General features: G+C 45.8%; 2 protein-coding genes and 1 pseudogene across 2 annotated transcripts; 1 reads left to right on the forward strand and 2 right to left on the reverse strand.

Moving 5' to 3' along the window:
* Positions 1-44,775: 44,775 nt before the first annotated feature.
* On the reverse strand, positions 44,776-54,095 carry ACKR3 (atypical chemokine receptor 3). Its single transcript, XM_049773695.1, has 2 exons — positions 53,856-54,095; positions 44,776-46,544 (listed from the first exon to the last, which is right to left on the reverse strand). The coding sequence occupies exon 2, from the start codon at positions 46,519-46,521 to the stop codon at positions 45,433-45,435; it is 1,089 nt and encodes a 362-aa protein (XP_049629652.1). The 5' UTR covers positions 46,522-46,544; positions 53,856-54,095; the 3' UTR covers positions 44,776-45,432.
* Positions 54,096-100,214: 46,119 nt separating this feature from the next.
* IQCA1 (IQ motif containing with AAA domain 1) lies at positions 100,215-205,608 on the forward strand (the record flags this gene model as incomplete). Its single annotated transcript, XM_049773654.1, has 18 exons — positions 100,215-100,541; positions 104,292-104,411; positions 108,152-108,343; positions 114,634-114,705; positions 141,183-141,388; positions 154,619-154,703; positions 161,335-161,457; positions 163,987-164,062; positions 166,131-166,237; positions 167,166-167,267; positions 169,128-169,189; positions 172,630-172,712; positions 178,857-178,964; positions 180,982-181,181; positions 189,732-189,818; positions 195,793-195,970; positions 202,959-203,197; positions 205,439-205,608. Coding segments are annotated over 18 exons (2,499 nt in total), but the record flags the coding sequence as incomplete, so codon positions are not given.
* Positions 111,182-111,823, reverse strand: LOC126009356 (prefoldin subunit 3-like; annotated as a pseudogene).
* Positions 205,609-262,144: the final 56,536 nt, after the last annotated feature.

Genomic DNA, 262,144 nt, shown 5'->3' on the forward strand with positions numbered 1-262,144 from the left:
ACCACTGAGTCAACAAAACTGAACTCATGAGACCCAAACTTTCATAACCAGACCCAAAGAGGTGCCTGTTATGATGGCAGGCTGGGGGGAGGTACTGGCGAGGGGTTTTGGGAAAGACTCTGGGAGCATTGGTAGAGAGAAATTACACTGATGATGGGATTAATGCTGAAACATTGTCTATGCCTAAACCTCAGCTATGAATAACTTTCTAAATCATGGTGCTTTAAATCGAAATGTAAAAATTGAAAAGTGAAGAAAAACATCAAAGCTTTCAAAGACAGCCCCCACCACATGTGCACAATTGTACACCAGTACACAATTCCCCATGTGGGTGAGGTTCCTTTCTCCCTAATTAAAGACCTGAATGGAGAAACAAACACATCTCTGTCCAACAGTATTTGGATAAGAGCTTGGGAATGCCTCAACACAGTAGGTTCAAAAATAAGGGAGCTGGGAGTATATTTTGTAACTATCTTTTTGGGCTCTGTCCAGCAGGTTCTGTGTCCCGGCTGATTTCTCCATCTGTGAAATCTTGCAAGGGAAGGAATATCAGTAAAGGAATGACTACAGAGGACTTCGAACCCTCTCATGTTAGACATTAAAGAAATATCCAGTGTTTCCAAAAGCCACTGGGGCAGTAGACAGCTCAAACTGGGACTTGATTACAAATATCTTCTGCAGTCTGCCAAGAAGAAATTGAATGGGTAGAAGCCACGTACTTGGCTGTAACTTCATCCAAACTTGGCTTATTTGCCAAAACTTGGCATCGTGATGCATCCATCAGCAGAGAGCTCTGGAAGAAACATAAAAGGGTCTATTATCTCCACCCAAGTGTGGAGCTAAATTTTCCTATCTGCCATTTACTCCTCCTCTCTCAATTGCTCCATTAGAGAAAAAGGCTGCAGTAGGAAATGAAGGTCCATTAATAGGCTCACTTGCCTTTCCCCATAATTAATATGAGTGAATAGAAATTGATTTAAAGATTCCCCCAACTCAAGCCCCTCATGAACTGACTAAAATGGCTGGAAACCAAGATTCCCTTTCGGCTCAAGTTCCCGCAATACCAACTTCTGCCCTAGCTTGCCTATCTCCAAGGCATGGCTGTCCTCAATTCTCCCCAAACTAATCCCAGATAAACATCTCCAATGAAAGCAGATGTACTTTAAAGTCATATCAAGAAATGGGGATTTTTTTTCTTCCTTGATAAGAAGTTTAAAATAGCAAATCTAGATCTCAATCAACACCCTGAACTATTCATTAAGTTGAAGGGTTCCATCAAGACCTCAGGACATGGGCTGGAGTGATAGTACAGCAGGTAGGGTGCTTGCCTTGCACACTGCTGATCGGGGATCAATCCCTGGCATCCCTAAGCATGTGTTTACCTAAGCACCACCAGGATTAATTCTTGAGTGAAGAGCCAGGAGTAACCCCTGAGCATTACTGGGTGTGGCTCAACAACAAAACCAAAACATACCCAAAAAAAGACCCACAGGACACATGGCATTGCTATTCCCAGCAATAGCACACTCTGAGAGGGAATGGAGGGAGTCACTAATTTGAGCAAGCAGGGTTCTCAAGAGCCCCTGAGCAGGCATTACTAGGGCCTATTCCCCCCTCCCCAGGTTCTAAAATAATTGAAGGTGCGCTCATTCCAATCTTGAGCCTCCTCATCAGCACAGGGAAAACTCAGAGGCAATGAACTCACTGCTACAAATAGTTGCAGACACGCCAAGAGCAAACTCCTGGGAAGGAGCAAATTCCTGGGAGGAAATAGCCCTGTCAGAGTTCAAGCCCTCACTCTAGCTGACAATCAATGTTTCACTACAGCCTGTCTGTATCAGAGTCCCCGTCTACATTCTTCCCCCATCATCTGCTTCCAGGAAAAGAAGAAAATGACTTGATGGTCACAAAATGCTAGTGGGTATTCTTAGCCCCAAACCTCTGTCTGGGCTTAAATGAGGCGCACATTTATGTTCGGATCCAAAAAAGAAAAAGACTCAGAGGTCTGTTTTTACATCAGCTGCCCAGAAGATCCCAGAATGTCCTGGCACTGGGCAAGGGTGGCCAAGAGGGAACGCTGAGGGGTGGGATATATGTCAACCATGTCATCTTCAGGGAGCTCTGTAGCCAGGTTGGACTGCCTTACCCCCACACTTCTGTACTTCCACAAGTCCCTAGCAGACTTTGCCATGATCCAGAGTTTTTTGCCGTATCTGCACAAGTGGCCAATGTCATAGACTTCTGTAACTCTCAAAAGAGAGGCCCAATTAGCAGGAAAAACACATGGGCATGCCAACCTCACAGTTGATGGCACTGGGGCCCTTTATTATTGTCACCATATGAGCTCATCAGTCCAGAGCCACAGATCCTCACATTTGTGGGCTATATGGCCATGAAAGCAGCTATATGACACTCCATAATTTTAATTGTAATTTCCTAGTAGGAATACATTAAACATTAAGTAAATTATTTGTACCTATCAATGGTCAGACTTTGGGGAGACTGGGAAACTGGTGACATAGGTGGAGGATATGTTACATTGGTGGCAAAATATTGAATGCCAGAAATAACTATATTATAAATAACTATAAACAATATCTAAAATAAAAAAATTTAATTAAGTAAAAACTGAAATATGTCAGCCATGTTTTAATGGGAAAATGTGGGGACACTCAGGGTGAGATCCTGCATGTGAGCCTCCAGCAGAATCCTAGTGTTGTGAGGACAAGTGCACCTGTGTGTCCTCTGAAAGAATGTGGTCCAGACCCCTGGACCATGTAGTATGGCTGTCACCCAGGTCTGAGCCTAAATTGGGGACAGTAGTCCTGGGGGTCTGAGGGATAATGCAGGTTCAGGCCCTTCAAAGTTGGACTTTCCTTGAGTATACAGGAGCTTCTGGATCCCACAGTCCTGAGTCCAGTATCCTACACACCCTGGAGGCAGCTCAAGATGCTGAACCCCTGGCACAGACAAAAAGAAAGGGGGGGCCTCCTGGCCTGAGCATTTCCTTATCCTCACACCAGGGTTAGGTCATAAACATGTCCCTGAGTACTGTGGGTGTTCCCAGTGGTAGGTCTGAAGACTACAGAGCCCACTCTAGGATGTTCCTTTTCCTGCTTTTGCATCAGGGGGCACATGTGGCAGCAGTGGGATGTTGCTACATCCTGGTCTTCAGTGTCTTGAACTTGACCTGCACACAGCATACATGGCTCTTTCCCCCAGTTCTGCCAAAGCTCACAGTGATGCCACATTGGGAACTGCTAAATGTCAGGAAAGCATGGGCTCACTTCCATCCCAAACAAGCACTAGCCCAGCTTCTTTTCCCCCCAACCTCACCAGGAAAGGCTTAATGTCCCTCTACTCCAGCCACCTGGAGCCCAGCTTCACACAAAGACCAGAGTGTTGTCCGATCCAGAGCTACAGCTGAGTCTTCTGATTTCACTGGAGCCTGCAGAATGAAGGGGCTCAGTCAGAAGTGGCTCCCTGCGATTCCAGGGCAGGGATGACAGCCAGAAACTCACTCTCCAGGCAGACTACATCCAAGCAAACAGTTTTGCCCAATCAGAGGCACCCAGAAGTGTATGTACATGCTTATATCCAGGAACACATTTACACATGCAATCCTACATGTGTACACATTAATAACGTGTACAATATATACCAGTTAAGTTACCCACAATCAATACACACATAATCAATCACATGTGCACCGCTGTATGTACATGCGTGATCATATCCAAGTATACATATACACTCACACAATGAGTATACATGTGAATTCAGTCAGAGGCACCTAATCGCACATGCGCATACATTGACACCTGGCAACACACACATAGCCTTGCATATGTATCCCCACATGTGTGCACAGTAAATTAGAGGCTCATGATTGTGTGTACACATGGTCCTCCAGGCACATTCTTACTCGATATACATGTGTGCTTGTTCACAGTGTATGCGCACAGTCATGAATATCACACAATATGCAGCCCACCCTCACCTAATTACAGGCCCACAGTTACATTACACTCACACTTCACATGAACTCACATTCCCATGGCATATTCACATACTCCATCCCATGGTTCATTACAAGGAATCACACACACACACTTCTCACATGGAGCACATGCACACACCCGCTTGTCTACACTTGGGCCTATGCTCCAGTGTCCTCCCTCCTTGCCAGGATCCACAGAACTTTCCTGGGTGCAAAGAGGCTGCTGGCTCCTATGGCCATGCCACAAACTAGGAAGTGATTCTAGGTCCATCCCTGAGCCCCAACCCCTGTCTAGTCTCGGAAGATCAGTCCAGGCACCTTCAGGAGGAAGAGGGTGACAGCAGGGATGATTCTTTCTGTACCCACCCACTCTCCGCAAGGGCAATGCAGCCAGGTCCTACCTAGTAAGTGACAAAGAGCCAATTGGAGCCAACTGTAGTGCTCAGAGCCCTTAACCTGGGCCTACCACAAGGGGGTGCTGTGATCAGTTCCCCCACATAAGGATGAAGTGGCTCTAAAGAAGCAAAAGGCCAGAAGGAAGTGGGGGGCACATATGCATCCTCAGGGTCCCCACATGTACAGTGAGTGGACAGTACAGGGAGTGGGAAAATCATCAGCTTCCATGGAAATTCTTCCCCCCATAGGGGCCATTGGGGGACCCAGCACGAGGGGATGAGCAGAAAGTAGACCGGGAGACTTTCTTTGCCTCTCACCCGTGCTGTCTACTTCCCCCTTTGTGCTGACTCCTTACAGCTTAGCACCCCCATTCTCTCTGAACTTAGAGCAAGTGAAGCCCTAGCTAAACTCATTGCTAGAGAGGTTAGGATCCGGGGAGCACCTTCCACACCCTGCAACCTCACCAGCCAACCCTTGTGATGTGGCCTGAATCTGATCCACTATGCAAACTACCTTTTCCCACAGCCTCCCAGGACCCTTTACTTTACACTGAGGTCACACATGGCTTAGTCCACACTTGCTTTAAACGTCACTCCCATTTCCCAAGATTCTTGTCATGATAAACCCTGGAAAGTGTTTTTATTTTGGCAAATTCCACATGCTGTCTCTTCAAACTCATAATTTCCTCTAGTGATTTGGTCTACACAGTTTTTTAATTTCTTTTTTCCTTGTTTTTTTGGGGGGGGTCACACCTGGCAGCGCTCAGGGGTTACTCCTGGCTCTGTGCTCAGAAATCGCCCCTGGCAGGCAAAGGGGACCATGTGGGATACCAGGATTCGAACCACCATCCTTCTGGATGTAAGGGAAACGCCCTACCTCCAGGCTATCTCTCCGGCCCCTCTGTTTCTTTATATCATATGCACCAATGGCTGCATTTATATTCTTCTGACTGTTTGCCCTGCTGTCAACAACAAGCCTATCAATCAGACAAGATACATAAATCAATCACACCCATCCCCCACTTCCTACTGTCCACTTGGTCTCACACACACACACACACACACACACACACACACACACACACACACATACTCTCTCTCTCTCTCTCTCTCTCTCTCTCTCTCTCTCTCTCTCTCTCTCTCTCTCTCTCTCTCTCCTCATGGGCACAGAGGTTAATTGAGACCAAGACTCTTCCCTGCCAGCTCGCTGTCACCTTTTCTCCCCATCCCATGTGTGTGGTCAAAAAGCTTCGTGATTCATCCAGAAACAACACCCTTCCCTTTGTGAGACAAATAAACTCGTTCTAACTCATTCTAATGACTTAATAAAGTATGTGTGTTTAGCATGTGAGTTTAGAAAGAATCACACCAACTATGACTATCCTGCCAGGTTTCCCAGGTGCCCCAGGACCCCCAGATTAGAGGCCCAAGACACCCCATCCTTGGCAGGCAGACTGTCCTGTTGCTGAGCAAGCTGGGAGGAACCACAGGAAATGCCTTTCCCAAAGTGAAATCATCCCCAGAGTCCCTACACACAGGGCCAGGCAGCCCAGCTATAGCGCAGCCACGTGCCTGGGCGATTTGAGCTGAGGTTTGGGAAGCCTCCCTAAAAACCCCAGGAGACACCCCGAGCCCTTCCCCAGCCCAGCCTGGCTGCTGCTTTGACTGCTGGCTTCTGGGAGGGCCAGGGCTGTCTTGAACACCAGCTGTGTGCACTCCTCCCCCTTGGGTCTCAGTTCACTAGCTTGAACTTACTAGTGGGTTCACTCTTCCCATCCTTCAGGTCTGCTCCAACAGCTTTTCTTCCAGCCCTGGGCACATGGACAACAGGAGACAGGCAGGGAGATGAAGCCATGTTCCTGGACTGGAAGTGACTTCTAGGCTTGCTTCTGGAATTTCCTTCCTGATTCCCTTCTTCCCTCAGCACAGCAGAAAATTTAGTTCTTAGGCCAAGACTCCAGGAAGGGACCAGAAGGGGATGGAGCAGGAGGAGGAAGCGGTTCAGCCAAAGTCACAAAGGGAATCTTAGGACTGCCTGAAGCATTGGGCTGGGCAGACCTGGTGATTCTCAGAACTGACTCCTAGCTCTGCACTCGGATCACTACTGGTATGATTAGGAACCCATATAGGCTGCTGAGGCTCAACTCCAGTTAGCCACCTTCAAGACAAATTATTTTCCCGCTGTATCGTGACTCCAGTTCTGTTGTGATGTGGCTAGAATCATGGGCGTTGGCTAGTGGAGGAGGAAGGTAATATCTAAAACTCCAGGCACAGGTTTTTAATTTGCATTGAACCTAGGAAGACTCGAGTATGTGTCCTAGGAAATTCCATTCTCAGAGCCCAGAGCGGTGATCATGAAGCTCAAGAAACCAGAGTTGGCCTCTGCCTGCCTAGAGTCTCAACTGCATTGAGTGAGCTTGACTTCTCCACCCTGTACAGCAAAGCAGTGACCAAGACAGGAACGAGAGCCGCTCTTGACACACTTGACTTCTGAGATTCATCTTCCCACACTTCCTTGAACACTCACCCAAGAGCTGGTGTCAGGAACCCCAACTGGCCTGGAATTCATGGCACCTTGTTTTCAACACTGGTCACCCAGATAGAAAAGAAGCTGAGAATCCAGATCTCCAGGTCTCAGAACTCAAAGAAAACAGAGAGTATTTTCAATATTCTCAGATTCAGAATAAACTATTCTAGTCCCCACTGTTCTCCATCAAACTCCAGACAAACTTGGTGCTTGCCCAGGCTCTGCCTTGGAAATGTGATGTTAGGGTCCTTGGAGGTGGGAAAGAGCTCTGCACCCAGGATGCTGCTTCTCCTAGAGAGGGGTGTTGAGGTACTTATGCTTGATTAACAATCTCCTGGGCGGCTAGGTGAGAAAAACCTGGATTTGTAGCACTTGCCAATGTCCTTTGTGTCAATATTCCCAAGAGCCAATTCCAAGCTACCAAGGGGAAGTTGACCAGTTGTCCTAAGGTTGAAACAGTCACAGCCAGTCCAGTTGCTTCTGGCCTTCTCTGGCTCTGGTACTTTCTCCTGTGCCACCACCATCTTGCTTCAAGAGCAGCTACATCTTATTGACTCTTGTCTCGTAAATGCCAGCGGATTGAAACATTTTTGGCAAAAGGACCAGACAATCTGGCACTGGAGAAGGCAAAAGGAGTGAGAAAATTTTACTTTACTTTTTGTTTAATAAGTAGTTGTAAAATACTCTGAGTTCAAGGAACAGACATGCTCTCTATAGGAATAAAAGCAGATTTTCACAAACACCCCTCAGCTGAGGGTAGATTTATTTGTATTTCAGCTCTACTTCGCCTGAGTTGAATGAGAATTCCATGCCAAGTTGTTTTCATCTTCTTTCTTTATTCTGGATGGATCCTGGTCCTTTACCAAAAACAGTTACTTTAACCCATTCTTGATGCAATTTTCTAATTTGGGGCACATCTTTAGTGACAAGATAAATAAGAATACGGTTGATACATCTGAGCCCTGACAACTTCATCTCCCTGCAAGTCTGGAAAAAGGCCATTAATACAGCAAATCACTCTGTATCAACAGTCTTAGTAGTTGAAAAACTCTTCCCAAACTCTCCTTTTACAGATAAAAAAAAAAAACTAGAAAGGGGATGATAAAAAAAAGACATCCCAAAGTCCCCATTCATTCTTCAGGACCTCTGAAAAATCAAGTTTCTGGATCATAGCAGTGTTGACCCCAAAAAAATGTATAATAATTCCTTCCCTCACTGCAGGGCTGAGAAAGTGGGGGGCCTGGGTGAGGTCATAGGAGAGCAAGATGACTTCAGAGCAGTTTTCTAATAGCTGGACTCCCCCTCTCCTTACCAAACTTACCAAATGCTCAGCACTCAGACCCCTGCTCCATTGTTCTCCCATTGGCTAGACACCAGAACCTCACTACTCTATTCATACAAGAATGAATAAAGCATCCACAGAAGCCTAGTATTGATTTATGCCTCATCAAAGAGCATCTCAGGTGTATGTTGTGTCAGTGACATGTGAGTCATGTCTCAGTGACCTCATGCACTCCTGGAGAAGATCCCAAAGTCAGTTCTATGGGGCCTGATCATTAAGGGTCAAGCCAAAAATACTGATTACAGCACCAACTTGACACATGCAATTAGGCTGGAAGAGCTGGTTAAGGGAGGCTGAAGGCAGAGTCTTGGAGAAACAGAGGTTTCTGCCATGGCTGCCACTGCACAAGATTCAGATCTGGGTTGGGGCTTTTCTCCCTCCCAACAGCTTTCCCAAAAGGAGATAAGGGTATTTTGGAAGTGTTGACTCTGGCAGTAACAGGAGATGCCACTCAGGCCAGGGGTCTCAGTGCCCCCAACTCTCCTGGATGGGGTTGATACAGACTGCCCTGGCTGGAAGAGTCATAGAGGATAGAGATGCAATTGTCCAGCCCATGGAATCATGGCCAAGGCCACAACCCAAGCCCAACCCAAGGCCACAGCTATGGCCCTCTCAGAGGAGATCATCCTGGGATGATTTTAATTGCAGGCTGGATATAGAGGTCGTGCCCCTCTAACCATGGCAGGGAGAGCAGCTAGAAGAAATTTCCCTTGGATTTTGCCTTGCTTCCCCAGCAACCTCTCCCTCTGGCTTAGCTGTAAATTGGGTTAGGTTCTGTTCTGCTCCACAGCAGGAAGATAGATTGCACCTTGTGTGGGTCTAGCTCCAAGCAGTGTCAAGTAGTGCTGGACAAAATGACTAGAGTGGAGCCACTTCTAGTAATGTGAGTTTACAACACCCCCAAATAAGACTCAGTCTTCAGATGCGGCACAGCCACTTAACTGGCAGCTGTAAAACCAGAACTAGTATCCACCAAAGGAAGAGGAAACCAGAGCTTCAGGTCTCACTCTGATTTCAGTCAATTTGGTATAAGCAGCCACGAGACTCCAGTTTCCTATTTATTTTAAATGGGATCAAGTGATTTATATTAGTCACATTTAAATAATCTACAGCTATAAAGCATTATCTAAGAATAATAAAATCTTATCATGTTTACTTGGGGGCCAATAAAGACTCGCAGCAATAAAATAAAAAAGGCAAAAATAATCAAAATTATTTTAGTGGAGAGAAGACTCTCACTGGAGGTGGGGGTATGGTGGAAATGACTTACTTCTCCAGCCTGCTGTGTAGACAGTGTGTAGCGTAGATGTATTGATGATCTGCAGCCCCTAGAGGATGTCGGGGATGGGGGCCCTGAATGGGAAGGACCCCAGAATCTCTTTTCTCCCACTCTGGGGTCTAGAGAGGGATAAAAGTTCTCTCCCAGGAACTGGGTACCCTGAAATCCTGGCAATACAGAAGGAGAAGCTAAGACTGAGAAGAGGAGGACTGTCTTCTTGAGTTCAGCTATGGGCTGCTTGCTCCCAACATTGGACCTGATACCTTCACATTGGGACTTAATGCTCCTGCCACCTCAGCCATCATGCCATCCTCTGTCAGCATCCCTGCCCCAAAGCAGGATGAGAACTTTGGGACCTACACCTCTCCCTTGGTACTACCAGTCCCAGATAAGCATGTGTTATTGCTCAGTCCTTCCCAGAAAGACTTAACACGAAACTGCACATGTTGAAGGCACTTAGCAGGTGGCAACATGAGTCCACAGAAGTGTCAGCTAATGTCTGTTCCTCAACCCCAGGGGAAGAGAAAAGGGAAGTGGAAGAAAGAGGAAGGTAATAATGAAGATGAAGAGGAGATCAGAGGAAAGGAAGGAAGAGCATACAAAGGAGAGAGAAGGGAGGTGAGAAGGAGAGGGAGGAGAAAGAAGCAGAGAGGCAGGGGAAAAACTAAAGAAAAGGATAGAAAAATGGAGTTTGGGGGCTGGAGAGATAGCATGGAGATAGGGCATTTGCCTTGCATGCAGAAGGACAGTGGTTCAAATCCTGGCATCCCATATGGTCCCCTGAGTCTGCCAGGAGCAATTTCTGAGCTTTGAACTATGAGTAACCCCTGAGCGCTGCCTGGTGTGACCCCCCCCCCCCAATATAGAGTTTCCCTATGATTGGGACTCAATTACCAGCCCTCAAAAAGCTTACCAGATCACTGCCCTGATTGTCCCCTCCATGGAGAAGTTACCAGAAAGTGAGTTGTTCTCATGGATTTTACATGTTTCCTAGGAGTTCTGGAAGATCCTCAGGGCCTGACCACTGTGAATTTTGGGACATTTTATGAAGGAAGCAGAACCACTGTCTCCATCACACATGGGGGGACCAGGCTTCCTTCTCCTTGATGCCAGTTAGGAAGGAAGACCTTGGGAGGACCTGACCTCCCCCTTCTGACATGAAGCATTCACCATGAAGAATTAGGGATGGACACCTGTGCACTGGAGTCTCCAGCCTCCCACACAGATGATGAACATGTAAACATGGTCCATCACCACACCTCCTTCCCCACATCAAATGGTCTCATTCACTCTATTGCCACAAACAGCAGCATCAGAGCCTCTTTCCTCTGGATCTTCTGGTGGGAAAACCCAGCAGGATTCAGAGTAGATGATCAGAGGGAGAAAGTGGCCCACAGTATTGAAATGCACAAAATCAGTGAAAGTGATTCAATGTTCAAATTTCACTCACACACTCTTGATCACTTGCTATGAAGAATGAGGAATTCCATTCACTTTTCGTTGCATTTTTGATGTTTTAGATAATAGTCTTCTAAAGAAATGTTTTACTACTTTTCAGTAAATGTTTTACTATTTTTTAATCTCTGCTAAGCAACGGTAGGAGAAACATTGATGCTTTGCCAAAATATTTTGAAGGTTTATGGAGCAATCATAAATTTTACCACGTCATCTGGTACCCATCCCTGTGGCTGTTTTTCTAGCTTCAAACTACTACAAATGGCAGGAACTGTCATGTGGAAACAACCACCTTACATATGAATGGTCTAAACACAAGGGTTAAAAGACAGAGATTGGGAATTAGAAGGAAATCATTTTTACTCAGTTATTTACTTTTCACAGGAAACCCATTTTAAACATAAAGATTCTGGTGGAGTTCAGAAATAAAGAAATACAAGCCATGAAAAGACCTACCTGAACTTTTGAGGTGCCATATTAACTTTAAAGAAAGCAGAATTCTCGGCACCCTTTGGTAGGTCCAAAAGCCAAGATCGTGATTTATAGTTGACTGGCTGCTAGAACTACGACCAGACGGTATACATCTTGGGACCAAAAAAAAAAAAAAAAAAAGCCCTAGTTTAGGGTTTGAACTATGACCTGCACAATAACCAGGATCCCCAGTCCCAAAGGTCCGGCAGAGAAAATTGTAACGGAACAGGGCTTTTGGAAGCACAAAGAAAGATGCTATCCTAGGTGCCACCCTAGGATCAGGGCAAAGACCAAGATCACCAACCACAGAAGATGGTTTAAAATGATACGGAGGTAACAGAACCTCTAGAACCACAAAGACTGACTTCATCATAAGTCCCACCTCAGGAGCTGTGCAGATACTGAGACCTCTAAACACAGAACAGAAGTCTTCCACACACCAAAAAAAAAAAAAAAAAAAAAAAAACCCACCACCGGGAGAGTAAAGGCTCCTGAGCAAAGTCTAGTGTTGATCCCATGACAGTATGCTCCAAGGACGGAGAAACCCCATATCTCTTAGGCCAAGTGAATTCCTTTTCGAATGACCCCAATATTTACTGTGCCAGGGCAGGAGGGAAAAAATAAAAATACAAAAAGCACAAAACCTTGGTTATTATCTATATATTTTTTACCTCCATTTATTATTGTTGTTATTATTTTTATTCACCTATCTATTTTGGTCGATTTCTCTGTTTGGGAGTGATTATTGAAACTGTCCCCAACCATACTTATATTTTCTCTTCCTTTCTTTTCTTTCGTTATGTGCTATGCCATGTTTCTCATTTCAAGACCATGGTGTGTTTTTTTTGTTTGTTTGTTTTTGCTTGTTCTGCTTTTTGTTGTTTGTTTGTTTGCCTGTTTTTTTTTGTTTTTTTTTTTTTTGTGGTGCTTATCGATACAGCTCAAGCCCTCACTAGATATTTGACACTTCTTTTGGTACTGGTGGAGTATTTCACCTTCTTTTTCTCCATCTCTCAAAACGATGATGAGAGCCTCTAGAAGGATTCCGCCCAGTTTCGGGGTATTAGATCCTTACCCCAGTTTATTACTTTTCTCTTTTTCAAACAAAACCACGCAACTTGAACTAGCTAGTCCTGCCTCCAGTTAGAGGGGGAACTAAGGGAGGCATCAAGACCAAACAGGTGCAAGACTACTAAGTTGTGGGTTAGATAAAGAGGGGACCACATATTCAAGCCGACCTGGGATGAGGGAAGAGGAAATGGGAGGTAGGACAGAAATGGAGGTGTAGGGAGGACAATTTGGTGATGGGAATCCCCCCTGATTTTATGTAAATATGTACCTAAAATATTATTGTCAACACTATGTAAACCATTATGATCAAAATAAAAATTTAAAAAAAAAAAAAAAAAAAGAAAGCAGAATTCAGAGAAAAAAATAGGGATACAATGATGTGAGGCTAAGTGGTCGATTCTTCTAGAACAGAAATCCTAAACATGCACCTAACTATAGGATGGATACAAGGTGCATGATGCCAAACTTACAGAACCAAAGGGAAAAATAGATTTTAAAAAAATCTCCCAATAAGGAATCCTTCAACACTGCATTATTAGCAGTAACTTAGATGTGAAGCAGAGAAAGGCTGTGAAAGGCTAGCAAGACTTAAACTGCATTTGGAGTTATTGTAGTCAACAGCAGAACAGGCCTTGTTATCAAGAGCTCAAACAATCCATCCCAGCCATAAAACACACCCTGACAAAAACAGAGCAGAGAAACCATGCAGGTGCTTTCTCAGGCCATAAAAGATTCAAACTGAAAATTAACAGCCAAAAAAAAAAAATATATATATATATATATATATATATATATATATATATATACTGGGAATAAAACCAAATAGATGGAAATGATATATGTCTAAATAACCTAGAAGCTGAAGAAATCTTAAGAAAATTTTTTTAGATTTTTAAACCAAGAGAAAATGAAAATAAAGCAAAATTATATGGGATACTGTGAAATTAATGCTTCAGGGAAAATGTGTAGCAGTCAATGCATATTAAAAGAAATATTTTGAGAATCAATCAATGAGGGTTGATTCCCTCACTTTGGAAAATAGTTTGAATCTTTCTCAGGAAGACAGAGTTGTGTGTGCCCATAACCCTACTATTGTGTCACATTCATAACACCTAAAACAGAAAAGGGGTTAATGATAGAAGATGGTCTAAAGACATTACACAATAGAATATCATTCAGCTACTTTAAAAAATGAAATAGTGGGGCCGGAGAGGTGGCGCTAGAGGTAAGGTGTCTGCCTTGCAAGCACTAGCCAAGGAAGGACCTCGGTTTGATCCCCCAACGTCCCATATGGTCCCCCCAAGCCAGGGGCAATTTCTGAGCGCTTAGCCAAGAGTAACCCCTGAGCATCAAACGGGTGTAGCCCAAAAAAACCAAAGAAAGAAAGAAAAGAAAGAAAGAAGAAGAAAGAAAAGAAAAGAAAGAAGAAAGAAGAGGAAGAAAGAAAGAAAGAAAAAGAAAGAAAGAAAGAGAGACAGAAAGAAAGAAAGAAAAAGAAAGAAAGAAAGAAAGAAAGAGAAAGAAAGGAAGAAAGAAAGGAAAGAAGGAAGGAAGGAAGAAAAACAAAAAAAGAAAGAAAGAAAGAAAGGAAAGAAAGAAAGAAAGAAAAAGAAAGAAAGAAAGAAAAAAGAAAGAAAGAAAGAAAGAAGAAAAAGAAAGAAAGAAAGAAAGAAAGAAAGAAAGAAGAAAGAAAGAAAAGAAAAAAGAAGAAAAGAAAGAAAGAAAGAAAGAAAGAAAGAAAGAAAGAAAGAAAGAAAGAAAGAAAGAAAGAAAGAAAGAAGAAAGAAAGAGAATGAAAGAAGAAAGAAAAGAAAGAAAGAAAGGAAGGAAGGAAGGAAGAAAGGAAGGAAGGAAGGAAGGAGGAAGGAAGAAAGAAAGAAAGAGAAAGAAAAGAAAGAAAGAAAAGAAAGAAAGAAAAGAAAGAAAGAAAGAGGAAGAAGGAAGGAAGGAAGGAAGGAAGGAAGGAAGGAAGGAAGGAAAGGAAGGAAGGAAGGAAGAGAAAGAAAGAAAGAAAGAAAGAAAGAAAGAAAGAAAGAAAGAAAGAAAGAAAGAAAGAAAGAAAGAAAGAAAGAAAGAAAGAAAGAAAGAAAGAAAGAAAGTGCCATTTGTAGCAAAATGAAAGATTCTCAGGGAGGTTATAAAGCAAAATAAGTCAGAAGGAAAAAACTGATATTTAATGATTTCACCTATATATGCAATGCAAGGGGACAAAACAGATGAATGGACATCACAAAATAAAACTGAGCCCGTGGAACTGACAAAGTGGGATGGGATACTACATGAGGATAATGTAAAAAATGGTGTGTGGAAGACAGATAAATGGGTAAAGCACTTGTTTTTGCACATGGCTGACCCACGTTCAGTCCCTGGCACTGCATATAATTCCACAAGCACCACCAGGAGTGATCCCTGACTACAGAAACAGTATTAAACCCTGAGCACTGCAGAGTGACCCAAAAAAAACAAACAAATAAATAAGCAAAAATCAACAAACAGGTCTCTGGTTATATTTGCAAATAATAGTAATAACAATAAAAATCAACACTCTAAACTTCACCTTAGGAAAACTGAGAAAAGAAAGTCAAGATGACCAAAACAATACAAGAAGAGTAAATAAACAAGAAAAATAAGAACAGAAATCAAATAAACAAAAACATCCTCTTGGGTTTATTTTTAAGACCAATGCAGTTAAAATCCTATAGCCCAAATTATTATGAAAAAGAAGAGAGAAAATATACAAATGATCAGGAATAAAGCTGGGTAAAACTAGACACAAATACCAGTACAGCAGAGTTCAAAAACAAACACCTACAAAGATGGGCAATTAATCTTCAACAAATACACAAAGATAATTTGATGAAGAAAGGCTTATGCTCCCAACAAACAATATTGGAAAAAGTGTCAGCATGTACAAAATGAAGCAAACAAAAAAGAAACCTTGTACTTCACATTTTTACATAAAAGTTATCTCAGTGAATCGGGGTCCTAAATGCATCTTATAAACTATAATGTTTTGGGGTTGGAGTGATAGCACAAGGGGTAGGGCATTTGCCTTGCACATGGCTAACCCAGGTTTGACTCCTGGCATCCCATATAGTCCCCTCAGCTTATCAGGAGTGATTTTTGAGCACAGAGCCAGGAGAATCCCTGGACACTGCTGGTGTGGCCCAAAAGCCAAAAGCCAAAAGCCAAAAGCCAAAAAAAAAAAAAAAAAAAAAAGAAGAAGAAGAAGAAGAAGAAGAAGAAGAAGAAGAAGAAGAAAGAAAGAAAAGGAAAACCATAGTTTTTAGAAAATCCAAATCTATGAGGTTGGGTTAGATAGAGTTCACAGGTAAAGCAGTAAAAACACAATAAAAAGTAAACTGGACGCCATCAAGATTGTGAAACTTTTTCTCTCTCTGCATCAGTGAGTGAAGACAAGTCTCTCAGCAAAATAAAATATCTCTAAACTATCTGAAAATAAGGCAGTAGTACGTCAATAAATAACTCAAAAGTCCAGCACAAATAAAAAAAAAAAGCTCTTTTTTTTAAATGGCAAAATGCAAATGGGCATTTTTCCAAGGACGATACACAGATAATACATAAGCAGAAGAAAGCATTCTGAAGGTCGCAACTCACGAAAATAAGATGCAGAAATTAAATTTAGAGGAAGATATACCCCTACAAGGATGACCAAACAATTTTATGCTGACAACAAGCAAGATTGCATGGGCACAGAGTAAGTGAAATTGTGTAGGAAAGTAAAACAGCTTTCAAAAACAGTTTGAAAATGGCATTGCCTCAACCAAATCCAACATGCATGCACACACACACACACACACACACACACACACACACACACACACACACACCTTTGCAATGCTCTCCTAAGCACTTAGGCAAGAAAAATGAAAGAGAAGTACATCCAAACCGTGTTTGTGAGCATCACTAGAAATGGATGGAGACTTGGAAACAAAGCATATTCCCATGAGTGGAGAGGGGAAACATATTGATGCAACTCCAGGAGGTCATTTTGTTCTGCCTTGGAGAAAACAACCTTGCTCTGGGCAACAGCACCAGAGAATGCTTTATGCCACCTACAAGAACTGAACTCAATAAGTTCCCTACTGTGGGATGGAGCTTTCTCTCAGCAAAGATGAGGACTAACAACCCCATGAATATGCGCATGAGAAGAGCTGGACTAGAGGGCAGGAAAGAATGGCCACAGGTTCTGACTGAACTGCAGGTTATGTGACTACAACCTTCCAAACAAAGCTCAATACTACATATCCACAAGAGACATGCTAATTTATACATGGTCTTCATAATAGGCTTCTAAATAGGCTTCAAGAGCAAGCACCTGTTTACTAATGATCTTGGTCCTGCTGGCCAAGGCAGCTCTAACAGAACAGAGTCCACTGGATCTTCATCAGGCCACCGAGGTCAGTAACTTGTCCATCCTCAACCCTCCTGTCCCCTTCAAGGGTCTCTGAACCACAGCCTGAAAGGCAGAGCCCACCCACCACGTCTTCTTGTCCAAAAAGTTTTCTGTGTAACCAGTCAAGAGTCCATCTATCTCTGGGAGGAATTGCTGTCTAATTTTCACTCATGAAACCTGAAACATTTACTATGACCCCCTTCCAGAAGTCATTGGCCAACTCCTAAGATCAACGTCTCCATCTTTTCATTTGCCAAGAAACTGTTTGGCTCGGAGTCCACCCAGAGACTTGTTCATAAGCTTGTCTGGAACCAGCTTCACTGGTCTGGTCTGCAGGTTTCCAGAGGCTTTGAAAGCAAGTCATTCTGGCCTGCCCTTGGGAAAATCATTAAGAAACACAAACATTAAAGCAAAGGGTTGTGATGCAGCGAGTCTTCTTGCAGGGTGAATGAAATCACAGCCCCTGTGTCCAGCTTCCTTGGGACCATGAGGGGCCTCTTTAGAAGTGTCTCCAATCACTCGGGGGTGGCATCCTCTGGGTAAAACAATATTTTGAAACCAGATGTTTCCAAAGAATTATGAGAGAGAGGTTATTCCACTCACCTTATCTCCCCATATAAAACTTTTGAGGGCTTGGTAGTAAACCCCCCTGCTGTATTTCACGTTCCAACCCTAGGCCAGCCCAGCCAGGGTTCATGAGCCAGGCAAGCAAGGCTCTGCATGGAGGAGCCAAGCTGGCTCCACATGGAATCCTGGAGGAGGGGGGCTAAAAGCTGGGGAGTGGGGAGGGCTGCAGGAGGGAGAAGGAGTGTGGGAATGACATAAAGTCCTCAGAGGGGGAAATTCTGAACAAATCTGCTCTCCTGCCTTTCTCTCTCATACCATAAAGGTTTATTCTCAGCCGGACCCAGGGGCCCCTACACACTTGCAGAACAAACATACCCTAGAATGAAAGATCATAGCAGGGGAGAGGCCAGTTTCAGGGGTGGTTTGTGGAGGGCGGGTAGTTTCTGAGTAGGAATTACTACCTATGAACACAAAAATTCACTCCCAGCTTCCCCAAAGCTAGAGGGGAAAGTTGAATAAACAAATTGCCAGATGAGAATATCAGCAAAAAATAAGAACAAAACAAAGACGGGACAGTTAGTTTAGCAAGTGGGACACTTGCCTTGCAGGCAGACCACCCATGTTATATTCTCTTCATCACATTGGGTCCTGTAAGCACCTCCACAAGTGATTGCTAAGAGAGTAAGCTGAGAGCTTACAGAGCTGAGAGTATTGCCTAAATTTAGGTGTGGCCTAAATAGCAAAAAAAAAAAAAAAAAAAAAAAATCAAAACACTATTCTGGGGCTTAGGGTGAAGAGGAGTGAAGCAGAAAGTGTCTGCAGGAAGGGATGGTCTCTTTGGTCGCTAGTATCTGTGTCTCTCTAGTGCCAATGCTGGTTGGGGATTTCAGGGCTCTGTGGACAGCTTAAGGTAAACTGGTAAATTCTGTCAGTTCTGGCCTCCTGATAATAACTGTCTTAAACCATTACAGGGTGGGAGTATAATTGCTCTAATTAGTAACTCCATGACATCATGGCTGGAAAAAAAATATTTATTTTGAGGATGAAACAACCCGTGGTGCAAAGGAAAAGTATTTTCAGTCTCTCCATAGCGTCTCTTTGACAGCTTACATTTCTCAGGGAAAACTGATCAGAGTCGCTACGGTCAGCAACTGAAAACAGACTCTGAAAATACTGCTTTGTTCCCATGCAAACACAGTTTGAGGGCCATGTCTGAAGCTAAGATGGTATAGCTCTTGGGGCTGGAGCGATAGTCCAGTGCAGAGGGTGCTGCCTTGCATGCAGCCAACTTGAGTTTGATCTGGCATCCCACATGGTCTCCTGAGCTCATCAAGAGGAATTCCTGAATTTCAGAGCCAGGAGTAATCCCTGAGCACCACCAATTATGGCCAAAACAAAACAAAAAAAATATTATGCAGCTCTTTTAATAATGATTTGTGACCTGTTATTTTCTTTGATTCTTGGACAAGACTGATACTATGATCCAGCCAGGTCACCCTTTCTCCCCAGCTCTCCAGCAGGCCTTCCTGTGATGGGTGGGAAGATGGTGGCTATTATGCCTGGAATGTTCGCAGGGAATCTGCAGACGAGTCTCTGTCTGGAATGAAAAGAATCCCCAATATGCCTCACATAGTAAATGCAGGGGCAAAAGCCCAGCTGGTCCCACCGAAAAACAGCACTGTGACAAAAGGACAGGACTGGGGAGAGATCTGACACCCATAAAGGCTGATATGAAGGCAGAAGGGAGATGTCCATGGTTCTCTGGCCCTTGGGGGAGGCATGAGACACCCACCACCTGGGGATTCTTACAGATATTTATTGTATCTGGGACTCATCTGGCAGAAGTTTGTCTCTGTCTCGTTAAAAAAAGAAAGAATTTCAGCAAACACCAAACCTTCAGTGAAGAGAGAAGAATCAGAAAACACATACTCAGTGTTAAGGCCCCAGCCTGTAGGATGCCCTGTGATCATGTGGGCCTGTAGGATGTCCAATGGACAAAGTGGGGCCTTAGGATGTCCTATGGTCAGTGTAGGGGTCCGGACTTGTAGGGTATCCTGTGTAAGGTTTATGGATCATGTTGGTGTTTCACACCAGGATGCAGTCAGCAGCTCTCCCATGAGCAGGGGCAGCACTGCTATCATCCACCATCCATCCGCCTATCCTAAGGCCACCAAGGGTTCAGGGAGACCCCACCTTCTCACACACATTCACACAGACTGTACACTCACTCACATGAACACAAATTTATGCACAAATACAAGTTCACACTTTCTCACACTCAAGCACTTACACGCTCTCATACATCCATGCACACTCAAACACACACTGAAATGCACATTCTCACTGGCACACGCCGATGGTTACACATGCAAATACATAAACACTCACATATGTGGACACGTAGTAATAAGACATTCCCATTTATGTGCATATATGCATTCACACAATAATACATGCTCTTATGTGTGCCCTCATACAATTTGTGCAATGTGCCCGATACCGTGTGTGTACACGCACATGAATGCACCATACTGTGTATATCCGCATGTACACTAAGATGTGCATGCACAGGCCCACAGGGTAGTCTGGGAGCTGAGGCGTAGTGACATGCTCATGCTCTGAGCAACAGGAAGAGCTCCAGGGAAAGAATGGGCAGGACAGAGGCCACTGTCTTGTTTGGGGCCATGACAGGGCAGCAGAGCTGGGTGAGGGACTCTGTGGCCTCCGAGAGACTCAGAGTGGAGTAGCCGAGCCATACCTAGGAAATAGCCTTGTGGGCAGCTGTGGGCAGATCCTGGGGTGGACAGGTGGTATTGAAGGGCAGGCCAGCAGGTCCCTTTCCAGGTTCTGTGTCTGTGTGTGAGAGGGTCACACTTCTGTGTGTGTGTTATGTGTTGTTAATGTTGTATGATATCTTTATGTGTGCATGAGTCTGTATGACTTGTGTTCACAGGCTTGTTTGTGTGTCCATATGTGCTTGCATGTGTGTGCTTCTGAGTGTGACTGCGTGTTAGAAGATTATGCGTACGTGTATTTGTGGTTATGTGTTCCTATTATGTTGTAGGAGCACCTGGTATGTGTTTGAAGATTGTGTGCCTATGTGTTTGTGGATATTTGTTTGCATGCATGTCAGGTTATTTGCGAGCATGCTCATGTGTGAGTGTGTGCTGTTGTGTGAGTGTGATTCCAAGCTTTGTGCCTTTCTGGTGGTGCTGTAGCAGGTCCCACAAGCTGGTTTCTGCCAGCCTGGGGACAGGAGCATGGGGTCTGATTTCTTCCCATCTCCTGCAACTCTTTGGTCTCTACAAATGTCACTTGGCTTGTGGCCACATTCCTCTCTGCTTCCTTCACTGGGACCCTTTAGATGAGGCTTGCTATCCACTCAAACTCTGAAGGCATGCTATAGGAGCACAGGGTGGAGGGGATGTGAGTGTTGGCAACTCTTTGAAAGGAAGCACCAGCTTCAAAGAGCAAGGCTGTAGGGTGCCTGGGGGCTATCAGAAATACATGCACTCACATTCTGTAATACAGAAAATAATAAGAACTTGGACAAACACAGAACTTAAGGGTATAAGGGGATCCCTACCCTATTTACTTCCTAGCCCCACACACTCCCTGAGCACCACTGAGGGCAGCCCCAATGGTTCCAGAGTCGGATATTGGACCCAGTTCAGTCAGCTAAGCAGGGTGAGTATCCCTAGGATCCCCGAGTCCTGCTTCAGATCCCCTCCCCCATCTCTAGTAAACAGAATAAATCACAAGTCACTAAATGTACATCTGCCCTGGCCATGACTTGGTGTGAAGTGCTGCTCCGGGAGGCTATAAAGGGGCTCCAGGGTCCTTTGATTTGATGGGCTCTGTGCCTGCATCAAGCAACACAACGCTGAGTGGGGGGGCACCTATTCAGGGACCCACAGCTGTCCAGTGGCCAGGTGAGGTCATGACCAGCTCCAGGCACTGTTTCCTGCAGAACCAGGCAGCCTGGATGACAAGAATGACCAGGCTGAGGACTCCATTCCAGGGCTAAACTGGAGGAGGTTTCCAGAACATCTGAGCTTCAGACAAACAAGGTTTTGAGGTGACTCATACTTGGGCCTTGGGCTCCTCTGGGTGCAGCTGAGTCATCCACACTCTTATTTTGCCTGCTCATATCTGGGGACGACCCCCAGATGCAGCTCCATCCAGTACTGGCTTATTCGCTGTCCTGGCCTGGAGCCAGAATGGAGGTTTCACCCTGAGAGCTGATTCAGAAAAATTCGGGAGGGGGCTCCTGAGGGGTTCCCTAATATACAGGCAGGGCGAGCAGCCTGCACTGACCCCCTCACATAGCACCACCCAGCCCTGATCTTCTCCCAATCAGCCCCTTTCCCAGAATGACCTGAAACGCTGTGCGGAGGGAGCCAGACATTGAGTTCAATCTGCTCCAAATGAGCAGAAAAAGCACAGACTTAGTACTGCTTTCACAACATGGCTGGACTCAGGGTCCCTGAAAACCACCACAATTCTCCAAGCTCTTTCTCATCATCGCTTGACACTACGGTGGTCCATCCATGCCAAACCGTATTCTTCACCCTACAGAATACCCCTTCTGCCGTCAGCTGAGAGAGGGAGGTGGGTCAGATCCCCCACATGGTGCCTCTGATAATGCTGTATGCTGGTAAGATCACTTTCTCGGTTGATCATGGCACCTTCCACATCTCTCTGAATGGCAGAGAAACTAAATCACACACTCAGGCTTGTCCTCAAGGGTATTGATGGTGGTGAGAGTCTATGTGGAGCCGAAAAGTCCCTTCCCAAGGAAGCAAACTTTGGGAAGTGATGCCAGGCTTACTTGGGGTTGGCAGAAGTTTGTGACCTCTGAAGCTCAGGGTGAAGATAGTGAGATTGGGGTCACCAGCACAGGGCATGGACCCCACTGCTCTTTATGAGCATTTCCTCCTCATCACGTGTTTTTTAGTGCCTGGTAGCTTCCACAAAGCCTGGCAGTACCATAGTGAGGTTGCCAGTGAGTCTATCCTAGGCTGGCACATCACACTGCACCACAATGGCCTCCTCCACTCCTAAGGGTCTGCCAGAGAAGGGGCCCCACAGGTGAGAATCCAAAGTCTCTGCCATATCTTCCCCATCTCAACTCTGCAATGCAGGTTCAGGATGCAAGAAAGTTGGACCAGAGCACCTGTCAGGTGAACTCAGTCCCAGCTCACCTGAGTTCAGTACCTCTGAGTCTCCTGCTAGGGTCTCTGCACTGCCCCAGGGTGCCCACCTGCTCTTTGTCCCACCTGGTCACTCCCATCCCGGAAGCCTCCTGGCCTGGCTCTGAGCCCAGCTCCTGGTCATGCTCCCACCTCAGCTCCCCTCCCAGTCCCCCTGCCCACTAGACATGGTCCATTTCCTCCCAGATGGAATCACGGCCCCTCAAGTGAGTGCAAATTCCAAGGGCAAATTCAGGTGTGTGCCCCAATTCGTGTCCTCAAGGGGGTTGGGTGCAGGATTCCAGAAATGGAGCATGTCCACCATCCAGCAGAGATACCTAGAGTCACATTCCAGTGTCTTTCTCTAAAGCCCCTTCATAAATTTTGTTCCCATCTGCCTTGTAATGAGAAGCTTTCTCCTGCAGGGTTGAGGGGCACCTGCCTGCCTTAGGGGTTCAGAGTCCCTGTGAGAGCTGAAGAGATGCTCGAATGACTGGAGCATAGGTTTAGCCTGCAGGATGCCTGGGTTCAACCCTTGATACCACATGGTCTCCTGAGCAACACAAGTAGGATGTTTTGCCAGGTAAACCCCAAAATAAAACAAAGTAATAAAAATAAAAATAAAGTAGTAGCATTTCCAGGTAAACCTCAAAATAAAACAAAGCATAAATGTCATGGGTGAATATAAATACAATAGACACAGAGACCCCACACATCTCTCATTTGCTGGAACATTGCTTATAGCAAGCGGAAAGAATTCCCCATGTCAATTACTACAGCAAAATGCCATAATTCCACTTTCATTAGTCTGCATTTTTCTTGAAATTGGTCTTTTTTCCATGTCTCCTCTCTGGAGGGAAGTTGGGAATATTTTCCGATATTGGCAAGATCACCCCTCTTCCTGAGAACATCTTGTGTTTCTAATCTTGGCTTCCTCCCAGCAGAACCTGGGGGCGGTGGAGGGGGGGGGGGGGTGGCTTCCAATTAGGCCCTTTTAGAATAAATGAGGTCTAGGATGAACCCTAGTGTGTCCCTTGCCAGTTCCATCTCTTTCTAAATGGTCTTCAGCACCAGTTCATGGCAGGCAGAGACAAAATATAAACACTACAGATACTAGGTCAGGATGTGCGTGCTCTCTGGAATTTCCTGCCCACACACAGTCAGACCCAGGAGAGTGTTCTGGCTGTGATGCCACCTTCTACCTGTTTTTCCAAATTTACCAGAAATAAATTTGCTTTTAGTTGATACTATCTGGAGCCAATGGCTTTAAAAGTATACGAGAGTCCACGGTTAGGAAGCTTGCCACAAGAGCAGTGAATGCAATTAGGGTAAAGAATGGTCCACTATGACAATGATAGAACTGATCACTCTGGACAAGAAATGGGTGCTGGGCCAGAGTGATAGCACAGAGGTAGGGCATTTTCCTTGCATGCAGTAGACCTGGGATGGACCCAGGTTCAATTACCACCATCCCATATGATCTCCCAAGTCTGTCAGGGGTGATTTCTGAGCACAGAGCTAGAAGTAACCCCTGAGGGGCCGGCTCCGTGGCACAAATAATAGGGCATCTGCCTGACCCATGCTAGCCTAGGACGGACCGCAGTTCGATCCCCTGGCATCCCATATGGTCCCCCAAGCTAAAGGCAATTTCTGAGCGCATAGTCAGGAATAACCCGAGTGTCACTGGATGTGACCCAAAAAGCAAACAAACAAAAAAGAAGTAACTCCTGAGAGATGCTGGGTGGCAAAAAAACAAAAAGAAAAACTGAGTGCTGAAAGAGGATAAAGAAGTAATATGCATGGTATCCCTTCATTAACAATAGTGCAAATCACAGAGTACAAACATGTGTGAGTATGTGAGTATGTATATGTATATGCATCGGCATGCATGAGAATGTGTGTGAATGTGATTAAGCATGTACATGTGTGGAAAGTGTGCATGAATTCATTCATGTGTGCAGGTGTGTACGAGAATATGTATGTGAAAACTGTGAGTATTGTATCTGAGTTGATGCATGTGTTAATGTGTCATGTAATGCATTATTAAATGTCTCTGAGAATGTACTTGAAAACGTGAAAATGAATGTGTGAATTGAATGCAAATGTGTGAATGTGTGTCTGTAAGTCAAGATGTGTAAGTAGAGTGTGTGAATGTTTATACATAGATGAATGTGTGTATTTGCATGTGAGTGTATGTGAGGATTGCATGTAAAGGGTAAATAATGTGTGTGAGCTCATGTGTGTGTTAATGTGAATATGGGGCCTGTGTGAAGATGTGCAAGTACTGTGTGTGAAAGTGTACTGTGGAGTTTGTATGTAAGGATGTGCATTTTGTGTATGCATGTGTGATTGTTTGTCGGAGCATTCGAATATGTGTGTGTGAGTGCCTGTGCCCCAGGGAGGCCCAAGAGTGAGGCCCTCAGACTCCTGCAGTCCTCGAGCAGTGCTGTGCTCACATGGCTGGTTCCTGGCCCCAGAAAGGTTTTGGGTCCTTCCACCCAGGCCCTGATCTTTCTCTGGCTCAACCATGGCCCACACACCACCACTGGGGCCTCTTGCTGGGGTCCCTATAGAGAGAAGCAGCTTCAGGAGCAGTTTCTCTGGCTGCTCCCTGCGGATGCCTCAGCACTAATTAACAAAGACATGCCGAGAGGGGCTCACTGGGGCTGGGGACGCCCCGTCACTGGGGAGGACGGATCATAAATCCTCATTTAGTGCAAATCATCCCCAGCTTGTGGGGAATATGTCAGCTGTCACTGTGCCCAGGGCTGCTGTGTGCTCAGCCTGATGCCAAGAGCAGAGACGGCTGAAGCGGCCACTGGAAAATCCAGGCCATTCAGGAAGACTTGGCCGTCTCCAGGCCGCTGGTCCACGACGAAAGGAATTACAGGGGAGATGGGGGACAGACCCACCCTCAAGCATCCTGCAGGAGGAGCGGGAGGTAGAGGCTGCAGACAGAAACCTTAATTAACCTGCCAAGTCCCAGATGGTTCACCCAGACTGTGGAGCTGGAGAAATGATGATGGAGGAACAAAGGAGCTGGGTGGGAGCGCAGGGCATGCTGGGAGCACCCAGTGCTGAAGGCATGGCTGGGGCTGGCCTGTTCCCACACAGTGGGCCACCCTGTGCCATCTGGGGCTCAACTGTCCATACACCCTGAAAAGCAGCTCTTCCTGCTGGTCAGCCTGTTTGTCCACAGGACTTCACATCCTCTTATATGTGAGGGGGCCTGAGTCAAGCCCAGGACATGATGGTTTGGGGACAACCTCTCCTGGGTTTGGCCTCGGGGGTTAGGATGACACAAAGTCTGGGGTTATGAAAGACACAGCAAAGAGGCAGAAACAGCCAAGAACCCAGAGGCCATGCTTATCTGAAGTGCTGGAGGGAGCTACCTGTATCCTCTATCCAAAGAGGAAGGTCCAGACTCCTAAAGTCATGCAATTGTTTTCCCTAGATGCTCTGATGTGGCCAAGGTTATCTCGATTCAGACCTGGGACCTTCTCTGGAGCAGGCACCCATGGGATTTTGTTTAGTTTGGTTTGGGAGGTCACTTGAAGCAATGCATTGGGCTTCCTCCTAGTTCTACACTCAGGCAACACTCCTGAAAGGACTCAGGGGATTGTATAGGGTGCCAAGAATTGAATCTGTAATAACTAGGTGCAAGGCCAAGCATCATACTGACTCTACTCTCTCCCCAGCCCCCATAGGATTCTGTCCCTCACCATCCTTCATGCTCATGTCCTCCCTCAATCCTCACCTTGATACCTTAAAACCTCATTCTCTGACCTCACCCTAACCCCCATACCTGTTGAATAACAGCCCTTGGATGGGGCTGGATGGTGATTGGGTAGATGGGGGGGTAAGAATTTGAGTGGGGGTTGAAAGAGATTCAGGAAGAGGAAAAGAAGAAGGAACAGAAGGAGAGATGGCTGAAAGAGGTTGATTGCAGGGCTGATTATGAATCCAGCGTTATGATAGGAGCCACACCTGTTGGCTAGGGCCTTGAATAAAGCTGATGTCTCCTGAAACCTGACTGCAGTGGATGATTTCCTCACCAGTACCCTGAACTCTCAGACCTGGGGGCTAAAGGGGGTTGCAGACACGTGGCCTGGGCTGGCAGAGAATGGCCTCACCTCCCATCACCATCCATCACCATCCAGCTCGGTCCAGGGATGTTATTCAACATTACCCTCTTGGGCACCTTCCTCAGGCAGAGTAAGTTCCTGGAGAGACTTGGGGCACTCCTCCAGATCTCACCCCAGCCCTGCTCTCCACCAAGCACACCAGCGACCACCCATGTCCAGAAGTTCTAAGATCAGCAAGTGAACAGAGCTACTGACTCCTCTCCCATCCCCACTCCACTAAGTCACTCACTCTGCTCTGTCTGTCCCTCTCCAGCAACCACCCCACCCCTGCTCAGCCCCAGCCCCCTACCTGCTGCTTTCCCGACCCTGGGAGAACATGGGCAGATGAACTCACCACGCAGCCCCCCAGCACCATCTGTAGGACTTTTCAACTCCCCAATCCTCTAAATGGGGCAAAGAGGTAAACTGTCTCCATAAGCCAGCAGGCCACAACCATGATACCTGAAGCCCCTTTTCTGGGGGCACCTGAGGCATCATCACCAAAGGGACCTCTCCCACTACCTTCAGACACAGAGACTCCCCAAATGACCCTTCGTCGAGGCCTGAGATGAGTAGCCCAGAAGCATCCCCAGACTCAGCTCTCCTGGATGTGAACCTCTCTACCTGTTGTGTCCCCCAAGCTCTTGTCCCACCACCCTGAGCTGGGTGCCTTCACCTGGAAGCAGGTAGCCTTGCTACTGCCCATTGTTCTGCACCCCTTTCAATGAGCCCCAAGTGTCAGCACACTCCTGAAGTCCAGGCCACAGCTCTGCCTTCATAACAGTGATGTGAGTCCTGTCTCATCCATCAGAGCTGCATGCAAGGCAAACGTCCAACCTCCATGCTATCTCTCCGGCCCATCAACTCAGTTCTTAAGGCTGCCAATGACAGTGGAGGAATCTCACCACAGGGCCTATACTTTTCAATTAAAGAGGCTGGAGCATGGGGGTCCACCAGAAGGGCAAAGAAGACAACAGGAGGCTGGGTAGCAGCACCCAGCTGGGCATCTCCGATGGCTGCAGAGCCCGCAGAGATTTGCCACCCCTGGCAAGCCACGGCACCATGTCTCATGCATAGTCTCATCACAGCCTCACCTTACACCACAGTGTTCCCTCAAGGGCCACCTACATCTTCATTCGTTCATTCATCTTATTAGTGCCCACTGAGCACTGTGGAGGAAAGCACTGGGTTGGGCAACCTACTCCTTCCCCACATCCAGGGACACTGAGTACCTCTGTCCCCATCACCAACCCATGTTTCCCATCTCCCTGAACTGAGACCCTATAATATGGCTCCTGTCTCACTTCTGTCCTGACTTCTTCACCTCCCCTTAGAAATATTGAGTCCTCATCTCGGACCACTGGGCAATTCCAGCAAGGCAGCAAGGCCTCCACCTCCCTGCGGAGGTGCCCCCCATGTCCCCCCAGGTGTGGAGAAATTAAATCTTGCATGCATGTCCCTATGACGGGAAGGTAGTAGGGAAAAGACAGAGCTTCCCCCAGACCCAACTACCCACTTCTGGGATCAAGCTGTAACATTAAATCATTAATCATTGAATGCCCTGAACAGGACTAGAGAGAGAGAGATGACTTGCACCTTGCTTACTCTATCACTAAGCCTGGGAAATGGGACAGTAGAAAGACATTTACTCTATAATGGCCACCATATCAATGCCCAATACCCCAGAGGGTTCCCTGAGCCCACCAGGGGTGATTTCTGAGCACAGAGTCAGAAGTAAACCCCAAGCATCGGCAACTGTGGCCCCAATAATGAAAGAAAGAAAGAAGTGTATACTTCAGGGTTTCATATGAGGGCTAAAAATAAGGAAGAAACCACATGGTTAGGCAGTAGGTGGTCAGGGGCTGGGAGGCAACTCACTCTAACAAACATCAAACTTTCTGGAAGGAACTTGAAGGAATGAGATCCAATAAAGGATCAAAAGGAGAAAGGAGAATATTGCAAGCTTCACCCATACGAGGTCATAAAAGAGAAACAAAGCAAAACAAGCCAGGGGATCATTGGCCCAGAGCTAAGGTTAGCAGAGGGGAAGGAAGTGGAAAGGGGGTAACAGGGGATGGGGACATGGATGCTCAAGACTAAGAAGGGGCTGGGGTGACAACAGATGTCAGGGCACAAGCAGGGGATAGTAGCGGTTAGGGTTCAGAAGATGAGGGGACAGTACGGACAGGTATCAGGCAAGAGGGCACAGGGCTAGAAGACAGCAGGGCCTAGGGCTAGGGTTTCTGTAGTCATGTATATTCAGAACTGGGGGGACAATAGGTGCTGGAGTTCAGGGCTAGGATAACAGTAGGCATCAGGGTGCTAATCTGGGGGCCTGTCAAGATTGGGTGCAGGCCTCAGAGCTAGAGGGGCAGTGAGCATCAAAAGGAGAAAGAATATTGCAAGCTTCACCCATCTGAGTAATAAAAGAGAAACAAAGCAAAACAAGCCAGGGGATAATTGGCCCAGAGCTAAGGTTAGCAGAGGGGAAGGCAGTTCCTTAGGACAGCAGGTAGTAAAGGTGCAGGGTTGGGGGACAGTAGAGATCAGGTGCAGGCCTCGGAGCTGGGGGAAAAGTTGAAGTCAGGCCTCAGAGTTGAGGGTATAGTCAAGAACCAGGGCTCCTCGGGCTCTGTATGGATCCTAACCCAGATCCATCTCCGGAGCCCAGAAGTCTCTCTGGGTGCAGTCCTGGATTCCCCCAAACCCCAGCAGGGAGGCCCTAGCAGTTCTGTCACTGTCATGCTTGGATCCTGGGTTGAACTGCTGTCTTGTTGGGCTAGCACCTCTGTAGTGACCCTAAGCCAGCTTGAACACTGGGAGATGCAAGATAAAGGCACTAATTAAAGAAAAAATCAGTTAATTCAGAGAAGTTCTGGAGAAAATGTCCCAGGCCCTGTGCCCTCCTTAGGGACCATATGTTACCCACAGGGCACATGTAGCTGCAGGGGACCAGTAGGTGGGGAAGTAGCATCAGAGCCCAGAGGAAGAGGTTAACCACCTGAGATTCTCCACAGAAGCTTCTAGAAAGAGCCTCTGTGCCCCTATCTCTGAGTCCACCCAGGCTCCTAACTCGGGCTTATGTCCACCAAGGCTTTGAGGGAGAAATGGGTATGATTTGGACCCAACGAGTTTGCCCAAGATGCACAAGCCCCCCCCCCACTTTATGCAGAAATGCCCACTGGGTAGACTGCTGATGGACACTGGGCAGCAGTAGGGAGCACACAGGTTCTAGGGAACCCCTACCACAGGGTGTTGGGAACCATGAATACAGTTACAACAACTCCCCTAAGAACCTGAACCCCATAAAACACAGTCACAACGACTCCCCTGACAACCTGAACTCCCATCAAATACCTGGCTTCATTGCAGCCCTCCTGGGACCTGTGAAATTCCCTTTAGCCAAGGTTTATTCCAGCTCAGATTCAAATCCCTCTCCAGGCCACCCTGGAGAGACTTCATTAAAGCTTTGATCAGACAAAATGCCTTGAAGCCATGTCACAAGAATGGCAGATGCCTCCTCTCCTGACCCCAGTCCTGCCCTTCTCAGGGTACCGGAAACGCCTTCCCAAGTGCTCCCACAAGCGGCCCCAACCCCATCCTCCTCTGCTTCCACTCCAGGCACTGACTGGCCCCCATCTATCTACAACCCGACAGCGGCAGGCCAGGAGCACATTCCAGGAGCATTAAGGTACCAGGCAAAGCCCTTCCAGAGAGATTCCAGGAGCTGCAGGAAGCCAAGAACTTGCTAATCAGAACCTGGCTTCCACCAAACAGGCAACACAGGCTATCAGAAAGCTGCAGAGCCCAGCACATACAGAGCATGGAGCATGCGAGATGAGAACAAGGGGCAGACCTGGCAGGCAAGTGTGAGAGCCAAGGGAACAGCCAGGCACAGTCAGAAGGTTCTCATGGGCCTCCATCAATGCCAGCACTGCACAGTCCCCAAAAAGCCTCATGTCACCCCTGAGTACTGCCTAGGGAAGCCAGACATGAATAAAAATAATTTCCTATATGTACGCCTGTACATACATAAATATGGTGGTAGTCTATAGAAGGCTTGAAGCCACAAATCCTGCATAGATCCTTCCCACTCACCTCCAACAAAGCATTTTTTCCAATTTGGGGAGTGACGGGTGCTAAACTTAGCTTGCAGCACAGGCCCAAAGAGGTAGATACAAAACTGTGATAAATGCAGGGACCTTCCCAGTCCCCTATTGCACGGTTGGCTAGACCTTCCCGAGTTTCCCCTGAACATACAAACTGTCGAACATGATGCCACCGTGGATCTAGTCAGGATCAGGAGGCCCATGGCTTGATCTATGCCAGCTGGCCTATGGGTGCTTTTCTGTGCCTTCTCCAAATATATTTGTCACTCCCTGAACAGCAAAGCCCAGAATCTTCCCCACACCCCTGGGCTGGCTGCCCAACCTTGTGGGGTGTATTTTCCTGGTTCCAGTCACTACCTTTCACTGCCAGGGATGTCCTTGAAGGAAATTGCCCACCCTCTTCCAGGTAGGTCTAGAATCCAAGGATGGGAGTGCCAGGTGCTAATCAAGACTCCTACGATAGCACCCACTGTGCACCCTCCCTCTCCCTGGCTGGGCTTCAGACATCCCAACTCCCTTCACTGATCACAGTGGTCCAGCAGGAAGTGAATACTGACCATCTGTTGTCCTGTGAGCTCTATGCACTTCCCCCTAATCACGGTGCCTCTAACAGGGAAGGATTGAGTGGACCTGGATGCCCACAATCCTTGGTGCTCAGGGGATCGCCATGAGGGTCTGCCTAGCAAGGGCCACCAGCATAGATAGCCACAGCCCAAGCCCTACCTCTCTCTACCCCTCATGGGTGTCTGCAGTGCCTGCCAGGGAGCAGGATATTGGCTTTCCTCCCAGGATCCTTACAGGACTGTGGGTACATTCATCACTGCAAAAACTCAGAGACCCACTTTTTTTTTTCAGTCAAAACCCAAAAGCCAGCCAGGGGAAAGGGTTGCCAAATGCCTCTGGGTTCCATAGACAGGCTTGGGTTTAGTAACTCTGAGTTTCCTGCACTAGCTACTCAGCAAATAAGGGATAACCACACCCAGGGGAATACCACCATTGGGTCTCACTGTTGGACCCAAAAACCAAGATGAATCATTTCCCCTTTAGGGACTATCCAGCTGATGGGTGGGCACCCTCTGTGAACACATGTTCAGGTCATACCTACTAAACACAGGCATGGAAGGATGAGGCAGATCCACTGCCCTGTGCTCACCCCAAAAGTGATTATGATTCCTTCCAGCTCCTTTCAGACCTCTGAAACCCCTGCCCAGCCAACCTCCTCCCTACTAGTGCCAAGTAAAGATCCCAACTTTAGAACTGTAGAAAAGGCACTTGCCTTGCATGCAATGGACTCGTTTGATCCCTGGTATCCCATATGGTCCCCTGAACCCCACCAGGAGTGATCTCTGAGTGCAGAGCCAGGAATAAGCTTTGAGCACAACCTGGTGTGACCCAAAAATTTTTTAACAATCCCCAACTTCAATTTCCCAATGGGTATCCCCCATCCTCCTTCAGAGTCTCTGAAGCTTCCCAGAATTGCTGTCCCTCGCCAACAACCCTCAACACTAGCTTCCAAGTTTGGCAGACTGAGATGCTTCACAAAGTAAAACTGAGGGCTAGCAGATTATACAAAGCTTTAGGTACTTGTCTTCACTCAGCTGGTCTGGGTTTGATCCCTAGCACTCCATATGGTCCCCTGAGCCCTGTCAGGAGTAATCCCTGAGCGCAGAGTTGAGAGTAAGCCCTGAGCTTTGCCATATTAGCACAATATCCTGCACCCCAAAATAAATACAGGTGAATCTAATTAATTGATGAGACCAGTTACCACCTAGACCAGACTAAACTGCCTCAGCTGATGAATAATAATAGTGAATTATTGGGGGCCAGAGAGATGGCATGAAGGTAGGGAGTTTGCCTTGCATGCAGAAGGATGGAGGTTTGAATCCCAGGCGTCCCATGTGGTCCCCTGACCCTGCCAGGAGCAATTTCTGAGTGTAGATCCAGGAGTAACCCCTGAACGATGCTGGGTGTGACCCCAAAACCAAAAATAAATAATAAATAAATAAAATTAAAGTAAATTAAAAATAATAGTGAATTATTATTCAAGTAATAGTGAATTAGTGATTGCCTGTGAGCAGCTGACCCATCCTTGCACTGAGCTGGCATCCCAGAACTAAAGGATGAGCAGGATTGCTTCTGAATTGTTGCTTTAGTGTAACAAAAGGCCCATGTGTTCAGTACTTGCTTCTGAGCCAAATCTAGAGCCAAAACTTTGCAACCAACTTGACATTGATTTAATAAACATCTGTGTGTCAAAGCACACATGGGTTTCAGAAGCAAACAACTCTGATGCCCATTCCAGGAGGCACCGGCTGCTCTTGAGTGGCATGTTTTTGTGAGAGCTCACTGCCTGCCCCCCAATGAGTCCCTGCTGACCTGCTGCTCTTCCTTTGTTGTCCAACCCACATGCGACAAACTTGACATGCCATGAGCTGCAACAGCTTTCCATAGTTTTTACCAAAACGTAGAAGCCTCTTGACATCTCTTCCAAATCAGTCCACTTGTTACGTTTGCAGAAATGTGAATGAAATCTAGCCCCAGGCACTGGTTTCTGAAAGAAGCACTTGCCAAACACAGGAAACCCTTAAATTCCTGGACAGCCCTGGACAGTGGAATGCCCTGACCCCTGCCAGTCATTGCTACATGAAAGCATGTCGTGCTCTCAAGGTACAGCATTGGTATTCATTCTTTTGTGATATCACAGATATGTAAAACATCAGCCACAGATGACTGCTCGCCTCCATCAGTCGCCTTCGGGTCTGTTTTCCAATGCTAGCTGCCCTCCAGCACCTCAGGCATGTGGGCACGAACAGTCCGAAACTCAGTCCTGCAGGTGACCAAGAGCATAGGAAAGATGATGAAGTCTAACTGGGGGACACCAAGAGCCTGAGTGAGATGGTCTGCAAGTTGTGAGCACCTGGGGGCAGAAAGGAAATTATTTCTCATAATTCAGAATTATATTTCTAGACATGGCCCAGAGCACAGGAGCTCCCAACCCACAGCCCTCACCCCTCTCTTGTGGCATGTAGCTCATCTGCTTGCTCATTTCCCCCTTTTCTTTCTGCGCAGATCCAAAGTAGCTGTGCCAGCTACATCAAGAAAGTGGCTCAGAGATGGAGGAAGGAGCCCTGAGTCTTGCCTTTTTATTTTTAATTATTAAATTGCAGTGAGATACAGAGTTAAAATTATTGATAAGTGAGTTTTCCATCTTGCCCTTGACAGGGCAAGTTCATGAGTTTGAACTTCCTCCCCTTCTCCCCTTAAAACTTCCCATTGAGTTCTCCTTCCAAGTAGGCTATAAATTGTATCTCTGACCTGGAAAAGAGAGTTCTTGTCTGCACAGGTGATAAGAAGCAAGGGCTCGAAGCTATGCCTCTGGAGCGGGTGGTGGTGGGTGAGAAGGAAATGAAAAGTCCTAAAAAAAAAAATGAAATGAAAAGTCCTAAAAAAAGTTGCTGGAGAAACTACAGGGACACTCACAGAAAGAGCCAGACGCAGAGGACAGTCTTGCAAAAATCTGAGGGCAAGGCAATTTGCTGGCAGCTACAAATTGCTGAACCACTACCTCATTCAAGTAAGAACTAGTTCCAAAAAGTGACCCGAATATCACTTTCTCTCCTTTCAACACTCAGTTCTCGTACAGAGTGGTCATTTCCAACTATCATAGTTGTCCCTTCTCTGCCCTAACTGCACTCCTCCAACTCTGTGGCAAGCTTTCTACCATGATGCCCCTTCAGTAATAATATTACAAAGCACAGTTTCTAAAAGAGAAAGGGTGGGGGGGGGCAGGCAGGGAAGAGAGCATACATGGGGGGAAGGAAACAGGGACATTGGTGGCCTTCTGGTTGAACATTGGATGACTGAAACTCAATTATCAACAACTTGGTCATTGAAAAACAAAGACAACTGTATTATGAATAACCTTGTAAACCACAATGTTTAAATAAAAGAATCTTTTTAATATTTAAAAAAATGTGACCTGGAGTATATAATTACTCTTGATCTGTGTGTTGAAATCAAGCCAGCGGAGGCCACAGAGTGATTTTTTTTTATGCTATGGGACTTAACTAGAAGGAAGCTCCCTGGACAGTGTCTAAAGTCCGAGACTGGCCCCCCACTTCCGGCCCAGGCCCAAAACCCCTAACCAGGAGCTTTGCACAATCGCCTGGTTGCCACCTGAATTTTCACTCCTTATCAATGGAATCCTTATCGGCTCCATCCTGAGGTTTGACCTTTTTAATCCCTCTGTGTGTTTTGATCATAAGGCACACAAAATTGGTCTACCACCCTGGAGAAGAGGCGGATTTGACAGGCTGCCTGGTGGCTAGATGAGAAATGGAGGCCAAGTCGGCCTCTTCAGAAATTATTTCTGAGAACAAAATGCAAAATCGATAAGCCTCAGGCGAGCGCCGAGCCCTGGGCCAGGCGGGCTTCAGAGGCAAGAAGACTTGCTAAATACCGGCCACGCTGAAAATGTCAGAGACATCTATTACCCCAGGCGATGGCTTTTTCTTTTCTGAACACTTGGAATCTGGGTTTTGCTCTCTTATTCTGCTGGCAGAAATGTCAGAACACGTAGCTGGGGAGCTCTGCATGCCTGAGGGGCATCCCGGCCGGCTCAGAGCCCCGCATCTCAGATGGCTCATCTGGTATTTATTAAAAGTAATATTATTAAGCTCCCAGTCGGGGAGGAAGAGAGAACAAAATTCACTGGAACTGCAAGGTGTCTGAATGTCAGCTGCCAGCCAGGGGCCTGGGGATGAGACTCCCCCAAACCTCCGAAACATGATTGAAGCCACAAGGCTGCTTTTCTGAAGTCCCCCCATTCTCAGTAGGTGTCCCCAATAATGAAAGGTTGGATGAGCCCCTTCTCTGTGGGCTGGACTCTCAGTCTCTCTGTGTACCCGACTGGCCTTAGGTGACCCCATCTCCAGGAAGGGGCAGACCCCTGAGCGCCCCCAACTGGTGAGAGGCAGAGATTGCCTTGAGTCCTGAGTGCCCCTTACACAATTCCTGGACCCCCACCCCAAATGTTCTGCTAGGAACTGAATCATGTCCTCCCCCCCTCAAAAACAACAACAACAACAACAAAAACTCCTGGAGGTGACTCCCCAAAGTGGCTGCTTAGGAGGTTGGACCTCTGAGTTGCGGGGAGGCCCAGATCTGGAAGAAGGGGGTTATTTTATTCTCATTTAAGTTGCCATGGGTAGCTACTATGTACAGGAAAGCAAGGCCAGCTAGACCCCACATTTATTCTGAGTGATGGAGGGTTCAAGGTGAGTGTTTGCATCATGGATCCTAAGGACATAGAAGGGCCCCCAGGGAATTACCCAATCTCCCTCTTCCTAGACTCGTCATGCCTCTGGAGGGAAACTGCAGGCTGGCCAATGGGGGGATTAGGGAGTTCCTGGGACACTGTCAGAGATACACACTGGGCTGCCCCCAGAGCAGGATTTCCCCCTTGCAATGATTAAATCCACAGTGCTGCCCATGATTCTGGGTGCTTCTGGAGCTGAAGATCTATCTGTACACCTCCCACCTCTATCCCCAGATGCTTCAAGGTGCCAGTGCTCACGATGTCTCAGTCTGCTCGCTCTCTGCCTGATGGTGCTTTGTTGGATCATCGGATCCCTCTTACAACAGTTTAACCCAATCCCTTGGGGAGGGTAAGACGGTTAAGACTGCTGCTGATTAATTAGCTCAGTGACATGCCATCTGGCCTCTCTGGGAGCCGCCAAACTACAGACAGTCCCTGAAGGAATGACAGGGGCTGCGGAACCAGCTGCGCCAAGTCTGAGACTGACACCCCCAGATATCGCATCCAGGCTCTTGAGACTCTTTGCCCCACGATCAGTGGCCCCCTGAGTGAAAAACCCCAACCAGACTTTCTTGCATACATAGAACCTCACTAATGGGAGCTCACTAGCGCTCCCCCTAGACTACAATTCATCTTGGTCAGAAGGATCCCTAAACAGCTTTGTTTATTTTGGGTTTTGGGCCACACTCAGAGGTGTCCAGGGTTTCCTCCTGGCTCTGCACTATGGTTTCACTCCTGGTGGGCTCTTAGTGAGAACATGGAAACATGTGTGTCCCTTGTCTCAGATCCCACTGTGGAGAATAAGAGTATTAAAAGAGGGCCCAGAGAGATAGCACAGCGGCGTTTGCCTTGCAAGCAGCCAATCCAGGACCAAAGGTGGTTGGTTCGAATCCCGGTGTCCCATATGGTCCCCCGTGCCTGCCAGGAGCTATTTCTGAGCAGACAGCCAGGAGTAACCCCTGAGCACTGCCGGGTGTGGCCCAAAAACCAAAAAAAAAAAAAAAAAAAAAAAAAGAGTATTAAAAGAGACAGACTTTGCATGATGGAAAGGATTACATAGGACCCCTGAGAAGACTGCACGGGCCCTATAAAATGACGGAGATCTTGGGCCTGAGTTCCTTGGTGCTGCCCCAGCTAGCTGTCCCTTACAGGGAAGATTCCTGTGAAAAGCACATGAGGAAAGTGGGTACCCATCATGTTGGCCCCTTCTGCACTGGTGCTTTCCTGAGGATGGCATAAGCCCTGAGGACCTGTTGAACCTCCAATTCACCCTCTATGAGGGAACCAGATACTGTGCTGACAAATGGTACCTCTCTGGAGTGGAGGGCATAATTTCTAGTGGTGGGGCTCATGGGAAAGTTTCTATTTATTCCAACCTAATTAGGGGAAAGTCACTTATAGATCCTTCTTATTAACAGGTGGGGGCCACACCTAGCAGAGCTCAGGGGTCTCTCCTGGTGGTTCTGGAGGAACCCTCCGCAGTGTCAGAGATGGAACTGAGGTCAGGCAAGTGCCCTGACTTCTGTGCTCTCTCTCTCTCCAGCCCCAGAGACACCTCACCACCACCACTCAATAGCCTTCTTTCAGACATGAGAGTTTTCCTCACTCTGGTGTTTTGATGTCCGAAAGAGATGAAATTGGGGTTGAACTGTTAAAGTTGTGTATTGTCTCAGTACAAGGGAAAACTGCAGAGATTTTATTTTTTCAGAGGGAAACAGGCTGGTGGCTCCGATGCAAGTCAAACACAGAGCCCAGGGTAATCCCTGAGCCTGCCAGGAGTGAAACTGTAGTGCAGAGCCAGGAATAAGTCCTGGACACTTCTGGGAATGGCCCCAAACCCAAAATTAAACAAACAAAGCCACATCCAGATCCTTCCGGTCAAGATTGTGTCCCAGGTGAAGCTTTCATCCTTGTATTAATGGAGTTCTGTGTACACAAGAGTGGGGGAAGCCAGGCTGAGGGGTCCTCCTCATGTCTGAACTAAGGAGAAGTAACTGGCTTGCTGGCCTGGATCTCTGTTCAAATTAAAAAGATAATCAGTCCAAATGGAAACTTGGTCCCTTCCCTTCTGAGAAGTGGCAACCCCAGGGCTAGGATGGGAATGGAGGATAGAGGGGGTACTTCATAATCTCGCCTCCCATCCCCAGATCTACAGACCTTCTCCCAGGCCTTGGGGGAACACTGACAGCTCTAGTCTTGTCCTGACTGCCTGATGCTGTTTATGCATCTGTCAGACCTCAGCCCTACCGCCCACCCACCCCCAGCCCCCCGCCAGCCTCTGCTTCCCTAGAAACGCTGCAGGTAACTAGAGAGGAGTCTGTTTTCTGGGGCCCAGCACTGAGTCCCAGCACGATTTATGTTGTTTGGTTTTCATTAAGGAGCCCGCAGATCGTCGCTTTCCAAAACTCAGCCTGCCCGGAGGATGGATGTGGTAAGTCCAAGGCAGATTTACGAGCGTTACATCAAAACTCGTAAATCCATCAGTTGGGACTGAACGAGCAAAATCTCTGTCCCCACAGAGGCTGGAGGTTCTGCTCATTCATTCCTGCACTCAGCCCAGGCAGGGAAACCCAAGCAGAGTCCAAAGGACCCCTAGACTCTGCCCATTTGATGGTTCTGTTGCCCACCCTAGTTCCATTGAGGTCAAAGCTATAGAACTTGGGAAGCATGCTAGTAAGTTAAAATATCTCCCTTCTTTGGTCTGTCAGTAACGTCTTACCTCCTGTGTCTTCTTTTTACACCTGAACTACCTTGATGACTATGGAGTTCCCAGAAAGCTATGGGGCACAGGGTCTGGCAGGGCCGAGGAAATAGAATGATCAATGAAGGAATGCCAACTCTTCCAGGAAACCCTCGAGGATTGCAAGGTCCCCCAGAGTCCTCCTCTTCACCAGACAGTGCTCCTGCAAAAACACTGAGTTAACTGGCTCTAGTGAGCACTATTCATCACCTCAGGCCCTGACTCAGACGAAGGTGACCTAGTGGTAGTGGATGGAGAAATTGTAGTCATTTAGGTGGGGCCCACAATTTGCTTTGTGTTTTTCCCCCCCGCTGTCACCAATTTTCAGAAATATGTGCATTCCTCTGATATTAGGCAAGGAACCACAGGGTGAGGTTCTGAAAGTGGGTGGCAGGGAAGGGAGGGAGCAAAATTTGAAACCAAACAGGGACTTTGAAAGGGAAGAACCAGCACCCACATTAAGGTGCCTGGAAGTACAACAAGGAATAAATTCTCCTAAGGAGAGCTAGTCTCTCTTACCAGTGGACTTGTTTGCAAGCAGGACCCACTCTAATAGAAGCCTGGAGACACACCCAGCTCAGCAGTGAAGGAAATACACTCACCTTCTACCCTTGGTTCTACCTTCTACCTGATTGGGAGCAGAACACACTCCCTCTCCTCCATGGCTCCTTGGTGTCGACATCAAAAGCAGGAAGACTAAACCCTGGCAGAGGGAGGGGGCAGAGCTGGGTCAGAACAGTACTATCCTGAGGAGCCCCAGACTCAGGCCACATAGAGATGGGATCTGACAGGTCTCCTGCTCTGCTGGTCAGCAATCAGGTTCAGAGAAGCAGGCATGCGTGTCCAGGGAGAGAATCAACTTCAAAGGATATGTGTGCACTTGTCAAATATGCACCAAATGGACCAGCATGGGGTGGGGATGATTGGGGCTAACCTAGAGCCAGGCCCCAGATGTGGGCCCTGCAGGCAAATCCAGATCCTATCTCCTCTTTTTGTTGTTGTTGTTGTTTTGTTTTGTTTTGTCTTGGGGCCATACCCAGTGGTGCTCAGGGGTTACTCCTGGCTCTGCACTCAGAAATCCCTTCTGGCATGCTCGGGGATCATATGGAATGCCAGGAATCAAACCCAGGTCCATCCTGGGTCTGCCACTTGCAAGGCAAATGCCCTACCACTGTGCTATCTCTCCAGCCCCATTCTATTTATTCTTAAAGTCTGCAAAGAAATATATATATGGGCTATGAAACACGAAGCATCTGAAGATCAGGCACATAGATCCAGCTGGGAAGAGGAGAAAGAGCAGCCTTTTGGAGCAGGGTTTTGCAATGTAAGGTTTACCTTGCACCAGGGGGTTAGACATTCCCAAATGTCCCCTGGGTCACTCAGGGGTCTGCCTACTGATGCCTCTCAGGGAGCAGCCTGGAATGTGCTTCAGGATCAGCTATCCTGGGATTCCCATCATGTACCAGCCCCTTTATGGATGAAGCAGGGGTGGGGCTCATGCAGGGGCAGGGCAGTGAGGGCAGACCCCAGCGCCTAGTGCCCAGCACCCAGACCACTGCCTCCATCTCTCAACCACCAGGATGTGGGTTGAAGGCTCAGCTCCAGGATCTCACTGAGTGCTGCCCCCTCCCAACATCCACAGCAGAAGCTGCTGAAACACCCATGGCAAAAGCTAATATTGTTGATCACATAGCAGCATCTTTGTTGCCGGGGTCTTTCTTCTGCTCAGCAGTACAGCCGAGGCACTCCTCTCTAGATCCCCGCACATACAGTTTGTTTTCCTTTCCCGCAGAGAAAATCCATAAACTATTGAGTGTCTGCAGGCGGGTGTCTGAACAGGAGCCAACAGCTGCCGGGAAGATAACCCAGGACATGTCCAGCCACGCTGCTTCCAGCACCTTCTCTGTGACCCTTTCTGGTCTGCCAATGGCCCACGGCACTGGGACTAGCTTCAGTCAACTCGACTCAGTCTCCTCCTGTCTTATGGCATGTTTGTGTCGTCTGTCCTCACGATCAACTGTATGACACTCAGAACTATGCTCTAGCCGTTCCTGGGTGCCTTAGTTTGTTTTGTGCATGGTCAGTGAGCATGGAAGAAAAGGCCAGGGCTGGGAACCAGCATGCAAAGAACATGAAGCTCCTGGTGTGGGCACCCAGCTGGGGCTATGAGAGGAAGCAATAGTTCGAACTTGGGAAGCCCTGAGAGTCAGAGTTCTGATGATGCAACCCTAAGCATGGCCATCTATGCGTGGTCCTAAGGAAGTGCCCAGAATAGCCACGGTCATAGAGAAGTGGCACCATAGAGTCCAGTATCTTTCCCCAAATCACATTCAAATAAGGGTGAGAGAAGTAGGAACGCTTCTAGAAATGCTCAGTGCTGCAGCCTGGCTGGGCAAATGTCACAGCCTCCTCTGATGTCTATAGGCAAAGCTAAAATGACAGATGAATAGATTATGAAATATGTTACATATACACAATGGAATATTATGTTGCTTTAAAGAACAATAAAATCTTGCAATTTGCTGCAACCTGTTTGGAACTGGAAGATAATGAATGAATGAGTGAATGAATGAATGAATGAATGAAGCCAGAAGAAAGACAAACATGCTATGACCTCATTTATTTGCGGTATACAGAATAACTGGATGAGGACACGTAATGTAATAAAGAGGGAGGCCTAGATCACACTTGATCCCAGAGCCTCAGGAGTTAAAGGATAGAGAAGAAAGAAATGAAGGCAAGAGGGAAAAAAGATTAGAAAGGGAAGTAATGAGGGAACAGGAGTCAGGGTATCAGTTATATTGGGGAGCATGGAGAGTGGAATAGTTCTACATCTAAAAGATCCAACAACACTGAAAAGATGAAATCTAAGCTGAAACCAGGGAACTTTAACGTGCCTGCCAAGGTCCCAGGTGGAGGTTGGGGGTGGGGAGAACAACTGGGGGTGGGTGGAAGATAATGGAGTAGGAAAGCATTGGTGATGAGATTTGGCACTGGTGGTGGGATTGGTGTTGAAATAATGTATATTTAGAACTCAACTATTAATAAACCACAGTTGTTTAAATTAAAATATTTAAAAAGAATAAACCAAGCAACCACACACAGGGGATGGTTCTAGGGTCCCCTGTAACAGCTCACCCCCATGTCCAAGAGCATCATCTTTGCATATCCGGTGACGCTGTCCACACCCAAGAGATCCCAAAACCTAATAGTGCATTCGTGTTTCATGGGCTGTCACTGTGTCAATCATGAATGAGAAAATTCAGCACAAACACACAGACATAACACCACAGTGTGGGGCCGGCTCTGTGCCATGAATCATCCATCCTTGAAGGGGTTGGACAAGGGTTGGTGGCACAGCTGCAGGACAATGCCACCAAGAGCCCCTGGATTTGAACTTAGAAGAGAAAGATCAGTGTGGCTGAGTCATAGAAGCCCAGATTCCTGGGGAGCACACTGCTCTGTGGGGATCCCCATAATATGTACATGCTTGTCCACCCTGATGCAGACCACAAGACACACCTTGAACCGAACCCTACCAGGAGGCAAGCCCAGAGCCACCTCCCCACGGATGCGATGAAAAGACACTTCAAATGCTTTGCAGGGAAAGGGCGAGGGAACAGATCCAGGCAGGCAGGCACTGCCGAGGCCCTTTGAGGCTCCCAGGCCCCCATACAACGTGCCTGCACCATGCACCCCAGGACGGGTTGCCGGGCCAACCTGCATTGGGAGGCGACGAAGCAGAGGTAATTCCCGAACCACATAGCTGCCACGGGCTTTCTCTTCCTCCTGCAGAAAAGGGTGCGAGTGTAGAGGCCGGGTCCACCTAGGAAATGATGGTAATTGGTTTCGTTCCGGAAACAACTATAGAGATTCAGAGGTTCTCCATCCTGCCACTTCGAAGAGCATGCTAGGGTGACAAATGGTCGGGGTCACCCCCCTCTTTCCAATCACTTGGAGAAATGACATGTTGGCTGCCCTTCAGAGGGAAATCTGAGGGCATAAGCATATGAAAAGCTGGCAAGAATGAAGCTCTGAGAGTAGATGGGCATGTGCTCTGCCCCCTGCCTCCTGCAGCCTTCCCCAGGGCCCAGTGTCTCCTCCGCCTGGGAAGTTGGGATGTGGAGGTTCTATGAAGGGGCTTTGGCAATTTCCAGGTGAACAATGAATCAAACATATAAGTGAGTCTGGATGGGACAAAGGTTCCACATGAACTCAGATGGACATGGAGATGAAGATGACCATGCAGCAGGTCAGAAAGTTGTGGGCACCTGGGTGTGACCTTCTCCTCTATGTGAGGATATTTGTCCCTCTTTGCATCCCCTCACCCAGTAATGGTCCCCGGCAGCCTCTGTGAGCACAAGCTTTCCTGGAGAGTTAAACTGTTTGGGGGGCAAGAAATGGGCATCCTGGGACAGATGGGTGGGAAGCATTGTGAGGGTCACCTGTGGGATGGGAGTTGAACTCAGTGCCTGCCCTGCAGCCTGAGGGGAAGACCTCAGGGGTACACAATGCCCAACAATAATGAAGGGACCCCCCAGGGCATGCACTTCCAAACAAGTGAAGGTGACCCCAGGAACACTGATCCCCAACAATAGAGAAGAGATAAATGTCTGTGCTCATGAGGTTGACACTCAGCGTCTACACTGCAGTCAGAATCCACACTGCACCGTCCACTGCGCTCAAGCGGGTTCTTCTCTGTGATATGCTGCAAATGGTGCTGAGTGGAAGGCCTCATCAGGGACGTGGTCTGGGGAGGGGATAGTACAAGACCTGGACTATGAAAAAAGAGCTGGGGTAGCCTGAGTGGGGAAAATGGAGGTACCAGGAATCCACATCAACACAGTCGGAATCTGTCCCTCTCATTAGCTTCACTCCTCCACAGCAGGGTGGGCAAGAAGGGGAAAGAGCAGACTCTCGGGCCTTGGCATGTCCCTCACTCTGGGCATGATGCACCTCTCAGGAGAGCTGGTGGGAACAGGGAGAAACGGGTGGATTCGGGAGTCTGAGGACAACAAGGCTGGACCATACAACTGAAGATTCAGGACCCAATCATTCTTGGTCATGGGGCTGCTGCAGGCTCTGTAGAATGCTGACAGAACAGGGCTCTACATCTGTCCAGGGACATGAGTCCTGAGCCCCAAATCCTCAGGGTGGACACAACTGGGGGTGGGAGGAAGGCAGCATTCATAAAGTCTCATGCTCATATCTGCACCAGCTTGGTTTTGTTTTTTAACTCTGAACATGTAATCAAATGTGATCATGTGATCAAATGCTTCCCTGGTAGCGGGTTCCCTGCAGGCTCACCTTGGGGCTTGTGTCTGCAGTTCCCCTCTTCATTCAATTGATGTTATTTAGACATTCATGGCAATTATCACAAAGGCACCCGTGTGTCAGTGAGGCCCAGAAATCTCCCAAATTCTTATCACCAGAAAAAAGAGAATAAAACCACTATATGTGTCTATCCACTAGACAAATTAGGGGACGGCTCTGCAACATACATAAATCAAGACTGTTGTTATGAATGCCTGGATTTCCCAGGATGTTATCTGTTCATCCACCCATGTGCAAGAAACCCTTCTTTCTGGCTCTTTCAGAACATAAACACGATCTAAAACAACAACAAAGAACCAAGACCCAAATGACTCTTTAGGAAAAAAAAAAAACAAGAATCTTTATTTAAAAAAATAACTTACAAAGGCGAGAACACTGGGGAATACAGCCGCTCAGAGTCGTCTCTTCCTCCATCGTCACTTTACAATGTCTCTTCCTCCATCGTCACTTTACAATGTCAAAAGCCTTAGCACACAGCACACTCAGGCCCTCTCCCATGCTGGTCCAGAGCACCACATGGATAGAAAACTATCGTAGATAAAACATTTTGGCCAGGTCTGGCCTATCTTCTTATATATATTCATATTCATAGATATGTATAGAAGCATCATTTCAGCACATCTACTGATTAATGTTATCTGATATCCACAACCAAGTCCAACTAACCTGAAAACTACAACATTCTGGATATAAGTGGGCACAATAATACCTCCCGACACTATTCAAAATAGATTTAAACTTTCAAATACAAGAAGGTAGGCCAAGAGTGAGAAAATAGAAGTTGCCATTTAAATACAAATTCCCCTTAAAATTTTGGGGGGAGAAGAATACATGCAGGCAGGTATGCACCCCAATCTGCACCAGACCACTCAACTTGCCCCACCCAATTCAGCCCCAAGGGTCCCAGAAGGGCAAGAGCCCAAGATCACGTTGGCATCAGGGAAAAAGTGGTAGGAGACAGTCATCTTTCTGTCCTTATGCCTCTCAGCACCCCTTTGCCCCTGGACTCAAAGCTATCTCAAAGTTTCATTTGTCTCAAGCACAGATGGGGCAGCCCATGGAAAGCAAGCCTGAGCGTCCATCCAGGCACCCTCACTTGGTGCCCTGTTCTAATGCCGAGTATTCAGTGTCTGAACCTCGGGAGGCATCGATGAGCTTGGTGAGGCCTGTCTTGGCAGAGTACTTGAAGATGAAGGCCTTCATGAGCTCGTAGCGGTAGTTGCGGTTGATGAAGCTGTAGAGCACGGGGTTGACACAGCAGTGCAGCAAGGACAGGCACTGTGTGACGTGCAGCGCTGTGAAGAGGAAGTTCTCCAGCTGGCAGGTGAAGGGGATGTAGTGGAGGATAGAGAAGACATCAAGCAACACCACCACATGGTAAGGGAGCCAACAGATGAGGAAGACCACCACGTAGGAGAAGATGATCTTGCGACTGCTCTGCTTCTCAGGGTCGCTGGAAGCTGCCATGGCCCGGGCCAGCAGGCAGTAGAAGACAGCGATGATGCAGAAGGGGATGGCAAAGCCCAGGACCACAGACACCAGTTCCATGCCCACCAGCCACTCTTTGATGCTGTGCTCAGGGTAGAAGGACCGGCAGTAGGTCTCATTGTTGGCAGCTGATGTGACCGTCTTCAGGTAATAGGTGTCAGGCAGGGACACGAAGAAGGCCAGCAGCCACACCAGGATGCAGACCACGCGGCGCACCACCTTTCTGCGATGGCTGGAGGTGTTGGTGAAGTAGGTGATGGACAGATATCGGTCCACGCTCATGCAGGTGAGGAAGAAAATGCTGCCGAAGAGGTTGATGGAGAAGATGAGGTGGGTGATTTTGCAGGTGAGCTCACCCATGGGCCACTGATTATGCTGCACCAGGCTGACCACCCAGACCGGGATGGTCACCACCACCCACAGGTCGGCGATGGCCAGGTTCAGGATGTAGCAATGTGTGTCATAGCCCGTGGTCTTGGCTTGCACATTCACCCACACCACCACTGAGTTGGCGATCATGCCGATGACGAAGATGAAGATGTAGATGAAGGAGAGTGTATAGAGGAGGGCACTTTTGCTGGCCATGCCTGGGCACATCACTGTGTCCACACCGATACAGTCACTGCTATTGCAGGGCCAGGTGAGGTCGGAGAAGTTGCCGGGCTCCGCATAGTCAAAGAGATGCAGATCCATGGTGCAGAGCAGGCACTAAGGGTCTGCAGGGAAAGCAGACAGAGAGGGTGTCATCATTCCCAGAGTCAAAGGCAAAGTGTGCACGCTCCAAACCCAGCTCAGCTAGCCACCCCCCCTCGCTCACCCCCACTTAGAACTCTCCTGAGTCTTTGCAAAGCAAAGGGAGATGCAGAAGCAGAGCAGGGCTAAATAAAAAGGCAAAATAAAGCAGCTCCAGGAGTCTGTTCAGGGTAATGGCAGTGAGACCAATACGGCTCAGGGATCGGGCAGAGGCAGGAGTGGCTGTTGTCAGGATAGGCCAGCGGGACAGGAGTGCCCTGTTCCAAGCATGGTCCTAGGACTCATGTCTCTGGTGCTTTTAGCAAATGGCTTCTCCAAATCTGCACAGAACTGAGACCAGGCCCTTTCCAATTTCATGCAAACATTATGAGTCCACCCAAGTCTGTACCCACTTTTAGTAAAAGTCATGGAGATCACCCTTAATTGGTCCTCTAGAGACAATGCCTGCACCTCAAACATGGAAGGGCCGCCACCGGATTGTGGCCAGTGCACTATGGTGCACCCGACTAGGGACTATAGGGGGAGTTAAAAGAAAAATGTGTCTTAGAGGTGATAGGTCTTCTTGCCCCCGCCCCTTCACACTGCCCTGCAGGCCCAGGGAGCTGAGTGACCAGGGCTGATAGGCTGAAAGGTGAACCGTCCAAGCAGCCTCTAGCTCAATCCCAAGCCATTGACAATGTTCAAAAAAGCCTCACCGGTTGCCAGTCCTCATGCTCCAAGTTCTACGTTCCTATTTCTCAGTTCAACCCCCCAGTTTCTGGTGCGTATCAGAGCCCCATTTCAGTGATATTGTCCCCAGTCTCAAAAGCTTCAAGACACATAATGGACTTCCAGAGTAGATTTCCTGAATGGGCACACCACCAACAGAACTTTTCCCTCTGGATTCCTTGGCACAATCATGACCCGCTTCCTCCCCCAATCAGAGCCCTCCTTCTAGATGGCTCTAAGTGTATGCATCCTATCCGGGTCACCTGACCCTGAGATGAAGGGCACAGGTACCTCCTGCAAGGTCTAAGGGTCCCTGAAATTCCCAGCAGGAATGGCCCTGATCCTCATGCTCTGGGGACCCTCCATCTAAAAATCAAGCTAAGGGAGTCCCCAAGACATAGCAGGATTGAAATTAAATCAGAGGCTTGAGAGTTCACGCCCAGAGAAGGGCCCCCACCTATTGAACCCAGGTCACAATCCCATTCTTTTTTTTTTTTTTTTTTTTTTTTGGTTTTTCGGGCCACACCCATTTGGTGCTCAGGGGTTACTCCTGGCTAAACACTTAGAAATTGCCCCTGGCTTGGGGGGACCATATGGGACGCTGGGGGATCGAACCGCAGTCGCGATCTTTCCTTGGCTAGCACTTGCAAGGCAGACAGACACCTTACCTCTAGCGCCACCTCGCCGGCCCCACACAATCCCATTCTTAACCCCGTCCCACAGCTACAGCTGCCCCTGGACCGTCCACTTAGCATCATATTCCAGAAAACAAACGGTTTCTACTGTGCCCACATGTGCATCCTCAAGTGGGGAGCAACTGCCCTGTTTTTTTAGCAAACCCACTTCTGCCCTATAGCCATTTTTTCATGATGCCCTGACCTCCCTGCCTCAATTGTGCCTCAAGAAAAAGGCTAGGGAGTCGCCAGAACTCACAGTGGGAAGGAGGGTGATTCCCAGGCTGGCCCTGCTGGACACACTATAAATGTGGGGGGCAGGCCCATCTCTGCTAGCCTGCCCTGGATGCCAAGCCTTCCACCCAGGCCATTGTCCTGCCCCAACCCATGGAGACGCCTCTGCAGTCCCTGCTCTGGGGACAGTGCCAAGCCCTGTCCTTCTCAGGCCTGGCATTGAGCACCAGGGTTTCAGTCAGCTTTTTTTTTTTGGGGGGGGGGGGTTAATCCTAGAGCTCAGATGGCAAGGAAACAGTCTTGGGAGCACTTTCTGTCCTTAGGACATAATACCTCCCTCTGAGGTCTTATGCAGTGACCACTTGGCTCCTCACATCTGGAGAGGCTCTCAAGGGCCCCATCACCTTCCCTCAGCACTCAGGGAACTTTCCAGAATATTCTAGAAGGGAAGGAGAACAGCAGCCAAGGGCCTCTTCTAGGATCCAGTCCATGACTGGACCTCAGTGCATCCCAGTGGGGTGAGGAGGAAGGCCAGAGGCAAGAGGGCAAGAGTAGACATGCTCAAAGCCTGGCTTGCTGTCTGGCCTCAGGTGTGTCAGCTTTGGTGAGAAGGGCTGCCTCCAGAGGCACAGCTTGGACAGGCTCTCTGGGCAGTGGGCATGGGGCACCTGGCATGGATGGAAAACTGAGACCTTCCTTCCCACAGGTCTCTAGTGTGAGCATGGGCCATGCTCCAGCAAATCTGGTGCATTGAGTGGAGCTGGAGTGGAAGCCCTAGCATGAATGCCGGGCAGCCCTGAGCACAGTAGGATTCTGAGGAGCTAGCTCATGCTTCTATCTTTGCATCAGGCACCAGAGACCGGATCTCTGGATTCTCCCTGCTGGAGACCCTCGGCCACTTTCCGGGCTGTTGAGCCGGCCACCACCTTTCTCCCTTGGCTTCTGCGGGAGGAAACAAAAAGGGTCCAGAGCAAGCATAGCCGGTTCTAGGACAACGTTCCTGCATCACCCTTGGAACCGACCAGCATAGCACCCTTGATGGTCACACACATGCTCACCTCTAGCCTAGCTCATTGTCAGAGAAGTCAGCACATCCACGAATAGGGGCCTCTCCAGAGGGCACCCTGGACACGACTGTGAAAATGAGGGTGGAACTTGCTAGTGGGGACAGAGCTTGGGCAGGGAGGAGTGGAGCCTGAGTCTGGGGGGGCGAGGCCGAACATAGGCGGGGCTTAGGTTCAGAGGTGGAGTTGGGAGTTGGGGAGGAGCCTAGGCTGTGAGCACAAGTGGGGGGGGGAATCCCTAAAAAAAAAAACAAAAACAACAAAAACAGCTCGAACCTTGACCCCAGGACAGTCCCAAACACCCATCAGCATGTGCATACAGACAGATGGGGAGGAAGGGAGACCAAGGTCAGACCTGGGCCAGGGTGGGTGGGGTGCAGGGGGATTCCTTTGTGGAGAAGGATGTGGATTACAGCTGAGGGGGCGTGGTCCACAGACAATAGAGGCCCCGGTTCCAGTTGCCAGAACAAAAGCACCAGAAAAGGGTTCTCCCTTTCCCCTCCCTTGTCTTGGGGGAGGAATCACTTTTCACAAGTCCCAGCCCCACACCTGCCTCAGACAACAAGTGCTGACCCCCTAAGACTGTCTCCAGGCCCAATGCTCTCACTCTGTCATCCATAATGGGGGTCCCTTTCTCCAGCCCCACTCCTACCCCCAGTGCCTTATCCATGCTGTGCAGACACAGGCCGTGGGTCCCTGTAGAAATGGGGACCACTGAGTCTGCAGTTAGGATGCCTAGGGGATCCTCAGGACCCTTTCCTGAGACCACCATGTGCTGACACCAACATCCCATTTTCCAGCCTGAGACCCACTGATCTGGGTCCCTTACAAGTCACCCAGGAGCTGGGAGGCAAGGAGAGGGTTGGATGGAGTGGAAGTCCATATCCACGCTAGTGACGTGAGGGATGAGGTTGGGGTCTCAAGAAAAAGGGGTGACAGTAGCCGCTCCCCCTGAGAGAGGCCACAGGAGAGATGGGGGTGAGAATTCAGCTGGAAAGACAAAAGAGGGCACCTGAGAAAGCCCAAGTCTAGACAGGCTGGAGCAATGATATGGCCTAAGAAGAAGGAGGGGACAGGACAGCTGCCGGGGTAGGACTGGACAGTCTCAGGAAGAGAAGGGGGCTCTGGAGGATGGAGGAATGGGGCCACAACAGTGATGAGGGGTTGCTACCAGGCTCCTTCAGAGGGGACAGATAAGATAAGCAGCAGCCAGCCCAGGCTCCCACTTGCTCAACAGGCACTGGAGTCCCAGCCCTTGGCTCTGCACAGGTGGGCCCCTTTACAAGATGAGGCCCCTTGGCGACGTCCCTGGAGCTGCCCACACGGCCAGTGGAACATTAGCATTGTCTTAGAGGAGTTTTTCCAGATACTTCTTCAGGGTGGGGACGGGGCCTCTTTAGGCAAGGCCTGTCCAGTGTTTGGAGGCTTGTACCTGATGTTGGAAGGACTTTGACAGGTTTTCAAAGCCCCCTGTATGTGTGTGTGTGTGCCACCACGTCCTTCTTAGACCCCTTCGTAGAACCTCCAAGAATCCTCCGGGCAGGCTCCCAGCTGCCATCTGCTCAGGGCTGATAGCAGAAGTGGAGGGCCGGTCCCCCTCGCAACAGCCCACAAAACAATACTGCCTCAAGCTACATACATAGGCCTCCCTGGCAGCTTTCATTTCATTTTCCATGAGGAAGGAACTGCCCCCAAATCCTTTCAGAGTTAGAAAATAGAGTCAAGACAAAGAGCTAAGAGAGAAAGAGCAAGTCAGAGATCTCTAGCTTCCTGTGAACACTGAATACTGAGGATGGACAGGCATCCACGCTGGGCAGGCCTAGGTCCCCAAAAGGCTGGGTGTCAGTCATGTGGCTCATAGGTGCCACCAACAGCTGGCCTCTCCCCCCTCACACACACACACACACACACACACACACACACACACACACACACGTATGAATGCAAGCACGCACACATGTATGCAAGCACATAGGTCAGACACAGGCGGTGTTGTGCAATGCCACCTGGACACAGAGGGGTCCTAGGAGAAGGCTCTACCATGAATTCTTTTCACAACACTCGGGGGCTACAACACATCACAATCCACACAGAAAGAAGCTAGTCAAAGGCCTCACCCCACTATCTACTGCTTCTCCCCCCCCCCCCCAACTGCCCTTCCCTCCTTTCCAGGAGATCCCAGCCTGCTCACTTTTCATTTCAAAATACACCATTCAATACACAATCCCCTGGTTGCTTAGTGGAGTTCTAATCGGATGCTAAATGAGCAGATTTTACTTAACAAAAGGCCTCCACAATCCCCCACCATCCAGTATATTCTAAATCAGGCACAGCTCCCTTCTCCCTTTCCTTTGTTTTGGAAGTTTTGTTTTGACATCTCATCCCCGAGCTACTTTTTGCAGACTTTCAGCCCCTCACCTGAGACTGCTCCACCTTCGCTAAATTCCTTTGCACTCACTTTTCACGTTCTCTGCAGGGTAGGCTCCCGCTCCCAGGAGGAAGATGAGGCTTCTGCATCCCCCTGGCTTAAAAGTAGCAAGTTCCTGGCCCCAAATTCCATTAGTGTTCTTGCTAAATCCCTGGGGGGATGGGACTCTGAAGTCCTGTAGCCTTTCATGTCCTCTTTGTAAAGACCCCCTCAGCAACTCTTGGGGTATGTATGGAGGCCCACCCCCTTCAGCCTCAGGTTTAAGTCATTTCCACCACCGCCTCCAGAACAGGAGTGACTCTCTGCCCTGCCACAAGCGCACAAAAACGCCACTGTTCCTCGTTAAGTAGGGTTTAGAGTTGTGTGTGTATGTGTGTGTCTTTGTTGTTTTTTTTTTTCTTGTGTTTGGATTTTTTTTTTTCATCCAGAAAGCCTACACTCTGGCCTGCTCTGCCTCTCATTAGTAGCCATAATACCGTCTCAGTTCCCTTGGCCCCGTAGATCCAGGGGACAGCTCACCTTCCAGAGCTGGGCACACAGTGTCTGCAGCTTAGAGCAAAAACAAAAAAACACAAACAGGGCTAATGAACGTTGCTTGGGGTGCTGGTAGGGGTGCAAAGAGGCAGCCACGCCAAGCCAAGCCAGGACTTCTCCTTAGTTTCTCTCTACCCAAGCCCACTTCCCTCCCCCACCCCCAAATTCTCCCCTAGAGAGAGGTCCCTGCAATTTTCCCCAGTTGTTTGCAGGTTCCAGGGTTTCTAAGCTTGGGGGAAAAAAGGGTAAATTGTTTCCAAGCACCAGCTCTGCTTAAGAGAAAAAGCTTTTGCATGTGGGGGAGCTCGGATTCTGCTACAGAGAATGGGTGAAGGGGGGTGCGGGGCTTTATCCACTCCAAATCTACAAAAAGTTCAGCAGCCAGGGCAGTCTGCGCTGTCTTTTCTGGGCCAGCCTATCTGGTCTCTGCCTTTTCCTGGAATAAGAACTGGGGCACAAAGGCAGTGCCTGCCTTTAGAAAGAAAAGGCAAACTTGGCCACAATGAGCATCTGCAGATTGAAGCTTCAGAGTCTGACAAGGCACCAAAGCCTGTCCAAAGCTATAAACCATTCCCTCCTCCACTCCTGAGAAATGTTATTCTCCTATTTCTAGGAGAGACTGGAGGGGGGGTGGGGTGTCGGGAATTGAGAGACAAAAGCGAGAAAAGAAGGAAAAAAAATAAAAGAAAAGAGAAGAAAACACAAAGAGAGAGGAGACAGGAGACAGTCAGTCTGACTTTTACAACTTCTCATTCTTTCTGGAAGTTACAAATCCTTGTTCCAGACTTTCTCAGACTTCCTTGGAACCTTTAGGTGCATGCTATAAAAATAAAAAAACGGGAGAATGGGGACCAAAAAAAAATTCGTTTTTTACCTTAACACTATTTAAAATTGCAAAATTACTTCTGCTTCCTCTCCCCACTCCCCAACTGAAGTTAAGACTTCACACCTTCTAAGAGAACAATAAATGCTCAAATTAGATTAGCAAGGATGCAATCAAAACCCAGGGCAAGCGGGGTTCTTTGCCATTCTGCCCTATAGTTTCCGGACTTACAGGAGCCAAATAATCCCCCTGGGCCCTCAAACTCGGATACATACAGGCTTGCTTTTTTGAGTCAACCCCTTAGAGCCAGGGCTGCCTCTCCACAAATGCACGCAACTTTCTGCAATTCCATGATTGCCTGCCAGTCCCTTGCCTCCCCCTTATTTATATGCCAGAAGAAATAAACAGGTAGGCAAGCGGTGCCAAGCCGCGCGCCCGCTGTGCCAACTTTGAGCCAACGGAGCAGACGAGCTTTGCCTTCTTGCAAAAAAAAGCTCCAGGGCCCTCGCCACCCAGCGGAGCGCAGATGCCCAGCCCCAACAAACACACACCAAGGAAGGGTTCCTTCCACAAGGGAGTGGAGAAAACTTGCCTAGCTGCTTGCCCCAGAAGGTGAAGTAGCCCCCCCAAGTAAACAGAGCCCCCCACCCTTGGCAATTCAACCAAGCGAGGACAGACAGCGAGAAGAACTTCAGAAGCCAGGGAAACAAGGGCTTGCAAATGCACACCCCCCTGGAAAAGACTTTGGCCTAAGAGCACCGAACCCCTTTCTTTCCAAACTCGAATGCTGGCCTGCAAAAACTTCTCACCTCGGACAGGGCTCCGGCTTTCTCAGGCTGGCAGGTTCTCTTCGCCTTCCCGGCTGGCTCCCGGCTGGCTTTCCCTGCTGCCTGGGCTGCCTTAAAGCTAAAAGCTAGTTTGCACAACTGAGCTCCTCCTGGTCGGCCGACTCGCGTTATATACACTGCAGGAAGGCGCCTCTAGATGGCAGATTTGTAACCCGCATCTGGCTCGGCAGACACCCCGCCTCCGCCTCCCACATGTGCGTGCGCGCGTGCACACGTCCCCCACACCCCCACCAACACACACACACACACACACACACACTCACACACACACATGCACACACACACACACATGCACACCGTCATGCAAACCCTTGCTCTTTCGTTTCCTTGCAAAGTTCTCCCACTCTCGGGGAATCCCAGCTGCTGCCTTCTTCATTTGCAAAGTCTAATGAAGGGACAAAGTCCAGTCCCCCTGGGGAGAATGTGCTGGCAAAAGAAAAAACTGCTAGGAAGCCCCAGCCCTTTGCGGAATCATCAAATATTTGTCTGGTCTCAGGTATATCTTTAATAATCCCATTAACTCCAGGAGTTCCCTTGAATGCCTCTGAGCTCCGGGGAAGACTTTGTTCTCAAGACAAATTGCTCTGAACTCCTGAACTTTGGGTCTGATTTATTAAAGCCTGGGTTTTTCTTTGTTAATGCCTCCAAAACAGCACTAAGGGTTTTTGGTTTTTGCCCAATGAATTGGCACTGTCTTATATGCCCACAAAGTAGGGGGATGGGGGGGTGTCTGGGTCATTATTTTAGAAGCTTTGTATTTTGTAATGCTTTTACTTGCACAAGACTTTATTTTAGAAGGTCCCATGTCCCTAAAATACAGCCCTCGAATGGTGTTCTGAAGTGCTAAATACACACGGTGTGACTAAAGGCTTTTTGTTCATGTTTTTTTCCTACCGTGAGTTTAGTAAACACTATTACAATTCTATTGAAAACTGCACTCAGATGTAGTGGTAGCTTGCTGAAACTCTCTACCGTGGGACATGCCGTCCTAAAATGTGTTCTCGCTTCACTTCGAGGCTCCATTCAGACAAAGCAATAGCCAACTGTCACGAACATTTTTCTTTAAAAGCCACAGACCAGGGACCTGAGGAAAAGCACAGAGGGTGGGGTCTTTTGCCTTGTACACAACTGACTTTGGTTCAATCTCTAGCATCCCATATGGTCCCCCAAGCTCTCCAAGACTGATTTCTGAGCACAGAGCCAGGAATAAGTCCTGAGCACTGCCTGCTGTGACATCAATACCAAAAAAAAAAAACTTTTCAAGCCACTGGCTCAGGCATCTCACAGACCACCCGAAAGGTTCTGCTTGGGTTTAGTTTGGTTGGAAGCTCCCACCTTCTCCCTAGGGAAAATACTTGGAGCTTCTTTTTAGATTTGTGCTCAAAGCCATCATGCCAGGATCCTGGGGACCAAATTCTCTTACAACAATGTGGTCTGATTGTGGAGCAAACACCTCACCAAATATTTCATAGCAATGAATTATTCTTGGTGGAAACGCCTCCTGGAGTGGGGGTGGGGGACAGGTATATGGGGTGCATCTGCTCCCAGCACAATGAGGGAGTGGGAAGGGATCTATGCGCAAGATCCACCAGGTGTGACTAAACTTGTCCACCTGTGCCTGCTTTACGCTGTCTTGTCCTTAAGAACCGCAACCCCATGTGGCATTAGCAAGCCCCCATATTCCCAGAGAAAGGGAACCCATGGACAGCTCCATCAAGAACACTATTCCAGGGTGCTCCCAGCCCCTCTTCTTCTTGTAGGTGACCTTACACAAAGCAAGCGGCCCTGTCCCCACTAGCTTGCAAGGCAGAGCACCCTATCCTGGACTTACAGACAGCCAGTGGAGTTGGGTAAACTTGACCTTCTGTCTTTGAAGACCACACCTCTCCGGGGGTCAGGTTGGAGCAAGATATTGCTCGACTTGAATTCAGGGCTGGCTCTTGAGCAATTTAAAAGAACACAGAACCCCCAGACAGGACAGGACACGGTTGCTAAAGGAGCAGAAGGAAAAGGCAAACTAGATGTAAAAAAAGAACAAATTCACACAGCAGATGAGCCAGCGAAGGAAGGGCCCCATGGCTGAGCTAGCACAGAACCCCAGGCCCCACCTCAACAGCAGCATCCAGGGGTGTGGGGGCCAATGACCCCACTCAGACCCACCCTGACACTTGGGGACCCCTTTGGCCTCTTCCACCCCAAGACTGAGCACTACTCTGTGCCCTCCTCTATCCCAACCTTAGGCACCTGTCCCAGAAATGTGGGAGACAGGAAGTCAGGCTTGCCAGGGAACAAGACCACTAGACAGGACTAAGTGGTCCCTTTCTTGGAGAGTCAGCTCCTTGTGTGTCTGGGGGCTCACACTGAGCTCTACTGGGGCTCTGAGAGGAAGGGGGAGGGCAGGGGACTGTCCCCAGAGTGGCTCAGAAACTGGTCCCGTGTCTCTGCTGTAACCCACCTGGTATGAGGGGTTTTCAAGCACACACACCCTCTTTCCAGGATGCCATTCTGCACCTGGGGGTGTAAGTTAGAGGCCGCAGAGCCAGCTGTGCCTTCTGAGTTCTAAGTCAAATATTAGGACCACATTGCAGATGGTCCCCAAGTAGTCAGAGGGGACCAGGAAAGATGCAGGGGACTTAGAGGGCCTGATTGGACCAGGTAGTCACCTGTCTCTTCAGACACTCTGCAGTGACTTCAGACACTCTGCAGCAAGCAAGATATTCCTGAGAGCACTGTTAGGAAGTGATTTCTTTGGCTATAGTGGCTTGGCTGGATGGAGTCATCTGTCCTCCCAGCAGCCCCAGAGGCAGACTTGAGCCCTTCCTTGGAGAAGATTCTGGAATGAAAGACAGAGCTAGCTCCCCTGACTACTCAGCATTGAGGTATGTTTGTCCCTGTCTTTTTTTTTTGGGGGGGGGGGAGGCCACACCTGGTGACACTCAGGGGTTACTCCCGGCTATGTGGTCAGAAATTGCTCCTTGCGGGGCCGGGAAGGTGGCGCTAGAGGTAAGGTGTCTGCCTTGCAAGCGCTAGCATAGGAAGGACCGCGGTTCGATCCCTCGGTGTCCCATATGGTCCCCCCAAGCCAGGGGCGATTTCTGAGCGCATAGCCAGGAGTAAGCCCTGAGCGTCAAACGGGTGTGGCCCAAACACCAAAAAAAAAAAAAAAAAAAAAAAAAAAAAAGAAATTGCTCCTTGCTTGGGGGACCTTATGGGGCACCAGGGATCGAACCGAGGTCCATTCTGGATCAGTCGTGTGCAAGGCAAATGCCCTATCACTGCACTATCGCTTCTCTATCTTTAAATGAGAGAGAGAGAGAGAGAGAGAGAGAAACAAGACAGAGAGAAGAAAAAAAGAAAAAAGGAGAGAGAGAGACACAGAAAATATCTGCCACAGAGGCAAGGGAGAAGGTATGTGGAAAAGGGTGGGAGGGAAACAGGTACATTGGTGGCAGGAAATGTGCACTGGTGAAGGGATGGATGTTGGACATTGTATGACAAACTCAATCCTGAGCATCTTTGTAACTGGGTCTCACAGTGATTCAATTAAAAATTTGTTGCATTAAAAATAGGGCAAATCAAAATAAATAAATAAATAAATAAATAAATAAGAGCAATTCCAGGGCAGAGAGGTGGCTCGCCAAGCTGCTGGCAATGCATGCAGCACATTGGATCCTGGGCACACCTTGGTCCTTCAAACAATGCTGATGGAGTGGCCCCTGAGTATCGCCAGGCCCAGCAAACAAGACAAATAATTCTAAAGAACGAAAACAGAACTTACAGATTTGCCTAGTGTTGCTGAACATTAAGTGAGGTGCTCAGTTACTTGGCTGTTGCTATTTGGGGGTCACGTCTGACGGTGCTCAGGGCTTACCCAGGGACTTCCCCCTTTAAGTCAAGACCTGTCTTTGCTCTCCTGCCTGTCAGAAGAACCTCCAAGGACCCAGACAGTGGGTCTGCCCCTTCATGACTAGGATCATTTTTCATGGAGTATGACTTGGAGCTGGGCTTCAGAGCATCCTAGGAGGCTCCTGAAAACAGATGGCCTGAAAACAGAGAGGCACAGGAACCACAGATCCAGAGCTTATGTCTGTTCCTCGTGTCTTATAGGACTTGCATATCCTCACAAGGGCTCTGCCTCCCTCCCGCTTCCTGGTAAACAAAGCCAGGGAGGAAAGAGGTGGGTGGGGAATCCAGCCAACTGTGCCTCACCTTTTGGTACTTATCAGGAGGTGTGGCCTAGGAAAACAAGGTCATAGGGATATGGGGGGACATCAGGGGCAGTCAGCATAGGCGGTAGTGTCCCCTTAACCCCCAGACCTCAGCAAGCCTCTGCCAGGCCCCATCAACTTCTGGGCAGCCTCTCTGGAAGCAGTATGGTACCTAGGTTCACCCCATCTCCCCACATGCACAGGAGGAAGGGGCTACCAGGCTGCAAAGGGGCCCAGGGATCAAGGAGCTACATTTCTGTCCACAGTCTTTGCTTGATTTCTACCAGAATACAAAACCAGCTCTAGGGAAATTCAGAGCTCTATGTACCCTTTGCATATCCTCTTCCTGGGGGCCCTGGTGGGAAACAAGCTGGGGTGGGGAGTGTCTTCCCATCACTCTGTCCATGTTCAAGTGTAATGTCCTCTAGAAACCTGCATTTTTAAGCCTTATGTGCTCTTAGCACCCTGGTCCCATTTTCTTCCTGGAACAGTCTCTAGGGAAATGACATCCCTTCTTGCATCTTTGCTAGGTAGAAAGGCCCAAGCAATAGGACAGCGGAAGGGCACTTACACTTCACGCAGTGACCTAGGATTAATCACGGATTGTGAGCCTTGCTAGGAATGATCCCTGAACATGGAGCCAGGAACCAGTCCTAAGCATCGCTGGGCGGAGCCCTCAAAAAGAGACAAGCGGTTGCAGGTGATACGATGATATTCATTGAAAACCCTAAAGAATCTACAAAAATCTCCTAGAAACAATAATGCAATACAGTAAAGTGACTGGCTATAATGTCAGTGGTAAAGGCTATCGAATCAAATTTGAATAAATAGAATTACATCAAATTATAAGGTTTCTATATGGCAAAAGAAACATGAGTTAAAACAAAAAGATAGCTGAGTGGGAGCAAATATTTTCACTGAATACATAAGATAAAGGATTGATATCTAGGACATACAAAGTACACAAAGATTAACCCCACAAAATCTAACAATACCATTAAAAATGGGGAGAATAAATGAATAGAAACCTCTCTGAGGACCAACAGATGGCCAACAGGCACATGAAAACATGCTCATCATCACTTATCATTAGGGAAATCCAAATCAAGATGACAATGAGATATAATTTTACACCAGTGATCATGGCCCATATTAAAAATATTGGAAACAATTTGTGTTGATGGGGATGTGATGAAAAAAGAACTTTCATCCCTGCTGATAGGTATGCTGCTTGGTCCAACTCCTATGGAAAACAGTATTAAAGACTCAAAATCAAACTGCCATAAGACTCAGCAACCCCACTTTTGGATATATATCCCCAGAACAACAACAAAAAACACCACTCATCCAAAAGTATGCATGCAAACCACTGTTCATCGCAGGAATCAGTACAATAGCTAAGGGTTGAAATCAACCTAGATGCTCAACAACAGATGAGTGGATCATGAAGATATAGTACGTATATAATGGAGTACTACAAAGTTGTAAGGAATGATACAATCATGCAATTCAGTGCAACTTGGATGGAACTGGAATATATTATGTTAAATGAAGTAAGGCAGAAGAAGAAGAAGGATGAATAAAAGATGTTATCATCTATATATTCTATTTAGAATAACTGTGTGAGGAAATGCAATGACTTAAATGGGAATTTTTGAGAACACTCTAGGCCCCAGATTACAATGAAGAAAGAAATTAAGTGGGTAGGATAAAGGTGCATATAAAAATGACAGGAAATAGGAGTTAAGGGGTCTCAGGCGCATTGGTAGTGTTAAGAAAGGACAGAACTCGGAACTAAAGTGATAGCATAGTGAATGGGGCATTTGCTTTGCCGACTCAAGTTCATTCCAGTCCCTCAAGCTTGCCAGAGTGATTTCTGAGTGCAGAGCCAGGAGTAACCCCCGAGAGACGCTGGATGTAGTCCCAAAACAAAGCAAGCAAACAAAAAAAGGACAGAATTACAGAACTATGTATGCAAGCCAGACTGAACAACAATGAAATAATAAAATTCGAAGTTTAACAATCAAACTTTAAAAGGTGCCTGTTTGGATGGCAGGCTAGTGTGTGTGTGTGTGTGTGTGTGTGTGTGTGTGTGTGTGTGTGAGTGAGTGTGTGTGTGTGTGTGTGTGAGTGAGTGTGTGTGTGTGTGTGTGAGTGAGTGTGTGTGTGTGTGTGTGTGTGTGTGTGTGTGTGTGTGTGTGCTCTCGAGTGCTCTGGGAACTTTGGTGGGAGAATGTTGACACTGGTGATGGGATTGATCCTGAAATATCGTATGTTTAAAACCAAACTATAAATAAATTTGTAACTCACAATGGTATACATAAAAAACATTTAAAAACAAAATAGGAGGCTGGGCCCATAATCATACCTCTTTTCTGACTGGTCCCTCAACATGTCCTATCTGATTTAACCAATCAGACAATGGAGAGACCAGGAATTCAGTGATGCTTATATGATCAGGTCACAATGTGAATTGGGGTATTTGCCTCTCCTCCAAAAATGTACTTTATATTTTCCTGCCACAACCTGTGAGATTTGCTTGGGGTGACAGCTCCCCATGATACCAGGATGCATGGGCCACATTTATTCATGGATGAATAAACTCAGAGACTCTTTTACCTTTAAATAGGGTTCTTTTCTTTTGTTTTGTTTTGGTCTGTTTTTGGGCCACACCCAGCGGTGCTCAGGGGTTACTCCTGGCTCTCTGCTCAGAAATAACTCCTGGCAGGCACGGGGGACCATATGGGATGCTGGGATTCGAACCAACCACCTTAGGTCCTGGGTCGGCTGCTTGCAAGGCAAACACCGCTGTGCTATCTCTCCGGCCCCTTTAAATAGGGTTTTTACATCCTCTCCTATTTTTTCTTTTCCTTTTGTGGGAGAGTGGCCTCCCATGGGGTCATTCTTGATCTAACTCTGCCACCTGGCCAGATGGGTGACATCTGAAACTGCTCTGGCTCATCCTGAGGGTTTAGGGGAGATCAGGGTGCCACAGAATTGCCTGTGCACACTAGCATGGCTGACATCTGGGCCACTGAACTGTCTCCTCCTTGCACACTCCCCTTATTCATATATAATTATATGCACAACCCTTGACCTCACAGGAATTCCATGAAAGTCAACCATCTTAAAAATGGCAAAGGATGTGAGCAGGCTCTTAAACCAGGGGCAGCAGAGGGTTCTCTGGGAGACGTTCCTTAGTTACTGGGAAAGATGACATCGCTCTGGAAAGGCATACAGGAAAAGGCCAGGACGGGATGTGAGTGAGGAAGGATCTCCCAGCATACCCCATATGCAGGCAGTGGGATGTTCCCATTCTTCAGAGTTCAACTCAGTGCCTAGTATACACAGCCTGAAGCATAAGCTCTGAGTCCCTGTAGGATTCCCCACCACCTGGACCTGAGAGCAGAGAATCTTTTTCTCCTGGTCAGACGAGGCATTGCTGACCTGGCCACATTTCCATGCTACTGGGTGCCTCATCTCAGTTTCTGGGCTTACAACAAAATGCTCCAGGGCTACACACACTGCACCCCATGTGGAGGGCTAACTTGGCTCTTACTGTGTGTTGATGTAAGACAATCATACCCCATGACCCAGTCATAAACATTCGAGGTACAAACACAACTGAAAAATGTAAGGTAACATCAAAAGAAACACTCAAGGAGGATGGTGGCACAGCTCATGGGAATGCCAGGTTAAAAACCCTTCATCCAGAGATAGCACAACGGCGTTTGCCTTGCAAGCAGCCGATCCAGGACCAAAGGTGGTTGGTTCAAATCCTGGTGTCCCATATGGTCCCTCGTGCCTGCCAGCAGCTATTTCTGAGCAGACAGCCAGGAGTAACCCCTGAGCACTGCTGGGTGTGGCCCAAAAACCGAAAGGAAAAAAAAAAAAAAACCTTCATTCCAGAGGTGACCAAGAAATCCCTAGATCATGGATAGAGACAGAAAATCGTTTTTAGGGTCAGAGCCATAGCACAGGTTAGGCATTTGCCTTGCACTAGGCTGACCTGGGTTCAATCTTTGGTATCCTTTATGGTCCCCAGAGCCTGTCAGGTGTGATTTCTAAGCACAGAGCCAGGAGTAAACCCAGAGCACCACTAGGTGTGGCCCCAAAACAAAACAAAAAAAATTTTTTAAGCTAAGCAAGGGGCCAGAGTGACAGCACAATAGGTAGGACATCTGCTTTGCATGTGGCCAACCTGGGTTTGATCCCCAGAATCCCACATTTAACCCTAAGCCCTACCAGGAGTGATCCCTGAGTATAAAGCCAGGAGTAATCCCTGAGCTCTGAAAGTGGGACCTAAACACATTCCCACTAAATATATGTATACAATATACAGGAATAAAAGTAACAAAAGACACATGAAATTTCCACATTGAAAACAAAAATCTCACTCAGAGAAGAAAAACAGAAGTAAATGGAGGAAAAGGTTGTTGGAGGGCCTAGGAAACTTGCTACTGTTGAGCTGTTCATTTTCCTCAGCTTAATCCAGAAGTTTAACAGGGTCCATACTTAAAATCTCAGAGGTTCTTTAGTAGAAATTGGTAAATTTCTACTAAATTGGTTCTACTAAATTGGTTTTTAAATGTTTATGAAAATTCACAAAGACTTATAGTAGCAAAAGTGGTTAAGAGAGACCTCAACCGGTTGAGCACACTCTTTGGAGTGAGAGTTCCAATTTCATGTGGCTCTCCCAAGCATTAGGCCAAGGAGCATCCCCCAAGCACCACTGTGTATAGCTCCTGACAAGAAAACCTTAAATAGGCAGGATTTTTAGCCGGCGTGGACAGGCAGCTGGCAGGCCCCCCCATGTGCCAGCGGCCGCGTGGTCCAGCCTAGGGTAGGGGTGGTCCAGTTCGGGACACTGGCCTAGGGAGGGGCTTAGGGGGTGGAGTTTGATTTGGTGGGTGGCAGATAGCTGCTTAGCTATACTCAGTCTGTCACTGGTAATTTCATACCAGTCTACATTTTGCAAACCTCACGGGGGCTAGTGCCCCCGCGCGAACACTTTCTCCTTCCAACCATCAGTACCCCAGATTTACCCTTCTTAACTTCAGTAACACATAGTTCTAATCTCTGACCTAAGACATACAGTATATGACAGTATATGTAACAAATCCCAGAACTATTTAGAAGGACATAAATTGAACACATATATCTTTTGAATATTTTAATGGTATTTTCTTTAGCTGATGTAACTCTCTATATATTCTTCTACCAAGATGTTTCTATTCACTTTTCATCTTGTCTTTTCTTTGTAAGCTGTTCAGTAAGGATCGTTGGTGGAACTGTCCCCCAGTTTGATGCCTATGATTGAACTATGTCATGGAAATTGCTGGTCTTGTTCCTATTGCCTCCAGATGCACCAATAACGCCCCATGGCATTGATTCTTGTTTGCATAGACACATTAAAATGGGAAAACATCATACATACAGATAAGTTCTTATCTAATAAATCTCAGTACAATGTACCTTACACCCTGAACATTGATATAATGACCTGGCACAGGCCTCAGAAGAATGGGCATCCTCCATTCACGCCGGAACCAGGCAAGCTAACTACGAAACATCCAAGGTCTTTTACAGCAACAGCTGGAAGCAGTCCTCTGCCAGGAAGGACACTGCCAAGGGTCTGACATCGACCTCTTAAAAAGAGACTTCTGTTTACACTGAGAAGACTTGACAGCAACAAGGACCTGCTCTACAGGACATGGTTCTCTCTAGTCCCCCTTAAGTGTGAGGTGAAACGAGAGGATGCTCTGCACCTTCCTGACTGCAATATGGGAGATGCAGACTCCAGGATCTTTAATACAGAAGCATGATACCAACAACAGAGACTATGTGAGGAATGGAGGTGTATTGCCACTACAGACGATGACTTGAATTGAACAAACTAATTTGCCTGGAGCCTGGAGTCAGTCCTGTGCCAGGAAACTTCAGGGGTAAGGTCTCCTTGTATTTAGACCATAATTTGTCTTTCCATGTCCCTTATGTTTTGGTGGGCCTATGCAAACAAATGCCACTTTAATACCATTTTTTACTATGTTCCCTTGATTCCAATTCTTAAGAAAAACAAGCCACTAAAACTTTTGATGTTAACCTAAACTAGTTAGCATGTGCATGGAACTAGAGAAATGTACGTTGCCCTCAATGTTTAGGGAGTTACATAGGTCTAATGTCTTTAGATTATATTGTGTGCTGCTAAGAAATAGTATGTACTACAACTGGGGATTTGAGGGACAAAGTAATTGTATTGTACAGGTGTTCAGTTCTGTTTCTATTAGTGTTCTTTGGCTGAAAATTCAAGGCTGGGATATCATCGATGGGACTACCGAGAACTCTGTTTATGGGTGATTGGGCTTCCACTGTAACTTTACCCGGTCCTCTTTCTTTGCATCTTTGTTGTCATAATTAAAATAATAAAAAAATAAAAATAAAAAAAAAGAAAACCTTAAATAATCTTGCAGCAGAAGGTAGTTGAAAGTGTCACACTCACTGATTTCCCGGCTTGCTCTGAACCTCATCTATCAGGGGAGCATGGATGGTGGATGCAAAGAAGGAAGGAAATGGTACAAAATAAACTCAGATGTGCTGTTATTCCAGGTCTGCCCCTGTGCTAGCAGATAGTGGTCAAGCCAGCACATACACTGCAAAATCCTTGGTGGGGCCAAAGAGATAGCATAGCAGTAGGGTGTTTGCCTTGCACGTGGCCAATCTAGAATAGACAGTGGTTTGAATCCTGGCATACCATATGATTCCCCATGCCTGTCAGGAGCGATTTCTGAGCATAGAGCCAGGAGTAACCCCTGAGCACTACCGGGTGTGACCCAAAAATACCAACAACAACAACAACAAAAAAAAAACAAACCCAAAAACAAATCTTTGTGGATGGGATTGGAAGAAGATACCAATATGGAAGTCAAGATAATTGGGGAAGGAAGAAGAGAGGGAAGAGGGGTGCAGTGAGGTGCTCAGAGAAACAGCATACTCCATGCTTCTGCATCTGCTCACATCATTCACATTAAACATCCTCATAGCGGGGCCAGGCACAGTGGCGCTAGAGGTAAGGTGTCTGCCTTGCCGGCGCTAGCCTAGGACGGAACGTGGTTCAATTCCCCGGCGTCCCATATGGTCCCCCAAGCCAGGAGCGACTTCTGAGCTCGTAGCCAGGAGTAACCCCTGAGTGTTACCAGGTGTGGCCCAAAAACCAAAACAAAACAAACCAAAACAAAACAAAACAAAAACAAAACAAAAACATCCTCATAGCTCTTGCATCTTCTGTTGGACTTGTGAGTTTACTTTATGTGACTTCTTATTCTCACCATTTAAAACTTTTCACTCTTAGTTTCCTGTGCTTAAGAAAGGGCAAAGTCTAGAAGCGAGAGCTCAGAGCCGAGCAAGGCCTTTCTAGCTTTTCTTCCTTGCCAAGTTGGACACAGAAAAGAATGTTTTCTGATCTCTGGGCGAATGCAGGAAGCTGCCACGGAAAGGGCCCATCAAAGCCCATAGGGCCTAATGAGGAACTGGCCCATAGGCACAAAGCAAAGGCTCATTTTTCTGGAACTTTGGCAATATTCTAAAGTATCGTTTCGAAGCCTCAAGCTTGAAATATAGATTTTTTAGCTTCAAAGCCTAAAGATGATTCGGCTCAAAACTGTCCAAATCTGAAGACAAACCAAAGAGGAAAATATCTCTGAGTTTTATCAAATACATTTATTTTAGCTGGCCTTGAATTTCAGGTGACATCTTTTCTATATGTGACAGGGTCGTTAGTTTTTGGTCCCACTGAGGCTGAAAAATACTTCCAACAAGCTACAGCAACCTATGATGTCAGTTGAAAGTGGGGGAACAAAAGACTGCCTCCCCAAAACATACTTTTGACAAAGGTTCATTTCTTGGGAGGAGCTCTGTGGGTGGATTGGAGGCTGTCTTGGAAAGAAATATTTATTTACATGGAAAGAAATAATCCCATGTAATTCTCCCTTAAAGGCGGCTCTGCTCCCTCCTGTGCCAAGAAGGCCTAAAATCCTCTTATCTATGATGTAAAAAGGCTGAATTTAAACCTGCAGAACTTAAAAGGCAGAATTTAAATCCTGTAGCTGTTTATTGTGTGTTCCTGAGTAAGCTCCCTACCTGGCCTGTCTGGGTCTCACCACCACCACCTACTATCAAAACTCTTAAAAATTGGGCTAGTGTCAAAGAGAAAGTACAGAGGTTAAGGCACTTGCCTTGCACACAACCAAGCCTCAATTTGATCCCGGGCACCAATTATGGTCCTCCAAGTAAAGTCAGAAGTTAGCACAGAGCAGGAAGTAATCCTTGAGCACTGTCAGTTATTATCCAAGCTGCAAACCATAAAATAGAGTATCTAAGACTAGGTGGTGAGTAACTCCATTTTGGGGTCATTTCTTTTTTTGTTTTGGGATCATGCCTAGTGATGTTCAATGGTTACTCCAGGCTCTGGGCTCAGAGATCACTCCTGGCAGTGCTTGGGAAACCATATAGGATTCCAGGGATTGAATCTGGGTCAGCTAAATGCAAGGCAGGTGCCCCCCCCACCCACTGTGCTATCACTCCAGCCCGTCAGGATTTCTCCTGTCTACAAAGGAGATAGACATATGTCAGCCATAATCTCTACTCATTTTTCCTCATGTATGTCTGATGCTTGTGTGACTATTTGTTTAGCCTCTGAAGAAATCAAAGTGGGAGGCAAGATGATTTCTTTCATATGCCAGAATCAATAAAGGAAGCTGGACATTTCCCTCCTCCCTTGTTCTCTTATTTTCTGTTCCCTTCCCTCCTCACTTCCTTCCCTCCTTCCTTCCTTCCCTCCTTCCTTCTTTTCTTTCCTTCCTTCTTTCCTTTTCTCTTTCTTTCCTTCCTTCCTTCCTTCTTTTCTTTCCTTCCTTCTTTCCTTTTCTCTTTCTTTCCTTCCTTCCCTCCTTTCTTCTTTTCTTTCTTCCTTCCTCCTTTTCCTCTTTGCTTCCCTCCTTCCTCCATTCCTCATTCCTTCCTTCCCTTCTCCTTTCTTTCCCTGCTTCCTTCCCTCCTTCCTTCCTTCCCTATTTTCTTCTCTCCTCCCTCCCTCCCTCCTTCCCTTCCTTTCTTTCTTTCACTTCTATTTAATTAATCATGAACTTACAGAAAGTTTTCAAACAAAGAACAAAGACACCTCTTCCCAACCTAGCTGAAAGTGACTCGCACATCCTCTCAGTTAGAAAATGTTGACATGTGCGCATCTCATAAGCATGGACATTTATGGCTCTGTCCCATGCAGGCACTAATTCAAGGAGTCACCTTGGACTCTTCATGTTCCCAGTCTCCACACCCCTGTGAAGTCCCAAATGCTCTCCAGGCTTAAGAGCACCCATGAGAAGCACCTGCTGATGGAGCCTGGTGTCCCCACATTTCTTTTGGCTTCTCATGCTGTCTATTTTCTATAATGAGCATATGAGCAGTTTGCGGGCTCAAATGAGTCCCCCACAGTACATGTGCCTGGCAACACAGTGCTTAGATTGAATTGGCACAGGTGAGTGAGTCCGTGAATTTGGGGCAAGACTTACACAAGGTGGGGTGTGCTGTTTGTGCTCCGTTAAGTGGTAGACAAAACTGTTATATTCTGAATGGACGATGCTCACTTTGCTCCCTAAGAACTGCCTGGCTTCTCCCTGGTTCTTCGTCCTATGCCATGCCCAGGGGAGACCCTTGGAATTCATTCAGATGACTTGATCTCTCTCAAATTTTCCTTGTCTTCTGTCTGCCTGAACTTGTGACTTTCTGCCTTTCCTGGGGAATTCAGACCACCCTCTCAGTTTGTACTTTGTGCCCAGGCAGTGCCTGACCTGGCCTCAAGGAGTGGGCTCCAATCTACGGAATAAAAACCTCCATTCTGGGAACTGTAGCAATAGCACAGTGGATAGGGCATGTGCCTTGCACACAGCCAACCTGTGCTCCATTCCCGGCATCCCATATGGTCCACCAAGCCTGCCAGGAGTTATTTCTGAGCCAGTGCCAGGATTAACCCCTGAGCGCTGCTGGGTGTGACTCAAAAACAAACAAACAACCCCACCACCACCACCACTCTGGGCAGACCCAGGCTTGCCTGAACAGTACACCGCCCCAGATTGGCATTGCAGCTGCTCTCACCCGGCCTGGCATGAGCTGTCAATGAACCTGCATGGAAATAAGAAGCCATGACCTGGTATCAAAAGTGCTCAGGGCTAACACAGTAGTGTGCTTTCCAGTCACCATGAACCAAGACATGGATATGTATGAAAGCATGCACACACACATTCATACACTCATATACATATCACGCATATAACCACATATACAATACATCTACATATATACATTCATACAATGCATATACTCACACACAACATACATCCACACACATAAACACTTTCATAAATCATGTACACGAGCACACATAGCATGGCACAAGAATTCACATACACATACTCATGCCCTATACATATAGGCACACACATACATATATGCAGTTCCAGGCTGGCTATGCACATGCATGTAACAAATTCCCATCTAGCATCAGAGTTTATGCAAAGCTCCCCCTTTCCCTTTCCCACACTTCTTCTTCCTAGTGACACCCCAGCTGTCCTTCTCGCAGTGATTTATTCTGGCAGCTCCTTTGTCTCAGCTTCCGGCTGCTGTGGTAGAAATGGCCACAAACTCCATGGTAAAGAGAAAACACTCTTGTTTGCTTCCTCCTGGACACTGGGCTCAAAGAGACCCAGGGAACCCGATGAGAGATGCTCCTCCTGGGGGTCTGAAGCAACTTGTAGCTTCTCCTCGGTTCTAGAGGCTTCTGTCCCTTCATTGCCACCCCTTTTGCCCGTGTCCTAAGGGCCTGTGATGTCTCTGACCACCCACCCACATCAAGTGTCACAGAGCCCTTACAGATTCCCTTCTGCTGAGAGGGGCTATTTGTAGGTTTTGGGGAGCAGGATGTGAACATATCTGGAAAACTTTGTCCTCTTCTCCCTGGGGCCAAACCTCACATCAGCCAGTGCTTCTGAGCCTTCACCATGTCTAAACCTCATTTTTGTCCTGACTTTCTGAGGCACAGTGAGAGAGTGTAGACACAGGTCTTGCTTTTGAAGCTTTTCTTTTAAACTACCAGCAGCAAAGATGCTCTGGTTCCTATTGGATTTCTCCTCTTGGGGTCTGTCCCTGAGGAGACATGTCACCAGAGCCCACTATTGGCACCTGTCTTTGAGGAGGCAATACCCGTGGTACCCACATTTGGAACCTGTTCCTGAAGAGACAATAATAGTGGAGTCCACTGTTGGGGTCATTTCCTGAGGAGACAATATCAGTTGGGTCCACTGTTGGGAACTGTTCCTGAAGAGACAATATTAGTGGGGCTTACTGTTGAGGTCTGTCCCTGAAGAGACAGTTGCAGTGGGCTTACCTGATTCACATTGAACTAAATGGTTCAGAGGAAGTGTTCACCCAAACAACTATATCAATATGAGATGATGAGGGGGTGTCTATGAGGAGCTTTCCCACAGACTGGGCCTTTCTTTGCAGTCCAGGAAGGTGGGCCAGGCACAGGCACCCCATGGTTTGAAGCTCAGGTACCACTGTTGGCTTGGCCTTGTCTTCCCAGTCACTGATGCTGCTCTCATCTCTCCTGCATAATACTGGGGACAGGACTTGTGAGAGAAAACAACAATTGTCAACTTTTTGAGGGACTGGAGTTAGGGCCACACCTGATGGTGCTCAGGACTTACTCTTTGCTTTGTGCTCAAAGTCATTCCTGGTGGTACTCAGGGCACCCTATCTGGGTGCTGGGAATTGAACCAGGTCAGCTATGTGTAAAACAATCACCTACACACTGTCCTATTGCTCCAGCTCTGCTGGGCTTCAAGACCTTCACATAGCCAGGTAAATACCACAACCTTCAAAACACATTACAAGTCACTTTTAGGAGGAAAAAAGGCCGAGTTTCCCCTCTTGCTTTACAGAAACAAAATTCATCAGCTTTTGTCTCTAGCTAGTGCGAGCTCCGTGTCCTTCCAGGCTCAACCAAGCAATTAAGAGTCCTTCTTTAATTAAACGACTCCCATTTGTTACTGAAAGATGCTCCAGTTCCACTTTTAAGGACAACATGTGTGTGTCCTTGTTGTCTGCCTCGAGAAATATATTCCGAAATGGAAATAGGGCCTCTTTCCATGCATGTCAATGAGCTTTGAAGAAGCGAGTTGGCAAGAAACTCACTCAGCAAGTCGAAGTGAAATAAATGCTGTGCTATGCGGATGTGGCTCTTCGTTGGCTTCGGTGTCGGGAGAAATGGACATCTGTGCCCTCCCCCAGGACTCTTTCTGCCTGTGATGAAGGACCCTGTTCTCAAGGGCCATATGACACCTGCCCCAAGTTCACTGTGTCCTTTTTGCTGCCGTCAAGCTGGATTGTTGTTTTAATATAAAATATAAAGTCTAAAGTCCTAGTGTTAGGTGAGGCCTTCCTCAGCAGAGCGCCTCTAGGCCCTTTGACTGGTGGGTCCAAAGACACAGGATAACAGCAGAGAAATAATCACAAGCAGTCAGTTAAAGTTTCGTCGGAGACAGCTCGGTTTATTCTATGGCTTTATTCGCCATGTGCAATTTGTTCACTTGGCTTCTATGCTAAGCCTTTTCCAAGCAGCTTCCTCTTGTTGCTTCTTCTCTGGCTCTCTGCTTTTTTCTCCCTTTCCTCCCCCTCCCAGCCAAATTCTCTTACTCTTTATTCAAGATCCCCCCAGGTGTGGAAGGGTCTGACCATCAACACAAAGCATAGGGATGAGTGTAACAGAGAAAGGCACAGAGACTCCCAAATAGAACATTTTGTCCTGGGCAGGGTTCCTGTGAATTCTTAGTCACAGGCCCATTTTCATACCAGCAATACATCTCAGATGAGTATTTCTTTCCTAGTATCCTTCTTGCATGACAGAGATTGGGGTGATTGCTGCAGTCAATGTGGACAAGCAGCTCAGTCCAGCCTTCTAAAGCTCTCCAGAACACTGCTATAGAAATACTCTGGAACCAAATCTACTTAGAGAAAACACTAAATGCCAGGAAGTAAAGCAGCCTGAAGTCAGATAGAACTGAAGGCATGAAGGGCAGATCCAGACCTGCAGAGAGAGGTAGGGCATGTCTAAACACAGGTGAGAAATGGGAAACCCTAGAGGTAAAAAATGCAGCTAAAAAAGAAATTATGGAAGGGCTAGAGGAGAGAAAAACACTTGAGCACTGGAGATTTCAGTCTTCCACTGAACCTACAGGGGGCAAACCCTATTATGGGGGACATGGTGTCAGAATGGATTAAATGAGTATATCCTCAGCTTCAGGGATCATAATCCTTTGTAGTGAACTTACAAGGTACCCACACAACAGGGACTACTCAGCAAGAGCATTCAAGCCTGGTTGTCCCTGAAAGCCCTCAAAGGCAGCTGACAAAAGAGACACACTTTCAGGAATGGTAGACATTGCCATGCTGCTCTAATGACTGTGGTACCCAAGCAGGCCAGACACACTGCAATAATCCCTTGTTCATAGAGACTCATGAACCACAGGACAATTGTCCACTGAGCAAAGCCACATCTCTATAATGCTACCAATAAGCACAGAAATTGGTGTATGGTCCAGTTCATCCATAGAGTCACAAGTGGGAACCATACTCCCAATTCACTTCTAAGTTTTGTCATCCTCCCAAAAGAAATATGAATACATTTTAGGGTCTAAATTTCCAGGGCAGGGACTATATTGCACACACATGCAAGACCGAGTTCCACCTCAGTGTCAAATCAATGGATCATGAAAAGTCAACTTCAAGCACTCACTTCAAAAGTAAAATGTTGTGACAAAACCTTCTATACTATCAAAAGTGTTGTTTTTTACAGAAGAACAAGGAGGAGGAGGAAGGAGAAGGAGAAAGAGAAGAAAAAGAAAGAGAAGAAGGAGCAGGATGAAGAAAAGGAAGGAGGAAGAAGAGGAGGAGGAAGGGAAGAAAAAGGAAGAGGAGGAAGAGGAGAAGGAAGAAGGAGAAGGAGGAAGAGGAACAAGAAGAAGGAGGAGGAGGTAGAGGAGAATAAAGAGGAGTAGGAATAGGAGGAGGAGAAAAAGAAGGAAGAAGAAGAAGAAGAAGAAGAAGAAAAAGAAGGAGGAGAAGAAGAAGGAGAAGAAGAAGAAGAAGAAGAAGAAGAAGAAGAAGAAGAAAAAGAAGAAGGAGAAGAAGAAGAAGAAGAAGAAGAAGAAGAAGAAGAAGGAGAAGAAGAAGGAGGAGGAGAAGAAGAAGGAGGAGGAGAAGGAGAAGAAGAAGAAGAAGAAGAAGAAGAAGAAGAAGAAGAAGAAGAAGAAGAAGAAGAAGGAGAAGAAGAAGAATAAGAAGGAGAAGAAGGAGAAGAATAAGAAGGAGAAGAAGAAGAAGAAGAAGAAGAAGAAGAAGAAGAAGAAGAAGAAGAAGAAGAAGAAGAAGAAGAAGAAGAAGAAGAAGAAACTTAATAGGATGTCATATTTGTGGAAGAAATAAAATGATTCAGTAGGAAGGAGTGTCAGGGCAGGGCTGAGAACCAAAGCTGCCTAAGGAAAGGAAAAGCAGAGACAGTAAACTTGAGGGTAATTTTCCATATATAGGAATTCTGTGTGTATGTGTGTGTGTGATGCATTCTTTTTGAATAACAAATCCCCATTTTTCTGTGAATATTCCCAGGAACAAGTTGCTCTTTGCAATATTTCTCATCTTGAACCAAAATCTGAGTGGCCTTGCTTACATTTTTGGATATAATTTGATTTGTTGAGTATATTTGAAATACATTATGAAGAAAAATGATCAGTGTTCTTTTTGCACCACTGCACTCTGTATGGGCAGTTTGGATCTCCTGCTGGCATGCCAATGTGTTTTCCATGTTTTATACAGTCATTGTTGGTGAGGCTTAGAAATAATGATTAGAAGCATGTTTTCCCCCACCTCATGTGCCCCCCTGTGTGAGCCCCATGTGTCCAAGAGAGAGAGAGGCAGAGGCCCCCATGGATCTGAGCTGCAGGCAGATACTTGAAATCACCAGAGGATTCCCCTTGGGTACAGGAATAGAGCAGAAAACCCAGAAGCTGCTATCATGAGATGGCCTAGTTAGCCCAGTCATCACTGTGTGAGTAACAGGAATCCCCACCCTCTGCAAGTCCCTGTACAGGGCAGGTCCATTAGCCCCCATAAAAGTAGCCTGTTTTTCCAGCTCTTCCAATTGGAGCAGCAAAGCATCCAATCCAGCTCACTTTCTCAGCCTCACTTCTGAGCAGGGCCCCCACACTCTCATGGTGGGACCCAACCACATGTTTCATTCAGTGTGTGACAGAAATAGATCGATCACCTGCTTATGGACCAGGACGTGTGTTCCTGTCCCAAACTTAGGGACATCCACAGGTCCACCAGGCAATTTCCAGAAAGATTACCCCAGAGATATCCATTGCCCTGGTGGGTGGTGTTTTCCAGATGTTTTCCTCCAGGAAAACATGTGGCATCAGCTGGCATCAGATGCTAGCTCCAATCTTGAATTCAGGCAGCTCAGGCCATGGGCATCAGAAGGAAAGTTCTAGAACAAGTGGGAAACCATGCAAGTTGATGCCTCACAACTCCCAGCTCAAGAAACAGTATTTCTTCCTCAAAATGAATCTCTTAAAAGGCATCAAAAACCTTGGGGTCCCAACTGGCTTCTGCTTTGTAGAGCAGCTGAAACACACCTGGAAAACAGGTATCCCTGGACCTGGCCTCGCTTACCTCCTGAGACTGGGGGAGTGGGCTGCAGTTCTATTGCAAGTCAGCCCCTGAAGAGGGGCTGACTTGCAACACAGTTTCAATCCCTCCACTCATCACAGGCTGCAGGAATTGAACCCCCAGGACTAAGCTGTGCAATGATTTCATAAATAAACTTGACATCCAGTAAAGAAAGTTGCGCATGCCTCCTCTCTGCGGCTGCATATTGAAAGAATATTCCTAGGGTTTCACTTACGTCCCTGGAGAGAAGCTGGTTCCAGACCACGGAATTGTCCTGGTGTCAAGCGAAAACACCAAATGGAATCTTCCGATCTCTAGCCACAAAGTGTTTCTTAGTCATTATCTCAACTCTGCCTTCTGGCCTGGCCCATATTACACGTAGACAGACCCCTGATCAGGGCACTTGTCTGACTTCCTCCTGTCGCCTGGGCCGCTTGTTTCTATCTTATCCATCTTGGCTGTCCCCTGACTGGGTCAGGAGATTTTGGCCCACTGGCAAATCTATGCCAGGACTGTCCGGTCTTGGTGTCTGACTTCTGTGCTGTCCCTTATTGATCCCAAATATAATTAGCATTCTCAAACCTTCCCTCAGCTATGCACAAGGACTCTCCTCACCCCCATAGCTAAACTCTGTGCCCCTCACTGGTTTCTTTGCTCCCAGATGTGGGGCCACCCTCCAACCCCATCACACCCCAGAAAGCCATAGAGACAGCAAGTAGCTCAGGGATGCTGAAGACATAGATGCCTCAAAGGGGACCTATCCCCAAAATTTCATTAGAAGGGTCCCTGGTGGCTACAACACCCCTAACCAGGCTTCCCTGGCAGCTGCTGCCCACGTGACATTTGGGGTCTTCTAGTCATCCCATGGGCATCTGGGTGTAAATGAAAATAAGTACCTCTTCCCTGGCATCCACTTCCACACTGTGTCTGAGCTCCCAGGAGACATAAATTTCACCAATCCACACATAAACCTGTCCCCAACAAGCCCAGAGACACCCCAGGGTGGCCAGTTCTTACTTTGTCCTCCCACCACTGTCTGAACACCTCTAGCTCCCTCGCCCATCCTTACTGCACTCTGCAAAAAGCGCTCCCCAGGTTCTTCTAAGGTCTGTGAAGTATTTGTTGATCTGGCGTATAAATGTTCCATCTCTTGTTCCCCACAATAGATCTGAAGCGAGGGCAGCAATTAGACCAGCAGTTCCTAGAGGGTGATCCCAGACCACCCGCCCCCTGGAAAAGGTCACCAAGAGCTCTGTGACATTTGGAGGGGGCTCCCAGATGCAGGCAAGGAATTCAGGAATTCCCGGGCCTAAGTACCATGGCCTTCCTTTCAAGTTTCCACTGTTTATAAGGAATGTCTTATACTTTCTCCCTTAGATGTAAACTTAATTCAAACTGAAATGCAACTTCTCTTGAAAATACCACAACGTTGCTCAGAACAAAATCTGGACACCTCCCCCTCCCACTTCCTAACCCAAAACACGTGCAAACAGGATTATATGGCTTCTGCTGCCAATTTGCTTTGATGGCGCAGAAGACCCAAGAGACAGTGAAAATGCCAGGGGGTGATTATTGAACTACAGCTGGTTGGGATATTTCCAGTCCTGTCTAAGGCTATGAACCCTTCAAACATAGGTGCAACAACTTTTAAAGCAGGGGCCCTCTCTTTGAGGATTGCTGTGGAACAAGTGACACGCAGGTTAACATGAAGGAGACCAAGAGACCCTGCCCTAGCCCTCCAGTTGGAGGCCATACAAACAGGGAGACCCCCTCCTTGGAGCCAACCCCTCAGGCAGACCCTGAATGAGGCCACGCTCATCAGACTTCCTCTCTGGAGCCACGCCCACAACATCCACGAAGCCACACCCACTTTCCAGGCTCCTCCTTCCTGGGGCCAAGTCCACTAACCAGACTACTTGTCCAGTGGACTCCACTCAGAGATTGACTCTTCTGATTCCTTCCTCATCCTCTGCAGGAATATGCAGAGCCACCTAGCATCCTGTTGCAGCTGTGCCTGCCAGTCAGATGTGATTCCACACTGCAAAACTGCGCGAAAACTCAGTGATTGCCCACCCCATCCATGTGCCATCAAGTAAGAAGGTGGCAACCTCTGTGTTACGCTGGGGAATGTAGAAACTCGCATAGCAGATTTCAGAGATGGGTGCCAGCCACGATGAATTAGCCCCTCACTCAGGAATATGAAGGGGCCTCAAATTCTCATCACACACACACACACACCCTTACCAACCTCAGCAAATTGGGGTCTCTGATGAGCAGACACGGCCTCGCTGTGGACAAGCCTATTTGCACAGCATCAGCTGTGAGGACCAGGAAAACCGCCCACCACACGGCTTTACTCCTCAGTGAGCCTCATCGGGCAGTGCTCAGGGCTGACTTGTAGCTCAGGGATCATTCTTGCCCATACTTGGGCCAGCATATGCAGGGCCAGAACTCAAATAGAGGTTGGTTGCATGTATGACTGAATGCTTTAACCCTGTACTATTTATTTCTCGGATCCTCTGACTTTTCACCTCCTGTATAAGAGAAGACAGGCCAGGGCACAGAGGATGCATGGGGCCACAAGCTGGTACTTTAACAAGACACTCTGCAGTGGCTGGAACAGGCATAGAGGACCAGTAGGGGTGGCCTGAGAGATGGCAACAGCTGCTAGTGCACAACTCCACAAGTGGATCTAGGAGTATGGAGACCCCAGAGTTAGCCACGATCTCAAGACTGGGAGAAAGGCCCCTTGTCTGGGGATGCCAAGCCTAGCCATTAAAATCATAGACCCCTGGGCCAGTTTCCGCCTCAGAGAACATGGACTCAAAAAACAGTGTAAGCAATTTCTGTTTGATATTTGGGCTGCACGGGGAACTCACACAGAAACGTTCAGGCACACCAAGAATTCCCACAGACTGCAGCTTCCTGCGTCTCACCTGGTGCTGTGTACATGATTTCCTGCCTGGGCTCTGAGGGTTTAGTGTCCACCAGTCACATCCTAGGAGGAGAGGATGTTGGCCCCCTGGGGGTACCCCTGGGAGGTCCTAGTATTGTTGACACCTTGAGGACCGGGGCATTGGGCTCTCACCCAACCAGAAGCACCTGTCTCCTAGGCAGCTGCCTGCCAGCCAGGCCTTAAATCTGGAGCCTTTTGAGTTTTATTTTGTTATTTCCACGTGAAGAGTGTGCAGTCAGCTGCCAAGATCCAGTCATGTGTGTCTGTGCAGCATCTCTGCTTGGCATACCCACAATGCCCACTGCTCTGTGGTGGTTCCTCCAGCCCAGATCCTACAACTCTGGGTTATGGACCCCCAATTTTTAGCAAATTTTCTGGACGGTCCCCAGTCTTTGCTCAGTAAAGACATCAATGACGTAAGAAAAAACTGCCCACTCATGACAAGAAAAGCCCTTGGAATTAAACCTCTTAAGAGTTGTTGGCGAGTTATTTATTTTTAATAAAGAACTATTCTTGGGAGGAAAAGAGATGGCCTCATTGGAACATAAATACTCTCTTATAGAGTGTTTTTATTTTCCTAGTCTGGCAATGGAAAGCCATGACATTTGTAAGCATGTTGGCTTGCTCACCTCTGTGCCAGTGGAAGGAAGAAATAAGATCTGATAAGAAAACTACACATTTCAGGGAAAGTGTGGGGGAATTATAAAGCTGGTGGGGAAAAGCTCTTTGATCATAAATTATTCTCCCCCATCCCACCCCTAGCCCCAAATATCTCTGGAGAAGACCAGGCAGGCCGATTCCCAAACAATAGCAACCTAAAGAGGAAAAAAACGTAAAAGCCAAAGCAAGGCAGGGTCTCCCAAACTGCCATGTTGGTGAATGTGAAGCCTCTCTGCAAGCCAGCATGGGTGTGTCCTGTCTGCAGAGGTGCTGCATGGGAAGTGGGGGACACTTTAACTCTTGTGTTTATGTTGCAGCAGGTATATAAAACTCTGGGCTCCTGGCTCCTTAGATTCTCAGAAAGATGGAAAACCCAGCTTCCCTAGAAAACTTGGTACACACTCTTCACAGGCCATATCATGATCCCTACTCTGCTACTGGCCTCCCAAGTGATTCTCAAAGCCCAGGTGGTGCTAGATTAGTCAGGCAGCCTACTACTGGCTGGCCATTAGGGCCCTTTATGCCCCAGAATTGTCAGCCTCGACCTGCCCACCAACAGTCCAGCATCCAGTTAGATGCTTTTTCTCCTACTCTTGGTGTTTCTCATCCCTTATCCCAGGGGTTCCAGAGACAGTGGCCCCTTATGGTGGGTTTCTCAGGGCAAACTGATAAAAACATCTAGTTTTGCACGTGGCTGACACAGGTTCAATCCTGGCATATCATGGGGTTTTCTAGGAGTAAGTCTTGAACACAGTTCATGTGAGCCAAAAACTAAAACATAAAACAAAAATAAGAAATGAACCCAAAGGAAAATACAGTGGCGTTAAGTATGGAATGAAATTCATGGTAGAGACAAGAATAAATATTAAGACAAGGTGAAGTTAGGTTTTGTGAAATTGGTAAGGTTGGTAGGTCAAGGTGAAAGTCAGGATTTGGCTTCTTGATGAAATTTGGATTAGGGTTAGGCTCAGGTTACAGCAGTGCTTCACAATTATTTTCTGTCATGCCCCCCTAAGAAGAAGAAAACATTTTTCACCCCCATGTTACTGTAAATAGTATCTTTATTAAAAAAAACTTAAACCTGCAAAACAAAAATATATAAAATAATTTGATCTGCTCTTTTAATCAGAGGTGATGTCTGGATTAATGGCTACAATGAGCACATTTTGCAATGCATAGCTTTTCAAAGAGGGGTTTGAAGCAGGACACAGCAACTCTCAGCTCCAGAGACATACAAAGATATAAACATGGGGCTTAGCTTGTTATGACAGTGTTTGCCGAGGTCAAATGCGGTCCCCTTTACGAAGCCTCGTGCCCCCCGTGGGGGGCAAGGCCCACTACTTAAGAACCACTGGGTTACAGTTAGAGTTAGAAAACAGAAAGGTGGGCCCGGAGAGATAGCACAGCGGTGTTTGCCTTGCAAGCAGCCGATCCAGGGCCAAAGGTGGTTGGTTCGAATCCCGGTGTCCCATATGGTCCCCCGTGCCTGCTAGGAGCTATTTCTGAGCAGACAGCCAGGAGTAACCCCTGAGCATCGCCGGGTGTGGCCCCCCCCAAAAAAAAAAAAAAAACAAAAAAAAACAAAAAAACCAGAAAGGTGGATCAGGAGCAATAGCATAGTGGTAGGGCATTTGCCTTGCATAGGGCCAACCCAGGATGGACCCAGATTGATTCCTGGCATCTCATATGGTCCCCTGAGCCTGCCAGGAGCTATTTCTGAACACAGAGCCAGTAGTAACCCCTGAGCACTGCTGGGTGTGACCCAAAAACCCAAACTCCCAAGAAAGAAAAAATACATTAATAGAAAATATATTAATTCCATTAAAATGATCAAAATCTACCAGTTTTCTTGTATTTCCTTTTCACATTAAGCATTAAAATTGGGGGGGGGCAGAGCAATAGCACAATGGGCAGGATGCTTGCCTTGCATACAGTCAACTGGGTTTGATCCTCAGCAACATATACTGACCCCCTTAGCATGCCAGGAGTGATTCTTGAATGCAAAGCCAGGAGTAAATCCTGAGCACCGCTGGATGTGACCCAAACAAAAAATAGTTAAGGGCAGAGAGCTCTTCCAGGGTGTAAGACACAGATTGGACCTGTGGCCCACCTGGCTTCATCCTCAGCACCATGGAACCCTGGGTGTGACCTAGAGTCCCTGGGGTGGGTCTCTGTCATCTCTGGCACCACAGATTCTTAGGCTTTCACACTGAACCCCCAGCCAGATGGCCAACCATGACCAGGAGGAACCCTCAAATAATGAAACAACAAATATTCTTAGTCTACACATGACAGCAGCATCCTAACAGGGCTCCATGTAGGATAATGCCTCGGTTGAGGGTGAGAACTCCACAGCATACTCAGGGTTCAACTCTGCTTGGAGGCAGCTTAACCACTGGACATGGGGGTTTACAAGCCAAGAAAGATCCTGGAGGGGGTTGGAGGAGCATGGCCCGGGCTGGAGGAGAAAGACCCATCCATCCATCTCACCATCATCCAGCCTCCATCCAGAACCCCATAATTAACATATTTACATATTCTCACACATATACCCATGCTTCCACATTCACAGCCTTATGTATAGACTTATATTTGTACACAAGTCTACAACTCTTTTTCACTCTTGTTTCTACATGCCCGGGGCACAGTCAGGCCATGTGTTAAGACACTGTGGAACCCAAACGGTGTGTAGCCAAAAAGCTGCAGATTGGGACTATGGAAGATGAGACAGTTATTTATGAGAACAAGCCTAGCAATTCTGTGCCCCCTCCCACCATGTGTCAAATAGTTCCTGTCAGCCTCCTGATGTAAACCAATATTCTACAGGGCAGGTGCAAGGAATTCTCTCCTAGTCAACAGAGAGGACAAAATCTGAAGGGAGCAAGAAGAGAGCGAGAGGGCAGTTCTCTCTTATGTGACACAACAGAGTTTTCATCCACTCAGTTCTTGGCTCCCTTCTGCACCCCTCTGTTCCCCTTGTACCCTTGCTCCCCTCTGCTCTTCAGCAGTGGGTCCAGCACCAGAATGTGGCTGCTAGAAGCTGAGTGAGGCCGGTTTGTCCCACAGCTGTAGCTAAGCAGTCCAGGAGACCACCGAGAAAATGATCAAATATCCAAATCCAAACAAAAACCCAACCCCCACAGCGAGATGAACCAAGTGAGTAAATGAGAAGAAACAAATGGCAGATACCAGGATTTCACCAAATCAGAGAGTTAATGACTCTTGAGAATGGACCGTTATCAAAATATTAGAAATCGTTTGATATCCACAGTTCTACACTTAACATGAAATGAGCTAATGAGCTGACATATACAACTTCCCAAAACACTGAAGAAATGGAAATTCCAAGTGCTGCTGTCTATTGGAGATAGTGTGTCTTTTTTTGGGAGGGTGGGGGCTGATGAAACAGCATATTTTATGCTTTTTCTTTAATATCCATTGCAGATCACTCTTCCTTATCTTTATAGTTGTCTCTGTTTTTACTGAACCATAAAATTCCTGAAGGATGAGGCGTTATCTGTTAAGTTCGTTCTTTCTAGGCAGAACATAAGCATAAAATGGACACATAATGAATTTCAGTGATGATAAAACACAAGAGAAACCTGTCAAATATAAGCCCTAAGGAGCCATACGGAGAGAGCAGATGGAAATATGTACAGGACTTCCTCTCCTAGAAGTCTGCTTAGATTTGATTGTAAAAACATACTTCAAACCTATACACCAGATTACATTGCCTTTTTAAAATGTGTAGCAAAGGGGGAAGAGCGCAATGAATATTTGAAACACAAATTCAAAGTCATCACGCCATATCACCTAGACTTCCCTGGGAATTTGCACATCTTAGTCTTGTTCTTTCTTGAAAATTAAGAAAAAGAATTGTGTGATATGCTAACAAATTGCAAACACATTTTATATATTTTTTTAACTTTCTCTTATTTTTTTGGTTTTGGACCACACCCAGAGGCACTCAGGGGTTATTCCTGGCTGGTTCAGGGACCATATGGGATGCCAGAAATCGAACCCCAGTCTGTTCCAGGTAGGCTGCATGCAAGGCAAATACCCTACCACTCTGCTATCACTCTGGCCCCACATTTATACTTTAATAAAGCACATTTCTAAAGTGGTAGCTCTATTTATCTGTATCTGCATTTTATGTGTTGTGACAGCTAAGATGTTTGAAGCCATTTTCTGAGTATAGAAAACCAAAACCAAGGTCTTCCTGGGGCCCAGCAGGCTGATAAACATCTGGGGAATCTTTGTAGCAAAATTCTCTGCTGTAGCAAGAGAGGCAGAGGGGTTTATGTGAACCATATGATCTCCCGGGGAGCCCCAAAATAATGCCCTTCCATGCTGTGAGGCCCTTGGTGTCCCAAACAGCACAGCGCATCCCCACTTTGGAAAGAAAAAGAGAAAAGAAGATAAAGAAGTAGAGTCTTGACACACATAAGGGACGAGAACTAGATGGGGAAAATCCTTCCCAGGCCCTTTTCTGGCTTTTTAGGGCCACAACAATATTTCTTTTCAGTCTAGTGGATCATCAGACCAGTGAACCCATGGAACAGGCCTTTGCTCTGTGGTTTCACAGCCTTTTACAGATGGGACCACGGTCACCTAAATCAGTCTCACAAATGTCTCACTTTTGTTCGATGCACAATACAGCAGCTATTTGTAACTGGTTTCCTATCCTGGGCACCAAGAACTATTGTATTGTTACCACCATTGTGTAGGTTCTATAGCAAATGAGGAAAATGGTGGGGGTGGAGGACTGGGGTCCAATGGAAACCAAGCAAAACAAAAACAAGTGGGTTACACAGGGGCGCATTATTCAGAAGCATTATCAAAACAGTGGCGAGTCATTGAGGAAGGTTCCAGGCTGACTTTATCAATGGCTGTGGGACTGAATCCGTTTGCAGACAGCAGGTGGCCAAACAATGAGGCCTGACCTCCCTTGCACCTGAGAAGCAAAACTGCCTCATGTTTGTGAGAATAAAAAAATAAAAAAAAACCCAAACAGGATAATCTGAACAAAAACAAGCATCCTGCCAATGGCTAGTTCCGCTTCCATTTTCTTTTCTCACACGGGCCAGGTTTATTTATAGATCATAAAGGCAGCTTAGAAGAAACACACACACACACAGACACACATGCTTCCTACTGGAAGTGATGTCCATTTGACGTCAAATCACTTGGTGTTTGTATAATATCTTATCCTTGGGACTCCATGGAGATATCCACACTGACATTGCTCACATCCCCTTGGTCATTGGGGGCCCTGGTCTAACCCCCACAGGCCAATAAATGAAAGGCTCATTTCCAGTCCAAGTACCCGTGGGAGTGCTATTGTCAACATTGGACCAAGAGGCCAAGATTCCCAGGCCACCAGTTCCCCAGAGCTTGGCACTTATTCAGCCCCTGAAAACATCTCCTGTTATCGGTGTTGCAAAGCCAAGAATAATCACCCACTGAGCCACCTGTCCTGGAGGAACCTTGACATCTGGGATGCCCCAGAATTTCTGCAGAACCCTGTGGGGACAGGTGCTTGGGAACACTCAGTTGGGCTCCCGGAGCAGAAGGGACTCGAACACAGAGGCCACTGGTCAGCCATGGCATTTATTTATCCATTCAGATCTCATCGTCATGGTCCTTCTAGCTGGATGGATTGTCCCTGTGGCACAGACCAGCAGTATGGATGTGGGAGTCAGTTAGGAAGGGATAGTTAGATAGAGATGGGGCCAAGGTCTGCCCCATCTTGCAGATTTGGATGATGAATGAGTCAGCAGTGCCTCCCTTGTTGGCATCTCCTCATTTACTTTTTATTCCTACAGAAAATCTGTTTCCTTCTCCCTGCCAGGAGGCATGTACTGACAGTGTCACCTCTGACCTACTCAGTAGCTCACAGGTGGACCGACTGAGCTATGGGCAAAGTACCTTTGTCTCCTATCTCAGCTGATGGGAAGGCCTCACAGGCTTCTCTTTCTGGGTGTTGCTTTTTCCCTCTGAGAACAGACTTTTCTGTGCATTTGGATGTCCCACAGAACCATGTGGAGTTCCCAGTTCTCATCTCCAGGCAGCCTCATGAGGGGGCATCATCCATGTTCCAGCTCATGAGAACTTAGAAAGTGCTCACAGCCCACGCTGACCATTGTGTGGGGCTTTTCAGAGTGTCTGCATGTCACCCCTGGGCCCAACTGGGGTGGGATAGATTCTGGTGCCCTGTCCTGTCATAGATAGAGTCCTGGGTTCAGATACCCAGTGGGCTTGCTTCCCCCATGCACCAAGCCTGCTTCCTTCTGAGTGTGATGGGGACTGGGGCAGGATTCAAGGAGAACCAGCTGCCCTAGCCTCCTGCCTGGCCCCTCCCAGGAAATCCTTGAACCCTTGGCTGACCTCAGGCCCTAAGGGATCAAGCTCTGCACTTCACTGCAGTTTACCCAAAGACTGGGGCTGTGTCTGCTCATGCGCCCCCAGGTGGTAGTGGTAACACCTGCAGGGTGTTACCATTGGTCTCTCTCTTGGAGTCTTTGGCATTTGGAGTCCAGGTTCCAGGAATTCCGGAGTTAGGAAGAACCACCACCCTCCACTCCCAGGTCAAGGTGACTAAAACAGCAAAAAGGGGTCCTACCAAATTAATTCGTAGGACAAAGCTTGCACAAAGAGCGGAAAGTGCCGTGAGAGCAGAGAAGACTATGACAATGATAGTTGAATAAGAACTATGGACAAGAACAGGGTGCTGAAAGGTAAGAAAGTGATATGCATGATACCCCTTCATAACAATATTGCAAACCACAGTGTCTAAAAGGAAAAATATGGAGGAAGAGAAGAAGAAAGGAAGGAAGGAAGGAAGGAAGGAAGAAGAAAGAAAGAAAGAAAGAAAGAAAGAAAGAAAGAAAGAAAGAAAGAAAGAAAGAAAGAAAGAAAGAAAGAAAGAAAGAAAGAAAGAAAGAAAGAAAGAAAGAGAGAGAGAAAGAGAGAGAGAAAGAAAGAAGGAAAGAAAGAAAAGAAAGAAAGAAAGAAAGAAAGAAAGAAAGAAAGAAAGAAAGAAAGAAAGAAAGAAAGAAAGAAAGAAAGAAAGAAAGAAAGAAAGAAAGAAAGAAAGAAAGAAAGAAGAAAGAAAGGAAGAAAGGAAGAAGGGAGGGAAGGAAGGAAAGAAGGAAGGAAGAAAGGAAGGAAGGATGGAGGGAGGAAAGAAGGAGGGAGGGAGGTAGAAGGAAAATGTTTGCTATAGAGGCTGGCAGGAGGGGAAGGAGGGAGGGAAACTGGTGACACTGGTGGTGGGAAATATGCACTGGTGAAAGGATGGGGGTTGGATAATATATGAACTCAATCATGGACAGCTTTTTAATTGTGTGCCTTACAATGATTCAATAAAAGATTTATTTATATTATTATATTTATATTAAATAAAAATGGTCATGGGGACTTTAGGGAAGGAAACAAGGTCGCAGGGAATGCCTTGGAAGCATCCAGATTCGCTGCCTGTTGGAAGTGTTGGCTGGCAGCTGCGCAGACATAGCACCTTCAAGCCTGGATCCTCAGGACACAAGAGGCTGGGACCCAGAGCAAAAGGTGGGAGCTTCAGGGTAACTAGGAAAGGAGCAACAAATGCATTGATGGGCAGGAAGGTCTTGGAGGACACGGCAGCTTGGGTCTGGATGCAGCATAAGTGGGGAGACCAAGAGTGATCCCAGGCTACCTGACAGGGTCTCTCCTACACCCACAAACAAGACCTCGATTCAGGGGTTCACATCTGAATGCCCTGACCCAGAACTGCAAAACTGGGGCCTGGGCTTCTAGGGACCAGCTTCCCTGTCACAAAGATAAATTCAGCACATGTAGTACATGACCAAAAAAAACTTTAAGGGACCTGGGGGGCTGAGACACTGAGAAGCAACTTTCCTGAAGGGGTGCTGGATGGTCCGGGAGGCAGATATAAAGGCAGAGAGGGCTCAATCCGCAGTATTGTCCCAGAGCAGATAAAACTTTCTAGAATGGCCTGAAGGTCCCTCCTTAGCCTGCTGGGACTGGGGCTGGGGCTATGAGAGAAGGTGGTGAGCTCTAGAGGACTCTTCCTGAGTTTTCCCCAGATAAACATCCTTTTTTTTTCTTTATTTAAGCACCATGATCACATACATGATTGAAGTTGGGGTTCAGTCATTAAAAGAACACCCCCCTTCACCAGAGCAACTTTCCCACCACCAAGTCCCTCATTTCTCTCCTTCACCCTCTGCCTGTATTTGAGACAGGCATTCTACATCTCTCACTAGCATTGTCATGATAGTGTAGTCATCTCTCTAACTAAACTCACCACTCTATGTGGTGAGCTTCACATTGAGAGCCAGTCCTTCCATCCCTCACCAGATAAAAATCTAAGGATGAAATTCCCCAAAGTCCCCGAACCCTTCTCCAAACCCTTGCAGCTCCCCAATGCAGGTGTTTTCTTTAAAGGGAAGGTGGTCACTTTGATTAAATCAATCTCACAGAAGTTCAGTTTGTGAGCTCAGTGGAGTCAAGGCTGGATCTGCGACCACAGAAAGGTCCAGGAGCTCACATTGCAGCCTGCCAGCTCCAGTTTGATTCCCGATTTAGGGTCCCCTGCATACTCCCCAGGAATGATCCTTGAGTTCAGAGTTATGAGAAAGCCCTGAGCACTGCTGAGTGTGGCACACTTCCCCCTCACACACAGTGTTATGGTGCAGCTGGATACCATTGAACCTATCAGGTGTGAACTTAGCTGAAAGTCCCAGAATCTCCATGTGTGTGCCATGAGGAGAACAATGCGAGCCACAGTGTAATGAGAAGATGCAGTGACCACATGGATCTTCAGGGGTCACTGACAGGAGAGAAGGGGTCAGGCAGACTGCAGGGGGACAGAATCAGAAGAACGGCAGCATCTGGAGTTTCCCATTTCCCCGTCCCTCTTCCTTTACCCTGGACATGAGTACACAGCTTGATTTTGTCAAGTGGGAAGAGCTAATCGGTAGGAAGAGCTGTGAGTGGGAACCACACAATGGCCTGGGTCCCCTTTCCCTAAGCTGACTGAGTCCCAACTCGTTTCCTCACCCACCTCTGTCTCTGCAGTATAATAAATCCTGTTGCTGACACACATTTGAGATGTTTGCCTTGCCACGCTTCTCTCAGCATGTTTCAGGCCAGGTAAGAGCAAAGGTCACTTGATAAAAAGGAAAGTGGTCCAGACCTCATGAAGTGACCATTCCCAAAGAAGAGCAGTTGCCCAACATTAGTGTTGCCATTGAGTGACCTCAGGCTGAGTTCAGCCCTCATTCTTTCTGGGTCCATTGCTGCAGACATCATAACCTCCTTTCGTCATCTAAGACACTGGACTTGGTGTCTCTGTGATTTGCATTTGTAACTAGGTCAGCAGATCCACAACTGCTGTATTTCCCATGGGGAGGATTTTCTGCAGGAACTGGAAATACCTCAAGCCAGGGTTTCCCAAGCCCTGGGTAAACACTGCCACCTTCTCATCTGACAGTGACAACTACCATAGTGCCCTGGAGACTGCAGGACCCCAGCTCATTGCTCTTAAAAGGTCAGCGACAAAGCCAGGGGCTCTGGGCTGAGCTGATTCTATGGCTGTTGTTCTTGGAACAGTGAGAGTTTCTGATTACAAATTTAGTTCTTTTCTTTCAGTCATGTTTCCTTGGATATCATTTTCAATCCCTTGGAGATTTCTTTTTCAGAAACACCAGCTTAACTGCCTGCCTTCCTAACTGCTTAAATGCCTGTCTGTTATTTTAGTTTTGATTTGGGGTTATTTCTAGTGGGACTTGAGGGACTATGTGATGCCAGAGATGGAACTCAGGTCTCCTGCATGCTGGCACAAACTGAACCTGCTGAGCTATTTATTTCTACAGCCCAAATTCCTTCCTTTTTTCTTTTTCCTTCCTTCTTTCCCTCTAACTTCCCTTTCTCCTAGATTCCCTCCTTTCCTTCTTCCTTCATTCATTCCCTCCTTTCTTTTTTCTTCCCTCCTTCTTTCCCTTCTTTCTTCCTTCCTTCCTTCCTTTCCTTCCTTCCTTCCTTTCTTCCTTCCCTCCTTTTTCCTTTCTTCTTTCCCTCCCTTCTCCCTCCCTTCCTTCTTTCCCTCCCTTCCTTATTCTCTCCCTTCCTCCTTTCTTCTTCTTCCCTTCTTCCCTCCCTCCCTCTCTCCCTTCCTCCCTCCTTCCCTTCCTTCCTCCCTCCTTCCCTTCCTTCCTCCCTTCCTTCCTTCCTTCCTTCCTTCTTTCCTTTATTCTTTCCTTTCTATTTAGTTTTTTTTCTAAGTGGTAGCTCAGTTTAGTAGTGTCCAATATATTCATTTATTGGTTTCCTTAGAGGACTGTGTCTGGTTTTCATTTGTTTTCCCTAACTGGCCCTACAATCATCTTGTTCTAGATTCTCATCCAGGGGCATGTCCTAGTAGACAAATTTTTGTCACACAGAAGCCCTTGATAGGTCTTTCTCTTTCTTATTAAACTTTCTTCTAAGCTTTGTCGCCTCCTATCTTCCACACTGCTTAGACTTTCCTTTTCTTCTTCTTGAGAAGAATTTTTGGGTCCAGCAGAATATCCGCTGCAGCCTTTGGCATGACTCACATTTCACATGGATCACTCTTTATGCACCTTCAAGCTATCCATATGAGCAGATCCCCCTTAGTAGATGGGTATTTCCTTTTTTGTTTTGTTTTGTTTTGGTTTTTGGGTCACACCCGGCAGCGCTCAAGGGTTACTCCTGACTCTATGCTCAGAAATCGCCCCTGGCAGGCTCGGGGGACCATATGGGATGCCATATGGGATTCGAACCACCAACCTTCTGCATGCAAGGCAAACGTCTTACCTCCATGCTATCTCTCCAGCCCCAAGTGGTGGGTATTTCTAAGGGGCAATTCCATGAGGAACATCCCATACCCTCCAGCCCGGAGCTGTTGCACTTAAACCTGTTCAGTGATACCATGAATTGACCGGAGAGGTGGGGATGTGTGTCTGCTCCTTGGAGGTCCCTGTGAACTCTGACCCCCAGATGGGGTGGGAGGACTACAGAATAGAACATATAACATCTTTCTTTTTTTAAAAAAATATTAATCAATTAAAATTGCTTATTGAGGGGCCGGAGCCTTCCTTGTGTGTGCTAGCCTAGGACAGACCTTGGTTTGATCCCCCAGCGTACCTTTTGGTCCCCTAAGCCAGGGGCAATTTCTGAGCATATACTCAGGAGTAACCCTGAGTTTTTGGTGTGGCCCAAAAACCAAAAGAAAAATATTGCTTATTGAGATTCTGTAGTTTACAGTGCTATTAATAATAGTTTTCTTGTGCACATAATTCCAATACCCATCATTGTGTATACCCTCCCTCTCCCGAGGACGTCAACACCCCTTTCTCCCTACAACTGTGTGGCTCAGTTTTCAGTTGTGTTGTTGTATATATTTTTTTGTCTTTGGCTCTTGTTGCTTCCTTGTTGAACATCTTTAAGCCCCATCTATGAGAGACCATTCTGGATCTGTCCCTTTACTTCTGACCGACTTCACTCAGCATTAGTTCTTCTATTCCAGTAATGCATCTTTCAAACCTGATTCTTTGCCTTAAGTCTATTAAAGTCTGTGAAAATGACACATCTTAATGGTCTTTGTGAGTTTTTTGTAGGTTCTTAGCAGACCCTATGAGTGTGGGCTGGTTTCAGTTCCTGACATTGATTTTGCCCCAGGTGGTGCTTACTCAATTCATCTTGAAATTTCTTTTCTTTTATAATGGGGAGAGGAAAGGTAGTTTAGGCCACACACAGAAGTTTTTAGTGGATACTCTGCAGTCTTAGGGTGGAGGTGTTACTCCCCAAGAGTGTATGGGTTTTCAGGGATTACACTTGGGACTCCAACAGCCTCCATCTCCCTGAATCACCTCTCTGATCTGACCCTCAATTCATCCTTGCATCTCTCTTCTCGAGTTCCTGTCCTAATTCTGAAAGTATCATATATAGGTAGGTACTCTTTAGGTGCTCTATTGGTTTCCACCTGCAGAAATTTGGGATGAGGGGTAAGATTAGATGCCTTTGCAGTTCATGGCACTGTCCTTACCAAGTGTTTGCTAGTTAGTTTGCTTTTGCGATTCTCTTATTTCATGACTGTGGAGGAGAGGACCTGTCATCCATAGTTTTAATGATTTTATATAAATGTCCAAAGTCATGTCATCACGGGATATTGCAATGACAGCAGACACTCATTAACTTGCCAAAACTTAACATGGGATTAACAGTGTCTGTTTCATTGCCAAGGACATTGCTTGCTTCTGTCTTTCTCCACAGGCCTGCTCTTGACTTAAATTCTGAACCAATGGCCGACACCCCATTTCACAGATGGGAGATTGAGGCTAGGCTTGACCAAGGCTAAGCATCTGGGGGTGCAAGAAAGTGGGGCGAGCACGGAGCTTGCGCAGATGGGCCTTGAGGCAGGACCCTGGAGCCAGCCGGGAGCAGTAGCGCACTGGCCTAGCCCAGAAACCAGTTTCTTCTTTCATTGCCAAATCGACTCAGTCTTCCATCGCGCCGCCATGTCCCAACCCAACATCCCCAGCGCCACCGCGGCGTCCACGCTGTTGCCATGGAAACGGCTGCGGGCTGCACAGGTGAGTGGTACCCTGGGAGCGGGCTGTGCGCATGCGTAGCGTCCCCGTTGCTAGGCTACGTCCTACTCTGATTCCCGAGCTGGGGACCTGGGAATCCCGGTGTTGAAGTGCCGGCCAGACTGTCACTCGGAGAAGTGAGAGTTTATACATCAGATCCCAGTTTATCTTGCCCAAAGAGCGGCCCTACCTGTGACGCCTACCTGTGACTTGGACCGAACTACCTATCGGGCAGGGGCAAAGCAGTGATCAGCCATGTCCAACGCGTAAGTGATGGGCCTCTGGGACTCCAGATCTGCAATGGGCTTTGCAGGCCAAGACAGAGTTTGCTCTGCATCTGCACAATTTTCTTCTCTTTCCTTCCTCTCCCTCACCCCTCACTTTTTTTTTTTCACCTTTTAGCAAATGAAGATAAGATTTCATTCAGGTTGGCAGTTGTAACCTTTTTAGAGAGTCCCAGGTACTGCTCCTCTATACCTAGGGGAGGAACAACAGTTCCAGAGCAAAGTTGGGGTGCTGAGGGACCTCATTCAGCAAGGCTGCAGGCTTTATTGGCCCTTCCCCGAGGAGGATGGTAGTGTTAATGCTGGGGCAGAGACTTTCTCTGCTTTTCCTTTCACATCCAGACCATGCCCATAGAATCTGCAGCCTGTGGTTACCAGCACTGGTCCAGGGCACTCAAGATTATGGGGTCCCAAGACTGACCCCTCTGCAGACCCCTGAGTATAGGAACAAAGCGGAGGTTGGGTACAGGAGAGGAACTTTTTGAAAACTTTTTGTTAAGTTAGAAAAGCGGGTCCATGAAGCTTGTGTGTGTGTGTGTGTGTGTGTGTGTGTGTGTGTGTGTGTGTGTGTGTGTGTGGCAAATTTCCCCTCTGGAACCATCTCCCTGAGGCATGGAAGTTCATGGGTTTGGTGCACAGAGGCAGAATCCTCAAGCTGCAGGGAGGTTTGGTTCCTGAAGTTTGGAGGTGCAGCCACAGCTGTACTGGATCAGAGTGTGGTGGCCAGGCCACCTGCACAACCCAGGGCATGAGTTTGTGGACCCTTGTAGTCTAGTATGGACAGTGGGCACAGGAATTATTAAGTTTTGTGTCCAGGGAAAGGCTCTGGTAGGGACTGGCCTCTTGTGTCTGGTAATTCCCCTTCACTAGTTACCTCTATTGAATAAAGTCCACAGAAGCATAAGCCCTATGCACCCCAAAAGCTGGACCTGCAAACTCAAGCTAGCACTTGGCCAAGCCAGTCAACTTGCTACTCTCTGGGTTTTTGCAGAGCTCGCCCAGTATGTTATTTCACACAGATTTTCCTTTTGTTTTGGGTTTTGACTTTTTTGGTCCTAATGGCAATACTCAAGGATTACTCCTGTTGAATCATAGGGACCCTATGAGTTGTCAGGGATCAAACATAAACTGACTGAGTTCAAGACAAGCACTTTCTCTCCATCTTCTTCAATTAGTCTTTAAATCTATTAACGGGACTCATTTCCCACTGCCTCCTGTTCTTCTGCTCCTGCTCTACAGATTTTGTTTTCCAATATTGGATCCTGGAAATATGTCTGGTCTCTGGACATCAGCATTTCCAAGAGCCACATTCTTGGCTTGTGTCTGAAGCTTGGGCTGGTAGTTTGAACAAGAGTGTATTTTGATCATTTGCATTCTGGGACCCTACCTGCCCTTTTTTTTCTGGTCTACCCCCTCAGTTTGGCCTTCCTCACTGTAGGGCTCTGTGAATTCCTGGCAGCGCCTCACCTTCCTCACAGCACTGATTCTTTTAATCTGGCTATTTTGAATTGCAGAGCTAAATTCAAAACAATCCTGACCTAAGCTTTCCTCCTGATAGGCAGTGGTCAGTGGAGGAATACAAGGGAGGGGAGTAATGACTACTTCCCTATTAGTGTGTATGTTAGCAATGAGCATGTGAAGATGTGTGGTTGGACTCTACTGCACAGTCACTGGAGTCTGGAGGGCTGCTGCCTCCTCTTCACCTCAGCCAACCTCTCCCATGTTCTAGAATTCTAGGATTTGGTAAGCCACAGACTTACACAACTTCCTTGTACTCTTGTCAATGTGACACTCTCCTCACAGACAGGTGTGATATGTTGATGGTCAGCCAAACTTCCTCCACTCCTACACCAGCTCTGTTTCCTCCTAACTTCCCCCATCTGCTTGTCTTTTGAAGCAAGGTCCCCAGAATTGCCACAATATCCCAGATGCTCCACCAGATGGGAGATTCTGCTTTTGTTGTTGTTGTTGTTCTTTTATGGACTTGTCCTGGTAAATGGCTTTGTTTGTTACTCATTTATACTGCAAAAGGGGACTGTTTTATGCTCATGGGATTCTGTCTGATAATAGCATGTTGTTTTCATTAAGTTTTGCAGAGAAACTTCTTGCACTAGCAATTGATTTTAGGTCTTGCAAAATCTGGACTTGAATCCAATAGATAGAGGGCCAGAAGTAATATTCAGGACCTGACCTCAGAGAGTTTCTGGGGAAGAAGAGGAAAGGCTGTTTCAATTCGAGTTATTTCCTTCCTGGTGGTATTCATCACATCTGTGATATAGTTGCTCATTCAGAGCTGCATTCTGGAAACAGGATGCCCCATTGAAAAACCTACAATCAGGGGCTGGAGCAGTGGTGCAAGCCGTAGGGCATTTGCCTTGCACTCACTAACCTAGGATGGACCGAGATTTGATCCCCTGGCATTCCATATGGTCCTCCAAGCCAGGAGTGATTTCTGTGCGCATAGCCAAGAGTAACCCCTAAGCATCACTGGGTGTGTCCCAAAAAGCAAAGGAAAAAACCTACAATCACATACTACCATTTTGGATAATAACTGCTCCATAGCTCAGTTTTCTCATTTATAGACTGGAATAATAATAATAATGCCCACCTTGACAAGAGTTGTTAAGGATTATGACTTAATAGATATAAATCACGTAAAGCAGTAATTTACATTACATAAAAGTTATTTCCATCATTATCATGATCATCATCTGTGTCACCATCATTATCAACATCACCAATTCATCACCACCAGCATCCCCAAAACATCATCAGCATCATTACTATTTTCACCTCCTCCAACACCTCCATCTCCATCATTATAAGTATCACCACCAACATCAGTACCACGAACATCAGCAGCACAACCATCACCATCATGACTGCCATCATCCTCAGTATTGTCTCCATCACCACTTCGCCATTGCCACTGTCATCATCACCTTCACCATCAAATATGGCGACATGAGGCTACATGCCTGGAATAGAAGCAAAATGAAAGAGCGCCAATAGAAAACTCGAGTTAATTTCCACAAGTACAGAAATTGAATAAGGAACACAAAATCTCAACAACAATAATAAACACCAAAACAAACAAAAACAAACAAACGAACAAAACCCAGGATTCCTAGACCACATGCTAGACCAGTCGGTGAATTTTACATTTATCAAAAACTGAAGCCTATTCTCATCTCAGCTTCTGGAAAATAAAGAATTCTCCCAAATACTTCTCATGAGCAGAATTACATTGCTATCAAATGAAACAGGGTCACCATACAAAAAATAAAACTACAAAGCCATCTATGATGAATGTTAATGCAGACATTCAACAAAATACTAGAGAGTCAAGTTCACAATGCCTCAAAGCATAATTTACTTTAGGTTTACTCCAGGCCTATCAAAATGCTGGAATATACGCAAATCAACACATTATACAACTGCCCTTACGCTACTCCAGTAAAAGAATTGATATCCATAGATGCCTAAAAAGCATTTGACAAGACCCAGACCCATATATAATTTAAAATTCCTAATTAAGGGACATGTTTTAGCATAATACAGACTATTTTCTCTAAACAGATAGCTATATTATACTCAATGGTGAAAAACAAAGATTCTTCTTTAAAATCAGGGGTAAAACAAGGGTGTCTACTCTTCCTAATTCTGTTTAACCTGATGTTAGAGTTATAAATCTGAGCAATTATATAGCAAAGGGAACTAAAAGAAATCCAGACTGAAAAGTAAAAAGTGAATCTACCATTATTTGCAGATAATATATATGTATATCGCAACAAAGTGATTAGAAATGAGCACAACAACATGGATGATGATAAAACAAGTAATCAAAAATCTGTTCCATTGCCATTTGCAACAAAATGAACCTTGGAAAAGTAAGAAACAGTCGCATTTAAAATGATGTCCAAAGAACCAAATCTTCTGAAATAAATTTAGCAGAGAAAGTTTGTTCGATTTTTGCACTTTATTTGTAAATAAGGTTAACAACGACTGATACAATAAGTTTAGCAAGACATTGTGGAGATATCTAGGACAAGCACAAGGAAACATAAATGATACTAGGTTCATGGTGGGAGAATTAATGGCATCATCCTGTTCATTCTAAATTTAATGGCATCTCGATCATCAGTTCAATGAATTGTCTTAAGTAAATGGAACAAAATTTTTCATGTTCCTATGGAATTACAAAAGACCTTGAATAGTAAAGCAAGAAGACCAGAGAGAAAGAAAAATGGAAATAAAATGTCAGTTTGCTTCACACACTATTACAAAGCGACAGTAATTAAAACAGGGCTTCAAATGACTGTTGAAATAAACAGAGACTCTTGGAGCAAATGAACAGAAATGCAAAGCCAGAATTAAACTCTGTGATTAAGAAACCAAGGCTGTGCACTGGAGAGAGGAAATCTCTTGGCCAAAGATGGTGGCGAGACAGGCCATGTTGTAGCACATCCAAGAATAAAACTGGAGCTTTTTATTTAACCCTATTCACAGATACACATGGAAAATGTATTCAGGGTCTGCAGGTAGGTCCTAAAACTATAAAAATGCATAAGAAACAAACAAAAAAAGAAAAACCTTATGTAAGACATTTAAGGATATCAGTTCTTCAGGGGTTTGGGGGGATTCTACCTCAACTACAAAGGAAATGAAAATAAAGATGGGAGCAAGCAAGTGAGAGAGAGAGAGAAACAGACAGACAGACAGACAAAGACAGAGAGAGAACAATGAATAGGGTGTTTGCCTTACATGCTGCTGACTGGGTTCAATCTATGGCACTATAGAGGGTATCCTGAACACTGCCAGGAGTAATCCCAGGAATAAATCCTGAGAACTGCCAGGTGTGGCCTAAAAACCAAACTACAAAATAAAGTAGAGATATACAACGGAGGCGCTGGAGCCATAGCACAGTGATGGGACATTTGCCTTGCACATGTCTAACCCGGAAAGGACCCAGGTTTGATTCCTGGCATCCTACCTGGTTCCCCGAGCCTGCCAGGACCGATTTCTGAGCACAAAGCCAGGAGTAATCCCTGAGCATTGCCGGGTGTAGCCCAAAAACCAGAATAAATAAGCGGGAAAAGAAAAGATACACAACAGCAACTACAGCAAATTGAACATTTTTGGTATGGTACAAGAAAATATAAACAAAAATAGACAACAAAATGTGAGGAGATATTTGTACCCCTAACTTCCAGAAAGGAACGAATTTCCAAAGTAGATCAATATAGCACAACAAGGGACAACCTCATGAAATTCACATAGAATATTTGAATAGACACTTCTCCAAAGAGTGCATGTAGAGTAGACAGTGGAGAGGCACATGAGAAAGTGCTCATCATCATAGGCTCTGTCAGGGAAATGCAAATGAGAGCCACCTGGGATGCCATCTTATGACTTTTTTTGGTCTGACAAAAACCCTGGCTGCCGATTGAAGGAAGGAGTCATGCAGTGTCAGTGGGGATGACAGGAGGCTGGAAGGTGAAGAAACTAGGGTGTGAATCAAGATGGCCCATTTGGACTTCAGTAATTTTTTATCCAGAAGCTATAGAGCTATAGCTCTTCTTCACAGTGTCCAGCAGCACTGTTTCTGGATTTTGTGTGTGTGTGTGTGTGTGTGTGTGTGTGTGTGTGTGTATGTGTATGTGTATGTGTGTGAAGTTCTGGAAACATGAGTACAGAAAGTCATACACACCCGAAAGTTTACAGTAGCATTCTTGATTAGCTAGCTGAAATAGGGGATCCCCCAAAATGTTACTAATGGGTGGCTAGATTAAGAAACTGTGCATTTACATATGGAATATTATTCAAGCATAAAAAGACGAAGATTTCCCATTCACAGCCAAGTAGGTGGAATTGATGGTGCAAAGCAAAATGAGTCATGGTGTGGGGGAAGGAGGGGAGACAGGTATTTGACAACTTCACCCAAGTGGAGAAGAAATTGAGGAAGTAAAATGGATAAGTGGCAGAAACAAGATAAATATAAACCAGTGAGCAGCACAGCAGAACTGAGATTATCTGAGGGAAGAGGAAAAGAGAGAAGATGGAAGGGATGTTAAGAAAGGTGGTTTTGTTTCATCTTGTTTGGGGGCCACATTAGGTGGTATTCAGGGATTACTCCTAACTCTTTACTCAGGAATTACTCTTGGCTGCGCTTGTGGGTGCTGGAGATGGAACCTGGGTGGGCATGCAAGGCAAGTGCCTTACGTGCTGTTCTATCTCTCTGGCCCAAAATGAGAGTTTTAATCCTCAAAGATTAACTAAAATATGAAGCCCTGCCCCATCCCCAAAGTGGCCACACCTGGGCCATGAGAGGAGCTCCTGCCTGGACGGTCAACTGCAGGGTACAGAAATATCAGAAAGGAGGGTGCCCCATCACCCCAAATTAGCAGAGAAATATTACATAAAAACAGGACAATGAACTGTGCAACTGAAAGAATGAGGGTGGCACAGGAGACAGGAATGTTCTCTTGGAATAACCTGGATCTGGGCTCCCTGCTGCCATCCCAGCAGAGACTCCATGGGCACAGTGTGTGCGAGGACCAGAGCTATGTGTGCCAAGACTATGGTGGCATGTGACTAGACTACAGAGGAGTTTGCAAGAACATGATGGCATATGCAGAGATCAGGTTGGCATAAGCCAAGACCACAGTAGCAGAGAGAACAGGGTGACATGCGAGACCATGGAGTTGCTGAGGCCTCAGGTGGCATCTCCCTTCTAGGTCCATGCACAAGCTGAACTCACAGTGGTCACCCCAGTCACCACAGAATCATGCTCTGTCCCTTGTCCCCCCTCCATTAGATCCTTTCTCAGAGGCAATGTGGGGGTGATCATGTCCTTGGGGAAATGGCTGTGCCATTTCACACCAGCCTGTTTTACCCCCTCACCCAAATTTAGCACTCAATGGACCCAACGTTCTCAGAAAACATGGGACCACTCTCCACTTCCTCCATGTTCTTCATTGCAGCTCTGGGGGCCATGCTTGTGAGCAGTCAGGCATGTTTCCCTGAGTGGGATTGCCCAGATTAGGGTCCACACTGGATCAGCATCCCAAGAAAATGTTGAATTGTTTCCAGTGTGGTGGTTCCAATTTAAACTCCAGCTGCTATATATACATGAGTGTTTATCCCCCCACCAATTACTGTAATTTAGGTAACATGCTTCACATTATGTTGTGATATACAGTTACTGCACCCCACTACCCCTGTAGAGACCAGGATCTGCAACTCTGCTCCACCTCTTCAGCTCACAGGAACCCCACTCCATGAGTGGTGGTCTCAGTTTTGCAATCCAAGGTCAAGAGTTTGTTGTTGTTTGATACTAGGCCTATTCCCTTGTTTTGTCACTGTTTGGCAGATGAGTGAGAACATCTGGTATTTGTCACCCTCCCTTCAACTTATTTCACTTCACTGGATGCTCCAATTCTTTGGTTTGAGGCTACACCAGTGGTGTTCAGGGCATACTTCTGGCTATGTGCCTCAGGAATCTTTCCTTGCAGTGCACCAGGGGCCCTATGCATGCCAGGGATTAAACCCAAGTCAGTCATATGTAAGGCAAGTGCTTTCCCTGATATACTATCACTCTAGTTCAAGCTTCCAGTTCTATCTACTGTAATTTTTGTACCATAAGACAAACTCCCCACCCCCAAAGATGGGGGAAAATGTCTATATGTCTTATAGAGTGAATGCTGCCTGGGGCTGAAGCCTGAGTGCAGGGGAGGAGACCACTTGACATCCGCAGTGTTATGCTCCCTTTATTGAGCAGACATACTAAATACTATAAGCAATCATGCACTTTCACCATCACACATAGAGCTTATGTTTAGGACTATTTTATCTCTGCTGCAACTTTTTTTATATTAACAAAAAAGTATTTAAAAATGTTTCTTTATTTTCTGATAAAAAAAAGTTAGGTAAATATGTTTAACCAGCTGTGGACTGGCATATCGTAATTATACTTCAGTCTTGCAGGCTGGTTGTTCCCACCTGTCATCTCCTGATGGTGTCTTACATTGCACCATTGCTTTAGAATATTTTTTCTTGTTTTTCTCTTCTAAAAACTATGTGTGTCTTATGGTCAGGTGAGTCTTATAGGGCGAAAAATAGGAACGTTTCGACATGCTGAGTGTTGCAGTGTTGCTGCATCTTTCATTGTGAATATTGGCTATGACTTCTTTATCCATTTGCCTGTCACTGGACATTTGAGTGATTTTAATGTCATGGCACTAAGGACTAATAAATATAAAGTGTTTCATATATATCTTTGAACTAATGTTTTTGTGTTTGGAGATAGATGCTGGGTCCTAAGGAAGCTTTCGTCTTACTTTGTTATAATACTGTCATCTATAGAGGCTACCCCAGATGACATTCTAACCTTAGTGAAATGGAGGTCCCTTTCTGCTGCATCCCACCAATACTGCTGACTTCCAGTCTTTGTGATATCATTATTTTCACTGGTATGAGATAGCTCATCATTTTCATTTACTGTTCACATACCTGTTCCCTGGGGTTTTTTTTTTTTGGGGGGGGGTCATACCGGCAATGTTCAGGGGTTACTCCTGGCTCTACGCTCAGAAATCACTTCTGGTAGGTACGGGGGATCATATGGGATGCCGGGATATTAACCACCGTCCTTCTGCATGAAAGGCAAATGCCTTACCTCCATGCTCTCTCTCCGGAACTCCTGTTCCCTGTTAACAGGTGCTGATAAACCCTTTCCCATATGCTAACTGGCCTTCTGTATGTCCTCTTCATCTCTTCCCATTTTTTTGTGGGGTGGGGGGGAACATACCTGGTGTTGTTCATGGATCACTCTTGGATCTGCACCCAGGGATCATTCCTGGTGGCGTTCAAGGACCCATATGGGGTGCTGGGAATTGACTCTGGGCCAGTCACATCTAAGGCAAGAGTCCTTCCTATGGTACTCTTTGAACCCTCATTTTTGATGGGGTGACTGGTTTTTTTTGTTATTCTTGTATTTTGTCAGTGCTTTATGTATCTTGTTTTTTATCTGATGTTTTGAATGACTATTTCCCCCATTCACTTAGAAAGGTTATCTTTTTTTATTTTAGCACAGTTTTCTTTGGCATGTAAAATCTTTTAAATATGATATACTTACATTTGTTTATTTTCATTTTTATCTTTTCCAATGGAGTCAAATCCGTGAAATCACCTCTGAACTCAATATCTCAAAAAGTTCTGCTTGTTTTCATCTGCTGTAGTCACAAGGTCTTTAATTCACTTTGAATTTACTTTTGTATGTAGTGTGAGATATGATTTCTTTGCATATGGCTCTCCAATTCTTCTAGCATACTTCATTGAAGACTTTTCTTGCTCCCTTTCACCTCTTACTCCTCATCCTAGATGAACTGTGTATCTATTGGAGGTTTCATCTCCAAGCTCTCAATTCTGTCCCATTGGTCCCAGAGTCCTTTTTCCTGTTCCACACCTTTTTGATTACTGTGGCATTAAAAAACAACTTAAAGTCAGGAAATGCAATTGATTTTTAGAGGTAAGCCTCATGGCATTCAGCTCCACATCTCTGGCTGGGTATGGTAATGCAGTCTGCATGGCCATCATGAGGAGTCAATAAATTTCACTATAATGGAAGACTTGAAAAATCTGATTAGATCCCAAAATCACATGTGCATCTGAACAGGGTACAGATGGAATCAGAGCAAGTGGCTTTGGTGTTACTCCCCCAAAAAGAATAAAGACGCAGCACCCTGGTTTGTTCCAGTGTCTATAACTCTTCTTTCTGAAGTGAATTTTGCTGATGTGGTTGTCCAAACTCTGTCTCCACCCTTTCCCCCAGAATGTACAATAAAATATGGCACCAGACCCAAGAAGCCCTCAACTCTTTGCTGAACAACGAGTCTGAGATCATAGACCCGCAGAGCAACAAGGTTTATATCTTTCAAATGCTGGCCACATACTACATCAAATACGTGCAGATCTTCCGCAACCTGGAGGATGTGTATGACCAGATAGTGCACCCCCAGAAGCGACTACTGATCCGGAAAATCTTGGACGGAGTGATGGGTCGCATCCTGGAACTGAAGAATGAGATGGTGGAGCTGGAGCTAAGCGAGTTCCATTATTTCGACGACATTCTCCAGGATCTCAAGTTGGCGCCTGTGAGTGCTTGCTCTGTCCTAGCGTCTATTGCTTGTCAGTCAGCACAGAGGGCTGGTCAGCAACATGCTGGATTTTCTAGACATACCTGTGGGGATTTATCGTATGGGCAGTTAAGTTTTTGTTTTAGAGAAGTTAGGCAGATTTGTCGACTTAGGTTCACGTTGGTGGGGAGAGAGGCCACACCCAGCAGTGCTCAGGGATTACTTCTGATTCTGTGCTCAAGTAAGCTCTGTGCTTACTCCTTGTGGGTTCAGGAGACCATATATGGTGCCAAGGTTTGAACCTGGTTCATACTGATCTCTCACTATCTGTTCAAAACCTAAAGTAGTTTATTAAAAGAAACTTCTTTTTTTTTTTTTGTTTTTGTTTTTTGGGCCACACCCAGTAACGCTCAGGGGTTACTCCTGGCTATGTGCTCAGAAGTTGCTCCTGGCTTGGGGGACCATATGGGACACCGGGGGATCGAACCGCGGTCCGTCCAAGCTTAGCGCAGGCAAGGCAGGCACCTTACCTTTAGCGCCACCGCCCGGCCCCCTTTTTTTATTTTTATTGTATTTTTTTTCTTTTTTTTTTTATTGTATTTTTTTTCTTTTTTGGGGGGGGGGAGGGGAAGCAAATTCTTAAACAAATAGCTAATTGATATTTACGCAAATACAATTATTTGTTTAGCCTATTTTCCATTTAGATCTATCTTTTGTGCAAGCAATAAGGATCATAATTTAAACTTTACAAAAACATATCTATAACTACATGCTTGAGAGCAGTTACAAAAACAGGTTCCATGGAAAGGTTAAGGAATCTGGTTAAGCCAGATTCTTTGTGCTGAGCTACATTTATTTGCAGAGTTTTCTGTTGGTTTGGGGCTATGCAAACTTTTGTGGCTTGAATCAGGCAGGCGGTGGAAAATTCATTCAGAGTTCCTTTGATATGTGGGGTGCTCGGTCTCCCACATCTCCCCCTGTTTAGTATACAATATGGAAGGGACAGACTTGCCTCGGTGGACTGGCCACACTGGGTGAAGAGGTGTGGGGCTTCCAGTCACCGCATCTGCTACCCTTGAGTCAGTCGTTTCCAAAGCTTGGCAAGGCGCAAGCGCACAGATTGAGGTCTATGCGCCAGCTCCTCGATAACTTCAAACTTAAGTGGCGGAGAGTTGGCAGGAGGGGAGATGTCAGGTGTCAGCTGGTCTTCTGAGGCACATAGTTGTTGGTACAGAACCTTTGAGTCCTTTCTGGTTGCTTCATCCACTTGATTCTTTACGAAGGTGGTGAGTTTGCGAAAAGCCCAAGGACCAAAGGAAACTAGCAACATAAAGCCAATGAAGGGCCCCAAAAAGGCTGGGAGCACTGTTGTTATCCATGGAGTGGTAGAAAACCAATAAAAGAAACTTCATTAGAGAAGTAAAAGAGGAGAGGAGGAGATCAAGAGAGAGCCTGGGCTTCTCCAGAATGAAAAAAAGCCTATTGCATGAATACATCAATCATGGTCCTTCAACAAGTCTACCTGTTATGAGTAAAAGTGGGGTCCCTTCCTTTGGGTGCAAAAGAATACTCCCCCCCAATTTTTATTGTAACACCATGATTTACCAAGTTGTTTATAATAGTCATTTTAGACATTTTATGTCTAAGTTTAGACATGAAATGTCTAAATCTCAGTCCTACCGCCAGGGTAAATTTCCCTTCACCAGTATCCCAGTCTCCTATCCACCACCCTAGCTTGCCACCATGCAGGCACAAACAAACATACTTTTTATCACTTGCTATAACACAAAGGTAAATGGAATTACCAAAATTTAGCTCAACATGGGTCAATTTGAAATGATTGTTGTATCTCTCCATGGTGTTACTAAACATCAGTGTCTGAGGATTTACTGGACTATGGTGGGTACAGGAGAATCCTTGCACAGCTCAGAATTCCATAGGCCCGAGGGCTGAGCCCACATGTGTATCTATCTGGGCCTATTGGAATGGATCCTCTGATACTCTGTAGTTCAGACCCTCTTAGTTTTCTCACAGCTATTTCCAACAGAAACTGCCTAGGTGAACTATGAGGAAAAGAAGGGGTGCAGGTCCTATGCCCTGATAGGTCCTATACTCCCCAATGTGAGTAGTGGTGACCTGGGGCTCTATGGTCATGTGTCCCAGAGCTTCTGGCACCAAAGGAGGTCCACTTAAACTCCTGCCTTCTCTCTACCCTGCCATGGTTCTCTGACCCTTGGGACTCCTCTGGGTTTTGCTGAGTGCAGCTGTTTGGATGGTACAACCCAACTATCTTGAACATTGCTGAGTGGTTTAGGGGTACACAGCCTGGTGGCACCCCACAGTCCTTCCTGGGGATATACCAGTGCTAGCTGATGAGCCCCCTCCAGGATGCTGTGGCCAGTGATCCAAGAATGGGAGGAGCTGAAGCCTTGGCTAGGCTGTTCCATGCATGCGGGGAAGATGGATTTTGGAGAGAACAAGGTAGTAAGGGAGCAATGTGTCCCCCAGAGGAGCAGAAATTGGCATCGATACAGAGGCAGTCTCATCCCTGAACACAACTATTCCTGACCCATGTGCAGCTCCATTGTGTCTGGCTCCCATAGCCACATTCTTTTAGTAGTTTTTAGAAGACAGACTCTTTGTCCCTGTTACACACAGTCTTTCCCACCAGGACCTTGAAGGCCAAGCAACATGGAGGGGCACTTTCCTGAATTCTTCCCTCAAAGAAATGAGAAGCCCCTGGATATGTAGGGTTCCTGCACCAAGCTCTGATAGCAGGTATAGGGCACAGAGCCTCTGTTTCCTTCTCTATCCCATTCTCAGAATTACGCCTGCCAACTTATAGTTTTAAAGTGCCAGGTGGAGCCAGGGTTTATCACAAGTTAGAAACTTGAACATGCTTATTCACACATAAAGTCATACCATTAGTCAATGTGGCAATTTTCTTCTGAGAGTCCCTCTCCAGGCACACCCACAAGACCCTGGGAAACTCAGTACCACCACCCCCCCCCCCCGCACAAACATTCCACCAGCCCAGGAAAACTTTTATTTTTGAAAGTATTCCTTTCCCAAAGTTGTCTCCCAATAAGTCCTAAGAAGACACTTCTTTATGCTATAAAAATTTGTGAGGAAAAATCAGTACTGAGCCCTAGACTGGAATTGTGCCTTTCTGTAGCCAATTGGTCTACCAGTGGACAGCCCAAAAATTAGCAAAAGTGGATCCGGCATACAATTCCTCTGTGGGTGCCCGTGGATCACCCAGGTTCTTGAATAATGCATGTTCAATTAACTGGGATGGATAAATTTTGTAAATGGTTTTATGATGGGGAATTAAGGTAAAAATAAAAACTAAATTATTGGGGTAAAAGTCCTTACCCTCACCATAGAAATAGTTAATGATGCTGATGATTAAATTCTTAGTCCAATTCAAAGTTCTCTGCAACTCAATATTTTACTACGTTGATGACTTGATATTCTCACATGCATTATCCTTTTAGATAAGCTGAGTGATACCATTACCATCACTTAGTTGAACTGACATGAATGGCTGAGATCTGATTCTAATGATTAATGTATAGGGTGCGTTAGGACTTTTCCTCTTTGACCTCGGGTCTCCTTAGCAATAATGAACCCTCTGCCTTCCCTGGGCCTCGCTATGTCTTTCATGAAGTGAGGTAAGAAGCAGAACTGGGTATCTTACTGCATGTTCTGACTGAATGAAAGTCCTGGGATCATGGCCCAAATGATGTTCTGTTTTTTCTTCTTTAGCAACAGTTAGATATTCCCATCCCCAGGTATTTCATGAAGGAGAAGATCAAAGCCATTAAGGAAAGAGAGAGGATCCTGGCTCAGATCTTGGCTGACTGTGGCTTGTCTGTACCTGACATGGTGAGTCTATTTTTGGGCTATCTATGCATGGCCTTTATCACCTTTCCTAGTATGTGAGACACCATGATAGGCTTTCCACATGAGGGGAGCAGTGAGTTCCATTCCCTGATGCACGTAGATATTCACTATGGGAAAAGTTGGCATTGTGTTGTGACACTTGAAGACTTGGTATTATTTTCTGAGAACACAGCAGCGGAGTCCAAGCTTACTTCTTGACTTCTCTTGGCATCTCTGCCATGTGTGTAATATTCTGTTCAGTACCATGATCATCTCAAGTCTGCCTGTCTGGAGACTACCATCTGCCTCAGGGACAAACTGGCTTCCCAGGAATCCAAAATTGCCCCATTTCCAAGCTTTGGCTTCAGGGTGGGGAATACCAGTCTGCCCACTGTAACAGGCTGAGAAAGTCTTAGTCCTGAGCCATGAAGGCACAGACACAGAAGCTTCTTATTTGTTACTAGCCTGGGTTGTTTGCCCATGAATGATGTCATAACTGTCTACATGGTCCTGGGCAGAGCAAAGCCTCTTCCACCTCCCTGACCGCTGGGCCTCTGGGAAGGACTAGGAGTGGGGCTGGGGTATGGCAGGAATTATACATGGCATGTTGCCACATCTTAAGAGCTCCTTCCTTGGCCCCTTTCCCAGCTTGCTCTTGCCTTCCCTTGGCACTACCACAACCTTCGTGCCTTCAGGCCTCCTGCTCAGGCACCAGAATGTTCTGAGGGGCAGCTCCAGCATCCATCACTTCAGAGTCTGGGGGTATCACCTGGGGGTGCCAGTTTCCTCCCAGAGGTGCCACTAGGATCTGGGGTTTAGAAAGGATGAGTGGGGAAGCAGGTGTGCATGCTCTTGGGTGTGCCCTATTTTGCCTAAACATACCTCTGCATTTGGTGCAAACCTTGGTCCTGGTCTTCTAAGGAACCCACAACAGCCCTTCTTAGCAAAGCAGAATCCACCAAAGGAGCCACGGGGCAGATAGAGATGAGAGAAGCACTGTCAGGGGTTCTGAAACCTTCTGTAGCTTCTCACTAGGTGCCCTGTGGGATTCCTCTTTATCCACTCCTGCTGTGGCAGTGGGATCTGTACATCTCTTCATCTCTGCATCCCACTGTCCATATTGCCTGACCCAACCCTCACAGGGCTGCCAGTCAACTCTCCATGGTATCTTGGTGGCTTCTGTGGGCTCCCCCTAACACTGCTGCTTTCTCTACATACATAATAGACACCGCAAGAATTCTCAGGGAACACTGTATCCCACCAAACCTCAGCATTGACTATGGGGACACCAGACCTGATGTTATGGATGACCCACAGTTCTCTGCAAGCACCAACCCACAGAGCCCAGGTCCTAGCACTGGACCAGCCTAGAAGACTGGAAGTCTTGTCTCCATGCTAGGGGCCCCCCTGCCTGGGGGTCAGTCTGTGTCCACAAGAACTTGGATGAATGGTTGGAGGCCTGGTCAGCCTGTCATGTGATCAGCTCCCGACTTTGTCTCTGGGAATGTGCATTCTCCCACCTCCCTCTGCACCCTACTGCACCCCTTTATACCTCTCCTCAAGGCTACTATGAGACTGTAGAGGACTCCACTTGGTATGGAAGCTTTTTTCTGATTCTATAAAATCATCCCCTCCACTATATCTCCAACCCCATGTGAACAAGTCTGAAGCAGAGTCACATTAAATAATCCAGATCAGGCTGAGGGTGAAACACATGTAATCTGGATATCCTCTACCTCATAAGGAGAGAATTGCCCACCAGAACTGTTGTTTTTATTGCATACAAAGACCATCCCATGTAGGGGGGAGTAGGGACAGAGTAAGGACAGATAGCTCAGACTATACTGAGCCAGTCCTGCCTAGGTTTACATTAAGACAATCTCTGTTTTGGGGTTAAACCAAGTTGCAAACAAACAGATACAAAAGAATCGGGAATAGTCTTTGTTTTGGGTAAAACAAAGTATCATCCAGTGCTTCTCAATTATTTTATGCCATGCCCCCCTAGGAAGAAGAAAACATTTTTGATCCCCCCCACGCGACCATAAATAGTTTATTTAAAAAAAACTTTAACCTGCAAAACAAAAATATATAAAATAATTTGAGCTGATTTTTAAATCAGAGATGATGTCTGGATTAATGGCTACAATGAGCACATTTTGCAATGTATAGCTTTTCTAAGCAGGGTTTGAAGCTGGACACAGCAACTCTCAGATCCAGAGAGAGAGATACAGAGACATAAACACGGGGCTTAGCTTGTCATGACAGTGTTTGCCGAGGTCAAATGCTCCCCCCCCTTTATAGAGCCATGCGTCCCCCCTGGGGGGCACGCCCCACTATTTGAGAAGCATTGGTGTAATCTAACATGATTTCAGCATCCCTTCCTTTCTGCCTGCCTTCATGTCTGGGGCTCCCCCAGGGTCAGGCTGAGGTGGCTGCCTGCCTTCTCTGCAGGACCTGCCCCCAACCCTCATCCCACCCCACACCAGCCTCTTGCCCTTCCCCTTCAGTCCTCAGGAAGTAGCTCCGTCTGGCTTTGCCTTCCTTTGCAAATATACTACCTCTGAGGGCTCCCAAGACAATAGTTTGCCTCTTTGTCTCAATAGTACCCTTGAAAAGAAAATGTTTGGGAAGTTTTCTTTGGGGAAGTGATTTGGTGGGAGGATTGGGCAACACCCAACAATGCTTAAGGTTTACTCCTGGCTCTGCACCCAGGAATTATTCCCAATGGGGCTCAAAGTATACATCTTGTAGAAAGATCAATAACCCTCCCCGCCCCTAATAATTTTAGCTTTTGTTTAATCACTCCTTTGTTCAAGAATGAGCTTTAAAGTTATGTGCAGTTGCAAACATTTTAAGATCTTCTCTTCAAGATGTTTTATTCTGGTTCTACCACTAGGCTAAGGAGAACACACACTGATAGCAATTTCAAGTTTTATTGACTTTGCTTTATTTGCACTCCAGGTATAATTTGCTGCCAACTAAAACTACCATGGTGCATTAAGTGCTTTGTTTGGGGTGGGAGAGGAGGGAAATGGGGAACATTGATGGTGGAAAAGTTACATTGTTGAAGAGTGGTGTACATTCAATGACAGAAACCCAACTATGAACACTTTTGTGATTACAGCGCTTAAATAAAAAAAAATTTAAGTGCTTTGTTTTGTGGATTTGAACAAAGCATATTGAACCCTTAAATATGAGCACAGGGCCCGGAGAGATGGCACAGCGGCGTTTGCCTTGCAAGCAGCCGATCTAGGACCAAAGGTGGTCGGTTAGAATCCCGGTGTCCCATATGGTCTCCCGTGCCTGCCAGGAGCTATTTCTGAGCAGACAGCCAGGAGTAACCCCTGAGCGCCACTTTTGGGTGTGGCCCCCCCAAAAAAAATATGAGCACAGCAGATTATCAAAATGTGCAGGGGCCAGAGAGATAGCATGGAGTAAGGCGTTTGCCTTACATGCAGAAGGATGGTGATTTGAATATCGGCATCCCATATGGTCCCCTGAGGCTGCCAGGAGTGATTTTTGAGCATAGAGCCAGGAGTAACCCCTGAGCGCCACCGGGTGTAACCCAAAAACCAACTATTCTGCCAACTTGTGGCAGAATAGTTAGCATGGAGACTTCACATACTCTTCTCCCCAGCCTAGGTCTTCTTAATAGGTCTATTAGATATAAATGTAGTGTTTCAGGGATGAATTGCTGTGGTAGGAGAGTCTAGATGCAGATGTCCCCTAACTCTGTCCCACAGGCATTCTCCACCAAGGTCATCCCATTAGAGAAGGCCGTGAAGCTGATCCAGATCGCCGAGAGGATGCGGCAAGGTCGCCTGAGAGCCATGTTCATGAAGCAGATATTCCTCCAGGAGTACCGAGCAAAGCAATTAAAATTAATGGGCGAAAAAGCATTGGACCTGGGAGCTGCGGCTCTGCGCATCCAGAAGGTGCTCATGGGGGGGACACTCTGAGTCCGGGGACCAGGTGGTGTGACAGAGCTAGATTGAGGCCTGGGGAGAGCTGTCCAACTCAGAACTCTCAAATGCAGCCATTGATGCAAACAGAACTGGTTTCCAGATAGCACAGTCATCTTTCTCTTGGAAGACCAGTAAATCCACTGGATTATATTGTTTGATCTGAAGCACAAGGCCAGTGTAAATCAAAACCACAAGTGTGTGGGTCTTCCCTTCCAACTAGATTACTCTTGATTTCTTTCCCTTGTCTAATAGGCTGGGAGTTTTAGTACTAGAGTGTGAATAGGCATGCCAGAGGGGCCTCTAGTCTTCTCCTGATCTTAGAGAAAAAAATTCAACCACTGTCCCCTGGGCCTGCTTGAGCTATGTCATAGAGCTTGTCACCAGGCTGAGGGTTGTATCCACTCTACCCAATTTATCTAAAATTTTTATTAGGAAAAGTGTTGAATTTTATCAAGTGCTTTTTTTTTTTTTGGCCTCCTTGAGAAGATGATCTGATCTTTATCTTCTGATAAGGTGGGATATCTTATTCATTGAGTTTTGTCAGACCACTCTTGCCTGCCAAAGATAATTCAACTTTGCTGATGCTGTGCCATTGAACATGCAGATTTGTTGAGACCCTTTGCTTTTGTATTTATTAGGCCTATAGTCTTATTTTCAGACTGAGAGTTTATCTGGCTTTCTAGTAAGGATCATGCAGTTTTCATAAAATAAGTTGGGAAATATTCCATCCTTATTCCCACATTTTTGGAAAGGTTTCAGATACATTGGTGTTAATTCTCTTTTACATGTTTGGTAGAAATCCCCCAAAAGAGACATCTGGTCTGCAAATTCCTTTGTTGGGAGAGTTGGATGCTTATTTCTCACCAATTTTCTTTGTTTCTTCAGGATTTGTCTTGGGGAGAGTGCATGTTCCACAGAACCGATTCTTTAGGTTAGCTGATTTGTTGGTGTGTTGTTGTGCTTAGTAGCTCTGATGAGCTTCAGTGTTTCTCCAGTGTTAGTTTTAATCTCTCCCCTTTCACTTAGAATTTGATTGAATTCCCTACCTCACCCCCAGTCTGGTTTGTCATTGTTTATCTTTACAAAGCAACTCTTCAATTTTTCCCCTATTTCCCTACTCTATTTTATTTATTTCAGCTCTCATCTTTTTTATTTCCTGCATACTTCTAGATCTTCTTTTTTATTTCCTTGTGGGGGTAAGTTTGGTTGTTTGAGAGTTGTTTTAACAAACATAGTTAGTTAATGAGTTTATTTGTTACTGTAAACATCCCTCTAAGAACTATTCTTACTGCATTCCCTATGTTTTGATGTGTGTTTTCATTTTTGTTTACTTCAGCTACTTCTGATTGCCTTTTTGAGTTATTCTGTATCCCATTGCTGGCCAAGAGATGTTGTTAAATTTTCATGTATTTGTGAATTTCTAGTGTTTGTGTTGTTGTGATTAAGAAATATACTTGATATGATTTCACTCTCCTTGTGGTTCAGTCTATGACCTATGCTGGAGAATGTTGTAAGTGTACTTGAGAAGACGATAGTAATTCTAGTACTAGCAGATGAAAGGTTTGTGTTTATGTCAGACCCATTTGGTCTAAAGTTGCTTCAAGGTTTCTGTTTACTTTCTATGTGAATGATTTATCCCATGGTAAAGTGGAGTATTGGAGACTGTATTCCTCTCTCTTTCTCCTTCTGATTCTGTTAATACTTATTTTAAATATTTTGGTGATTCAATGTTAGCCACACAACAATTTACAACTGTTATATCTTCTTATGGGTTGACCCCTTTATTACTATATTTTGACCTTCCTTGTCTCATGAGGCCAATTTTTCCTGGAATGCTATTTTACCTGCTATGAAAAGCACCATTTCTATACTCTTATAGTTATCATTTGCAGGAATATCTTTTCCTATTCGTTTCCTTTCAAGCTATATGTATTCTTTTTTTTTCTATGCCAAAGTTTTAATTTCACGGTTTTAATATCATAAAATACATTGTACAAGTATACTTTTTACTACACAAACATGGAATAATACATTGATATTTCTACCAGAATGTGTGTCACCCAATATTAGCCATTATACCAAATATATTCCACAGGGATTTTTTTACTATTCCTATGAGGTTTTTATCATGAATAAGAAAAGCTCACAATTCATATATTTATCTTACTGTTCCTGTTTAGCTGCTTTGGAGAACTGTGAAGAAATATAAAACTACTTTAGCTATGAGTAATCTTGATATTTCATGTTGGCTGAGATCTTCCTTATGTTGGCATTGCAAAGACACCATGCATTTATATGGAGTAAGAAAAAAAGTCTCAAAGTCCCATTACTGCTTTCAGAAGGCAAATTACCATTTCCTGAAAACTTACAGAATAGTGTAATAAATAGTTATTGGCTAAACAGTTTTTCATGAAACTATTTACATAAAACATAATGACAAAAGAGGACTAGAAAGTTCCAAATCATGTAGTCAAGAAAAAAGTTTGCAAGGATCCAAACTGATTTCCCTACCTCTAAACTGATTTAAACACATCAGAAAACATCAGCCAATACAAAAGCACACTGTGCTAAGTGTCCAAATTCAACTTCCATAGCCTATGCCTCACAGTTTTTGGCCATTTCGGCTAAGATATTTTTATGACAAACAACAAAAAAAAGAAAAGCAGCAGCATTTACTTTGCTGAAAATGTGAAAAATAATAATACTGCTAATTCTTAAAAATATGTGAAATTAATTTTGTTTTTATAAATAAATAAATTTTTTTTAATTTTCATTATTTTTGCTGTTAAAAATCATTCAGACTTATGTCAACCTTCAAGGATATAGTTTGGGGTATTTAAAATAACATATTTGGAAAATTGAGCAACATTTTAATTACCACCATTATACTTTGTTCTTGGTATGATCATCTTTGTTTCTTCGTTTCACATCCCAATTATAAACCCTGGCCATATTGACTTCTGTGGTAGTAAACTGGTCTCGAAGAAAGTCAAAGTCTTCCTCAAGAGAATCGAGATTCTTTGTGGCAGTTGATAAATTCTTTTCCAACAGTGCCTGAGCTTCATCAATATCATATTCAAGCATCACATTAGCCCCCAACCAGAGACACACTTTATCAGTAGGAGAAACTGAAGCTTTGCAGTACAGGTTGTCTGCAAGTAAGAATCTGGTCTCCATTGAATTGGGGGACTCTTTTTTTCTTCTGCATGTATTTTAGAATTTCTGAAGTCTGCTTAATTTCAGGAATCTGACTTTTAAGCCTCCTTTTCTTTCGAGTTCCATAAACTTATACTTCTGGTATTGTTCGTCGAGTTTTTTTAGTACTACATCTGCAGTTTCATTTCTAGGTTGCTTCAGGAAGTTATCTACTTCCTCCACAAGCAGGGCCTCCGGAATCCCCAGGTGCAGCCGCCGCCCTTCCGGCAGCCACTCCGACACAGGCACCACCATCTATCTCGCCGCCATGTTCAACCTATATGTATTCTTCAAGTTTAAGAATATCACACGGGGAGCCAGAGAAATAGTGAAGCGGTAGGGCGTTTGCCTTAGACACTGAAGGACAGTGGTTTGAATCCCGGCATCCCATATGGTCCCCTGAGCCTGCCAGGAGCGATTTCTGAGCCTAGAGCCAGGAGTAACCCCTGAGCGCTGCTGGGTGTGACCCCTTCCCAAAACAAAGAATATCACATGGGCAGTTTAATACTGTATTATGCTTGTTTTATTCCTTCATTGACTGTATTTTGAATGAATAGTTTAAATTTAAAGTAATGATTCATAGGTAAAGAATTGCTACAACCAATTAATATACTGTTTTCTGACTTTCTAATTCGAAGATTACTTTCTCCATCTCATTGTCTTCCATTGTGTTTTATTTTTATAGTGGTATACTTATATTCTTCCCTCTTTTGCGTATCTGCCAGAGGTTCTTATCTTTGTGGTAACAAACTATCTTAAAGATGCAGCTTTCGATTAAGCTGATAACTACTTATTCTTTACTCATCTACAAAACTCTCCACTTTTTTCCTGTTCATATTTTATGCAACTGTTTTCAAACTCTATGTTCTTTTATATTGCATACCCATTAAAAATCCCTGTAGACGGGGCCGGAGAGATAGCATGGAGGTAAGGCGATTGATTGCCTTTCATGCAGGAGGTCATCGGTTCGAATCCCAGTGTCCCATATGGTCCCCCGTGCCTGCCAGGAGCAATTTCTGAGCCTGGAGCCAGGAATAACCCCTGAGCACTGCCGGGTGTGACCCAAAAACCACAAAAAAAAATCACTGTAGATTATATATACTTATATATATTTGACTTTTAGGTCACACCCAGTGGTGTTCAGGGGCTACTCTGGGTCCTGTTCTTCATTCTTGCCAGTACTCAGAGGACTATGCTGTTCTGGGGATCAAACCCTGAACTCCCACATTCAAAGCATGCACTTAGTCTATTGAGCTATTTCCCTGGCCTATATATTTCATTTTAAAAGTGAATTATATGTCACCATTATGATATTAGAGTATTAACATGCAAATATGTATTTGCATTTATGCATTTGCAAATAAATATTGACCTTTACAAATAAGTTTTACTCTTATATTTTCATCTTGCCTCTTTTTCTTTTTCTTTTTTCTGGTTTTGAGCTATATGTGACAGTGCTCAGGGGTTATTCCTGGCTTTGTACTCAAGAATCATTTTTGGAGGGCTCAGGGTACATATAGGATGCCTGGGTCTTCTGCCTGTAAGGCAAGCATACTACCTGCTGTACCATTGCTCCTGCCCCTATCTTTCACTTCAGCTTGAAGAATTCCTTTTAGCATTTCTTGGAAGATAGCTCTAAAAGGGAGGAAATGGCTTCCTCTCTCTTATGGAGGTGAGCTTTTGCTTAGAAATAACCTCTAACTCCCATGCTCATCTGAAGGACAGTTTTTTCAGCTATACTACTCCTTGTGGGCAGCTTGTTTTTAATTAATGGATTTGAAGACATAACCCTATTCCCACTGAGAATTTATCTATTCACTGACAGCTGAGAGCCAGTATAGCAGGTAGTATACTTGCCTTGCATGCAGCAGCTGGGTTCATTGCTTATGGTGAGCCATTGTTGTTGTGCAGCTTTCAAAATTTTCTTTCTTTATTGGTCTTTAACATACTAGTGATGGCATACCTCAGGAAATATACTTTGAGATGATTCTCCTAGGGGTCCAATTAGTTATATACACCTGGATATCTCTCTAGATGATTTGGGGTATTATTTTAGCTTTGTACCTGCCCCCATTCTCCTTTAGGGCCTCCCACGATGTGGTCCACAATTTACACAGGCTTTCTCAATGGTCTTTCTTCACATATTCTCCCTGTTTATTCCTTTATTTGACTGATTTCAAATGACCCATCTTTAGGTTCATAGAGTATTTTGCACAGTAGATGTTATTGTTGATGCTCTCTGTCAAATCTATGAGTTCTTTTCTCTTTCATTTTACCTTGCATTCTGTTCACTCCTTTAAAGTTCCCTTTTATCTTTCTATTAACATCTTACTCTGTTGTTGTGCTGTTTCCCCATTTCATTTGCTTGTCTCCCTCTTATTTTATATGGTATTAAGTTTTTTCAACCTATATCTTTGCATGCTCCATCAGACAACTTAAAGCTCTTCACTTCCCTGTTATGAGTTACTGAAATCTTATTTAAGAAGAGATTTGCTGGTGTCCCATTTCCCCTGATTCCTTACAGCCCATATCACAGGGCACTGATGTCTTCCCTTGAAGGAGCTAATGTCTCTCAGTCCTTGAGCTGTTCTGGCAGTTAGCGCCCCTTGAACCTGCAGTTGCCTTCAAGCACATCCATGTTACAGTTCATAGGCTCTTTGGGGTCTCATGTAGGACTTGTAGTTGGTGACATTGCCATAGGTTCTTGGGTTGCTATGAGTCCTGTCTACTTCTTGGGTGGTTTTTGGAATATTTTGTCCTAAAGATTGCCTCTGGGATAAGTCCTATATGAGAGTTCCAAATTTGGGTCCTTGGACAGTGAAATTGTGCCATCCCTGTGATTCATTTTTCCCTAAAAAGTTTTGCTTGTGTTCACAAAAGAAACAAAATACAACCCTCCCCCCCACACACAATGGAACACCTTGACCACAGAGTCAGCTTAATATTCCAAGTATGACATCCAGTGAGAGTCTATAGACAGTTTTAGGTTAAGGCATAGGAATAGAGGAACCAGAAAAAGAAATGAATAAAATAAGATAAGAGAAACCATGTTTTTTTTTCTTTAGATTTGGCGAGGCTTCAATCAAAGCAGGAAAACTGTGCAAGAGCGGGACAGTGAGATGGTTTTCCTGGGCATGGTGAGTCGGCATGGAGGGGATCCAATGTGCTCCTGTTTTCTCTGGAAGACTCTGGAATTCTGTAGGGGAGTTTTTGAGAGCAAAAATGGAAAAGAGAGGAAGGGTTGGTAGCCTGGTGTCTGGAATGGCTTGTTCCGAACAGTGGTTTCAGGGATGACCTCCAGAGCAGGGCTGGTCTCTCCTGTGGGATGATAGCTCCCCATGCAAGAATGACCTCTGCATGACTCATGCCAGGGGTCCTGGGTAACATCAGGAGCATTGTTTGGGACACATATAGAGAATGGCTTTTGGGGAACATAGCTGAGAGGGGATCCAGAAATGCTGGAACCACCCTATTAATTAACCATCGCCAGTGATCGTGTCCTCATATGCTGAGCTCTTTTTATTTGTTTGGTTTTGATTTGAATGTCACACCAGTGATGCTCAGGCCTTACTCCTGGCTCTTCACTCAGAAGTCAGTACTCAAGGGTTATTCTTGACTCTGAGCTCAGAAATCACTCCTCTTGGGTCTCAGGGGACCATGTGGGATACTGGGGATTGAACCAGAGTCAGCTGTGTGCAAAGCAAACATCCTTCCCACTGTACTATCACTTGGTCCCACACTCAAACCACATCATGTTCATGTGACTTCTCCAGTGGGTTAGAATGGATGCTGAGAGCCTTCAGCTCTGATCAGCCTTCCCAAGCTGTGGGTGGAGATGCAGGCCAGCCCCAGCTCTCTGCAGGTCTATTCTGGCTGTTGTGTGGGATGTGGCTTCTGCAGTGTGTGCTGATGCCCTGGGTAGCTGAAGACTGTGCAGCTTCTGGCCCAGTGGGATGGATATATCAAATGGTTGCTTGGCCCCCTCAGAGCAGGGCAGGGGGAGAAGATTGTCCCACACAGTGGACATAGCAGAACTTCCTGGCATTTTTGCCTTCTTGTGGTTGCTGCTAATAGACAGGTCCAAGCCCCCCAACTGCTGTCCCCAAGTCAAGCAGAGGTCACGGGAGGCCAAAGCGAGCATGAGTGAGGTGCTATTGAGGTGCTCTGGCCCTCAAACATATTTTTAAGTTCTCCTCAAAGAAGTGACACCCCCTCTGTAGTGTAGGCACCACAGCATCAGGACCTATGGGTCCCCGGTTATGGCTAGAGATCAGGGTGATCATCACAGCATGGAAACCCTAGGCATGTTTTGACCCGTTAGTCAATGTCCTGCATGTCTTTGTTAAGAAAGGCTACAGGAGAATGTGAGTGGGATTTCTGGAGGCAGAGGCATCCCTACCCATTGGCTTTGTAATCTGGATGGCCAGGCCCAGACCCTGAACCCTGAGCCTGGCACAATGTGGAAGCGATTTGTCAGTCTCACTGTGTATTACAAACTCCGATGATAGGCCTCAGCACAAAACTTTCTTCTGCTGCTCTTTGACTCTTTCTACAATGAATAAGAATTCTATGTCAGAAAACTCCAACCAAAATACAAATTCTAAATTTAAGTTAAATGGCAGGAGGAAAATAAACCATAATTTAGGCCATTTGTAGTTCTTTACATCAAAAGTTAAATTAATCTGAATATCATTGGATGATTAATAATAATGTTATTATTGGGCTATTGAATAAAATTATTCAGAGTACATTTCCTTTACTACTCAAAGATATGTTATCATGTGTATCTCAATAGGACAAAAAGAATCAGAACTTATTTGTAACAGTAAATCTGCTTAGAGAATAGCATGTGAAAAAAATGAATATGTACATTGAGAAGGTCATGTGCCCAATTCCCTAGATTGTCTTAGGGGTCAATCTAGGGTCCCTTAAGTTTGATGGCAGATATCCTGAACTCAGAGCTAGAAGTCCTGAGCAAGGTCAGTTGTGCCCCCAAAAGAATATGCTTATTTGCCAATTTAGGATTCGTGATTTTTATTATTTTCTTTGTATGTTTTATTTTCTGGTATATTTTGGTCCATTTCATGTAAAAAGAAGTCAGAGTTACTGTTGCTGTTAGCTGGTTTCACTTGGCCTTGTCCCCGCTCTTGGAGGTGGGCTTTGTTTTCCCAATAAAGTCTACCTGGGTATGCCAAAGGGAAAGCTAGCAGTTCTGTATGGTGGAGCTACTGGCTTATGGTGTGGGTTCTTGACTACATTCCCAATTGTGTGGATTATTTCCTGCATCAAAATTAGTACTGGATTTGCATCTCTCATCCTATCTGAGTTGGAGGCATGGGAATCTCACTCCCTCGCTGGGGTTTGTAGAATACACAACCTATTTTTCCACAGGTTACCTTTGTGTGATTGCTCCCAGGAGTAGGGTAGTGGGCCAGTAGAAGCCCAAACACAACCAGAACCAAAATAAAAAAAAATTTATCTTTTCATTCGAGCAGGGTGTGTACCTGGGCCATATTCAGCAGTGCTCAGAGCTTACTCATAGTCCCATGCTCAAGGATCCCTACTGGTAAAGCTCAGGAAATGGATCTTCTGTGGTACTCAGAGGATTTTCTATGGTTCCCAGGGATGGAACAAGGGTCGGCTACATGCAAGGCAAACCTTAATCTCTATACTTTGTCTCCAGCCCCAAAACTTAACATTGAAGCCCCATTTTCTTAGGTCTTCATGAACAAAAATTCAAATGCTGCTTTTCTGAGATTTTGGAATATGAAGTAAATTCTGTCAATAATATTATGACATATGGAAAAATCTATAATGTCATTCTCTGAAATTCAGGGAAGTAGCATATAATTTCCATCTATGTTCAAACAGCACGTTCTATATGATGGATGACATGAGGAATGCCTGTCATCCTAATAAGGCATGCAGTGTCCTTGGCCCTTGTAGTCTTCTGTTTCACATATGGCCCCTGTTCATTGTCTGTGTCAGCACGGAGCTGAAAGCCAGAATAATTTTGCTTGATAAAGGAATTTGGATCCACGTTGCAGAGCTTTGAAGAGCATTGTTTCCTAACAAAGGAGCATGATATCATGCACATGTGTTTGCAGTGTCTCCGCTGTGACATGCAAACTTCATTGCCTTAAAATTGGAAGTAATTCATAGCAGAGTCACTTTGGAACTTAGGAAATACCCTCGTTTTTCTATGAGGCTAACATCACTCTGGTGCGGAAAAAAATATTACCTAAACAGAAAATTATAGATTAATGTTCCTTATGAAAGTAGATGCAAAAGTCCTCAGCAAAACATTAGCAAACCATATCCCACAATTTGTTGACAGAATCAAACATCATGACTAGGTGGGATTTGTTCCAACTTCTATACATCAATCTGTGTGATCTATTTGCATTGGCAAAAAGAAAAATATGATTATCTATAGATGGCTAAAAATGTTTTGACAAGATTCAACATTCATGTATGATTTTCTAAATACTCAACAAAATTGGCATAAAAGGAACATCTTCAACGTAAGAAAGATCATTTACAACAAGCCCATGCTAGCAGTTCAGAGGTGGAAGACTAAAAAGGCTTTTTCTCTAATGTGAGGTCCAAGACAGAGATGTTCACTCTCACTCCTAAATTCAGCATATTCTTGAAGGTCCTCCCCAGAAAAGTCTGGCAAGATTATGAAATAAAAGGGATCCAAATTGGAAAGGAAGTCAAATTTTCATAATTTGCAGATGACATGATAAGATACATGGAAAACCCTAAAGAGTTCACAAAATTAATTGTAAAAGAATTAGGATAGTAGCATCCACTTACAAAATCAATATATTAAAATGTTTGAATTTTTATGTGCAGACAAGGAACTAGAAGAGAGAGTATCAAGGAAGTAGAAGATTTATACAACAAAAACTACCAGACACTTAAAAGAAAGAGAAAACACCAAGGAAAGACCATCCATGTACATGAGTTGAAAGAAGTAGCATTATTTGGAATGGTCATCTTGGCCAAGGTCATAATAATATATAGGTGCATATTTAGTGCAATATATATTAAACTTCCTGTGCATTCTCGAAAGAAATAGATTATTAAAGATTATACTTTTGGCTCTGTACTCAGGAATTACTCCTGTCTGAGCTTATGGAATGCTATGGGGTGCCAGGATTTAAATTCAGGTCAGCTATTTACAAGGCAAACACTATACTCTTTGTACTATCACTCTAGCTCCAAATATCTGTATTCAGACGCTCTGTAACTGAAGAAAATATCAAGAGGGGAAGTAAAGAGGTAAAGAAGGGTGGGAAAGTTGGACTGTTCTAGGATCACTTAAATGGACACATGGTATGGTAGCATACATTTGAAGAGGTGTGACCTTGAACCCTTAAACCACATAAAGTATTGTAAACTAATGCCACTTTAAAGTAAAGGAAACCATGTACCTTAATTTTACCACTTACATTCTTGATTTTCCCTTTGTTCCTGGAACTTCACGCATAAGTCAGCAACTATTTTTGGATCCAATTCCCACCCCAACCCTGAAGGAACTCAAACTCAGCTTTCATTTTTTGTTCACACATGCTATTAGAAACAAATGTGTGCACAGTGTATGCCAGTTGTTATGATTTTTAACATTTGAACAACTGACATAGGAATGTTATATGACCGTGAAAAAGCAAGTCTTTTTAGAGGCTATAGTAAGAACGGACCAAGAGGATAGTGTGCTAAGTGAAATGATCTGGTTACAGCAAGAAAGATGCTATATACTACCATTGAATATTCTAGACCCATGATATTGGTGGTAGGTACCAGGACTGGGGAGCGAGGGGGCACTGATGTTTTTCATTATAGAATGTTGGTAGAGACCTTTGGATTGGTCCTCGTATTGCCTTCTAATTAGATGTCTCTCAATTGGTTCTTTGGTTTTCTTGTTAAAAGGATGTTTCCCCATTGCCTCCTCATCTGGCCTTTTCCCCTCCCCTGGGGGATGGGCTTTGTTTATCCCAATGAAATCTACTTAGGCAACCTGGAGAAGCCAGCTGAGAGACATTTAATTAGAAGGCAACATGAGTACCAACCCAAAGGCCTCTACCAACATTAGAGTTTCAGATTTTCACAATGAAAAGGCTTAACTGCTGTGTTATACATCAACGTGAATCTTCTTTATACTCTTTAGCTGTGTGTATGTGCAAGGCAGATGTCCACATGCTGTCCTGTATCCCCAGTCCCATGCATCAGGATTTTTATGTGCCATTAAAGGAAAGTGGTCACAGAGATTGGCACATACCAGAAATAATAAGAACAACCAGTGCTGGTGCAGATACAGAGAGAAAGAGACTTGCATTCACTGTTGCTGGAATGTAGACTGGTTCAGCTTTTCTGGAATACAATATGAACATTTATTTAAAAAACTTCTATTAATTGAGCATCCATTTAATTCAGAAACTTGAAATATATCCCCAAGGACCCAAAAACAAAATGAAGAAAATATATTTGCACCCCTATATTCCTTAGCCTATATTCCAATAGCCAAAATCTGGGAATAATACAAGTGCCCAAGGATAAATGACTGGATAAAAAACTATTTTTATACACAATAGAATATTATTTAACCATAAGAAAAGATGAAGTGCAATTTGCTGCTCCATGGAGGGACCTGGAGAGTATCAAACTAAGAGATGTTAGTCAGAGGGAGAGACCAACACGATATGAACTCTATCATATAGGACACAAAGAAACATAGTGATGGCATAACAAATACTCAAAAACAATAGAAACCTAGAATCTGAGAATTTGGTAGGAAACATGTCACTTGAGAGATCTGGAGGGATAGGATAGGAAGGAGGCAATGATAGTGGTGAAAGAAAACATTCAACTGGGAGGAGGAGGTGCTGAAAAGTGTGAAAGTGTCATGTATGAAACCTTATTAGCAACAGTGCTATAAACCTTAGTGCAAAGACAAAACAAAATAAAAGTGATCTCTATAGAAGCAGACTGATGGATGGGAGGCAAACGAAGGTGGGAGGGCTTTGGTGGACGGAAGTAGTCAATGATGAAGGGAACATCATGGAAACATTGTATGCCTGAAACCCAATCATGAATAACATCTTAATTTTATGGTGACTAAATATAAATTGTTTTAGATTTTTATTTAAAAAAGCAAGGTGATCAAAGAAACACAAATATATCCTTGATATAGCATGCATTTGTTCCTAATTTTAGAGACACAAATCAGTGACAGTGAAATATCTTAGAACTAGTGGGGTAGGGTAATTAATGCCAGTCTTCTTAGCAAAAGAAGAAATAAGAAATACAGGGGGCCTGCTCGGGGTGCTAGAGGTAAGGTGTCTGCCTTGCCAGCGCTAGCCTAGGACGGACTGAGGTTCAATCCCCCGGCGTCCCATATGGTCCCCCAAGCCAGGAGCGACTTCTGAGCACATAGCCAGGAGTAACCCCTGAGTGTCAGCGGGTGACCCAAAAACAAACAAAAAAAAAAGAAAGAAAGAAAGAAATACAGGAGCCAGAGACAAAGCTCCATCAGAATTAGCCCCCAAACATCACCAAATATGGCTCAAAATCTAAAATAAAACCCCTCAGTTTTCCAAGTTATGATGAGTTGCTCGGATCTAAGAAGTCAAATTGATTTAGTCTTCCTGGAAGACTGATTGGGAAATACAACAAGGTCGAACAACTTCTATGTCTTTTGTGATCAAATTCTATCTTAAAGACACCACCGGAAATGGAAATATATGTAGACTTTCCTACAGGACTTTCCTTAAACAGATAAAATTGGAAAGAAGCAATTGTTGAGGTCTAGTGGAGGGCTCTGCTTCAATAATATATGATGGGAATTCTGTCCATGGCTTCCAAGGAAAACTGAGCCTGACTTAATTCTGATATCGTGAGAGTTCTCAAGGTGAAAATTCAGAATGTAGAATTACATATAATGTGATTTCAACTAAATATAAATACATTCATGTAATACATAGGAGGAAAAGCCTAATCAAGTTTAAATAGTATTCATTTTGGAGCCTGGAGAGATAATACAGCGGAAGGGCTCTTGTCTTGCACATGGCCAGTCTGGGTTTGATCCTTGGCACCACATAAGGTACCCCATAAGGTACCCCATAATGTACTCTTGGTTACCCACCAAGACTGATTCTTAACACAGAGCCAGGAGTAAGCTTTGAGCACTACCAGGTATGGCCACAAAACAAAACAAAACAAAAATCCTAAGCAATACTTGATTTTCAGTATGGTGACTTGGTAAGATTCCTTTTTTTTTTTTTTGGTCTATATTTGTTTTCCAAAATGATTCATTATTTCTTTGTTAATTAGAAGGACAGATAAAAAAAAGTAAAAGCAAGGGCTGGATGCAATGAATTTTCTTCTAAAATCTCCCAGTATTTGGTGTCTTTGGGTAGAGAAGTAAAGGGTCATTCTCCTCAGTCTCTTGAGAGATGTAGATAGGGACTATAATGATAAAATACTGTTGGTCTTCACTTCTCTGCATTAGAAACTAAAAGAGCCATCAGAAGATTCAATCTAAGAGAATCTAATTTTAATATGAAATTATGCATTTAAGATGGTTTTGGGCTCCACAATTTCCACTGAATTTAATTCTGCCCTAATTTCTCACTATCCATTATGTGTAACATGCTGGAAACAAAATGAGTGGCCAGATACTCTCTCCATCCTCAAATTTTCATGCCTCATGCTGGGACCACATAAAGATCCAATTACATGTTTTTTTTACCATTTTTTTTCAGTCTTACTTTGCCATTTATATCAGCTCAGCTCAAATAAACTAAGTTTGTAGTATCTTTCAGTGATAGAATTTGGGTAATATCGTGAGAGTAACTTCTCTGTTTTGCATTAAATGTGATTTTTCTTTACATTTGATTTTTCCCCCAAGTCTGTCTTCTCTTGTTATTACATGTTCTGTAGAAATTGTATACCATTGAGCAGTATATGGATTCAATTTTTACAAGAATGATATCTTCTGTTCTCTGGCTGATAACCATAAAAATCCATTAGCTCAAATCCGAGAAATGTTTTCAATTGAATATATTTTCCACTCTATCATTCATTAAGATATTCTCTACTCCTTTTAAAATTTCATTTGCCCATTATTTCATTTTGTGATGTCATACCATAGCATAAGCCCCTGACTTATCTGATCGAGCTGTATTTATATCTGTATGAAAGGCTGAGTGTGTTTCTGCAGGGAGACTAGTAACAGGAACCAGAATTGGAGCGAGGGACGCCGTGATGCCTTCAATTCCTGGCCAAATGTTTCCTTTACCATTGTTGCAGACATTTTTTTTATATTGCCATTTTAAATATTTATATTCTGAAATCTACAAAGGAAAATAAATAGCCCCCTAAAAACTCATGTGCAGTTATTTTAATTGGCAGAGCCAATGGAGTGGCTCTAGTAGACGGGAACTTAATGAATGCAATACATTTCATTCTGAGCGTCCTTTTGAAATAATTTGTCCTGCAGTCACGGCCATCATATATTTTATGTTACCCCGAAGCTATCAATGTGTGCATCATAATAAAGAACACAGGGGAACACTTTATGAACGAGGGAGAACCATCCCTTTGTAATGCATCAGTGAAATCCTCAGAAGCACCAGGAAGTCTCCATCACTTCCAGAATCTTAACAGGGACAAGCCGTAGTCTCCATTAAAAAAAAAAAGAAGAAGAAGAAAAAGAGGAATTCATTATAACCCCGTGACTTACCAGGTTGTTCATAATACAGGCATTAAATTAATTTCATTTTAGGCATTATATGTTCTAATACCAATCCCACCAGTGTCCCAGTGTCCCATCCACCACCGTAACCTTCCTCTATGCAGGCACAAACAAATTCACTTCATGTTGTTTGTTACAACACAAAGGCAAATGGAATGATCAAAACTTATATCAGCAAGGGTCAATTTGAAATGGTTGTTATCTCTCTTTGGTGTTACTAAAGTCTGTGTTGAAGGATTTATTGGGCTACAATTCCTGCTAGCTGAGTTTTCTGTATTACTGTTTAGGGTCACTGAGCTTGGCAGATCACTATGTAACTTTCCCATCAGATTTCCTGTGATACGACTAGGCTGACACTATTCTGAAATTTTGAAGTGTCTGTGGAGTGATATAAAAATAATTTAAAATTGACCTTTATTGATCTAAGTTTTGATAATTCCATTTGCCTTTGTGCTGTAACAAACAAGAGGAATTAAAATTGTGCCTTGCAGGGAGGCAGACTAGGTTGGTGTGTGGGAAATTAGAAACCCTACTGGAGGAAAGGCCACACTGGTGATGGCATTGGTGTTGGAATATTTACTGCATGACACACTGTATTATGAACAAGTTGGTAAATCATAGTGTTATAATATAGCAAATTATCTCAAAGTAGAAGTGTGGTCCATTAAGGCAAAAAGACTGTTAGGACCACATTCCTATTTTTTGTTTTGTTTTTGGGGTTTTTTTGGCCACACTAGGTGACACTCAGGGGTAACTCCTGGCTATGCACTCAGAAATCGCTCCTGGCTGGGGGGCCATATGGGGAGTCTCAGGGATCTAACCGAGGTTTGTCCTGGGTCAGCTGCATGCAAGGCAAGTGCCCTATCGCTGCGTTACCGCTCTGGCCCCTACACTCCTTTTTTTTTTTTTTAATTTATTTTTGGACCACCCCTGGCAGTGTTTAGGGCTTACTCCTGACTCTGTGCTTAGGGATCACTCCTAATAGAGGTTGGGGAAAAGGAACATATGGGCTGCTGGGAACCAAATCTGTGTGAGCCATGTGCAGTACCCTCCGCACTGTACTATTGCTGCAGTTCCAAGGGTCATACTTTCATTTCCACCAAAATCCGCAGAGCTCAGCTAAGTCAAGCATTTAGTTCCTTCCATTGCCTCCAAATGATGATTGATTCTTTCCAGAAGTACATGGACTCATGGAAGGACAAATTTGCTATGACTTGGCTTTTTGTTCTAGCTTTATTTACTTTCTTTTTTTTTAAGTAGAATTCCTGTTTATTATTGGGCAACATGTTTCACACATACATCAAACAACCCCTTCCCCGCAAAAAAATAAACAGCATTGGGGCTGGAGAGAGAGCATGAAGGTAAGGCTTTTGTCTTTCATGCAGAAGGTCATTGGTTTGAATCCCGGCATCCCATATGATCCCCTGAGCCTGCCAGAAGCGATTTCTGAGCATGGAGCCAGGAGTAACCCCTGAACACTGCCCTGTGTGACCCAAAAATTAAAAATAAAATAAAATAAAATAAACAGCAACTTCATGGACAAAAAAAAGGAAAAAAGGAAATCTCATCTTTGGCTATCTCATACAAACCAACTACTTATATAGTATAGCTAGCTAAGTACATACTTACTTTCTTTTTTTTTTAATGTAAAGAAGGAGGACTCCTGCATGTCCCTGTGGAAGCTGCATCTTAGAAATGGGCCAGGCTCACATGTCAACTTTTGAGGCCTCTTGCCATATCCACAGTTTTGTCCTATTTGTCTTCTGTCACACTGGGACAAACTCTTAGGAATCCAAGAAAGATTTTAGGTGAAGAGCTTGGTTTGATGCTTGGGATCCAATATACTATCAAAAATTATGGCTGATATAAATCATCTCAGGAAATCAGAGCATGTGATCACAAGAACAATGATTTCATGCTCTGGAACACTTTCCATAAGTATTGCTAACTTTTTTGTGTCCAAAAAAATATGTTTTCAAACAAGCTGTTGCAAAACAGACCCCGCTGCCAGTTTCAAAATCCAAGATAGCTCGGCCTCTCATACTTACTGCTCAAATTTATGGTCTTGTAGTTAATAGGTAAAGAGTAACCTTATCCAAAGACAAGGGCAGGGGGGCAAAGTGGCAAGTTCATGTGTGATGGGCTGGGAGATCAGTCATTCAGCTGCAGGGAAGAAAACAGGTGGCATTTTCAGGGTAGTCCTCATGCTCTCTCTACTCTGCACCAGAAACAGCTTTGCACAGGGGGGAAAATTGGAGAACTTGTGTGGCATGCAAGGATGAGCAGAAGGTCAGACTGGAGGGGAGGGTCTGGGTAGCCACTGTGATTTTGGGGTTCCCTTTGGAGCCCTGCAGAAGGAGGAGTCACTGTCTGAATGGTAACTTGCAATCTAGAGGGACCTGAACATTGGGTTTGCCTTTTTTTTTATTGTGGTGGTGGGGGGTCAGGCCCAGCAGTGCTGGGGGCCAAAGGCCACTGAACTTGTTTGACTGTTGTTCTCTTGAGTGCTTTGCTGATTTAGTTCTTGGAAAGGGTCTTCAGGCCTTTACAAACAAAAGATTTAAGGTAAAGCATTCTTCACCTAATCATGTAGCCCTCAATCCCAGAATTCATTTATCTTCATTCCAGGCCCTTTTCTGTATTGACCTCAGGGTAGAGCCCTTCACAGATGCTAGGGCCCACCTTGTCCTCTGGGGCCTGCCCTGTCCTCTGGGACCTGTGTGTCTTCTGGGGCCTGCCATGTTCTCTGTGGCCCACCATGTCCTCTGGGGGTTGCTGTTATAGCATGTCAATTTACCCCATAGTTCCACCAGAGAGCCTAAAGTCTCTTGTTTTCAGGGCATCCAAGTGGGGGAAGTGGACTGTGAGAGGACCTGAGCTGACCCTTTGCAAGGCTGGTAAACTTAAAAAATATATTTTTTTAAAAGGATGGCCCAGGGCTTCCAGAAAAAAACACTTTAAGATGAAGAAGACTCCTTTGAGTAAAGGGAAGATTGAAGCCCAGGATGTAGGAGCGAAAATTTAAGAAGCATTGGGTATGACTGCTGCTACCTGGCTGTGTGACTCTGGGCATGGTCCTTACCCTCTCTGAACCTTCATTTCTTCCTACATAATATAAAACCAAAAAATGGTACCCACTCATAAGGCTAATCAGAGGAAATCATGTCACCAATATTTATGAACAACTTAAAGTACTGCTTCGCAAACTCGAAGGATCAAAAATCGTATTTTATTTTAAGCATTTTAAGTTGAAAGAGAACCTCAGGGCCAGAGCCATAGGACAGTGGGCATTTGCCTTGCACTTACCAACCCGGATTCTATCCCTAACATCCTATATGGTCCCCTGAGCACTGCCAGGAGTGATTCTTGAATGCAGAGCCAGAATTGATGCCTGAGCACAGCTGGGTGTGCCCCAAAAACCTTAATTATTTAATTAATAAGAACCTCAAAGTAGCAGATTAAGCTGCCAGCTAGAGACATAGTATAAGAGGCCAAAGGGGGGGGGGTGGGAATGCAACCACACCCTGTTCCTTCCCATCCAGAGCTCCCCAGGCAATGCCTGTGATTTCCTTCAAGCATAGCTGGGAGAAGCTCCTGACAACTGCCTGTTGTGATCCTAAGCTCCTAAATACATAAGTAAATAAACTAATAATAAGTTTCCACCAGAGATCAGTTAAAATTGCCATTAGAATCTGCTCTTGTGCAGATTTAAGCAAACTTAAAACATTTTCCTACAAATACTCTGAAATAAGTCTCTGGGAATGGACATCCTTTTTTCTTTTTTTGGTTTTTGGGTCACACCTGGCAGCGCTCAGGGGTTACTCCTAACAGGGGTTACCCCTGGCAGGCTCAGGGGACCATATGGGATGCTGGGATTCGAACCACCATCTTACTGCATGCAAGGTAAATGCCTTACCTCCATGCTATTTCTCTAGCCCCTGGACATCCTTTTATTCCTGATCCAATGGGAAGTTATGAGGTCTACAGTGAAGATTTACTGCCTAGGGCCACCTGAAGCAGGCATAACCTGGACTTCTCAGAGGGGACCCAGGAATATACTCCAGGACTCAGCCATGGAGTGATGGGACAAAGTGGCTTATTATAATCAGCTTCATGCTTTCACAGTGGATGGTGAAATAGATGCCTAAGAGCCACAGGGAGTGGCTTCCTGAGTGCAAAAAGAGCTGGTGGCCTGCAGGGTTGGCAGGTGACAGAAGTGCATGTGAAAGAAATAGGAAGGTATGCTAGGGTGGGAGGCAGTAGGATGTGTAGGTGTGACAGGAGGATACATGTACATGGGGGGGTAAGGGGACTACAGGTTGACATGGGGATATCCAGGGGTGACAGGAATGTTGCAGGGGTGAGGAGGGAATGCAGGGATGACAGGAGGGTTTCTGAAGTGACAGGAGGCTGTAGTGAGTGAGGAGAGTTCATGGTGACAAGAGGGCTGCAGGGATGAGGAAGGCTGCAGGGTGACAATAGGGTTGCAGGGGTGAGGAGAGTCACAGGGTGGCAGGAAGTATATAGGGAGGAGTGACAGTATATAAGGTTTAGGAGGTGGTGGAGATGTGCTGGGGCATATTTATTGATTGGTTGGGGTGACAGGGATGTGCAATGGGTGTGTAAGAGCTTCAGGGAGCTTCGGGGGGCTTTAGGGGCCTAAGGTGCTGAGTAGCCCCAAGAGCCCCTATGGCAGGGCCATGATAAGCTCTAAGCTCCTACCACCAATTCCTCTTCTTATTGACTTTAGATTATAGCTGTGTCCTCCCGGGTCTGGAATGTTTCTGTGTCCCTCCAGGTCCAGAATGGCAGCTGTGTCCCTCAGAGACTTATCCTTTGATAACAAAGAAATCTCCCACCCAACCTTCCCCCCAACCCCCAGGACAATGCACAAGAAACCACCAGCTCCCCATAACTCATCTGCAAGTGTAGTTGTGACTGATAAATTGGACAGATTTTCATTTGGGCAAATGTCCATTTTATCTTACTAATTTGAACAAGGAGAGTTAAAGACAAAGCCCATCAAACATTAGATAAGCATTTTAAGTTAATGGACCGTGGGGTCCTATTTTGCCACAGACCCAGAAAGCATCATCTTCTGTCCCTCTTTTTACAGCAACATCAATTATTAATATGTATATTTTTGCTGACAGAGGCCCTTGCTCTCCACGTAGATTTTGTTATCCAGTTCCGGGTCATTAACTGGGAAGCTTGTAAATAGAATGGTTTATTCACACGGGAAGCCTTCATTAAGATGCATTATTCTACAACTGATGTATTTCAGCGGCTGCACCATTATGGGTTGCTCTATTTCCTTTAATATTCATAATTTATTTTTAAATGAGTTGCTGCTTAGAGGGCAAGGTGACAAATTTGGATGCCACGTGACTCAAGTTGACAAAGAGGGCACAATATTGTGGCTTGGAGAAAGAACTCTTGTTCTGTAGGATACCAACAGAGATACGCTTGACATTCAAAAGCAGCTGGAGAAAGACACCACCAATGACTCCAGATGTGTGTGCTAGAGAAAGTCTGTAGAACCACACTGGAGCATGTACATATTAGTGCACTAGAAGAAACACTAATCTTCAGGAATCAAGGGCTGTGTAGAGCAGCAGCAGCGAGATTTGGGGAAGGCATTGAGATAGGAACCCATGTTCCCTAGATGGTGATGAGTAGTCACACACCATCACCCCAGGGCTGGGAGCCAGACCAGGAAGAAATGTTATGAGAGAATTTGAAGAGAGAGATGAAGCCAGAGCAATATTCCAGTGTACCCATTGAGTCCCCCAAACTCTGTCAGGAGTAAACCCTGAGTGTTGTAAGGTATGGCCTTAATACAACAAATAAAAGAAGAATTTGGGACACAGTGTCCCCCAAACTGGTGAGGGATGATAAAGGTCCAGTTGCCCTTAGGGTTTCTGCTTTCCTTAACGTTCATGGGCATGTTGGATGCTGATGAAGACTTTGTGTAAAGCAGTTGACAACCACCAACCGTCCAGCCAGCTATTCATTTTCAGGGGTACACATAAAAAGGAAAGAGCCCCTTAGAAATTGAGCTTGTACAGGTACATCTGAAGGGATTTGAGCTTGTACATGCACATCATGCACAGCTGAAGGGAAGTAGCTGCAAATGAATCACCATAAAACAAACTAAAGGGAGGATGTATCACATGACCCATTGGCCAAACAGAGACCCAGAGATTTATCAGTGCTTAAGGAACATCCCATTTGAAGCAGGTTTGCAAAGAGCATGCTTGAGAGGGCAGACTGGGCACCTTTGAGCTGCTACCAGCAGCTGTATGGCTGTAAAGCTCTTCATACATTTCAACTGCCAGGGCGGGAGATGGAAGGTGTTACCAGCATGTGAAAGAAGTTAGTGCTTTCTGGAAGGATTCAGTGACAGAAATCCCTATCTTCGAAACAAAATAGATCATGTACATCAGGCATGAAAGATGTCTTGAAATGCCAGAGAACAAGGCAATTTTGATCCCTGGTCTTTTCACATTGTTTATAAAAATGAGTCTGTCGTTATTCCAGATTCACTTTCAAGTCATTTGAGAAGGTTTTTATTTTTCTGCATCGTAAAAAGTACATGTTCTCATATTCAACTGAGACAATGGGTTTATATCTTGCATTTCTCTAAGGCTGGCTTTATTAGGTATCAAAAGTCTGACTTGCCATTAAGTGCCTGTGGAATTCATTTTTAATCAACATTACCATTGTGGTTTCAAGATGAGAAGTCGGTCCCAGAGCTACATAGGAAAGAGAAAGATAGGGTGAGAGAGTGAGGGGAGAGAGAGATTGATTTGTGATTATGGATTTATGAATTCCAAATTATGAATTTACCTCTAAGATAGTATTTCTTGCCTTGTACTTGATATAAATGTATAGCATGGCTAATGTGTATTTTAAATAAGGCCTTGAATTGTATTAATTATTTGTTTTGCTTTTTTTTAATGTTCTTTTTTTGGGTTTCACTTACCCTGGACTTTTCCCTTACTCTATAGTTTTTTGGCACATTTGGTACCCTGGCAATCATCTCGGTAATATCCTGGTAACATGCTCTGGGCACACCTGGAGTGCATGTGGCTCAGCCCTCAACCTCCCAGCTCTGCATTGTTCCCATATAAGCAGGAGAATGAGACCTCAAACAACAGCTGGGTTCCACTTGCTTTACCCAGCTTAGAAAATGACCCCTATTACCGAGTTATCAGGGATGGTGGGACCCAGACTGGACCAAGGATTTGCTCTTTTCAGGAAGAGGAAAGTGGGTCTGACATCTTACTCAGACTTTTAGCTGCATGACTGCTCTCATAGAAAATAATTTCAGGAGGAGGAGACAGAGTGACATCAGAAAAGTTTATTGGGGAAAGAGGAGAGAGTGGGGAAGGGGGACAGAGAGAAAAGGAGGGGAGAGAGATAATGACATATTTGAGAGAGAGATGTGCTTAAGAGAGCCATGAAGAGGGGCCAGAGAGATAGCATGGAGGTAAGGTGTTTGCCTTCCATGCAGAAGGACGGTGGTTCAAACCCCGGCATCTCAGATGGTCTCCCGCGCCTGCCAGGAATGATTTCTGAGTTAGAGCCAGGAGTAATGCCAGAGTTGAAATGGTGAAGATATGGACTACTTTCCCAGAATGGGGAAAGGCACCCTAATGTAAATAAAGAGGTGATGTGAGCAAATTCACCCTAAGGTAAGAGAGTGTGTGTGCCATAGACAGACCAGTCAGTGTCTCAGACAAACTCAGGGGAAGAGAGTAAGAGAATAACAGAGCCAGGAAAGGTGGAAAAATGATATCAGCCCTATGTGCTGGACTTCGTTGTCTGAGTGTGCGGATTTGGGCATGTGAATGACCTCTCTGGTTCTGCGTCCTCGTATGATGATTACAGAATAGAGAAATGGTGTGTGGGTGTGAGGTTATTTTGTGGTATGTGTCTGACGATGGATGATTTCTCCCACATCCTCTTTCATATGTTACACACTTTACTCTTTTCCTTTATTCCCTCTTCTTCCTCCTCACAACACTTCCAAAATGTCACTGTGTGTGAAGGTAGCTATGAAGAATGAACAGTGTGACTCTGTTCCAATAAAACTTTATCTGCAAAAGCAGAAGAAGGGCCAGGTTTGACCCATGAACTACAGGTTACCCAAATCCTCCACTACAGGTTAGTGCTTTTGCAAGTCTGGATGATGACTAGACTCATCTGAAGATTTACCCAAATTAGTAGATTCTCACACAATCTCACCCTTCAGATGTAACTAGCAATCTGAATTATTTTTAAAGTGCTCCAGAATTTTAAAGACTTGACCAAAAATAACTCACTAATAGGATTGAGTTGGCATCTAAACATTTTCCACGAAGATATTGTCTATGAAACACATGAAAGAAGCAAATAAAGAATAAGAAACAATTCCAGGAAAAGATTTTTTAAAGTGCGCAAGAAAGAAAAACAGCAATATATTCTGACTTAATATTCTAAGTCAATCCACATAATTAATGAACCAAAAGCCATGTTGTTTATGGAAGATAAAGATCTCTCTCAGACAAGTGCAAATGGGCAAGGGTGAGTAAAAAATAGAAACGTTCAGAGTTAGAAAAGATCTGTCTTGATAATGTGGCATTTACCCAAAATTTGTTGCAGAGAAAAAAATTAAAAGCCCACAGAAAGAACATTTTCTTTTCTTTTTTATTCTAAATATATTTTTTAATTTTTTTAAATTAAATCCCAGGATATAGGTTAAAATGTTGATAGTTGAGTTGGAGCATACAATGTTCCAACTCCCACCCCTTCACCAGTATTCATTTTCCACCATCAGTTTCCCATTACCTTCCCAAGAAGAAGCATTTTCAGAGAAAGGCATTCTGATGCACTTTTAAAACTTGGATGTGAATACAGAAGACTTAGCAGGGGGAAACAGTGTCCAGGGAGGATTTTGTTTTTAATTTTACACTTTTGAAAATGTAAATATTGTTAAAAATTAATTTAAGTAATATCAATGAGTCCATCAATGGAAGGCTGCTTGTTTGATGGACTCTCCAGAGTCCATCTGCCTTTCTCTTGGGAAAGGACACATGAAAATGGCTCAGAAAGGTTACTTGCCCATTTGAAAGAAACATTCAAGGATAAGCTTCCATAAAATAAAAGCAGCCAAAGGGGGCCGGAGCAGTGGCACAAGTGGTAGGGTGTTTGCCTTGCATGCACTGACCTAGGATGGACTGCAGTTTGATCCCCCAGCGTCCCATATGGTCCCCCAAGCCAGGAGCGATTTCTGAGTGCATAGGCAGGAGTAATCCCTGAGCATCATGGGGTATGGCCCAAAAACATAAAATAAATAAATAAATAAATAAATAAATAAATAAATAAATAAATAAACAAAAGCAGCCCAAGAATGAAGAAGAAAAGCACACATGGAAAATAGAATTGCCGCCTTTGGAACAGTCACCAAGAGATAAATTTTGGAGGAGGAAAATAGAACACAAGAACAGTATGTGCTAACACATTGGATCAAGAGACAAACCCCCACATAACTCAGACACTCCCATTCCACTTCTCTGGAGGCCAGGGCTGACTGCTTCCTCAAAGAGGACCATGGAAGGTGGAAGGGCCAAGAAGGCCCTTTTGCTGAGACACTGTCCCAGCAAATGACCCAGGTAGACACCCAGATCCTGGATCTCTATGATAGCAGGGATCAGTGAGGCTAGACTGGTATTGTACTTTCCTAAGGACTCTTCTCAGTCACCTGGGACCCCACTTTAATTGCTACCAGGTAGAAGTGTATCAATATGACTGGTAACTCTAAGAACCCTCCTCATTTATTTCGTGCATTTGGAAACAAAGCTTGGAGAAGGATTCAGAGGTTGCACTGACAAAGGTCTCAGATGTATAGAAGAAGAAAAAGAAACACAATCATGAATCTTCCAGTTCTTTCCCTCCGAATCTACTCTAGCACACCGCCTCTACCACTCACTTTGCTGTCCTTTTTCAAGAAGGAAAATTCCATTTCTGCCTCCCATACAACCAAACAATTTGGGGCTTAGCTTAGCCCTAGATTCATGTTTTTAAAAATAAATGTCTTTATTTTAAACATGGTGGTTTACAAAATTGCATAATACAGTAATAATTACATAAGCAGTTATTTCTGGCATTCTGTGTTCTAACACTGATCCCACCGTCAGTGTAACTTTCCTTCCACCATTGTGCCCAGTTTTCCATCTTCCCCCATGTCTTCCCATGGCAGGTACAAATAATTTTACTTACTATTGCTTATTACAAATAAATGATAATGACATTACGGGGGGGGGATAATCTCATTCAAAGAAAATTTGTGAGAGCTGTCATATGTCTCAATGGGATCATTATGTCATAATCTCAAGGTTTACTAAGCTGTTCATTGCTAGTTGTCCGTTCCGTTGTTAGCTTTATTTGTTTAGCTTGGTGGTTTCTATGATTATTTTGCCTAATTTGGTGGATTCCTACTGGAATATCAGTATGAAAACTATGGAGGTGTTGTGTGGTCATGTATGTGGCCACATGGTCCAGGACTCTGAGGATCTATGACGCTTAGCTGATGTGTTCATGTGGTAGAGGCAGTGGTTCATGGGTATAGCTGCAGGGACTTCTGAAAGTGCATAAGTATGAGGGGAGATGACCCTCCCTGTCCCCAAAGAGTCTGTGGAGACATCAGCCATAAAATCGTCATATCTGGAGGTTATGTAAGTTGTCTCTGCAGATATTAGTAGAAAAGGGGTGAAGTTGGGCCATTGGCATGGCAGCAAATGTGGGGAGTGTATGCAGATGCTGAAGCTTCAGCAGGGGGCTACTTTCCTCTTCCCAAGGTACCCCAGCATGATCAACTGCAAGGCAGATACATCTATGAATTTTTATGGCTTGGCTGGGCTCTCTTTCAAGAATTCAATGAATCTGTGTTGCTGGCTAGTGGGCAGACATAGCAGCAATTCTGGATTAGAGGTGTACCTCAGTTTAGTTAGCCCTAGATTCTAAGGAATCTCTTGCCCTTCCCGACCTTCTCACTTAGAAAGGAAAGTTTGAAGAGCTGGGCAGTGGTGAAATGCAGAGAACCTATAAGTGATGAAAGAACCTCTGGTTTCTCTGGTCCCTGTTCTCAGGTGAACCTTTTGATGTGCTGTTAGGATAATCAGCCTTCACCCTAACAATATGGCTGTATTGGCCTTCACCCTTAACAATGATGGCTTCCTCTTTTACATGTTAAAAACCCACTGGGGCGGTAAGAACTTTTAGATAGGTTCTTTACCTTAACTCCTCCCCACCCATGGGGGTGGTCCTATCTTCACAGTAAATACTGTGGTCCTGGCCTCCCCTCGATCTTGTTCCATATGGTGGAAAGGTGCCTGGACCTGTGTTTCAGCCTGATTTGGATTATTTCCTGCTGTGGCCCTCCTCCCCTGTTTACCATTGCCCCCAGGGGATTATGGTGTGTGTATTAATCACAATGTGCCTATCGTGGCATTGTGGAAATTTGCACTTGTAGGTTCCCCTGAATTTTATTATAATATCATTGATAAAAAGATTGATGCACACAATTTACACACACACACACACACACACACACACACACATTCTATCCTTCATTGCAAATTTCACAGCATACTGATTCTTAGAGAATAATAAAATATTTTTGGTTTTATTTTATTTGGGGATGCACCCAAGGCGAGCACCTTACTTTACCCACTTTACTCACCTGGTCCCAAGAACAATAAAATCTGAGGCCAGAAAGATAGCATGGAGGTAAAGTGTTTGCCTTTCTTTTTTTTTTTTTTTTTTTTTTTTTTGGTTTTTGGGCCACACCCGGCATTGCTCAGGGGTTACTCCTGGCTGTCTGCTCAGAAATAGCTTCTGGCAGGCACAGGGGACCATATGGGACACCGGGATTTGAACCAACCACCTTAGGTCCTGGATCGGCTGCTTGCAAGGCAAACGCCGCTGTGCTATTTCTCTGGGCCCAGGTGTTTGCCTTTCATGCAGAAGGACGGTGGTTCGAATCCCGGCATCCCATATGGTCCCCTGTGCCTGTCAGGGGCGACTTCTGAGTATAGAGCAGGAGTAACCCCTGAGCTGGGTGTGACCCAAAAACCAAAACCAAAACCAAACAAAACAAAAATCCTTGCAATAGGTTAAAAAAAAAGAAGGGGGGAGAAAAAAGAAAAAAAAAAGAAAAAAGAAAAGAAACCTTGATTTTCCCCCAATCTTCATATCTTTTGTCCCACTTTTATTGCTGTCAATAATAACAAATAATAAAAATAATAACAAACTATAGCAAATAATGACAAATAATAATAGCAAAATAATAAATAGTCCCAGCAGGAATGTTGACTGATGTTCTCATTTACATTAAGATGAAAGTAAAACAATGCCGTGCATGTCACATTTCATTCACTTATTATTTATTAAAGTTAGTGCTTTGCCTAGTCAGAGTAGTTTTTATATGCTGGTTTTTAATTGCTTCATTTTTGGTGCTCTATACAATGTACCACGACTGAGACAGGGAACTCTTCTGTGTATCTGCCTTACTGTTTTCAATCAGTCTTTTAAGTCTAGACACTCAAATCAGAGCAGTCAAGCCCTGCCTGATTCATAACACTTGGCAATTTCCATGGTCCGAGTGTTTGCAGATTATCAGTCTGGAACCCACTGACCTGACTGAACACAGCTGGGGTAATTAACCATGTTCATGTTACACACAGGGATCTTTCAAATTGAAGCATTGTGTGGATAACACTTCATGAGAGGGTTTTATGCACACGACACTCTACCAGGGGTCCTCAAACTTTTTAAACAGGGGGCCAGTTCACTGTCCCTCAGACCATTGGAGGGTCTGACTATAGTAAAAACAAAACTTATGAACGAATTCTTATGCACACTGCATATATCTTATTTTGCAATGAAGAAACAAAACAGATACAAATACAATATGTGGCCCACGGGCCATAGTTTGAGGACCCCTGCTCTACACTGTTTCATACCCCCGCACCCTATACCAGCATGTCTGCTTCCATCTACCATTGTCTCAGGACTTCGCTGCCCACCCCTACTCCTACATGAGGAATTACATGAGAGATGATTGTATCTGTCCCTCTCCTGCTGACTTCACTCAACATGACCCTCTCCAGACCCTCACATAGTGGCTAACATGCTTTTTTGTTTCCAACATATAAATACAAGCCATATGAATAACATCAAGAGACTAAATTATAGGTAAAATTCTGGAAAAAAGTAAATTGAGTGGGGCCAGAGAGATAATGCAACATGCTTTGCTTGCCAGAGGTCCAAGTTCAAACCTCCAAACCTCAGTACCCAACAGTCCCCTGAGAACCACCAGAGGTGACACTGGAGCATATTGTTGGGACTGAAGGCATGTGGCCCAAAAGCCAAAAATAAATTTAAAAGGACTCACATAATAATTATAGTAATGAAATGATGCACTTTTGGGGCTGGAGAGACAGCACAGTGGTAGGATATTTGCCTTGCATGTGGTAGACCCAGAACAGACCTAGGTTCAATTCCTGGCCTCCCATATGGTCCCCTGAGCCAGGAGCAATTTCTGAGCACAGAGCCAGGAGTAACCCCTGAGTGCCACTAAGTGTGGCCCAACCTCCCCCCAAAAGATGTAAAAAAAAGAAATGATGCATTTTCAGTACTGACCATTTGTTTTTACTTTGTCAAGTAAGTTTTGGTAATTTGGCATTTTGAAAAGAACTGCATTTGATAACCTTAATAGCTGGTTTGCAAAATTGCTAAAAAAAAATGTTGGGGTTATTTTGAGGGAGGCACAAGTCTTACTCCTGGTTCTGCACTCAGGAATTACTCCTGGTGGTCTTAGGGGACCTTATAGGATGCCAGGGATCAAACCCCAATCACTTGCTCTCTGCTGTACTATCACTCTAGTTCAAAATCACTAAAAATGTATGTAACTGCTCTTCTATGTAGGAAATAAAGAAACCTGGTAGGGAAATAACAAATGCTCCGAGGCAACTGAACCTGAGAACTGATCTCCAGTAGGAATATTAGCATGGAGGAGAGATATTGGGAGATGGGGTTGAGGTGGGGAACACTGAAACCATGGTGGAGAGAAATGGACACTGGTAGAAGGTGGCGCTGGAATGCTCTATGCATGAAGCCCAACTGTGGACAGTACTGAAAAGTGTGGTGCCTAAAATAGAATTTGGAAAGAGAATGTATGTACCAGACCTTGTACACCACTGGAAAGTACATGACTGCATTTGACCGAAGGGTGCTACTCTAGCCTCCACATCCCTGAAACCTAGAGGCCCTCCTGCAGTGCTCCTGCCTTTGGTGCCATATCATGGCCCTTCCCAGTTCATCTCTCAAAGCCCCTTTAGATCCTCCCAGCCAGACCTCAGCAACAGTGCTTTCAGATATGGTCTAGCAAGAGTTAGCACAGCAGACAAGGTACTTGCCTTGCATGTGGCTTGCCCAGGTTTAATTGTGCCACACCATTAAATCCCCCAAGCTTTACCAGGAGAAAACCTGAAAATGAAGCTGATAGTGTCTGATCCCAAGATGTAGATATCACTGGTGAGATCAGAGTCACTGGATGTAGAAGTCACTAGTGAAGTCAAGTCTCAGGCAAGTAGAGTACTCACCAAGAAATATCTATCAGCCATTTTGGATAATATTTATTGTAAGTGAGAAAGGGTGGAGAGTAAAGTGTGAACTCTGTGTCAGCCAATTGAGTAGATTGGGGTGAGAGGGAATTACAACATGGTGTGTTTTTCTGTGTTTAGGGAAGACTGGGTAAGGTGGTTAGGGAAAGTAGGGTGTGTGCTCTGGAAGTTAAAACAGGGTGTGTTTAAGGTGATTAGCTACACCTCTTCCTTCTTAACTTTATAGAAAAATGCATAAATATGAGGTAAAACAAAGTAATTCATGCCCTGAAGGTTCGAAGAAAAAGCCTGATGTCTCTATCTAAAAGATAAAAGGTGTGGCAGTCTTTTGCATAAGTGCAGAAAAAGTTGGGATAATAAAAGGAAAAATAACTTTTAGAAGCAAATAAGGTGATGAGGAAATTTTAAGCCAGTTACTGTTGTACTAATTCCTATGAATCAGTGCTAGTGAGGGTTGGCTTGGCTTTAAAAGCTTCATAGGTTACTCTTATTATAGTGATCATTATAAGAATGTTTTAGCAAACTAGAACATTCAAGTTCCTTTCATAAACTTCCCTAAACAAAATCACAAGAACATTTCTGAATATATATAGTTTGAAAAAAAAAGTTTGCTAAAACATTCTTATAATGATCACTATAATAAGAGTCAATAGTACCCAAGATCCTTTTCCATCGACTTCTGTGGACAAAGACAATAGAACATTCTAGCACACATAATTTTGAGAATAAGTTGCTAAATAATATACACAATCAAATATCACAGCAATTGAGAAACATTCACTAGGATAGCTGAGAACTATTAAAGTCTAGCAACATTGAGGTCGGAGAGATAGCATGGAGGTAGGGCCGTTTGCCTTGCATGCAGGAGGACAGTGGTTCGAATCCCAACATCCCATATGGTCTCCAGAGCCTGCCAGGAGTGATTTTCTGAGTGTAGAACCAGGAGTAACCCCTGAGTGCTGCCGGGCATGACCAAAAAAACAAACAAACAAAAAATCTAGCAACATTATGCATTTCCTCAAACTGTGCAAACTAATATTAAAGCACTAAAGTTGAACACAAAATTATCTGTTTGCAGTGAGGCATAGAACAAAAGAATAGCATTAAGATCTATATAGGTGGCTCACACAGTTTAACCAGCAATATAATGACTCACACAAAAAGGATCACAAGCTTTAGTTGCAGGAGGTTCTGAAAGTAGTTTCTCAACTTGTGCTTCGACTGAGCTTGAATCCTCCATCTTCTCTGCTGAGGCCCTCTGGGACAGAAAGGCCTTTAGATCTTGGGCCAGAATCTGGGTTAGGAGACCAGCTCATCTCCCTGCTCTTTGCCCCCTTCAAATGAAGCTTTCTCTTTGACTTCTACACCCTCAGTGACCTCGATAAGATGCTGCAGGTTGGAGAGTCAAGTTCCTCTCACAAAGTACCTTTGGTAGAAGAAAAGTGGTGTGTGTCAGCATCTGGGACCCTGCTCAGAGTCTTCTGCTGTCCCCTCTTCACTGTCTGCTTCTGTCTCCCCCGAAGGGAGCTCTACAACCGTGGGTGGTGGGGCAGCTGAGTAAGGCGAGAGAATAAATTTGCAGAATATAATATGGGAGCATATCGGTAACTTTTTACTGGCACTCTGCTAGGTCCGAATACATCAGTAGTATTGGACCCCCTTTCTCCTTTCACAACATCAAACTCCACAATCTCCCCATCTCCAACACTACATAAAAACTTTCTGGGATTGTTTCTCTTAATAGCTGTCCAGTGAACAAAAACATCTCCTTTGGTGTCATTTTTGTTGGTAAAGGCATAATCTTTCCAGACATTGAACCATTTGACAGTACCAAGGCTTGGATTGACAGCATCAGCTTGTCCCTTAGACTCCTGGCTTGAGGCACAGGTATATCTCTGGTTGAGTCATTTTCAGATTCTGAGTCTGCAGAAACTGTAGCCAGCTCATCATCTTTGAGAGATGGGAGTCTCTCAGTTTTAGTGCCAGTAGTGAATGATAAATTATCATCCCTAGGAAGGTCTTTAGATTGAGAACTTGTCACCACTGGGAAGGCACCCTTTCTCTCTTGAATATGTGCCTGGAAGAATTTCTATGGAGCCTGGTACATACAGTCCAGAGTAAGAAATGCAGGTAGATGAACCAGAGCAACATGAAGCCATTCAGAAGGGGTTGGGGGGTGGGGGCATGTGCACCAGTGTTTCACTAAAAGGCACAGCACATTAAATTCAGCTTGATGGGACCATCATGGTGATTTCCACCAGAGGGTCAAGTCACTCACCATCATTGGGATCTTTGCAAGTCTTTGGGTCCCTGTTTGGGCACTAAGTGTAAATGAGGCAGGTAAGGTCACAAACACCAAAAACAAACAAGCAAATAGAGATGGTTTGTTCTTTTACCAAACTCTCAGGCTACTGTTGTGCCACTGGATTCCTTCAGGGCTGTTGCAGATGAAGAATTTTTTTTTATTACTGAGGCCCTGCAGTCCCTCACTATGCTTCAAGCAGGGCCAGAGACTACCCGTTACTGATAATCATTGGTTTATAAACTCTCCCAGAATAGCACCAGAGAGATGCACCATCTTGGTGCAATACCTGCGTCAGCTGAGAGGGCCTCCGAGAAATGGGGATGAAGTGGGGTCTGTGACAAAGGCCATGTTTGGGTTTTATTTTTCTTGCTTTCAGTACATGCTCTTCACCAGCTCTTCTTTCAAATCCCTTTGTATGCTATTATTTTGTTCTCCACTAAATCAGAAAGATATGAAAGCTTTCCTTTGCTGGCATGGAGGCATGTTTGTTTCTCAAGCTTCTAGCATAGAAGTGTTGAAAAGCTCCCATGCAGAGCCCCTAAAACAACTGCCTCTGCCCTTCGCATGCCCTCACCACTGTTGGCCAGGTCCTTCTGTGCTTTGATTCTGCCAGGGTTTTGACAGCCCTTGGCCACTATCCAATGTCCATCACCTTTTCTGATTTTTGTTTTGTTTTGTTTTTGGGTCACACCCAGAGGCACTCAGGGGTTACTTCTGGCTCTATGCTCAGACGTTGCTTTTGGCAGGCTCGGGGAACCATACAGAATGCCAGGATTTGAACCGGGATCCATCCTGTGTTGGCTGCATGCAAGACAAATTGCCTTACTGCTATGCTACCATTCCAGTCCCACTGTTTCTGATCTTTCCCTGTCTGCTTCCCAGATTCCTCCCCCACTGTTCAACCAAGTCAGCCCAACAGTGGAGCAGGCTAAGAAGGTGAGTTTGCTGAGGAATGAGGTGCAGGAGAAGCATGAGGCTGACTACAAACAAGCCCTCGTCACCATCAAGGATGACCTGAAGATTATGGAGGGGCCGGATATCAAGGAGAATCTGCAAGACCAGATTCGACACTGGTTCATCGAGTGCAGGTGAGTACAGAGTGATTGTGGTGCCCACACACGTGTCCAGGCACAGACAGGTGGCTGACCACAAGCCCACTGTTCTGAGTTTGAAGGCATCAGTGTGTTTTAAGAAATGTGAAGATTAGTAGCCAAAGTGATATAGTGGGAAGGGCATTTGCCTTGCACATGGCTGACCTGGGCTTGATTCCCATATGTCCAGGAATGGTCCCCGAGTGCAGAGCCGGGAGTGTTGATTAAAAATACAAAATATAAAAAGATCCACATGTTGGGTGAATCCTCCCCCAGTCCTAGCCCTTTGGGCACCTCTAACCCTTTGGCCAGCTGGTCTAAAAATGCAGAGTAAGGCAGAGAATAATTCACAAGCAGTCAGTTAAATTTTAATCTGAGTCAGCTTGCTTTTATTCCATGGCCCTGTCCGCCATATGCTTTTCCTCATATGTGCTTCTCTGCTATGCTTTTTTGCTACCCCCTGCCTTTTTTCTGCTTCTCTCTCACCAACCCCCAGCCATAATTTTTTATTCTTTATTTAAAATAGCCTGCCTTATCCCAGGTATGGACAGGTCTGATCATCCAGGTGGGATTAACATCTCAAAAGCTTAGGTAAAAGGACATTGAAGGAAGGGTTACAGTAAGTAACCCCTGAACACAGTCAGGTCTGGTTCAAAGACTGAAAAAAAAAAGTGAATGGTTTGGGGATGTGATTTCCAAACATCAAGGTGGAGGATGCTATAGGAACTAATTACACTTCTTGCAATGGCTTTTGGGTTCTAGTATTTTCTAAGAAAAGCTGGGCATGGGTAAGATCAAGCTTTTCTTGGTTCTTCTCTGGCAACTGGGACTAGGAAGCCACCCTCAAGCCCTTATTACATGGGTCTGTCCACTGGCCAGCTTGCCTCCCAGCACCAGTCTAGGACAGAGCCAGAGATGATGGTGCCAGCTCAAGATGGCAGGGCCACAATCACCTCTTGAGAAGTGAAAGATGACAATTCATTGAACTCAAGAAGAACAGGAGACGGGTCTCCCAGACAGGTCTTCAGATGAAACACAGACCCAGTCCACACTCTGCTCATAGCCCAGTGGCTCAGGCATCCAACCAACCATGACTGTCCCCATTCACAAACACAGTGATCACCCTTCTGGCTCTTCTTTCAGACACTAAGGACCAGGGTAACTTGTGTCTCAGCCACAACTGTTGAATGTGTGTCTGTGAGTATTTAGAAGCTCACAAGTGTTTAGAAAAATTGAATCAATCATAAACTGTCATGGGATAAACTCCCCATCCAGGATTTTAACATGCTGTTTCCTCAATAATAGTTGGATGCTATAGCAAGGGATTATTTATTCAAAGCACAAAAACATGCTTTTCAATGGGAGAATTCTGTCTTTTAGTGTAGCCAGACCTGGCAGTATTCAGGACTTAATCCTGGCTTTAAGCTCAGGGATTCCTCCTGGCAGTGCTCAGAGGACCATATGGGGTACTGGGGATCAATCCCAGATTAGCTGCATGCATGGCAAGCTCCCTCTTCACAGTACTGTCACTCCAGCCCTGGCCTCTCATTCTTATCCAATCACATCACTGTGTCAAAAAGATTCCTTGGTTGTGTGCAATCCAGGAGATGTTTGTATAGTGGTATATTTCAGAGGTGCTGATTACATCACTTTGGATATGATTCAAACCTTCATTTTCATGGATCAGGAGGATTCTACATATTTGTTTATTCACCTTCACTTTCAGGAACTTTATTCTCTCCTTTCCTTGCTCATCAGAGAACAGTGGGGCAAGTATGTTTTCTCTCTAAGGAGAGATTCCTTAAAATCTAGCTGACTGCTATTGGCAAACCTAATTACAAGTACCTTATAGCAAGGAGCTAAACAACTAAATGGGCAGTTGTAAACACAGGCCCACAGATATCTTCCTCTTGGAACATAGAAGTCCCCACATGCATGTGGAATTTTTAATGGAAGCAGATACTGGAAATCACATTTTCATCTCTGGGGGTGTGGGCAGTGTCAGTCCTTTGTAGCCTGGAATCTTCTCTATTTTAGAAGCCCTTTTATTCCTAAGACATTTTATCATGAAATCTCTGGTCAATAATACATTTAAAGAAAGACAGCAACCAGTTTGGGATAAGCCAAGAGAAACATCTAGAGCATGTCAGGCCTCCCCACGGAGTCAGCTGGACTGATGCCAGGGCTTCATGTACTCCCCTGACTGTCTCTTGATTAATCAATGTGCCTCTCTGCTAGCTGGGAACCCACACATCCAGCCTCTGTCATGGGGGATTCAGCCTGTCAACCTTGGAAGGCCCAGTTCAGCTCAGTTTCAGGCTGAGCAGGTCCTTGGGATACTGTATGAGCCACACACCAAAGCAGTAAAGTGGCCTCTTTTCAAAGTTGGGAAGTCAAGGGCAAAGTTATTTTCATTAACAAATCACATTTATCTGCTTGTCTCTGAGAAAACCCTTTGCCTTGCTTTCTTAAACTAAAAAAAAAAAAAAAAGTAAATATTTACTTTTGAAATATAAGACATAACACAAAAGCACCACCGGGAGAGTAAAGGATCCTGAACAGAGTCTATAGTTGATCCCATGACAATATACTCCAAGGGCGGAGAAACCCCATATCTCTTAGGCCAAGTGAATTCCTTTTCAAATGACCCCAATATTTACTGTGCCAGGGCAGGAGGGAAAAAAGAAAAAAGCAAAAAAACACAAAACATTGTTTATTTTTTATATATTATTTTTTATCTTCATTTGTTATTATTTTTATTTTTATTTACCTATCTATTTTTGGTTGATTTCTTTGTTCTTGTGTGGTTATTGAAGCTGTTGCCCCCATTTACACTTATTTTTTTCTTTTCTTTTCTTTTCTTTTCTTTTCTTTTCTTTTCTTTTCTTTTCTTTTCTTTTCTTTTCTTTTCTTTTCTTTCTTTATGTGCTCTGCCAAGTTTCTTATCTCAAGACCATGGCAGTTTTTTGTTTGTTTGTTTTTTGTTGTGGTGGTGGTTATCGTTATTGTTGGAGTCCTCACTGGATATTTGACACTTCTTTTTGTACTGGTGGAGTGTTTCACCTTTTTCTCCTTCATCTCTCAAATCGATGAGAGCCTCTAGAAGAATTCCGCTTATTTTCTGCGTATTAGACTTTTACCCCAGTTTATTACTTTTCTCTTCTTCAAACAAAACCACATAACTTGAACTAGCTAGTCCTGCCCCCCAGTTAGAGGGGGAAATAAGGGAGGCGCCAAGACCAAACAGGTGCAAGACTACTAAGTAGTAGGCTAGATACAGAGGGGAGCACATATTCTGGCAGCCCTGGGGGTGAGGGAAGAGCATATGGGAGGTAGGACAAAAACGGAGGTGTAGGGAGGACAAATTGGTGATGGAAATCCCCCCTGATTTTATGTAAATATGTACCTAAAATATTATTGTCAACAATATGTAAGCCACTATGATCAAAATAAAAATTATATTAAAAAATATATAAAATATCATCAGACCGTAGGATAAATTTCGATGAGACACACAATGGCAGTTTTAAAAAATACCCCCAATTGCTCATGGCAAGCTGGGTTTGCTTCCTGGCACCAGTTAGGGTTTCTTGTTTCTTGAGCCCTACCAGGATAGATCCCTGAGCACCACTCAAAACAAACAAAAAAAAGTTATTTCCCAAGCTACAGCTATTATGCATTCCCTACCATCAATCTCATCCAATCAGTCTCACTCAATCAAGACACATGTTTTCTAAGCTAAAATTTTGTTTTGTTTGGTGTTTTGGGGTCATATCCATTGGTTCTCAGGGGTTACTCCTAGCTTTGTACTCAGTAATTATTCCTGGTGGTGCAAAGGGGACCATACAGGGTGCCAGAGATTGAACCCAGGTCAGCCACATGCATGGCAAACATTCTACCGGCTCTACTATCATTCCAGCCTTTTTAAGTTAATTTGTGAATGCTCTTAAAGGAAGTCATTTTTTTTTCAAAATTAAAAGGAATATATGCTCCTTCTAGGGTCTTTGCAAAATAAAGAAGCATTTAAGAAGCAAAGAACAATTATCTATAATTAGAGATAGCTGCTGTGAGACTTTCTGGAAATTTTCCTTCCAGTCTTTCTCTCACACAGATATTTTAGTTGTAGATTTATAAGTTCCTGTTTCTAATTCTTAAAAATAATAATAACATTGGGTTTTCCCAAGTCCTTGAAAAATTTCCCCCAAAAGATGCTTTTCACAATTATTTAACTTTCTGTGGCCTGGATGTGGCTGCTCATAAGTTGATTCTTTTTAATTTTTGTCAGTGGGAGGAGGAATGCAGACCCCTTGTTCTGCCACTCACTTTCCTTCTGTGACACATCTTGTCTTTCTCTTTCCCTTTGCTATGGCTTCTTTTGAGTGATGCCAAAAGAAAAGTAGCCAATAAAGTAGTTATCCATTGCATATATACCGAATCTTTTTTGTTTGTTTGTTTGTTTGTTTTGGGGTCACACTTGGCAGTGCTCAGGGGTTACTCCTGGCTCTCTGCTCAGAAATTGCTCCTGGCAGGCTCAGGGGACCATATGAGATGCCAGGATTCGAACCACAGTCCTTCTGCATGCAAGGCAAACACCCTACCTCCATGCTATCTCTCCTGCTCCACATATACTGAATCTTTTTTTTATAAATATATTTTTTATTTCAGTAACGTGATTATAGTTGGGTTACAGTCACAAACAGAACACCCCCCCCTTGACCAGTATAACATTACCCCCTCCTAGTGCCCCCCTCCCATCCCCTGCCTGTATTCGAGACAGGCATTCTTCTACAGTTATTTGTTTTTAAGTTCAGTAAATTGTTTTCTTTTCTTAAAGGACAAGGGTCAAAGAAAAAATAGTAAAGGTGTGACAGTGGCAATCGCCATTGTTTGCATAGGCCCAGAAAAATATGGGAAAAACGAAAAAAAAATCCTTGGCCTGATTACAAGAAGGCCTCACCCCCGAGGTTTATTGGCATAAGACCGACTCTGGGCTCCAGCATACCAGTCTGTCCAACTTGAGTCATTCTCCGTGGTCCCGGTGAAACTTTTTCACACTTTAGCTGTTGTTGGTATCAGGTTTCTATATTTAAAGATTCTGGATTCTATGCATTTCTTTCATTGAAGTCAGGCTGATGTGGAGCATCCTCTAGTTTCAGCACACCATTAGATGCGGAGTGATCTGCCCTGCAAGCAGGCTGTTGCTGAGTTGTCTGGGTGTTGAGAGCACTCTTTGGAATAAGTCAATGCCAGAGCAGTGGTAGGTCTTCCCTGGTAGAGGTTTGGATCCTGATAATGATATAGACAATTGTGGTTGTTCCCATAGATGGTATCCATGGTTCAGGGGTGTATGGGTGATGCCCATTCTTCTGAGGCCTAAGCCAAATCATTATGCCAATGTTCAGGGTATAAGGCCTAACTGCATTACCAAATTTGTGTTCCCATCTCTATTAGATAAGAACTTGTTTGCATATGTATGATTTTCCCATTTTAATGTGCCTATGCAAAAGAGAAACAATGCCACAAGATATTGCTGGTGCATCTGGGGGCCAACGAATCAAGTCCAACATTCCCTGTAACTTGGTTCAAACATGCATTCTATACAGAGATACTCTTCTACCAGTATTGCTTATAAAACAGATCTCAAAGGGGGAAAAGCAAACATATAATCAAATAACAAAACTAGTGGACAAAATTGTCACTATATGAGGAGATTCAAAAAGAATTATAGATGTTAAGGGAATACATCTGAAATATACAAAGGAGATACACGTGTCCCTTTCATGTTTTAGAAATAGTCAAGAGGGAGGGCATTTGGTCTGTGATTTGGACAAACGAAGATCGCATGGAGCCATGTCCTTTCCTTGTTGCCTGCTGAAGCTTCCGACTTCCCAGAGGTGTTTGCTTCCTAATTGCTGGAAGCCAGAAGTTCACCAGTCCCCTCCCCGACTCCTGCAGGAATGGGGAAGCCTGAGTTCTCCTTTAAAATGCTTCTTGCCGGAACCCAACATATACCGAATCTTAATGATTGCAAGTTGACTTCCAAAGTTAAAGATTTGCCTGTAATTCTAAAAAAAAAAAAGAAAAAAAATGCGCTATAAGAAAGCAAATCAGGGGCCGGGAAGGTGGCGCTAGAGATAAGGTGTCTGCCTTGTAAGCGCTAGCCAAGGAACGGACCGAGTTCGATCCCCCGGCGTCCCATATGGTCCCCCCAAGCCAGGGGCAATTTCTGAGCACTTAGCCAGGAGTAACCCCTGAGCGTCAAACGGGTGTGGCCCAAAAACCAAAAAAAAAAAAAAAAAAAAGAAAGCAAATCAGGGACAGGGAAGAGGAAGAGAAGGAAAAGAGAGGGAAGGTCAGAGGGGAAGAAAGGGGGGGAAGGGGGAGAAAGAGGAGAAAAGAAGAAGAGAAAAGAGAAAAAAGAAAGGTGGGAGGAGGAGAGAAGATGGGGGAGAGGGCAAAGAGAGAGGAAAGAGGGCAGCAGCCATGTATGCACCCCAGAGTTGAGGTACATTTACTTGTCCACTTGTCCCTCGGGAGAGCTCTGGATTTCACTTTTTTTTTTTTTTTTTTTTAGTTTTTGGGCCACATCTAGTAACACTCCGGGGTTACTCCTGGGTATGCACTTAGAAATCGCTCCTGGATTGGGGGACCATATGGGACTCCGGTAATTGAACCGAGGCTTGTCTAGGTCAGCCGAGTACAAGGCAAACGCCCTACTGCTGCACCACCATTCCAGCCCCTAAAACTGCCCTTTCTATAAGCGGCTGCTTCTATTTCCATTAAAAAAATTTTTTTTTCAATTAGCATCTCCTAAACAATGTTCAGGAGGCACAGGGATAACTCCCAGCATTACTCAGCCAGGTAGCAGTAAGGGCTCATGTCAGAGTCTAAAGGGATGAGGTTTTTCAGGCCCAGAGTGTCCAGGACCAGTAGGATCACCCACGAGGCGCCAGGGAAACAACCAGCAAATATGTCCCTGACTCCAGTGTGTGTGCTATCTCCTCTCTCTATGTCTCTGTCTCTCTCTGTGTGTCTCTGTTCCTCTCTGTCTCTCCCTTCTCTATCTGTTTCTCTCTTCTCTCTCCCCCTCCATCTCTTTGATTACTGTAGACATAGGATTATTTCTCCTGGAAAGTAGCACATAAAAAAATGAGTCTGAAATGTGCATCTCTGAGTGTTTTGCTCACTCTACTGGGAATCTCCATCCAGAGCTTTCTAGGATTCCTGAGCCATCAAGTAGTGTGACTTATGGAACTGGGCAGGACTGATGAATGAAGGGCACCAGGGCTGGGAGCAGAACTGAGCAAGGAGGCGGGCAGGGCAGATCTCCTCATTTCCCTCCTGCTCTTTACAAAGCAACATTTTGAAGGAAGGTGAAGGAAGGAAGGTTCTGTATTATTTTCTTACCAGTAATCCTGGCATGGATCAGAACAAGAGCAATAGTACAGCTGGTTAGGGCCTTAACTTTACATGAGGCTGATCAAGTTTTATTCTGAATACCCGATGGTCCCCCCTACCAGTTCTGATCCCAGAGTGCAGAGCCAAGAATAAACCCTGAGCAGCATGGGGTGTGCCCCCCCAAAAAAAATGTCTTTAAAGAAAGAGGTCAGGGGCTGGAGCAATAGCACATCAGATAAAGCGCTTGTCTTGCATACAGGCAACCTGAATTTGATCCCCAACACCCCATATGGTCCCCTAAGCTGCCAGAAGTGATCCCTGAGTGTAAAGCCAGGAGTTACCCCCGAGCATGGCCAGCTATGCCCCCCAAAAGAAAGGAAGAGCCAATTAAGTCATCAATAATTCATTGTTCCTGCTAATACACAGGATGTGGGCAGAGGGGTGGGCAGTGGGGGACTGCTGCAGATTCAAGTGTGAGCAAAGCTGATTCAAACCAGGAAGGACATTCCAGTTGGAGGGAAAGCAGCTTTGCCTGTCCCACTAATCAGGAGAAATATCAGTGAATAAATCAGAGAAAGCTCCAGGCATTGTCACTGCCTGCTCCGAACTCCTCTGAGACACAAGGTGCCTCAGTTGCTCCACACCCAGTCTTGTCTAGCCACTCACCTTTATGGGGTGTCAGGGAATTTATAGGTGGCGGGTGACACTTCAGGAGCCATCTGTGCATGGCAGAGTTGTTCCCCTTAGAACTCAGAAACAATTTACGAGGCTGTTGACAGTAATGGGGGCAACAGGGTGACAGGGTGCAGGACCAGAAACCCCTCCATCCATCTAGTGTTCAGATTTGGTGAAGTGTAGATAAATTTCTCTCTAGGGAGCCTAGGATGGCGGGACCCATTGCAGGGCAGTGGCAGCACTCAGGGGTATCAATCACTTCTGCCACACCAGGCTTGCCTCATCACTCCCCTCCCACCTCCATGCAGAAGCTTTGACTGGTACATGATGAGTGGCATGAGCATTACCAAATGCTATGCCAATTGCAAGAGGGGAGACTCGGTGTTCGACTCCACCATTTCTTCCTGAAGGCGATGGCTGTGGAGAAGGCATTTCCATCAGTCATGTCACTTTCTGACCAGTTTCTCTTAAAAACAATAATCAATACTGCCCTGTTGATTTTCTCTCTCCTCTCTCACTTATCTGTATGTCTGTCTATCTGTCTGTTTATCTGTCTTTCTGTCTCTCTTTCTCTCTTTCACCACCTTGGTCCCCAGATTCAGATTTTAGAGCTGAACTTTACACTTTATAAGGGGCAACATAGGCATGCATAATGTTTATTGTTTGTATTGATGGAAAACAAACCAATATGAACTGTGTCCTTTTTTTTGGAGGGGAAGAGGATCCCTTATGGCAAAGGGGTGATTGGTGTTCCCAGCACACAGATGATGGCTAGCTACAATTTCAGATCCCCATTAAAGTCATTTCTTCCTTGATGCAGCATCCAGGAACTCCCAGTTGCACACTTACTAACTCTCCAGTGCTCTCTGGAAGTTTTATGAATCTCACCTAAGTTAATCACTTGCATCCTGTCATGACCTGGAAAAGAAAGGGAGTAGTGGATAGCCAAGCTTGCAGGTTCTGGTCTTACTCAAAGCCAAGCCCTGTTTGGATGAGTCATCTCAGCTGGCTATGCCTCTGTTTTCTTCTCCCGAAGGGGTGGGTAGCAGTTGGGTCTTTGCAAGGCAGGATAGTGAGGGGAGACGATGTTCCCAGGTGTTGGACTCATGGAATCTCTGTAGATTGTCAAAGCACCTAACCAAGACTGAGTTATCAGAAAGAATGGGACTAGGGTGTCTGTGAGAGAAAGTCCCTGTCATGTGGGGCTCTGTGGCTATAGTGAGGCCCAAGGACATCACAGGGCCTTGGCCCAGTGGCTCTTGACTGGAAGGAGGTATATGTGCTGGGCACAGAACCATTGCCCTCTGCATACCTATCTCTGCCACTGACCTTGGAGAAGTCCTAGAAATAGTGGTGCAAGCCATGAGGAAGGGAGTGTCTACCCTAGACATACTCAGCATGAGCCCCATACTGGTCTCACTTGATCCACCTTCAAATGACCTTTTCACTGCCCAGGCAGTCCTCGACCCCCAAAGATCTGGAATGCCCACAGAGATCTCTTCACATCTCCTGCTCCTGCCCCAGGATCACCCAAATCTTTTACTGGGGCCATCATAATTTTTCCCTCTTGCTATCATTGCAGACTTAGTGGCTTCCATCATAATTGCCTACCAACAGGCAAGGCATTGGGGACCCAGTAACTGGGGCTTCCCTGGGGTCTCAGTTGCTGCCAGTGTTTTTGTAGGAGCAAAACCTATGGACTTCCAAGTTCTTCGATTCCTATAGGCTGGAGGTGGCTCTCTGGTGCAAAAGGAGGTGGCCTGATCCCCAAAACCAGCAGGAACAATCTGGGAAGAAATGAGGGCACTGCACCTAGAGAACCTTGGATAATTAGCTCCCAGCCCATTCCTGTGAGCTCAGGCCTTCCACAGGCATCCCCTTAGAGTCTCAAAATAGCCTCGTAAAAGTTCAGGGCACACCAAGCTTGGCAGTAGCTCTCAACACCCAAGGAGGACTCTGGGTCTCTGTCCTTGATGTCCCAAAACTCAAAGTAGTGCTAGGACCTCAGGTGGACACTGGAGAAATTCTGTAACCAACAATTCAGCTCCAGAACTTCGTAGGGTGTGTTTTGTTGTCCCCTTTGGGTGGGTCTGAGAAGGAAGGTTGAAGTGAACCTAAATCATTATTACATCATAAAACTCTCTGTGATGTAGAGGTTTCAATTATTCCTTTTTGGCTTGTTTGTCCTTCTCTTCCCAACGTTTCTGTCTCAGAAAAGACCTTCAGAATTCTGAGTGATTCTGAATTTGGCCATGGTATTGCTTTTCATAAATATAAATCACTACATGAGAGGAAATCTAATATTATGTACATAATACATAAGGTCAATGCAATAATTTCCACCCTTGCAGAGATTTCATAATATGTAACTGTCCATTTCTTGAAAATAGGAAGATGAGAATTAATTCTTAGCATAATAGAATGCAAGCTGAATAAGTCAGACATTGATACAGTTTTCTTTTCTTCTCTCAACTCCCAGAGCCTCAAAGTCTAAAACACAGGAAACCATTCATGTGTGTGTGTGTGTGTGTGTGTGTGTGTATTCTGAGTGAATAGATGGCAGGTTGGATGGATGAATTAGTGAGTGGAAGAGTAGATGTGAATGAATTTTTGATGCCTTGATGTATAAATTGTGAATAAATAGATAAATGGCTGGTGAATGGGAAAATTGATAAACAGATGGACAAAACTGAACTTTTTTTTTTTTTTGGTTTTTGGGTCATACCCGACAGCACTCAGAGGCTGCTCCTGACTCTATGCTCAGAAATAGCTCTCAGTAGGCTCAGGGGACTATATGGGATGCCAGGATTCGGACCACTGTCCTTCTGCATGCAAAGCAAACGCCTTACTACTGTACTATTGTACTATCTCTCCGGATCTTAAGGACTTTTTTTTTTTAAAGAAAAGAAGCTGGAGAGTTAGTGAAGAAATACATTGGCCTTCCCACAAAACAAAGTATGGGTAACATCTACCCTAACAAACATCAGAACTACAATGTAAGTTCTTATTAATACAGTGATATGGAAATGAAATGAGGACTAAATTTTTTTTAAAGAGTGACACTATGCATTTTTTTTAAATCAACGATGGTCTAAATATGAAGGATAAACACATGAAAATGTAAGGCATCACTAGGAGGCCAGATCTGGCTGAATGGAGAGAAGTACCATGTTTCTAGTTAACTGGGAAAATGACTTGTCTGTTTGGTGTAATTTATAGAGATGATGCAGTTTCAATTAAAATCCCAACAGGATTATTTATTGGACTTGGAAACATAATTATTAAAGTCATTAGGATTAAAATAAGAAGATAAGAAAATAGGAAGGACAAATGGCCCTGTATTTTTAAGAATGTTATAAAAAAAATATGGTGCATGCATTATCCTGATCTAGAAGCACAAACATAGATCAGAGAAACAAAGCAGAGCACCCGCAGCTGACACGCACTGAAGGAAATAAATAGTGCGTGATAAATTAAGTGCAAAAAAATAGTAAAAGGGTTGAAAATGTATTTGCTATCATCCAGCTATGGCTGGATCTCTTGTGAAAACCAACAAGGATGGACAATGTCCCTCTCCTTGACACAGCCCCATTTGTCTAACTGATGACGTTTTCTAAAGTTCAAGGAAAAGAGAATAGAATACAATGATATTATAGCAGCTAAGATGCTTTTCTTGCATGAGACTGATTCAGGTTGATTTTTTTAAATAAATTTAATCACCATGAGCTACAGAGTTAAAAAGATGTTGATGGTTGAGTTTCAGTCATACAATATATAATATTCCAACACCATCCCTTCACCAGTGCCCATTTCCCTCCTGTTCTCCTCTCCCTAGCCTGCCTCTATGACAGACACTTCTCTTCTCTCTTTCACTTTCTCTCATTCACTCTCTTTCTCATGTTTTTTCTTTTAGACACTGTGATTTGCAATACTATTACTGAAGAGGTATCAAGCATATTGCTACCTCCTTTCAGCACCCAGACTGATCATTTCTAGTTACTATTGTCATAGTTGTCTCTCTTTGTCCTAACTGCACATCCCCACCCCTTATTTATGTCAGACTGACTCAGATTTGGTCCCCGGCACAGCAAATGCCCCCCCAACCCGCGCTCTGTCAGGAGTGATCTTTGAGTACAGTCAAGAACAAGCTCTGAGCACATCAGGGAATGCCCCTCTCAAAAAAAAAAAAAGAAAGAAAAGAAAAGAAACATTTTTAAATTTTAAGGAAAAGTGTATTGATTTCTCTGTACAAGTGATAAGATTTATAGAAAACTCAAGCCAATTGTATATGAAATTCAATTATCTCCTTTTATGGTGTTAGCTGAAAACCTCATTCCCATTTGGTAAAGCAAAGTGGGCATTAGAGAAAAATGTCTTGAGCTCCTTCCCCTCCCCATCTCTTGGCTCACACAGGTAGGGGGTGTCACACCTTTGCATTTATGTACCTGCACATGTGAAGTCCTGGAACTCTGGGTCTGCCTCACCATCCAAAGCCCACACTTTGGCCAGTTTCCTTCCTAGCAAGCTGAGTATACTTTTTCCAGGTGGTATTAGTTTGGTGCCAAAAAGTGATCATGGAAAGAACAGTGGGAGGGGTTGTACCCAGAACTGAGAGACACAAAGGAATTTGACAAAGTAGCTTAATTGGTTGATTACTTGGTTTTTACCATGGTTTTGTTATTGCTAGCAGAAACAGAGAATCCAATTTATTGCTTTAACTTCTGCTAGTTGGCTTGTTAGGGAAAAGAACTCTGTGTGTGTGTGTTTGAGAGAGAGAGAGAGAGAGAGAGAGAGAGAGAGAGAGAGAGAGAGAGAGAGAGAGAGAGAGAGAGAGCATGTAAATGGCAAATGTAACAGCTAATGTTGGGAAAAATCCATTCTTTCAGGAACTGGCTATGACAGGAGTGGGACAGGTAGGGCATTTTGGCACCTCCTGACAAAAGTCCAGGATTAGAACCCATATTCTTCCCAGAATCTTGAATATAACAAAGGGGTATGGTGTGGCTCAGTGCCATATTTTAAGGAGAAATGAGCCTGTGAGGAGCCCATGTACCTATCCCACTGGGCAGCAAAAGTGATTGACATCACAGTGGCCACTCGTCATTTCAGAGAGCAAATAGCCAAGCTCACCCCTCTATCTATCTATCTCCCCAGGAACCTCACTGGTATGTTTCCTGACTACCCTGATGCAGAGGAAGGAGGATCCGAAGTCATTTTCTCCAACAAGACCCCACAGCAGGTACAGACATGCCTGGGAGCAGGGGGTGTGCAGGCTCTCCCTCACATCGTCACACTAGAATGTTAGTGGGTTCTTGGGGTCCAGAGGTCCTGGAGATTCATTTTCCCACCAGCACCACAAACTTTGCTTGCAGATTTGTTTCCAAATGAGTCCATCTCCCATGGCACCTTTCAGAAACAGGCTGCCACATGTACTTCTAGTCTCTGTGCCAGCTCAGTGCCAAGAACTTTTGCTCTACACCCCGCTGGCCTCCCACCTCTGACTCAACTTTATTCCCTGAGCTCATCTGTCTACTGACATGTCTTCATCATGTTTCACAGTCCTGCATCTCCCTAGTCCCTGTGCCTCAGTTCCTATGTGCCGTGTTCACCACACCTCCCTTCTGGGCATTGAACCCCAACTGGAAATGAAAACCATGACAAATTTGAGAAAATATATGAGGCCATAATTATCTATCAAAGACATCTTAGATGATAAAAAGAAAAACTCTCAACACCTCGGTTGAAATAAAGGCAAAATTATTCATGCTTTTGAAGTTTAAAACTCACAAGCAAAGAAATTTAAGTAGTTAATATGTTATTATATAGCTTTCATTTGTGGGTCTGGTAAGAATTTTAAACCACGGTCATCACTGAGGTGAGTGAGCTCATGCAGAAAACCTGCTTTTCTCAATGGCTTCTGGATACATAGGGCACCTTGGATAGTATTCTGGGGGGAGAAGGGGAAATCTAACCCTGTCAAAAGCAGAATGGTTTGTGCAAGTGCTCCTTGATCCATAAATGCTATCTATAGAATCTTTGCCATGGACCCATTAAGCCAAGTTACCACCTACAGTTAGCAGTATTTCCTGTGAAGAGTTTAATCACAACTGCTTGAGACTGTGGTTTAATTTGAGATTTTTCTGGGACCAGCAGACATGACCACACTCAATAAAACTTTATTTATAAATATTGGTGACAGGCAGACATGGCGCAGATGGGGTGCCATGTTGGTTTCTCTCACAGACAGCTGCCACTTTGTTCATGGCTGGCTAGGGAGCAATGGCAAGGAAGAGGTTCACATTGATAGGGTTCCTCTGCCTGCCCCCACTAACCTCCCAGGGAGCCTTAGGGCCAATACACAGGCTTCCCCTCTCAGCAGGAAGTGCTTTTCTTCCAGTTCCCAGCAGACTCGCCCTCCCCTGCCCCACCCCATGATTCTGTGCCCCCCTGCCATTGACCCTGCCTATCCTTGGGGCACAGTGTCTTATTTTATCTTTCCCAGCCATCAGCCTTGTCCCTCCAGTTCCATATTCAAGTACAAGTTGGATCTTGTCAGTCCACTGCAAGTAGCCAAATTCACCTTTGAGCCCACTGAGCACAGTGATTTCAGGATGAAGAATGTTGCTGGTATGTCTGATTCATTTGTAAGAAGCATCTAATTTCAGAGTCAAGGTCTCATCACCACAAGAAGGAAAGAGAGCTGAGTATATCTGGTTAAGAAAGAAAATGGAAAGGCCTGAGGGGCCTGAAAAACAGATCTTGCATGCATCTCATCCTGGTGTAGTCCTTAGCAGCACATGGCTGAGGTGGCCCCAGTACTTCAGAGAAACACCACAACCCTACACTGTAATGCTGAACCCTCAGCCTAGTTTGCAAGGAATTATTTGCCTTTTTTGGGATCTGCATCCTCCAGGCCCCAAAATAAAATTGAATTTAAATTGAATAAAAGGCGGCTGAGTAAAGAAGCAGAAAAGCTTAAGAGTTGAGAAGAGTCACTGGGTCTATGTTGTAGTTGAATGGTAGAACACTTGCTGTGAATGTGTGAGGCCCTAGGCTTGATCCCCAGAATACACACACACACACACACACACACACACACACACACACACACACACACACACACACACACACAGCTGATGCCTAACACCTGACTCTGGGGTACTGTAAGGGATGCAATTTCACCTGTGTATAGTGGTTTTGTTATCTCCATATAGCGATGCTAGCAATCCGTACCTTTGTGTGGCTCTGAAATTTATATAACATGATTCATGTAGCATACTAAGAGCGTGGCACTTTGAGATCTTTTAGAAAGCCTTTGTAATTGTTATTAATAGGAGATAGAGCAGTAAGAAGAAGGTGAGGGAAGAAATAGTCTAAGCATAAACCATTATAGCAATTTACATAAATTAACATGTATTTGTTAAAAAAACAAATAAATAAATAAAACAATGCAAATGGTTTTATATAATGAGAGCAATTCACATTATACCAAGCCCAGGAAGATCAAACATATAAACACAATCTTCCTGGTGATGAATGCAAACATTCAGACAAATAATTCTTTATTTAATTTGAGTTCTATACTTAGAAGCCAAAAAAATAAGTATTTAATATTAAATAAGCTAAATGAGTAATAATCATGGGAATTTGCTGTGGGTACACTTCGGTTGACATATAAAATATTTATTTGAGTGAAAGGCAAGAGAGAGAATCCCAAAAGGAATTTCATAAAGTCATCATTGTGGATGCTGAAAGAGCATTTTACAAAATCAACATCCATTCTTGGTACCATAAAAAATAGACTGCATGAACATTTCCTTAACATGGCAAAACATTTCAGTCCAAAACCCCAATATCATGATTAATGAATTTCTCTAGAAACTTCCTCATTCATGTCATGGCAAAGGCAAGGGCTAGCTATTATTTCCAATTACATCCTGAGATCAATTACAACATAGAGAAAGAACATAGAGATGAAATATGGAATAGAATAGGTAAAGGAATCATTTTCTATACTTGAGTTTTATACATAGAAACCAAAAACATATGCTTTAAATCATTTTAGGATGAAAAGTTTTAAAATCAGTAAGTAGAAAACAATAACCCTTATATAAACAGAGCAGCTAGATGGAAAAGGTAAGATTCATCTACAAGAACAACAACAAAACTAAGGTTCAAACTATGTAGAAATACTCCAAATAGACCTGTGTTCTTGAAACATTCTGAGGAATTGCAAGCACAAAGACAGAAAAACATCCTGTATTCTAAGGAAAATTCAAGATAATAAATTTGACTCTCTCAGATACTGTTCTTTCACCCAGGAGGTACTAGTAAAGATGCCAACAGCATCACATGAGGTAGAGGGCACATGGAGTGGCTACACCTTACTCTAATCTTAAGATAGAAAGAAGCGGGGCCAGTGAGGTGGAACTAGAGGTAAGGTGTCTCTGCCTTGCAAACGCTAGCCAAGGAAGGACCGAGGTTCGATCCCCTGACGTCCCATATGGTCCCCCCCAAGCCAGGGGTGATTTCTGAGCACTTAGCCAGGAGTAACCCCTGAGCATCAAATGGGTGTGCCCCCCCAAAAAAAAAGAAGCAAATAATCAGAAATGACCTGGAAACGCAGGGTACTGAAGAGAGACCAGCTTTTGAGTAGGAAAATGTGCAAATGTGTCCATTGTGTAGGGTTGTAAACAGAAGCAGACATAATACATGGAAAAAAATAGGAAGCCAAGAAATAATGCCCCAATATACATGGAAATTCAGTATATAATTAAGATGAGCCATTCACTTTTCTTGTGTATGTAAACAAGTTATCATCCAAAAGAGGAGAGAAATTACATAGAACTCTTCAAGGAAATATAAAGATAAAAATAACCACGCAGGGGGTCAGAGAGATAGCACAGCAGTAGGGCATTTGCCTTGCATGCAGTAGACCCAGGACAGACAGTGGTTCAAATCCTGGCATCTCATATGGTCTCCTGAGCCTTCCAGGAGTGATTTCTGTGCACAAAGCCAGGAGTAACCCCTGAGCGCCGCTGGGTGTAACCCAAAAACAGAAAGAAAAAAAAAGAAAAACCACTCAGGGAAATACTTTTATACTGTTTTTCTCTTAAGATGTGAGAGGCTTGAATTAAGCCATTCACCAATGAATGGGAGTAGCTAAGATGCAGGTGAAAATGGATTTTTCAACTGGTGTCCCCATGGAAAACTTTTTGGTATCTTTAAGATGAATCTACATTAAACAACTGACCTAGAGGTTGTGCCTGAGGATCCTGTCCAAGAAAAATGAAAGCATATGTTCAGAATTTTTTTGAAATGTGCATGAATATTCCTGGGAGCATTTCTCCCAAGGGCCAGAATTTGAGCCAACCCAAACACATCCATTCATTGGTAAACTGGTCTTTGAGACTCCCTGTTCATTGAGTGGAATGAACAGACGGGTGAGGAGCTCACAGATCCCCAGCCTGTGTGAACTCAAACATGTCCCAGAGTGAACCAGGCCTTGTCAGAAGAATGCTCATGTTGGAATTGTCTAGAAAAAGGACAGTGCCTTGAGGTGGAAGAGGAGTGTGCTATCACCTGTAAGCAGAAGAGAGCAGGGAAGGTGGTGAATGATGATGGGGTGTGAATTCATTTTTCTGGAAAGAAGGGAATATTCCCAATTGATCAGGCACTCCTTATGGTAAATGTATTTCTATTTTTTTTTTTTGGTTTTTGGTTTTATGGGGGGCCACACCCACTGACACTCAGGGGTTACTCCTGACTCTGAGCTCAAAAATTACTTCTGTTTCTGGGGACTATATGGGACACCGAGGATCGAACCCAGGTCCATCCTGGGTCGGCAGTGTACAAGGCAAATGCCCTATTGCCGTGCTATCACTCCAGCCTCATAAAGGTATTTCTAAATGCTAGATCCATGAACTTGAAAAATGGGTGAATGGAGATATGAAGTAGGCATCCATAAAATGACAGGTGCAGGAAAGAAATCAGGCTTTGAGCTAAACTGGACCTTTAGACATGGTTTGCACACATACGCACGCATGCACACACACACACACACACACACACACACAAACACACTAAAATGATGCTCATTTTCAGGCATATCTGACTTTGGAAGCTAGAATTGGAGTTGAAGAGCACAGCAGAATAAATTCTGCCTCTGGGCCTGGAAAGATAGTACAGAGGGTAGAGCTCTTGCCTTCTACACCACAGATCCATGTTTGATCCCTGTCACTATGTATGCCCTCTTACCTCTAGTGCCACCTCTCCGGCCCCTATAACCCAAAATTTAAACAAAAAAAATTTTAACTTAAATAAGTGTTCTATTTGAAAAAAAAGTGGGGGGGCCATCGACTATAATCTCACACCTTTTCATAGCAGGGTCTGACAGTCCCAGCACACAGCACCATTCAGAAGTTTGATAGACATGTGTATTTATACCACTGAAGATTCTGGAAGCAGGTCTGAAGAACTAGGTTGATTTCTATGGTGGACCTGGGGTAGCAGGCCCTGGAAGCAGAGGGAAGGTTTCATTGGAGGCTCCTTCCTAGTTTTGTTTGTTTTGTTGTTTTGTTTTGTTTTTTGTGTGTGCTGCTTGGACACATTTTATTGATTCAGGAAGGACATAGAGGATAAGGAAGTACGTGACTGATCTGGCTCTGAACAGAGACACTCGCTTGCACACCCCACAGATAAGGATTTCAACCCTTTGAAGTAGATCGCAGTTCATGCATTTTCATTTTCAATAAGTCTTGACATTTCTGAATGTTTTTTGAATATTTGAATATTCAAGACTTTCCAGCTTGAAAGTTCTGGGCAGCTGCAACTTTGTGACTCAAGTTGAACTTTGACCCTAAGGAACTCATCCCTATTTTGACAATAAAGGAATTTCAATTCTGTCTTAGAACATGCTTCCCTTTTAAAAATATCTGGATCTCTCCAGTAGGACCACACTTGCCAGTGCCAAGGGTGATGTGGTGCTGGGGATGGAAGTGGGTGGGGCTTTGTGTGTTCAGGGCCTGGACTGCAGCCCTGTGAGTGCTTCCCCAGCACAAAGACACCCCATTAATCACCACATAGTGATGACTACTCATCATCTCCACTTTCCTTCACCTCACCACCCCCAAACCCAAATCTTGGCCAGAGTCTAAGAGTCTCTGTGAAATTTAACGCATGACATTAAGTTTTTTTTTCCCAAGTCCAGATGGTGCTGGAATATTTTTATTTGTTCATGATGAAGCTAATTTTTTTATACATTTCAAGATAGGAAATAAACTCCTCCATGCAAAATAAATATAACAAAAACAGGATACTAGAAACGCATTTGAGTCCTTAGTAAATTGCTAATAAGCCACAATTGAAGACATGTACCCAGGAAGGCAACTTAGCACAGCATCCCTTAAGTGAAACACCCCTCATATTTTAGGATTCACCTGCTCCAGTAATGTATCATCCCTTGAGTTTCCTTTTCCAAACTGCATTTCTGTGCATTTCAGTTTATAGGCTAAGTGCACATTAACTTTTACACCCATCTCTTCATTCTGTATTAGGAAAACTCTCTTGGCTTCCTCCTAGCACCTGTTTGAATTCAGCTCAGACACTTCTGAGTTGTGTGTCCTCAGTCAAGTCACTGAAATCAAGTGACAGTGAGAGAGACCCCAGAAGGGTCAGCCCAAGATGGGCAGAGAGACCCTGAGCTCCACACTTACTTCTGCTCAGACAGGAAGAGGTCCTTACACACACTTTCACCAGAAAGTTTCACTTTCTCCCAGACAGGAAGTGGACCACAAACAAGCCCTCAGACAGGAAGAGATTCTTGCTGGCAGACTTTCATTTACCATTCCACGATGGTTTTGTTTCACCAGGTCATCGAAGATATTATTGCTAGCCAAGAAGAAGATGAAAAGAAAAAGAAGAAGAAAACGGATAAAGAAAAGGAAAAACTCCGGAAAGTGAAGGAAAAGAAAGACACAAAAGAGAAAACGAAGGTGAGGGGACCTAGAACTTACTTTCTCTGTAGTTGATTGCTTAGAATTGAAGGTTAAGAAGGGAAGTGTCAGAAGGATTTGGATCCAGGAAGCCACTCTGCCCACCGGCTATTTCTCCCTTTTTGGACATTGACTGGCACTTTGTCATCACCATTGGGATCATTGGAAGCCCTTTCGGCTCCACATAAACAGCAACTGAGAAAAAGGGGGTGTCTTCAAGTCAGACTCTTGAGGGTCGGAAGCATCAGCTTCTCACTCCCTAGAATGATTCTCCCACTCATATAGCTCAAAGATGGAGGAATGTGCACCCAGACCTGATGCCAGGAACAGACATGGTACTGGGGCAGGGCTGGCAGGGGCAGCTCCCAGGCTGTTTAGGAACCTCACCCTCATACCATGAATGAGCACACTGGGCTTCCCACTCAGAGCTCTCCTCTGGGGAACAGAGCTTGGGCAGGGAGCCCATAGATTTTATAGTGTGCACTGAGCACAGCAGATACTCTTTCAGCTGCCTGTAGGGCATGGTTCCTCCTCTCCTATCGCTGACACCCTCAGAGCTCTGTTAGAAGGCAGCGTCCCAACTTGGGCAGCTCTGTGCCAGGAACCCAGCTATAATTTCCTCTGTGATCAGGGATGCTGGGGCTCTGAAGTCCCACACCTGCCATTGCCATGCCCTGTCACAGAGAGAGAAAAAGGGACAGGTTGTGGGTCAGGAGCAGTGGGGACTGGAGCAGTCCAAGGGGTGAGCAGAAGGTAGAAGAAGCAGGTGGATGTAAACTAACAAAGCCCAAAGGCTTAGACTGGGGCTCAGATCTCACATTCTGTGGCTGCTGACAACCGGGTATACACTTTGTCCTGGTGCTCATACCCCTGTGATAGCAAAAACTCCTCCTGTTGGTGATCCTGGCTCCTTGGAAATATGTATCCAGATCATTGCATGGACCCAAGGAAGAGCCCCATAACTTAGGCTGCACATGGCCAGTTCAATCTCAGTAGGGTGCTGGGACCTTCTCAGCTTAGGACACCATTATCAGCTGTCAGAATCATGGGTTCCAACCTCGGTAGTGGCTCTAGGCTCCAGGGAAGTGGATAGTCCAGGGAAGCTGCCCCTAAGCATGGCCATGCAGGGGTGGTAAGAAGTCCCTCAACTTCCCAGGAGAGCAGTGGGGCCCCGGGAGGGATCTGTCTAGCACTCTCTGCATGAAGGTCACTATTTCTGTGTCCTCATAGTCCTGCTTTCCCGCTGTCCTCTCAGCTCATCCATCTGTCTGTGCTGCTCCCCATCACCCTCTCAGCTCCTTCTGCTTCCTGTGCTGCTCCCTGCTTAGCCTCTTCCTCTACCTGTGTTGTTTCCTTCTTGTCTCCTCCCTCTGCCTGCAATGTTGCTCCTCCTCCTCCTGTATGTTGCCTGAATTCTGTCACAACTCTTTATCTGAGTCTTTCCAAGGAGGCTGTCCTGAAACACTATGTTATACTACAGTTCTGCTGGCACCCAGATTTCTAGCTTGTCCCCCTTCCCTCAAAAATTGACAGCTCATTGTTTGCATACATATTTTTAATCCTTCTGTTACTCTAGATCAGTTTGAAGCCAGGGACATTAGAAAATTTTTTCATTGAATTGTCAGCATCTTTTCCCCCTAAATATGCATGAACAGGTTTGACACTTACAAATGAAAGTCTCACTGTTCCTGAATTTTGTTTTATTAAAACAAAAAATTTAAAAAGGCTGGAATTATCAGCCATGCCTCCTGTGCTCTTTATTGGATTATTCGCAGCATTTAATGATGAACCTCTTCAGACAAAAAGCAGCATTCGAGCTCACGCCTTCCAGATCATTAGAAAAAGTACTTATGCATGAAACATGTGGTTCCAGAAAGGGGCTTGTGGGGAGTCAGAGCCATTGCACAGCAGTAAAGATGTTACCTTGCAAGCAGACAACCCAGATTTGAGGCTTGGTGTCCTAAAGAGTTCACTGAGCCCCATCAGGAGTAATCCCAAACACAAGGCCTGAGCGGGAAGTCCAAAAATAGAAGAAAAAAAATCCTAGGACATTACTGTGTAGTCACTGAAGAATAGACGTCTTCTCTGGTGCAGATGGACTGAGTGAGTCCATCTGAACACATTGATCAGGCTTTTCCTCAAAGTGTCCAACCAGCCTTGATTCCTGGTAGCCTGGGAGAGCAGCTAGGAACAGGGTCTCAGCTCCTTGCTTGAGCTTCTGTGTATGTGGCCCACAGATAAAAGCTTCTGTGGCCTCCTTATCTAGTGGCTCATGTTGGGGAAGAGGCCTCTCCTTTGCTTCACCCTGTTCACTGTAGGCACATGTGTGATCCCACTGAGAAACTCACATCACACTTGGTCATTCACCAGCTGCTAGCCCAGGGACCCCCAGGGTCAGGCTCCTGGAGGAGCCTGGCTGCCAGAGTGTGACCTGAGCCTGCACTTGGGTGTCCCCCACGAACCCCTATGTGGCCTCCTCAAAGCTGGCCTGCCCGTCCCCACTCAGCTTGGCATCTTCTGTTTCCACAGGAAGAGGAGAGTGGCTGGAAGATGGCACCCAGCGTTTTTCTTTCTTCGATGCAAGAGGGAAATAATGTATACCAAGGTGGGTTTCTGAGACTCTGCCTGGTGGTGAGGGACACCCCAGCACCACTGGAGTGGCCCAGCTAATGCCCTGAACACTGCTGGTGAGGCTAAAAGGAAGAGGAAGAATCCAGCAATCAGCCATGTCAGTGAGCACAACAGAATGACCTGGGTGTGCTTTGGAAGGAAGGAGAAAATGTGGAAATGAGTAGTGAGACTTTTACAGGCACGGACTGTATTTGGGAAAAAAAAAGCACAAACAAAGGGGCAGGCCGAGGGAAAAGGAATGTTCCCATGGCCCCCATTCTTGCAGACTGCTCACCAGCCCCCTAAAAGTGACCTGTGCCCCATGTAACACTAGCCCATGAGCTTCCGCCAAAGGCAGGTCAGTGAGGTGAGTTTTGCTGGCTGCCACCTACATCCATAGCTTCCTCTTCAAGCTACTGGCCAGCACCAAGAAATGGAATGTCTCCACTTTTCTTTAAAAAACCAAAGGTTACCCCCCTTTTCAAGTAGGGCATTAGCATTTTAATCACTGATATTAAGATCCCCCATCCTGAACCCACTTTCTGCATGTGAAACTGCCTCCCCCTTTCCCCCGGCCGGCTGGTCCCTTGTATTTCCCTTTTCATGCTCTTTGAGATGCCCATGAATAGCTGCCTGCATTCAGAATGCCATGAAATTCCTCGTGGGATTGCATAGAATTCCGCACAGGCCTGTCCTAACAAAAATTCAGGTTTCTGTGAAAGGTGGAGCCATTTGAATGCTCTGCAGAGTGGGGGCGCGGGGTGGAGGGGAGCAGATTCTCAGCAAGGACCCCACAGGGCCCATGTGTGTGTATGCACCCTGGACAAGTGCAGAATGAGAATGTCTCATCCTTGCTTCTGCACCATGGAGTCTCAGTCCTTTCTCAGGGACTCCCAGAGACAGGCTGACGGGACACAAGAGAGACCCCCGCTTTCTTGGCCTCAAAGCAACTAGGCTTTGCAAGATCTTGGCCAAGTGGGTGAGTCTTGCTCCTATGGGGTTAGCCCACCCCCAGAGGATGTGCTGCACAACAGATTTACACATATTTGGATCTTTGACTAAATTTCCAAAATGGAGCCAGGCCCCTTGAAAAGCATCTTTTTTTTTAAATAACGTGAAATACAGAGTTTAAAAGTTGTCGATGATTGCATTTCTTACAGTGTTCAACATTCCTACACCAGTGCTCATTTCCCACAAACAATTTCCCCAGTTCCCCTTCCCATCCCCCCACTCCCATCCCCAGCCTACCTTTATGGAAGGCACTTTTATTTCCTCTCTCGCTCTCTCGCTCTCACTCTCCCTAACTCTCTTTCTCTTTCATTCTCTCTCTCACTCTTGTTTTTTCCTTTTGTCACCAGGGTTTGCAATACTATTATTGAAGGTATGTCATGCATTTCACTTTACCTCCTTTCAGCACCAATTTCTTGTCCACTGCAACTCATTATCATGGTGGTCCCTTCTCTTTCTTTTTTTTTTTTTTTTTTTTTTGGTTTTTGGTTTTTGGGCCACACCCTGTGACGCTCAGGGGTTACTCCTGGCTATGCGCTCAGAAGTTGCTCCTGGCTTCTTGGGGGACCATATGGGACGCCGGGGGATCGAACCGCGGTCCGTCCTAGGCTAGCGCAGGCAAGGCAGGCACCTTACCTCCAGCGCCACCGCCCGGCCCCCCCTTCTCTTTCTTAACTGAACTTCCCACCTATCTTTTCTATTATCTTTGGGTATTATACTCATACTATGGGGTTTGTTTGTTTGTTTTTTGATATCTCACAGATGAGTGTGATCATTCTGTCCCTCTCCCTCTGACTCATTTCAATCAGCAAGATACTCTCCATGTCACCCTGGTAGCATCCACACAGAGTTGATAGTAGCTATTGATTTTAAAGATAAGGCCATATGGTGCAAAAGTTTCTGTCCATTCCCTCCTATACTTCGCCACTAACTTTCCCTCTCATAGCTGTCCTTTCCTTCTGGCCTTGGAGTATCTCCAGGATTGGAGCTGATAATCAGCTGGTTTTCAGAGAAGGCTCCAGGAACAACCCTGTCTTTCTCCTCCCCATAAACAGACAAGTGGAAGAATAAAGATGAAGCATGGAACTTCTTCCAGGGCTATGACCCGGACATAATCAAGGAGGAGAAGCGGAAAGAAATTGAGTCCGAGATCAGGCTGCAGGTGAGGACAGCTTGAGGTCATGTGCCACACACTCACACATACTCTCACATACACACTGTTATGTATGCACACATATTAACATACACTCTCAAATATATGCTCATACTTCATGATACCCCTTCAGACACACATACTCAAATATATACACAAACAGACATACACTTCATAATCTCTGTTGTTTGGTTTTTTGGGTTTTTTTTGGTTTTTGGGTCATATCCGACAGTGCTCAGAGGGTCACTCCTAGCTCCATGCTCAAAAATCACCCCCTGGCAGGCTCAGGGGACCATATGGGATGCCAGAATTTGAACCACCGACCTCCTGCATGCAAGGCAAGTGCCTTACCTTGATGCTATCTCTCTGGCCCCGACTCCATACTTTCATGCCTCTATATACATACACTCACTTATATACATATATACACACAATCACACTTTCTTTTTTTGGTTTTTTGGGCCACACCTGTTTGATGCTCAGGGGTTACTCCTGGCTAAGTGCTCAGAAATCACCCCTGGCTTGGGGGAACCATATGGGACGCCGGGGGATCGAACCATGGTCCTTCCTTGGCTAGGGCTTGCAAGGCAGACACCTTACCTCTAACGCCACTTCTCTGGCCCCACACAATCACACTTTCAAACATTCACACACTTGCACACATTCATATCCATTCACACACCGATGCATGTACACTTACACACATACATAACACAGTCACACATACATAAACACGTTCTCATATTCACACTAGCACTCTACATTCTCACATTCATATATGCTCCCACTCCCACTCTCATAATCACTCTTCCCTCACAGTCACACACACATCTCACTTCGCCTGCACAAATAGGTGTCCCCGTTCCCTCTGCTAGGACCCTGCTAGGACAAAACTGGAGTGGCAGGTCCCCTGGAAGCCATCCACCTTCTCTCCTAGGTAGACGAGCTAATGAGACAGGAACTGAAGAACTTAAAGCTTGCTGTGAACAAAGAGAAGGAAGCTCCACGCAGAGAAGGAAGGAAGAAAGGAGGTAAAAATGTGAGTGATGAGGGTGCACTGCTGGGGCACTTGCAAGTGGTGGAAAGGAGTCTGCGAAACTGGGTCTGTGCCCGAGACTGTCTGCCTGTGAGCACAGCCTCTGCTTGGCACTCTCTAGCCACCACAGGATCGGGCTGGGAACTAGGGTTGACTGAGCCCAACAGTCTACTTGTACCATAATTGCAGCCTCCTACCCAAGCTCAGGGGTTGAAGGTGACCATGATGCCATGTCACAAGTGCCCCCCCCAGTCACTGGGCAGCTCTGAGTGGCCATGGGACACCTTGTGAGCTACAAAGTTTCTGTTGCCTCCAGTCTTTGTGGATCATGATGTTCAGACTGACTTACAAGGTGAACTTGACATGCACTTTTATCCTGAGGATAGGCTTCTGGGACCTAGAATTGACCAGAGCTTGGTTGCTGGCTGTGAGAAACAAGTACAGACATCCTTACCACCCTTCATATTGGCCCACATTTGATTGGTCCTAGAGGCTTTCCTGGGGTTCATATCTGGTCATTGACACCTTCACCGGTCCATGTTAGGTCACTAACACTTTTTTTTTTTTGGTTTTTGGGCCACACCTGGCGATGCTCAGGGTTACTCCTGGCTGTCTGCTCAGAACTAGCTCCTGGCAGGCACGGGGGACCATGTGGGACACCGGGATTCGAACCAACCACCTTTGGTCCTGGATCGGCTGCTTGCAAGGCAAACACAGCTGTGCTATCTCTCCGGGCCCAGTAACACTTTCTTGGGATTGATATTTGGTCACTTAACACTTTCATGGGTCCATATCTAATCATTGACACTTTCACGGTTTCATGTCAGGTCATTGGTGCTTTCTTGGGGTCCACATCTGATCACTGACACTTTCACAGGTCCATGTCTTGTCATTGGTGCTTTCTTAGGATCCATGTCTGGTCATTAACACTTTCACTGGTCCATGTCTGATCATTGAACTTTTCATGGGTTCATGTCTTGTCATTGGCGTTTTCTTGGGGTACATATAGGGTCATTGTGCCTTTTGGATCCATGTCTTTGTTTCATTGATGCTTTCTTGGGGTCCATGTCTTATTATTCACTGATCCTTTCTCAGGGGTTCAGCATCTGAGAAAACCATCTGGTGACCACATACACCCATGCTTAGTCTTTCAAACAGTCTGCTGCATTGTCTTTGGATCTGCCAGCCCAGGAACTGCATACTTGGGGTCAGACCCAGCCTGTGCTGCTGCAGGAACAGATCATACCTGATCTCTGAAGGCATGACTCTGACACCCAAGGAGCAGCACCTATTCGTTATACTCTCACCAGGAGATGAAGGCATCTACTAATGCCAACTGGGGACTCCCCTGATGCCTGCCCTGTGTGCAAATGAACAGCACTGGTTTCATTATTGAGCTCGGGGATTATTCCATCATGGTGCTGAGAATCAGGTGCCATGCAGAGAGCACAGTTCTCCATGCTCTCAGCACCGTGGGCACTTGGTTACTTGTCAATGGTGGCTGCCAGCCCACCAGAGCTTCAAGTTCTTCCCTTGTGCTTCCCCAGCCCAAGGTCAAGTGCTCTAAGATAACCAGGTTTGGTCAGACACTGCAATCAGGTGCTAAGGGACCAGTGATGCTTCCACAGACAACCTGGACACAGATCACCACCAGCGCCTGGTAAAGAGTTGTGAGGGCCATATGATGGTCCCCTGGGGACCCCACTGTCTGCTCCCCCTGCCTCCAAGAAGAGTTCCTGGCCAATAGCCACAGCAGTGCCCACGCCACCCTCTGGCCTCCCCCAGCAACTACTGTGTGGGGCTGACCTTACAAGCAGACATTGTGCCTGTTCTGATGTAATGCTCCTTATTTTCATTTTCTAGCAAAAGAAGGGGAAGAAACAGAAAAAGGGGAAGGCCGGGAAGGGTGATCTGACTTCAGACAGGTGAGACCCCACACTGGATTCCAGAAAAGGTGCCTCTTTCTCCACATCCCTCCTCTCACTCTCAGAGGCTGACTTAGCCCCTCTTTTCTGGGAAATTGTTGAGGACAGAGAACCCTGATCCCTGGGAGGTGGAGGAATGCTACAATCTAAGCTCAAGAAGAACCAGAGCTGACACTCCTTCCCATCACCAGGCTATCCCCCAACACGCTCTGTGTGGTGCTCCTGGGCAGAGTACTGAGGTGACTCTCCTGCAGGCAGTGGTGCCTGAACTTTCCTAGAAACCAAAGCCTTGGACCAGAGATATTGTATAAGGCTTAAGGTGCTTTCATAGGCTCCCCTAAGCCCTGCCAGGAGTGATCCCCGAGCACAGAGCCAGTAGAAACTTGGTGGCCCAAGTTCCACCAACACCCCCACAAAAAAAAGAAATAAATAAATAAAAAAGAAATCATTGCCATTCCTCCAAGTGGTTACCACTTTTCTCATTTCTGCTGTCTTGGTGCTGGGACCTAACCCAAGACTCAGGCATGCTGGACACAAGCTCCAGGCAGTGCTGTGACCCTGGGCCACAGCCAGTAATATTGTATGCTCATTGGCTTTTTGATTGAAAGGGCTGCCAGGGGAATCAGTATTGAAAGTAACCAAGAATCTCACTGTAATTCCTTCTAAGTGAGGGCTAGCACCTCTTCCAGCCCCAGAGTTGCCTGTACCTGCCCATCTCCCATGTAGGATGTTCCTGAACCTGTTCCCACACTGAGGTCAAAAGATGTCCCCAGAGAGAAGAGGTAGAAGTGTCCCCAGGGACAGAGGTCAACAGGATACCAGAGTGTACTATTTGCATGGCAATATTGCCTTCTGGAAATGGTCCAGAGAGGGAGTGGGGTGGGAGTGCCAAGTGACGGTGCCCACAGATACCCCCCAGAGAACACCCCACTCTGCAATTTTTATATTTTGGTCTTGAACATCAGTCTACCTGTGCTGGAGGTGTCAACGGGGACACAGGTACATAGTGGCAGATTCCTGGAGAGTCAGGGTATTTGAAGCTCCACCCATGGAGTGAGTACCAGACCTGCAAACCTCACCTCCTAAAAGACCCAATGTCCTTGTGTCTTTGAAATGCCATGTCCCTTATGTCATTAATTCCCAAACCTAGTGTGGACATCTAGGTGGCATCCACATTGGTACCTGAGCCAAGAGCTGTATAGTCCCTGTTGTTCTCATGTCTGCTCACACCTGAAGAGACCCTGAGCTGTGGACAGACTCCAACCAATTCAGTGCATGGACACTGCCCATAAGTCATACCCACTGCAAAATTCCCTCATATCTGAGCCATCAGAAAGGGCTGGCAGCTGCTCTGGGGGCAACAAAGAGTACCCCTACTTCATTCATTTCCGTGTCCCCATTGGAGAACAGAAATTCCCATTCTGCCCTTCCTGCAATATTTTCCCTCTCATGTTAAAGACAAGATGAGGTCTAGAGCCATCAAATCCTGCTATAGCAGAGTTCACATAACCCAGCTTTACAGAGTCATAAAGTGAAAAACAAGATTTATTAGCATCGATGGACCTTAGCTAGGCAGCTGCTCTGAGGCCATGGGCCCTGAGAAAAGGATACAAGAATTCTTTATATAGGAAAATTTGGGGCTCTTGAGCAAAAATTGGACAGAAAGGAAAAGGGCAAGAGAATGGGGTTGTCCACCTACATGCACCTCAACAATACATCAAGGCATGAAAGTATATTGTGATATTCAGAGACACCCCCATTTACTAGGAATCCTATGTTCTCAGTTCCATATAGACATTTACTAACTGCTTTTGTGGCCCCATTTCTGTTCCTGCTCCAACCACCAGATTGGTCTGACCCTTCTGTTCTGGCTATGATTGATGACCTGTTTATCTCTGGCCAGCTCCTAAGATGGGTCACTCAGATTTCCTGCCTCCAGTTATTTGCTTTTTGCTCCTAACTTTCCCACTGTGCTCACAGGATAGTGATTTTAAGATCAGCAATACATCCAGATAAGGCATTCCTTAAGCCAAAAGAATTTTTGTTGCACAAGGAATCCATAGAGAGCAAAACAATGACGCATACTTGCATAGCTCAACCCTATCAAACTACTCCTGTTTCTCTCATCAAGCTAATAAAAACCTGAGGTGGGTATTTGCCTCATAGGCAGTGTTCAACTTAGACATGTTTTCTGCTGAAACAAAAGATTCATTTCACCCACATGCAGGTCTGTATGCTTAGGATTCTTAATAGCTCTTTGTTATGGTAATTATGTGACTTTTTTATACATATCAGGCAAGTTTCTGTGAAACAGGTATCTGAGAAATAAAGATAGTAGAATGCTTAGGATACAAGCTTTGCAGGCATCCAACCCGGATTTACCATATATGACCAGGGTAGTCCCTAGCACCTCAAAATTCTGCAGGCATAGAATTTCAGGACTGGTTAGCCAAGAAGCACCTGGATTGGTCCCAAAGCCTTCTGAGCACCGTTAGAGACTCCCAAAATTAAAATAAAAAAGATGAGTAGGTATCCATATTAAAATAATCCCACTGCTGCTTCCTGATGCAGGCCAGATGCTGTCAACACTTCTGAATTTTCCAGCAGAGGGCGCACCGTTTTCAATATTTTTTCCAAGTTGTTGGATTAACTGGATCTCAATGGTATTTGGCTGGAGGGAGAGTAACGGTTATTCTTGAGTTGCCTTTGATCAGAGTAGCTTGGATCTCAGTGGCAGTGCCATTTAAATAGGTCTATTTGCAAATCTTCCAGCTAAGGAAACACTAGGGTAGGACCCCAAAACAAAGCCTTTCAGTAGAGAGAGCATCTCCAAAGATGCCTGAGCATTTGCACTCAGCCTCCCTACAGCCCCCGCTGGCAAACTTGCTTACCTTCAAAGGAAAGTGCCTTCGTTAAGAGGGAAACTGTCTTCATTTTCCCCTCAATTAGCACAAATTGCCTCTGTGCCACTGAGCTGCCCTGGGCCGTCTTTGAGAAGTGGTTTTGACATCTGTAAACACAAAGAAGGACAAGCTTAACCACCTTCTGAGCAATCCCTCTCAGAGCCTCCAACACAGCCTCTTTCCTAGTCGACTCTGCGCACCGTGCTCTCGGAATATTTATTCCGTTTAAACCATTGTGCCTTTGGGGTGCAAAGGAAACACCGATTCCACAAAGGATCAATGTTCTGTTGTGGGAGCATGAGAGAGACGTGGAGAGGCGTGAGAGTCTTATTGTGAGGGGAAGCTCCATTGATTTTCCCCAATGTAGAAATGCTTCTAAAGTCCTTTTATTGGATACATGGTTAATTATTATTTATTAAAGAAATCCTATGCCTAAATGAGCTTGGGGAAGCTGTGGTGGGTGGGGACCCCCCCCCCAGGGATGGTGAGTTGTGGCTCCGCAGACAAATGGCTGTTTGTATATTCTATTTATTCCAGGCCCATTGAATCACTATTCAGAGAGATGGTAGAAGAAGGGCTGTTGATCCAGTCTTTGAAGGTCAACCTCTCGGATTATATCGGTAAAGTGCTCAGAGAGCCTCACAAGGATGGGGTGCCCATGTTCATCATAGGTGTCGTGTGTATATTAGTGTGTATGTATATGTCCCCAATCTGGCCCCTAATGGCACACAACCACTGTTGCCAATGGGTTCCACTCAACCTCAGGAGGCAGCCGAGTTGCTTTCCATTCAGCAGGCCAGGATCTTGATATGTAACCCCAACAGAGATTGTGCAGAAAATCTTCAACCTTCACAGTTGAATACAATTTCTGGGTGGGGTGAGAGTTGAGGGGCAGTTTCTGAGACCCAAACAGCATGGTCTTGGCATGGGTAGGGGGCATGTCAGGGGGACTCCTCATAAGAGATAGCAGTGTAAAACTAAAAATATTCACCCATATGAATTGAAGTAATGGAAAAATTTAAGGTAAAGCCCATATCCTAAAAGCTAAAGAATAAAGAATAAATCAACATCACAGGGAGGCATGTGCCCATGAGTAAATGGAACTGGAATATAATTAGCTAATTACACAAAAGTCGCTCCAATATACAGAGAAAAATCTTAGACCATATCAGAGAATTGCATAAAATTAAGGAAAAATAATTCAGAAATGAGTTGGCAAGACTCCCCCCAAAATATTAGAAATTACCGGAAAGCCATAACTAAATTATAATTAATAGGCTCGATAGATAATTCTTTTAGAGAAATGAAATGTGAACAGCCTAAAAAAAAAATAGAGGCAGAAATAAGATTAAGAGATTCAAAAGATTCCAAAGAAAGGAAGTGATATTGAAGAGACAAAAGAATTCAGCAGACATCACAAACAATTAACTAAATTAGAAAATCAGGAACAAAGTAATGCTAAGAACCCTCACTCATGAAAAAGCACCTAACACAGGACATACACCTAACACAAGACACACAATACAGGGCTACACTGTATATCTGAAAATGCCCACTCCTGCTGGCCACCCCAAGACAGCTACTGGCCTTTAGAAATCTGAACAGAGATCATAATCTAACTTCAATGGAGAGAAAAAATAATGCTTTACAACATTTTTAAACCCAAAGGAGACAGGTAACAAGGAGAAGCTGTTCAAGGAACAGAAGAAAGCAACAAGGTTGTTAGGTAGTCATATTTTTTATTTTTTCCCTTTCATTTAAACACAGTGGTTGCAAAGTTGTTCATGATTGAATTTCAGTCTTATGATGTATACCACTCTTCAACCATTAACATGTCTTGCAAACAATGTCCTCAGTTTTTCTCCCACCCTCCCCCACCTGCCTCTGGAATAAGCATTTTACTACTCTCTTTTCCTCTCTCTCTCTCTCATTCTCTCTCTTCCCCTTTTCTCTTTTAGATGCTGTAGTTTGCACTATTATTAATGAAGAAGTACCATGCATATCATTTTATCTCTACTCAGCATCCAATTTTTGTCCAGAATATCAGTTCCAACTATCATTGTTCCTTCTGTACCCTAACTGCACTGCTCCACTATGGTAAGCTTTCTACTATGAACTGATCCTCCCAGCCCTTGTCTCTGGATATTATTATCATACTATCTTTTTTCTTATATCACAGATGAGATTATTCTATGTCTATCCTTCTCCTTCTGACTCATTTCACGCAGCATAATACTCTCCATATCCATCCATGTATAAGCAAATTTCATGTGTTCATTTTTTCTAACAGCTGAATTGTATTCTAGTGTGTAGATATACCACAGTTACTTTAGCCACTCATTTGTTGTCGGGCAAGAAGGCTGTTTCCAGATTCTGGCTATTGTAAATAGTGCTTCAATAAACATAAGAGTGCAGAGGACTTTTTTATATAGTATTTTGGGTTCCTATGGTATATCCCTAGGAGTGGATCAAATGGAAAAGTCTGAATTAGTTGTCATTCCCATCAGCAGTGCATGATGTTCTTTGCGATGTGTGCCAGTTTCTTTCATGTAAGATGATACCTCACTGTTGTTTCTATTTATATCTCCATGATTATCAGTGATGTGGAGCATTTTTTCATGTGTCTTTGGCCATCTGTATTTCTTTTTTAAGGAAATATCTATTCATTTCTTCTCCCCATTTTTGCATGGATTTAGATGTTTTTTCTTGCTGAATTCTACCAGTGCCTTGTATATCTTAGATATTAACCTTTTGTCAGATGGGTATTGGCTGAATAGCTTCTCCCATTCTGTCTGTAATCTTTTTATCCTTTTCACTGTTTTCTTTGAGGTGGAGAAGCTTTTTAGTTTAATATAGTCCAATTTTTTAATCTTTGCTTCCACTTGTTTAGCCAGTGGTGTTTCACTCTTGAAAAAGCCATTAGCTTCAATGTCATAGTGTTCTATCTTCATTTTTCTCTGTGTACCTTATGGTTTCAGATCTGATATCAAGGTCTTTAATCCATTTTTATTTGACCTTTGTGCATGGTGTTAAATAGAGGTCTAAGTTTACTTTTTAGTTAGGAAAACTAATCAGTTTCCCTAACACCACTTGTTAAAGATTTCCTTGCTCCATTTTGTATTTCTTGCCCCTTTATCAAAGATTAATTATTATATGTCTACAGGTCTATCTCAGAATATTCAAGTCTATTTCATTGATCTGAGGGTTTGTTTTTATTTTAAGTACTATGCTGTTTTAATAACTACTTCCTTATAGTATAGTTTAAAGTTGGGTAAAGTGATTCCTCCCATTTATTTTTCCCAAGGATTGCTTTAGCTGTTTGTAAATATTAAATTTAGGAGCATTTGATCCACTTCTTTAAAAAATGTCATGTGTATTCTTATTGGATAGTTCATATGTTGTTTCAAGTCTCCAGCCCGCAAATTTATAAGATCTCAGGTTGTTTCTCTAGTTGTCCCTCTAAAGATCTCCTAGAAATGATCTATAAACAAAAATTACTAGAGAGCCCCGGGCACCAAGACAGATGTGGAAGATAAGTGTGGAGCCCCTGACATGAGATTACTTCCAAAGTTGAGGCTGAATGAGATCTCTAATGGAGTTACTGGTCTTGTTATGCTTTGATAGTGAAAACAGCTCCACCACCAAATATGGGGGTAGAAAGAATCAGCTCACACAGACTTCCAGCCGCCTCCAGTTCATAATCCTGACATTTACTATTGGTTTAGTTTTTATAAGGTTATGTAAGGGTGAGTGTGCAGGGTGTTCTTGTGTACTGCAGGATAAAGAGGATGGGATATTAAGGGATTTACCATTGTCCCTGGCATTGACTATTGGCTCTGTGCTATAAGGCTATGTGAGGATATGGGAGTGAGCTTGCAGGATACTCTAATGGAATACAGGATAAAGATGGGATAGATGGTCATGGAAGGAGTTAAGTGAGGGTGTGTCATCCTGAATTTGAACTAGAAGTATTAGTTTTAGTGTACTGAGTTTCAGTAGTATTCTTCTACACATGTACACATGTACACACAAGCTTACACACAGGTTTCATAAGCACTTTATTGGAGCATGCACTCCTTTGGGGTACAACTGTATCCCATCCTTCCCTCTTTAGTTCTCACCTCTCATCAGCCTCAAACCCTGTGTAAGGAAAACCCCACAGGGCACCTCAACCAGGACTGTAAGGATGCAGATGACATGCCAGTGCTGGGCAGTTGTTTGAATAGCAGCTCCACAAACCTATGCCTACTTCTAGAATAGGCCACCAAGCTTGTAGTGACCCTTCTAGGGTCCAACAGGGCCAGTGTCCCCAGAAAGTCACCCTCTGCCAGAATGCATATTCTTCATGCTCAGAGGGGTATGTTAGTCTGCTGATAGGAGAGGGAGGGATATGACTGGGGGTGGGTCCCTGAACACCCTTCCCAAGCTCTCTGAGCTAACTATCTCTTCTCTGTCCTCTGATGTGAGTCACTTGTTATGCATTGATGGATGGTAACACAGCTGATCTGTACATGTCCTCCTGCCCTTAATCCAGGTCCCCATCAAGGGGGAACCCACATGCCCCAGAGTGACCACTTCCCCACACATCAGAACCCTGGGCTCAGGCCCAGTCCCTTAGCATTGCCAGGACCCAATAGTATTTAGTATTATATATAATATATATACATATATTAGTGTTATATATATATATTAGTATTGTGCCCTCATGAATGCAGTTGTGGGAATCCCCATGGGTGAGGCCAAGAGGGTTAGAAATTTGGGGAGAGGTGTCTGATTGCTCCAGGACCCAGCTCTTACTAACCCCATCTTTGCTGATTCCCAGGCTCTAACACTTACCCCCTTGCTCAGACTTGGGGTGTCTTCTGCTTCAGGAAACTTAGAAAACAAGTTTTCTCAGTCTTGAGATCTCAGCCTTTGACCCCAGGGTGCTGTCGAGATGTCACATGATTGTAGGAGTATCTGTTTAGGGAGGGGCTCAGTAAGTGCCCAAGAATTCTGCAGAGCAAGCCAAGGACCACGCAGCTCATACCCTGCCCTCTCCACTCTATTGGCAAACAAGCCTTTGGAATATGGTGGAAGTACCTTCTGCTTCGTAGACCAGCCTCCTGGTGGATAGGTGTGAGAAATTGGCCCCATTTTTACTTAATACATAAGTGATTGTGATCTGGATGAATGCTTTGGGTTTTTTTCCCTTTATCCCACAACTTCACATCTTTAGGGGGAGCCTCTTCCTTGTTACCACTCTGCTGCATCCTGATCCTCAACCTCCAAGAAAATTGGGGCATCGGATTGACTTCTTTGACATTTTCTGGTCATGAAATCATCTGTGAAATCCTTTCCTCTTTGACAGAAGACCTGGTCTCTGCAGGAACCCCCAATACCTGTTAAGTCATCAGGATGGGCTAATAGCTCCTGCACTGGTGAATGCCAGAGCCCCTAAGATATACAAGTGAATCTTTCACCTCGGAAGTGGGATGCTGTGTCTATGGCCCCCGCAGGACCATCACCCTCTTACCCAGTCTTATAAAAAATAGGGAAAAAAAGCAAGATTTAAATAAAAATTCATTGTGTTCCAGGAAACACAGTAGTTCTGGAAATGAGTTTGTGTTTACATGGACAGGAAAATCAGGGTGATTTTCATGTCGCCTCTCTAAAGTCATGCTCTCAGTGCTCCCACTCTCCCTGTAGCAGCTTAAGGGCACTGACCACCCTCACCGGGAGATACCACACAATCTCTCATGTTGTCTGCCATGCCCACTGTCCTTGCCAAGGACTCCTCTGCTCCCATAAGGCTTTGAGACACTGCCCAACAACAAAATCCTCCCCTGGATTTCAGCAGAGACTTTCTTAGCCCTCCAAGAAAAAGCCTTGTCTGTTCCTAGCATTTTACAGGCACTTAAATCTGATTTTCAGTATTTCTACTGGCTTGTAAATGGGTTTGCTGAGAGACAGACTGTCCCCCACTCTGCAGATTGTCCTTATTATAAAAGGAGCGAAAATGAGGGGGCACTGAGCTTCACTCACTGATCTTTCCCGACAAAGTCAGGTTCCAGTCCAGAATCGTGCACGTGTGTGCCAAGCCCGCGTTCATGACAAATGGAGACGCCAAACTAATTTTCTTGGTGACCTTATCTAAATTAGTTGGAAAATAATACCTCAGATTTATGACTTGCTGCAATTAAGCCTTTTGATGCCTTCTAATTAAACCTGTGGAGATTTATTTCTGCATTATTCCTCTGCTAATCCTTAAAAATGATCAAATGAAAATGAATATTGTCCTCAAAAAAGAGATGTTTCTATTTATCCTAAATTAGATGCCCCACCGTTTCCTTTCAAACAATAGCACTGGGCCTCAGATTTATACAGCCCCCATGCAAATTTCACATAGCACCCCCAAAAGAATCTATTTCAGAAGCTGGTGTGGAGGCTGGACATTCCCTCTGGGAGACAAAGCCAGGAATGCCTATGGCTTTTCCGTCTTTTCTGCGGGCCCGCATTTTAGAACTTGGTACTGTTTCACAGCCCTGCCCGAAAGGTTCACTCTATAACATGGGGCGCCTGGGAGTGCTGCTGGCCTGGGGTCTGTGGGTCAAAGCTTCAGGACCTGCTTGTTTTCTCCCAGCCATTCTCCAAGCAAAGTGAAAGTGATTTTTCTCCCTGATTCCCCTTTCTGTGGTGGCATTAGCTGGAGGTGTGGGGTTTATGTTAGGGTTCATTTCCTGAGTGAAGAGGGAGGGGACCCCACTGTCTCCTTCTTTCCGCAGGGGAGTACTGCTATCTGGGCACCACGCTTCGCCAGGTGGCCATCGAGCCCATGCCTTCCCTGCTGGATGTGAAACAGCTCATCACCTTGTACGGGATCCTGCCGCTAGGTGATTGTTCAACCCCCAGGTCTCTGGAGTGGGGAGGGGAATTAGGGGAATGCTGGGGGACATGGTGTGGTCAAGCAACACAGTCTGTGGCCTGGGGAACAACTTGTGATCTGGGGAAATGGTTTATGGTCTAGGGGACACGGTCTGTGGTCTCAGGGACACTTGCAGTCTTAGGTGCACAGGGCTGATTCCTGGCTCTCTGTTCAGGGAACACTCCTGGTTGGGTTCAGAGGACCATATTGGATGCCAGAGATCCAACCCAGGTTGGCCCTACCCACTATTATGGCTCTGGCCCCAAAGTTTGTTTCTTTGGATCTTCATCCTCTCCTTACTTGAATTCTCCTTTCACCTTACACACATTCCTTCAAGCCTGTGGAGACACCCCTAGGTGGAGCTCATTTCCTCTCTGAACTGTCTGTGGACAGGGGGTATGAGCCCCCATTTTAGGGCATCTTCTGCAGGCCACAAATTCCCCACAGTAAGTTCTAGACCTTCTCACATCAGGGCCCAGCCATAGCACCCAGAAGAGCAGCACTGAAGAGTGATAGGGGGTGGCAGTGGGGGAGACCCCTTCCTGGGGAGCTGGTTCCCCACCCTCAGCAGTTACTACTTGTAGTACACACCACAGGAGGGAGACAGGTCTGATGTTCTCCCCCTCCCCACAGTTCAGCTCCTGATCATTGATTCCAGGGACAATGGTGGAGAGGAAGACAGAGGGCCTAAGACATAGGACAGGGTGTTGTGATAGCACTTGTTGTGCATGTAATCAACCGAGTTCAGGTTTAGGTCTTCCCTAAACCTACCAAGAATGACGAGGAAAGAAGAAAGGGAGGGAGGAAAAGAGGGAGGAGGGGGAAGGGATGGAATGGAGAAAAGGAAAGAGGAGGGGATGGGATGGAAGGAAGGAAGATAGAGAGAGGAGGGAAAGAAGGGAGGCATGTAGGGTGGATGAAGGATAAGGAAAGGAGGGAAGAAAGGAGAGAAGGTAGGGAGGGGAGGAAGGGAAAGGGGAGGCCTCCAATGTGCTCAAGGCCTGTGCTGCACTGTAAATGACTGACCCCCCTCACTTTGTCACTGTGTTGATGGGCTACTGTGGGGTTAGAAAAAAGACAGAAGAATTTGGGTCCGAGGCCGGAGAGATAGCATGAAGGTAAGGCATTTGCCTTGCATGCAGAAGGATGGTGATTCGAATTCCGGCATCCCATATGGTCCCCCCAAGCCTGCCATTTCTGAGCATAGAGCCAGGAGTAACTCCTGAGCTCTGAGCACTGCCGGGTGTGACCCAAAATCCAAAATAAAGTAAAAGAAGAAGAAGAATTTGGGTCCAAATAGGAGTCTTCCCGCTATCCTAAGTTCTCCTCCGCTGCCACCTGTCCACCCTCTTCCAATCATCAAAGGCTTAGGGCTAAGCAGAAACTCTCATCCTCTACACCCCAAAATCCTTCCCCAGGAGTGTTCTTCACGAATGATGCAGGGCATATTGGAGTGAGGAGGGAAGAAGCAGGCACTGGTGCCAGGACACCTCCATCTACTAGATCCTCCCCCTCTCTCCACTTGAGTCTCCATCCTCTACTTGAGTCTTCCTCCTTCATCCACCAAAGTCCTTGGCTCCATTTATCTGAGTATTCTCCCTTCATTCACTCAATCCTCCCTTTTTGTCAACCTGAGTCCTCCTTTACCCACCCAAGTACTCCCCCTCAATCCACCCAGTCCTACTCCTCTGTCCACTAGAGTCCCTTTCCCTCCATCAACTTGAGTCTTTCCCTTTTGTCCACCTGAGTCTTTCCCCTCCATGCATTCTATTCCTCCTTCTCTTCCCACCTATCCCCCACATCCACTCAAGTCCTCCCCCTCTGTCTACTCAAGTTCTTCCCCTTCTATCCACCCAAATCCTCCTGCTCAGACAGAAGATGAGTCCCAGGTTCCAAGACCCCAGGCCCAGGCCTCTGTCACAGAGCCTAGGGGTGACTTCATGGCTCCCAGCCCCAGCACTGAGATCCTCCACTGCCTTTTCTAGGGTCTGCCACGGTGCATGAGAAAGCACCATTGGTGAAGTCCCTGCTGCTAGCAGGCCCCTCTGGGGTGGGGAAGAAAATGCTCGTCCATGCCATCTGCACGGAGACTGGAGCCAACCTCTTCAACTTGTCTCCCACCAACATTGCAGGGAAGTACCCTGGAAAAGCGGGCCTCCAGATGATGCTGCACTTGGTCTTCAAGGTACTCAGTGCATCTCTCGACTCCCAGTTCTTCTCTCTTCCAAATCATACTTTTTGGTCCTGCTGAGGTTAGTGCCATTCACAGGCATTTGAAAACAATTTTCCTGGTCTGTTGGGTGAGAATCAGCCTCTTTCCTTACATAAACATCCCATTGTGCCTCTATCCAGAAATCTGCACTGACATGCTAACACCTGGCTCTGAGAGCTAGAACCATGTTTGCTGTTCGCAGTCCAATCCCTTTGGTGGTGGGTCAGACATTAGCATTGTGGCTGCTCTGGCTTTAGTTGCTTTAGTTGCCAAGATCTGGTGCCTCCTTCACATCAGTTGCATCTCCATATACTGGGGGAGTGCTGCAGAAACCATGCCTGCCAACCATGGCCAAAGGATACGGTGTCCTGCAAAAATGATGACACTTTCCACTCGGTGACTTTAAATGAGCTCTTCACCTCCTGAGTCCCCCAAATAGAAAAACCCAACAGGATGCTGAGGATCCTTGTCATCTCTGAAAGTAAAATGGTCCCCTGATCCCTATTAGGTTTATTTGATGGTGCTGATGAATAGGTAACAAACTAGATGCTGGGGATGGTGGTGGCGATGCTGATGCTAGTTGAGACAGTGATGATGGTAGTGACGTGGTAAAGATGAAGATGGTGATGGGAGTGTGGGTGGTGATGCTCATTGGATGGCGGTAATGATGGTGATGATCACAATGGTTGTGGTGATGGGTTGTAGGGGTGGTGATGATGATGGTGAGAGTGATATTGACGGCGATGATGCTGATAGTTGTGGTGGTGATGGTGGTGATGGTGCTCGATGGATAAGTTGACAGGCAAACAGATGTCATAGATAGGTTGATGGGACAGATACATGTAGGTATAATGAACATATACACTTTACCTACAAAGGCACCTAGTTCAAAAGCATTCTGTTAGAATTTTTGGTTTGATATTAAAACTTAACCAGATTTTTCCCTTTCTTTTGTTGAGTCCCTGAAGAGTATCTACTAGAATTCCAGAAAAGCTCTTCTTCATCAGAACATACTGGGAACTTAAAACCTGGATGTTAAAACTTTGGGGAGGTAGATTCCCTCTGGATCAATTTTCCCCACAATTCTCAGAGAAGTGGTTCCCTTATTACATCATCTTGGAGATGGTAGTTTCTTGAGCTCTTATAAAAATTGCTTCCTGGGGCCGGCGAGGTGGCGCTAGAGGTAAGGTGTCTGCCTTGCAAGCGCTAGCCAAGGAAGGACCACGGTTTGATCCCCCGGCGTCCCATATGGTCCCCCCAAGCCAGGGGCAATTTCTGAGTGCTTAGCTAGGAGTAACCCCTGAGCATTAAACGGGTGTGGCCAAAAAAAAAAAAAAAAACAAAAATTGCTTCCTGTCCATGACCACATGGAGGTTGTTGTCCCTCGCAGAAATGGTTCCCTTTTTTTGTCATATGAATGACCAAGAATAAGGCCATGCTTCTTTGGGAATTTGTCTCAGCCACATGGACCCTATTCCCCAGCCAGGTGGACACTGTCCAGGCTCTGAGTTCTAAAAGAATCCCGCAGAGAAAGTTAGGACACAAGGAGGAGAGAGAGATGAGGACTGAAGAAAAACAATTTCAATGCTCCTGGCCTTGGTAAAGTGTACAAGCCATTTCTTTTGTAGTCTTTCCTCTTCATAGCGGCCTTGACAGAGCTCAGCATAGTCCCATTGTATAGATGAAATGAGACCAAAGTCTGAGCAGCTGAAATATGGCCCTAAACCTCAGCGGGGGTTCTGGACCAGGCCCGGATCCTTTCCTTTCTCCTGTGCTGCCTTTCTCAAAGCAGCATGTAGCTCCAGGGAACTGCCTGGGCCCAGCAAGCCCTTTCAGAAAAGCCAATGGGTCACTTTGAGGAGCTTGTGATTTGGGGAATTACCAGGACACATGCACCCCCTCTGAGGGATTCAGAGACTCCAGGACTGCAGCCAAACTACCTAGTGTCAAGGTCAAGCAAGAGTCACCACATGTAAAGCAGATGCCTTCACCCTCGTCTTATGACTCTGGCCTCTGTGAACTGTTATGTCAGATGTTCTCTCCTCCTGTTGTATCTCTGCATCATGTTTCTATTTGACTATTGGTTGTTGCTCAAGTCATCAAGTTGTTCCCTGAGTTTCTGTGTGTGACAAACCTTTTTGAATCTGTATTCAACCTCACCTACCTTTGTCTCCTGCCATCTCCAATCTCTTGCTAACTTCATCTTTTAGAGGTGGCTTTTTTGGGGGGCGGGGGACATTTCTGAGTTTTGCCTTTCAATGCCAGGATGTAACTTTGGCTGATTATCACAGACTTTCATTTGCCTGGTGCTGGTCTCCATCTGTTCATTCCGAAGGACTCTCTTTTCATCTGAGTCCTGGAACTTAATATTCTTGTGGTGTCTTCTAGTGCTTAGTTGCTATCCCAGTTCTAGGTTGTCTTCAGAAATTTTCCTAGTTAATATCTCTCCTTCACTGCATGGCCCATGTCTCTATTACTTGGCGTGATTTGTCATCGTTACTGATCTATAAATATAGCCAACACAATAAAAAGGTGCTGGCTGAGAGCTTGAGCTTGCTGAGGCTTGTTTTTTTCTGAGTGGTCCCTGTAGCATAAGGCACATCTCCGGGCCTTGGAAATTAATCTCTATGCTGAGGTTTCAGTGGAAAGCCTGAAGTTCCTCTGACTTGGCAGAACCCAAGTTTTATAGCAGATCTTTCAGTGTTCCAGTTTTGCTTCCTCTGAACATCCTATAATCTCTTTAGTGTACATTTGTCCAAGAATAACCAAATATTTTGGTGAGCTAGAATTGCCCCGCTGCATATCTTCTTGCACGTATTTAGTCACCACACTCTAAGCACTAAGTTAACATAGCAAAAGTCACAGAAAACACACACACACACACACACACACACTCAAAACCTCCTAATTCATTCACTCAAAATACCAAATTTTTCTAGCATTGACAGAAGTACATAAATGCAAGACCATTGTATTTCCTATTATCTGTGTCTTCCAGACCCGCTCAGTATTTCTCTGTGAATCAACTTATCCATCTTCTTAGTAATCCTATGTGGTAGGTGATTCGTGGCTTCCCATTTTGCTGTTAGGAAAGCTGAAGCCCAAAGCATGGAGATGATGAGGTCGAAGGTCAGAGACTGACTTGGGGCTTTATCATGACCCAATTCAGACTCAGTCAGAAATGAGGCTGCCTGTGCCTCTCGTCTCCAAGATCAGTTCATGATTCCCAAATAGCTCAGCAGCTCCTGGCATGAATCTGGGACAGAGCCAGTGACGGGAGCACAGCTTGTCCTTGCTGCTCAGAGAGAAGTTTTGATGTGAGATGAACAATCCCACTTTTATGAGTCTGTGGGCTGGTACAGCACAGTCTCCCAGAAATGATGGGTTAGCCCCTAAGAGAGACACACGCTCACCATCCAAGGCCACATCAGATGAGAGAGCCATGCATGCAACTATAGCCTCCCCCCTTTCCATGTCCAGTGCCAGCAACCAAAGATACAGAGCCCTCCGAAGGGGCCATCATCTTGCTCAAAGTCTTCTTTCTTTGTCCTCATTGCTTAGTCAACAGCAGCTTTCTGTCTGTTTGGCAGTGGTGGCTCTGCTGGGGATTCTCCAAAGAGGATCAAGCGTCTAGGGCTGTGCTGGCATATCTATGCAAGAACCAGTGCACTCCCCCCCACCAGTTCCTGGTAGCCATGGAAAGTGCTGTGTCTCTTATTTGGCCAGCAGCCACCCGCAGTCCCCATTTCAGGGGGGCTCACTATTCCTCCTTACTTCCTCCATAGAATTCTTGGGACTCAACTGATCTCTGGAGAGCAAGGGGCAACTCCCAGAGAAAGATGCCTGATCTCATCCAAACTGGGTACATGGCACCCTTGGCTTCACCCCAGCCCCTCACTAGCACCACATAGCATTTGGTTTTTGATTCCTCCCACAGCTTCAAATCCAAATCCACGATGTGTTTATTACTTGGGGTATGTCCCTTGTGGCGCAGAGGAGCTGTGATAGAACTGGGGCATACTGACAGCTGGCTGAGTCCTAAAAGAAATGCCTTTATTGAGTCCAAAGAGGACTTGAAGGACTAGGGGTCTGCTTGCATTTGCAAGGCCCCAAGTCACATCACCCAAACCACATCCCTCCTCAGACACCATCATGCTTGGTCCACCCCAGATCGCTAGGAGTGGCCTCTGAGTTCTCAAAGCCTGCTTAGAAGATTCAGAAAAATGTTCTTAAAAGAGCAGCTATTATTGAACACAACTATCCTTTCTCCTGTTAACATTTGGTGGGAAAGAACATGGTGGGACATCTCCCTAATTAAAAAGTGTTAGAAGTGAATCCCACATGTAAGACATGAGTCAGTTCGGGCCGTAGAGATAGTACAGAGATAGGGCATTTGACTTGCATGCAGCTGACCTGGGATAAACCCGAGTTTGATTCATAGCATTCCATATGGTCCCCCGAGCCTGCCAGGAGCAATTTATGAGTGCAGAGCCAGGAGTAACCCCTGAACATTGCCGAGTGTGGCCCAAAAACAAACCAACCAAAAAGAAAGAAATGAATCAGAACTGGAAACATGGAAGAATCCTCAGTCTGCTGGGATGGCTGTGGGAGGAGAGCATGGAGAAGGCTGGTATGGGTATATGTGCTTGGAGGAGGTTGGTATGGCCAGCAGTAGGCAGTCACATGGTGCCTGGCACATGTGGGTCTGTGGATCTGGCTGGATCCTTTGGCCTGAATGTGGCTGGTAGAAGGCAGGGAGGAGAAGCAAGATTTTAGACTAAAGCACAAATGTCTGCAATTCTGTACAGTACATATCCTCCCCCAAGGGCACAGTCCAGGCATCAGGCCAGGTCCATATTCTCTCTACCTCTGCCCATCCTGGTCTCCCACATGATCCCATCACAGGCAGCCAGCTACATCTCCCCAAAACATCTCTTCATCTTCCTTTCCATCCTTATCTTCACCCTCCTCCTTCTCCAACTACCCTTCATGTCCACCCAGAATAGCCCAAATTCTTTAGTACCCCCCCTGTTCCTCTTCATAATGCTTGTCTACTTTGTCCCAACAAACACCCAGTGAGGACTTGTTGTAATTTTTACAATCTCATAAAAGATTGTGCTGGGAGGGGGGAGAATCTTTTTAAAGTCATTTTGTAATAGTGTGAATTACAGTTCAGCATGTGTTCACACATGAAGTATGTAAACAGGACCCAAGTCACTGAAGCTGAGAAAGCAGATGCTCCCCCTCAACCCTCCCTAGTTAGACACATGCCCTGGTTGCTATCTGTCCATACTAAGAAACCCTTTTTAGATGCAAAAGTTTCACATTCCTCAGGCAGGGACCCTGTCTCTCAATTCTAGCTCTTCCCTTCCACCTGCCACAGAGACTGATGCAGCTTCGATGTTCAAATATGTGTCTCAAATATGTGGGTGGTTAAATAGATTATGGATGAGAGTGTGGATAGGTGGATGAATGGGTGGATAATGGATGAATAGATGGATGGGTAAGTGGATGGTAGAAGAAGGATAGATAGATAAGTGAATGGTGGAGGATGGGTGGATGGATGAATAAATGGTTGGATATTGGGTGTATGAATAGAAAATGGATAAATGATTGGGTGAATGAGCGATGTTTGGTGGATATATGGATGAATGATGGAGGAATAATGGGGGAATCATGGATGGATGGGTGGTGGATGGATGGATAGTGAATGTATTGATGACAGATAATGAATATATGGATCATGAATGCTGAATGGATAATATTCATGGATGGATGGATAGATGAATGGTGAATGGGTGGATGGATAACTTGATGCATGGTAGATAGGTGGATCAATAGGTATATTGATCAGTGAATAGCTAATAAAAGGATAGGTGATTGAACATGTAGTCCTTTCTGTTTGAAAAGAATATTACTGAATTTGATAGTGTTCTTTTGAGAAGAATTTTCAGAGCTTCTGGATATCACATGACTCATACGAATAACTCAAGATCCTCACATGCCCAACAGAAACAGGTTTTTATTGTTGAAATATCATCTTACTTACTTCAAGAGAATGTACTTCTGATAAATACTTAAGTGTTTCTTTGGAAAATACATCAAATCCATAAAATTCACACGAAGAAAAACATCGTTAATGAAACGATAGGAAGTCGCAGAATTTAGACTAGCTGGCAACGGCCGAGAGGCGTCTTTATTCACTAGTCTCAGACCCCAACGCTGGCAGTGGTGTTTGATGGATCTGCAGAGCCCTCTGCTGGCAGAGACCGCAAACGACCCAACAGCACTTGCGGCAAGTTCAATTATGAATTAATTACATTTAATTGTCCATGACCTCAAACTATGTGTGGGTGATTTACATGAAGCCCTGTCATAGCTAAATGGAAATTAGAAGAACAAAGGCACCATTTTTCATTAGCAAATTGGTAAAAGTTTTTTTTTTTTTTTTTTTTTTTTTTTTACTGCTTCTGCTCTTTGAAAGGAGTGGGGTAGAACACATGGATCGCGGGTGTGTCCAGCAAAGTCCCAGAGGCAGGTTGCTGACACCTTTGTCATCCTAAAAGGTTTGGAATCACATCTGTCTCATTTACAAGAAGTGACAATTACATGCCACAGCTTGTCACCCTGGAGCCAAGAAGTCAGGGGATCTTCAGGGAATGTAAACTGGAGATAGGATGCGCCATAAGTCATGCCATAGTGGCTTTGGGGAACTCTGTCCTACTGGGAGTGGGACCCTATCATAGGGTGAGGAGCCAACTAGGGAGCACAATGGATGTGGATGAGAAAAGGGCTTGGCAGACAGACCCCTAGGCTTCAAATCTGTGTCTTGGTCTTACTTTAAAAAGCACAGCCAGAGGCCAGAGTGATAGTACAGAGGAGAGGGCATTTGCCTTGCAAGCAGTCAACCTAGGTTTGATTTCCTGCATTCCATATGGTCCTGCAAGTCAGCCAAGAGAAATTCCTGTGCACAGAATCAGAAGTAACTCCTGAGCACCATCGAGTGTGGCAACAACAACAATAACAATAAAGTGAGAGTGGAGCAAATGAGGCATCTGCCTTGCACACAGCTGGCCTCGAGTTTGATCCCAGCACTGAATTATGCTCCCCGGAGCACCTCTCCTGAGCATAGAGCCAAGAATAATTCCTGAGCACTGCCAGGTGTAGGCCCAAAACAAAAAGCACAAAGAGAAAAGCCAACACCAAGATGCTCAGTGCTCATACCTAAAATTTCCATGAAGGAAAACTGGGTTGAGACACAGAGAGAAAATGTTGGAAACCAAGAGCAGAAACAGACCAGCAGTGGCAGTGGCCCTCATTAGCCTGGAGCCTTCAGCACTGTGAAACTGGTTTCTCATGGAGTTCAGTCCTAAAGCTCACATTTGTAAGAGGGTGGAAAAGAATAAGGTTTTGCCTTTGTTTTCCTAAAGTATCATTGATCCAAACAGCTTTGAAAACTTTCTGGTACAGTGATGGGAGTTAGTCTGTGTGCATATGTGCAAGACCAAATGGGGTAAGGTGGCTGAAAGTCAAATATCACCTTTCTCCCAAAAAATATACTCCTAGGAGCTTGCTCTTCCCTCCCTCCCACCTGGCGGGTACTAAAATAACCTCCCCCAAAGAGTAGTAATGAAAAGTAAAAGATCCAAGATCAAGGCAAGCTGAAAAAACTAGAAGAGACAGATTGTGGAATATGGATTTGGGGGTTTACCAAGTATAAGATGGTGGTACAGGGAACTCAGTGGACATTCCCCCCAATCTGCTGGCCTGTTTTTAGCACTTTCCAGTTATTGCATCTGAACAGGGGCTTAGTCATTGTACCCTGAGTCCCCTAGGGTAAACAACTCATTCTGGTAAGCTGAAGGGGCCTCACCTATACCCCACTTGAGCCACTTGATGTTCACAGCTATAATCCTCTATACCCCATAAGACTTGGGATTCACTGTGCATGAGTGTGAATTCTTGGACTTTACAAGACACAGTCTCCTTTATTGTTGCCTGTTCCGGTGGGAAACACAATGGTGGGGCCATGGTCCAGTCTAGCCCACTTTGGTCTTGGAGCAAGGAAGGGAAGATTGTGCCCCCCCCACCTCTGCACTTCTTCACAAAGCACAGGTGGAAAACATGCCCCAGCATGGCTCTCATGGGAGAACTCTGACTACCAACTAGGATGGCTCAGAGCCCCCTTCCCCAGAGAGTCTCAGCCACCCAGAGCACAGCCAAAGAGATGATGGGACAAAGGGCAGGGGGCAGAGCTGTTGGTTTTGCTTGAAAACAACCTTGAATGAACCCAGTCAGATTATGTGCAGTGCTGGCTTAAACCTGCGGCTTGGTTTTAAACTTTGGTGCAGGGGTGCTACCTGGTCAGGAAGAACTGTCTAGCAGGCTCAGAGCTGGGACCGTGTCCCTCTGCACCTATGACTAAGCCATCCTGGAAGTATTCAATCATGTTATTCTTGGGGATCCAACATCCTCCTATCCAGGCAAGACCTTGCCAACTCTGCTCCATCCCGGTCCTTGCAGGTGGCCCGGGAGCTCCAGCCCTCTGTGGTGTGGATTGGGGACACGGAAAAGACCTTCTACAGGAAAGTTCCCCATGCAGAAAAAATGGTGAGTGCTTCCCCATGGGACTGAGTCCTCCTAGAAAGGAGCAACTGGAGCCTAAAAGGAGAGAGGTGGGGAGTTGTGGGGACAGAGGGGTTGCTGATGCAAAGCCAGGCTGCATGCATGAGACAGTCAGGAGAAATCTATTCAGCCGGGCTCCAGCGCTCCTGAAAGTCGGGACTAGTGTTTGCTGTTGTTGGTTCAGTGACTGGCACAAGATCTGAAATTCTTAAAAAACAAAACAAAACAAAACAAAACAAAGCAAAACAAAACCAAAAAAAAAAAACTGGGGAAGATAGGGAGACCTGTGTCTGCCCTAGGAACTTCCTCCTTTTCTCTCCTTTCTATGAGATCCTCCCCCCCCCAAATTTCCCCTCTGTCACCTTAAAAAAAGAACTCACCAGCAAATTTCCTACAAGTTTAAAAAATAAAAAAAAAAAAAACTTCCAACTACACATGCTTTTGTTATTCCACATCAATTTACACCAGAGCAAATAGTGGTTAGCGGCGAATTTCTGATTCAATTCATAAGGGTTTTAATCACTGTGGGTCCTTATGTATTATACATCATTTTTAGCAGGTAGCAGTGATTTGGAGGAAGAATGAAAACTCCATCTTTTCTCCCCCCAAATGAGCCCTGATTGCCCTGTCATTTGAGAAGCGCTGACTGGAGGCTCATTGATGACTGAACCCCTGACCTAGCTGCCACTGCCCTCTGCTGGCCAAGGCATCACAAAGGGGGTAAAGGGGTGTTCGGGCTGTGGCCGGCTCCTTATGCCCAGTGGGTGTGAACCAGAAGCAGGTTCTGAACCCAAAGGCAAGGAATCCAAAAGCTTGCCCTCTTTCCCAGTAAGACTCCCACCAGATCTGGGTCTGGATTGGAATTTCTGGGGGATCCACGCCCATCGTGTTAGTCACCCAATCAGACTGCTCTCTGACCTTGGTTTCTAAGGTTCTGGCAAAGAAGGTTCCAGAAGGGTCTCAGGTTCGAAGGAAAAAAAAAAAAAACCTGCATGCTCACCCAGGAGCCTCTCAAGCTATATGGAGTCATCAGTGAAGTGCATCTGCCCGTCTGCACCCCAAGTCTCAAAGGCAGAGGACACACTGACTGAGGCAGAGCTGGGTGGGCTATGGTGATGTAGGAACAAACAAGCTACATGAGTGAGCAGGAACCATCAATGTGGGGTGGAGTCCCCCTCCCCAAGGACATGGCACCACCTTCTGTCTCCCAATTGGCTCCACCACACCATGAATACAGGCAAGCTGACGACTGGTTCCCCAAGAATCAACACACCACCTGATCCAGTCAGAAACAACAGGACTGACAGCTAACGTGGTAGGGCTAAAATCTGGATACAACTTCCTCCATGGCCCCCTCTGACCTCAAAGTAATGCCCTTACCAGGAAGCCCTCAACATGGGACACCACATTCTGAAGGAGAGCCCTAGACACTGCTGTAACGCAGAGAAGGGGATGGGGGCTCAAAAAGCTGCATCACAGAGAAAGGTTGCACCCCAGCCACCAGCACACCTGCTATGGAGCCCAAAAGGCAAGAAGCAAGAGCAGATGGAGAGAAAGCAGAACCAAGATTCACCCCTGGCACCCTGATTATAGCACACCTATAGGCTGCCTTAAACACTGTCTGAGGGCATCCAGGGAGTCCTGGGAACAAGATCCACCCTGTCCTTGAGGTGCTTCTTACAGGCATTGGGTCCTGTGAGAGGACAGGCAGGAGGTTCCCAGTCAGAGTAGAGCTGGAGGGAGTGCCATGGGGCCCGAGGCCCCTACATCTAGAGGATCCTCACCCATATGCCAGGGGTCTATCAGAGTACAGGAGGGGAGCATCTTCTCTAGGTTTTTGTAGAAGAAACCAGAGGCCCCCAGGAAAGCTCTGTGGAGGTGGGGTAGAATCTGGGACTCTACCCCATCTGGAGTCGGCACTACCCCAGACTTCCCTTCCTCCCTCCTAGTCCCAGGGGAGTAGAACCACCTAACCAGCTCAGACATGAGTGTGCATCCAAGAAAGCAGAGACAGTGGTGTGCAAGGGAGGGTGGGCAGACATCACTCTGGGTCCTTGCCCAGCCCAGAGTCCCCATGAGGGCCCACTGACCCTTCTGGAGAGCTCCAACCCCTGGGGGCTCCAGACACCCAGATGTAGAACATATTGAAGTGGAGGTGGGAGGGGGCAATTAGAGACCAAAGATGGTGAGGGGCAGCCTGGCACCAGAGGAAGCAGCAGTTGGTGGGGGGTGCCCACAGCAAAGTAATGGGGTTGTAGAGAGAGAGAGTATCCTCTGAGTGAGAGGTGCACGATCAGCGGGACCCAAGATTGGGACCTTGCTTTCCTTCACACTCCCCTCCCAGGTTCTCCCTCCCCTCCGGAGCAGGGCGCCTGGGCCAAGGACGAGCGAGCGTGTGTTGTCCAAACAGACTAATTAGGTGTCTCTGCATCTGGGGACACTCAGGAGCAATAGCATCTATTACCATGGCAACCAGGCTGTTAGGAACAGTCAACACACCACCAGCGAGAGCCCAGTCTCCAAGGCCAGATGCATCTTCCTTCAGTCTTAGAATGGCTCCACAGACACCCAGGCTGTCCTGGTCATCCTCTCCCTGCTCTTTCTCTCTCAAGTTGTCTCCGGGATCAACCTCAGAGACAAGAACAGTGGGTAGGGCACTTGTCTTGCATGTAGCTGACCCAGGTTCGATCCCCAACAGCATAGATGGTCCTCTGAGCCCCTTCAGGAGTGATCCCTGAATGCAGAGCCAGGAGTAAGCTCTGAACACCTCCAGGTGTGGCTCAAAATCCAAAAAGAAATGCCTCCCCAAAATAAGAGGAATAAATAAGAAGTATCTTTGCGCCTTCTTCAATGCACCTTGTCTACCTTGTTGCCACACCCACCATGTTGTTCCACTCACTTTGTTGCCACGCCCAGCTCATTGGCCCACTCACCTTGTAGCCACGCCCACCTTACTGTTTCACCCACCGCGTTGTTCACCTGCTTCAGGGCCATGCACACCTTCTTGTCCCTCCCATCCTCTTACTACTCGCACATGCCTTTGCTCTTGCCCCACCCATCTTATTCCCGCACCCCAAATGCTTTTCTCTACCTGTGCTCCTGGGGCATCCACTTGAGATGAGGCCTCCTCAGCCCTGCTGGCAATGTATTCCTTGTCCTTTCCTAATCACCCACCCCTACCCACACTATTCTTCTCTGCCCCAAACCTTTACTTGTGTTAGAGCAGTCCTGGCCTTGATTTTCCCTGAAGCATTTGGGGTTTAGAAAACGAGCCTTGGCAAGTGCTTTGTCATCAGGCACCTTCTGTTGTGTGATCCCTGCAGCACCCCTTGGATGCCAGGCTGCAGGATTACTCAGGGCCTCACTGTTTTTTCACCACCTCTAGGCTATAGAGAGCCAAGTCCCAGTGGACCCAACTCTGACCCGTTTGCAGCATCTTCCTCTGCCTGTTGGCAGCTGCCTTCGGGCTTTCCTTTCCACATGCTTTTAGGGGCCTGGAAAAGATCAGAATCAAAGTCAGGGTCCCCATGCCAGGCCAGCTCAGAGTGGGGGGCCGGGGTGAGGGGATTTCTGCATGGCAGGGTTAAACTTTCAGAATCAACTCCTGCCCCAATTCCTTTGGAGTAAGCTTAGCACCTTATTGAGGCAGCACACACCAGCCTGTGCATCGCTCGTCAAACTGCTTCCCCAGTCCTGCTCTGTGCTTTCTGGGTTGTGCTCCACTGAGGGAGATGCTGGAGGCAGCCAAGGCTGCAGGATTTTTTTGTATTAAATTTCCCTGTTCTTGGGGCCGGCGAGGTGGCACTAGAGGTAAGATGTATGCCTTACAAGCGCTAGCCAAGGAAAGGACCACGGTTCGATCCCCCGGCGTCCCATATGGTTCCCCCAAGCCAGGGGTAATTTCTGAGCGTGTAGCCAGGAGTAACCCCTGAGCATCTAACGGGTGTGGCCCAAAAAACCAAAAAAAAAAATTTCCCTATTCTTTCTCCATCAAGAGTTAAGTTCCCTTCCCTCGGGGTGGGAGACACCTACCCTAAATAAATCAAAAGAAAAAATTTTTGGTTTGGTTTTTACATAAAATTTTTTGAATCACCATGAGATTGAGATTCACAGTTACAAAGTTGTTCATGATTGGGGCCGGAGTGATAGCAAGGCAAGGAAGGCATTTGCTTTGCACATGACTGCTTGGGTTCAATCCCTAGTATCCCATAAGGTCTCCTGAATCTTCCAGGAGTAATTTCTGAGCACAGAGTCAGGAGTAACCCCTGAGTGCCACCAGGTGTGGCCCCCAAACAAAACAAAACAAAAAACCAAAAAAACACAAAACGGTCATAATTGAGTTTCAGTCATGCAATGTCCAAACCCATCCCTTCATCTTTGCCTATTCCCTGTCCCCAAAGTCCCCATTTTGCTCCCTGCTCTCCTTGCTTGCCTCTCTACAACAGACTCCCTTCTCTGTGTCTCTGTCTGTCTCAGTCTCTGTCTTTTCCTCTCTCTGTGTCTTTGTCTCTGTCTCTCCCTCTCTCTGTGTCTGTCTTTGTCTCCATCTCTCCCACACTTCCCCCACCTCTCTCCCATTCCCCCAAAAAAGTTTATATGTATCTGCCTAAATAGAGTTTCTTCCTAGGCTCATCAAACCAAAAATTGATACTGGGATATCCAACCTCAGTAAAATAAACCACATCCCCATCAAGCCACATCCCATATCAGCATCAAACCACATCCCACATAAGCATCAAACCACATCTCCCATCAGCATTAAACTATATCCCACAAGAGCAACAAACCATATCCATCATAATTTGAGCACTCAACAGAACCGGACTCGCCTCCACAAGGAAGAAAGTGAGAACCTCGAAATTCCTTGCCTGGGAAGGGCACAGGCAAACCCCCCACAACCAGTATCCCTATTCTGGTAGCTATTTGCATGACCTTCCTGTATTGTGCCCATGACATGACATGGACTATCATACCCATCCAGTCAGGGAAGAGGACCAAGATGACCATCGTCCCCTTACTGGTTGTCAAAAGCAAAACAAAGTTTGCCAAAATCCAAGATGAATTCTTTGCAGAAATGGATCTTTAGATCCTAAAGATCACATGGAAATTCAAAAATCCAAAATAATAAAGTCAGAACCAATTTCTAAAAGAGTGGGCAAAGGGGCGGAACTGACAGTTCAGTGAGGAAGGCACTTTCCTTGCATGCTTTGACCAGAGATCAATCCTGGCACCTATATGGTTCCCCACGCCCTGCCAGAAGTGAGCCCTGAGGACTGCCAAATATGGCCCCAAAACAGTAATGAATGACCAGAGGACTCAGCACTTCCTAGTTTTGAAAAACCTGACAAAGTTACTGCCATCAGAGTGCAGTACTGGCCTAAAGGGAGATTCAGATTGATGGGGGAAGAAGTATAGCTCAGCAATGGCACATGAGTCTGCCTTGCCTATATGTGAGGCCCTGCCTTGCATGTATGAGAGTCCTGCCTTTCCTGCCCAGACCATGTGAGGCTCCTATTTCAATCTCTAGCACCTACAAGAAAAAAAAAATTAAACTCAATGGAATAGAATTGAGGGTCCAGAAATAGTTCAGCCTAGTGATTTTTCATAAAGGTGCCAATGAAGAAATAAACAACAAGATAACTGCTAGCAAAAGAATGAAACTGGAGGTCTAACTCACACTGGCCAGCCCATGCCCACCAGCAGTGGCACCCCGACTTCCTAATCTTGTTACCAAGGACCTGGAGTGTTCAGTTGACTCCTTCCTTTTCTCCTTGCCAAAGCTGAACCCAGGGAAGGACCAGGAATTAGCAGCCTCAAACTAAGAAGCAGCAACAGCCCCCAGACAAGCCATAGTCTGGGAGCATATGGTTCACATGAGCCCACATGTCTAGACCCACTTCCTGAGAGTTCTTTATTCCTCCTGTATACTTGCACACATCTCTCCCACTCTGTCCCTCAGATTGACCCAAAGCGCCTAAAAAAGCAGCTTCCGAAGTTCCTGAAACTCCTGAAGCCGGATGACAGAATACTCATCGTGGGGACCACACGGCGTCCCTTCGATGCAGAGCTCCAGTCTTTCTGCAGAGTTTACGAAAAAATAATATTGGTCCCCAGGCCTGACTACGCTTCCAGATACGGTAAGTACCTCCATGTCAGTGCAGATCAGCTAGCAGGTGGAGGACTGGCTTGCAGCTTTGTGACCCTCCCAGAGACAGCCATCAGAAGTGAGGTCACAGTGCCTGCAGGTGGAGATTGTGCCACAACTGTCCTGCTGACCCTAGGGGTCATGCTGATGACCATAGTGGGATAACTTTTCCTGATGGAGAGTTGGGGATGCTCATCCTTACCCAAGTCATAGATTACTTTGTGCTCGCAAAGCACCATCCCCTTTGGGGAGGAGGGTAACACACAGTGGTGCTCAGGGCTTACTTCTAGCTCTGCACTCAAGAATCACTCCTGGCAGTACTCGGGGACCATGTGGGATGCATGGGATTGAACCTGGGTCAGCCACATGCAAAGCAAATGCCCTCCCTGCTGTCCTATCACTCTGGCCCCACATTGTGGGGGTAATTCTGGGGCTCACTGGATGGCTAGTTTCCCAGGGATTGACAGCTGCCACCTAGAGCTTGCTTTCAGATACTTGCAGTTCATAGTATTCACTTTATTCATGTTCATGCCATCCCTGGAATGGACAGGTTAGCAGCAAGGGTTAGCACAAGAAACCAGACGGAGTCATGGGAGAAAATGCATTTCGGGCAGGGATTGTTGGGCAGCTTCCTGGATCTTATTGAGCCAACCAAGCTTCTAGCTATCTGCTGCTTTCTTTCCCTGCCACTTTTATTAGCCAGGGCTTAACATAAATCACCTGAGGGTCAGTGTTGACATAATGCTAATTAACTCAGAAAAAGTGAAAGTAAAAAGTGATTTTACAGGTGTATGACAATACCACTCCATCCCCTTTGAACTGGTCACAGACTGTCTGGCCCATAGTGCACCGTTCCCTTTGACTGGGTTGAAAACATTTGCTCAGGTTCAAACCATTCACACTGCAACCTATGGATAAAACACAAACTCCTCACCAAGCACCGACATTTTCTGTTCCAGAGCAAACATTCAAATCCTATTTCCTTTGAAGATGTTTCTGGTTTTGTTTCTGAGCCACACTTGGTGGTGCTCTGGGAATACTACTGGACCAGTGCTCAAAGCACTCCCTATGGTGCTGAAGGGACAATGTGGTTGCCAGGGTTTGAACACAGATCTGCATGTCGAACCTGAGCTCCATCCTGCAAAGCCATCTCTCTAGTCCCAAAAGGTTTCTTGTTGTTATGTGCTTTTTTGTTTTTGTTTTTGTTTTTAAGAGGGTGCCAGATGGGGCTGGAGAGATAGCATGGAGGTAAGGCATTTGCCTTGCATGTAGAAGGACGGTGGTTCGAATCCTAGCATCCCATATGGTCCCCCGAGCCTGCTGGGAATGATTTCTGAGCATAGAGCCAGGAGTAACCCTGAGCACTGCCGGGTGTGACCCTCCTCCCCCCCCAAAAAAAAAAAAGAGGGTGCCAGATACTCAGTCTGGAGGTACTCAGCCCCTAACCTTGGCTCTGTACTCAGGAATCATTCCTGACGGTGCTCAGGGGGTTATGTGTGGTGTCAGAACTTGAACTCAGCAGCATGCAAGACAAGCGCCTTCCCCCACTGTACTCTCTCTCTCCATCTCCTGAAAAGTATTTTTGAGGAAACCCTTCATGAAAAGTGGCCCTGGGACCCATGCTCAGCCTGGCTCCACCCTGAGTCTGTGACAACCTGGACACTCAGTGCCCATCAGAGGGAAGTGAGGCAGAGCTCAGGTGACAGGGCCAGCTCCTGGGAGATCAAGGAGTAGGAGACAGCAGGCAGCAGTGGGCAGTGTTGTGTGGTGAGTGCTTATGGCAGACACACTGGTTTCTGGGCCACCTCCAGAAATTATAGCCCTGGGTTCCCTCATTCAGTTCTGAGACTCCCTCCATGCTGCTGGAAACATGCCTCCCAAGGTCACTCAGTGTCAAGATGAGGTGTTCACTGAGGCTATAGGCATCCCAGATGGGGCAGGCACCCCATCCCATGGAGCACTTGATATAGCAGGAGCCACTGTGGCCAGCTTGAGTGTGGAGCCCTCAGGAGCTGGCACTGATCTTCTCTAGGATTCTGTCCAGAGTCAAGCATTCTAGTGAAGGAAGTCACTGCCTGAGCCATGCAGGGGCAGACCAAAGTGAAAAGAGGTCAACATGTTCCAGTCCCTGAGGTTACTGTCTCTCCTACCACATGCTACAATCCCAAGCTGGTCACAGGGCAATCCCAGATTTCAGAGCAGCCACCATAGACATTTGGAGCCTGTGAGTGAGGCTCGAGGGTGGTGGTGTAGCACTGGGGTGTTGGGTGGCACTGGAGACCTGCCCTGTGGTCATGATGGTGGTGTAGTTGGTGACAATACCACATGGCAGTACAGGCTAGTAGCTGACAGCATGTCAGTCACACTTGGGTTCTCCATCACATCAGTCCCTCAACCAGTACAAAAGAGCTGCAGAATACTTTCTGCTTACTCTGACACTCCCAGCTTGGGCTTTTTGTTTGTTTGTTTGTTTGTTTTGGGACCACACCTGGTGATGCTTCAGGGATTACTCCTGGCTATGCGCTCAGAAATTGCTCATGGCTTGGGAAACCATAAAGAACACCAGGGGATTGAACCGCAGTCTGTCCTAGGTTAGTGCGTGCAAGGCAAATGCCCTATCGATGCACCATGGCTCCAGCCCCAGCTCTGGCATTTTCTTTTTTTGGGGGGGAGCCACACCCGGCGGTGCTCAGGGGTTACTCCTGGCTGTCTGCTCAGAAATCGCTCCTGGCAGGCACGGGGGACCATATGGGACACCGGGATTCGAACCAACCACCTTAGGTCCTGGATCGGCTGCTTGCAAGGCAAACGCCGCTGTGCTATTTCTCCGGGCCCAGCTCTGACATTTTCTATATAAATACTCTTACCATTCACCATGTGCGCTCTACTCCCAGCTGTGGGTATCATTGCTCTCAACTCTTTCTTGGCTAATTGTGCACCTTTGACTCATAGATTTTTGTTGTGTGCCAAGTACAAGAAGACTTAAGTCTTGCCCATTGGTTTCCCAGCACTCCCTCAGACTCTGGAAATCCTGCCAGTGTCAAAGGAAAAGTGGGTGTCTCTCGTGGAAGATTGTGGGGACCAGTTCACAAAGAGTAAATAGGTCTTCTACCCTCTTTCCTTTGGTTGGAATGACTCTCTCGGTCCCACCCAGAGTCTAGGACTGAGGAGGAAGGCCACCACGGAAAGCAGAGAGCCATGTGGAGGGTGACATGACCTCAGCCTAGACCACCTGTGGATTCTCCTGACTTCATGAGTGCTCTGTCCCTCAGCCCCACAGGCTCTGTTCTGACTTTCTGGCTCTTCTTTGTATACATTTTAAAGCTCCCTATGGAGTAAGGCAGGTTATTAACAACTCTAAAGGATTTCAGCATTATCTTAACTGCAGATTAAATAGTTCCTTTTATTTCACCATGAACCCTTTAAAAATAAAGGGAGCAATAGTACAGTGGAGAGGGTGTTGGCCTTTCACAAGACTAAACTGGTTCCATCCCTGGAACCCCATATGGTCCCCTGAGTATTGCCAGGCATAATTCCTGAGCACAGAACCAGGAATAACCCTGAGCACCATTGAATATGACCCCAAAATAATTAAAATTAAACACTCTTGGATCTTGGATGATAGTGCAGCAGATTGGATATTTGCCTTGCATATAGCTGACCTGGGTTTGATCCCCAGCATCCCATATGGCCCATGAGCACTACCAAGAGAGATCTTTGGGCACATAACTAAGAGTGGAAGCAAAGCACAGACAAGTGTGGTCTGGAAAGCAAATAAATTAATTTAATCTCTCAGATTTGGGGTGGTTGAGACTCAAAGGCTTCCATCCCCAGCTTCAGATATAGCTCCCCTCCCCCCCAAAAAAAATAAATGAACATGCTTTTGGGGAATGATGAAGGTGATTGGCTGAGAGTCTGCCCACACAGATGTCTTGCCTGGGTGAGGGCTGCAGAAGTGTCCCTTACTAGTGCCCACAGCTCTGCCCACCAAGCACCTCTTTTCCTGGTGAGTGGTTTGGGTTTCTGGATTTGTTTTTGGAGGATTCTGTGTTCAGTTGGTTTCAATTTGAGGGTGCATGCTCAATAGTACTCTACTTATGGGACTACTTCTGGCTCTATGCTTGGACCAAGATTACCCCTTGAGGCTCAGGGACCAAACATGGGTTTCCTCCATGCAGAGCACATGCTCAGGGCACTGAGCTGTAAACTAAGTCTCCTGTGGATGGTTTATGTGTGAGTTAGTGGAGTATGATCACAGAGGGGTCCCAATGTTCTTGCGGGCACCAAAAGCACTGCTTCACCTTCTCCTGGTACCTGCTTCTCCTGGAAGTTCTCATTGCCACCAGGTCTGGGACATCTTTCTTCTCTGTGGGCCAGCCCAGAACACCAAGCTGAAAACTCATCATAGGGGCCTGCATCAGCTAGCCAAACATCTATCCATCCAATTGCCATATGTACATTTATCTATCCCTCTATCTGCCCATCCATCCATCATTCATCCCTCTATTCATTCCTTATCTATCCATCAACCCATCCATCATCTATCACTATCCATCTGTCCATCCATTCATCTGTCCCTCTATATATCCACCCATCCATCTATCCCTCTATCATTCAACCATCTATCCATCTATCCCTCTGTCTATCATTCAACCATCCATCTGTCTATCTCTCTGTTCATCCACCCATCTGTCTACCTGTCCATACATTTGTCCCCAGGCAGTGGGGCCTGACATGACTGAAGCATTCCTGGGGCCATATCTCACCATCCTGGAGTTGGGACGAGGTCTGAGAAGCAAAGTCTGGCCCCACCTTGAAACCAGTTCTTAGCTTGACCAAATATCATTCAATATCTACCCCTGTCCTCAGAGCAAACCATTTCCCTTAAACTATCTTCCGAGACACCCCATGGGCAAGCTTGATTAATGCCTTGTCATGTGTCCCCACTGCCCCGGCCTTCCTCCTGCCCACATTCCAATGCTGCCACCTCCCCCTGCCTCTCCCTCTGGGCTCTGGCTCACTAATAGCCCAATCCATCACTGGCCCAGCCCAATCCGCGCCTTGGCCGCCTCCTCCAATTTTTTGGAACATTCTAGGTTTCAGAGGCCAGAAGCCCACCCAAATGCTTCAGTAAAATCCCAAATTAAAGTGATCTGTAGGGTTCTCAGTCAACCCACACTTGTCCCTCACAGCTCACCACACCCAATTGCTGTGAACCCTTTTATCTTGGTGGATCATCCCTGCCCCCACCAAGAAGCATGTTTCCTCCTCAGCGGACAGAGTCCTGCCTCATAGCTGAACTTGTTTGGGTATCACAGCTAACCTTCCAGGTTCCCTCATGAAGGTGAGTGGGACTCCAGGTGCTGTCCTCAACTCTGTCAATAGCGGTCAGAGAAAGACACAGATCCTTCAGCTGCTGTCATCTCTCCTTTCACAGTATGTTTTTGAAAGTCTGTGGTTTATGTCCTGCTGACTTTTATCACTGATGTTTTACTGGGTGTTTACTGGTCATAAAAAAAAAATATCACAGCCACAATCACTACTACAGAGAAGTAAATGCCACCCGCAGTGCCCTTGAAGCCCTTGGCATGTACTGTTCATCTCTGTGGCACCATTTCTGAGTTGGCACTGGTGAACCCAAGAGGGGCCCACATGCAAGTTAAGCCTCCAGGAAGAATCAGGGTAGGATCAAAGGATTCACTGTAGCTCAAGGCAAAACTGGGGACTGATCCCAGAGCACATGCCTCTCCCTGCAATGCACCTCGCCCCAGACCCCTCTCTGCAGCCCTCAGCACCCCACAAAAGTGTCTCTAGAAGGGGAGGTAGTTGGTCACTGAGGGGTGATGAGCATCCTTATGGCCACCACACTGATCCTCTTCTGTCCCCTCCTTACAGTAGACAGTGCTATCTGGCTGACATTCAGGGGGAAACTCCAGGATGGCTTCCAAGTCTATTTGCTCCTGCCCCTGATTTCGGGCATGTCTTGGTGACCCCATGGTGCCCACATGACCCCTACTCTGTAGGGGCCTGAGAGGCATCTTGGCTATTGTCTGCCCAGATGTGTTGGCAGCTCTAGGGAACTTGCTGTGTCTCAGGCATGAAACGCAGACTTTTCTGCAATATGGAACCCAAATTCCCATAACAGCAGACATGAGCCTGAGCACTAACACTGAAAGCCCCATTTTGGCTCATCCAAAAGAATATTCTATGCAACACCTCAATATCCTGTAGTGTCAACCCAGTAGGTTCACAGGATATCTGGTGGGAAAGTTTCATAGAAATATACCTGCCTTCGTGAGCCCAAATATTAACACAGAGGCTCAACTTGCATCAACCCCAGCCCAGTAAATCCTTAAACACTGATTTACTGGGTCAATAACACCAGTAACACCGGGGACAGTTACAACAACTATTTCAAATTAACCTATTTGATCTAAGTCTTGATCATTCCAATCGCCTTTGTTTTGTCACAAACAATAAGAAGTAAATTTATTTGTGCCTGCAAGGGGGTAAGCCTAGGATGGCAGGTGGGAGAGTGGGGACCCTGATAAAGGGAAGGTTGGACTGGTGGTGGAATTGGTGTTGGAACAGTGAATGCCTGAAACAACAGTATTATGAACAACTTGGTAAATCACAGTGTTATAGAACTTAGAAAAATAAAATAAAATGAGGAATGAGTATTCTAAGGTGCCCACGTCCTGTGGGAATTTCTGGTGGAAATTTCCAATCTAGCAAGATTCAAAGCCTCTTGAGATGTGCCACATGGAAACTGCAGCCCAGGGCATCACCAAGTCAGGAGCACAGATATGTGGTACTTTTGGCTCCGTCGATGCGAGGGAAGCAGGTGGGTGAGCTACTCCGCACCTCTGAACAGTAACCATACAGACCTCTCCCAAGCTTTACTGGGTGGTAAGATATGGCCATAACTCCAAACCCCCCTATCACTGTCTCCTCTGTCTCCCTGCCATGCTGCGGCACAGTGCTGTGGAAGGAGATCATCCAGCGCCATGGTGGCATCCTCACCCAGGCCTTGAACATCAGCTGTCTCGCCAAGGTCACCGACGGTTTCACGCAGGGACACATAGTCCAGGTGGTCAAGGCTGCACTCACAGAACGCAGGACCCGCCAGCAGGAGCGCAAGCCCCTCACGGCCAGCGAGTTCATCACGGCTATGACCAGCATGGAGCCCGTGTACCAGGAGGAAGAGGAAAGCTTTAAGGTAAGCCAACGGTCCTCAGCAGCAAACCCGGACTGTCTCCCACTGGTCTCCGTACATAACTGATACACACATACCCGTACATAACCTGCCTTAGATGCTCAGAACAGGCTGGTTTGGGGTTACTAAGTTGTTGAACATTCAAGGAGAGATTAAGTATCTGTCACGTTTTAAAGGACTACGTAGCAAGCTTCTGTGTAGAATTAAAACATAAAGTATAAAGTCCAGGTGTTGAGTGAGGCTGCCCTGGGTCTGAAGAAGGGTAATCGTCTGAATGGGTCTGAAGAAGGGTAATCGTGGAGAAATAATTCACAAGCAGTCCTTTAAACTTTCATCGGAGTCAGCTTGCTTTTATTCCTCACAGCTTTTTCTCTGCCATGAGTCTTTCTTCCTGTCCTTTTGCTGCTTCTCTCTATGCTGCTTATCCCATGTCTTGTTCTGCTCTCTCTTTCCCTCTCTCTCTCTCCCTCCCTCCTCTGCTTCTCTAGCCAGCACTTTTTCTTCATTATTTAAAACAGCCCACCCATTCCAGGTGTGTGTGGGTCTGATCATCCAGATGAGAATAACATCTCAAACGAAGGGGTTAGGGAAACAGGAAGCTGGGGCAAGGTTACACTTCAGGGTCCATTGGATTCACAGACATACATGCATACACTGTATTGCATTGTATGTATATGTATATATATGTATATATGCCTACATTTGCAAGTATGTACAAGAATGTGTGTATACTCCAGCATGCACGCATTTAGACATGCAGGCATATACATGGTTGTACATGTGGAGCATGCATACATATGCACTCTGGCATGCAGACCCCTGTGCACACAAACACAGACATATATATACTCATGCTGGCATGCACACATAGGCACCATTTTCTTGGTTCTCACTGGCTTTTATTTCGTCATTTACCCAATGGAACAGACTTTGTTTGGATAGAGCCATTGGGTAGATGGCATATATCAAGGCTCTGCAGGGTTGGCTTCTATCCCACCAGGACCCACAGTGCATGTAGGGCACCTGCATTAGAAACCAAGGGAGAACTTAGCTCAATTTAGTTTTCTGATTTTTAAATACATTTGAGATGTGCGCAACAGTTTTTTTTTTTGTTATTGTTGTTTTTGGGGGTTTTTTGGGGGTTTTTTTTTTGTTTGTTTGTTTTTGTTTTTCTGTGCCCAGCAGGGAAATCAAGGGCCCATTATTTCTGTCCAGTACAAAACTCCTACCTCTTGGTCCTTCCTGCACCTTACTTAAGTCAGTTTCTCCACCCAAGCCCCTGCTCTGGGGTCTCTACAGAGAGGCACTTCATTTTTTTTTTGGAGGTGCCACACATGGCAGTGCTTGAGTTATTCTTGGCTCCGTGTTCAGAAGTTACTCCTGGAAGGCTTGGGGACCATCTGGGATGTCAGGGATTGAATTCGGGTTGGTCACATGTAAGGTAAATACTGTGTCACTACTCCATACCTAAGAGACACTTACTGATATCTTATGTGCTGGGCACTCTGTCAATGGGATCTCTCAGTCACTTCCCCTAGTTTAAAATCATAGAGATTAGTTACAAGCTCTTGTGGCCAACAGAACTAGGTGCCCCTCAAAAACTTGTTTTCCCCATACAGTCTGAGAGCCTGAAAACACTTTTCGTGACACAGCAACCCATCTGAAGTTTGCAGACCTTACAATATAGTACCCAGGCTTATCCCAGGGAATACAACAGAATCTACCAAGTGGAGGGAGGATTCAGGAGAGAGAACAGGAGCAAGAACAGCAGCAGAGTCCACCATTACTCCATGAATTCAGAAAGAGGAACGTGGGCCAGGTAGGGTGAGGCCCAGGACCAGCAAGCTGCCTGGAAACACTTATTCTGAAGCGCTAAGCATCATGTCCAATTTATGACCCCAAGGAGCCACAGGAGCGAACAGAGTCATCACTTTATGGCAGCTCAGTACCATGGAGTTAGATGCCAGGAGACGTGACTCAGGAAAGGTGGTAAAATAATGGGACCTTGGTACCACAGTCACCATGTTATCAAGAGTCCCCAGAGGCTGCCACAGGGCCACCTCCCCAGCTTCCTGCAGTGGCCTGTGTCCCACCATTCAAAGCAAGTCATACCTCTGAGAGCCCGCAGCCATTGGTAACAAGACAGTTCCTGAAAGTCTGTGCTCAGCATGTCCTATCTGAGTATGCATCTCTCTGTGAGACACTTGCAGCACCACTGTGACCCAAACCCCGTTTTCTTTTCAGATCTGGTACTCCAAGACTCCCCTGGGTCAAAAGAGAGCCTTGGCACTGATGGGACCAGGCGCAGAAAAGGAGAAGGATAAAGAGAAGGCCAAGAAAGGGGAAAAGGATAAAAAGAAGAAGAAAAAGAAGTAATGGCTCCTGAGGGGCAGACCCATGTTCCTGAGCAGGCAGCAAAGGTCCCAAAATCTCAGGAGAGCCTGCGCTTGCTCCCTTGGGAAGAGGGGCATCACTTGAGTGGTTTCTCTATAACAATTGTTTGTAGACTTTGTCATTGTCATAGTTTAGGCCAAGTGGAATTCACTCAGCCATACTGCTTGGCCTGTGGGGTCTGTGTGCCCCAACTAATGGCCTCTAACTTACCCAAGAGTTCAGCAGACAGCGAGGATGTGGTGATCCATCGCCCTTTCTCCTCAACCACCCACGTGCACCATGGAGTACAGTGACCTGCTTTGATAAGTTAGTGGCCCTGTTTTCTAGGAAGAAATAAAGTCTGTTTTCTCAGAACTCACTTCATCCTTTTAGTCACTGCAAGTAAAGGCAAAAGGTCTATGAACATGATCCATTTCCATCGTCAGACACATATGAGGAGAAAAGTCAACAATAACACCACCAAGCTAACATGGAGGGAGCTAAGGGTGGACACAGAAGATGCCACTGAATCTTCCTGCCTTCTGCTTGGGAGAAGCAGGACCAGGATTGATGAGGGGCATGAAGCAGAGGGAAGAAGGCAAAAGGAGGGATAGAGGAGTGAGAGGAAGGGCTCCAAGATGGAGCTGTGAGACAGGAAAGGCTGGGGGTTGGGAGAAGAAAGAATCTACCTTTTCCTGAATGGTGAGTTCCCTGGGCACTAGGAGGACTTAGGGCTCCCACAATGATCTCTGAATGTGGCTGAGGCCCACAGTGCTTCTCTCCTGCACTGTCCCTTTCCAGATGGGCTGGGTCTCAGGGCCCTGCAGTTGTGTATATATAGGGACCAGACAAATTGGGATGGGAAAGAGCTGGTCACAGGCCCACAGGCTTTGTGCTTTCCACGTGGTCAGGCATCCTCCTATGCCAACCACTATCCATGAAATGCCTCATGCCTAAGGAACCTCCATTCCTCAGGCTATGGACTGTCAGGCCAGACCACAGAATAACCTGAGAGATGAACAGACACCACCCACCCACCAGAAAAGCACCACCCACCACACTCCCCAGCATTCTTTTTCAATCTCTTCATGGAAGACCTGGGTAGTGGCCTAGGAAGAGAAGCTCTGGGTCCCAGGAGTTAGGGTTCATTGTAAGATAGTGGGGGGTTAATATAGACATGACAGCTGGGCTAGACACAGGTGCCAGCAGGCATGTAGGGGTCCAGCCTGCCAAAAGGACCCACTCTAACGGTGAAAACAGGAGCCAGAGGGCACCTTGTGGGTCAGAGCAGAGATTCACCAGGGGAGATGACTGCAGCTGCACTTTCAGGCACCGCCCCCCCCCCCCCCCCAGCGTGAGGTCCTGCGTTTGGTCCTGGTGGCTTACAGCATCTCTGGGCCCAAGCAATTCAGGTCCCAATCCCTGAGCCAGAGCACTGCTCTCTGGACCAAGCACCCCCAGATTGAGGCTCAGGGCCCCTGAACACTGCTGGGGGTGATTCCCCAAAAGAAGCAAGGTATCACAGGGGGGGTCACAGGCTTGTGACCTCTGCCCCATCATTCAGCTTTTTCTCACAGCTCACTTCCTGCCCTTTCGAAACTGGGTCTCCAGGGGTCCCTGTTTCATGTTACTAAGAATCCTCAGATGATTCTCCCTGCAGACAGCACCCCCATGGTTATCCTTTCGTGGGTCACTGCCACATCCACACTAGCCCAACAAAGCATGTTAGTCTATACCACAGCCTGTGACTGTGTGTGCCACAGAGGTGGACAGCCCCCCCCATATTCTCACCTCCATGTTCCCACACCCACATTCCCACTTCATGTGCACACCCCAATCCTACTCTCCTCCTCTTTGTCCTCACTGCAGGATGAAGCTAATGTGTCCCCATGGCACAGAAAATGTAATCAGTGCTGTTTGCTTCAATTGCCCCTTTCAGGGACCTGCCACATCACAGGGATGCCAGCCCTACTCTGGAAAGATATCATGACCCCCCACTACACACTGATACATTGTCTTTTTGTTATAGGTATGAAAAGGATAAGCACTTCTGCCTGGTGAATTCCTGGAGCTGGGATCCACAGGGTAGTGTAGAATTAGAATCTGGGGTAGGAGCTAGAGAGATAGCACAGCGGTAGGGCAATTGCCTTGCACGCGGCTGACCCAGGACCAACCTGGGTTCAATCCCTGGCGTTCTATATGGTCTCCTGAACCTGCCAGGAACGATTTCTGAGTGCAGAGCCAGGAATAACCCCCTGAGCACTGCCAGGTGTGGCCCAAATACTCCAAAAAAAATCTGTCTGGAGTCATATAATACAGAGAATTAAGGTGCTTGTCTTGTATGTGGTCAACCTGGGTTTGAATTCCTACCCCATCGAAGGTTCTCTGAGGATCAACAGGAGTGATGGCTGAGCACAGAGCCAGGAATAAGCCCTGAGCACTGCCGGATATGACCCAAAACCTTAAATATGCGGGAGGGATTAGCATTTGTGGGGTGCATATCTGGGAGTCAGAATTTGTAGGACTCATTCCTACAACTCGGGTAGAATTTCTGTGCATCATCCATCTGGGTAGGACAAGCCAGACTGTCCTAGAAAGGGATACCTAGAAAGGCCCTTCCTGAAGGAGAAACCCGCTTGCTGCCCACAGGGCCTAGCAGTCTACACAGAAGTCCCCACATGAAAGGGGGCCACAGTGCCTCCCACTTTCTCTAAGCAAGCAGTGCAGAAGGGCAGACAGCTGCCCCTATAGGGAAGGAAGTGAAGTTGGCAGGCAGTGAGGTCACCTCTTCCACTCTTCAGCTAGGCCAGAGCTATTCCTGGGCTATCACATGGCAGTTTGCTCCTCTTGAGTGTGCTCGGAAGTGAAGGGGACAGTAATTAACCTCATTAACCCTCATTAAGGCAGTTTCCCTGCACCGGAATCTGATTCCCATGGAACCAAAGCACGAGCGCCTCTGACTCACCAGCACGGAGCAGAGAGGTCAGGTCTGGAATTGGGGACTCCGAAGCCACAGGCCATGCTTGAGTGCTCCTTCCCCAAAAGTGCCCCTCCCAAATGTGTGCACACAATCAACCCCATGGCAGCCTCTGCTTCAGAGACACCCAAATTATCCCCACCATGCCCAGGTCACAGGGACCAAGCTGTGAGGAACAACTGCTTTAGAGGGTCACTCTGGAGAGGCAGGGGTGGTACATAGCAGAAAACTAGTGCCCAGAAGCCAGCTAGGATTCATGAGGAGATATAACCAGTGTGTTTGCTGCAGACAATTTCCTATTCCAGTTTATTCCACAACCTGGTTACAAGGTACTGAGGTCCCATCCCCTCTGCAGGTTCATTGGGGAATATGCCTCAGAAGGAATTTCCTTTTTTTGTTGTTGTTGTTGTCTTTTCTGTGGGGGGGGAACACCCTGTGAAGCTCAGGGGTTACTCCTGGCTATGTGCTTAGAAATCACTTCTGGCTTAGGGGACCATATGGGATGCTGGGGGATCAAACCGCAGTCCATCCTAGGTTAGCATGTACAAGGCAAATGCCCTACTGCAGGGATGGCGAACATGCGGCTCTCGGCCAAAATGAATGTGGCTCTTTGGCTCTTATAATGATTTTGTATACTGTGGCTCTTTGCCAAGTTTGGATTTTGTTCTGCTGCTCTGAGGAGGGACCTCTGAGGAGAGATCTCCGAGCGCGTCATCCCGTCTCCCATCCCTCGGAAACAACTGCACGGGTCAGCGAGCAGGGGACCCGTGGGTCATATGTTGTGTCACATCTTGCCGTGAGTTATTAGTGTGGAAGACACAGCACACCCTCACCATCACTGCAGGATTTTTACCCTCACTCAAAATGGCAAAATGCAATATGTGTTTGATATATTATTGTTAAAATTAGATGCTTTTGTGTGTGTGTTTGTTTTGGCAGGTCACTGCGTGGTGTGGCTCTCTGACTCTCACAGTTTAAAATTTTGGCTCTTTGTGTCAAACTTGTTCACCACCCCTGCCCAGCTGCTTGTGCCACTGCTCCGGCCCCAGGAATTTCCTATTTTTATCTCAACTGCCATCCTAGAGGCAAACAGCCCCTTGTTTGGCTGAATGGATCACAATCAATCCTGTGTGCTCAGCCTGAGTTTAATCCCGGAGCCAGTTATTTATGCTTTTTCTCCATGCTCTTGATTCGTCTCATTGGCCCATCTACATTTTTATTAGACTTTTCAAAGCATCAGCTTTTGTCATTTTTCTTTTCTAAGCATTTCTGCCCTTGGTCGCTTTTTTCCTTCCACACTTCTTAAGGTTAAATCTGCTCTTCTTTCTGTAGGTGTGTGGGCACAATTAGCTCAGAGATTTTGAGTCTGTTCTTTTCCCTTTCAAGTGGATGTATTTGGAACTGTACATCTCCCACTGAAATCCTCTCTCTGATCACTTACCAAGTCTAAGAAGCCATTTGCCGAGTGAATTCTGATTTACCTTTCGTAGGTTTTCAGTGACCTTTGATCTCTTAATGTTGATGAATGTTGATGAATAAGAACAAACTTCTAGGAGGGAGGGGAAAAAAAAGAACAAACTTCTAGCAGAGTACAGGGAAAGGAGAGGACAGAAGGCACCACTTTAGTTGGATGTCAGTTCACTTAAACTAGCAGTTTGGGAGCCCAAGAAATGGTAGCTGTGGTTAAGCATTAAGCTTGCAGCCCATTGACTCAGTCCATAATCCCCCATACCACATATGATCCCCCAAACACCATCAGGGGTCACTCCTGAGCATGAGCCATCGTTAGCCCCCAAGCACCATTTTGTGGGCACAAAAAAAAAATAAGAAATAAAATTTAAGAATTAATTCTCGACTCAGAGAGATAGTACAAGGTAGATAAGCTTCTTGCCATGAGTGCAGCCAACCCCAATTTGATCCCTAGTGTTGCATTTGGCTCCCCAAAGTGCTTGACTAATCCCTGAGAGAAGAGCCAGGAGTAAGTCTTGAACAGGACTGAGTGTGGCCCAAACACCAAAAATTAAAAGCAAATCTCTATTGTTTTTTATTTCCAGCAGCTCCAGGGGGTTTATGATGCCCAGAGATACCATCAGAAAGTGGGGGTCACACACTGCTCTATCTTCAGAGCAAACTGGATAGTCTTTGAGCATGAGAATGCTAATTTTCATTGTTGCTCTCTCTCTCTCTTTCCTTCTCATTTTTCAGGATGTTACCTTTTCCATTCAAATAAGATCTATTGCCAAAAGCAAGGCCAACCATCAATTAAAACCAATGAAATGGTTTCTGAAGCCAGAGACTCAGGCAACTTTCACAGCAGGCATGGTGTCGTTCACATGGCAATTGCCTTCAAAGTTTCCCAGCACATAAGATGCAGCAAAGCAGCTTTTACCTGCTGTCAGTCGGCCATGAGTCTCCCCATAGCCCCTCGCCTCTGTCCCCAGGGAGCACATCTGGACTTGGATGGCCCAGGTTTAAGCAAAGCACAGGATAAGCAGAAAAATACTTCCTGGCATTTTAAAACCCCGACTGATGTTGGGAAGAAGCGCCCACAAACAAGCCTGCTGTCCTGAGTGGGGCACCACCAAATATGAAACCTTGTTGTGTCACAATTCAATTCACGGGACCCCAACAGTGTCCCAGCTAATCAGCCCTTCCTTCAAGCCTCTTGTCACTCTAATGTCTGTGACTTAGAGTATTTCGGCTTAGCTTGTCCTAAAGATGAAACATGAGGTGCTCAGATGGAAGCCCATAAAACCCTGTCCCTCAATCTCAGCTAGACCAGCTTGTCAGGCCCTTTGGCCAGGGACACCAATGTTTGCCTGCCTGTGACTACCATCTCCTACCTGCTTGGCCATCAGGCTCCCAGGATACCCCCACCCTGAAAAATGAAGGTGTTTGAGGTGCAAAGAGGCCAGTTATTTTTTAAATCCAGTTGGAGTATGGGGAGGCTGGAGCAAGCAACCAGTCTTTAGCAAGAAGGTCAGAAGGGAGGCTCACGAGGAGGGTCAGGTGCCAGGCAGAGCCACACCCATGCTACAGAGACCTGACCCTGGGAGAGGGGAAGCAGAGAACAAGATGCCTTGCAGATTCTAGTTTCACCCAGAGTTGGTTTGCCAAGGGGTGTGGTTACCTTCACCAATACCAGTGTCATGAGATGCCAGAACCCTGGGTTCTGCTGAGCACCTGGATTTCCTCAGGGGTCTGCCAGCCCCCCAAGAACTATCCTCTCCCTCACCTCACAGGGAACCATACTGCACTCAGATAAGCGCGTCCATGCCCAGTGGAAGAGACTCGATCAGGATTCAGAGACAATGCTGTCCAATTTGTGAGGATCTTCCAACGGATAGTTAGGCCACCGCCCCGAGCTCCCTTTATCCCAGACAGCTAGCCTCGGACTTCCCAGGGCTCCTGAAGGCAAATTTAATCACATGCTCCCCAACGAGGCATCCCAAAGACCCTCGCTTCCCTTTTGAGGGTTATTTATCGGGCGCACAATGCCCACGATCTGCGGCATTAGTTCCTCTCTTCGCCTGGCAGCAGAGCTGAGCACTTTGGAACTGCCGGGAGCAAATTAGAATGCACCCCGCCGGGCCCTTTTGTGGCCCAGCCCTTCAAAGGGGGAGCCTGGCTGGCCCTCTGAAAGCCCAGGGCCCACTGGAGTCATTCGCAACTCTCTACCCCAAGTTGGTCTTGCAAATTATTTCTGCCCTATGCAGAGTCTTTATCTCCCTCCTGGCATCATGCCACTTTGAATCCTGCATATAATACATAGGCACACAAACACGGGCGGGGCGTGCATTAAACACAACACGGTGGAGAGCTGGTGGAAAGAGGCTCTGAAAGTTTCCATTGGTCCCTAAAAGCAGGTGGTAGAAAGCGGGGCTCCCCAAGAAGAACTTGGGGGCCGCCCCAACCAGCCTGCAAACGCTCCACATGGAGACTTGGGCCACAAAGGGGTTGGATCACCCCCATATCCACCTGTGTATGGGATGTGGAGAAAGGGGGCTAAGGATGCTCTTCATCAGACAAGCCATTTTCAGGGTGTGGAGCCCTCATCAATAAATCAATGAGCCACCAATGAGCTTGGTGCTGGCACATCAGCACGTAGGGTCCATTGTCCAAGAAGGGGCATGTCCCACTGTGCTACCTGGCCCCTCAACATACCCCAGGCTACAGTATTAACAAGTGACACTTGTCATCCTGCCAGATGGCCTGTTAATTGCCAACATTCCTTCCCAGGATTTGATGAATCTGCTGAAAGGATTCTCAGAACTCAGGAAAGCAAAAGTGTTTTTGCTCACAGAATCACTGATTTATTGCCACAAAGGGAAGGAAAGTGCCCTTCCCCTTCCCCATATCCTATTCCACCTTTCCCTGCATCTTCACTGGTCTCTCCGGCCCATGCCCCTCTAGCAGGGGCAATATATGGGTTCATTTATGGGCGATGGGCCCATTCATTGGTTGTCCCATCTCCAGCCCAGCCCCGGCCCTCCTGGAAGGAGACCGGAAGTACTCGCATCCTCAGGGCTTCTGGTATGGCCTGATTGACTGGCCAGGAGATACTTGTATGCATGTGGCCTGAGTAGAGCTCAGAATCGGGACTATGAGCAAAGCAGAGAGGCTGGACACTAAGACACCTACAGGTGAGACCTCGGTGAGGAGGTGCAATGAGCAGAGGCATGTTTCTTCCCAGTCCCCAGACTGCAGGATTGCTGGGACCCAGGTCTGTTTTACCTTTGCTTTCTGGGATCAGCCAGCTCCTAGGTGACAACTGGACCATGAAGGTCCCTGTCCTGCCTCGACCTGGCCTGTCTGCAGACAGGGCACAGGTTTGCTGCAATTGCCAGGCTGCCCTGAGAGGCATCCAGCCGCATCCTGGTAGTCACCCCCAGAGATGGATGACTCCTGAGGCAATGCTTTTCCAGTGGCCAAGGTCCCTCTCCCAGTGTTCACCTGACCCTGTGCTCAAAGTCTTCATCCCTGAAGGGGACAAGAATTTGTTTTCTTCCCAAGGAGCTCCTGGAGAGTTTGAGGAAGAGGTGGGCTAACCTGGCACCTGCCCCCGATAGTGTGGGGCAAGGGCAGTGTCCTGGTATAGGTGTGTGTCTAGCACACACTGCAGTCCCAACTCTGCTGCTGCAGAATCCATCTCTGCAGTAATGGACAGGCCAGGGGAGGTGACTCCGGAGTCAGTGCCAGAGTTACAGAGTTACAGTGAGGACCATCTTTTGGGGAATGCCCGGACAACCTTGCCACCTTGAGACCCACTTCCCAGTGAGCAAAGCAGACATCCAGGAACCTCAACTTCCCCTGACCCAGAGCAAGAGGAAAAGTTTGCCACCTTGAGACCCACTTCCCAGTGAGCAAAGCAGACATCCAGGAACCTCAACTTCCCCTGACCCAGAGCAAGAGGAAAAGTTTCAGGGGAGGCAGAAGCTCCTGGACCCCTTTCAGTCCCCTGAATTCACTGGTAGAAGGAGCATGTACACACACAGACATACATGTGCCCAAATGTATTGAAATGTGTGTGCACATACTTACATGATGGGGCATGTATTATTTGGAACCATGAACCCCTAAACCTTCCTCTGCCTCTGGGAAGAGGCGCTGGGGCCCAAGGGATGGAGCAGTTGCTTTTGCAAAGCCTCCCATCTGGCCTCTGCATACCTGTGCCATGAAGTCTGTTCTGGATGTATTGGAGTCAGACAGAACACAGGGACCCAAGTTTATTGTGGTCAATAAAACCTTCCCAAAAGCATGTTTCTGAGACAAACTGGGGCCCTAAGGCTTTCCCCTACCTCCTTATGAGGCCAATAAACTCTCTGGTTCCTGCAAGTCAGATGGTTTCTCCCTTTACATTTTCCAGGCCAGGGCCTAGGGGAGGGTATAGAAATCACAAAAATGGTCCCCAAGACCACTAGGACAAGGATAGCTGGAATTGATCACTCTGCACAAGAACTAGGTGCTGAAAGGAGGTAAAGTGATATGCAGTAACAATATTGCAAGCCACAATGTCTAAAGGGGGAAAAGGAGAGTGTAAGAAGGAAAATTCTGCCCCAGAGTCAAGCAGGGGGAGTATGAGAGAGAAACTGGGGACATTGGTGGCGAGAAATATGCACTGATGAACGGTCTGGGACATTGTATGACTGAAACTCAATCCTGAATAACTTTGTAACTGTATCTCAGGGTGATTCAATTAAAGAATTTATTTATAAAAATAAAATAAAATGATCTCTGAGACCAGGGCAGGAGTGAATACAGCTTCACTGCAGAACAAAGAAGCGAATGTCAAAGAGCCAGAAGATGTTCTTTGGAAACCTCTGCAAAGTTGGGGGTTGTTTAGACAATCAGGAAAGAATCAGCAGGAGGGAGGGAGGAAGAGACAGGCGGTTATCAGGCCCTCTGCCTGGGAGGGAAGAATATTCCAGACTGTCTTTACAAAACCTGGAATGAAACTTATGTTCTCAGGGCCCCTGGTAGAGCCTGTGGGACTTCCTCTTTCACTGTTTCTCTGTCTTTCTCTCCCCTCTCTCTCTCCTCCAGCAGCTCTTTCTGCATGACTCTGTTTGCTGCCAGCACCTCCAGTCATGAGCACCCCACCCTCATATGGATGAGATTAGAGGGATCATGCAAACCGAACATGTCTACCCCAGATTGCCTGCCCACTCTATTCTGGGTGTTCTGGGAATGAAACATGTGGGTGAGTCCATACACACTTGAGGTGGTTTCTTCTTTGAGAAAGAGGCTGAGCCGCTACCAACACCACCACCACCACCACCACAACCATCACCATCCCCTGAGTTGGGCAGGCACCACTTTCACCCTTGGCTGCAGTGGGGACCCAGTGACCTTCATCATGTGCTCCCCATGGGCTTCCAGGTTTCAGCAGCTCCCAACACCAAGATACATCCAACTTTATGTCACATGCTTTTTGCCCCACTCACTGACCCCACAGAGGGTTCCCCGGTCCTCCACCTCAGTTTCCTCCTTCCTTTCCTTCCTGGTCTTCTTGTTCCAGATACCCAGCCCTTCACTTCTCAGTATTGAGAAGCTCCTTGTGTAATATTGAGGTTGGTTAATGCAATAAAGGTGCTTCCAGCTGGATTCTCTGACATCACCCTCTACCTACATCTTCTGATTCTATTCTGGAGCCTCAGGAACCTCAAAGTGCTCATGGGAGCCATGGGAGGATGGAGTGACAGGGGCTAAAGAAGGTGGCTGAAGAGTCCACACTCTGTAGGAGATTGGTTGAGGTTTGATTCCCACTGAACTCCCAGTCAGGAAAGGCAGTTCCCATTCCTCTTCGATTAGGACAGGAGGAACAGTTCCAGTTGTAGAGATCCACAGGAAATAATTCACTCAGTGAAGAGGTACAAGAATGGGTTCAAGAAATCCAGTACTCAAGCAAGGAATTCAAATCACCCAAGCTTTCTGCTTTTAAGATGGAGTGCAGCTCAGTGGAAGAAGACCGAAAATGAGCCAAGTATCCCTTACCAAGTAAGGGATAATCCTATCACCAGATCACATCCTAGGGTGGAGTACAATTCTTGATTAGGGTAGGCTCAGGAACCCAACAGGTGGCAACTGACTTTTGGTCCCATTTAATATGGCCACAGCAAATATATTGTAACTCCCCTTCTTAGACCTCTGACCTCATGACACTTCCAGAAATACCATAGATGGCATAGAAAGGTTGAGGTGGTGGGTCCTTGCAGAGAAATCTCTACCATTGTGGCTGATCTTTCTTTTTTTTTTTTTTTTTTTTTTGTTTTTGGGCCACACCCGGTAACGCTCAGGGGTTACTCCTGGCTATGCGCTCAGAAGTCGCTCCTGGCTTGGGGGACCATATGGGATGCCGGGGGATCGAACTGCGGTCCGTCCAAGGCTAGCGCAGGCAAGGCAGGCACCTTACCTCTTGCGCCACCGCCCGGCCCCATGTGGCTGATCTTTCTTGGCAAAACCTTCCTCCCTCCTAAATATTCATTCTTTCCAATCAATTATCACCTGGACTGTTGCAAAACCTCAGAAGTGTCTCCCTCACTCTACCTGGCCCCTTTCACCATAATCTCAGCTGATGGTCACTATAGCTCTCCTTCTACCCCTGCAGATAGCCCAGTGTTCTTTGTGTAACCTTCAGGCCATCTGCCATGGTCTCACTGCACACTACCTTCTGGCATATCCCTTATCCAGGGCCTTTGTACCTGCTGTACTGTTTACCTTCCTCTTGGAATGCTCTTCCTTCCATAGATACTCTCTCCCTCTCTTCCCTGGTCCTTGCCTTTGACTTACTTCATTGAGAACATTGTTTAGACTTGAGATCCATCATCTCATTGTCTTGCTGACCATGCCAGAGAGCCATGGAAGGAGAGATTTTTTGTCATTATATTGCTTCTTTTCCTTCCTCTCTGACAGCATAAGGGAATGGCCTAGACTAGACAAGTGCATAGGAGACCTGAGAGCCTCCATGATTGCTTGGTTGAACCCAAGGCTGATGATTCCAACTTAACAGCAGTGAGTGCGGACTCAGACCTGGTACCTTCTGAGGTTCTGAGAAGTTGCAGGGAGAGTGCATTATTTTTTCTATGGGCACACACTCCTATCCCCCCTGAAATAAGGTTGCCAGACAAGCACACAGACACAGACCATTACTGCGTGTGACAATTCTCTCCATGGCCATTGCAATAGCTCTGCAGACCCACCCTTTCTGCAACAATTGGGCCACTCTTTGACATTTATGAAGCCAGCATTCCCATGGTCCTATGCTCCCTCCCACCCAACCCTCTGCCAGCCCTGCCAGCCCTCCCTTACTCAGAAACTCAGAAACACCCTGGAGATGTGCTAGTGGATAGGATACCCTCCTCCTTGGCTATGACATATTTTTGTTTGTTTTTATTTTGGAGCCACACCCAGATGTACTCAGGGCTTACTCCTAGCTCTACACTCAAGGTAGAACTTGGGGGATCATACAGGGTACAAAGCAAGAGCCCTCTTCACTAAATAATTATTTTGACCCCTAAGACATCTTTTGTGATGGGTTTGATGCTGGTAATCCTATTTGGTTATCCTGAGCTTCCAATTTACTCTCCACAGGAAGCCTCTGGTGGTTGCCAACCTCCACCCCAGTGTCCCTTGCAGGCAGAAGATGTGGGGAGGGCTCTTGGGAACTAAACTAAGAAGAATCAATGACAGCCTTGGAATACCCAGCACTGCTGAAAGGGCATACTCTGTAGGAGGCAGGAATGGGTGGGGATAAGATGCCCAGGGAGGGTCCCCGGAGTTGAGTTGTCGCAAGTTTGGCTCCCTCAGATCACCCCTCCCCTACTCTTCCCTCTCACCACCAGCAGAGAGGGGGCTTGGAGCCAGAATACATTTGAATGGCAAAATAATTTATGCTTAATTAGGGTGCTGGATTTAAAATTAGAACTTTAAATGCATAATCACATGGATTGTTTAATCTCATTGTTTTGCCACTCATTAGCTCTTCTCATGTCTGGATCACTGGGGCCTTCTCCTGGTCCTCTTTTTTTCTCTTCTTTCTAGAAACTGTTCTAAATTGCTCTTCCTGAATGTCCCTCTAGTCTTGTCACAAGCTGCTCCCTCCCAGGACCCTGAGCGATGGCTGCCATATCTGGGCAGACATGAGGCTATTAGCACTATGTCCCTTTCATCATGCGCTGACCACACCCCACCTTCCATTTCTGGATCTGGAACTGCTCAACTGTGTTTCTCCCACAGGGAGGTGACCTTTCTAGCTCCCCAAGTCATACTCTACCTTAAAATTCAACCCAAAAGCCATGGCCTGATGGATATTTGGGGCAAGAAGTCCTCTCCCGCCACCATTGGCACTTCCAGGTTAGGGTTCCAGTTCCTCACCATATGTGGTCACCTCCCTACTTTCCTAGGCTCAGTGACCCTAGAATCAGGAGCTTTGTTCTCATTTCTTGTCCAGTACAGGGACCCCCTTTTGGACTTGAGATAACTGAAAAATAAGATAGACACTGGCTTGACCTTGTGAGTCATCTGACAAAAACAGCCACAAAGCCCTGAAAACAAGAAACCCTTTCTCTCCCCAGTGTGGATGCTGCTAGAATTCATAGGATCTTAATGCCACTCAGCAGCTTTCTCACTATTTCCTAATCCAGTCTTGCTCCTCTATGCCACAGCAGAAAGCTCTAGTGTCAATTGGGGAGTTCAACATTCTACCTAATCTCTCCTCCCCTGTCTACCCACAAGCCTTTGCTCTCATCTCACCCAGTGGAAAGAGATCATGAACCCCCTCTCTCACTTTTATCTTGATCTGTCCATGCTCCTCTCCCCTGCCCCATCCCTGGCATCAGGTCCATCTCAGCTCTGGTTGGAGGTCAGATGAGCTCACTGGAACTCCCCCTTACCATTCTTCTGCCCCATGTCTGTTGCTTCTTGCAGCACAGCTTCCAGTCCTCCTGTATGTCTTAGCCCACCCACATGCTTCAGTGTCTGAGGCAATCTCACTTCTTTCAGGGCATCCATTGGCTGATTCAACATTATTTCTGTGAAATAACTTCTATCTTCGAAAGTAAACTTTAGCCATTGGATAAGATTAGCTGCCTCAGGATGTGTGTATGGGCAGAAGAAAGAATAACCTCGTCTAATAAGGACCTGAATAAAACTATAAACAAAAACCCATCAGGGAGGATTGGTTGATCTGGACATTAGGTTTGAAATGTCACTGCAGCTGTCCTTGAGAGGAATGTCAGCCTAGCCTGTCCATGGCCCAAGGAGCAGCTCAGTTGAGACAGCAGGGAACTGAGTTGAGTAGATCTCAACTCTGGCTGGTTGAGTTGGGTCCTTGATGTGCAGTTCTCAGCATAGAATTCTCTGTCTCTCTCTCTGTCTCTGTCTCTGTCTCTCTCTGTCTCTCTGTCTCTCTCTCTCTCTCCTTGGCTTCTCTTAGGGTTCAACTTGAGAACCACATATCCAGGACCACTGCTGATATTTCTTTTTTTTTTTTTTTTTTTTTTTTTTTTTTTTGTTTTTGGGTCACACCAGGCAGTGCTCAGGGGTTATTCCTGGCTCCAGGTTCAGAAATTGCTCCTGGCAGGCACGGGGGACCATATGGGACGCCGGGATTCGAACCGATGACCTCCTGCATGAAAGGCAAACGCTTTACCTCCATGCTATCTCTCCGGCCCCGATATTTCTTATAATAAATCTAGAATAATTGGTCAGGGCTAAATGGCACAGAACATGGGTAAGATCTTCAAGGCCCTCGGTTCAATCCTTGTCACTCTAGGGGTGACCCCTGACCCCTCAAGCATACTTGAGTGGCCTCTATTTGAAATTCTCAATAAATCAATCAATCCAGAAAACTGGTATGAGGACTCTACTGTCTCTACAGCTGGCTAAGGTACTCTTGAGCAGCAGCTTCTGGTGTGACGGTCTTGCCCCCATGTCTTTGGTATTGGTAGGTTAGAAGCCTCCTCCTTCAAAGTTGACTCCATCCCCCCTCAAATTTCTTCTCTTCACTTCTTTTTGGGATCTATTGATTCATCTGCCTGTGGGAGCCAAACCTGACTTTGGTGACCCCCAAATCTGTTCTCTACTCTTTCTACTTTCATCTACAACATCTGATATGTAGTCTCATGAGAATAGAGAAAGAAGAAAGCAGATCAGAAAAAAGAACAGAACGAAATGCAGCTTTTAGGTTCTTCAATAAGTACATGTTTGGGGGATTTGTTGTTCTTTTGTAAACATTGGTTTGTAGTATGCAGGGGCTTTGGGAAGTGACCTGTACTTTATCATAACCCCCAAAGGACAGGCCATTGCTGTCACATGTCCTCCCATTAGCTGCTGTGTCAACCGAGATGCTCCATAGACTGCCTGGGCTGGCAGTCCTCCCAAGGACAGCTGCAGTGATATTTCAGACCTAACATCCACCCAGGCTCTCTGAACCCTTCATCCAATCCCCAAACCTACCACTTCCACATTCAACCCTTCCAGAAGTGTGCCTTTCTCTCACTCATTTCTGTCACTCATTTTCTCTGTTCTTCTGGTGCATTTTCTTAAACTGACCTTTAGTTAGACATCATTATACACATGATCACTTTGTTGGAGAAAACTGAGAAAACACAGATAAAAAAAAAAAAAGTTCCACTCTCGATGCTAGCCTCTCTTAGCCTTGGCATATGACTGTCTCCTTTATGTAATTTCAGAATTGTATCCAGATATGAAATTGAGCTAGTTGATACCATTACAGATGTGCATGGCAATGCCCCTTTGCCTAGTCACCTCACTCAGCAACCACTTATTCAAAGCTTTGCCATGACATTATTTGGCATGAATTTGCATTTCTCTGAGTCACGGTGAAGTGAGCAGCAGGATTGCCCACAATTCAAGGCAACTTTACCTCCTTTATGGAAAGCTACTCAGTGTGTTTTTGGCTTTGGAAGCTTGGTGGTCAACTCATTGAGGACCAAGAATTCTTTCATAAAAACCATCATCCTGGGCCCGGAGAGATAGCACAGTGGCGTTTGCCTTGCAAGCAGCCGATCCAGGACCAAAGGTCGTTGGTTCGAATCCCGGTGTCCCATATGGTCCCCCGTGCCTGCCAGGAGCGATTTCTGAGCAGACAGCCAGGAGTGACCCCTGAGCACCGCTGGGTGTGGCCCAAAAAATAAAATAAAATAAAATAAAAACCATCATCCTTTGTCCTGCCTTTTAAACACATACACCTTCTACTTGTCCTTAGGTTTTGGGAATCTTGGCATATATATTTAAACTTATGTACATAGGCAAATCTACCTGCTAGGTTCCCTTGTTTTCATGCTCTTAGGATCCTTCTTCATCCCAAGACTAGATTCCGTTCCTCTTTAGTGTTTATGGGATCTCACTTTCTTTTTAATAGGTAGCAATCATTCTGCATTTATTTTGGTGTGTAATAGGGCAAAGTTTAAGGTTGATTTTTCCATGCCTTGAAAGCCCCTCTCTTCCTAAATATTTTGATGTCATTGCTCCCCTGTGCCATCCCCAAATCTGTTCTCCATCGCATCCCTTGCTGCAGTTGCACTTGAAAAATTGCAAAGCAATAGAGACAAGGGCTAGGAGGATCTGTCCATGGTAGGAAGCTTGCCACAAAAAGTGGGGGAGTGCAGGCAGAGCAGAGAAAGGACCACTATTCCAACAATGATAGTTGGAAATGATCACTCTAGACAAGAACTAGGTGCTGAAAGGAAATAAAGTGATAGACATAAAACCCCTTAATTAACAATATTGCAAGCCACAAAGTCTAAAAGGAAAATAAGGAAGAAAGAGAGAGAAAAAAAGGAAGGGAATAAAATGTCTGTCAGAGGCAGACAGGGAAGAGGGGAGGGAAACTGGGGGCATTGATGGCAAAACGTGTACTGGTGAAGGAATGGGTGTGGGACATTATATGAATAATTCAATCATGAACAACTTTGTAGCTATGGATCTCACATGATTCAGTCAAAGAATTTATTTTATTAATAAAGAAGAAAGAATCACAAGCAAGTAGAATCCCAGAAGTTACCCTGACCTTGTGCTTCTATGAGCTCACACTTTGACCTGGCTTCCACAAGTTGCACACCTTGCTGGGATGTGTGTGCATTCCTTGCTGGGTGCATTTTATTGCCCCTCTGGGAGGCAGAATGGAGGAGGAGCCCCTCCAGATTATCTTTCAGTCTGACTTTCTACAGTAGGAGCCCGTTGGTCTGGGTGCTTCTGGACGGGTCAGTCTGAGTTGAAGGTGGGTGGAGACCAGAGGGTCAGAGCTGCCTAATCAGGGCTTGCTAGCAAGTTCCTCTGGCTCAGATCTAACACCATCTTCTTCCGCTGGCTTCCCAGTAATGAAGCTGACATCCTGTGCCCCGCTGTCTGATGCTTTCTTTCCATTGATTCCAGAGTGAAGCAGGAACCAGTGGCGACCGGGGGCTGGCCGGTTTTGTTCTTGAGCTGAGTAAAAATATCTCTTTACGCATGAAATATGAGGTTGGGTGTTGCTTTTAGAAAGATCATCTCTATCACGTAAGAAGTCTTTTGTTCTAGCGTACAACAAGGTTTTCCTGAGAAATTGATCTGAAATGGTCCAAAATGTTATGTGGCAGCAGAAGCACAAGAAAGAAAACCATGAGACATCAAAAGGAAGAATTGAGCCAAGCCCGATTAGTCTAAAGATGAGTTCATGCCAGCAAGCGCTCACACACACTCAGAGAGAGAAAGAGAGAGAGAGACTTAAATAAAAATTGATCTATACCCCCCTCGCAACCACCAAACAATCTGGAGCAAAGAAACTTGGAAAGAAGGTTGAGGAAATTGATAGAATCGCCAAGAAAGAGCACCCAAGGAGAAAGGCAGAAAAAGAAGCACCAAGCATCTAAAACAATTGGAAGACAAGAGTTAGAATAGTAACAAATCAGCCCCTATTAATTATAAGCCACTCTATAAGTCAGCCCCAAATCAAAAATCATCCTGGATGCTGATCACCTGAACTGACCAATCAAAGATAGAGAGCTGCATGGATATTTCAAAAGCAGGTTTAGCTGTGTGGCACAGAGCAGAAGCTCCTGTCATCAGGTCCCCTCTCTTCCTCATGAAAATAAGGTTGAAAAGCTAAGACTCCAGAAAATACAGGAACTGCTCTTTCAGGCAGGCAAGCTGTGGACACAAGGCCTTGGGATGCTCTCGGCATGAGAGAGGATGAGGCTGTGCCAGCAAGTAAGCTCAGATGGTGTTGAAGGTGGTGCAATGAAGTTGAAGGAAATCTCTGGGAAGTGAAATAGCAGAGAGGTCTTCTGAATGGTTCTCTTAGATGAGGAATGGTAATAACCGAATACAAAGCTGAGCAGGCACAATAAAACGGATCTTCTGTGAAAAATGCCATGCGAAGCCTGAGGGTTGGAGGGGCAAGATAAAGGGGTCATATGAAGGGTGACATTGGGACCCTCAAGTTGGGAAAAAGGCATATAGGTGTATAAATAAAGGCATGAAGCTACACCCCAAAATAAACCCACAGAAAGTCATTAACACTTGGTTGACCCCTGACTGTCAACCACAAATGTTTTCTTTGTCCAATAAACTATACCAAGGGCTGGTATGGTGGCGCTAGAGGTAAGACATCTGCTTTGCAAGTGCTAGCCCCTGACATCCCATATGGTCCCCCTATGCCAGGAGCAATTTCTGAGCGCATAGCCAGGAGTAACCCCTGAGTGTCAAATGGGTGTGGGCCAAAAGAAAAACAACAACAACAACAACAACAATAAACTCAGACCACATGATGTACTATTATTCTTTGAAGACATTGTTGGACTTTATTTGTCCATTTTTTACATCATCTTTCTGAAGTCACTCTCAGAATTGATGTCCTTCTGATTTCTGGAACAACAAATCTCACCAAGCCAAAGGCCCCTGGACTGGAAGGGTCTGTGGAGTTTACCCAGCAATTCATTGCCCCAATGAAGGTTTTAGATGGGACTGATTTGTACTGCCCATCGATTACCAGATTTTCTGAAACTCTTCTTTGAAGTCCTATGTTAACTCTTCATTGGGGGCTTTTTCCCAATTTCTTCTTTACCTTTGTTGTCATCGTCACTGTATTGGGGTCCTGTAGCGGTGACCACATAATTAATTATGTTCTTATTTTGGCAGTGTCCTGCTTCTGTGCTCAGAGGTTTCCATTGGCAGGGCTCAGAGGACCCAATGGAGTGCCAGGAATTGAATCAAGCGGGCTGGTCACAAAACAAGTATCTTGCCCTCTCTGCTAGATCTTTGGCCACTTTTGTTCTTATATTGAAACTTTTCTCAAACAACTTCAAGTTTTCTCATGGAAGATGTGGACAAAGTCCTTTCTCAATCCCCAAGGACTGAGAGCTCTTTCTGATACCCACACTAGAAGGCAGAGAAGGACACATCTAGTTCATGCCCACATGTGATCTTCAGGACACCACTTTGTCCTTGACACATCCACAAGTCACTCACACACGTCCAAGTATGGTTTTATCTTTGTGATGTCCTTCTTGAAGAGGATGGTCAGTGTACAAAACAATCTCAGCTTTAATTTTTTGTTTTGTTTGGGGCCACATCTGGAGGTGCGCAGAAGCTATGCTGTGCTCAAGAGTGGCCCCTGGCAGTACTTGGCAGAACCACATAACATTGGTCATGTGTGAACAAGGCAAGTAATTTCCCTCATGTACTATCTCTCCAGCGCTGAAATTTTGGTTTTTAGAGGCACTTGAAGAAAGTTGAATGCTGATATTCCATGTATTGATGTTGCTGAAATAGAAGCACACAGGTAGGGGTTGAATGACCTCGATTTATTTCTCTATAGATTCCAGAAGCAGAAAGTGCAAGGCAGAGGTGGTCACAGAGCTTGTGAGCACCATGGGGGAGAGGTCTCTATTCTTTGGATCTCTACAAGGATATGGACACTCAAAAACTAGAAGTCTCCAGCAACTTTGATCAGTTCCTGAAAGGCCTCCAAGACAATCCCTAAGGAGGGAATTGGTGGGACACACCTCAGCCCGTAAAGAGTGAATTTTGTGCCACTCCTTGCATCCTGTCTTGCTCTTTTGTCTCCTGATATTAGATGACCTTTCTGACTCCATCTTCAGCATTTGTTCCTTCTGTGCCCCCTCACCCCTTATTAACCCCTTGAGGTGCTGAGGATAATCAGGTACTGATCCATCCAAATCATTCTTTGCTATCCTGACATCTCTAGTCACTGAACTTTCGCTTTTTCTAATTGTTTAATTTCATTTTTTAATTTTTCTTAAAACTTCATTTATTGAGGGGTTGGAGCAATAGTGCATTTGCCTTGCATGTAGCTGACCTCCTCAATTTGATCCCCAGCATCCCATATGGTCCCCCAAGCCAGGAGTGGTTTCTGAGTGTATAGCCAGGAGTAACTCCTGAGCATCACCGGGTGTGGCCCAAAAACCAAAAAAAGAAAAAAAAACTTCATTGATTGATTAATTTATTGATTGGTTGCTGGGCCACCTCCGGTGGTGCTCAGGGGTTACTCCTGGCTCTGCACTCAGAAATCACCCCTGGCAGGCTGGGAATTCAACCGGGTCCCTTCCCAGGTCAGCTGCATGCAAGGCAAATGCCCTATCACTGTGCTATCTCTCTGGCCTTTGATTGTTTAATTTGAAACAATTAAATGGGGGTCTCCATCTCCTGTCCTTCCTTTTTCTTTGCAAACATGCTCTTGATGGAGGTTGTTTTCTCCTGGCAATGGGGCTGAGAAGGGTCCTTTGCTTTCTTTCAGCGCCTGTTTCAGAATAGCAACGTCCTTGAATGCAGCTTGGAGTTCCTGAGCAAGAAGAGGAAAATTGGGGGTGGAGAGTGGGGAGAGAATGAGAGCTGGAGAGTCCAGTGAGGAAGCCATTTGCTTTGCACACACCTGACCCAGGTTTATACCTCATACCTCATAAGGTCTCTTGAGTATGGCCAGGAATGATTCCTTCCTGACCACAGAAGCAGGAGTAAGCCCTGAGCACCACCAAATATTCCCCCCCCCACCAAAAAAAATCTAAGACAAAAATTGACAGGACAGGAGGATGGCCTGTCAGACTAAAGCAACCAGAAGCTGCTTGTCATGATTGCTCCAAACCCCCTCTGCCTCTCAAGGACAGGGGCGGGAAGGGCAAAGCAGAGGGGAGAGGGGGGAGGGGAGAGCTCTCTGGGATGAGGGGGCTTCTTCCTCCCCCAAATAATGACTCAGCCGGGGGGGGGGATGAAAAGGGGTGGAGCGCAGAGCAGAGTGGGCCATGGGGGGTCCCAGGAGCTAATCAAAAAGGGCAAGCTAAAGAAAGAGAAATTTAAAAGATTTCAGAGCCACGTGGAGAAATTCATGTTGCCTTAAATACAATTTGCGTTGGTTACATTTCAAGCCCTAATTTATACATAGCAGGGTTGATAAAGAATTGCATTATAAGAAAATTAGCCAGAATAATTAGCATAGTGCCTGTGCCACTGATTGGGCGCCCAGCAGATAGCTCGGTAATTAAGATCAGCGAGAACTCGAGTCTGGGGCTTCTTCACCGTCTTATTATCCGCCTCACAAGTGCTTCTTCTTCACCTCCCTTCTGATTTGAAGTCAGATGGTCACCTCTAATCAGTTCCCTTTCACCATTTTTAATAGCCGCACCCCGTCCCGACTGTCTTCCCTGCATCTCTGCCCTCCTTTCTCTGCGGCTGCAGGGCTCTACGGGGGACTTCCATGTTTGATATGTGAAAGCAAAGCTTTCCCCCTGGAAGTTCACCTTCAGCTGATCCTTTCGAATCTCATCACTGTCAGCTGAAAAAAATGAGCCAGAGACCAACCAGAGTCTGCCAGTTGGCCATGCATGAGAGTGGGAAGATCCATTCCTTAAGAGTTTCTTCCCCAGGGCAGAGCAGTGGTGCAAGCAGTAGGGCGTTTACCTTGCACGCAATAACCTAGGACAAACTGCAGTTTGATCCCTCGGTATCCTATATGGTGCCCCAAGCCAGGAGTGATTTCTGAGCCTATAGCCAGGAGTAACCTCTGAGTGTCTCTGGGTGTGGCTCAAAACACACACACACACACACACACACACACACACACACAAAAAGAGTTTCTTTCCAGTTGACCCAAAGTCTGAGACTCCCAAGATTATCTTCCTCCAGATCTGAATTCAGCTCTCATAGCTCTGAGGACAGATTGTTCCCAGGACCCATCTGCCAGTTCATGGGCACCCCAGCCATGAATTCTCACTTAGCTACTGGCCCTGCAAGGCAGTGAGATGCACAGGAGAATATTCACATTCTCCAAGAAGAGAGGGAGGAGGAAAATTCACTCATGCCCTTTGACTCAAAGGAGGAGTTTTTGATGCATTTTGTTGCACTAGGGGCATTGCCCTGATTTTTTTAAACAAAGAGTGAATGCATAAACTGTATCAGTCAGAAATACTTTCAGGACAGGTCAGGAGACAAATTATATCAATGGTACCCTGGGAATAAAGCAAATAAGACATCTGGTTTCACAGCCCAGGGGAACAGTTCAGAAATGTCATCAAGAAACTATTTTTTGGGGGCGAAAGATAGCATGAAGGTAGGGCATTTGCTTGCATGCAGAAGGTTGGTGGTTCAAATCCCGGCATCCCATATGGTCCCCCGAGCCTGTGAGGAGCGATTTTTGAGTGTAGAGCCTGGAGTAACCCCTGAGTGCTGCCGAGTGTGACACAAAAACAAAAACAAAAAAGAAATAAAAAAACTATTTCTTCTCCTCTGGGCCCCTCTCCATAGTATGTGGAGTCTTCATCACATACCACTTATCAGCATATGACTACAATGTGGCTGCCAGTGTCCCAACATCATATCATGCTTCTGCTAGCCAGAAGTGACCATCAACGGAGGCTGGCAACTAAGAGGCATCTTGCCAGAACCTTTGCTGGTTATTTAAATCAGCACAATTCATCACGAGGGGCTGACCACTTTGCCACAACAGAGGAAGTCCAGGTACCAGATGGGAGGAAGAAGGAAGAGAATTGCCAGGCCATTCCTAAATTAGAAACATATCTGGACAAGTGTCAGACCATAGAACAGAATCTACAAATCACACTCGAAAGTGAGAAGAGGAAGGGAGCATTCTTCAGGTTTACCAGAAAAACAGTCAATGTGTGTTTGTATTTGTGTGTATGTATGTATGTGTGTAAGAAATGGGGGGGGGGGAGGCAAAGGATGGGAGAGCAGAGATGATTTTGAAGGACTTGGCTCATAGTTTGGAGGAAACTAGAGTGTCTTGGTATACATGGCGACTGCAGGTAGGGACCTCAGCAGGCAGGGTACCCTCATACTGGTTACTGACAGCTGCTCAAGCCCTGCTGAAACCAGAGGGAGAAGGCTCATCGCTCATTCTCTTAGGCAAGCGACTGTCCACTTGTCTTATTGGGGTGGTACATCCTCTATTCAGGGCTTGCTCCTGAATCACTCCTGGCAGGGCTTCATATGGGGTACTTGAGGTCAAATTTAAGCCAGTTGCTTACAATATAATCACCTTACTTTCTACCTCTCCAGCTCGTCTGATCCCCTTTCTAAAGACTTCCCTAAGCTTGCCCCCAAGTGTGGATCCCAGTCCCTGCTTGAATTAGATTTGTGTCCTGTTAAGTAATTTAGCCAAAGTATTTCTTATGCATAGTCTGCATAAGGCCTTCTCAGCTGTTTCTATCTTTCAAATTCTCAGCATGCTTCATTTTTTGGTATTTTAGTCATTGTGTACTCAGAAACTATTGGCCAGAGTTTTCACCTTTCCCATAACCACAATTTAGTTACTCAATTGCTTAGAGTGTTGTTACTTATTGTTTAAGAAGGGTTGGGTACACAATGCCCCTTCAGTAACAATATTGCAAGCCAGTGTCTAAAAAAAAGAAGAGAGAAGAATAAAGGGGAGGAGGAAGAGGAAGAAAGAAGAGAGAAGAAAGAAGAAAGAAGGAGGAGGAGAAGAGGAGGCAGTGGATGGGCAGGAGGGAAATTAGGGATTTTTGGTGGCAGGGCATATGCACTGGTGAAAAGTATTGGACATTGTACTACTGAAATTCAATCAGGAACAACTTTATAACTGTAGAACTTGTGGTGATTTAATTAAAGAGTATATTTGATTTTTTAAGTATGGTTGCTCTTTCTCACCATGGTGTTACTAAAGTCAGTGTCTAAGGATTTCCTGGGCCATGGCTGATGTTAGTTGTGCCTTCTGTGTTACTCTTTAGGCTCACTAAACTTGGTAGATTTCTACATAATTTTCCCATCAGATTTTCAGGAATACTCCTGACTAACACTATAATATACTGAGGTATCATCTGGCCATATGAGGCCATGCAGTCCATGATTTATCAATCTAAAACAAATTTGGTGGATTGGCAATTTGATAAGGTTAAGTCTCTAAGCTGGGCCATCTCAGCTGGAGTATATAGGGGTGGTATTGGACTGTTATAGTTCATGTAGAAAAGGAAATCTGCCCCCACCCCTTTCTGAGAAGGTCCCAGAGGTATCAGCCTGGACCCGACTATCTGGGAAGTCTCAGCAGTCATTATTTTATTTTGGAGCTTGGTGGATGAGCTGGGCCATTTTTCTGCCAGAAAGATAGTATGGTAGGCTGGGGCTGTTGAGATTTCTAGTGGTGCAATGGGTGCAGGGAGAGCTTGGCCCAATCCCATTTCACAAGAAAAAAATCAGTTTTTAGCCCTGTAATTCAGTCTCACCTGAGAGTATTTAGCTGCTCATATTATTTTATTTCAGTCTCAGAGTTAAGTCATTTCTGTCAGAGAGTGTTGAGTGGAGTTGGGCTATTGTAGTTGATGCCAAAAGAACAAGTAGAAGACCTCAAAATACTTTCTCAATGAAAACTTCCCAATTGTTTTCCCAAGGCTATTCTGACACCACTGATCATGAACAAAGGGTCTCTCTGCCCTTAGCAGCAACAGGTATTGCTTGGATACATGTCACATGGAGTTCTCTCATTAATAAACATGCTTTGGGGCCCGGAGAGATAGCACAGCTTGCCTTGCAAGCAGCCAATCTAGGACCAAAGGTGGTTGGTTCGAATCCCGGTGTCCCATATGGTCCCCCGTGCCTGCCAGGAGCTATTTCTGAGCAGACAGCCAGGAGTAACCCCTGAGCACCGCCGGGGGTGGCCCAAAAACCAAAAAAAAAAAATAAAAAAATAAAAAAAATAAACATGCTTTGGGCATTCTCTGTGTCTCCACTTCAGCACCACATCTGTACCAGGCTCTCCTTCCCTGCCTGCCTCAGTCTTTAAATATCAACTCTCACTTCTTTGTATCCTTCATCTTATTTTCTAGGAAAATAGCAACTTTTTTCTCATGTTTTTTCCTCATCTAATTTTTTTTCTTTTTTTTCTCATGTTTGCTGCAAATCATTTGCTAACCTGAGAGTCACTTTACTTTAGGGATCTTTTCTAGTTGGTTAGACATGAGTCTATTCATGTATTACTTTTTGCCCCCTACAAAGCTTCATTCAAGGCTCAGTGTCCTCTGACTCCACTAGACTGACTTCCTTTCCTTCTCATGTGATTGTTCATGAGCACATACACTACTACACACATACTTACATGCATGCTTGTAAGTGAACATATGTGTCCATACAAGTTTGTCTATTCAGGCACTGAGGGCATGTTTACACTCACATTCTCTGCACACATTCATGTTGCCACACCTGCAAACTCCCAGATACCAACACACACGTGTAGGCAGGAAGTGCCTTGTAGGAATTTGGGTGGAACAGTGGTGATAGCTCATACAGTTTTGATGTGCTGCCATAGGGCCACCACCCCTCTTCCTCTTTATGGTGTGAGTGTAACCCCTCGGCTGGCTTTTAGCTGTGAGTGCTCTAAGATGTGAAGAAACCAGCTCCAGCCCCATCTCTTGCTCCGTTTATATTTAATCACATTTGCCTTCCACACTTTGCTCTGATCTCTTTGCCTGCCCAGAGCCTAACTGACTTCATTAATTGCTTTCACGCTTACCATGCTCTAACTCTGAAATGCAGCTAATGGAAGGTACTAGAAAGAGTGTGATCAGGGACTGGAGCAGTGGCACAAGCAGTAGAGCATTTGCCTTGCACGCGCTAAACCAGGACAGATCCCCCCGCATCCCATATAGCACCCCAAGCCAGGAGCAATTTCTGACCGCATAGCCAGGAGTAACCCCTTAGCATCACCGGGTGTGGTCCAAAAAAGAAAAAGAAAGAACGTGATCAACCAGGGATTTTCTGAAGGGCCCCCTTCCTTGCCCAATGGCAGCTGCACCCAGAATGGGCCTCAACTCTAGTACTTGAAAAGAAAGGCCCCACAAAAATGGGGAAGACAGATTCCTGAAAACCCAGTCATGGATGTGAGGAAGGAGGATTGTGCACTACTGGGGTTCACAAAAGAATGATGCCCCCATTCCCAGCCACTCCATAAGTCCAGCCCCCAGTCAGTGTGTATATGAGGGAGTCTGGAGTCCCAAATACCCACAACCATCTCCCCGATCCTGGTCACCCACTCTGTCTCTACAGGAAACTCCCTCAGGATTTCCCCCCATCCTATGTCTGTGAGCATTTCCTGCACGAGAACCCTCCCATACCCATCTCCTCTCTCATCTGCCCAACAGAGCATACACCTCAGGCCCCGCTGGCCACTGAGATTTGTGCTGGGTACCTTACCTCCCCCACTGAACATTCTGACTTAGATGCACCTTCTCCAAGGCAAGGACCTTGCCTAATGTCTGTACCCAATACCTCCCAGCCCCAAATCTCCTTCTTGAGCTGGTGTCCTACCTCACCTCCTCCAGGCCTGACCTTCTGTTCTCCCTCAGCTGGAGACAAGCTCAAAGTGGTGCTTATACGTCCACTTTTCTTGTAAAGTGTCCCCTTTGGAAGCAAACTCCAAATTCTATTATTCAGAGTGCCCTAGGCTGGAATGCCTTTTCCCCCTCCACCCCAGACTAGGGTTCAAGTATGACTTGTAGCTATTGCCTTTTCACCAGCTGGACTTCCCCATACTCACAAACACTGTCTGGCTTCGTTTTCCGCAAAAATGTCATTCTCTATCCTTCTCAAGCCTGTCTCCCTGAGCCTGATGGTTGCTTCTGACTCACTCTCTGTCCTTGTCACCCCTGTGCCTATGAGTTCACTGACCCTCCAGAACACTGTGCGAGGTCAATGGAGGACAGTGGTTAGGGGAGGATGGCAGCACCCTCTTGCTCTCCAATGCAGCAACTGTACAATTTGGTAACTGGTGTAATCAAACTACTTAAGAAACAACTGATTGCTAATTGCTATTATGAAGGATGTCAGCATTCCATGATTTGGCGGCTGATACATCATACACAAGTCAAGATGCTCCTTGAATTCTTGATTGAATTCACAGACTTGAGGCCTTCTGCTGTGTTTTGGGGTCTGGCATTTAAGCATCTGGAGGCAAAGGAAAGAAAAACTAATTGGGTTTTTATTAAGAGATCTTGCCAGCAAGATCTGGAGAACTGAGGGATGAGTGAGGAGAAATGGGGTCCAGAGAAACAGGTTCAATACCCAGGTACACTGCAATGTTAGGTTGTGCCCACTACCTTCCCTAACCAACAACCCAATGTCCTGTTTCAGGGACAGTTTTGAGCTTTGCTGGTGGCTCAAATATGTGGTCAGACACATCGATGAGCATATATACACATATGTTCACACAGGCATGTGTATACATGTGCATGTGCATTTATTCCTTTGTGCATACAGAAAATTTTCTGTGTATGCATATATTCATGTATGCATGCATGTGCACATACAATGAACAGCTTACCCACAAGGATGTGGGCTGCTTCTTGCCTGGATTTCACATCCATGGGTATGAGAATGGGGGTGTTTGACAATTATTCATGGAGGTTCCAAACTCACAACTGGAGTTTGTGGAGAAAACACCCCCAGGGTGCCTCTACCCAGCATCTAAACACCTGAGAGATCCCCCTCAAAGGAAGAGCTCAGAGGTCATGACTCTACCCTGAGACTGCAATGGCTCATTCTGTGGGTAGTGGGGTCTAGGCCACAGGGCAGATACCCCCAAACTGGTAGCTGTGCTGAGTAAGAAGAAGCACCTCAAAGAGCAATTGGATATGGACCAACCTTAAGGCAAGGCAGACAGACACCCCAAGTGGGTTCTGCTCAGACAGCAACTTCAGGTCCTCTCAGGAAGATAAGGGGCTGCCATTTAAGGGCAGTTTATGAACCACAGAATGGAAGAAACACAATCTCTACTCAATATCTTCCAGTGGCCAGGCTTCCCAGATGAGGAGCTTGAGGCCCACTCTGGCCCAGGCCCATTGAGAGGCAGTGAACAAAATAAACTTTTATCTTTGACTACCAAGGACCTGGCTGTGAGCCAGAGCAATCCATTAACAAGATCTTCCCATTGCAGCTATGTGGGACCTGTGACAGACACAGCCCTCTGACAGATATATATAGGCAAGACCCGCTGTGACACACACAGACACAACCTTCTGACAGACACACACAGGCCAGACTCTCTGACAGACATACATAGACACGACCATCTCTGACAGACACACGTCATGACCCTCTAATGGACATTCACACAAGCGGAGGATGACCCTCTGACAGACACACAGACACACAGAATGAGGTACACAGGATAGCAGGAAGTTACTCTGGCATTGAGTTCTAGGGGTATAATAAATGTTCTTTTTTTTTTTTTATAATAAATGTTCTTAGGATGTAATAAAACAAATAGATGGGATTTGAAGAAGTTACCCCTCTGACTAACCCTAGTCAGAAAAAAAGAAAGATACAACATGAAAGGAGAATTCTGAAGGGTGATTTCAGAGGATGTCTGACTGATGACCTCTCTGTTGTCAATGGACCCCTCATTCTTCTTGTAATAAAACATTGGTGGGTCCATGTGTGATCAACTATTTACTAAAAACCATCTGAAGGCAGGTGAACTCAGACTTATGGTGTCCAGTCTCAGTATAGATTCCTCAGTGAGTTTGGTGAGGGGCTAATAAAGAAAGATTTGAACTCACAAGAGTAAATAATTTGACCTTTGTACTAAATCCAGTGGGGAATGTAAGAATTTAGGACCTGGGCTATCATCTTGTCCTCAGTCCACCATGGTTGCCTTTGAACAGACTCTAGAGTAACCCTTATCTATCAAGCAGTGGCAAACTACTTCCTGTGAGTTTGTAACGTTTATGTAGTTTATCTGCTTCTATACACCTACTATGCCATACACAAAAAGCTTATCAGCTTCTAGATATCTGATAAAAGGATACTCTGCAACCCTTTAAAAATCTGGGAGAAACTGCAAGTCGGGACTGTATGATTTGGTTCTGGGGCCCCATGCAGTCACCAGCTAATTAAACCCTCAAATTTTCTCTGGCTCTCTAAATTAGTGACCCTACAACAGTGCGACCCTGTGACAGAAAAATACAGTTTGACCCTCTGATGGACACTAATCCTGACCCACTAACAGACACTCATATATACAAACCATCTGATAAGCAACCATACACACACAAACTAATCCTATGACAGACAAACACACACAGATAGCTTGTCACTCTGACAGATATTCACACATCCAGCCCAACCCTCTGGTGGACGCGCACAGGCACAGGCCGTCAGGGACAAGACCCTTTGAACAGATTCAAAGCAGAGTTGCTGTGGAGGATTAAGAAAATGAGACAAAAAAATTGCATGGGGACAGGGAACTCACATCCTCATGGACTCGGGGCCCCCCGGCTTTCCTTCACATTCAGTATTTATTGCTTTAATTCAAGAATCATTAAGGGGAGGCGAACAACATTCTGAATCTCACAGAGCTAAAACTTATTTACATATTGGAAGGTCTCAGCGTATTGGGACATATCTCTTTGTTGTGAGCTTATTTAAAGGGGTTATTTCTTGAGAAAAAAAAATAGAGGTGGAGAGTCCCAGGACTCAGTGGCTTTTCATAGTAGCATCAGCTTTTCAGATTTCAGGATTCTGGTTTCTGTCCATTCTGTCTTTTTCCTCATTCTGTCTCTCTAAACCTCTGACAGACACTCACATGCAGGTTATCATAGGCATACACACAGGCATGCACTGAAACACACAAGGCATACAAACACACAGAAGCATACAGACATGTACAAGGTCCACTCACACACACACACACACTCACTCAAGCATGTACACAGATATACAGACTCGCACTAGACCTTCACAGTGATGCACAGAGACACGCAGAGGCTTATACAGACCTTGTCATGCTTGCTCATGAACACACACAGAGCCTATCAATAGTATGGATTTCCTCACATGACATCATACATACACACATCATAAGCATGAAGACACACATAAGCACCATGACAATAGTGAAAATCCCCGAATTTGACATCGCACACACAGAGCAATCAATAGCATGAAGCCTCTGTTCTTCCAAGAATCTGGCAAAAATCTTCAGAACCAAAATGGATGGATGAGTGGAGGAGCCGGGCTGGAATGACCAGATCTGAGCAGTGGGAGGTGGGCACCATGGGCGGGGGGTGAGGAGACCACTGTTGCCCTGGCCACACACTCTCATCAGAAAGCGTGGGGGGCAGGGAGACCCTGCTCGAAGCAAAATGAAATTAAACCTTTCTAAGTACTTATAAATCAACACCTAATGACACAGTCCTACCACCAGCCGGAGCATTGCTCCTATTACTCTGATTCACAAGCCAGGAAAAGATCCGGAATTATGCACAAATTATTGTCCCATCTTCTTAATTAACGCTGATTGCAAAATTCTTGCTAAAGTCCTTGCTAACAGACTCAATTATGCACTGCCTGAATTGATTCACCCAGATCAAGTGGAATTTATTAGAAATACACTTTCCTACAATAACATCAGATTATCTTTGAATATAGTTAAATTATTTAGGAATAAAACGGTTCCAACGACAGCCCTTGTTTGAGATACAGAACATCACCACCCAACACCTGGATGAAGACGTTTCTGTGCTAACACACACAAACACACGCACACTCACACACAGAAACACACAAGCACATGTGTGCACATACATACACACATATGCATGTGTGTGTGTGCACATGCTCACACCTTTACTTGAGGTTGGATCACCATGAAGGCACAAGACACCTGCCTTTGAGCTAATGATCTAGTTTCCAGCATATGAGCAAGAAGAAAAACCCTACAGGGTAACATCTCGGCTCCCCCCAGGACTAACCACCATTGCCTGTTGGAGCTAGTGGCTTCGCAATTAGACTAAATCAGGAGATTTCCAGAAGCAAAATTGAGAAGCAGGTTAATAGAGAAATAATGTATGCTGATGACATGCTTCTATTAGCATCACTGCCAACCCCATCAGCAGGGCCAGGAAGAGTACAAAGACGGGAGGACAGGGACACTTTCAGGCTTCCCAGTATGCAGAGCATGTACAGGCTCTGCCAGCCTGTGTTCCATGTCTGAGAAACACTCCCAAAGCTCTCAGGCTCCCCCAGAGCTAGCACCAGGGAGCAGGATATGGTTTGTCTTGCCCATCATACTCTAGTGACAGAATCAATTATCAAAGGCTAAAAGTGTCCCCAGGACTGTTTCGGAAGAGATGAACACTAAATTCTTGACCAGCTGTGAGGGAAGGAATGAAGTCAAGGAGAGCGGGCAGAGCACCAACATTGCATGGTGCAGGCCAGAGGGTCAAGCTGGAAATATGAGGAGAGGAAGCTGGCACTGTGTGCCTATCTCAGAAGAAGGTATGTGCACCAAATTGGAAAGGCAACAATAAACTGAGCTCATGTTATTGGAGAAAAAACAACTCTATTCTGCAGGCAGGAAGGCAGAAGACAGGGGAGATTGGGCCTGGAGACTCAGTACTACCCCCCAAACACACACACACACACACACACACACACACACACACACACACACACACATGCGCATCCTTTTAGCTGAATCCCTGTTCCAGTACAAGTGAGGACTCCAGGCCATTCCAGCCAACAATGGGTTTCACAGCTGAGACCACTGGAGATCAACAGATCTAAAGACTCAATGACCATAAGGATCAGAAGGTGAAAGGATTGAAACAAAATGAGCAGATACTCTGGTATGTTACAGAAGGTTTGACACATTGAACAAGAGCCCAAGAAACAGAAGAAAATAAAGCAGGAAATATATTAAAAAAAAAAAAAAAAGAGGGAAGAAGGGGCCAGAGAGATAGCACAGCAGTAGGGCATTTGCCTGGCACACAGCAGATTCAGGGCCAACGGTGATTCGAATCCTGACATCCCAGATGGTCACCCAAGCGTGCCAGGAATAATTTCTGAGCAAAGAGCCAGGAGTAACTCCTGAGTGCTGCCAGGTGTGGCCCAAAAAAAAAACAAAAACAAAAACAAAAACAAAAAAAATATATATATAAGGAACAGGGGAAAAATATTTAAAGAAACAAAGCTCCAACATCCCTCAAACTCAATAAAAGACAAATTGACAGATCCGAGGAGCCCAACACACTCAGAGTAGGATTGTAAGAGGGAAGGAAGCTGACATGAGCTGGGGACTATCTGCTCCAAGCCAAGTTTCCCTAAAAGCTGAGGAGCAGTATCTTTGCAGGGATGCTAGGCCAGCACGCAGAGCAGAGGACCTAGAAAGAATTTCTGATGGGGCCATGCGTGGGCCTTTCCTTCCCACAAGCCTGCAACTTTTGGCAAAGATGGCAGCTTGCTTTTACCAATAAAGTTTTCTTGAAACAAGGGCCTGCTCCCTCACATATTACACATTGTTTTGTTCGAGGATGCTTTCAGCCTCAGTGTCTGCACCAAGGTTTACTGACCTGCAACACTTTCTGGCACTTTGAAGGACAGAGTGTTCACCATGCTCTTTCAGGATGCATGGACATAGGCCTGAAGTGTCCAGTAAGGTCCTAGGGTAGCTATGGGTTACCAGGTGTGCCTGCTGTGGGTCTCCACTTCAGGCCTTGCCTGGCTGGCTCTAGGGTCATCTCAGGAATAGATCACTGGGCACAGCTGAGGAGTTGGTGGCTCTAGCTGAAAAGCCTCACCACATAGACTGCCCCAGCTCTTCCCTCCCCTTGCCTCTGGGGCTGCCTTCATTTATTTGATAATAAAATTAATTTTTTATTAAATCATTGTGATTTACACAGTTACACAGTTACAAATTTGTTCATGGTTGAGTTTTAGTCATACAATGTCCAACACTCATCCAGTGCACATTTCCTGCCACTGTTGTCTCAATTTTCTGTCCCACCTTCCCCTTTGCCTGACTCTATGATGGACCCTCTCTCTCTCTCTCTCCCTCTCCCTCTCTCACTCACTCTTTCTCTCTCTCCCCCTCCTTCTTCCTCTCTCTCTCTCCCTCTCTCTCTTTCACTCTCTCTCTCTCTCTCTCTCTCTCTCTCTCTCTCTCTCTCTCTCTCTCTCTCTCTCTGAGACACTGTTTGTCACCCAGTGCTAAGGGTTTCATTTCCTGCTTCCAGGCTGTTTCCATTTGCAAATTCTCACAACTCTTTCATGGCTCTCAAGGCCATTAGAAAGCATAAACACTGCTCTGGAGACTTGGACATAGCAGGTCTCTTGTTAGGGCTAAGAAAGCAGGATTTGTAGAAAATCCCCAAGATATTAGTCAGTCAGTTTAAAGGATAACAAGATGAAGTAGCCTTTTGTGCAAAACCTATATATAAACTTGCTTGTAGCCCATAGAGGGTCGCTTTCTGTGAGAGGTGACCCTGTCCAGTCAGCTTGAGTGTACTGGTAGACAGAATAAAGTTTGCTTTGCTTTGTTTCAAATATTTGATCTTGTCCTCTGAGTCTGAACCTAACATTACTGAAGGGGTATCATGCATATTATTTATATTTATTTCCTTTCAGCACCCAGTTCTTGTTCAGGGATCATTCCCAACCCTCATTGTCATAGTGTTCTCTTCTTTGCCCTAACTGCACTACCCTGTTTTTTGTGACAAGCTTCCTAACATAGACCATCTTCTGGCCCTCATCTCTATTGTCTTTGGATATTATTACCATGTTCTTTTTTTTTAATATATCTGGTCTGCTTGCTGACCCCATGACTACAGTGTACATCTCTGCCTCCCTAAAGGCACCCCTGGATGGGACTTAAAGGCACCATCTCCAAGAGTCAGAAAGACAAGTATGACCCAAGAGCCTCCTGCTTATTTGCCAGGTAGGCAGGAAAATTGTCCTCCCCCCCCCACCTCCCTCTACCAGCTGCAGCTGGATGGAGATATAATCCTATCCCCTTGGCCTGCTGTGGCCACTTCTCCCAGAATCTGATGTACATGAAAGGCCAGAATTTCCACCTCCAGAAGTTTCTGAGAAATGCACATCCCTGGAATTTCAATGTAGATTAGTTCCCAATTATACAACACTCACCTCTCTTCCACCCACAAACTGAACACCCCAATCTCACCAAACTTGAATAAAAAGAGAAAAAAAAGGTCTACAATTTTCTTCTTCTATTCTTTTGATTTTTGGACCACACCCAGTGATGCTCAGGGGTTACTCCTGGCTACGCACTCAGAAATAGCTCCTGGCTTGGGGTACCATATGAGATGCCAGGGATCCAACCGAGGTCTGGCCTGGATCAGCTGAGTGCAAGGCAAACGCCCTACTCTACCGCTGAGCTGTCACTCCCGCCCCCAAAGTCCACAATTTAATATGCAAAATATCTCATGTTCTTTTCATTTTGTTTTTAAAAATAAATAGTGTTAGACATTGTGTATTATATACTTTAGACATTTTCATGTCTTATAACATCTTTTCCCTATCTGGAGGTAGTGAAAAGGTCTTAATTGTTCTGTTTGTTTTGTGTTTTTTGTTTTTTGTTTTTTGTTTTTTTTTTAATGATATATTTGGATTTGGAGGGTTTTCTGGGCTTTTATTTTTTCTTTTTTAACAAGAGATAACAAAATAGTAGTTAAAACCGGCCTTGTTTCACCCTCTGCAGAGTCAAAGATGCTAGAATGCACTTCTGCCAGGAGACAACCCCTCCCCCAGCAGCAAACCCCTGACAACTTACAGTTCCTGGGGGGATCTAAAGGATGACAGAGCACAACAATCAGACCAAAGCACCTTCAAGAGAGAAGTATTTTGCTCCCTGTGTGAGCTTCATAAAAAACAATCAGACTGAGCGTGCAATTTGTCTCAAGAGCCAGGCCTGCAATTTTATCATGTAATTAAACCCCCATGACAGTTGTGAAGACATTTTGTCATATGATCAGGGACAGTTTACAAAGTCTCTCTCCAGCTCCTTCTAAGATCCTTTTCCTGGTGGCCTGGCCTCCAGCAGGGATGCTACATATTCTCAGGGCACCCTGCTCCCCACTTTTCTTCACAGTCTACTGGCCTACCCAGGAAAATGCACTTGACCTTTGAGTGAGCTGGCACCATGTGTCTTGTGTTCCGAGCATGCTGGGTTCAGTTGCAGTGGCAGGAAAATCAGTGAGTGGGGTGATGCCCCCCACTATTGTCCTCTTCCACATATAGGCAATGAGGTTTCCTAATAATGGGAAAGTCGGGAAGACAATTTGAGTCATTATTAATAGAGACACTTGATCTGCAGAAGTAAACAGTTTTAATGTTTTGTTCAATGAGGTGTGCTGAGCTATTGCTGTTACTTGGAGAGAAGGGTGAGAGACTTAATTCTGCCAAGCAGTGTGGACATGGATATGTCCCAGAGTGGGCTACAGCTGGGCCAGCCCACCTGCCTATTTATTTATTTATTTATTTATTATTTTTTTGGTCTTTGGTTCACACCCGGCAGCACTCAGGGGTTACTCCTGGCTCCATGCTCAGAAATCGCCCCTGGCAGGCACAGGAGACCATATGGAATGCCAGGATTCAAACCACCGTCCTTCTGCATGGAAGGCAAATGTCTTACTGCTGTGCTATCTCTCCAGCCCCTGCCTACTTCTTTTTTAAATAGACATTTTATTCTCAGTTTCTGGGAGCACTAAGGAAGGAGGTGTGCCTATGAGAAATGAATTGAATGAGGAGAAAAAACAAGGTGAGAACTACATCCACCCTGTAACCTAGGATGCTATGCCTGGCCTTGTTCAGAGCAACACCCTGTTTGGGGGGGGAGAGAGAGAGAGAGAGAGAGAGAGAGAGAGAGAGAGAGAGAGAGAAAGAGAAAGAGAAAGAGAGAGAGAGGTCTTACATGCAGCTAAACCCACTTGATCCCAGCACCACAGTCAGGAGTGACCCCTGAAAAAAGAGCTAGGAGTCAACCCTGAGCACTGTTGGGTGCATCCCAAACACAAAGAAAGGTTTTGTTTTTGTTTTTTTTATTTTTGGGTCACATCCACCCAGCAATGTTCAAAAGTTACTCTTGGCTCTGCACTTAGGAATCACTCCTGGAGGTGTTTGAGGGATCATAAAAGGATGCTGGGAATCAAAACTAGAGCAGACACTGGCAAGATAAACACCTTACCCACATACCATCACTATAGCACTTCAAAATAATATTTTTAAGGGCTGGAGAGATAGCACAGTGGTAGGGTGTTTGCCTTGTACACAGCTGATGCAGGACGGACGGTGGTTAAAATCCCAGCATCCCAGATGGTTCCCCAAGCTTGCCAGGAGCGATTTTTGAGTGCATAGCCAGGAGTAAACCCTGAGCGCAGCCAGGTGTGACTCCAAAACAAAAAATTTTTAATCTTAAAAAATTCACTATCTTGGGGCCAGAGAGATAGCACAGCGGTGTTTGCCTTGCAAGCAGCCGATCCAGGACCTAAGGTGGTTGGTTTGAATTCCGGCGTCCCACATGGTCCCCCGTGCCTGCCAGCATCTATTTCTGAGCAGATAGCCAGGAGTAACCCCAGAGCATAGCCGGGTGTGGCCCAAAAACCAAAAAAAAAAAATTCACTATCTTGGGGGCTGGAGAGATAGCATGCATGCAGAAGGACGGTGGTCAATGGTCCCCCAAGCCTGCAAGGAGCAATTTCTAAGCATAGAGCCAGGAGTAATCCCTGAACGCTGCTGGATGTGACCCCCCAAAAAAAATTCACTATCTTAGGCTGCTAGTCTTCCTTCATCAGTCCAAACCCAGGTCTGGGGGGCCGGAGAAATAGCACAGTGCTAGGGCAATTGCCTTGCAGGCAGCCAATCCAGAACGGATGGTGATTTGAATCCTAGCATACCATATGGTCCCCTGAGCCTGCCAGGAATGATTTCTGAGTGCAGAGCCAGGAGTAACCTTGAGTACCACCAGGTGTGACCCAAAAACAAAAACAAAAACAAACCCAGGTCTGGTTGCAACTACAGAAGGAGTGACAGATGCAGACCTGAGGTCCCAGAGATCCAGGAACTGAGGCAGACACTGTGGTCACCATTGCGGATCACAGAGTCACAGAAAGTAAGGAAGCAAACACGAGCCCACAGTGACTCAGAATGTTTTTATATCCCTTACATCCATATGTGGCACCCACATGCATGCCCCCTGCATGTGGGTGTAATAACACACATAGCACCCCCCATCTCTGAGAAATGAGCCTGGAGAGCAGCAAATCCACATAAGCCCTTAGGATCAGAGCCATCAACATGTTCAGGAGCCATACATTCTGACTGAGTGCAGTGACTGGATTAAATCTGGTCTACTGAGAGCTAGAATGCTGTGCCATGTCATCCACCCTCTGTTCCTCACCCTTCCATTTATTCACCCAGATCATGTTTCAGATTTGACTCCCTGACCTTTCAATCCAATCACCCAGATCATGGGTCAGATCTGACCACCTGACCTTTGTGTACATCCACCCAAATTCTGGGTCAGCAGGAGTTTAAGGAGTCAACTGAGATCAGATTCTATCCCTTGGACTGGGGGACAGCATGGCAGGGAAGCATCTTAGTTCTAATGTTTGGCAGCTGTAATGGGACCTCCCAAGTTGGGACCCATCATAGTGAGTCCTCCTTTTTCCTTCATTGCAGCATGACTCAAAGTGTGCACTTTTGGTTATGGGATTCTACTTTTCTCCAGAGGTGGGAATCCCAGATCAGAATTTATAAAAGTGGTTGTTGTTTTCATAGGCACAGTAAAAGTTGGCTGTAATAGCAGCAGAGTTTAAATTGTATGTTGTGTTAAATATTGCTCCATCCAAAGGGCCTTATTTAATATTTAAAACAACAATTGTATACATCATTTTCAAAACAACCAGCTTTTTCCGTATCTTTGTCTTATACATATCACAAATTTTATAGACTTTTCAGAACATAAATACAATAAACTTTCGACAGATACACTTTTTTTTTTTTGGACCACACCCAGCGTTGCTCAGGGGTTTCTCCTGGCTGTCTGCTCAGAAATAGCTCCTGGCAGGCACGGGGGACCATATGGGACATTGGGATTCGAACCAACCACCTTTGGTCCTGGATTGGCTGCTTGCAAGGCAAACGCCGCTGTGCTATCTCTCCGGGCCCCTTGACAGATACACTTAATTTGAACATTCTTTTTTTTTTTTTTTTTTTTTTTTTTTTGTGGTTTTTGGGTCACACCCGGCAGCGCTCAGGGGTTATTCCTGGCTCCATGCTCAGAAATTCTCCTGGCAGGCACGGGGGACCATATGGGACACCGGGATACGAACTGATGACCTCCTGCATGAAAGGCAAACACCTTACCTCCATGCTATCTCTCCGGGCCCTAATTTGAACATTCTTAAGATATTCTTACACCAAGCACTCTAATATGAGTCTAGAACATCTGAGTTCCTTTTCATAAACTTCCCTAAACAAAAGCTAAGAATATTTCTGCAGATATATATATATATATATATATATATAGTTTGAAAATAAATTTGCTAAAGCATTCTTTTATTTATTTATTTTTTGGTTTTTGGGGCCACACCCGGCAGTGCTCAGGGGTCACTCCTGGCTGTCTGCTCAGAAATAGCTTCTGGCAGGCACGGGGGACCATATGGGACACTGGGATTCGAACCAACCACCTTTGGTCCTGGATCGGCTGCTTGCAAGGCAAACACCATTGTGCTATCTCTCCGGGCCCGCTAAAGCATTCTTATAATGAACATTGTAATAAGAGTTTATAGTATCCAAGTTCCTTTTCCATCAACTTCTGTGGACAAAGGCATTAGAGCATTTTTAGACATAATTTTGAGAATAAGTTGCTAAATAATGTACACAATCAAACATCACAGCAATTTGAAAACATTCACTAGGATGGCTGAGAACTATTAAAATATAACAACATTATGCATTTCCCCAGAACTGTGCAAACTAATATTAAACTACTAAAGTTGAATACAGAATTTTCTGTTTGCAGTGGGTCATAGAATAAAACAGTAGCATTAAGATTCTTACAGGTAGAACACACAGTTTAACCAGAACACAGTTTAACCAGCAATATAATGATTAATACAAATAGGATCAAGAGGAGCTGGAGAGATAGCATGGAGGTAAGGCGTTTGCCTTGCATGCAGAAGGACAGTGGTTGGAATCCTGGCATCTCATATGGTCCCCCGAGCCTGCAGAGGGCGATTTCTGAGCATAGAGCCAGGAGTAACCCCTGAGTGCTGCCAGATATGACCCAAAAACAACAACAACAACAACAAATAGGATCAAGAGCTTAACCTAGAAGAAAGTTGCATGAGGTTCTAAAAGCAGTTGTGCTTCAATCCTCCATTTTCTCTTCCATCTTCTTCTGTGTTGCTGAGATCATCTGGGACAGAAAGGCCTTAAGTACCTGGGCCAGAATCTGGGTGGGGGAACCAGCTTATCTCCCTGTTGTTGCCCCCCCTCAAATGGAGCTTTCTCTTTGGCTTTTACCCCCTCAGTGATCTCAATAAGCTGCTACAGGATGGGAGGCCAAAATCCACGCACAAAGCACCTTTGGTAGAAGAAAGGCAATGGGCATCAGCCTCTGGGTGCTGTTCAGTCTTCATCTCTTTCCCCTTCACTGTCTGCTTCTGTCCCACCTTTGGGGGGGGGTGCCTCTGCTACATTCAGAACAGGGGCCATGTGCACTGGTGTTCCAGTGAAGGGCACTGCACATTCAGTCCAAATCAAACAAGTCGTCATGGTAATTGGCCACTAGAGGGTCAAGGCACTCACCCTAGTTGAGGTCTTCTCAGGTCCCTGGGTCCTGGGTCACTGTTTGAATGCCAGTTGTAAAATAAAAATCCACGAATTGTGAGATTAACCTCAGGCACCATATTTCTAAATCCCACACAGCTGGGTCTGAAGAAGCAGGATAATGGTGAACAAATAATAAGCTAAGCCAGTCAGAAAAATCAGAGTCAGTGGCTTCTCATGGCTTCTTCCTCATGGTGTCTTCGAGTGCCAAGCCAAAACTGGGTTTTCTTTATTCTACCAATACCATCCACCAGGAGGGGAAGGTTGAGAGTGAGACAAAAGTACCTATCCAGTGGGCTTTTACATATCAAGAAGAGTTTTAAGGAAGGAGGAAGTTAGGATAACATCTTTGTCTTGGGCTAATAACTGGGTATCATCCTACAGGTTCCATGCTTGGATTGTCTCACCTTAGTTGCTTAGGCTTGCACATGTGCAAAACCTGGGATGCTTGTCCACCACTCCATTGAGACACCCCAAGTTGCAGGCAGCAAACCCACCAGGACTGAGCATTGTGCATGTAGGCAGCATCCAGGATACATCTAGAGGCCTCACACCTTGTAATGCACTGAGCCACTCTCTGCCCCAAAAGCACTTTTGGGAAGTTGTCCCAGTGCCAAGATTTGTAGCTCTGCCCTATATGTATTGTGTGTGACTTGTCCAGTTTATTCATCCTAATTTTCCTAGAGAAAGACTAGTTTTAACCATCTTTCCCCAAAAGGTCTGCAGGAAACTGTCCTTTGCAAGCTAAGACAGACATGCTCATGCCTTCATCTCACCTGCATGTCAGTGACAGAAACACAAACCATATCATCTCATCTGGATTCTCATGATTCTCTGAGTCCCACATACCCCCCAGATTCCCTTTTCTAAATACTCCCCTAGTCTGTCCATTTCCTAATCCACTTAGGGGTGTGGGGTATCAATTAGGATGTGAGAGCCATATACTCTCCCATTTGTCTTCTGTTTGGTGGGGAGCCACACCAAATGGTGCTTAGGACTTACTCTTGGCTCTGTGCTCAGTGTTCATTCATGAGAAGTCCAGGGGCTCTTATGTGGTACAGGGGACTGAACCCAAGTTGGCCATGGTAGATCTGACTTCCCCTCACACCCAAAGTTTTCAGAACCTCCCTACACAGTCATAGGGAATGAGTAGCTCTTGCCACCACATCTATGTAGCATGCTGGTTCCACACATGTCCTCAGATCTGATTAGGGTGCTGGCATGGGGATCTGGGGCTTGAAGGACTTATCCCACAGAAAGAAGCTTTGACTATCTACCTTCTGGCACCAGAACCTGGACCAAGGTCCAGAACCAGGGTCAGAAGTTAGGGGGCCCTAGCAGCTCTCAAGTGGACCCAATTTTCCTGAAGCCTTGTGGAGGTCCTCACAGCCCCCCAATCCTGAAGAAGGGGCTAGCTGAAGCCCCACTCAGGATCCTGCCTATTCCAGGATGCAGGAACAATACCACTATGGCAGGTGGAGTGGAGGGTCCAATTAGTCCAACCTCAAGGAAGGGTCCCCCCCTTGTCATCCCCCTGAAGCAGCCATCCTGTTTGTGAAAAATCAGGGATGGAGGAGCCGCCACAGATCCCTGCAGGAAAGTAGGTCACTATGAGTATCTCTGCACATCTTCCTAGGCAGGATGGCCCAAACCTCAACAGGCCACATCCCTGGGCTCTCTGCGCCCCATCCACCTCCCGGGGGTTCCTGTTACCCCCCACTGAGTGTGCAGCCACCTCCAGATGGGGCCTGGGGGCCACAATGCTGGCAGATTGTGTCCTGCATGCGGGTGGGTAATGATGAGTGATCTTTCAAAACTGCTCAGCATGGGGCCGGGGAAATGGGGGGGCCTGTGAAAGGGGCTGTTCAGCAGCTCGTTAGGGCTGCTGTATCGATTGTACCATCATTATCAGAAGGCACCCCTGCCATGTGAGGCCTGGTCCTTGAAGTTGATTCGCGGGGGACTAGCTTCCCCATTTCCACCAGCTCTCCTGGCTGCTAACAGCCTTTCTCCGGCCTTTTGAAAGCCCAAAGTTTTCAGAGACGTCAAATGCATCATACCCGCTTCATTCATCCCTCAAGAAAGAGCTAGCCTACAAACACACACACACACACACACACACACACACACACACACACACACACACACACACCCTAAAAAAGCGCAAAGAAGCCAGAATTGTGCTGAATGCGCCCATCACCAGCATCAAAGTGTGCTTCTTACCTTGTCCTTACAAGAAGACTTGACTTGCTGCCTTTTCTTGAGCAGCGAGCGAGCCTGTGATGAGGGTCACTTTAGTTTATCTGTTGTTTGGGCTCCTAGTGATAAAGAGACTGAGGATCTGGTCTCTGCCAGGATTCCAGAAACATGCATAACCCATCTCTGACTCCTAAACTGCAGGCGAGAATTCCCCAATTCTCCATTTATCTTGCCCTGCCGCCACCTGTCTGGGAGGTTTTTAGTTTTCTCCATCCTACCGGGCTTGCCCTTAGCTCCAACCCTTTCTTGGAATCCATACCCCTCTCTGGCTCCAACTTGGCTTTCCAGGTCTCTCCTGCTCAGTTCCTTTCCTAGGTGCCAAAACCGTGACCTCCACCTGCCTCTGCTCTGTTCACGCATCTAAGCCCATCTTTAGAACCTCCCCACAGCTCCCTGCGCTTCCTTCACCCTCCCAACTAGTTGCTCTGGATCCCAACATGTATTTTAGAATCTACTTCTAAGTCATGCTCTCTTTTTTATTTCCAGGATGCGTATACCCCCACCCCCCATCACCTCTGCACCTCACTTCCCTCTCCTCACCCTCCTCCAGGCCTTTGAACTCTGGAGCTCACTAAGCTGCTTCTATGCCTGGCCTGGATTGGGGCCACATAGCCAGCAGTTTGCACCACCTACTCAGCCTCGGCGCCCACCCGAAGCCCAATCCAGTGGCCACAACACCCAGTTCCAGGCCTGCCTCTGCAAACACATGGCCTTAGCCCTTCTGCTGTTGCAGCACCTCGCAGATACTGACCTATTTAGCATGGACTTTCAGGAACAAACAATCTCTGCCTTTTCACTTCAGTCCAACCTGCCTGGCCTTCCCTGCAAGCCATGCACAATTGGGCCAAGGGCCTGAAACACCCAGAGAGGCCACTCCCCATCAGTCATTGCAGAACCTGCCTCCATGTATGCCATGCCCCGAAAGTCATGCCTTATTATAGGCCTTGCCTCCTTGTAGGCCACACCCCCCTGAAGACCTCCAAATAGGCGACGCCCTCGCCGGCCACCTGTCTGCCAAAATCCCAGAGATCACACCCCTGGGGGACACTCCCCCTAGCCTCATTGCAAGCCCTGCAGCCTTGTAGGCCAAACCCCTCCATGAAAGCCATACCCCCTCTTCCCTGTAGGCCACTCCCCTAGCTGCCTAATCCTGCCATAGGTCTCCTGAGCCCTAAACAACAGGTGATTTTAGTCCCAGGCCCACTATGGGTCCCTCCCTGCTTCCTGGGGGATATCCGCCCAGCAGGACCCCTAAAATCCTCGGCCTCACCCCGCCCACCACCCAGGGTGCTTAGTGCATCAGAGATTCCCAGCTCTGCCCTCCCTCTTGACCCTGCCCCGGGTTCCGCCTTGTTACCCCAATAGTCCTGACCCCCTCATTCGGGTCCCCGACTCCCCCGTGCCCTGGCCCCCAACACAGACCCCTGGCCAGCCGAAGCCCGCGGCTGTCATTAGCGCTGATTGCGAGGAGGAGCCGGGAGCGGCGGTGATGAGCGCATTAGGCTTCAGACTCGGTGCGCGGGGGATGCTAAAAGGCCACTGGCGGGGTTGGAGGCTGAAAAATTAGGGTTTTTAATGATAATTTTATGCAGAATAATTGTCACAGTGTGACATAAATGGCTAGCTACTCGGGCGGGGCCTCGCGCCCACGAGGAGGCCGAGCAGCTCGCGGGTGGGGGTGGCCGCTGCAGCCCCCAACCATCGCCCCCAGCCCCAGTGGGATGGCAGCAATGCGGCCCCCCACCATGGGCCTGTAGGGGTCCGAGAGACGTGCCACCCACCCCTGTGTCCTGGGCAGGGTTTGCTCGCTTACCAACTGGCCCAGGGCCTGAAGGGAGCCACTTCCTGCCCCAGCTCTATTGTGTTGTCTGTGACAGTTACTGGGGGCAGCAGGGTACTGGGCTCAGTGACCCAGGATGGCACCTCCTACCAGTGTACCCTGTGCCCAGGCAGCAGAAGCTCCAGCCTCTGGAAAGTGAGTGACTGAAGCAATGTTCCTGCCATCTCTGAAGTGTTCTTTCTACTGAGCTGTGACTGCCCCCAAGGGCCCTGCTGGGAGCCTGAGATTTGTAAAGTGAGCTCAGGAGTCAACTGTGGGAGCCTGCAGGGTTACCCACAGCCGCCAGGCTCCCAGGCTGGGCCCCACCCCCTCCCCAACTCTTCCCCAGGATTTCTCCTACCTAGGTCCCTTTTTACCAGCCCTTAGTGGGACCTCCCTGAGGAGGTCTAGAAATGGGATGTGTTCTTCTAGTCATTGATTTTGCACAGATGTGGTGTGCGTGTGCATCTCGACCCAGCTCACTTCTGGGACTATTGAGGGAACCGAACCCACCATACTTCTCTGTTTACCACCCAGGGGATAGATATGTACACTGTGAGAAAGAGGGAGGGAGGAAGGGAGGAAGGAAAGAAGGAAGGAAGGATGGAAGGAAGGAAGGAAGGAAGGAAGGAAGGAAGGAAGGAAGGAAGGAAGGAAGGAAGGAAGGAAGGAAGGAAGGAAGGAAGGAAGGAAGGAAGGAGGGAGGGAGGGAGGGAGGGAGGGAGGGAGGGAGGAGGGAGGAGGGAGGGAGGAGGGAGGGAGGGAGAGAGGGAGGGAGGGAGAGAGGGAGGGAGGAGGGAGAGAGGGTAGAGGAAGGAAGAAAAACAGAGAGGGAGTAAAGAAAAGGAGCAAAGAGGGAGGGAGAGCAGGAGGAATGGAGGAAGGGAGTAAAGTTGAAGAAAGGAAGGAAGAAAGAATAGAGAAAGAAAGAAGAAAGGGAAGGAGGGAATAGAAGGGAGGAAGGAAGGATGGGAGGAAGAATCGAAGGAAGAATGGAAGGAAAGAAGGAAGGAAGAAGGAAGGAAAGGAGACAAAGGAAGGAAGGAAGGAAGGAAGGAAGGAAGGAAGGAAGGAAGGAAGGAAGGAAGGGAGGGAGGAAGGAAGGAAGGAAGAAGGGAGGTTGGGTAAGATAAAAGGAGAGAGGGCGAGAGAAAGGAAGGAGGGAAGGAAGGGAGAGAGGTTGGAAGATAAGAAGGAGGAAGGGAGAGACGGAGGGAGGGAGGGAAGGAAGAGGGATGGAGGGAGGGAGGGAGCAATGCTCATGTGACTACTAGCTCTGTGCTCAGAAGCCACACATGGCTCTGTTTGGAGGATCTAATGCAGTGCTGGGATTTAAACTATTGTTGGACTGCAGCTAAGTGTCTTAACCTTTGTTTGGGATAAAATCTTTGGGTTTTTAATTTTGGTGATCTGGCTTTTTATTTATTGTTTTTTGTTTGTTTTTGGATTTTGGGGGGCTTTTTGTTGTTGTTGTTGTTGGTTTTAGGACCACACCCAACTGTGCTCAGGGCTTAGTCCTGACTGCATCAGGGATCATTCCTGGTAGCGCTGGGGGAGCATATTGTGTACCAAGGTTCAAGTGAGGCACGACCATATGTGGGGGACCATATGTGGTTTGAGAATCAAACCTGGCACAGCTGCATACAAGCAAATATCTTCTGTGCTGTACCATCTTTTCAGGTCCTCTTCATGTATTTTATCCTTGATATTCATTGAGTTTTTGACATCTGGATTTACACATTCTGTCAAATTTGGAAAACGATTTTTACAATTATTTCTTTACATTTTTTTCTGCAGATCCTCCTTTTCTTCTGGGGTTCCAAGTTCTTACATACTACGCTACTTGAATTTGATCATAGCTGAATGGTGTTCTATTCCTCTCTTTAATTCATTGATCTTTTCTGAACACCTGATCTGCTATGAATTGTGTTTTTTTTTATTTTAGACATTATAGTTTCTATCTTACAAGTTTAATCTTTGATCTCATTTACATATTCATGACTTAACATGTCTAGTCTTTCCTCTAACTACTTACATACATTAAATTGTTTGTTTGTTTTGGTTTTTTGGGCCACACCTGTTTGATGCTCAGGGGTTACTCCTGGCTAAGCACTCAGAAATTGTCCCTGACTTGGGGGGACCATATGGGACGCTGGAGATCAAACCGTGGTCCTTCCTTGGCTAGTGCTTACAAGGCAGACAGACACCTTACCTCTAGCGCCACCTCTCCAGCCCCACATTAAATAGTTAAAGCACTTATTTTAATATCCCTTTCTATTAATTTTCTCATCTGGATCATTTTTTATTGATTGATTTTTTTTCTTTATATGTTGTACTGGATATTTTTGCAATCCTAATAATATCAATCTCTTTTGTTGGATGTAGTTAGAGATACTTGGGTCATAGTTGGAGTTGTGTCTTGCTTTTTTCAGCTTCGCTAGGCAGGATCAGAGCAGTATTCTGTTGAAAAAAACAGCCTTCTCACTGCTTTAACATATGACTCTTCACTTTTACGAGATATTAAAGCCAGGTTATAAGGTATCACTGTTCCAGAACGTGTGTATATGATTGTGATTTTCTCTAGTCATTTCAGGTATTGATGCCCCCATCATCATAGGCCCTCACACCCACACACTAACCAGTACTCAACTAAATACTCCAAAGGAACCTCTGCTGAGCTCTTTTCCTTGAAAGTTCCCCTTACCCCCAGCACTTTGCCCTGTAAACTCTGGCTCCTGGGATTACCCTGATTCCTGGTCCTTCTTGGCATCTTGAGAGAATCTACTGAACCTTGCTTGCCCTACGTGGAGCCCAGGCATCCAACAAGACAAACTCAGTGTTCGCCAGTCACATTGGGAGCCCATTCCACAGAACTGACCTATCTCTATCCCTGGTAACCAGGATTCCTTGCTTCCTGCTGGGAAAATCTCTGCAACAGGAAACTCAATGACACCTCATTTTAATTACCAATCTTTAGTGCTGACTCTTTTGGTAGATTTGTTGGTGCACAAAGTTGCCATCCAGTACAAAACAATGGGAATTTCATCTATTTGGGGGGGGGGTTCTTGAGGAGGTACACCCAGTGATGCTTAGGGGTTCTCCTGTCTATGAGCTCAGACCATATGGGATGCCAGGGGATCGAACAGCTGCCCGTCCTAGGTCAGCACATGCAAGGTAAATGCTCTACCATTTGTGCCACCTCTCTGGCATCTTCATCTATTTTTTTTCAACTTTGGCTCTAATGAGGATTGGTCCATAGTAAAAAGCTTGCCACAAGAGCAGTTAGAAAAGAGAAGAGACTGCTATGACAGTGATAATTTGAATGGTCATTCAAATAAGAACTGTGTTATTGTTATGCCCAGAGAAGTAGGAGAGGCTCAGCTAAAAGCAGCAGGAGTCAGGAGTCCAGTCAACAGTTTCTCCAGTAATCAAGCAGTGACCATCCAGCAGAATCGGCAGTCTCCTAGCCGATGCTGCCACCACTACCAGCACCCCACAGCATTTCAGTCTGTTTTTTGTTTGTTTTTTTGTTTGTTTGTTTTTTTGTTTTGGGGTCACACCCAGCAGTGCTCAGGGGTTATTCCTGGCTCCAGGCTCAGAAATTGCTCCTGGCAAGCATGGGGGACCATATGGGGTGCCGGGATTCGAACCGATGACCTCTTGCATGAAAGGCAAACGCCTCACCTCCATGCTATCTCTCCGGCCCCTCAGTCTGGGGTTTTATATACCCCAGGCCAACTGCCATTTAGGACAGTTATAAGAGGTGGGGCATCTGGTAGCAGTAGCTCACTTATGGATGACCAGGGGCATAAGTCATCTGTCAGTCAACTGTATGTCACAATAATTCAAAATAAAATTATTTTTAAAGTTTGCCTCTAGAACTTAGTCCTATGCTAAGTTTCTTCTCTAGTAGGGAGTTCTTTTTTTTTTTCCTCTTTTTTTTTTTTTTGTTTATTTTTTTTTTTTTGTTTTGGGTCACACCCAGCAGTGCTCAGAGGCCACTCCTGACTCTACCCTCAGAAATTGCTCCTGGCAGGCTCGGGGGACCATATGGGATGCCGGATTCGAACCGCCATCCTTCTGCATGCAAGGCAAATGCCCTACCTCCATGCTATCTCTCCGGCCCCTCCTTCTCTATCTTCTAATAAATGTTTCTACCTTCTTAAAAAGGGGAGGAGGGGTTAGCTCTAAGATTTACCAGTAAAGTCTCTATTCCTGCAAGTAATCTATCTCCAGTTGTTGGGTTCTGTGAGCCTCTAGGTCTGTGCATCATGAGACACGGTCTCTCTGTCCCCAGGATATATTCACTTTCATTAAAGTAATTATCCAGCATTGTGATAGACACTGAGTCAGAAATGTGCAGGATATACTATGTTCATGGAAATAAAGTGTGGAATCCCGGATTTCTACTAGACAATTTCTAGGACAGAAAGAAACATCAACTTTATTGAAGGGCATAACAACCAAATCAACTCTTCCTCTATTCTAATGGGGAAATTAAAACTTGCATATTGATGATATTGATTAAGGTCCATTAACATGCTTGAACCACAATTTCAATACTGCTTAGCTGTACAGGCTTGGGGAAATTATTTAATTTTTTGTTTCAGCACTCTCATATGTCAACTAGGATGTCTGCTTGAGTCTGCTACATAAAATGGTTATGAGAATTAAATGGCCGATGTTTTTTTAAATCTAGAGAAAATATTTAGATGAGCACCTGGCAGATGGAATTACATGCAAGCTGACAGCAATTTCTGGGGCCTCTTAGATCATCGTTATGTTTATTTTAAAGAGATTGAAACCATATTTTCACTCTTCTGAATTCATATGGGACGTTGCTGATATTTGTTTTCTTTATTTCCATATCTGTTAATCAGCTCTGATTTATTGACTGTACTATCCTTAATGAAGAGTCTAACTCCAAATTATAACTTGTTTCCATGAAAATTTATCTCATCTGATGATACTCCAAGTCTAGGAAAACACTATACCCACCCATCACCGAACCCTCAATAAAGCATGTCTATATTTATTTTTCTGGGTTCAAAAATTTTTCTTTTGAGTTCACAGCCAGCTGTTCTTAGAGCTTATTCCTGGCTCTGCCCTCAGAGATTATTTCTGGCAATGCTCAAGGGATGTATGTGGTGCTGAGGCTTAAATCGGGGCTAGCTGCAAGCAATGCAAGAGTCCTGCCCACTGTACCATCTCTCGAGCCCTCTGGGCTCAGCATTAAGTCTTCCAAACGCAACATCCTGAGTGAATCCTTGAATATGAACGGGGTTTTAGTGAAGAAATGGGCAAACTCCACCTAAAGCCTGCAGTTAGTTCACTGCAATTTGCCAGTGTTAATGTCTTCATTTTGATTAACATTTATAATAGTATAATAACACAAGATGCTTCAGGGAAACTGGGAACTCTCTGCACTCTTTGCAGATAGAATTTTTTTTTTTTTTTTTGGTTTTTGGGCCACACCCGGCATTGCTCAGGGGTTACTCCTGGCTGTCTGCTCAGAAATAGCTCCTGGCAGGCACGGGGGACCATATGGGACACCGGGATTCGAACCAACCACCTTTGGTCCTGGATCGGCTGCTTGCAAGGCAAACGCCACTGTGCTATCTCTCCGGGCCCTGCAGATAGAATTTTAAACCCAAAATTGGGATCAGGGATATAGCTTTAAAGGTTGGAGAGTGTGGGCTGGAGAGATGGCAGAGCAGTGAAGGCCTTGCATACTGCCATCTCCAGTTTAATCCTTGACACCATATGGTCCCCTGAGCATTGCTACATGTAGCCCTAGAGAACCTCAAGCAGCTCAGAGTGGTTCACTAATCCCACTGCACAGAACTCGAGCAGCACCGCATTCTGGGGCCCTCACAGCAAACCCCCAGTTTGATTGGCAGAGAATGGCTGGGAAGGGACCCCTGAGTACTGCTTTTATAATTTTACCATTGATTATTTATTTTTTATAAACTAATTCTTTAATTGAATCACTGTGAAATACAAGTTACAGAGTTGTTCAGGTTGAGTTTCAGTCATGTAATGTCCAACACCTATCCCTTCACCAATTTTCCTTAATGTCCCCAGTTTTCCTCCTACCCTCACTGCTGCCCACCTCTGTGACATTCCCCCACCCCCTTTATTTTCCTTTTAGGTACTGTGGTTTGCAATATTGTTCCTGAAGAGATATCATGCCTATCACTTTCTTTCAGCAGCCACTTTAGTTCAGAGGGATCATTTCCAACTAGCATCATCATAGTGGTTTCTTCTCTGTTCTAACTGCATGCTCCTATTTTTTGTGGCAAACTTCCTACCATAAATTTGTGGACCTCCTGGCCCTTGTCTCTATTGTCTTTGGACATTAATACCATACTAGCTCTTTTATATATTCCACAAATGAGTTCACATTTGCTTTTAGAGTCTCCTTCCTAATGAGATCAACTGCATTCACGTCAAGTGATCTAAGCTTTGTACTATCTCTGGATCCTTACAGTCTGTTTGAAGAAACAAAAATGACAGAGGTTTTGAAAGATTTGAGGCAAACTTTTAATGTTGTTACAGCAATTGTCTGTGTCAAGCCAGCAATGGTTGAGGGAGAACCACGGGACTAGTTTTCTTCCCATATTTCTGACCCATATTGGTCTGCTAGCTGAGCTATAAAAATGTGTACATCTATTTCCCTTAGTTAGTAAATATCAAATTTTCTCCCCTCTTCTGGCTGTTTTTCCATTTGTAGACCCCCTACTCTATTGGTTGATCCTATACTCTTGCCATGGTCATGTATGTGATTTTCATTTGTGGCCTCCTTGGAATAGTCTAGTTGAGAAACCCTGCCTGAAGTTAATGTTCTATGAGTAACAGGGAATTGGAATAATTAGTCCATATTTTTTTCTTAAATAATGATTAAAAGACATTTACAACATTCAAAAAAAAATCTCTTTTTTGTCCTCCCTCGAAAAAAAGATATGGAGCACAAACTTCACATGTGAGAGGTCACAGGTTCAATCACCATGACCTGGTGAGCACCACCAGGGACCCAGAGCACCCTGAGTGTGGGCCAGAAAGAACAAACATAACAAAATAGTAAATAGTGTGTTTGCTTCACTCCTTGAGCACCAACCTCCCATTTTTACAGAATTGAAATATGTGCTTTTGAGTAAGAAATGAGAATATAGCAACTACAAGGGGCAACAAAATACTGTGGCTCTGGCCTGCTCCCCTGAAGATCAAGTCCCCACCCAGGTCCACATTGGAATGGCCTAAGGGGTGAAGGACAGGAGGACCACAGTATTTGAGCATTATACTGCAGAGTCTGTGCAAGAGACACTAATTCCCTGGCTTCCACTGTTTTCTCAAAACTCAGATGATTCCGGGGCATCATTTAATAAGAACTTTTCAATGTCCTCATATTAAAGCAAAGCTTTTAAGACTCTCTTTTCTTGTGCCTTTCCCTTCCTCCTTGTCCTTTTTTCCTCATTTCCTCTTGTCTCCCTAGGTGAGCATTTCTCTTTGTCTTTTTAATTTGCTTTGACTTATTTAAATCCTGGTTATTGGGAAAAAAAAGTTTAAGACAAGAGATGAATAAGCCCAGCTAACTTCGAAGGCTTTCCACATCCGCGATTAGGATGGGAGGCCAAGGGGGTTCCATTGAACACCTTCCACAATAACGCAGCCACTTTCTACAAGGATGAAAAGTTAATAGATGTCAAAAAGGGCTGGCAGAGGCCACCCCGATTTTCCAGCTCTGAAGAGTCCCCCTAAAGTTAGACTCCGAGGAGGAGGGCTGACTTCAAGGAGTACAAATACGATCACTTGGACAAGAAAGAGCGCCTTTCTCGGATCTCTTCAGCCAGAGTCGATTTTAGGTCATCCTTAATTTTGTTCAGGAGAGAGGGGGTCGCTGACCTACATACAGAGCCATTTCATTCCCTTGCCTTGATGACAATGAACCCCACGATGGAGGCCCCACTTTTGCTCCATCTCCTTTTAGCTGACAATTCACTCTGGGCACAGAACTTGAAAACCTTTGAGTCCCGAGTTCCTGGGATTAAAAAAAAAAAAAGTTAGCTGTGCTTCCTTCTAACCCTCAAGCTTCAGAATTCAGAATTCAACACACAAAAAGGCATATGCGAACTTTAATCTAGGAGCCCTTTGAAGAGTTTTTTTTTTCCCCAAGAGGTAAAGTTCCAGTGAAGTCGCGTCTCTCCATGTTGGCCACCCCAGCACGCCAGCCTCGCCCTATTTATTACCAGACCCCTCTCCTTGACCCGCATCTCAATTCTGAGATAATTAAAATGAGAAAGGAAGTAATGTGGTTCTAATTCTTTGTCACTTCCACTGCCTAGATTTTGGCACAAGAGCAGAATTGCACACATACCCCTTTCATGAATATTTCAGTTAAAAAGAAACAAAAATAACAGAAAATTGATCAAAAGCAAACAAACAAACAAGAACAAAAATAGCTGCATCCATTTAACTAAATAAAAAAGAATCAATCCCTGCAGCTTAGAAGTCAGGCCCACGTGTACTCAGATGCCCATCCTGGTACTGGCAGAGATACTTAAAATGCCAGCCTGAGGGCTTGATACAGTGTTCATACTGGGGGCGGAATACCAGGTACCCAAACTGGAAAGTGATGACTGCATCTACTTTCAGTATCACTTCCGGAGTCAAAGTTCAAAGGACTGTGGTCAGCTTCCATCCATCCTGTCCTTTGCTTTCTTTCTTTTTCTGTGACCCACCTAAAAGTGAACTGTCCTTCTTTCTCTGACTTTTTTAACCTAGCATGACCCAACAACACAATCACTTTGGATATTTTGGGGGGTGGGGCAGAGAGGTGGGTTGGGGACCCACCTGTCAGTGCTCAGGGCTACTGGGTCTCTCCCCAGTGATCACATAAGCACTGCTGAGGATTTAACCGGGATTGGCCGAGTCTTATCTGTGACACCATTTCTTTGGATCCAGCATCAATTTCCTTATCCATTCATTTGTCATTGAGACATTCTTACTAAAGAAGAAACATCACGGAAGCTTCTAGAAAGTCTGGTATGACAACCAGCCAGTTGGACAGATATTGAACCTAAATCACTTCTCAGTTCCCTGCAGCACAGAGCTCTGTGTGTCATCAACAGATAACTGGCCCAAAACATCGCCCCAATAAGCCTTCCAACCCTAGAGAAGACCCTCCAATGGCAGAGCAGATCCTGAGGAATCCAGATGGTTCTAAGTGGCCGCCAAGCCTGCTCCGTGTCTCTACTTGCCTTCACGTCATCCATTTCCACTGTCATTGCTTTTGCTCACCAGCCTCATAGCTCAATGTCCCAGGAGAAAGGGTGAGGGAAGAAGATACAGAAGCAAGCGGGGGCGGATGGCAGAGCCCTCAAGGGGAGTCTCAGCAGAAGGGCCAAGGAAATAAGGTGGAACTGATCCTCAATCAATGTCTCTGGGCAGTGGCATCCCGTTCTTCATACCAGGCAGCTGTGAAATCAAGCTACAGGGGGCCCTATTCTGTGGTGGCTTCATTAGCAACCCCCAGCTGCCCCCCAAAAGCCCCTACAAGCTAACCTTTGTCCAGCACCTGACAGTCACTTATGACCATTACCTCTCACTCAGCCGGGGAATATGCATCTAGCCCCTGCACCTACAGGGGACGTCCTGATGAGAATGAAGTCACACAATGGCCAGGAGCAGGCTCAGATCAGCGTGGGGGGTTCTGTCTGCCAAAAGGAAAGGCACAGAGACAGGGTGAGCAGAGAGGACATGTGCTCCAGACATCTCTCAATCACCAGAAATTCCAATGGAGAGTTCCAAGAATGAACACTTCTCCCTGATTGGATGTTGCATAAATTGTGGAAGATATTCTCTACTGAAAGAGGGAGGAAAGAAAGGAAGAAAAAGGGAGGAAGGAAGGAAGAAAAGAGAAAGGAAGAAGGAAAGAAGAAAGGAAGGAAGGAAGGAAGGAAGGAAGGAAGGAAGGAAGGAAGGAAGGAAGGAAGGAAGGAAGGAAGGAAGGAAGGAAGGAAGGAAGGAAGGAAGGCAGCAGCCCATCATTGGTGATGTTCTGAAACATCACCATTGTCCAGGCCCCTGCAAATCATGGGGGATGGGCCACACCTCCATCAGTGCTCAGAGGTCACTCTTGTCTCTGCACTCAGGAATCACTTGGCAGTGCTTGAAGGCTCATAAGGGGTGCCAGGGTCAAACCCAGATCTGCCATGTGCAAGGCAAATGCCCTCCCTGCTGTACCCCTGTACTGCCCTACCGTACCCTTGCTGTACAATAAAAATGCTGTACTCTGACTCCAGCATCTTTTCATTATTTTAATTAGGCTGCCCCTTGCAGTTTTGTCACCTGGTCTCATCACATAACCACTGCTCCTGGGTCTTCTGACATCAGACAGTCGCTCACTTCATTTCAATGACTAGTCGGGGGCACTGTAGAAATATGTGGGGCTCAATAGGTAGCAGCATGCTGGTTGTGTCCGAAATTTCAAATGTCCACCTTTGCTGGCTTGAAGAAAGCACCTAGCTTCAGCCAACTAAGTTGAGAAGGGTCTTGGCAGTCCCACAGAGGGTGAAGGGCAGGTGGCCAGTAGCTAGGTTGGACAGCAGGTGGACAGCAGCTAGAAACATCTGGTTCTCAGCCAGCCGTTAGTGAACTGCCCCAAAGGGACTGACTATCCAGCTCCTAGACTTCTTTGCAGAGATCTATTGACTATGCTGCTTTTTAAAAATATTGTGGGGAGGCCACACCAGTGATGCTCAGGGCTTACTCCTGGCTCTGCACTTAGGAATCATTCCTGTCAGGGTTTGGGGGACCACAAGGGATGCTTGGGATTGAACCTGGGTTTTCTGTGTGCAAGGCGAACACTTTTCCTTTTGTACTATTGCTCCGGTCCCTGTCTGTGTTGCTTTAAAATGAAAAAAGAAGAAAGTGATTTATGATTGTTTGCAGGAGCACAATGAGATGAACCCTGATTTCTAACCTCCCGAGGCCCCTTCCAGTTTCCTCCCTGAGAGAGGCCAGGAGGAAGCAGATCAAAAGCTCTGATTGGAACATTTGCATCTCTTCGGCTCAGATTCTCTGTCCCAAAGGAGGTTTCATGGCAAATTGCGCTGTTTGTCACCATCCCCTCAGCAGAGCTAGAGCTGGTGAAACAGGCTCCTCTGGACACTGGAGCAGAAGGGGGGAAAGAGAGAGAGAAAGAGAGAGAGAAAGAGAGAGAGAGAGAGAGAGAGAGAGAAAGAGAGAGAGAGAGAGACCCAGAATGATATGGGGAGGAGGGAGAAGGGCCCAGAATAAGTGATACGGGGAGGAAGGAAAGGAGCCAGAATATGGAGAGGTCTTAATGAAAACAGCTGACCCATGGGCCCAGAGAGATAGCATGGAGGTAGGGTGCTTGCCTTGCATGCAAAAGGACCGTGGTTCAAATCCTGGCATCCCATATGGACCCCTGAGCCTGCCAGGAGCGATGTCTGAGTGTAGAGCCAGGAGTAACCCCTGAGTAGTTCTGGGTGTGACCCAAAAACCGAAAGGAAAAAAAAAAGACAAAAGAAAATAAAAGAAAACAGCTGACCCAAAGAATTCTCCTGCAGGAGCAAACCTAACAGAGCACCCAGAGGCAGAGCACCCACTGAGAGGTCTACTTGCTGAGAAATCACAGAAGAGGCTCAGGGATATCTTACAACCTTGATCCCACTGTTTGAGAAACACTGGTACCCCACTAAACAGCCACAGACAAGAAAGTTCCCCCCAACTGCCTGTCTTCCTAGAAACTGCTCTGAGCCAGTTCCACCCACCAGAAGTTGGGGCCCTGGATCCATTGGAAAATAGTTCAGATCTACACACACTTCAGCATACCCTCTAGTAGTTTGGGCCCCAGGAGACCTGAACTCCTGCATTCGCCCCACGTTACTATTATGGGGTACATCTTTGCCCCATGGGGTGCCCAAAGGCCCACTCATCTCTTCCCCGGAATGCAGGGCGTGGTTGTGGTGGAGCAGAAGGGACTTCCAATCTTGGCGTCAGTGACAGCCTTGATCTCCCCACACCTGTCCACAGGCACTGTTAGAGCCTCAGGTTCAGTGCAAGGAGCCTGGGCACTGCAAGGGACACTCCACTGCACATAGTAGCTCAGCAGGGTCTGGACAAGCACAAGCGCTTCTACTTGGGTCTCAGAATGTGTGGGGGATTTAAAGATTAGCTCCACTACCAGCCACCATCACCTGAGCATGCTCAGGCTGGGAGGCTGTGTGCCAGTGGACACCCCCAAAAGTGAGGATAGCCCCCTGCACAGGCCTGCACTGTGCAAGCCCAATCTGACATGCCTCCTTCTGCACCTGGGCACCCAAGCAGCCTCTCCCCACTACCAGGAAGCTTTGCCTAGTGCTGCAGGCTGCCACATGCAACCCACACGCCGACACACCCTGTAAGAAGTGCCCCCCCCCATACATCCCTATAGGACTCTGCCTTGCAGTTGTGGGTAAATGCAGAGAATCTCCAGAATCTCCCCTACAGATTTGTCATATTGCAGATCTGGGTTCCCCAGTCCAGACTGGCAGAGATTATCTCACACACATCTCATAACAGGCCCATCTACTGGGTTGGTGGCAGCCCTCTGTGATCTCAAAGCTGAGGGCTTCCTGGATGGTGTCTCTAAAATATTAAGAAGTTGGGTCCAGGGGCTGGAGAGATAGCACAGCGGCGTTTGCCTTGCAAGCAGCCGATCCAGGACCAAAGGTGGTTGGTTCGAATCCTGGTGTCCCATATGGTCCCCCGTGCCTGCCAGGAGCTATTTCTGAGCAGATAGCCAGGAGTAACCCCTGAGCTCTGCCGGGTGTGGCCCAAAAACAAAAACAAAAACAAAAAAAAGAAGTTGAGTCCAAAGGGCTGGAGCCATAGCACAGCAGTAGGGCATTTG

The sequence above is a fragment of the Suncus etruscus genome, chromosome 5 (genome assembly GCF_024139225.1).
Source record: "Suncus etruscus isolate mSunEtr1 chromosome 5, mSunEtr1.pri.cur, whole genome shotgun sequence".
Taxonomy (NCBI): domain Eukaryota; kingdom Metazoa; phylum Chordata; class Mammalia; order Eulipotyphla; family Soricidae; genus Suncus; species Suncus etruscus.

What these genes read in the sequence shown, in the direction of transcription:
- ACKR3 (XM_049773695.1), bottom strand. Translation starts at nt 46,521, where the DNA reads ATGGATCTGCATCTCTTTGACTATGCGGAGCCCGGCAACTTCTCCGAC.